The sequence below is a fragment of the Lonchura striata genome, chromosome 22 (genome assembly GCF_046129695.1).
Source record: "Lonchura striata isolate bLonStr1 chromosome 22, bLonStr1.mat, whole genome shotgun sequence".
Lineage (NCBI taxonomy): Eukaryota > Metazoa > Chordata > Aves > Passeriformes > Estrildidae > Lonchura > Lonchura striata.
In genome coordinates, this window is record NC_134624.1 from 4,949,513 (window position 1) to 5,232,701 (window position 283,189).

Consider the following 283,189-nt stretch of genomic DNA (forward strand, 5'->3'; position numbering starts at 1 on the left):
CCTGCCCAACCCAGCTCTTCCTCAGAGATGCTGAGGAAGGGTGAGACTTATATGTTTTTAGTTAATAGATTTTTTTTTTTTGTACTTTCTGCAATCATCTGTCCTAAAAGGCCCCTCGTATTGCAAAATACACAAATTTTGTTCTGCCAAAATACAAAAATATGAGCTCTGTGTCAGAGAACCATAGAATATCCTGAACTGGAATGAACTGACCAAGGTCATTGAGTCAAACTCCTGGCTCTGCACAGGACACCCCAACAATCCCACCCTGTATCCTGTGGCATTGATTTGATTTCTTAATTCAATTTGCTTCTCACTTCTGCAATTTTAAATATCTATTCTTGCAGGATCTTCTAGCAAAAATAGAAAAATTATTTTTTTAAAAATTTGATTTCCTAAAAGCTCCATGTGGATGTACACTTGCATCAGCAGCCAGAACAAGCCTTGAGGTGCTGGGATTTCCTGGAGAAGATTGACCAGACTCCATTTCCAGCCAAAGTGAAGCTGATATCAGAAGGAATATTAATGGCACAGACTCCAATATAACTTTTATTTGGAATCTGCCAGGCAGTGATTTAAAAATGCAACATCTGAGAAGACATTTTCCTTTCAGCATTTAAACAAGGTTTTGGAATTCAGTTCACACATCAACGACGTCACTTGAACACACGACCTGACATTTATTTCACCTGGAGCTGCTGAGCCCCGGTGAAAGCAGGGACTGGAGAGCAGAGCTGGCCACAATTGCATTAAAAATATCCTGCTTTTAAATTTCTGAAACACATGACATGAGATTTGAAGGGTCTGCCTTCAGTGTTAGACACACTCAATATTCAATAAAATCTGATTATGGCTCAAGCATCAACATCGTGTTCTTTCAAACAGATTGCCAGAGAACAGGTTTGTCTGAAGATTTTTGAGGCAGGAACCTGTTCAGGGGTAATTCTTGCTTTTGCCAGAAGAATGAATCCCTAGATTTCAGCAGATTTCGGACAGTGGAAAGTCAGAGCTGAAACAATTCTCTGATTTTTCAGAAGAACCACACCAAAATGCTACAAACCACCTTTGTTGATTTGCCAAAAAAAAAGGAGAAAATACACCCTCACCAATTGTTTTCCTTTAACAATGATCTCAGTGTGCTCTCCCTGAGCAGCATTGGAAGTGCTGATATTCCTATTTATGATTTCTGTGGTATTATCACCTCAGAGGAGGGGATTTGCCCATTTTTCCCAAGATTTTGGTCAATGTGTTCAGGGCTGGGGGATTCTGTTCTCATGTCCCCAAAACCTCCTCCAGGAAGAGCTGAATGCCACAAGTCAGTTCCCTTTGCTTGCAGAAACCCCCAGGAGCATTGCTTTGGTCAACTCTGTCCTGAAGGAAGAATTATGTCCCAGTGGATCAAATCCCACCCCAGGGGACAGACTGGGATTATTTTTGCCATTCCATGGAGGTTCAGACCTGTGGGGGCCAGACTGCTGGTGCCACCAGGCAGGTCTGGCAGCAGCAAAATCAGGTTTTTTGAAGGATATCAGTTTTATATCTGCATTTTATTCCCATGGCTTTGCAGCTGGGGAGGAATTTTAAGCAGGATGGAGACTGGAAGGACCTGGCAATGATAATTAATGTGGGAGCTGGGACTTGTCTGGGAGAGAAAACAATAACAAAATTAAAGCATTTGGGCTCTGTCTGGAGCAATCTGTAGGCTTGGGATAATTCTATTAAAAGGCCTAAAAATCCTGAGCAGGAGATGCTCAGTGTGGTTGTATCCACAGGAGAACCAAGGAGAAGGAAAATATGTCTTGAACAAAACACAAAACCTCCAATAAAAATGAAAAGCTTTTGCTTTTCTGATGGAAAATTGTAATGAGACCAAGAAATGTGGGGAAGTTTAAAAGGATCCTGGGGTGGAGCAAGCAGGATTTCGCTGGGTGTTTTACACCTCTGTGATGCCACAGGTTTGGGCTTTGCTCTGCTTGACCAAACTGGAGATTGTTCCTGTCTTGTTTTACACAGGACCTGACTTTGGTTTCACACTGGAACTCCTGCACCTAATTCCCATCACCTGCAGGGCAAAATCCAATGGGATGGAGAAGGCACTCGATGATTCTGACCCTAAAAGTCCTCAAAATGGAGCAGCAGCTCAGCACTGGAGTGTTGCAGCATTTCTGAGAGACAGAGGGCATGATTTATGTTTGGAATGAGATTTGAGCTACTCCAGCCTGGGCCTCACATCTGGGCCTTGTGAGACCTTCCAGCCTCCAGTGCAGTTAGAAATTCAGAGTTTGTGGCGCAGTTAGAAATTCAGAGTTTGTGGCAGAGTTAGAAATTCAGAGTTTGTGTCGCAGTTAGAAATTCAGAGTTTGTGTCGCAGTTTGAAATTCAGAGTTTGTGACACAGAAATTCAGAGTTTGTGGCGCAGTTAGAAATTCAGAGTTTGTGGCGCAGTTAGAAATTCAGAGTTTGTGGCGCAGTTAGAAATTCAGAGTTTGTGGCACAGTTGGAAATTGAGAGTTTGTGACACAGTTAGAAATTGTATTCAGGTGTGATGGGGAGCACTGGGTTGTCTGGGTGTGAAGCAGTACAGGTTTATAGTGTGAGGTTAGGCCACCTTAAGACAAACAATGTTGGCTTGCCAATGAGAGTGCCTTTGTAAACTGTAAACTATACAGAAGTGTATAAAAACTGCCATCTTCTTGCATTAATCATATTGGTTGGTTGTGCGTTCTGTCCGGCCAGCTTTCCTGTTTTATGAGGACCCTGAGTTCACTGGAGTCATTCAAAGGCCACTTTGCCACTCCTGGGAGAAGCCTGAAGGGGCAAAATCAGCCTTGAACAGAGGCTTGGCTTGGTCTGAGGCATGGCCCAGATCCTCAGGCACCATCGAAGAAGGTGTGATGGCAAAAATGGATTTTCCTCTACTGGGGGAGCCAAATCTTTTCATATTAATGATCACCAGGGTTTTGTGCTCGGTGCAGACGTGCCTGGAACTACAGAAACAGCTCCAGGGAGTTGCAAGGTGTACAAAAAAATTACATTAGAAACTGTCCAAATTGGAATAATTTAAAGAGAGTTAAAAAAGGGCATTCAAGAATAGACTTGTTCTAAATGTCTTCATGCTGATTTCTCTGCTTCCAAATGTAAGGTACAGGTATTTGTGGAGTTAGAAGTAGGTCAGTTATTTTTGTCACTCATTATTACTTGTGAAAAATGTGTGTAGCAAATGTACCAACATTCTGTAGCAGCTGAATTTGGGACGCTGGCATTTCTCTTACACTTATTTGGGGTATAAACGACACCATTTCCTCATTGCAGTGTGAAAGGCAGTGATTTCCAGAGTCCAGCCCTGTGAAACCCCACTCTGCTCCCATGGAAATGCCTCTGAGAATCCCTAGGCCAATTTGCAGTCTCAGGGGAGCTGGGGGCACCTTCCTGGAGCTCTGTGAGGTTTGGGCCTCACCTGGGCCACAGGATTGGGTTTTCTGCAGAATGTGTTTGGCCACAGGAAGCACCCAGGGCTACTCCTGGCAGGGCAGGGACTGTCCTGGCTGGAAACACCTCCTGGTGCTGCAGGGGAGCTCTCCAGGGGATCAGGGAACATCCTGAAGGGATGTCCTTGGAAAGGACCCACCAGGATCACCAGTGCAGCCCCTGTCCCTGCCCAGACTCCCCAAAATCCCACCCTGGGCATCCCTGGCAGCGCTGGCCAAAGGCTCCTGGAGCTCTGGCAGCCTCGGGGCCGTGCCCATTCCCTGGGCAGCCTGGGCAATGCCAGCACCTCTGGGGGAAGAACCTTTCCTGCTCTCCAGCCTGAGCTGCCCTGGCCCAGCTCCAGCCGTGCCCTGGCTCCTGTCCCTGTCCCAGGGCAGAGCTGGAGCTGCCCCAGGGAGGAGCTGCAGACCCCAGTGAGGTCTCCCCTCACGATCCCAGTGCCCTCAGCTGCTCCTCACGGGCCCCTCCAGACCCTGCCCCATCCCTGAGTCCCTCCTTTGCACACTCAGTTTCCCGTCTTTCTTCTTTCGTGGTGCCCCAAGCTGCCCCCATGGCTCGAGGTGAGGCTGCCCCAGCCCAGAGCAGAGCTGGACCATCCCTCCCTGGCCAGCAGTGCTGGGCCTGATGTCCCAGGACAGGGATGGACCCCTCAAAGGGGAATGCAGCTGCTCTGGAGATGGGGAAGAACCTGCTCCAGGCAGGATTTCTGTCTCTGGTCTCGAGCTGGACATGGACATTTTCCATGTTATGGAGAGGCAGATGGACACTCCAGCAGCACCAGCAGGGTGTTCCCACCACGCCTCGGTGCAGACAGGGCTCAGTGCCACCCAGCAGTGTCCAGCAGTAATTCCTGAATGCCCACCCTCTGCAGAGGCTCTGGCTGGAGAATTCCTGGCACATTCCCTTAATGTGAGGCTCAGCAGAGGCTGGGAAGAGCTCTTGGAAGAGGTGCTGCTCCCTGAACTTCTGCAGAGCAGATGGGGACAGAGGTTTGTCCCCAAGGTCACACAAAATTCCAGGTCTTCTTGTGGTGGGATGAGCGGGGAGCCCAGAGAGGGTGGAACTGAAACAGCATCTGGGCAGGGCTCAGGATAAAGGAACTTTTTTGGGACTGGCTCTTTGCTCCTGCTTTCTTCCAAATGCTGGGTCATCTTCCTGCAACCCTGCCTTGGAGGGGAAGCTGATTCTCAATGCTCACAAAAGAAAAGAGAAGTTTTTTCCTCAGGGGGAAAAAATGTTTTTCTAAGGAAAGATAAATTTTTGCTCCCTTTTTTACTTTAAAATACAATTTATTCCAACCCTGCATTAGGAATATCCTGATGGAGAACTCCCTCTTGCTCTCTGGCTGCATTTGCTTCCAGCACGGCAAACTCTGGTGGATACATGGAATATTCCAGCAAGAACAGGGGCACTTTTGGGTGCAGAATATTCACAGAACTCCTGAAAATGCCTATGGGAGGGTCAGTGATGCCCAGAGCATCAGTGGGATTTCCCTGAGGCTTTCTGGGGTGCACAGAGATGGGGGGAAGGGTCTCTTCCTGCATCCAAGTCTCATTTTTCAGTAGCAAAGTGGCTCTTCCATCACTCTTTCTGTGCTGACAATGTGAACTTCACCACTGCTCAAAAGAAAATTTCAGATATTTTTCACATTAAATGAAGAATTTTTCTTCACTTCCTCATTTCAAATAATTTCTTGGGACTTTGCTTCTTCCTTGTCAAAAAAGAGAAAAAGGAAAAAAAAACCCAAAATAAAAGCGTTTTCTGCATCTTGAACTGCAGCCTGTGAAAATCCTGGCCCCGAAGCCAAATTGTGATGTTGAGTCTCTCTGAGTGATCATTTACTGCATTTTCTTTTGGGAGTTTTAAATTTCATGTCATTCAACTTCAGAGAATGTTCTTTTGCTGTTCCAAATATGAAAATAATGAATCAGAAAATTATTTCTTTCCTCCAGACCATTCATTATTTCCCATTCCCTTCCCTGGTCCCACTTTTGCTCTCCTTCAAAACTTAATACCCCCCATCTTTGAAGTCCCTTCACAAGAGCCCCTTCTCTCTCTGTAATACCTGTTTTCAGAGGGAATTCTGCTATTCAGAGGAGCCTAAGGCTGATCCTCAAAGAGGTTTAAACATCTAAATTCCACCGAAATTGAGGCGAATGAGCTTTCTAAATGCTTTTGAAAAGCCGGGGCTTGTACTGCTCCATTAGGTGCATTTGAAAGCCCAGAGCTGAATGCAGCCGTGGGGATGTCACACAGACAATCCGGGCAATGGTTTTAGGATGTCCTTTGGATTTATTTTATTTTTTTTTCCGCCGACTTTTTCCAAAAAAATATCAGTCAAAAGGCATTTAGAGAAAATTGTCGAGTCCATTCGGACGCACTCTCAAAGTGAATCTGTAATTTCCCTCCAAGAGCTGTGTGTGAAAAATTCTTTGAAATATTCCCTCACTTAAAAAGCAGAAAAGTTGTCCAAAACCCAAGAAATTGCACACAAAATGAGAGATTATTCTCACCAGGCAAAGGCAGATTTACTGTTGAGCAAGTGGGAGCTCGGGAGCTCCTGTGAGCACTCAGGGCCTTCAGCAACCCATGGGCTCGACTTTCCCTCTGCAATCTCCCACTCCTGAATATTTGCATCTCTCCAATTTCCCCTTTCCCACTTAGACCATTCCACTCATCTGATTTGATATTAATGCATCTGAGAAGGAGAAGTTGAACTTATTTTTAAGACTTGTCAACATCAGTGGTTGCACAACACCAGCAAGAACTGGTGAAATTTGGCTGGGTATAAAATATATATTTGAAGAAATTTGGCTGGGTATAAAATATATATTTATTTATTTCCAAGCTCAAGGAAAATCCTGAGTGTTCCAGTTAACGGTAACTAAAACCCCAATTAAACCAACAGAGCCAGAAAGAGAGCAAAAAACAAAAGATTTACTGTGCTGCAGTAAGAAAATATTCCTAGAAAGCCAGAGGGGCAGCAGGATTGGGGAGGGAACGTCACCTGCATGAGAAAGGAAACCCGGAGTTCCTTTATCTGAGCAGGAAAGCAGCATTCCTCTTAATTATGTAGGAATTGGAGGAATTCTGCTTCCCTTGTGGCTTAGTCCTAGGAAACTGATACAAAAGGTGCAACCTTCCAAAAGCTTTGGCAAATCCCTGTTTTCACAGGCTTAAAGCTGGAAATTGCAGCTTGGGAAGAAAAAACAGACAAGAAAACAAACAGGGAGGGTGTGGAGGTGCAGGATCATTGAGGAGGTGAAGGGAATAGAGGAAAACTTTCTGGAATAAAACTCTTCTTTTCTCTCATTTTTTTTCCTGTGGTTTTTCCTTTGCTGGCAAGTGACAAAATCTGTCCCCAGCAAGGCCAGGAGTTGTGAGCTTGAGAGATGAGCTGGGGGTGAGAAGGGTCCAGGGGACAAAAATCCATCCCCTTTCCCTGCCTGGCAGGGCTGAGGCTCAGCCCCTGCCCAGGAGAGGAGGAGAGGGACTTGGGACCTTCTGGGTGTCCCACAGGGCCACCACGGCCCCGGGGAAGGGCAGCCCTGGGATCAGGCACTGAAAGGTTATTTGGGGATCTTGGCACCCCAAAAATGAACTCAGCAGCCGTTCCAGACAGGAGCTGGGCACACTCGGGATTTCAGGTGGGTCGTCACCCCAATTCCCAGCCCTGCGTGGGTTGGAACGTGTCATGTCCTTCTGTTGGGCTTGCAGGGAGGCAAAAGCTGGCTGGAATCTGGATTTCTGCTGTGGGTTTTAAAAATAAAACCAGAGCAGGCTAATCCCAGCCATCAGCCCTCGTTTGCAGGCCGGGCTTTCCTCTGCTGCAGCCCCACAAAGCATTTTTAATAACCGAGATGAAACATCAGCCTGTGACCTATCACATCATATTGCATCAGTCAAATTGTGTTACATTCAATAATAAACTCCTGCCACTGATGTTCCCCAACGTGACAAGCCAAATAGAAACCTAGAGCTGGAGAATTCAAAGAAAAGTGCAGTTTTGATAAGCCAAGATCTTAAAAATATCTGAGCTGCTTTTGATGGGGATTCGTAGATTTATTCTGAAGTCTAAAACCCTTGGAGAAATTGGCCTGGCTGTGAGCAGGAATATTTTTCTAGACAGTTTGGAGGATATGTGTCCTATAATTGCTTTTAAAATAAAGTTCAGCTACTGTTTCTATAAAAACAGCAATTCCTGCCATGAAGTGGGTTGTGAAAAAACAAGAAAAGTAGGACCTAAAACTCCCTCCTGAAATGTAGGCTGACATTATCTGAATGAATAATCAACCAATAATTAATCCAAATATCTGGTTTCAGGGTGCTCCAGAGTCAATTCTGCCAAAAGTAGAATGAGTGAAAATGGATGGAAAGATCAGAGCACTTCTGATTTTTCACTGTCATGTGGTTCAGTGACAAAATTACTTGCATGGGAGTTTTTAGTAAAGGAAAGAAAAATCTCAACAATCAAACCAAATCAGCTCATTTTGGGAAGAACCTTTAGGTAGTTTTGCATTTGGAGAACTTCCTTGTGTTAGGACACAGAAAATGCATTTTAGGCAGAGTCAGCTTTCAAGGGAGTGCAATGAAAATATCAAATCCTTCAACCTGGAGCTGAAATAAAAACTCAGGTTATTTGCAAAGTCGTAATTCCTTCACAAGGTCTGGCATAATTTTATTTAGGATCTTGGAATGGTTTGGGTGGAAGAGACCTGAAAACCCATCCCATTCCACCCGTGCCACTGCCCCAGGCTGCTCCCAGCCCTGTCCAGCCTGGCCTTGGGCACTGCCAGGGATCCAGGGGCAGCCACAGCTGCTCTGGGCACCTGTGCCAGGGCCTGCCCACCCTCTCAGGTAAGTTTTTTCCCCACTTATTTACCCTAAATTTCTCCTCTTTCACTTTGAACCCATTACTCTTTTCCCTATTGTTGTTCTCCTCCATCCCCTGTATTTTAAGGGTGTGCACAGGATGAGTTTCAGGGTCAGAGCTGTATGTGCTGAGCAGAGCCATTCCCAAAATGTGAATATCTGGGCTAAATGGTTACAACATATGGTAGAATCCTATGGCTTCAAATAATTCCATATCTTGTAGTTATTGGGCAGAACATTTCCTAAATCCCCACATTTATAAACTAATTTGCACCTGCATTTGTGAGATGCTTGTGCATTCAGGTTGCAGATATTTATTCAGAAATCCCTGCTAAAAGCTCCTGTCTAAGAGAATAAATCTCTTTCTGATCAGGAGGTCCATCCAAATAATGAAATCATCAATACTTTAATCTGGGAAAAATTCCTGTTTTTTGGGGGGTGCTTGGGGTCAAAACCACACAGCAGCAGCTGCTTCCCTGAAATTCATCCGGAGCCCTGTTCCTGCTGCTCTGGGGTCCACATTCCCCTCAGCAGTGTTAAACAGAACTTTTTCCCACAGTTTTAAGACAGGGGGATGAGGCCATAAATCACAAATCCTGAGTCATTCGAAGGAAAAAAAATTATGTTAAATCTCCAAGTATTTTACTGCAAAAATGAAGCAAAAATTTGAAAACACCCAAAGTTTGAAATTTTTATTTACTGGATGCTTTGGCATCTACTCAGAGTATTTCTGTGTTAATGAGGGGAAAAATCACCCATAGTATATCCATTGTTTCATACTACTTTTCCTTTATTTCACATGAAAAAGAGAAAAGAGATTGATTGAGCTGAAATTTGAAGCCAATCTCAGGGGATTAGTTTCATATTTACTTAGTTTCCTGTAAAGCTTCTGCATTTATAGTTATTTTTAAAGAAAAACTAAACTGAAGGTTGAAAGCCATTAGCAATAACTCACTTGGATTTTAACTCATTCTGATGTTTACTTATTTTGATTTTAATGCACTCTGATATTCTTATGCCATTTGCTGGCACATTCCCATGTATTCAAGGAGCTGAATTGTTCTGATTTGCCAGTCTAGAGCAGGAAGGAATTCAGAGCACCAGATCCACTGAGGAACCAAATGCCTAAAGATTTAATTGAATTTATTATCTATTGATAAAGGTTTGCTTTAACCCCTTCAGGAGTATTGCCTTCATCCAACCTGACCAAAATGCCTCAAAATTCATCCCAGAGTTTCTTGATGGCCATAAAATCTGAGGCATAAGGATCAGGGATATTTTTTATTCTGGTGAAAGCCTGGAGGTGCAGAGCAGGTTCCACCCCACCGGTGCTGATGCCCTGGGTGATGGGGGCTGTGTGTGACCATCTCTGCTTCTCCCCCTCCCAGGAGCTGCTTTCTGAAACCTGCACATCCATTTGGAGAGCAAAGTCTCCAGAGGTGCTGTCTCCAGCAGGGATGCTCAGCACAAGGGATAATTAAAATAATAATAATAAAAATAATAAGAGTGTGGATAATTCAGGCTGTGGGGGCTCAGCAGCTCCAGCAGGGGCAGGCAGGGTGGGTTTTGTCCAGCACCACCACTCCAGGGCACACAGAAGCAGAGGGGATTCCTGGAAATGCAAACCCTGAGCACTGGGAAGCCCTGGGAATGAGGGAACAGCCGTGGGCTCTTCCCTCCCCTGCACAAAATGCACCAGGAAGCTCCTGGAGGATGCCACTCCAAAATCCCCTGGTTGTCCTGACAGAGAGGGGTAAAATCAAGCCTTAAAGGCAGCCAGGCTTCCCTGGGCAGATCCTCATTTTCTCCTTGCAGTGTCCTTTAATCTTCATGCCCGTGGAAGTTATTCTTCTCCTTCAACCAAATAAAAACCTCTCATCAAAAGCTGTGAGCGCACCTCTGGCAGGGCAGGGCTTACTCCAGGCTGCCTGTCCTGGGCTTCCTCTCCCAGGAATGGCATTGGCAGCACATTTCCCAGGAGAGGAGCCAGGTTTGACCCTCAGCACCATTTCTCTCATAATTCACAGGGTGGCACTGGGGTGCTCTGGTGCCATCCCCTCTGAGCACGAGGCTGGGCCAGGTCGTGAGCACTTGGTGAGTCACAGATCGTGAGATGTCACAGGAGGAGTGGCAGCACCTGAGAGAAGCCAGGAGAGAGCAGCAAAAGTGATGAGAGGTTGGGAATCATGGCATCTGAAGAGATGTTAAAAGAATGGGGTTCCTGTAATCTAAAAAAGTAGAAAATCAGCTGTTTCTCATGGCTGCTTTGGAATGATTTTTAGGCAAAAACCATTGCGCTGTCTTTAGGATATCAGGATGGTTTGGGGTTGGTCTGGATCATGTGGAGGAGTTGTGAAATCTCTTTCATTGAACTATCAGGGCATGGGGGAGCAGTGCACAGCAAGTCTCAGGGCACAGCAGGGCACCCTTATCAAAACTTGCTGAGAGGAGACCAGAATCCAACTCCCAACATCAGTCAGGAATGAACAGCAGGGCTGTTAAAACACAAATCGTGCCAATCTAACTTGATGGGTTTTATTTTGCTGTGTGGCTGAATTTTTTCAGGTCTGTGGCTTTTTGCTGGGAAAATGAATATTTTCCAAGTATTTTATAGTGAAGGCCAGGACACAAAATGTTCAGGATAAGGCTTCTCTGTTCTGGAATAAATTGATAAACTCAGGAAGAGCAACAAACCCCAGTTTTGGAGGGATTTGCTCCTGCAGGAGAAGTGAAAGCACCAATTGCAGTGGAACACTTTAATGAATGCAGCAGTTCCAGGGAGCAGATTCTGCCCTCAAATGTGACTCCAAGCACAAGCAGTGAAATCATTTGCACAGTCAGAGTTTTGCAGCTCTGCATCATCAGCCTCCCACAGACAGGAGAGAATGGGATTGAGAACTGCTCTCCTAAAATATTGTTTAAATGATCTGCTGTGAAATTCTGCACTCAGGCTTGGCAGCAGAGCTGGACCTGGATGTGGCACTGGTGACAGCACCACTGTCACCAATGGGGACATCCCAGCTGGAAAAGACAGTCAGGGTCTACGGGATGCAAGATTCACAAGAGATACCAGACACTGCAGGCAGGAGATGCTTAAAATCTTTAATTTCTGACTCCTTCCTGCCCCTTGCAGGGTCAGGATGTCACATCCACTGTCACACCTTCTGCTGCTGGTGGTTTTGCAAAATTGTATTCAGGTGCTATGTTGGGTTGTGCTGACTGAAGACAAACCCAAAAACTTCCAAGCAGCCTGCAGATTTCCCAGCCCTGCTCTATTGAATTGAGTCTGTTGCTGTCTAAAAAGGGATTTAAGTTTTCCTCCTCTAGGACAGCAGCAGCTCAGGACACACAGGAACCCTCTGGAGCTATGGAGGTATCTCCCAGGGTTTGGTCTGGGATAATTTCTGCAGTCAGAGGCTCCAGCAGGTGAAACCTGAAAGGTTTGCACTTTTGTGTGGACATCATCCTCAGTTTCCCCTTGCTCTGTCCCTTTGGCACGAGTAACAGATGTTCAAATTACCTTGAGGGAGGCTGAAGCTCATTTGAGGGTCTGTACAAATTCCATCAACCATAAAAAAGGTGCCTTTTGAGGCAGGGTCAAGTCAGGATACAACAAAGCCCACTGGGAGCAGGGGTTAACCTGTGCTGGGGCACAGACAAGGTGCTCCACCTCGGAGATGGGAGCTCCTTTCACCTGGAACAACAGCAGCTGTGCTCTGCTGCAGGGACAGGGCAAACCCTGCCTGGTCCTGTCTCAGAGCCATCCTGCTCCTGTTCTAAACACACAACACCTGACATGGCCACTTCACAGGAGAAACCTGAGTAACCTGGAATAGTTCCAGTTCAGAGCATGAACATCCAACCTCAAACCAACTGGGAGTTCTGGTTAGCTGGTAGGGGAGCTCCTGAGGGCGCTGTTCAGCCTGAGAGCAGCATCACGGTGGTGCCAAGGAAAAGACACAATTAGTGAGAGTAATTCATCTTTTGGGGACGCTGAGGGGGTCCCCTGCTGCTGGGGGGACACCTGCCATCAAATATCCCAGCTGTGGTGCCAGTGTCTGGCTGCAAGGCTGAGCAGGTCAGAAAGGGAAATTCCTGCCCTGCCCCAGGACCAGCCCTGCCCCTCACCCTTTAACTCAAGGCAGTTTTGTCCTTCAGTCCCTGTCCTGCTGTGGGGAGAGCCTGGAACTGGTACTTCCAAATTTAACCAATCCAAAGAGCTGAATCCAACCTTCCCTTTCCTGATTGCCCTGTGATGCAGAGCAATGGGAAGGAGCAGTAAGGAATTTGCTGCTCCTGGGAGCTCCTGGTGTTCCTTTGAGATGCATGGAAAATGTGCACTGGTCAATGATGAGGAACTCGCTCCAATGCAGTGTTTGCACCATGGATTTGTGTCAATTGCTTAAAGAACTGCACCTGTGCCTAGCACCTGCTGAGCTGTGAACTTCAGGTGGGTATTTTGGATGGACCTTGGTCTAATCCAGTCATGCTTGAAGTTATCCATCCTTTCACCTTCCCTGCTGCCATCCCATTTTTCTGCCTGTGATGGGCCCTCAGTCCGTAAGACTCTTCTCAGAGCTGAAGATGAAGAATTATAGCACATATTTTGCTCTTGCTATCCAAAAATTCCCTTTTAGAGATGATGACCTTCATCATAATTGCAGCAGGGCCTCATGCCAAACAAAATGAAATGGAATTGGAAGCTCCTCTGGTGCCTCTGACCTGCAAGAGCTGTGGAAAGCGAGGTCACAGTGGCCCTCAGGTGGAGCAGAGGCACCAGAAGGGCCTTTTGGAGCATCTCTAGCCCACCTGAACAATCCCTGTGTGTGAGCCCAGCAGAGTTCAGGACTCTGCCCTGGCTGAGCCTCCTTTGGGAGGAGTTGAACCACCTAGAGATGGTAAATCCTCTACCCTTGCACCAAAATGTTCAGCAGCAGCCCCCGCAGAGCACTGGGCTGGCACAGGACTCAGGGGTGGCTCAGGTTTCTCCCAGCCTTGCCCCAGCAGGATCCCTGTCACAGGGTCTGGATAATCCAGCAGGAATGTGGGCAGTGCTCAGGCCTGATGCCAGCCCCAGCTGGCACTGCACAGGTGGCACTGCCCACACAGCCCAGGGAATGCTGCTCACCCTGAAACTCTTCTTTTACTGAATTGCAACATTGGGGGAAAACCCCAAATATCCCATTAACCCTCATGAGCAATAACAAAGAATAAACCATCAATATCCTGCAGCTGCATCCCATTACCTTCAGCCCTCCCTCACCCTGCCCCTGGTCCTGAGGCAGCACTGCCAGGGAAGGGTTGATCACTTCATGGGCACTGTGGCTCATCCTTATCAGCATCACAACCCCCCTCTAATCACTGATCCTGTGTGAGCAGAGCCTGCCCTGCTCCCTGCACCTCCCAAAGTGCCCCTTTAGCACACAGCCAAATTTGTTCCCAGCCCAAAGAACCGAAGTGTGCAGAATAAACTGCAAACTGCAGTGCCAGGCAGAGCAGTGCTGGCTGCAAGGGTGGTTGAGTGCTTTGCTTCTCCTGTGAAGTGCTGTCAGTTCAAATCCAGGCTGGAATCTCAAATAAAACAAACTTGTTTCTCCTGCCTGGAAACTTCCCAGGTCTTCCAAGTGGTCTGGTGTCACACTGCCAGCAGAACTGGGCAAAAGATTTATCCCACAAATTTTGTTTCTTCTTTTTTTCCCTCTTGCAACATCTGTGGGTCGTTCAGGATATTGCTTGATTGGATTTCTTCAATGAGATGATGGCAGGGCTTTTTTCCACTTCACAATCACCCCACCAGGAAAATCAGACTTCTCCTCACTGGGAGCTGTGCTGCAGTTTCTGTTGCTGTGCAGTTTCTTGTCACCCTTCCAGGCTGCACGAGGAGCCTCCAGAAGTCACCCCAGGTACACCTGTGCAGTGAAAGATGTGCAGAACTCGGGGTGCTCAAAGCAAAAGGAGCAATTGCTTGGCTGAGCCAGCTCCATCCCATTTTTCCTGCAGGATGCACGGATGGTGTGGCCCCAGGCCAAAGGAGGGGCTGGTGGATGTGTGTAAGCTCCAGGGCTGGAGTGATGCCCCAGAGGAGTGGTGTTTGCCAATCTGGAGGGTCAGTCCCTCTCTCAGGCTGGGAGGGGCTGAATCCACAGCTCAAGGTACCCCAAGAGCCACCCCAGTGTGAAAAACCAGGGCTGAAATCTTCTCATGCTCCAGATTTGTACAGTCCTGCTGAAATATCTCTCAGAACACGGAAAGATTCATGCCTTGAATTGGGAGAGACCTTAAAGATCATCCAACTCCTTCAAATTCATCTATGACACCTCCCAAAAGAAGGTTTGAAGAACTGAGATCAGCTCGATGGCCTTGGAATGGGTATTCCAGAGACCTGGAAGTGACCACAACTCCAGAAGAACTGATGTATGGAATCAAAAGACCCCTGAGGACTTTAAGTGCACATGAACATCAAATTCACCTACAAGGAGGGGGGAAACAGTGATGCAGCTGGAGCTTGAGTCTTGCTCAGAAAGGGTCAGGCTTTAGAACAAACCACAGAGAAAAAATATCAAAGGTGTGGTGGGAAATGGGATTCTGTGCAATAAGGAAGTTGCCTTACAAATAATTCAATCTGCTCTTTAAATGCTCAGTGTATCAGGCAGCAAGATGCAGCAGAATATTTGAGAAATAGATTGCATTGAGGAAAAAATCCTATAGTGCTGATAAGTGGCAGACAGCTCAAGAAAATTCACTAAACAAAGCCAGGCAAGTTGGCCAGCAATAAATGTAATCCAGGTGAGCAGGCTGGAGGTAGAAAGCAACAATAACTGCAGGCAGCCATGCCTGAATGTGCTGACAGTTCCCATTATGAGAGTCAGTTCTCACTTTTTGATAACTTTGCTACTTTAATTCACTTGGGCTCCAGCTCTCCCAGCCAAGGTCTGCTCCAGACTGGGTTTGAAAGATTGCTGCTGTGGGTCAGTGCTGGGGGTAAGGTCTCTGGGAATTTCTTAGACAAGAATGACTCCACATCCTTTTTCTCCACAATGCTTTAAAAATCAGGAAATTCATCTAAACTTCCCAAAAGGGAAGTGAGCTCTGAAGCACCAGAGGATGTGGACGTGGCAGCAGGGAGGTTGTCCTGCTCTTTGCTGCTTTGGTTTACATCCCCAGCCAGGCAGAGCCCTGCTGTGGTGTCACTGCCACGAGTGCAGACTTCAGAATGCCACACACCACCAGATTTCCATTTTAGCCTGGGAGACAGAAGATCTGTACAATTGTGCCTCTCCCATTTCAGCCTCATTTGCAATATTTATTGCTGTTTGTGCAAAGGCTCTGCAGTGGGGACAATCTCCTGTTTCAGGTTTGTTATTGCTGCTTCAGCTGCATCCACAAATGGGTTTTGGTGCCTAAATATATCTTGAGCTGTTTAAATCAAACCCACAGGTTCCCCTGACATTTCTAAATGCTTCATTTTGAGTCATCTTCTCTTGGAGGGACCTAGACCTTCTGTGCTTTATGGGCTGACCTTTCCCAAGTCCTGGCCTTAAGGGCTCTTCCTCTCTCTGCTCCCAGCCCTGACTGGGATCTGCTTCTGCCCTAAACCTGAGTTCAACTCTCTGGCTCTGATCCAGAGGCTCAGACCTTTCCCAAATCTGCCAAGAGATGACCAGGAGAGCCTGGACTCAAGAGAAGAGATAAACAGAGTTTTCTGTGCCTGGAAGGTGCCCTGATGAGGACAGGCCAATGTGGAGTGCACAGGACACTCACTGGGCAGCAAGAAAAGAACCTGAGATGCTTTTGCTCCAGCTCCATGGCTTTGGCCCCTGCCAGACATGAGGGACAGACCAAGCAGGCTCCCTTCCTGCTCTAGCAGGGCTGGGGGATCTGCAGAGCTCCTTTCAGCCTCAGGGACTGAGGCACCTCACAATTCTCTCATACTCTTGTTCTCTGGAGACCCCTTGTTCTCTGCCCCCCACCCAGGAGTGAAGGGTGAGATCCTGTATTTCACACAGGAAATCCTGAATCCTCAAAACGTGACTTGCTATGAAAAGCGTGTGCTGGTGTTAGGTGATAGGATTCTGGGCTGATATGAGCCAGGTTTGATTTTGGGTGAGTCCTTGGAGCAGAATTCTGTGATACTCAGAATGACTTGAACCCCAGGCTGCCCCTGCTGGGATTTTCATCTTCTCCTTTTCACACACAGTCCCACAGTACAGGACCGGGTGGGAGTAATGAGGAACACTTTTATTTCCCTCAGTTTGTCCAATATTTGGGCATTGTTTGTGGCAGGATGTGACCCTTTAGAACCTGCTGAGCTGCTGCCAGTGCTCTCAGCTGCAGAACAGCTCCAGCCCTTCCACGGACATCACCTTTACCTGGTGTGCATTCTCAGCTGGCGTTTCAGTGCACATCCCACTTCTCTCAAACATGTTCAATCTGTTTTTCTAAAAGCTCCTGACCTCCAAAGGCAGCTGAGACACTCCCCAAGCAGTGATGTCCATTTGAAAGGACAAATTTTCCTGCTAGAATGAAGATGCTGATTTCCCTCTGCAAGCAGGCTAAAGCCATGTGCCTACACCTACATGCATCCCTGAATTCCTGGGAATTTGAGGCTCCTTCTGGCTTGGTGGTGCTGAGAGCACCCTTGGAGGTAGAAGCAGCTCTCAGCCACTGCTGGTGTTATTGGGGGGCTGCTCTGGAGCCCACCTCCAACTCCAGGGACCACTTTGTGCTTTCCTAATGGACACCACTGCTTGGGAAGGGCCTCAGCTGCACCACCAAGCCAGAAGGAGCCTCAAATTCCCAGGAATTCAGGGATGCAGGTGGATGTAGGCACATGGCTTTAGCCTGCTTGCAGAGGGAAATCAGCATCTTCATTCTAGCAGGGCAATTATCCTCCCACAGGCTCCACTCCTCACACGAGCACTTGTTTGCAGCAGTTTCTGTTTTATCTCCCATTGCATTTCTGGAAAAGCAGGGACACTAAATAGCTTCCGTGGGCAGGGGTGTGAGTGGGAGCTGTACTGGTAAAATTATACCGGTGGTGTAATTATCCTGATCAATTTTCCATATAAAAGAGACTTCAGAAGAACTCATTTGTTTAACTATGTAAGCCTCAGCCTTTACTCCAGTGGCATCTCTGTTCACCAATCAACATAATGAACATAGGCAATTAAGGTGCACCAGAAACCTGGTTACATTTCCTAAAGGCATTTCCCAATGTCCAAATGCTTGATTTGCAAAATTAATGAGCTGCTGAAGTCCCTTGGTATAAATCAGCACATCTCTACTGACTTCAGATGAGATCCCCTCATCCAGCTGAAGGTTGGGTCCTTTGTTAGCCATGGACTGCTCTGGGAAGCAGAATGATGGTTATTTTCAATATTTGCAGTTTGATCCTGGAAGTTAATTTGGACAGTGTACCCAGTGATTGAATTAAACAGCAGCCTGGGCACAAGCACTCATGCAAAGGGGGAAAAAAGGCTTCTCCTGGGGGCTGAGCTGTGCCCAGTGAGGTGCCCCACTGTGATGGGCAGACTTGCAGCCTCTCCTTTGATCCAGGCAAATTTGTTCCCAGCAAACAGGCACAGAGTGCAGAGTCCCGCAGAGGGGGAGCAGCAGGGCCCCTGGCAGCAGTGGGATTGCACGGGGGCTGTGGCACATTGGCCATTTCTGGGTGAGTCCCATGGGAATGCAGCAAAGATTCTGCCCCTGGATTGTCAGCCCCAGAAAGCCAAGGGATGTCAGGTCCTCTGCTCACAACTGTGTTGGCTGATGCTGCCCTCAGGGGGTGAGACTCCTCCTAGAACCTCTCCAGTGTTCCTGGCTGATTTGAGTGGAAGTGATTTGCTCAAAACCCTCCCTGTATTTAGTGGGTTCTGCAGGAAAGGACCGGCCCTGCTCCTGCAAAGGACCTGATTTCCATTCTCTGCCCAGCGTTTATGGCCAGAAAAGTGTCAGGAGGAGAAGCAGTGCCAGGGACATCCTGCATCCCCGCAGCTCCATCACCCTGCCCTCAGGGACCCATCCTTACCCCGCACTCAGATCTGGGAGCAGCAGGAATTTGTAGGGAAAGGGGAGTTTGGGATCTGAATCTGGTCCACAGCTGCTGGCTGCATCCTCCCCCAGGGCTGTGGCATCCCTCAGACTCATGTCGAGGCCAGGGGAGGTTTATCTGGGATATTAGGATATATTTTTTTATGGAAAGGATGGTCAGGCTGCCCAGGGAAGGGTGGACTCACCATCCCTGGAGGGATTAAAAAGAGGTGGATGTGGCACTTGGGGATATGTGGTGGCCTTGGCAATGCTGGGGGAATGGTTGGACCTTAGAAGCCTTTTCCAGCCTGAATGATTCCACAGTTCCTTGATTCTGTGATTTTTGGGCTGCCTTTCCTGCTCTTTCCTTGCTTGCTTATCCTCATGGACAAGGCTCCAGGTCACCCTGAACTGATCACACATGACAAGCAGGGCCTGAGACGAAACTTCCTGAATTTTTGAGGCAGGAGTTTTGGCCAACTAAAGCAGCTGTACAGAAATCCTAAAGGAGATGTGCAAATTTTAAATGGATGAGGAATTCTGGCCTTGCCATGGCCCTGACTCTGGGTAACTGCTGAGGTGTTGGGCTTGAGCCTTATCAGAAAGGGGATCCCAGCTCTGCATCTGAGCTCCTGCCATGGAATGGAATGGAATGGAATGGAATGGAATGGAATGGAATGGAATGGAATAGAATAGAATAGAATAGAAAGAATAGAATAGAATAGAATAGAATAGAATAGAATAGAATAGAATAGAATAGAATAGAATAGCTGCTGGATGTGAAGCAACAATCCTGAGGTTCTTGCTAGAGCTGGATCCATCCAGACTTTGGCTCTGCACTTCAGGAAAAACATGGGACAGTTGGCAGTGGGTGCTGGAGGTGAGTGCAAGCTGGGAGAGCTGTGGGTTGTTTAAGATCCAGTAGATCTTAAATAAGTTGGTGCTGAGAGCATCTTCAGAGGGGTCTTGTGCAGCCTCTGGAGCAGGCAGGGTGAGAAATGGGGCTGGGTTTGCCTCAGGGATGTTTGGATTGGGTGCTGGGACAGCCTCCCTAAGGATCACCAAGCACAGCAGCTGCTTGTGTGGGAGGCTGATCAGCACCTTTGTCCTACAGAAATAAAAAAATCTGAGTTTCACACTGGCCAGAGGAGAGAGGTGGACAAGGTGGGTCTGTGAGGACACCAGTGACATTCTGGCTGGAACTGGGAAGCTCTTGGTTGTTTGCCACAGCACTTTGACAGGAATTCTGTGCTTCTGTGCAGAATCACTGACACGTTTTCATGTCTTGACATGAGAATAAATGGCCTCGAGTCGTGCCAGGGGAGGTTTAGATTGGATTTTAGGAAAAATTTCTTCATGGAAAGAGTTGCAAAGCATTGGCACGGGCTGCCAGGGCAGGGGAGGAGTCACCATCCCTGCAAGTGGTCAAAGAACGTGGGGATGTGGCTCTTTGGGGACGTGGTTTGTGGTGAACTTGGTGGTGCTGATGGTTGCACTCGATCATCCTCAAAGTCTTTTCCAACCTTAATGATCCTGTGTGGCTCAAGTTCAGCTCTCTGTGGTCTCCACCAGCAGAAAATTCTGGGAGATCAGCTCAGCAGCAGAAAATGAAATGAAAGCCCAGAAAATTGGCAGCACTTTCACAACAGGAACTATGAAGAAGGGCAGGAATAGTGCAAGGAACAAGGGCAGAGCTGTTGGCTCACAGTGAAAATGCATGTGAGTGACTCCAGGAGACACTGAGCCACAGCTTGGCAGAAACACAGAGATTATTGTAAAATTCTACACATTTCCAGAGCAAGTTGCATCTTCTGCAGAGCACAGGCAGGCCAAGCAGAACATCCTTGACAGCACAAGGACATGCGAGTATTTCAGATGCAGAATCTGAAGCATTTTTGATGACCCATTCTTTACTCACATTCATTATTTAGGTCTGACTGTTTCAGAAACCTGATGGTTTCTCCTTATTCTTGAAGACAGATGCTGAGCTGGAAGTTTTTAATGTGCTTTTTACATTGAGCTGACCTCTGTCTCTCCTAAAGGGAGCTCTGAAATGCAAAAAGACAAATGCAGAGGCCTCCTTCTGTTCCAGGCGCTACAGAGGCAAAAGGGCTTCAGCACTGCTGAACTGGTGCAACATGTCTTGTCTTTATCTCAGGCTTATCTTTGTGTCACCAGTGCTCCGAGGAACAGGAACTGCTGGAATGATCCATCTCAGGCACTGCATAACCCAAAAACTGAGCTGGTGCTGCCCTGCTGGGAGGGGTCGCCTCCCATCTCGGGGGGTTCCAGCTGCTGCTGCCCCTGTGTCCCCATCTGTGCAGAGGCTGGAAACAGCTCCGAGGGGCCCCTCCCTCTGCCCCCACCCCACTCCCTCTCTCCAGAGCCAGCCCCATCCTCTCTTCTCGAACAGCATCATCAAATGAAATACCATCATGCCTGACATCGCACATTCCTCACATTCCTGGCTTCTCCTTGCCTGAATTTCACTTTGCAGCTCTGATGCCCATACAAAACACACTGGAAGTAATGCTGGTTCTAATTCACTTTTAAATACTACCAACGCATCCCATCCATCTGTCCCTGAATCCTTGAATCCTGCTTGCACTGTTTGCCCTGGGCTGCAAAAATGCCCTTTTGTAGCTCAAAGGCAGGGGGAAAAGGGGGACATTGGATTTTGGGGCCACTTCCTCACCAGTTCCAGCAAGTCAGAATGAAACAGGGGAGCAGAGCAGCCACTGAAGACAAAAGCCTTTGATCTGATTTTATCAGAAATACTTGTGCCAATGAGGAGAGGAAAGGGGCAGAAACTTCAAGGTGAGAGTCAGTATCAGCAGGGCCTGAATTTCCTTTGAGGCCATTCCATTTGCCACATGAAACCTTCTCCCTCTCCGAGTCTTCCTTCCTGGGCTCCCTGGAACATTTCAGTCTGGCTGCAGGTGATGGTCTCAGAGCAAAGTTTCACTTTCTGGAGAGGCTGCTGTCGAAATCTCCTAAACTCCCTCCTCTGCCCACTCAGTGCCCTTAAATTCAGCTTCAAAAGTCATTTCCCTCCCCAGTGTTTTTCCTTATATATAGAAATGTTTACCCAAAGGTTAAAAACCCATTTACTGTGGCTCGGGAGATATGCCTGGCACTGAGGGCTCTCTGGACAAAGACACTGTAATGAGGACCTAATTAAGTGCAAGCTGCCACAGGAAATCAGGGTGGACAGGAATTTTCTGCTGGATGTCAGACTCCAGTAGCTCTGAGTGAATTGGGCAGGAAAGCAGAGCTGGAGGAAAAGGTGGCACTCCAGAAACAAAGGAATCTGTAATCACCCACAATCAGAAATTCTGAGAAACCTGCAGAGCAGGGGGTGTTGGAGAGGATTCTTCTGGTGTGAGGCAAACACAACCAAGAAGTCCTAAAGCTGGAGCCACAACCACCCTCACCAAAGCTGGCCCAGGGCTGTGGAGCTTTCCCAGGTTTGTCGTTTCTGTGTGCGAGTGCTTGGATGCCACATCTGCTCCTTGCCTGGGAGTGGGCATCTCTGACCTCTGGAGAGCAGGAGATTGTTGGACTTCACCAAAAGAGGTCCCAGCCCCCAGGCCCAGAGAGGCCCAGCCCAGGTTTCTGTGGTGTGCATCAGAGGTGGCTCCACTGCAGCTCTCACACAGCTCAGGGATGTTGTCCTACCCATTCCCACACTTTCCTTTTCCAAAGCCTGAAGGGGCTCCAGGAGAGCTGGAGAGGGACTGGGGACAGGGGATGGAGGGACAGGACACAGGGAATGGCTCCCAGTGCCAGAGGGCAGGGATGGATGGGAGATTGGGAATTGGGAATTGTTCCCTGGGAGGGTGGGCAGGCCCTGGCACAGGGTGCCCAGAGCAGCTGTGGCTGCCCTGGATCCCTGGCAGTGCCCAAGGCCAGGCTGGACAGGGCTGGAGCAGCCTGGGACAGTGGGAGGTGTCCCTGCCATGGCAGGGGTGGCACTGGATGGGCTTTAATGTCCCTTCTAGCCCAAGCCAGTCTGGGATTCTATAACTGAGAAGGAGCAGAGTGCAATGATTTCTTTATTATTTGAAGGGATTTTAGTATGTGAAGTCTGTCTTCTATTTGCCACTTTATTTTTGGTGTATTTCTTCAGGAGAAGTCATTAGAGATATTTTTTTTCCCCTTAGCATTTCACAAGAGAGCCTGGAATGGTTTTGACCAAGACAGATTCAGCCAGGTTTGACTTTGATTTGAAACAGGGCCCTCAGATCCCCAGGGGTCACAGGGCTCAGGCCTGTGGGTTTAGTGGGAGAATGGAAAAGAAGTGATAGCAGTGGCTGTGTCTCATTCTGAACTTGGCTTCTGGAGACGTCAGTCTCTTTTAAAGGCAGAGGTCTCTGGTAGCAGGGAGGTCCTGGGGTCCCTGATGCTGCAGTTTGGAATTTAGGGAGCACACAGAGGAGCCACCTGGCCATGTGTGCCCTCACACCTGCACAGAGCCCTGTGCTCCCAGCCCAAACTGCCTCTCTTTGCCATGAATAGATTAATGTTTCTCCACCTTTTAATCCCGAAGAACCATCTAGGTTGAGAAAAAAGACAATAGATTATCCACTGAGAATTTTCTGCAGCATCTCCATGTGATTTTAATTTTCAACCAAACCAATGTGAAGTGTTTAATGCTCCCTTCCAATTTTTATGTTTTTTTTGTAGGGCTTTTCTCCTTCACTTACACTCTGGGATTCACAGGGATTTCCCTATACCCTTTTCACAAGGACTTTGCAGAATATTGTCCATAAATTCCCAGAGCTGTGAAATTTTCAAAGCCTGAAAGAAATAGCGTTGGGCACTTTGACCTACATAAAAAGAAATATTTAGTGACAGAGAGATGGGCTGGGGGGAAAGAAGAGCTGACTTTTTTCTTTTTACAAAAATAACATTTCCTCTTGTTCCATCTGAAGGTTTAGTGCCCAGCTGAGTTTATTTGTACATGCAGAACAACATTTTCAGAATTGCTTTCTCTTTGTGAGCACTCCTCTTCCATTCCCTGGCTGTCTTACCTATTGAGTTGCTTCCAAATGCCCCAGAGGATATTTGTGGTAACACAGGACTTGACTTTTTAAAATAAAATGGAAAAAGAGGCAGCAGAAGAAAAAAACCAAAGCACCACCAAAAAAAATTTACAAATTTATTTCAGCAGATTGATTTCCCTTGGCACCTTTGAATGGCCAAGGAATTGTTGTGTGAATGCCACCCTACAGGATAAATCCCTATTTTCTCTTGGGGCTTTCAGGAATACAATCACAGGAATACCCCTGGAGCTAGACCATGCCTCAGAAACAGGTGTTTTTGTATTTTTTTGTTTTGTTTTTGTTGTTTTTTTTTTTGAGATATTTTCTCCTGACTGGGTAATAGCAATTCTGAACATTTTGAAGTGAGGCAGAGCCTGTCAGCTTCCCAAAAGGAACATGAGTATTTCTAAAGAGCTTCTGAAGGAGGTTGCAGGATGTTAATTGCCTATGGATACTGTAAAATGAGAACTAAAATACCAAAGGTTGCCAGGTCCCCTTCAGTCATTTTTTTTCCCCAGAATTCAGGCTGCAGCTCAGACTTGTTCTAAAGGTAAAAGGCTTTTTCTTCCATACCTGCAGATGCAGGATGAGACTTGTCCCTGTCTTTTGCTCGCAGACAGGTCAGCAAACAGCATCTCCATCTCCAGAATCTGGGTGGGACTGACATTCTCCTGCACTCATTTCTGATGTCCAACCTTTACAGGCTTCAGCAGGGCAAGAACTAGAATGAACACATTAAAACCTGTAAAATAAGAAGCATGAGCTAAACCAATGGAAATCTCAGCATTCCCCTCTATCTGTCTATTCCAGCCAGCATCTGAGAGACAAATCCTGCCCCACTCCAACCCCCTGAAGCAGAGGTGTAATTCATCCCTGCCTCTCGCTGCAGGAAATCAGGGGGCTGATGATGATTATTTGCTCCCAGCTCTGGGATGCTCACACTAACCTTGGCACAGTGATGTCCAGTTCTGGGCCCTCAGTTCAGGGAGGATGCTGAGATGCTTGAGCACATCCAGAGGAAGGCAATGAGGCTGGTGAGGGGCTTGGAACACAAGCCCTGTGAGGAACGTTTGAGGGAGTTGGGGCTGTTCAGCCTGGGGAAGAGGAGGCTCAGAGGTGACCTCATTGCTCTCCACAGCTCCTGAAGGGAGGTTCAGACAGGTGGGGTCGGTCTCCTCCACCGGGCAGCACTGACAGAACAGGAGGACACAGCCTCAGCTACGTCAGGGAAGGTTTAGGTTGGATATTAGGAAAAAAATTTTCACTGAAAGAATAATAAAATACTGGAATTGTCTTCCTAGGGAGGTGGTGGAATCACCATCTCTGGATATGTTTAAAAAAAGACTGGACTTGGCACTTGGTGCTATGGTCTAATTGTGGTGTTAGGGCATAGGTTGGACTTGATGATCTCAGAGGTCTCTTCCAACCTCATTATTCTGGGATTCTGTGATGTCCCCAGCTGGGCTGCGTCCTTCCATTCATCCCTCACCATGAACCACCTTGGAGAACCCATGGCATCAGCCTTTGCTGGCCCTGAGCTGTGCAGATGCTCCCAGGCGAGCAGGAGCAGAGCTGCTCCCAGCCCTGCTCTGCATTCGGCCCCTCCAGAGCTTTGGTGTGCCCTGAGTTTCTCCAAGAGCTGGGGACTCCTGGGGTGCCCCCTGAGGAGCAGCACAGCGTTATTTAGAGCTGCTCTTGCTGTCTCAGAAGTAGCTGGGTGTGAGATGAGCGCTAAAGATGCCACAGGGCAGGAGAGAGTGGGCTCTGAGGGGTGGGATGACACTGAAGGTCCCCCACCACCCAAACCTGTCTGGAATTCTGTGAACACCACACCAGGGGCTGTCACCCCATGGCCACCTTCCCTCTGCTGCTGGCATGGCTGCAGATGCCCAAAGCAGCCCGGACTTTGTGATTAATTGTTACCCCACAGGAATCGGCTGTGGCTGGCCTTTCCTGCAAACCCCAAATGCTCTTTGCCCTCCTGTTTGCCTCTTCCCCACCTGAGTCTTCAGCAGCTGTGCTGTCTAATTCTTACCACTCTTAGGAAATAGATTAATGCACAAAATAACATCATGAGCAGCAGGGATCTGATAAACTCAATTGGCTCAATGACTGCTGGCAGTGTTTTCTCTAAATCAGAAATCATTCTGGGAGGGACAGGATGAAAGGAAGAGTGCAGCTCAGTGTGTGAGGCCTGTGTGTGTGCAAATCTGTGTGTGTATAAGCACTTGTGAGTGTTTTTTTTAAATCAGCTCAGCATGCAAATATATATTTCTGCTGAAATGATGTTCAAACAGTCAAAGCAGAAACAGATGTATTGAAAATATAAATACAGGGCTTAATAAATATTTTATCATCAAATATTTCAAAAATGTCATCTTTAAAAACATGAAAATTCAGCCTCAGGAGGACCAAAATATTTAATCACGCTCAAGAAATTCTTAAAAGGGAATCTCTTTCCATCAGATTCCATCTGAAGAGAAGAATGAATTTCCAGGTGCTGTGAGCTATATTTATTTTAATCAAAATCACTCACTGAGTTAAAGGAGATAAAATAATCAGTGAGGTCATTATTAAGTGAGATAACGACTTCTGAATGAATGCTCTCATTAATCTAATTATAAAATGGAATGGTATCTTGCTAATCAGACTGTTAACTGCACCCCTGGAAGTGTGAGGCTGTAATCACAGTTGTGTGAGCCAGGACAGGGCTGTGGGGAGTGAGGGGGAATCACAGCCCAGTGCTGCTGGCACAGCTGAGGCAGGGACCTGATGACCTGCAGCTCATCTCCCCGGAGCTGAGGGGCAGGAAAAACTCCCTGAATGGTCCCTCTGCTTCACCTGTGCTGTTTCCCTGGCCTTGGACACCAAGCAAGGCTCCCCGAGCATTCCCAAAGAGCTGCAGTGGGCCCACCCTGCTCTGCAGCAGGGGGTTCAGGGCTGGGGGTGTTGGGGGAAGGCTGCTCAGCTGGGCACAGGGCTCAGGAGGGCTCTGAGGGCTCCTGGGCTGCCTTTTCCAAAACCTGCTGTGGGTTCACAGCCAGGGATCCTGTCAGCCCACCTGAACCTGGACACACCTTTACAGCTGGAAATACCTGGGCTGAGATAATGAATTCAGAGACACATCTGGAGAGAATCCAGAGGAGGCCACGGAGCTGCTCCAGGGCTCCCCTCTGCTCTGGAGCCAGGCTGGGAGCTGGGGGTGCTCACCTGGAGAGGAGAAGCTCCAGGGAGAGCTCAGAGCCCTTCCAGGGCCTGAAGGGGCTCCAGGAGAGCTGGAGAGGGACTGGGGACAGGGGATGGAGGGACAGGACACAGGGAATGGCTCCCACTGCCACAGGGCAGGGATGGATGGGAGATTGGGAATTGGGAATTGTTCCCTGGCAGGGTGGGTGACCCTGGGTGCCCAGAGCAGCTGTGGCTGCCCCTGGATCCCTGGCAGTGCCCAAGGCCAGGCTGGACAGGGCTGGGAGCAGCCTGGGACAGTGGGAGGTGTCCCTGCCACGGCAGGGGTGGCACTGGGTGGGCTTTGAGGTTCCTTCCAACCCAAATGAATCTGGGATTTTCTGAACACCCTGGGCCTGCTCAGATCCTCCATTACCCCAGCACCCCCAATTTCATTTTATGGCATCTTCCCACTCTCTGTGCATGTTCTACATTGATTTCTCTTTGTGGGGGTTTCCATCATTCAAGTGATCTGTCACCTTGACCTGTCCTCACCAGGAGCATCCAGACCCCTCTGTGTGAGCCAGATCCTCCCCTTCTGTCACTGAGCAAACAGCCCGAGGGGCTTGGGCACCTCCTGGCAGCAGCAGCTTCCTCAGCTGCTCTGAGCTGTGTCCTGCAGGTCTCACCCCATTTCCTGCACCATTTTCTTCCCTCAGCTGGTGGTTGCTGGTGATTTACCAGTGTCAGTGCTTCTGCTCCGTGGAACAGCAGGAGAGGATGGGTCCTGAACTGTGGTGCCTCTGAGACTGCTCTGAGGGAGAGGAAAGAATTCTCCCTCTCTAAGTGATGCCAGGTGAACGAGAAATGCTTGCCTGGTTTAAAATGTGTACTAACAAATCCATGCATGGCAGCTTGATGAAAAGCTAAAATGACACATCCCTGAGTGAGCTTTCCAAACAGTGTCACGGGATTTTAAATATTTGAGAAGAAAGATAACGTTGTACAAATTGTATAAAATGTGGCTGTACCACTGCACCAGATCTTCAAGGGGGAGCAAAGCTTTATTTCACACTCATGTGTTTTCATAAACCCCACCCAGACTTCTCTGCAATTTTAGTTCCTTAATTCCTCCAGATTCTGACATAGTAATTTATTTCCTTGGAGGGGGGAAAGAAAGAGAGAAAATACTCTTCTCCTACTTATTAACACCTGGTAAGAATTTTCACAGCTATTAGTAAACCCAGAGTACTTTATTTCACTTGAGCAGATCCAGGAGCCAAGTGATGTCCTACCAGACATGTTTTGAAATTTCCAGTAAACGCACTAAAAATATTTTGCCACAAATAATAAGGAAAGTGCAGTTCATTGCAACACTCAATTTCCTGTTGTCTGTATAAATGTTCTACAGGCAGGAGCATTCAGATTTTGAAATATGGAATAAATTTAAGTTTAAATGAAGTAAGAAAGGTTACTGTTGCAGAAAAAGCCCTCCTTCCACAAAATTTCAAGTCAGCTCCTCTGGATTATGGCAAGAAAGTGCCCAGAAAAGTGAAGTGTGCTTTGGTGTTTATTTTAAGGCAAACTGCTCTAAAGGGTGGTTCAATGAAGGATGGATTTGCTGAGTGACTTGGAGAATTGTCCTGAGCATTTGGAAGTCCCATGGCTGAGTTAACAGAGCAAGCAGGCAGTGTTACCCTCAGTGGCACTGCCCTGGTGCAGACCCCTCTCTGATACTGGAGTCATTGTCCCCCAGCCAGGTTCAGAGGCATCAAAGCTGCAGTTCAGGAACACTGGGTGCATTTGGGAACATGGAAATTCAAGATATCACACCCTGGAATGGGAGCAGTGGCCAAGGTATAAACCTGATTGCCCAGATCAGTGCTGATGTAGAGAGAATGCTAAGTGCAGGTTTGTCTCACCAAAATGTGTCCCAGACCTTGCTGAAAGCTTGAATGGAGGTCCAAAATCCAGACTGATTTCATCTGGCCTTTTGAGGGAACAGGCTTCCAGGTGGTGATGGATTCTTGGTTAGAATATCTGGAGATGGTTTTACTCTCACTGCAGTCACCTGCTCCTGGGGAACTGCGTCCATTGTGCTTAGTGCAGAACACAACATCCAAGGGTGGAATTGTCCTCACCTTCAACCAGCTGGGACATCTCACTCAAAGCAGCCTGACACAAATTATTATCCCCAAGGTGCCACACAAACGTGATGGTGAGGCTGAACAGGTCACATACAAATCCAAGAGGCCCCAGAAGGAGTTACTGAAGCATGGTGGGCTCCTCATCATCCTTCAGCCAGTGTTTGTGTGACTGCAGGAGTGACCCAAGAGCACCTGCAGTGTCACAGCCTCCCTGACACAAACAGGATGGTTTTGGTGTATTTTTCATCACATCCCTTGAGTTCATCTACATTGCAGCACTCGTATTTGAAGAAAACCATGGGTCTGGGATAAAGCAGACTCCTTCAGGAACCAACTCAGCCTCCCCAGATGTTTCATTGAGGTCTAAACTGAGGAAGGCAAAATCTGCAGCTGTTTCAGTGGTGAGGGGGAAGCATCCTGTGGAGGAGCAGCCAGCATGAGGCCACCCTGCTCCGTGAGCAGAGGAGCAGCAGGCATGTGAACCCCTGGGCACCAAGGAACCAGCTCTGCTCACCTGTGACACCATACTGAAGTGCCACTCCTCTGTGCCAGGGGTGACAGTGTCTGGTGCCCATGTGCCAGACCCTGAACTGGATTGTCCAGGGGTAGGGAGTGCCCCCACTGAAACCCCAACCTTCACCCTGGCTTATCCCCCTCCACCACGCCCCTGTCCTGCCCCAAAACACCTCTTCTGATGGATTCCAGCCCCCTCAGTGCTCCTGGACCCCCATGCCCCCCATCTCCAGTGCAGCCCCCTTGCCCCAGGCCCCAGGAGATGTCCCCTGCTCGTCCTGCCCACCCAGAGCACCGGCAGCAGTCCCTGGGGTCCGGATCACCCTCATCCCATGCCGGCTCTGGCCCCTGCTCTTGGAGAGAACTGGGCTGCACTGCGGGGGCTGGGGGACACCGGGGTGGGGCTGGGGGCAGTGATGCTCTGTCTGCAATGGGCAGGCTCTGGAATGCCCTCCAGGGAAGGAATTCTGCCCTGGAAAGGCACCAAGGGCCAATGCTGGGGGTGTGCGCTGTCCTCAGCTCGGCTGCCTCGCTGCAGTGGGGCTGCGTCTGCTGCATGGAGGGGAAGCACTTAAGATAAAGAAGCAAATCCACCATTATTAAACATTCCCTTCCACCCTTTACCAAATCACATAATACTGATACGTCCCTATTTTGCCTCAAGAAAGGCACGGTGGGTTAAAATTAACAGCAATTCTATATTCATTGCAAGTTCCTAATTAACCAGGCTGGACCGTGCTGCTTCAGCCAGACAATTCCCCAATATTTGGCCATTAGTTCTCTCCAATTTGGCCTGCTGCTGCTGCTGCTGCTGGCAAGTTGTGTCTCATAAACAATTCTGCTGAATGCCAGCTGTCCCCACAGAGCGCGGCTCCCGCTGCCGCCGCCGTGTCAGCCCCGCTCTGCCCGAGCTGGGCAGACAGTTTGACATTTGACATCCCAGTGTGGATTAAAGGGAGGGTCAGCCACAATCCCACTGAGGAGTTTTAATTGCAGCAGCCTCGTGGGCTGAGCCCCAGCACAGCTTTTCCCTGATAAGCTGTGGGAATTCAGGGCATCCCTCTGGCTGCCCTGGCAGGTCTGGGACCCTGGCAGGGGTCAGGAACCCCCCTGGACAGAGCCCCCAGAGACACTGGCTGTGATCTCTGTCCATGGAAAAGAGTTTTCAATCTCACAGGATGAATTACCAGCTCTGAGTGTTTGATATCAGTAATAATTAAGTGTGGCACGGGTGCAAAAGTAAAATTTTAGGATTCTAGATTAGGGGTCCAAAGGGACAAGATGGAGGAAATTGGGTGTGCCTTGTCCTTTTTCTCCTTCTTCATGCCCTCCATGTGTCACTGTGGTGTTGGCATTTTTCTGTTGGTTCAGGCTGGGGACACACTGTCCAACGTAGGTGACAGATCTTGGCACGTTATTGTAAATCCAGCCCAGGGAGTTTCTGGTATTTAATGTTTGTCACATCCCACTGAGGGCAGAGCCCCACACGCTGCCCTGCAGGACAGAGCTGGGCAGGGCAGCAGAACATGTGAGAGATAAACAGAATAAACAACCTGGAAACCAGCACAGACCAATTATGGCTTCTGCTTTGGCAGCGGGGCTGAAAGACAGAGACTTTTTACAATCTCAAAATCATCAATACCACAGATTCTGACAACAAGCCACTGTTTGCTGCTCCAAGGAGACCCATCCAGGCCCTGCCAGCCTCTGCTTCAACCAGAGATGGATTTGCACAGGAGGGGCCTTTGGAGGTTTCTGGACAGGGGACAGGGCAGAGGATCAGTATAAAGTTGATATTTTACTCTTTGGAGAAAAAAAGAAAATGAAAATGCTGAAAGCAGAGGCCTGGGCGGCCTTTCCAGCTGTCCTGTGTGCCGGAGTGCTGGAGGAGCTGCTGGGGTTTGTCCTGCAGACCCCAGCAGGACCATCAGAGGACATTTCACGGGCAGGGTTTGCACCCCAGGGTGGGACGTCCCCATCCAGCTCCATGGGCACTGAGGCTGAAGGCAGAGCCTGGAGCCCCTGTGTGGGGCTGCCCAGGAGGCCCCACAGGGATGGAGATCCCTGCCCCATTCCACGGCAGCACCGTGGGCTGTGCTGTGACCCGGGGCTTGTCCCACGGCCAGCTCAGCCCAGAGGGGGACGCAAAGAAGTGCTGGGGTGGGTGGGATCCTCCCTGTGCCCTCCCTCCTCCGGGCTTGGGAATCTCCATCAGCTCAGGATGCTGCGCTCAGGCACACTTCCCTGGCCCTGCCTGGGTGTGCAGTTGCAGGTTATGGCTGAGGTGAGCCAAGGAACTACTTTACTGTTTATTTTAAGGCAAACTTCACTCAAGAGTTGTGTATTACCAGAAGAAACTTTTATAGTTGAAAAGGTTTGATTCACATTAATGTGGAAGAAAGCAGTTGCCAGCTGAAATTCCTTGGAAGCGAGTCTCTTGGGATTCAGAAAAGAAGCAAAGAAATGTGCATGTTAATATAATATTCTTTCAGATTCTCACATAAAGCGTTACATGTTTTTATGCTCAGTGCGGCAGCTTACTTTTATTTTAAAATAAACAAGAGCAGGTTTAATGGAAGGGCACTTGTTGACAGACACATTAATTTCTCATCGGAGAAACAGAGGAAAAGCACAGGTAAACTTGAGGCAGGTGGGTTTCCAGATAAAAAGCTGTGTGAGGAGCTGAGAGGCAGCAGCTGAGGGGGTTCGAGCTGGCCCTAGGGCAAGCAGTGAGGTGGCACCAATGGCTTCCAGCTGTGGGGACGCTGGGGGGGCACACAGGAAAAACCAGCTCTGCCAGGTGGGGTTTGGCTGGGGCACTGTGCTTGCATTTTCAAGCAAGCTGAGAAGCAGAGGAACTTTTCTGCTCTGTTGGCACTGCTGAAATACTCCCCCAATGTCTGCCTCTGTTCCAGATCATCCTCCTAGCAAACACAAGTAAGGAACAGCTGCCCCAATCATCTCACAATTTTGAGTCACTGTCACCAGGAAAAGTTGATTAAATTATTTATTGTACCATCTCCATTGTGAAAAATCCCATTGCTGCAGAAGTTGGAGCTGAGAAGTCACCTGGGATGGAGAATAAAACCCCCCAAAAATTCTATTTCCTGTCAGGTTCCACCTCTCAATATCAGTGTTACAAATATTTTGACATCTAAATATCTCTTTGGATAGCTGGGCTGGCTGCAGGGCAGCTCCACAAGCTTGTCCTTTGATAAAATCTGGGGTTTTGGGGTTTTCAAGCTGGGCAGACTCTCCCAAGGGTTCACTGACCATCACTTGGTGCCACAGCCCTGAGGTCCTTCTGATGGAATTCCTGTGGAACACCCCACCCAAAATGCTGCTCTGGACCATTAATTTCTGCAAAGGAGTGAGTTAATAGAACACCTAGACAACCTTCTGTCCAATACTTCAACATTTCCACCAGGAGCCCTGAGCGCTTGCAAGATTTTGAAAAACAGTCAGAAAAAAACAAATCCCATAATGTTATTTTTTTTTTACCCTGGGATTGTTTTCTCCCAATCTTTCTGTTAGTGCTGTCTCTCTGACACCCCCTACCCAATTCAGGAGCACCTCACAGCTCAGAAACAGTTCCTTCAGGCAGCAGGAGGATCAAGGAGAAGGAACCTGGAGAAAACCCTCTGATTCCAAGGGCTCAGGAGCTCAGGGCAGCTCCTGGCAATGAGGAGCAGCATTGCAGTGAACCAGCCACAGGATCTATCTGTGCTCCTGTTTGTGAATATTATCTCCTTATTAAAAGAGGGAAAAATAATTAATTAACCAATTAATTAAACTTTCCTTGCTTTTTATTCGAGTCCAGCTTGCAATTTAAAACTGGCCTAGCAGTTAAGATAACAGTAATTAGGAAGGCAGCCAGGTATACACTGGGATTTCCAGATGAACTTGGTGACTTGAGAGGGAAAACATTAATCCAGAGACCCTGGGCTGCTTTATCTGGGCATTCTGAGCATTATTCCATTCTCCTCAGGGCTCAAGCAGCTTTAAAGTACCTGGGTCACTGCAGGAGAAGAACAGAGAGGGGCCCACATCTGCTGCCTGCAGGGACTCAGCAGAACAATTCCCAGGTTCCAGGTGTGTCCCTCAATCCCAGGTGAGGGAATCCCTGGGAGATTTGTGCATCACCTTCATCCTCTTAGCCATGACTGAGGTTCCCCCTCATCTCAGCTGCATGACGGTGAATTTGACCCAGAGAACTTCTCTTCTACACCCTGACCTGAGTCTGTAGCTGGAAAAATGAAGGATCCCTCTCCCCTCTCCCTCCCTGCCCACCAACAGTTCCACAGCAGGGGAGAGCTCCAGCCGTGTCTGGTGATAATGATCCTGTGTCTGTCACAGCTCCACTGTGCTCAGAGCCTCCTCACTGATTAATGTCAAAATAACAATTTCTGGGCTTTTTGCATGCTTGGGAACTTTTCAGCATCATGCTACCATCAGGAGTTATATTTTTACCCTTATATTTATGCACAGTATTATGGTGATTTTAAAATTTAAATGAAGATGGAGTTTAGGACATTGGACATTGCATAATATATTCACTCATCTGCATATTAGAGTTCAGAAAGCAACAAATGGTCATTTATTTTTATTACAGGAGGAGTTGACAGAACTGCTTTACGCTTCAGGTTCCTGACAGCTCCGTTTTAAAACATTGCTCTGAATCACTTAAAACCTTGCCAAGCCTTGAGCATTTTGTCAGAAACTTTCTGAGTTTAGTTGCTGCTTCAGATGGATGCTTTTATATCCATTTTTTGGGAAACTAACTCTCAAATAGGCCTATCATTCCTTTGGATGCAGTTAAGGGAGATATATTACTAAGCTAATGTTGAAAAGCTCTTACAGATGTTTTTGCTGAGTAGCTCTGATCCCTTCCAAGCTGGGAGCAGCACTGGAAGGTTGGGAGGGCTGGAAGTGTGTGTGGGATATTGTTCCTGTGGACAACAGTCAGGTTTAAATGTCCTAAGGACCACAGAAAGACCAATTCTGATTTATTTTGGAAGTTCATGGAGATGCAGCTGTCCTGTTTGAAAGCCCAGCTGTGCTGCAGGTGCTGTCACAGGGCTGGCATGGGGCCTTGTCCCTGTCCCCAAGGGCAGGGAATGGTGTGGGGCTGAGGATGGGCATCATTTCCCCACACCCCATCAGAGGGTGGGAGCAGCAGGACCAGGGCAGTGGGGACACAGCTGGGCTGGGACATTTCAGGGAGGATCAGTGTGGGGCTCTGCTGTGCAGGCTCAGTGTTCCCGGCACACCCAGGGCAGGAAAGCCAGAAGTTTCCACTTGTGCTGCTTCCAAACACCCTTTCCCAAGGATGCTGGAATAAGGACACCATTCTCCAGTCCCTGGTATCAGCAGGGCTCTGATCCAGGCAGAAAACAGAGGCTTCATGTCCCTGCTCACTGCAGGGGGGTTGGACCAGATGCCCCTTAAAGGTCCCTGCCAACCCAAATTCTCCCACGATTCTGTGATTTCTGCTGGAAGCTGCTGGTTCTGCTGCTGAAACTCCATCTCATTCCTTACAGCTCTCATCAGGCAGCACCTGAGCCCTCCCTGGTGGGGTTGGAGTTGGGCTGGGCCATCCACTGCTCTTCCTCCAGCTTTGGGAATGAGGGAGGAGAAGCAAACCCAAGCTGGAGGGTGCAGTTGGTGGTTTGTCACCCACTGCTGTTCTGCTGTCACCTTCCAAGATGGGCTGGATGCTCCCAGACCCCTGAGCTCCAAAGGAAAACATTCCCATGCAACGCCAAGGGGATGGAAGCAGCAAAGGGCTCCCTCAGAGTGAGGAGGCTCAAGAGGGGATGGCCTGGCTGGGTTGTGGGGAGTGTGGGAATCACTGGGATCGCTGCTAAAAGGTGTGATTTCCTCCTGCCAGGATCTCAGGGAATCAGGGAGCTGCTGGCAGGGCAGGGATGGGGACAGTGCTGGGATGGTGGCTGGACGCCCAGACTGTGCCTGCATGGCTCTGCTGGGGATGCTCTGCCAGTGTTTCCTGCAGCCACGTACCTTTTTATTTAAAAATGACAAAACCATTAATTAGAATTTTCTCTCTGAATTTGGCTCTGGAAAAAAAAATTAAAAATGTATAAGGCTCTGTGTAGTGCGTATGTATATTTTATTGCTGCATAATTGGGATCTTCATTAGTTCCCTGGGTGGTGGAGTGACAGGCTTTTCATGTGCTGCAGACACTAATGCAGGGTGATACGGCTCTCTTTTCCTTTTTATTCCGAGATGCTCCTTCCCAAGCACACTCCAGGCTCCCTCAGAAGGACTCGTGTACCTTTTTGGGGAGCACTCTCGGCTGCAGCATCACCGAAAGCCGAGGCTCTGATTGCAGCAGGAGCGAGGGCGGGGGGGGGTTTGGAGATGGAGAAAGTATTAATTATGTTAATCCCAAACCCCAGGGTATAGCTGCTGCTGCTCTCAAACAAAATGCCACTTTTATCTAAATGACTAAAGTGGGAAAAGCGCAATTGGGTTTGATTTAGCACTGGGGCAGGCAGCAGGGCCGGGCGGGTCCTGGCTCAGGACCGGGGATTTTCCCCTCCCGGGCAGGTGACCCAGCTCGGGCAGGGGGACGGGGAGGATGGAGGAACACCCACAGCCACAGCCATCAGCCATCCCAGCCCTTCCCCTTTCTGCCAGAGCTCAAGACCCCCGTTCCCCGAGGAACCTGCAGAAGGTTTTCCCTGCAAGCTGCTGGGAGCTCTCAGCCAAGCGGGTCTCACATTGCTCCTGGGCCCTCTTGTCTTGCCGGGCTTGGCCACTGATGATTTCCCTGTTCTGCAAAGAAAAATTCTGTCTTTGTGGGCCAGAAGTGCAGAGGGTGGTGAAAAATTCACATCAGTCCCACAGGCATGTTGAATCATAGACTCACAGAAGGGTTTGGGTGGGAAGGGGCACGAAAGCCCATCTTATCCCACCCCCTGCCATGGGCAGGGACACCTTCCACTGTCCCAGGTTGATCCAAGCCCATCCAACCTGGCCTTGACAACTTCCTAAGGCTGTCCAGCCTGGACTTTGAGCATCAAATCCTTGAGTGCAGCAGCATCTCCCTGCTTAGCTAAGCATCTGCAGCTCTTCCTTCTCCCTTCTCACAGTCTGTCTTGCCTCTGGCTCAGGCTCTGATCAGCTCAAATCTCCACAGACCTCAGTTGTCACCTCCAAGCATAAAAATCATGATGGGTTTTGCAGGTGGGGAGGCCCAGGTGGGACATTCAGTGGGGGCAGGGGATTGTGAGATGGTCTGGGCAGAGCCAGGGCAGGTGCAGGGCACAGCTCTGTGCCACTGGGCCACCCCTACAGCTGAGGAGCTGCACCCAGCCAGGCCAACAGGCAGCTGAGAACCTCACAGACAATTCTGTGGGGCAGGTTTAGCTGCCTCCAAGAGCCACAGATCACTAAATTGCCACACAGGACTCTGATCCTTTATTTTTTCAAGAGGATTTGGGTTTGGTGGGCTCTGTGTCCTAACACATCACATTTTTTTTTTCAATTATTTGTGACAAACTCTTAAGATTAAAGCTACAATTGGCTTATGCAAGACAAAGTGTTACCCTGAGTGGCCCTGACTGCTCCAAACAGCCTGGCAGGAGGAACTTCTGACACAACAAACAGAGTGAGGAATGAGGGGCAAAGCCAAGGGACTGCAGACACTATCAGGGGCTGCTCCTGTCCCCAGAGCATGTGGCAGTGATGCTTGATCAGTGACTCATGATCAGCTTATCAGAACATGGAGTTGCTGGGAAAAGCCTCCTCCACCCCATGGAATATGTTCATGTCACTGCTGAATCAGAGGTGACACCAGCATGCATTTTAAAAAGTGCATTTTTTAATTCTAAAAAATTGTTGACAAATACTTGTCCCAGTTTTTTTAAAGGCTGATCATATTTTTAGTTCTTTGAACAGAATAAAGATGAGCTTTTCCCTTTGCTGTCAGAACTCCTAATCCACCACTGTCCACTACTGCAATTAGTGCTTCTGTGAAACAACCATCTGAGAATCCCTGCACTGGGGCAGTCACCAAGCTCTCATCAGGATGTGATAAGAGTGGAAGAAGGAACCTCCTGAGCCAGATACGTTCCTCTCATCCCCTGTTCCTGCCAGTGGTCACCGTGGGATGTCCAGAAGAAAGATGACCTGGTGTGACTTTTCCCCAGCTTACAACAGAGTCTGGCTCCAGGATTTTTTACTGAACACTCCTCTACAGCACTGTGTTTCACACAAAATCCTCCTCTTCCATAAACTGGTTTCCCTGCTTTTGGAACCTGTTTGTCCCTTTGGGCTCCATGACCTGCTCAGCCCCTGTGTTATGAAGGGTAATTGTGCATTCTCAGGGATCTTTCCTTTGCTGGCTTTAAACTTCTTGCCTTTTTATTTGAGATGTTCATTGCAGTGGTTTGTGTTTGGGAAAACAGGGAATAACTGCTCTCTACTCACTCCTCCTCTGTCACTCATGATTTTGTAGCTCTTTGTCCAACACAATCTTTCTGTTCCCTATGCAACCATCCAAGCTGAGGTGTGAAAGTTATTCCAAAGTTGTTCTAAATCTTTGGTTACCCTTCCTGCCCATCTCTAAAGCTCTTCTGATTTGCAGATTTTTTTTTTTTTTTTTTTTTGTGGCAGTTTCAGTAGGAATATATGTCAAGAATGTGTATAATATCCAAAATGTGATCATTTCATGGAGTTATAGATGCAGTTATAGTTTGCTCCTGTTGTTTCCTTTTTTCTGACCTTCTTTCTGACATTGAGCACTTCCAGAAATTCCCAGGAACTGTTCAGGATGAGGAATTCTTTCTACATCTCCATTTTATTGCTTTGTGCATCTTGAGATTATACTTGGCATTGCAGGACAAAATTCCACGTATCATATGGACTCTTGCCAACCCTCCAGAAAGGGGCTGGGCACACCCACAGTGACCAGCTGGAATCTCCCAGGGCTGCCCTGGGTGCTGGGGAATCCATCCTGTGGTGGGACCTGGCTGGGAAAAGCCAAAGCAGGAAAAGAGCAAGCCAGGATAATGTTGGAATTAGTGAATTCCTGAATTCCACTGCCAAGAGAGGTTCCCTGCCACTGTTCAAACTTCCCTGGCTCCACCATTGCTCTCTTGAAACACAGAGGTTTTACTCCTGGAAATGTCCACGTCATGGAAGTGGCCATTGCACCATACAAGGACCTTTCTTGGTATCTCATGACTGGGAGACCTTTTTTTGAAAGCTTTTTTTGGAAAGCTAAATACTCAAGGCTACTCAAGGCTGTTCTTTCCTCCAGGATGTGAAATTGCTCTGTTGGTAATTTTTTGGTGAGATAACACCTTGTTCTGCCTTAACCCTGATGATTTTGTTCTTTATTATGGTGTCTCCCAGCTTTTCTTCTAAAAATCCAGGGTTCCCATTTCACAGCTTTCTGTGTTTCTCCTTCAACTCCTTTTAACAAATTGGCAAGAAATTCTCAACCTTCTAATTTCTCATGCATAGGTGAAGTGACAGATTTCCCAGTACAGTTAATAGACTGGAATTTCATTTTTTCATTCGTTTGCTGCTCTTTGGAAAATACCATCTGGTCTTGATGAATTTTTATTATTCAATTTTTAATTTCAAGCCTAAAATATAAAACAGTTCCTCATACTTATCCCTGGTAATGAAAATTCCCCATGTGGGAACATGACTAAATTCCTGTGTTTATTTAAATTTCCTGCTGTGCCCTTTCACAGTTCTCCCACTGAATCCTGATATTCCATGAGCTGCACCATGGCACGGAGTTAACTTCTAATGCTTGAAAAAAAATGTTATCATTACTTTTAATGTCTTTTGCATGTTCTTTCTCAAGCACAATTTTGGCCCTTGTTAATATGGGGTAACATTAACTTGCCAGAGTTATCCTTTGAGTTCAAGTTGCTTCTTTTATGCTGCTTTATAGCCATGATCAGAATGACTTTCGCCTATTTAAAGTTTTCTAATAATGTTCCAGAGCTTCTAATACAGTTTATTTCAAAAGTACCCCAACCACTTTCAATCATTTTACCCTTCTAGCCATTCCCTTACAATTCCCTTTTAACTAGTCTCCTCTTTTTTTTTTTTTGTAATTTTTTTTTTTTTTTAGTTTCCCTTTAAACTTTATCAGAGTGGTTTCTGCTTTTTTCCTCCCCTCTCCTGTCGAGTATTGAACTTCAGTCTATTACGATCACTCTTCTGTGGGGATGGGTTTTGAGGGTTCCCCTTGAACCAGGATTCCTGGGCTGTTCCACACCAAATCAAAAATCTCTTCTCCTCCTGCCTGCACTGGAAGCAGCAGCACTTTTGCTGTCTGAAAATGGAGTCTCAGCCCCTCAGCCCTTTGTAGCAGTCACCAATCACCACAGGGGGAATCAGAGTCTACTTTTATTTTTGTGTTTTCAGCCCTGAGGGACCAACTAGCCCTGCCGAGTTTTTGCTGACTCTGTCACCATCGTGGTTGTCCCTACCATGGGCCATGACACAGCCACCAGGCCTTCTCTTCCCACTCCTCCATGAGGTTTCATGCACAGGAACTGATGCTCACTGCCACTGGGACCTTCTCCACCTTGCTGGCCTTTAAGATCTCCTGAGTGGCTCATCTCACCTGCTGGCAGCTACTCTGCTGCTACTCCGGAATTCCACCCTGGTGTAGGGGAGGGAGCCTGGAGACGAGCCCCAGATGAGAGGGGCCCTCAGCCCTCTGTGTCCTGAGTGTCCCAGTGTCCCTGAGTGTCCCTGGGTGTCCCTGAGTGTCCCTGAGTGTCCCTGTGTATCCCTGTGTGTCCCTGTGTGTCCCTGAGTGTCCCTGAGTGTCCCAGTGTCCCTGAGTGTCCCTGGGTGTCCCTGAGTGTCCCTGAGTGTCCCTGGGTGTCCCTTTGTGTCCCTGAGTGTCCCTGTGTGTCCCTGAGTGTTCCTGTCTGTTCCTGTCTGTCCCTGTCTGTCCCTGTGTCCCTGTGTGTCCCTGAGTGTCCCTGGGTGTCCCTGTGTGTCCCTGAGTGTTCCTGTGTATCCCTGAGTGTCCCTGAGTGTCCCTGGGTGTCCCTTTGTGTCCCTGAGTGTCCCTGTGTGTCCCTGAGTGTTCCTGTCTGTTCCTGTCTGTCCCTGTCTGTCCCTGTGTCCCTGAGTGTCCCTGTCTGTCTGTCCCTGTGTGTCCCTGTCTGTCTGTGGGTGCCCCTGTGTCCCTGTGTGTCCCTGTCTGTCTGTCTGTCCCTGTGTGTCCATGGGTGTCCCTGTCTGTCTGTCCCCGTGTCCCCCAGTCTGTCCCAGTCTGTCTGTCCCCGTGTCCCCCAGTCTGTCCCTGTCTGTCTGTCCCCGTGTCCCCCAGTCTGTCCCTGTGTGCAGGACTCAGAGCAGCCCCAGGCTCTGCTCCAGGCCCAGCGATGGCCCCAGAGCCCCGGGCAGGGCTGAGCCCAGCAATTCTCTGCCCAGGAGGCAGAACTGCTGCCCTGGGCAGTGCCAGCCCTGGCAGAGCCCAGGGAGGCTCTGGGGACATTGCTGTGGGCACAGCCTGAGTGCCCTGAGCTCTGGGATGGCCCTGCTGGAGCAGGGAGGTGGCACCAGTGACCCTCTGTGGGCTTCCAACACAAACCCTCCTGTGGCTCCGGGATTCTGGGGCTGATTCTGGGACTGATTCTGGGACTGATTCTGGGACTAATTCTGTGATTCTGGGACTAATTCTGGGACTAATTCTGGGACTGATTCTGGGACTGATTCTGGGACTGATTCTGTGATTCTGGGACTGATTCTGGGACTGATTCTGTGATTCTGGGACTGATTCTGTGATTCTGGGACTGATTCTGTGATTCTATGACTAATTCTGTGATTCTGGGACTGATTCTGTGATTCTGGGACTGATTCTGGGACTAATTCTGTGATTCTGGGACTAATTCTGGGACTGATTCTGGGACTGATTCTGGGACTGATTCTGTGATTCTGGAAATGATTCTGGGACTGATTCTGAGATTCTGGGACTAATTCTGTGATTCTGGGACTGATTCTGGGACTGATTCTGTGACTGATTCTGTGATTCTGTGACTGATTCTGTGACTGATTCTGTGATTCTGTGACTGATTCTGGAACTGATTCTGGGACTGATTCTGTGACTCTGTAATTCTCTGCTTCTGTGACTGTGATTCTGTGACTGGTTCTGTGACTCTGATTCTGCAGCTCTGAAGTCTGTGACTCTGTGACTGTGACTCTGATTCTCCCTTCATGTCCCAGTGATTCCTGTCTCACTATCAGGTACCAACAAGACCTGTTCAGTCAATGCTTTCTGATAGAGTTGAGTCTTAAGTTCAGCTCTCTTAATTTTAAAAATTATAAATTCCAACAGCTACTTGAAGTATTTGGTGTTGATTCAGCTATTTGGGATTTTTATTTTTTGCTATTAATAAACACCAAAGTTCTGTTTTGGCCCTGTGGGAGCCTCTCATGGGCATGTTCCACAATTCCAAACATTTACTCCATTCATGTCCAGATCTTGATCCCACACATTGTTTTCTCTTTTCAGTGCCTTGAGACTGCATCACTTTGGAAGTCGAACTGTTGAGCTCTTACTACATCCTCATTAGCAAATTAAGCTGTGTGGAAAGTTCCTCTCCTGGTCCTCCTCGGGCCCTTGGTGCTCACTCAGACCATCCCCACTGACTTACTCAGCACCAGGAGCCACCTTCTGAGTGTGAGAACAGAGCAGAAATCCAAATCTTACTAGAAAACAAATTACTCTGATTGGGTTGGATTTGTTAAAAACTCTTAGCAAAGAATGTGACAAATCAGAAATAATCCCCAGAAGTAAGTGGTGCAGCTTTCTCAAAAGATTGCTTGAGAATTTGGGTGGCTTGCCAATATTTTTTTCCAGCAAAAGAAAATTTAAAAACTGAGCCAAGCCACTATAAAAAAATTCTGAAGTGAAATATTTCTAACAGTTTTGTGAGGATCAGAACCCTAACCAGCTTCATCAGGGAGAACACTATTCTAGTAAATAGTTCTATTTATATTTTTAACATTAGGAAATGAATTTACCTGTATCAATTTCCCAAGGAATAGAAGGGATTAACCCTGAAGACCAAGTACCAGACATGAGTCTGTTCACAGGTGACCTACTCCTGATGCTGGAATCACAGGAGAATTGGATGCAGTGCAGAGGATGGAGCAACAGTGTTCCCAGGGAAGTGGAGAATCAGGAAATAATGCCCTTGAAGAGGTAAAGCACTAAGATGTAAGTGGAATATTTTTATCAATGAAGATATATACAACAACAACAACAACAATAAAAAGGTTTTAAACTTCCTAAGGGCAGGGTTAGATGGGATACTGGGGAGAAATCCTTCCCTGTGAGAGGGTGGGGAGGCCCTGACAAAAGTTGTCTGGAGAAGCTGTGGGAGGGGATTCATTTGTTCATCTTGTGGAGTTCAGGGAGAGATTCCAGGTGAGAGGATCACCAAACATTGCTGGGTGGGACAGCAGGAACCTCCCTTAATCTCTGTGAGCCCTGTCAGCAACATCTGCCAGTGCAGGGGGAAGGTCTGAGCTGGAGAAGGGATGGAAAATGAGGTACCAAGGGCATGGGAGAGCCCCTGTGCTCAGTGAGGGTGAACTGCATCACCCCAACTGAGCCCTGGCCTGGCAGCACCTCAGCCTCTCTAGAGGCCCAAACGTGGTAATAAAATATATTTCATTGGAAGAGGTCCCTTGACCCTTGGAACATTCAGGTGGGAAGGCAATTCTCCAGGGCAGTTTTCATCCAGGAGGACTCACCAACTTGTTGAGACCTGTTCCTCACTCTGAGAAAGGGCTTTACCCCTGCAAAAAGGCAAATCCTCGATGTTTGGTGTCCTCCAAAAGAGAGCCTGACCCGAACAGAAGCTCTCAGGAGACAAGGGACACTCAATTCCCTCAGGACTTTGTACCAGGGTTTCATCATTTCCATTGTTAAAATCTTGGGGGTCATTTAGTCTGAATTTCTCCAGCTTCTGCTCCCAGCCATTAGTTCTTATTATGTCTTTCTCCATTACACCAAAGAGCCCTTTAGTACCTGGTATTTTCTCCCTGTGCAGGTACTTACAGCCTACTGAAGCCACCTCTCACTCTTCCTTTCCACAATCTAAGCAGATTGTGCTTTTCAAAATCATTCAGTTTAGGCCAATTTTTCTCCTGACCTCAAATTATTTTTGCAGCTCTTTTCTGAACCTTCTCCTGCTCCTGTCCCCTTTTACAAGCACACACATCAGGCATCTCCTAATCCAGGCTCGATGTGAGCATTTCCATGTGGAGAGAAGAATTCTTCCCCTGCCTGTCCCTGTGTTAACAGAGCATTAACTCTTGGTGCACTGGCAGCTCACAATTGTTCACTTGCCCACAGTGGGCTTTAATCCATTTTAGCCCCACTGTCTTCCAGGAGGTCCTTTTTGCCTTTGGATGGATAAGCTTCACTTGGCTTCACGTCCATACCTGTGATCCCAGGCACTCAATTTGCTGCCTGGTCAGGGGCATTGCAAACCTCTGCTGCTTCCCAAAGCCACTGCCAGCTCCAGCACAAGGGGAAATCAGAATTGCTGGACAGCATCTAATTGCTATGAAACCACAGGGGCCAACATTTGTTGATTTTCTTGGTGTTCAGTCTGTGGTGGAACCATTACTTTGCACAGGACTACGCCAGGCTCAGTCAGAAATAACTTATGTCAGCTCAGTACCCCGGCCTGAATATCAACAAGGATTAAAAGTTTATATCAGAGTATAAGAAATCTCCTCAGCCTTGTTTTAGGAGGCTGAAATATGATGTTAAAGTGTTTGGATCTCATAGATGTTGCTTAATATTATCTTGCCATTACAAAGGACAGGAAAAAATATATCTGCATGCCTTGACAAGCATTGGCACTGAGGGGCTCAGTGCTCTCTTGTGCTCTCCAAGTGCCATTTTGCCATTCAAATGCACATTTGGTTTGGGTGTCTGCAAAGGAAAGCAGCCAACTGGAGACTTTCTGTGTGTATTTTATTAATTCCTTATTTATAAACCATGGCTGACACAGCTGAGTGTGTGACAGAGTAAGGGTCATACAGGCAGGTGGTGGGGCTGACTATGAAATGTTTTGCTGGTTTTATTCAATATTATAACAAATAGACCAGATGGACGGGGCTTGGAGCAGCCTGGGACAGTGGAAGGTGTCCCTGCCCATGGCAGGGGTGGGACAAGATGGACTTTAAGGTCCCTTTCCACCCAAAGCAGTCTGGTTCTCCTGATTCTCAGCCCCTGGAGCAGAAGATTTTCATGCAGTGCTGCCAGCTCAGAGTCAGTTCAGGATTTTCTCTCTCTGTCTCTCAAAAAGAAATGTCTGTATGGAAAGCAATTGTAATTATCATAGAGCACAGAGCATTAGCACAGCTACAGCTACAGCTGTGTCACTTTGTAGTGCTAATGGTGCATGGTTGGGGTTGTGTTTGCCTACAGTGACAGCACTAAGGAGCTCTGATACCTGGAAGCCCAGGTGCCAATGTCTAGCAATATTTTACTACAAATCTGGGGGAAATGTAGCAGATTTATGGCATGTAAATGTATACTGGTGGATTGGAGCACAACACAGTCCTTCCTCCTCATGCCAGGAGTTTGGCTCTGGGAGGAAATGGTGATTCCACATAGAATAGATCCAAATCACAGCAGAATTTCACAGCAGAATGAGCGTTTATTGACCATGCACTCAGATTTCAAAATAAGTGTGAATTATGCAGCAACACTGATGTGAAACACCCACAGAAGTGGGTGAAGAGGAGAAGTATTGTCAGGAGGACGATTGGATTGGAGGAGGAGAATAAACCCAGACTGACAAAACCTCAGCCCCAGGTGCCAAGCAATCCCACCAGCGCTCCCCTTGAGTCAGGAGGGTGTGGGACACCCCAATTCCTTTTTCCTTTTACTCTGTCTCCACTTCCTCTCCCTCTTTGTCCTCCCACAGTGCTGTGTTGGGTCATCAGTCAGACCATGGACAGGAGCCCACTGCTCACCTGGACACTTCCCTGAGCTGGACTCTGAAAGGTTCCTCAGGGATCTTCCAAGGCATCCATGGGATGCTGATCTCCCATCCCAGTGCTGGAAAGCTCTTAAACAGAGTGGGATCTTCACAGGATGGTGACAGCACCTCTGCTTCCCTCCTGCTCTCCTGACACAGCCTCTGGGGAAGGAGAGGCTCCAAGGAACTCTAAAACTGCAGTAACTCAACCTTTCCTGGTGACCTGCTGTGCCCAGGGATTTATCCAGCAGCAGTGCTGCGATTCCTCTTACCATGTGCACCAGGCACCCTTGGGACTGGCAGTTATGGTCAGAAGTAGAAAATTCAAACGTTACCCCAAGTGGGAGAGAGGCCACCAGCACACAGGAGCTGCTGGACAGAGCTGGGGTGAATCAGCAGCTCCTGCTTGTCCAGGCTGGGCAAACTCCCCCCTGGGGCAGCTCAGGAAGCAGGAACCCCACGAGAACAGCCTGCAAGGGAACCTTGCTTGCATTTTCTGAGACTTCCTCTGCTTCTTTTAGCAACAAGGTAAAATCCTGGCAGTCCTGAGGGAGCTCCTCACACCCACCCCCATCCAGGCTGTGGCTGCTCTACCCCATCCACCCACTCTGCCAATAACTGAGAAACATCACCCATGTGTTTTACAACAGATTGGAGAGATTTACTGGGACTTCAGCTGGATCTGACACAAATTTTCCACAACTTACAGACCTTCAGCCCAGCATTCAACTTTTTGCCACTTTCAGCCCATTCCTCCCCTCCCAGCTGCGTGATGGGCAGGGAGTCACTATCTTCTCCTGACACCTGATACCACCTGCACTATTTTTGTGATACTCTCTGAGGAAACCCACCTGGAAGCAGAGACAGGGCCCAGGAAATATAATTTCTAAAGACTTCCAGCTATGTGCAGGTACAAGGCCTGGAAACAGGTGTTGAAAAGATCAGGGAGCCTGATTGCACTCAGGGGTGGTCCTACTTTTTCTGTTCTTTATGGACTCCAGTATCAATATTTTGCTGATTTAGGGTGATAAAAAGCCACAATGTGTCTAAAAACAACAGAGAAAGGCGAAGAAAGCATCTACTCTGCTCTGCTTTGTACTCAGTCTTTAGTGTCTCTAAGAAAACTCTCCCAAAAGCCCCACTGGGCCTTCCCTCTGCGAATTTCCCTTCCCTCATCTCCCTGACAACTCCCTGGGCCATTGGCAGAGGCAAAGGAAGGGAGCACAGGACATTTGTCAATGATTTGACATTTGTCAATTATTTGATATGAGGTGGTTCTGCCCTCTCATGCCCTATGAGCTGGGGCCATCTCCCTGCACCTCACCTGCAAGGGCACCCTGAGCTCCTCTGCATTCCTCCTTTACTGGGCTTTCCCTCCTTGAGCACAGGAAGGTGTTGATTGAAGATCCAGGTGAAAAGAGGTGGCCTGGCACCCTCTCCATCCTGCTGGAAAGGTTGTATTTTCAGTAGCAAATTAAGGAGACTGATTGATCTAATTCTTGTGGCATTTTCCAGCTGCTTTGTCACACAAGGTCACTTCTTTGGCACCCTCATGCTACGCTTTTCTCTGCAGACACTGCTGCCAGGAAATTCATTATTTAACGAGGGAGTTTCAAAGCAAGGGCCAGGGTTCCCTGTGCCATGGCCTCTGGAGGGTTTTCCAGCCAGCTGGTGACATTTTCCTCCTGCAGCTCCTGGGAAGAGTGCAAAGGGAAGAACAGCAGGCAGCTCTGCTGGGGTGGGCTGCCTGAGCTGCCACAGCCGGCTCTGGGTCCCCAGATCCAGGGAGCACTGAAGGATGGGAGGTGCCCACGGCAGCCTGGCAGGCACCCACCCTCATGCTGGCACAGACCAGCAGCTCCTTGGAGCTCTCTGCTGGAGCCTGGTGGCCTCTGAATATGTTAAAGACAAACATTAAGCACTGAAGGCTCAAACATATCTTCTGAGGGGTCTAGAGAGGCTTGACCCTGCTCCAGGTGCCAGGGCAGGAGGAGGGGATGTGACACCCACCCCACAATTTCCATTGCTGGGAGTGGGCACCTTGTTAGAACTCAAAATGTCCCTCAGACATGTTTGGAGGTTCCAGGCCCAGGTCAGAAGCATTTGAGACCCTGGCAGGCAGCTGGAAACAGCTGTGATTTTGAGTTTCAGCCATGGAATGAGTTACCAACTTTGAAGGTGGAACAAGAAGTTACAAAAGTTTAGATAGTATAGTAAAAGTAGTTATAAAGTAGAGGGAAGAATTTTTTAGTATTGTACAGGGGGGTTTTAACACCTGTACAGGGGGGTTTTTACTTTGTACATGGGGGTCAGAAGTTTTAAGATGGAGGAATGAGGCTGGTCCTGTTCCTCCTCTTTCTTCTTCCTTACCTCCATGTTCCTGGTGATGCTGGCACTTATGGATTGGTTTAGAGTAGAAAAGCACCATTTAACATAGGTAGTAGGCATTGGGAAAAACTGTAACCATGTCACACGTAATGTACCATATAAAAGATAGAAAAGCACCATTTAATATAGGTAATAGGCATTGGGAAAAACTGTAACCATGTCACACGTAATGTACCATATAAAAGATAGAAAAGCACCATTTAATATAGGTAATAGGCATTGGGAAAAACTGTAACCATGTCACACGTAATGTCCCATATAAAAGACAGCAGCAGCCCTGGGCGGGGAGAGAAGAAGCAGTCGGGGTCAGAGAGGATGTCAGGGTGTGTGTGTGCCTCTGCCTGAGCTGGGAGCAAACCACAGCAGCCCCAGAAGAAAATCTTTTAGATAACTTGCAATAAACTGCCTTGAGACCAAACAACAGAGACTGCTGAGCCTTTCTTTGGAAGCTCGGGGTGGAGGAGAGACTTTTCCACCACACAGAACCCCTGAGCCAGGCCGGGGTTCCGACACCTTGTCACATCTGAGGGGCGTCCCAGGTCCCCCAAAGTCCCCCCTTGCTGATGGATTGTTTCATGGGGCCCCCACTGACTCGTCTGGCCTGTCTGTGGTCACACAAGTGACACCAACACATCCTGTGGGAGCTCCAAAGGTGGCCAAGCTCTCCTGGGACACCTGACCCACAGCCTGGTGGTGTTCCTGCAGGTTTTCCAAGCTTGCTGACCCCCTTGTTCCACGACTCCCACATCTTTTCCAGGGCACAGTGCAGCTGGGGCCAGCACCCCCCTCTCTTTTCTCCCTGACCAGCCACAGCATCACAGTTCGGAGGGGCGGAGAAGGCCTCGTCCCAGCTGAACATCTGGATCCCAACGGCAGCTGTTCAAGGCTTCCCACCAGGTTTCCTGGTAATTCTCCTAAAGAGCTGAGGCTGTTGGAGCTGAGCTGTCCCAGGCAGCTCTCCTTGGCCCTGCCCTGCTGTCTGGGTGTCACTGGACCCACACTGTCCAAGTGTTGTGCCGCTGCGGGGGTGGTTGGGGGGCACAGCCACCCAGTGTCAGCCCCTCACCCCCAAGTTCCGTGTGGAATGTGGGACACAGAACACTGAAATCTGTGGAGTGCATCTTCTCCCACCACAGACCTGGGCTTCAGCAGGAAGAAGCTAAAGCCCATTTGAAACAGATGACTGTGACACACTAAAAATGCCTTTGCCTTGGCCAAATTGATTCAACTGCACCAGTTCAGCTCCTCCTGGTGACACCCACCTGAATCCTCCTAAGTGGGAATTTCTATTCCTACAAATCCCAAAATCCCAGACTGGTTTGTGTTGTGTCAGAATCTGTGGTATTGATTCTGAGATTGTAGAAAGTCTCTGTCTGTCAGTCCCCCTGCCAAAGCAGAAGCCATAATTGGTCTGTGCTGGTTTCCAGGTTGTTTATTCTGTTTATCTCTCACATGTTCTGCTGCCCTGCCCAGCTCTGTCCTGCAGGGCAGCGTGTGGGGCTCTGCCCTCAGTGGGATGTTACAAACATTAAATACCAGAAACTCCCTGGGCTGGATTTACAAGAACGTGCCAATATCTGTCACCCACGTTGGACAGTGTGTCCCCAGCCTGAACCAACAGAAAAATGCCAACACCACAGTGAAACACGGAGGGCATGAAGAAGGAGAAAAAGGACAAGGCACACCCAATTTCCTCCATCTTGATCCCTTTGCACCCCTAATCTAGAATCCTAAAATTTTACTTTTGCACCCATGTCACACTTAATTATTACTGATATCAAACACTCAGAGCTTGTAATTGATCCTGTAAGATTGAAAACTCTTTTCCATGGGCAGAGATCACAGACAGTGTCTCTGGGGGCTCTTTCCAGGGGGGTTCCTGACCCCTGCCAGGGTCCCAGGGCAGCCAGAGGGAAGCCCTGGATTCCCACAGTGTTGGAAGGGACCTGCAAACCCATGTCACCCTAGTGGCTGTCCAGCCTGTCCAGCCTGGCCTTGGACACCTCAGGGATGCCCAGGGCTCCAGAGCAGAGGGAAATGAGGAAGGGCACACGCTCAGTGCCCTTGAGGCAGCTGAGGATCCTGTAAGTGCTCTGCAATTGAAGACACTTCATCCTGAGCTGCAGAATGCTGGTGTCACATGTTGTGCTCTATAATTACAGTGTTTCCATTGCAGACTCAATTTTTAGGGGTTTATAACTTTTCTTAAGAGAGTGAGCAGCAACGACCTGTTTCTGCATTCGAAGCAGGTTTTAAGGTCATTATGTGAGCATTAACTTTCTGCTACATTGTGTTGTAAGGGAATGAGTCTTTCAGAGGAAAAGCATTCCACAGGGTTGGCAAAAATGAGCATATTCATCTTAATTTTTGCATCTACTTAATTTCAGGAACTTTTATAATTAAATGTTTGGTTGCACTGGCAAATAGAAGAAGCAAATCCTTGCCATCATGAAAACAATTCCATTCCATCTGTGTGCTGTGCTATGGAGGAATCAAAATAGCTTTACATGGAACTTGTCCTTAAGAAGCAATTTTTTCCATGCTGGAAGAGCAGATGGGTGTTATTTTCTCCATGTTCTTTCTCTCAGGCTTTGGATCCTGCTCTCCAGCTGGTATTCAGGGATCACCTGTTTGGGAACGTGGCCTTCCCAAGGGAATTGCACATTTTCCTGCACTGCTGGATTGAGTTCTGAGACAGCATCAGGAGTGGGATCTGCCACCCTGGAATTCCAGCAGAGCTGTGGGAGGTGTGGGTGTGGACAGTGGTGGCCCCCCTATTGCTTTTGGGGGACAAAGCAATGCCCTGCTCTCCACTGGACACACAAAATCTTCTGCTTCCCACAGCTGAAGGACATGAGCCACCAAATATGTGACCCTTCTCCAGGCAACAACATTTCCCAGGAGACCACAAACTGCACTGAGAAGAGTCCAGTTTACAGTCATTGCCTTTTTCCTAGAAGGAGACCATAATGTTTTGTAGGATTCCCACTGGGATCATTGCTCAGGTGCTTGGCTGCAGAGTGAATCAGGGCAGTTGAGCTGAGCTTGAGTTTCTCTCAGATGTGTGATTCCACCTTGACTCATAGCCTGAATTCCTTATTTTCCTTTAGGGAACCACCGCTCTGGAGTAGGAAAAGTGGATTGTTCCCAGAGCTGTGCATCTTGCAACCTGCCTGTAACTGGTGACCCCACAACTGGAAATCATCTCCTATTGGGAACGTTTCCTATTCCTCTTGTAAAAATTTGTTAGCATGTTGGACAGGTGGAAGAGAAAGAGAATCATTCAAAGGCTGGGAAACAGCATTATAATCCAAAACAACCACTCAGCCTTTTTTGTCAGTCCAAAAGATGTAGCTCATAGGTTTCAAGTTCTTCCATAGATTTCAAGTTCTTCCATGGGCAGGGGAGCTGGAATGGCAGGTGAGTCTTGGACAGGTTTGTGTGCAGAGTGCACTGAGGTCACCATGAGGATTTGCAGGATGAGGGTGAGAGAGTGGCTGGTGGGAATTAGGATTTTTTTCCATGGAAAGTTAGAGCAAAGCTGTTTCTGAGCCCTTCAACCCACTGCCTCCCAGGCTTCATGCCCTGAGCACCTCTGCTTGTAGCAGTGGGACCTCGGGGTGTTCTGAACCAGGTGAGAAGTGATCTGCTCCCAAAGGTCTCCTCACTCCTTGGGCAAATGGGAAAGGAACAAAGAACTGACTTCAGGGGGCAGGGGCTGTCTCAGGCTGTCCTTTTGTAGAAGCTCTGGGAGCAGGGCAGAGCACAGCCCCTCTTCACACCTTTATCAGAGTTCACAGAGTTGACTGAAATATTCCTGCTCCTACAGCTTTAATTCATTCAGAGTCGTTCAGAAGCTTCTGATAATAAGACCTAATTTATAATTAGGCTTTATCAGTAATCAGTTAATTTATAGAACCATAATTCTCACAAAGATATTTTAGAGGCTTTGCTCATTACGTTGTGGAGTTAATGCCCATAGACAACCAAATCACAGTGATAGGAGGGAAACAAATTTCAAGGTAATCCTGCTTCATAACTACTTGAGTTATTTACTTGGGATTTCATGCAGTGGGTGGAACAGAGAGTAGCATTTCAGCCAGCAGCCAGGGACAAGGGGACTTCCTTCCCTCAGATGTGTCAGGGGTGGGGTATCAGTTACAGGTAATCTCCCTGTGCACTGAGCCAGCTGTAATCTGCCAGGGATTCCCAGAGCTGGAGATGTGCTGGGAAATGAGTCCTGTACAGGGGAAGGGGAGATGCTTCTGAGGAGGGAGAGCCAGGGCTGAATGGTGAGACATCACCTTCACTGGTGAGACATCACCTTCACTGGTGAGACATCACCTTCACGGCTGAACCAACGGCCACAGAGAAACCACAGAATGCTCATCAGCCTCAGGTCTGAGGGTTCCAACACTGCCAGCAAGAGTTCCCAAAAACTCCCCAACAGTGGGATATTTCTAGTGGAACTGAGTCCCTAAATGGATGGTCCTGTGCTGTTGTGCGTCTTTGGGATGCAAGCCCAAATTTTTCCTCCTTTTCTGCAACCATGTCACCCTGCAAACCCATCTCTACCTTCCCATTGCCTCTCTCCCTGCTTTCAGACCATTCCACAGCTCTGACTCCTGGTTTCTCACACAGGCAGAACTTTGCTCACCCATCATTCCCTCAAAAGCACAGAGGAAAAATCCAGCCAATTCCTCTCTCTCTCCTTCTCTTCAAACCCTGTGACTGATAAGTAAGGCTAACTTATAAGAGAAGGCCTTGTAACATGGCTCCAGCCTGTTCCTTAGGCTAAGGAGAGGGAACTGTGGGGGACTGACTCAGCTGGAATAGGGGTAGAGAGATGTGAGAGGCATGAGACACATGAGACATGTGCTGTGTGACTGCTGCATGCCCTCATCATGGTACTTGGTTGACTTGGGCTTGTTGTGCCTAGAACCATGTGAACAGATAACCAGCTAACTGCTGAAAAAGGCCGAGTTTTTGGCAATGAAGTGCTCTCCTTTGCACCTGCCTAGGGTCCCTGCATTGCCCATTATTGCACCAAAATCCCACTGCTGTCCATTGCTCGTGCTCTTCCAAAGGAAGCACAATCCACAAACACCCTTGCCATGCCTGCTTTCAGAGAACTTGGAACTATTTTAAGCCCAAGCCCAGGCTCTGGTGAGCTGGATTGCTGCCTTGCAGTGCAGAGCTCTCCTCGGTGGGCTGTCATTCCTCCAGTCCTTAAGCCCTCGGAGAACTCCCAGTCAACCAGTTTCAATTCAATTTTAATGAACAGATCTGAGCAAAGTGCTCTCTGCCACAGCATCAGCAGGAGGGCTGGATTAAAGGAGACGAGCAGCTCACCCCGAGGCCCTTCACTCTGGGACTGTGAGCCACATGCAAACCTCCAAAAACGGGGCTGTTCTGCTGGTGGCTGGATTGTTGTCTGGCTCGAGGGCAGGGCTGTGGGGACAGAAAGGAGTTCCCATCCCAGCAGGAGTCTCCATCCCTGGCCTGCAGGAGTCCTGGGCCAGCAGTGAGTGATGCTGTCCATAGGACACAGCTGCACCACAGCCTTGTCCTGCCCCAGCCCTGGGGCATGCAGAGCCATGGGCCAAACATTCCAGTCCATCCCTTCAGCACCCAGCTTCCCTTTGGTGGTGGATTGTGAGTGCCTCATTCACCGTTTGTATTTGTTTTACCAAAACCTTGTGAAGGGAGCTTTGTTAAGTCCTGCCAGGTCCCAGCTGAAGCAGCTGTGAGTCACCACCCATTTCACCTCCCTTCCAAAGGCACCACTTGGAACAATGCTCTCCCACCCCATCATCCCAAGGGATGTTTCTGTCCTCTACACGTGCAGCAGCAGCTCAGCTCTGTTCTCCAGCCCCTGCCTTTCCCTTGGAATTCCACCATTCCTCACTCAGATCCCTCCCACTCCCCAGTCCACTTCTAGGACAGGTTTTCTTTGATCCTCAAATGTCTGAGCCACCTTCTCCTGATGCCACATTGGCCAATTCTCCTTCCCTGTGATTGTAGAGGAGCTGCAGCCTGTTGTGCTTTAATTAAAGTGTATTAGCAGTGGTGTGTTATTGATTTATTGTACATTTGCATTACCTGAGTTCTTTATGCTCTTATCTGATGGGCAGAGCAGGGATACAGTGCAGGGGCCTCCCTGCTGAAACTCGAGCAGGAGAAGGAGCAGGCCCACCTGGGTGGATCTGCAGAGCTCTGGCTGTTTGGCAGTGGCTCCTGGAATTGCCAGATGCAAATCCAGATGATAAAGCATGAAACCTGAAAACCAGTTTTATTCAGACTGGCAGAAATTCCCAATCCAAATCTTTCACATTTCGTGTTTCTGTTTGTATTTCCTGGCTTACAGCACAGAAAGTGCTGTGGTCTGTGCCCCTTCTTGTAGGGTGGGGGCCACTCAGCTCAGTAAAACACCCAGAAAATTGTGAGTTCACAATCAGAGCAGGCTCATGGTGTGGGAGGTCAGACCTGATGCTTCTGTGACCAGGGGAACACCCTCGAGGTGTGCAGGGAATCTCTGGGGTTGTCCCCACCAAGCCAAAAAGGCAATTCCTGTGCTCCAGTGGGTCCCTGCAGCAGCTCAGCAAAGCCAATCCTGGTACCACGCCACAAAACAGAGCTCAGCACTCCCTCCTCCCACCCCCAGTTTTTGCAGGAGGGCACTCAGGCAGTGTCTCCTCTTGCCTGGTAAAGGTCTCCTTCTTCTCCATCGTGTGCTGCACTCAGCAGGTTGTGGCTATGGGGCAGGGAGAGGAATGGGACACATCTCAGTGAAACAGCCAGCATAGGTGAGACAGGCTGGGCAAGAGAAAGTGGGGAAATGGCTCATTCTGCTGCAGCTGCAGGTCACAGATGGGCAAGGGCGTAGAATCATAGAGTCACAATCAAAGAATCATGGAATCATGGAATCACAGAGTCACAGGATCATGGAATCTCATGGAATCACAGAGTCACAGAATCATGGAATCATAGAGTCGCAGTTATGGAATTATAGAATCACAGTCATAGAGTCTTATAATCATAGAGTCATAGAATCATAGAGACATAGAGCACAGAATCACAGCGTCATTAAGGTTGTAAAAGCCCTCCCAGATCATGAAGTCTGAGCAAACACTCCCCCATCCCCAATGGGGATCAGGGCACCAGGAGCCTGTGAGGGACCCCAGCTGACCAGATCCCAGAACCTGCACCAAGCTGCACATCACAGCTTTTGCTTGGTGTTGTGCCATCTGTCACATGAAGCCAGGCAGAAAGTCCTGACCCACACAGGATGTGTCTGGAGTGACTGCACAGCCATGGGAGTGTGTGGTGGGAATTTGCCCAGCCCTGGGTGTTGGCATTGGCTGCCCCAATGGAGGAGCCCTGGCTCCTCCACAGTGTCTGTGGCTCTGCTCTCCAGGGGTGGCTGGACTGGACTTTGCTCCATGAGGGTCCATGCTGGGTTTCCAGTCCCACATGCCCTGAGCAGCTGCAGAGGTGAACCACACCGACCCCACTCTGCCTCAGCAGAGAGGTTTTAACACCACAGTATCAGCTCCTGTGGGCAGGTATTGATGCAACACTTGCACACTGAAGTCTGAACTCTCCATCAGATTTGGTCCATCCCCTGGTGTCATTTGGACACCTTGAGGATGGATGTGCCACCCCCCAGGCAGCCCAGGGGCAGAGGCAGACATCGGGTTGCTGGTGCCACTTCACCCCAGCCTTGGACTGGTGTTCCAGCTCAGATTTCAGTGTCATTTCACCATGGCAGAGCTGAACAGAATCAGAGCTGGTGATTCCTGTTGCACTTCTACCAACAATATTTCACTGCTCATCGGGAGGTCAGGGAGAGCATTAGCTCAAAATGCATCCCAGAAGTAGCTGAGCTGTTGTGGTGTGTTTTGCTTTGAATCCATGTTAGCTCCCTATTCTCCCTAATCCCCTTTCTTCCCCAGTTGCTAAATTTCCGAAGCCCTTCCCTAACTTCCTCCCTTCCAAGTTGTCAATCCTCCCTATCCCTACCCCTTTCTCCAGAGTTCTGTGTCTGTCTTGTTGCCCTCGACATCCCATTTGTTCCTTTGTATTATCCCCCCACCATTTTCCCTGGTGGGCTCATGAGCTATTTGCCCCACCTTACACTCCTCTCTTACTATATCCTCACTGGTTCACTTTCCTACACCCCTAATCATGAGCTGCTGTGTAAAAACTTCTGTTCATCCCCTCCCCAGTCCTGTCTGGGAGCCCAGGAATAAATCCATCCTGTTCCACCCCAAGCCCCGTGTCATGGCTGTGTGTCCCTGCTCTGTCCCTGCTGATAACTGGGATTGCAGAGCTCACAGGGAATGGTCTCGGCCCTGACGCAGCTGCCCGGCATGGCGCACACTGCTACAGGTGGGAGCAGAGGATGGTTCCCTCCTTCATCTTTTAAAATAAACGGGCCAATCTGTGGGGGCGCCCGCCTCACTGAAGGAGAAGAAGGGGAAAAGAACATCTATGACAAAGAACACCAGCAAGCTCGGCCTTGGACTCCAAGAGGAGCCGAGCAGAAGATCTGAGGCTCCAGGACTCTCTCTCTCATCCTCGCTGTGCTCTCTACCCCAGGCTACCAGGTGCCCCGAGGGGGTGGATTTATCCCAGGAGGAGGAGAGAGGCTTGTTGAATGGCTCACATTAGGCTGAGCAAGGCCCTGAACAGGAGGCGAGGTAACATCAGGATCCCTGCAGGGCAAGGTGTTGCACCGGGACCAGGGACTGACAGTGGCCGTGCCCAAGGCTCTGGGGACAAGCCCAGAAGCACTGGGAACACCCAGGTCCCTGGAAGTGACCAGCCAAGGAAGATAAAGTCCCCAGTTTATCATGATTCCACTACAGAAGTCGGCGCCTGAACTGCCTATGGAGAACCACTCTGAGGCCAGTGCCTCCTGACAAGAAGCTGATCCGAGGGGATCACCACTGGCACTCCCTTGGATCCCCAGGGTGAATGGCCAGAAACGCCTCCACCCGTGCTCTGGGGGTAAGTGAGCCAAAGCAGGGATTTTCCTGGATGGTGGGTTTAGTCTCCAGAAGCTGGTGGCTAAACTTGCAGAGACCACAGGGAACCCTCCTGATCCAAGGGGATCTTCACCGTCACTCCCTTGGATCCTCACTCCTCCCCAAAAGGTTGGGGCATCCCCTGAGGGTACCCTCCACTTATCAGGAGGGTGCTTTTCTAGTCTCTCTCTTACCCAAAGCTGGGCTCTCCCCCAAAGGCTGGGGCATCCCATGAGGGCTGAGAGAGTAGAAAAGACAAGAATAGGGCAGAAATTTTCCATCAAACGACGGCACGTTTATAGGAATAGGGGAGAATCTAATATTTTGCAAGAAGCCCCTGACATCCATGCACCTTGTTGAAATCCAGCTGCGTTGGGCTCCTCCCCTGTAAGTTCCCCTGTGGCTTCTGTGAAGCTCCCTGTCTATCTTGTTGCCCTTGACACCCCATTTGTCATTTTGCATTATTTCCCCCCCATTTTCCCTGGTGGGCTCATGAGCTATTTGCCCACCTTACACTCCTCTCTTACCATATCCTCACTGATTCACTTTGCTACACCCTTAATCATGAGTTGCTGCATGAAAACTTCTGTTCACCCCCCCAGTCCTGTCTGGGAGCCCAGGAATAAATCCATCCTGTTCCACCCCAAGCCCTGTGTCATGGCTGTGTGTCCCAGCTCTGTCCCTGCTGATAACTGGGATTGCAGAGCTCGCAGGGAATGGTTGCACCCCTGCCACAGCCACCCTGCACACGCTGCAACACTGATCCTCCCAGGGACACAGCCCCCTTCCAGCAAGGCTGAACAAGGCTTTTTGTGTCTCAGGAGGCTTTGCACCTCCCAGCCCAGTGCCAGGGATGGACTCCTGGGGAAGAAGCAGACTCATGGGCTGCAGTTTTGACGTCTCCTGAGGCTCTCCTGGAAGAGGAGCCAAACTCAGCCCATGTCTGCAGGACTCCACAGCCCAGGGGCAGGGCTGAGCCCCGTGTCAGCCAACTGCTGTTCTGTGCTCTGGTCCCAGCTGACTTTGCAAGGGAGGACAATGACCCTCGATTAAGCTCCTGACACATGGCCATGATACACATGTGCCTCAGCACAGGGAACTGGAGCTCACACTCAAGGAGAGTTCCCAAAACCAGCCTGAGAACAGCCTCAGCTTGTCCATATTGAAGGCATGGAGGATTTATGGCAGACAGACCCCAGGCAGACCCCTTGATGCACAGGTACAGGCCAAGATTTGGGCCAGCTTGGGCTGAGCACATCATTCCCCCATGGGAGAACTTGAGCGTCCGACAGCCTGAAATATCCAGGATTTCATATGCACCCTCTGCCTTGGGGGAGCAATTTAGCAGCAGAAGTGAACCCCACCCTGCTGGAAAACCCCAGCACGCACTGGGAAGTCCCGAAAACCAGGTTACCTGCAGCAAACCTGGTGGATCTGCCCCTGCAGTGGCACCGTGGAGAGTCTGCTCTGCTCCCTGAGCCTGCAGCTCCTGCCCACACACAGCCAGGGGCACACAGGAGGGAACCTCCAGCAGCATCCTGAGCTGCTGAGTGCTCCTGGAGACTGGCTGAGGTCCTGGCCAGCTCTGTGTTCCCAGCAGGAAGGAGATGGGATGTGGTGTTCGGCAAATTCTGCTCCACAGGGTGCCCAGAGCAGCTGTGGCTGCCCCTGGATCCCTGGAAGTGTCCCAGGCCAGGTTGGATGGGGCTCTGAGCAACCTGGGATAGTAGAAGGCGTCCCTGTCCATGGTAGGGGTGGAGCTGGAGTGTGGGAATCCAGAGCTTCCCTCTGGCTGCCCTGGCTGCCCTGGGACCCTGGCAGGGGTCAGGAACCCCCTGGACAGAGCCCCAGAGACACTGTCTGTGATCTCTGTCCATGGAAAAGAGTTTTCAATCTCACAGGATCAATTACAAGCTCTGAGTGTTTGATATCAGTAATAATTAAGTGTGACATGGGTGCAAAAGTAAAATTTTAGGATTCTAGATTAGGGGTGCAAAGGGATCAAGATGGAGGAAATTGGGTGTGCCTTGTCCTTTTTCTCCTTCTTCATGCCCTCCGTGTTTCACTGTGGTGTTGGCATTTTTCTGTTGGTTCAGGCTGGGGACACACTGTCCAATGTAGGTGACAGATATTGGCATGTTATTGTAAATCCAGCCCAGGGAGTTTCTGGTATTTAATGTTTGTCACATCCCACTGAGGGCAGAGCCCCACACGCTGCCCTGCAGGACAGAGCTGGGCAGGGCAGCAGAACATGTGAGAGATAAACAGAATAAACAACCTGGAAACCAGCACAGACCAATTATGGCTTCTGCTTTGGCAGCGGGGCTGACAGACAGAGACTTTCTACAATCTCAGAATCATCAATAGCTCAGATTCTGACACTGGATGAGATTGAAGGTCCCTGTAAGGTCCCTTCCAGCCTGCCACACAAACTTTGGGGCTGAACAAGGAGCAATCATCACCTTCCTGCCACCTCCAAAGACGCTCTGCTGCCCCTAGGCAGACCTTTGGAAGCTGTAATATCCTGCATTCCCAGCCAGGGCTTCCTCACAGCTCGGGCATCCCCTGCCTGTGCTCCCCTGATAGGTTTCTCCTCGAGCTTAGGAGCTCTCACAGAACTTATGACACTCGAGCTAGCTCAGCTACCCCGAATGGCATAAAATTAGCAGGAAGGCTTCTGAGGCAGTGTTGGAAACAGAAAAAGGTTTAATAAAAGACAAAATAATAAAGCTCTTTGTAGAGAAATCTCAAGACAGTTGCAAGAGGTTCTTGCTCCTGCTAAAACACTCCAAAAAAGTGATTATTTCCTTTATTCTCTTTTTTCCTAGTGAATTACCTAGGCAGGACCTCTTGGCCTCTTTCCAGTCAGACAGCCCCAGGTCTGAGGTGAAGTCCAAAAGGTCCTATGAGCTGTCTTTGTACGAAACTGAGAGAGAAACTTCTGGGCTTTTTGCTTTTTTAAGCAGACAAAGAATAATTTAGTCACTCCATCAACAGGGGACACATTCCTACAGTCCCCTCTCAGTTTTCCTGCTCTCAGTTTTTGGTCTGTCAATGCAGTGTCCAACCATGTGGTGTTTGCAAAGACACCAAGGGACTACATTCAAATATCCAGACAACTGTAAATAAACAAATCTTCAGGGTAATTCAAAAGAAAACTGAAACAAGACAGAGCTGGCCTACATTAATCTCAATGAGTTCTCAGCAAGAACGAATGTGAAGAGCACATTTCCATATGGGGGCAGTTCCATCAGCTGACAAGAGATGAGCTCAGTAACTCAGTCTGTTCTTCACTATGGATGTGGCAGCTATTTTAAATATTTGGGAGTTCAGAGTTATCTGCTCCTGCACCATTGTTTAAATTGATTTGCAATAGTTCTTCATTGACCTTGCTGCAGAAAATAAAAATGTCAGACTCTCATTAGAAGAACTGGAACAACATCAGCCAACTGTGAGCATCATCCACGCCAGGACCTGGAGCAAAGCTGGCTCTGCAGCTCCCTGAGATTGTCATTTCTCCCATGTTGGTCACTGGGGGTGTGGGGACATCACCACTCCCACACTGGAGCCCAGACTGCACCTCCTGGCCTTGCAGTGGACACAAACCCAGGACAAATAGCCAACGTAGAACCCTGCTGGGACCCTGGCTCTTCCCCTTCAGCCCACACTCATTTTTCTGCTTGCCACTGTGCTGTGAGAGCTCCACCCTGTGTTGCTTTATCCAGGGCTGATCTGCCCGTGAATCCCTGCCTCAGCTGCCATCCTCCTTCCTCTGGGATTCCATCCAGAGATACTCCGTACCCCAGTTTTAAACCCTGCCTTTGTGGCCATGTGACACAAATGTTCCAGCTGAAGTGACTATTTCAGCCTCCACGAGAACACTCTGTCTTCACAAACTTGTACCTTTTCCCAAAATTCTCCTCTTGGAATGAATCTGCTCTATGGAAAGTTGGAGGGAAATCAATCTGGCCACATTTGCATTAGGAGAGAAGAGGAAAATCGTACTATTTTCCTACCTTGGAAAAGCCCCCAAAACCTACATTAGAGATCCTTTCCAACCTCAGTGCCTCTTCATCCAATGCAAAGAACGCCTCAATCCTGACACTCTGCATCCCACCCAACCCACTGCAGAGGAGCAGTAAAGGGACAGGGATGGAGGGGAGGGAGAGCAGACGTGGGCTGAGCCTCGTGACAGAGTTTGGTGGAGACCAAGCTGCTCCATCACGAGAAGAAAAGAAACTGTTGAACAGACAAATAAACCTTTACAGGCCCAGGTGGACAGGTTCCTTCCAGTTGCATATTCCCACATCAGTGAACTCGCCTGCTGATCCTGAAGTGTCCATAGGGTTTGAAGGATTGGAGGTTGTGCCTGGATGCACATTAACCATTCTCCCAGCAAACTAGAAACAAACACAACAACCCCAAAGGTCAGAGGGAAGAAGCAGGGAGGGCTTCAGAGCAGCTTCCAGTGATGGGCTGTGGTGTGTGGAGGTGGAGAGGGATTCAGAGGAACCCCCAAGGGAACAAAGCTCCAGCTGTCCCCCCTCATGGGTGACTTGGGATATAAACTATCACTGCTGTGCCCACAGAGCAGAGCTCATCTCTGAGTCTGTCAAAACAAAGTACAACTTTACCTCAGCTAAAACCATTTCTAGTTGGCTAAAACCAAAGGAAACTTGGTCCCCTGTTTAATGAAAGGAGCTGTTCAGAGGCTTTCATCACTCAGAGGGTTTCTGAGCCACGCAATGGTTTACGTGACTGGGTTTCATCAGCTCAACACAGTACAAAACCTTCTGGGTTGGAAAAAAATGGTTCACAAAATGTGATGCTCCAGCAGAAGTAAACACAGACCTGCCAAATTACTGCAGCTTAATGAGTTCCCTCTCGTCAGCTGAGCTGGTCTTGTGTATACCCTCTTTGAAGTCAAATGTACTCATGTAAGCACCCTAAGAGGCTTTAGGAAGGGATTCCTGTTTGGGCAAAGGTTCACAATGGCTGGTGTTGGCATTGTCAAGAATTAGGTGGTTGCTTTGCTAATATTTTCCTCCTGTCCTTGCCTCCAGTTGAGTCTCTGCTTCGCAGCCTGGCTCCAAACAACATCCCTGAGCTTTTATCTGCAGGTGACAAACAGAGGCATACAAACTGGATTGGCAGGAACACAAAGAAAGCTTTCATCTCATCACTGCACGAGGCACTTACAGGAACTTCTCAAGGAAAAAAGAGATTATGCATCAACATTGTGAGCATAAAGACAATTTAAAAGGGATGTTAAGAAACTTCATGTCAGGAAAATATAGAACATCTGCAAACAGATGAGTATTCAGTAATAAGCTACGTCAATGATCTGGGAGGAAGGAGGCTGTTTTCTTGCAGTGACAAGCCCAGAGAACATCCCAAAAGGGATTTGAACAAGCTGAAGTGTTCCTTGTGGTCAGAAAACTCATCTGGCTGCGTGCTGCACTTGGGATTGTTGGGCTGGACCTGTTTCACCTGCTCCAAGCCCTGTGCTCCTCTCTCTGCCACATCTCACACCTGAGGCAGGTGTGCAGGTCTGACCCAAGGCTGGGACAGGGAACTGTCCTGGAAGATTTCTGGACTTCAGACACATACCCACACCCCCAACACTCAGTTTCATGGCAGTTTATGGTATTTTACCTCCAGCTTTGGCAGGGGGTGACAGAAGCAGCAGTACAGTTGCAGGCTGTCCTATGGTCCTCTCTGGGTGAGTGACTCTGCAGAAACACACAGAGTGACTGTGATTATTATAATAATCCAGAAGGACAGGAAAGACTCACCTACTAAAGAACAAGCTGGTTTAGCTGGTTATTAGTCCACTAATTAGTGGATAACTAATGGCAATGCGTGTTTGTTCCCAGCTGTCAGCAAACACTGCCTGCACTTGGACACTGAAGCCTCGGAGGTGCTGCATCCCCCCGGGAAGCGCTGAGCTGAATCCATGTGCCAGCACAAACACTGCCAGAGCTGCCAGGGTGACAGGGGGTCTGGGTTTCCCTGGCTGGCATCACCTTCCCAGGGCTCTGTGCTCTTGCCTCTGCCAGCAGGATGCAGCCTGGGAGCCAGCTGGATGCAGCACGGTGCCAGCTGGTGGGGCTGCCGCCTTCTCTGGGATGCGGCTCCGACTGAGTTTGCTGCCTTCAGCACCAGCAGTTGGCAAAGAGATGGCTCAGAGGTCACTGTGGTCCTGGGTGTCATCCCCTGGGACATCCTGACATGAGCCATTTGCTGATATCTTCACTGAACAGGACCAAAAAGGCCTCCATGGGGGACTCAGCCAACTAGCTGCTGCTTCTGCTGTATAATTTGTGATACACTCGTTCAAACACCTCCCTGCTCCTGCCCTGTGCCTGGATGCCAGCCTGGACAGGCTGCCCTGACCTTCTCCAGCTGCTGTCTCAGCTCAGGGCAGCATCAGTGTCCTGGGAAATGAGAACCTGGGCAGGCTGGTGGATTTGGACCTGTGCTGTGTGCAGTGCTCTACTTTTCGAGCTCAGTGCCAGCAGGTTGGCACTGGCACTGCTCCTCTGGGTTTAAGATGAAATTATGAAAGATTGAAGCCTCAGCACAATCTGGAGCCTGTCCCACCAAATGTCCCTCTGCACTCCCAAGGAAGGCAATGAAGTCCCAGGAATATACTGCTTTTTGAGAGTCCTGCTGGAAGTGGCAAGCCATGGCTCAGTCAGGTGCTTCTGCCGGGCACAGCCCCAGAGCTCTGCAGGGTGGGCATCCCAAAATCCCCTCTGAAATCCAGGTGCTACATTTCAAGCACTGGCTGTCGCCACGAGAGCCCTTGAGCAGTGCATGCCCTGTTTCTGCAGTGACTCTGAGAGAAGGCCCTGCCACCTGCAGCCCCGTTTGTCCCTCCCCTGTGCCACAGAGGGAAATGTGTTAGCTCGCTTTCCCTGCAGTGCCTGTGGGAGTGATCCCAGTGTCCCTGCAGCCGGCAGGCCTGGCTGGTAAGCAGGATCAGGTAGCTGGGGAAGTGGCCACATCTTTTGCCTCTTTGCCCATTTGAAAGGTGGGTCCCAGAGGAGGGGAGTGCTGCAGGGGCAGCGGGAGGGGGCCCACAAACCAGCTGAGCACAGGCTGCTGCCTGCTCTCCGCTCAGCAGAGTGCAATATTGCCACTGAAATGATTTAAACTTCTGTGGGCACGAAGGGTGTGAATGATCCGACTTGCAGCAGATGCCTGGTGCTGTTTTGAGCACCTGGGTGTTTGGCAGGGGTTCCTCCCCAGCACCCCAACAGCAGCAGGGCTCCTGTGAGCGGCGGCGCTTGGCACAGCCCGTGCAGGGACGCAGACACAGTGTCTGCCACCAGCTGAGAGTCTCCTCAGGCTGGCCCAGCCCTGCTGGTGCTCCACCTGCCCACCACTGCTTGTCAAACCCAGCCATTTCCCCCCAGATCTGATTTTTATCTCAAGGGATGCCTTCCAACAAGCTCAGGTTGCACAAAACCAGTCTGCTCCGGGGCCAGGCTGGTGTGTGCCTTCCCAAGGTTCCCCAGGAAGGCAGGAGCTGTCCCTGTGTCCTGCCAGGGGTGGCTGTGTGGACCAGACACTTGTCCCCATGCAGGTGAGATGGAGCTGGGCTGCAGGGAGAGAGGGAAGGGTGCTTAGCACACAGTGATGGCAAAGCTGCACCTCCCTCCTCACATGGCCTGGGGGTGAGCCCTGGGACACAGCAAGGCTCCTCTGCAGGTAAAGGAGGAGGAGGAGGAGGATATACAGTACACAATACCCAGGAATATTGTGTGTTGGGTCTGTGAAGGGCTTTACTGACTCCTGCTCTCCTGGGGAGCACCTTCTACCTGCAAATATCCCCTTGAAGCAAACTATTTTTCTGCATGGGAGCCCAGACAGCTGGAAAGCCTTTAATGGACCTGCTGGTCACTACCTCTGAACCACAGGCATCCAGTTTGGAAAAGTTATCTCTCTGCTTGGAGAAATTCCACCCAAGACAGTTAAACACACGTACCACTGAGTGCACACAGCTCTTTCCCTGTGTTTATTCTTTGGGGCTCTAGCCTGAGACAGGTAAATCACAGAATCATTTAGGTTGGAAGGGAGCTTTAAGGTCATCAAATCCAGCTGTCAACCCAGCACTGCCACGGTCACCACTAACCTATGTTCCCAAGTGTCACATCCACACATTTTCTGAATACATCCAGGGATGATGACTCCAGCACTGCCCTGAGCAGCCTGTGCCAATATCTGAGCACCCATTAGGGAAGAAATTTTCCCTGATTTCCAATTTAAGCCTCCTCTGGTGCAACCTGAGGCCATTTCCCCTTGTCCTGTCACTGGCTACTTGGGAGAAGAGCCTGACTTCCCCTGGCTGCTCCCTCCTGTCAGAGAGTTGTGGGGAGTGAGAAAGTTCCCCTTTTCTCCAGGCTGAGCCCCCCCAGCTCCCTCAGCTGCTCCTCATCAGTCTTAACTACATGGTCCTTCCTGCCATCAACTGCCTTCGCCAAGTTTTGACTGAATTTCTCCTTAATGACTCCAGCTTTGTCATTTCGGGGATGTTCCGGCAATAAGATATGACAAGGTGTGAATTATAGGACAATAATTCATGCCTGGAGCAGTGTCAGGCACAAGGCTGGGAGCTGAGGGCTGTCCATGTAGCTCAGTGTGAATTATTGCACCATAATTCACACCATGAGGGCACGCTGAGGGACTAAGCAGAGACTATCTACACAAAAAAAATGGGTTAAAACTCTTCATATTATTCAGCTTGCTGGATTAGAGGGGACATTATACTTTCTGCAGCATTCCTTTTGGTCCATCCCCGTGTTTCCTTTGCTGGAGTCAAATGAAAAAGGCCCAGCTGGATGTGAAAGGGGTGAGGGGCACGGGGAGCCACCAGCTGCAGGCAGAGCAGTTGGCACCAACCTGCTCCTCCTCCCCCTTCCCTGCTTTAAATATCCCACACCTGATCCTAAAGCATCCAGGGTCCCTTCCCCTGCAGGGTGTCACACCGGGTGGCACCTGGGCTGTCCCTGGAGCTGTGGGGAGCTTTGTCTGCTGCTGCACCCGAGCACAAGCTCCCCCTCCCACAGCAGGAGCAGCCCAGGGACTGGGCAAAGGGGAAAAGGAGTTTCAGCAGCACAAGGGACAGCCCAAAACCACCCCTGCCTGAGGCTGCTGGGCTGCTTCTGCCTTTCCACTGCCTTTGGTGGCCAGTCAGGTCCAAGGGACAGCTCTGGAAAAGGCTTCACTGAGTATTTTAAAGGCTGGAGTTGCAGTTTTCATGCAGACAGTGCACAGAAAGTCACACTTTTGAAATCTTTAATTTTTTTTTTTAATTCTGAGAAAAACAGCCCTCGGTGATAGTCATCCCTTCCTAGAAAGCTGCTACAGTTCAAAAATAAACCAGATGATTCTCCAGGGCTCTGTGGGAAGTCATCAGCCTCCAGGAGCCCCCAAACAACTCTGTTTTGCAGTAAACATGATCCAGCCTGACCCTGCTTTGGGGCTTCAAAGACAGATGCCCTAAAATCTCTTTTCAGGATTTTTTCTGTTGAACAAGGAGGCAAATCCTCACCCTGCATTAGGTCCTTTTCTCCATGCAGGGGTGTCTCCAGTCCCTTGTGTGCAGTGACAGACCTGGGAGAGCCCTGAGGAAGAGGAAGCTCCCTTCATCCCAGAGCTGGCCACCTCAGGGACAGGGCTGTGGGTGATTCAGGGGTGGCTGCTGACTGCAGTGGACCTAAGGCAAAAGATAATTTAAGGTTATCCAGAGCAAATTCCAAGTCATTATTCGGGCTTCAGTTGCCCAGTCAGTATAGATCTCATTTTGAAATGTCTCCAGGTTAATTGATTGCTGTTTCAGACAGCTATTGATTTTCAAATAATTATTCTAATTATTTGCCATCCAGCTAGCTTTCTCTCCCTCTCCTCAGGCAGTCTGAAAACATTTCCTTGCAGAGCCCCACACAAGAGGCTGATTTTTAGCGTTTCCATTGGAAGAGGGGGAACTGAGGCAGCACAAGGCTGGAGGAGACCCTGCCTCGTCCTCTGGGCCTGGGAGGGACGTGGGACCCTCCCCGGGGCTGCCAGGGCACTCTGTCAGCAATGCCAGGGGTGACAGCTCATGGCAGCTCTGCAGGTCTCCACCAGCCTTGGAAGGAACCTTCTGCAATCTGGAGAGCCCAGAAGAGCTCAGCTGCTCCTCAGGGTTCCTGTGTCCCTGTCCACGCTGGCACAGAAAGCTCCAGGTGAATCCCAGCCTTCAGGACTGCAGGAGGCACCAGCTCTGCTCCAGCCCTGCTGCTGACACCAGAGGACTCCCTGTGGAACTGAGTGTTACAGATGTATTCACCATTTCCCTTGCAATGCCATTTAAATGTGCCAAGCAGGACCAGGAGTTCTTTCCCAGGATCTGCACAGATAGAAGATGCCATCTGAAAAGACTGAATTCAGTCTATTTTCAGCCTAAAACCAACCAAGAGGAAATAAAATAGGACAGAAATATAATGACTATGTTGATTTGAGTCAGTCGAATTCAATAAACTTGACTTTTTAAATCACCAGTTTTCATTACACTCCTCAAAATTCTGAATTACTCCAGTTGATCAAAAATATTTCAAAATATCTTTATAACTTAAAGTATTGCATATAGCCTGGATGTGATTCCCTACATTATTTCAATGGGAACACAGTATCTGCTCACCTGGAATTGCACGGGCAGGGGGATGGATAAGCTGGACAGCCTTAGGAGAGACTGGAGGATCTTCTTTGTAAGAAAACTCAGGAGCTCATGAGCGAGTGAAGCAAGCTAGGGAGGATCCAAAGAGAAGGAATAGCTGGGATGTCTCATCTGGCCATAAAGGACAGGCACTGAGATGGAGGGCAGCCTGAGCAGGCTGGCAGGTGACACCAAGCTGAGGGTGCAGTGACACTCCTGAAGGATGGGACATCACACAGAGGGACCTGGACACGCTCAAGGGGTTGCCATGGGAGTGTCATGAGGTCTGATGAGCCCAAGGGCAGGTGCTGCACCTGGGTCAGGGCAACCCCAGACATGAGCACAGCTGGAACTCCCTGGGAGCAGCTCTGGGAGCAGCACCTGGGGGTTCCTGTTCTTGTGGGGGACACCTGGACCTGCCCTGGCTGAGTGTGCTGGCACCCAGATGGCCAAACACGGCCTGGGCTGATCCCCCAGACTCTGTCCCTGTGCCCTGGGGCTCAGGTGAGACCCCACTGCAGAGCCGGGTCCCAGTGCAGGAAGGACCTGGAGCTGCTGGAGAGAGCCAGAGGAGCTGCCCAGGGCTGGAGCCAGGCTGGGAGCTGGGGGTGCTCACCTGGGGAGGAGAAGCTGCAGGGAGAGCTCCGAGCCCTTCCAGGGGCTTGTGGAAAGGAGAGGGACTTTTTACATGAGCACATAGAGAAAGGGGTGGCAGTTCTAAACTAAAAGAGGAGAAACTTAGATGTTAGGAGGAAACTTGTCCCTGGGAGGGTGGGCAGGCCCTGGCACAGGATGCCCAGAGCAGCTGTGGATGCCCCTGGATGTGTCCAAGGCTGGACTTGGAGCAGCCTGGTCTGGTGGAAGCTGTTCCTGCCCATGGCATGAGGGAAGGGAAGGGAAGGGAAGGGAAGGGAAGGGAAGGGAAGGGAAGGGAAGGGAAGGGAAGGGAAGGGAAGGGAAGGGAAGGGAAGGGAAGGGAAGGGAAGGGAAGGGAAGGGAAGGGAAGGGAAGGGAAGGGAAGGGAAGGGAAGGGAAGGGAAGGGAAGGGAGCTTTCAGGTCCCTTCCATCCCGTGAACAGAGATGAAGTGGCAATTCTCTCTATTTCCTTCATTTGTGCCACCACACCTTGAGCTGGGGGCACTGCCTGTGGGTGCCCAAAGAAACTCCTTTTCTGCAGGACATTGCTGTGGGAGGTGAATGGTGGAGACCTCCTGCAGGCAGTAATAAAACATCAGTGGCATCTCTAAAAATTATCTATGATAATTTTCTAACACAAAAGAGATAGCACCTAACGTGAAGTAATTCTATTTTAGATCTTATTATGATGGATAAAGATGAATTGATCACTGAACTAGAAATCGGTGGTTGCCTGGAGACCGGTGATCATGACCTGATTGCATTAATTATGGGATAATAAAAGACAGTCCCAACCAGTAACATATACCTGGTGCTTCTCCCTGGATCTGTGGCTGAATAAAGAGGTGAGGGAAACTCACTGGGAAGAAAAATAAACATATACATGAATGAGTGAAAAATAAAAAGTTCCCACTAAGAGTTCCCAACCTGGCTAAAAAGTTCTATTTGTGCCATAATTTTGGAAGAATGGTGTTTGATTTTGAGATCTCTCTAGGTGAAAATGAAAGCAGCAATTAGAAAAAGAAGCAGTGCATAAAGAATAGGTGGGGGGGGGGAAGAGAAAAACTAGTAATCAGGATAATTTAACATTTCTGAGTGGTGAGAAATTGATAAGGGAAGCCAAATGCACTAAAGAAAAATCTGGCTGATGAGTTATAGGTACTAAGAGCTGTTATTATCAACAAGAAAAAGAACCCTAATTGTGGTCCCTGCTTCTACATGAAAAAGATGATAAAAATGATAAAATTAGATGGTTAAATTAATAACAGTGTCACCGAGAGGATCCAAAAATGTCAGAGTGTCATTATCTTGGTCAAGCAGCTCATAAACTCCTCGGGGCATTAGAGGAAGCTTAAATTTAGAGAATCTACAAGAGACTGTTTCCTCTGAGGGTTTCGGGATACTGCAGCAAATGGTCCATTGCATACTGCAAGGGCTTGCTGAAATCCAGCAATTCCCCCCTTTGGGCAGGGGCTGACCCAGGCCACAGCCTGCCCTTGTTCTGAGCCTCTCCTCTGTCACTGCACTCGCAGTGTTTAAAAATAATGGCTTTAAAAATGATGGCCAACTGCCCTCCCTTACTCTGTGTAGATCTTATCTGGGGACAGCTGCTGGCTCACGGCCTGCTGCTGCAGAACACTGGGGAAAGCCATCAAAACCATGATTATTTTCAATCAAAACCTGAGATTATTTGTATAACCACCACTATGAGAAGAGCTGGACCCCTGACAGCCTCTGACACATTTATCCTTCAGGCAGCGGTGAAGGAGAGAACAGGATCAGCTCACAGGGGTGGAATGTAGGGTTTGTCTCCAAGTAGGGTGGTCCTGCTCCCAGTGATGCCACAGCTGTGTCACCAGCACCTTTGTGGCCATGTCCAAGTGTCACCTGAGCTTGGGAGGAGGTTTTCCACCCTGTGCTCACCCCCAGGATGCTGCAGCCATGGGCAGCGGCCTCGTCCCTGAGCTCCAAGCCCCAGGAGAGGACAGGTCAGCACCCAGGTGTGACAGTGGCAGGCTCAGAGCCTCTCCAGGTGATGGAAGCTGTTCCTACACAGACCTGGCACAACAGCCCCTGGAGCTTGCAAAGTGCTCGGAATTGTATTGTAAGCCCACAACTGTGTCACTGTCCCACCGTGGTGCTGCAAAATGGGTGAAGGTGGATCCTGCCCCCACAGCCAGTCAGAAAATCCCCCTTGAGTCAAAACTTTACTTGTCTTACTTATTAATTTGCATTTCCACAATATCAGGAGGTCCCCTTGGGGACCTTGGCACAAATTATATCCTCTGAGTCTCAAAGAGCTTCAGGTGTCTCCAGCAAGTGGAAAAGGAGGAAGGGCACCTCTGTGCCAGCCTGGAGCCTTGCACTGGGGTTTTTATGATCCAAGTGCAGAGCCTGGCACTTTGTCTTGCTGACCCTCCTATAAATGGTCCCATCCCATCCCATCCCATCCCATCCCATCCCATCCCATCCCATCCCATCCCATCCCATCCAGCCTGTCCCGATCCCTCACAGCGCTGCAGGGCTGGGAAAGGCCCCATCCCTCAGGTGCCCCAGGCCCAGAGCCAAGGGGTGCCAAGCTCAGCATCCAGAGGGTGCCTGAATGACAGAATCATGGAATGGTTTGGGTGACAAGGGACCTGAAAGACACCTTGTTCTACCCTCCTGCCATGGCAGGGACACCTCCCACTGTCCCAGGCTGCTCCCAGCCCTGTCCAGCCTGGCCTTGGGCACTGCCAGGGATCCAGGGGCAGCCACAGCTGCTCTGGGCACCCTGTGCCAGGGCCTGCCCACCCTCACAGGGAACAATTCCCAATTTCCAACATCCCATCCATCCCTGCCCTCTGGCACTGGGAGCCATTCCCTGTGTCCTGTCCCTCCATCCTGGGGGTAGCGGGGCCGCGGCTCCGCGCTCCACTCCAGAGGCCTGCCTTGCTCTGGAATGCAAAACACAGCTTTCCAGAATGCCAGAAAGGTAATTTAAATGTTGAAACATTTGTGATTGCATAAATTGCACGTATTATTCCAATTGAATTGTAGTGGGATTAATCTGACCTTAATAGAATACTACTAATAATTTATATTATTATCTTTAATAATATTAATTCTACTTAATTTTTTTTCCATTTACTTTGTTCATTTAAGGGCAGCTCCACTGAGCTCTGGAGCATTTAGCTCGTGGTGTGCAGCAGTCACTTATCATTTGCACAAGTGGGGATTCCACCAGGCAATTTTCAGAGAAATAAAGATCATCTTTCAGTGAAAAGAACTTAAAAAAAATTACAGTATTAAATGAGTAGATATTAATGTGTCATATTTAGAATATAAAACAACCCATAATCTGTTCTGAAGTCTCTTCCACCTAAACATATACTTTTTTTTTTTCCTTTTAGAGGGATCTTTTATTCTGCTGTTTAACTTATTAGGCACTACCATTCCAACTGTTAAAATAAAATTGTTAAGATCATAATGTCAAGGAAATAAAAACCTTGGCAGTATGATAGTGCCTTGTGAGCAGAGCATCACAGTTTGTTGGGGATGAATTGGAATTGCGCATTTCATTAGAATTTATATCACAAGCCAAGGGATGAAGCATTATTTCATTAAGTATCTTGAAATTTCACCAACCTAATGAAGCTGTCAAAATTCTATTAATAAAGCACTGGAAATATTTATTTGTTTGTTTGTAAGGATGCATTTGCTATTATTTAATGTTGTATTTGCCATTTGTTAATTTATGAGCGGAGGCTCAGCGGCGCAGCGGGAGGAGAGCGCCGGGGGCTGCGAGAGGGGCTGGCAGTGAGGGGCTGCTCTGGCCTGGCTCAGGGGCTCCGTGTGCTGGAAAAGTCTCTCCTCCACCCTGAGCTCCCAAAGAAAGGCTCAGCAGTCTCTGTTGTTGGGTCTCAAGGCAGTTTATTGCAAGTTATCTAAAAGATTTTCTTCTGGGGCTGCTGTGGTTTGCTCCCAGCTCAGGCAGAGGCACACACACACCCTGACATCCTCTCTGACTCCCGACTGCTTCTTCTCTCCCACCCAGGGCTGCTGCTGTCTTTTATATGGTACATTACGTGTGACATGTTCACAGTTTTTCCCAATGCCTATTACCTATATTAAATGGGGATTTTCTATCTTTTATATGGTACATTACGTGTGACATGGTTACAGTTTTCCCCAATGCCTATTACCTATATTAAATGGTGCTTTTCTATCTTTTATATGGTACATTACGTGTTACATGGTTACAGTTTTTCCCCAAAACCTACTACCTATGTTAAATGGTGCTTTTCTATTTTAAACCAATCCATAAGTGCCAGCATCACCAAGAACATGGAGGTAAGGAAGAAGAAAGAGGAGGAACAGGACCAGCCTACATTCCTCCATCTTAAAACTTCTGACCCCCATGTACAAAGTAAAACCCCCCCTGTACAGGTGTTAAAACCCTCTTGTACAATACTAAAAAATTCTTCCCTCTACTTTGTAACTACTTCTACTATAATATCCAAACTTTTGTGACTTCTTGTTCTTCCTGCAAGGTTGGTAAATCATTCCATGGCTGAAACCCAAAATCACAGCTGTTTCCAGCTGCCTGCCAGGGTCTCAAATGCTTCTGACCAGAGCCTGGAACCTCCAAACATGTCTGAGGGACATTTTGAGTTCCAACAGCCAAGGGGCTGCTCTGTCCTGGGTCAGGATGGGGCTGCCAGATCTGCTCCATGGGGAGGGAATGGGTCACTCTTTACCAAAGCTCAGCACAGCTACGTGCTGCCACCTCCATTTTAAAATACATTTTTAAATGTGCCCTTTCCTGCTTACTCAATTTTACCTTTTTTAATTCTCAGTTCATCTCCGAGGGGGTGCAAAGCTCAGTGAGAGCTGTGCTCTGCTGATGTTGAGTGAGAGCTGTGTTAGCTACTGTTTGTAATTACCACTGCCTGAGAAATCCCCAGTTTTACTGAGTGCCATTCCGTGAGGATGCACTGTTTCCTGCCAGTTGCACAACCGGATTGGGCACAGCTCAAGACTTATCCAAGGTGGGTCAGCAGCTGTGGCAGGATTACAAATGACAGCATGTTACATTTTGGTCAGGCTCTTTGTCTTGCCTGAGCCCAGGGAAGTTTGCGGGGTGGTTTTGGGGTGATGCTGTCGGAGGTGGGGCAGCTCAAAGGGCTTTCCTGGCGTGTGCCTGGCAGGGACACATTACTCACATGCAGGGAAGCTGGGAGTGCATGGTTTGTGAGTGCAACTAAAATTAATCACACCGCTCAGTCATGTATTATTTAGTATATTCTGTTTGTGATGGTGACAGCCAGGAAATCTTTCTCGTCTTCAACCTCCCGCCCCACGGCCCACATGGGATGAACTAAAAGGGTTATAATGAATTTAAAAGACAAGTTTATGTTTGTTAGTCAACCCATGGCTTGTGGACCAACTCTCCCATGTGTGTGGCTGCTTTCTGTTGCTCCAGAACAGCCACAACCCTCCCAAGCTCCCTGCTCTGTGAGGCTTCACCCCAGCAGAGCAATGTGAGAGCCCCAGTGGGACCATGAGGGCTGGAAGGGAGACAAATCCATATGGGCAACGGAAGGAAAACCCTGCAAATGAGCCCTGCTTAATAAACTTTCAGTTATGAAGTGTAATCTCGTAAGAGACCATTGTCAAATAAATTCTGCCAGTGAAATTTATACATAAGATTTCTGTGAGTATTAATTACACAGGAAGGTTGCAGGGTCTGCATTACTCCGCTAATAGGATCTTCAGGAAAAAAAAAAAAAAGACAGGTCTGCCACAGTGTATTAGATTTGTTAAAGAACCAATTTTTAATTAGTTTGAACTGATAAGTTAATTAATGAATTTGCAAATACATATCCAGGACATGTATTCCACACTCCACAGTGGATGCTGGGATTTTGCAGGGAATACTCTTTAACGAAGGGATTGTGTGCCTGCCTGAAGTGCAGGATTCAGGAGAGCCATACTATGGATCCCTAAATAGTGCTTTCCATAATTACACAATTAAAGCAGAAAGACTCAGTTTAAGGCATGCAAATATTCTTAATTCTGCTCTGCCATGCCACTGTAAAGAAGAGACAGATGAATCTGATTATGGGTCCAGAAAGCTACAATTCCTCTCTAATACTGAGCTGACAGTTGCCTGTTAAGGCAGAGCCGAGTCAGGATTTCCTCAGCAAACTGCCTGCACTTCTCCTAAGTGCAACTTTAACTTCCCATTTCTTCCCTTTATACTGCTTAGCATGGGGATAACTGCAAATCACTTTAATCTAATTTACCCCAAAATAGTGATGATACATCTCTCAGCATAAACTACTTCTTAACATAACATCTCTCTAGTAGTATCAAAACCACATATGATTTTTCAATTAAAGCAGAAACTCAGCCTTTTCTGTCTGAAGAATGCTTTGTTATCTTTTTCTAAGCTTACAGCACCTGATGTGTGGATAAAAAATCCGTCTGCTGGGGATTTTCAGCTAAATCTATTATTTAAATCCCATTTATTAAGGTTCTTTGCTTCCGTGTCGGAATTTTCTTGGACACCTTTTTCCTGGCAAACACAACTATGGGCTTGATGCACAGACTGAGCTGTACCCAAGCACAGAGCTCTGCCTCACATGCCAGCCTGGAACATCTCCGTGGGTTCTCAGCCAGGCTGGGACAGCACTCGGGCTTCTTCCTCACAGTATTCTCCCTCAGTCCCACGTGTATTTCTCAGATAATGAAAGCAGAGCTGCACAAGCTCTGCTAGCATCTCCAGCATCCCAATATTGCCTTCAGTGTGACCTCTGAAGGGCAGGGGACCTGCCATAAAGGCAGGTGGCCAAACAATTGCAGCTGCAACCCCACCTGGTGGCCCCACAAGTGGGGATCTGCTGCCTTGCACCTCCAGGTAGAATCCCAGAATGGTTTGACGTGGAAAGGACCTGAAAGTTCATCCAGTGCCACCCCTGCCATGGGCAGGGACAACTTCCACTGTCCCAGTCTGCTCCCAGCTTTGGACACTTCCAAGGGACAGGATCCAGGGGAGCCACAGCTGCTCTGGGCACCCTGTGCCAGGGCCTCTCACCACCTCCCAGGGAACAATTCCTTCCCAATATCCCATCCATCCCTGACCTCTGGCAGTGGGAAGCCATTCCCTGCGTCCTGTTTCTCCATCCCTTGTCCTCAGTCCCTCTCCAGCTCTCCTGGAGCCCCTTCAGGCACTGGAAAATGCTCTAAGGTAAAGGCAGGGTAGATTGCAACACTGGGAGGTGACCATTTCATTATTTGTTGGAGGTAGAAGGAAACTCTTTGTTGTAGCAATAAACCTCTCCCTGTCAGCAGAAACGTGTTGTGTGGTCATTAAAGAGTGGGGAACAGGTGTCCATCCCATGGTTTGGGATTTTATTGCTTTGTAGTTTGCTCTGGAGAGTGTCATATTTATACAATCCTAATGTTTTTAAAACCAAAGGTTTCTTGTGTAGGTAAAATACATGTTCACATGCTTGTAAATGCTCCCACACCCTGGCTTTTGCTTCTGAAATTCAGCTGCATCCTGAGCCCAGCACAGCTCCAGCCTCTTCACCAAGCACCCGGAGCAGGAGGAGCAAAGCCCCACCTGCATCCCACCTCACACCATCAGCTCCACAGTCAGAGGCATGGGGTCTCCCTGGAATTCCCCAGGACATGCCTTTATTGGCAGCACCCAAACAGAGCCCATCCCAACGACTCAGCTGCTGCAATTTCCACCAAGGCTTTGATGCAATTGGAGGACTCGTTAATCCTTGTGCAGGGAAAAGCTTTGTACCCGAATCGGAATGTTTTCGGAGCTCCTGTTGTCCACGGTTGGTTTTCAGTGCATTCAGTCCATTGCAGAGATCCCCAGTCTGTGCTGCAGCTCACACTGGTGCAGATCCTTTTGAGTGCTCAGGGTGCACATGGTCCTGACAAAGGAGGGGACGAAAGCGACCACAGCTGGAAAAGGAAGGAGCAGCTCAGTGCTGACAAGAGCAAATACAATCCAACACTTCCTTTCTGTATAACCGTTGGCAAACACTTCTGATGAGCTTTAATGCCTCAGAGCGAAGCAAACAGACGGCAACGGGGTCAGGAAGAGTGAAGTGGGGATTTATTTTTTTCTGCCGGTCTCACAAATGTCTTTGCAGATAGCAGTGATTATAAATAGTCCTTTGGCCATTTCCTGACTGTGGTTTGCCGACTCTTCCTTATTTATAGCAGTGCTGAGGAGTGTTCAGTGTTCTGTCCCAGCATGGGGCTCAACCTCCACATTTCGGGCACAGATTCCAAACTTCAGAGTGGGCACTGGAACAGAGGGAACCTCTCATCACTCAGGGATAACCTTTGGCCCAGATGACTGAATGCTGTGGTGGGATGAAGGGGATTGCAAGCTCTAGATTTACTTAGGAAGACGGCTACCAATAATTTCCTCCTCCAGTCTACTGAGCACATATCCCACAAAGAGGCTCCTCACTGGAATCAGCACAAGTGCCTCATGCAGAATCCTCATCACCTCGCTGAGCTCTGCCTTCACTGTATTGTCCTCAGGTGAGCTTTCATGGAATCGCAGAATCTCCTGATCTGGAAGGGATCAAGGATCAATCCAACCCCTGTCCCTGCCCAGACCCCCCAAAATCCCACCCTGGGCATCCCTGGCAGCGCTGGCCAAAGGCTCCTGGAGCTCTGGCAGCCTCGGCGCCGTGCCCATTCCCTGGGCAGCCTGGGCAGTGCCAGCACCTCTGGGGGAAGAACCTTTCCCTGATATCCAGCCCAAACCTCCCCATTTTCCCAAAATGGAGTTAGCTGTGAACTGTAATGCCCCTTCCAGGGGGTAAGTGACATCTCCCCCTGACTCCTTGCCCAACAGCCTGGCCCTGCTACCACCATCCCGGACCCCACAGCTCAAGCAGAATTCCAGGCTGCAGCAAGCAAACTCCAGGACACTCCACCGCCTCGGGATGGATGTTGTGCAGGCTTTGACACTCACACAGAGTAGCAACTGTTAGTGCTGCCTGCCTTACAAAGCACCTATGGGGAATACAGGAGAATACAGCACAGTAAAAGATTCTCAAGCCTGCAGAACCAGCCCTTGCATGTAAGTGCGTTGTCACGATCTTTAATCACTTAGGATTACTGCAGCCAGGACACCCTTACCAGCTCATGGGAGGTGGGTGTCCTACCAGGAATTCTCTCCTGGCTCCTACCAGGATGGCATTCCCAGTCTGAGATGACTACAGAGCTTCCCTGGGATGATGAAAGCATTGCTGCTGCTTCATCTTGAGGGCAGGAAAGGAGGGAGAGGTCACTGAGTTACCTCTGGCAAGCCCAGCGCTTGCAGATGCTGATGTCCCAGGAGGAATTCTGCTTTTTCAGGCTGGGAATCCCACAGAGGTGTAAGCACCACTGTCCTCTCTGCCTGCAGCCACCAGAAACTGGACTAAGAAAAGTGATTGACCTTTATTGGAAAGTGTTCTGAATTGTGGTGTGGATGGCTCCTGGCTGCAATGGGCCTGTCAGTAGCTGTTACACAGGAAAGGTCTGAGGGCACTTCAAAATAATGATGTGGGTTTTCAAGCTTTGGTCACTGACCATGAGGAAGTTTTGAGAGACAAAGCCAAAATTTGGTACCAGTCAGGACAGAAGAGCCCATTGATGCTATCAGAGTGGCAAGACTGGCACGGCTAAAATGTCTGTCCCAAATAAGGACAAACATCTGTCCCAAACAGGTCACCTCATCAGAAGGGACTTCAGCCTGAGTGACCTGATGGGTATCTCACTCTGCCAGGAATAAAACATGCTTGGAATTTCCCAGACCTAATCCATAGAAATTTCCTAATCAAGGATGTCTTGGCTTGTAGGATTTCTGCATTAGACCTCACCCCATGGGAGGAGAAGGGGCTGTCCCTCAGGCAGGAGGGTCACCAGTGATTGTGTTCGTTGTGTGTAAAAGGCACGAAAGTGGCAGCAGGAACACAGGCGGATTCTAAGGGCAGGAACACAGGTAGGTTTCACAAAGCCAGGACCAACCAGCAGCCAAATCCCTCAGGAGGGAGGCTTTGAACTCTGGGATCTGACCCAGAACTGGGACCTCTCCCCTGTGGACCCCCAACCCCTCCACCCAGAGCGACATCTCTGTTTGCTGGGTAGACAAAGCAGACTGCAAAGCCATCGCAAAAAGATACGTGACAGGGAAGATCTGGTTGGGGTCTCTGTGAGTTTTACAGTTGCCACTCCTTTTCTGCATCTATTCTGTCTCCATGAACAGAAGAAATTGGAGGTTTGGGCTGAGGAAGCTTGGGGAGCTCAAAACATTGTCCTTCCAGAAGGAAGAGGGTCCCCAAAAGAGGTGAAGGTATGATTTATCCACACGGTTTCGTGGACATGGGAGGCAGGAGGCTTTTCCATGTTACAAATAGATCAAATGGAAGCAAAACAGGGTCAGGCTCAAAGCGAGGTGACAAAAGGATGGCTGAGCCACCATGAGCTGTGATGAGTTCTCCAGTGCTGAAGATGCTTCAAAGCACCCAGGGATGGCTTGAAATGTGCCCTCAGCCATGAGGACACAGCGGGCCAGGCATCCTTTACCTCCAGGCTTTGGCTTTTGGAGGTCAGCGAGCAGGTTTCCAAAGACAAAGGGATGTTGAGGCTATCTCCAAGCTTCTCCTCATCCTGCAAACTCTGTGTCAAAATGGCATTTCCCCCCAAACCCTCCTCAAACATTTGTTAAACACCAAATTTTGCTTTAGTCTGCTCCACAGGGGATTCCTTCTGGCTGCGCTTCATGCCAGCGCTGAGGATGAAACCTCGTGAGTGGTTTCTGCTTCTTGACTTCCCACATCCCTTCTAAGCTCATTCGGAAAACATCTTCCCTTGCCCAACGTCTCCACCAATTCCCCTGCCCCTTTGTTTTTATTTAGCTCTGTAATTACGCTATCTGACCGTACAGTGATTTGGAATGAAATCTGCATAAAAGATATTAAGAAAAATAAATCTGTGTTTTGCAATATCTTTGAAGTTATCTTTAGGCTGGGCAACAAGAGCAAAATCAGCATTTGGCTTTCTACAAATCTTTAGTTTTGTGGAGCTCTTGGGAAAGACGATTTCATGGGCTGGGGCTGGAAAATTCACAAGTTCAGATTATTTTATTAATACTATTAATAACTATTTTTGGCATTGCTTCACAAGGAAGAAAACATCAGGTATGTATGAGATGTAATTATGTTTATAGTTAATGCTGTGTGTTTTCCAGGGGAAAAAAAAGCACTGATTTTTTCCCCTTTCTTTTTGGAGGAAATCAACAAAGTTTGCTGAGCAGTGATGAGTGTTATGAGCATGTGGTGAGGAAAAGCTCTTGGTGGAGGGACAGGGTGTCGCGATGAGTTTTGTGTGATGGTAGAGAAAGGCTTTTCTCTGTTTGGTGTTGTGGCAAAAGAACTCAAACATGGGGGACCAGGAGCTGAGAGCTTCGAGGCTAAAATGGCAGGGGGCGATTTCAGCCCTGGGTGTGCTGGGGGGGAAAGAAAGTGTTGGGGAAGCAGGGGTGATGCTGCCCAAGCCATTTGGACAATCATGGAATCACAGACTTTCCTGAGATGGGAAAAACCAACAAGGATCATTGAGTCCCTAGCCTGCCCCTGCCCAGACCCCCCAACAGCCCCACCCTGGGCATCCCTGGCAGCGCTGGCCAAAGGCTCCTGGAGCTCTGGCAGCCTCGGGGCCGTGCCCATTCCCTGGGCAGCCTGGGCAGTGCCAGCACCTCTGGGGAAGAACCTTTCCAGCCTGAGCTGCCCTGGCCCAGCTCCGGCGGTTCCCTCGTGTCCCTTCTGCCGGGCCATCTGTCCCGTCTCACCCCGTGTCCCCTGGGATGCCGCTTAGTCCGTAGCCCCTTCCCCGGGTGCTCAATGAGGTGTAGAGGCGTTCGAGGCCTGGGGAAGCCGTGCGGGACCCGGGCACTCCCGCAGCTCCCACCCGCCGGGCTCTCGCCCCCGCCCGGGCCGGGGGCACCGCGCCGCCCGGGACTGTCCCCGCGCCGGGCCGGGGTCCGCAGCCCGCAGCCCGGCACACGCACACACACACGGACACCGCGGGACACCTCCCGGGGGGCGCCGCGGCGCGGAGCGGCCCCACGGCGCCGAGCGGCCCCGCGCCCGCCGGGCGGCGGCCGGGCCGGGCCGGGCCGGGCTGCGCGGTGCCCGGCGCGGGGGCGGAGGGCAGCGCGGGGCCGGCCGGGCGGGCGGCGGGGCTCCCGCGCCGGGCCAGACTCAGCCCCTTTCTGCCGGCGCCGCCGGCTGCGAGCAGCGCTGCGGCTGGAGCTGCCCCCAGAGCGGCTCGTGATGGCGGCGGCGCGGGCTCGGCAGCGGGAGGCGCCCGCCCAGCCCTGCGCGCCGCGCCGCTAGCGGCAGCGCCCGTGCCCGCGGCGGCCGCCCCGGCCCATGCCCCGGGGGGAAGGGGGGCTGCAGCAGCCCGGCGAGCCGCCCACCCGCGCAGCGGGGGCATCGCCCCCACTCGCCGCTCCTGGGAGGGCGGAAAGGAGGCAGCGGCGGCGGCGGCGGCTTTGTGCGCGGCGGGCGGATCGCAGGCCTCGGCGGCGCGGGGCTCGCCTGCTCCCGCCCCAGCCCCATGAACCAGCCGGACGGCTCCGCTCCGGCGGCGGCGGCGGCGGCGGCAGCGCAGGTACGCGGCGGCCGGGCGGCGTGTCCCCGGGGGGAGGCGGAGGGAGCGGGGAGGAAGGGAACGGAAGGGAAGGGAAGGAGGGAGGGCGGCAGCCGCAGCCGCCCCGTCGCGGAGCCCCGGCGGCGCTTTGGCGCAGTGCGCGGGGGCAGCGCCGGCGGCGGCTCGGACCCCGCGGTGCCGGAGCCCGCGGCCGCTCGCACCGGGCGGAAAACAAAGCGCAGCTCAGCAGCCATGTCGCGGACGAGCCGCCCCTCGGCCCGGCCCGGCCCCGCTGCCCGGCCCGGCTCGGTCCGGCCCGCCGCGCTCCGTGCCCCGCGCCCCTTCTCCGGCCTTTTTCTTTTTCTTTTCCTTCTTTCTTTCCCACCCCCCTCCCTTTTTTTTTTTTTTTTTTCTTCCCCCTTCTTTTAATTTTTCCTCCGGAACGTTTTTTTTTTTGGTTTTTTTTTTTTGGTTTTTTTTTTTTTTTCCTTCTCCCCCATTTTTTTTCCATTAAAACGACGCCACCTAGAGGAGACTATTTCGTAAAAAAAAAAAAAAAAAAAAAAAAAAAATTAAAATTGAAAAAAGAAAAAAGGGAAATATTTTGCTATTTCTAATTTTTTTTCCCCAGAAAGTTGGGGCCGGATCCCCCATGTTGGGGTTCCTCCGGCAGCTTCCGCAGCGCCCCGCAAATTTCGTGTGTGTGTCCCTTTGGAGCCAAAACCGGCTCATGGAAATGAAAATTAAACAGGAATTTGAATGAATTCAGGTTTTTCTCCCCTCCACCCCCATTTTCTGGAGAAAAACGGAGCCTGGGAGCAGCAGAGTGCTGGGAAAGGAAAGTGAGTCAAGTTTTTGGTGGGCCCCCCCGGGTGAGCTGCAGGGAGGGATTACTTTGGGAAAGTGGGAGAATTGCTGTTCCGGAGCAATTAGGAATTGGGCTTCATTGTAATTTTGAACTTGTGCAGCAAGCTCTGCCAAAACTCGGGTTTATTTTTTTTTCCTTTTTGCTGCAGTGCTTAAAGTTATTTTGTTTGAAATTAGGAGTTTTGCAGGAAAATGAAGAATCCAGAAAATTTGCTGTGGACACACCCAATTTTTTTTTTTTTTTTTTTTTTTTTTTTTTGATTTTGGATTTCATGCAAAACTGCTGTTAAACAATGAGATTCTAAACACAGTCCAAGAAAACACGAGGACAAGCAAAATTAAGAGTCGAATGTCAGTTTTATTTTAGAATTTCTTGGCTTTTTGGATGGTTTCTCTCGGCATAATTAAAACAGTTTCCAGCATTTAATTTCCTACTTCTTTTGTAGAGAAGAAAATTTCCATATTATGGTTTTTAGGTTTTTTTTTCCCCTTCTTTTTTTAAACACACTGTAATAACTCTATGTCCTATGGCTCACATAAATCTAATATTTACACAGGTTTATTATAAGGTCCGCCATGATATTGTGAATATGCATAATTAACAATATTGTGAAAAAATAATTGCAGATTTTGTGATTTTCATTTTTTTTCAGACTGAAGTGCCTTTAAAGGGCTCAGCCATGATATTTTTCACAATTTCAAAATCCTTTTTCTCCTTGACTGTTAAAGCCTTGCTGGAGTTTGAATTGAATTTTTTTTTTCATTATTATTTTTGGTGGGGTTTTTCTTAATTGTTTTGTTTGTTTGTTTGTTTTAAATAGTCCTATCCCTATTATTTTGCTGTTACAGAGTGCCTGTGAGTTCTGGACTGTGCACACACTGGTTTATTATTGTAGGGTTGCCCTTGAATACTGGGGTCTTGGTATTGATCTTTTTAAAAATAAATAACAAAAGAGCACTGAAACATGCATTGTTTCAAGAAAAAGCAGTCTAGGAGAGCTACATGGCCTTTCCACCCAAAAGTGGGGGAGGGAGAGGAAGAGAAAGATTAGGTCAACATTGAGTTTTACCAACCTTGACACAGTATCCTCTCTAAAATGGGGACAAAATAGCAAGATGGCTGGCTCCACAGCTGCAGCAGTTTGGATTTTTTTTTTTTTTTTTTTGGAAAAAAGCATTTTTAAATTTTAAACTCCAAAGTGAGTTTCTGGTGCTGCTGGGCACCTACCAGAAAATGCTGAAATCTAGGTTCTGCACAAAATAAAATTAAATTTCGAGCCAGGATGAATTTTTAATTTTGAATCTCAAACCCCTGAAATTTTTTTTTTTTTTTTTTTTTTGGTTTTGATTTTCTGTTCCATGTAATTTGATACTTGCTGGAAATCAGAAAGGAGGGACTGGTGAATTCAGGGTTTGGGGGCTGTTTTCACTTTTTTCCCCTTTATTTTTTTCATGTTTTGATTTTTTGAAAGTGGGGGGAAATGGAAAAATTTGCAAAGCAGGATAACTCTTGGGTGGAGGAAGAAATACTCTGAAATGTCAACTCCATATTTTTATTTTTGCATTTATTTGTCCCCAGCCCCCCCGAAGGGGACCCACCCTCTTCCTGAATCCCTTTTTTTAGCAAATAATGGAGTGGGAGGCCGGTGCCAGCCCGGCAGTGGTGCAGTTAGAGCCGGGTGGCACATCTGGGTAAAAATTACACACAATGCTCCAAATTGGATTAAACAATCCCGGAGAATATTTTATTCATGGTTTCATCCAGGAATCCGTAGCGTGGTGGCTTTTCCATGTTCTTACCCTCCAAGAACTCCCTTCTTTGAGCTGCACCCCAGAACTTTTACTATGATGTGATTGTACCCCAAGAAACTGTAGCTTTAATTTTTTTTTTTTTTTTTTAACATTTCATACGTTTTTTTTTCTCGTGCGAATCAGACCTTTTGATGCTGCTTTTCCCTTGCCCTGCCACACACCCGGAGATGTAGGGAGCATCCCCGTGGATTTGGGATTTGGCGGGGAATGCACTGATGGGTGCTGCATTTTAATTAGAGCTAATGACCAAGCCTCAGTTCTGGGGTCACAGTGCCAACTGTGGCAGCGATGCCTTTCGAGTTTCTCGTGAAGCAGAGGGGCTGAAGCTGGGGAGGCCCGGCCTGGAGGTGTGTTCAGCTGTGCTGGGGGTGCTGCTGCTGCTGGGGGTGCTCTGCGTGTCCTCCCTGCACGGGTTGCTGTGGGAACTGCAACCTTTCCCATGGTTAACTCCCTGGGGAGCTGCAGCTTTCCAGCACCAGCTCCCGCTGCTGGGGCTCTAATGGGTCTGAATCTCACCTTTCTGCCTGTCCTTCCAGCACAGACCTGCTCCTGCCTGGAAAAGATTTCATAATTTTTCATAGCAGTCTGCCTTCAGGGGGATTTTTTTTTTCCCTTTTTTTTTCTTTTCTTCTGGAAAGTTGATCAATATTTTATCCTTTTCAAAATTGCTGTTGGCAGCATGGAAGGGGAAGGGGAGGGAGGGAGCTAAGCTGAGTGATACCAACAGATTTCTTGTGACATAACTGAAATGTATTTTTTAAAAAAGAAAAATTTCCAGGACCTCATTTTCAGTGACATATTTTCATCCCAGAATGAAAACAGACATAATATTATTAAAGTAGTAGATAATATTTATACAAATGCCATATAAAACCTTGGGAGGTTATTGCATGACTCCAGGATAATTTAAATATATTTCACTGCCATAATGCAACGCCGGGAATAGTTCAGTTCACGGGTGCAGTCACGTGCCCCCGGTGATGCACAGTCAAGTTTGCAATTATGCAAGTGCAGGAGTGAAATTAGAGTGGAATTAGTATTCTAAAAATTAGATTTAATTTTAATTTTATTTTGCAGGGGAGAGGGTTGAAACCTGCTCTAAGGGTCATGCTGATACAGAGTCAGGATTTGCGCCCACTGTGCCAGGGCAGCTCAGGCTGGAGAGCAGGAAAGGTTCTTCCCCCAGAGGTGCTGGCACTGCCCAGGCTGCCCAGGGAATGGGCACGGCCCCGAGGCTGCCAGAGCTCCAGGAGCCTTTGGCCAGCGCTGCCAGGGATGCCCAGGGTGGGGCTGTTGGGGGGTCTGGGCAGGGACAGGGGCTGGGCTGGGTGATCCTGGTGGGTCCCTTCCAGCTCTGTGGATCAATAATCCTTTGGATGCTGTGCCTGTTCAAGGATTTCCACCTTCCCACCATGGCATGGCAGGACTCGGTACGAGGTCCTGGATGTTGCTGCTGGATGTGGTGTCCGTGGCACAGCTCCGTGGCACAGCCCCATGGCACACACAGTCCCCATGGCACAGTCCCCATGGCACAGTCCCCATGGCACAGCCCCATGGCACACACAGCCCCATGCCACAACCCCATGGCACACACAGTCCCCGTGGCACAGTCCCCATGGCACAGTCCCCATGGCACAGCCTCATGCCACAACCCCATGGCACACACAGTCCCCATGGCACAGTCCCCGTGGCACAGCCCCATGGCACACACAGCCCCATGGCACAGCCCCATGGCACACACAGTCCCCATGGCACAGTCCCCGTGGCACAGCCCCATGCCACAGTCCCCGTGGCACAGCCCCATGGCACACACAGCCCCATGGCACAGCCCCATGGCACACACAGTCCCCATGGCACAGTCCCCATGGCACAGCCCCGTGGCACAGCCCCGTGGCACAGCCCCATGGCACACACAGCCCCCGTGGCACAGCACCCACACCACAGATCCTGCGGGGCCACGCTGGCAGTGTCGGGTCCCAGGCAGTGCCCATGGAGCCACTGGTGGCCTCTACTAGAGCATCCCCATCTTGAGTGTGGCTCCGATTTCAGGAGGGGCACAGGGGAGGGTGCCAGCCAGCCCAGGCTGCTGTGGGATAAGGGTGTGCAGGAAGTGTGGCACATCCCAAGGGTTTGCTTCATCCCCCATTCCCTGCAGCTGCTCCCCTGGGCTCTGTGCTTGCTCCAGTCCAGGCTTGGCTCACTGCAGGTGGTTATTTGTGTGCTGGGAGCTGTAAGACATACAAAGGTGGTCCTTCAGTTGTGGGGAGCCACACCAAAATGTGAGTTTTGTCAGAGGTTTGCCAGATCGGGCCCTATTTGTACATCATGTACTTAATGGGGTGAGGGGAAGAGCCTGGGCAGGGGCTGCCAGTGGAGGCTGTGCCTGTTCTTGGTAAGGGACGTGGGGAAATGGCCCCAGGAGATATTTATTTCTTGCAATTTCTACATTTCTGTGCATCCAGCATTGTGCATATTTGGAATTTCACATTTACGGATTCCATTTGGCCATATCGTGTTCTCTGGGGAAGAAGTTTCTAATTTTTAAAGGTCTTTTATGGATTAATTGCTAGTCATCTGCCTCCTTTTTGCTTTTGTTTGGTTCCTTGAATGTCTCTTGATTATTTTGTACTATGTGATGCCAATTTAGTGGTTAACTAGTATGCAAACTACATCTGGACGTGTTGACTTTGCATTAACAATCATTGATTTGTCTGGAGCAAGGGAATAGAAATGAATGCTGCTGTTTACCATGGATAGTATATGAAAAATAACCATTTGCAATGTGCCTTTCATCAGGGGCACAGGGCTCTGGTGCAGCTTGTCACAGTGGCTCTGCCGCATCATGTGAGAGCTGGATTTTTAAACCATGGCACCAGGAAAAGGGACTGGGGAAGGCAGTGGCTTCTGCTGTGTGGGGAAGGTGCCCCTTGTAGGAGCAGCTCCTGGTGACCTTGGTTAGCTCTGGTGACAGTGGGAGTGGGGTAAATTTGTAACAGAGAGGGAGTGGAAAAACATGAGTCTGTAATACATAACATGTAACATATAATATACACCACATGTATAGAGCTTTTGGCTTGGGAACATAACCAAGAGGATTCAACATTTAATAATCAAAAATAATAAGCAGAAGGTTGAGTTGATGGTGGCAGCAGCAACAGCTGTTTGTCCCCAAGCCCCATGGCCGCAGCTGTGTGGAGGGCTCTGGATGGAGCAGGGTTTGGTGCCTGCTGGCCCTGCCTGGCCGTGGGGAAGCTGGGATGTGGCTGTGGCTGTTCAGGTGGCCCGTGGGATGTGGGAGGCATTGCTGCACACTTGTGTCTCCTCTGGAAGAGGGGAAAGGCTGAGCAGATGCTCTCTTTGCAGAGAAGGTCTCTTCCCAAGATCTGCTGAAGACATCAAAGCTGCCTTGCTCACGTTCCTTGGTGTTTCAAGTGACAGTCACAGTGGTCCCTCGGTCGAGCTTTGGTATTCAGACCTTGAGTCCCTTAGATCCACTCATCCCTGGACCTTTTCTGCTGTCTCTTGCTGAGGGCTGTCACTGCTGCTGGTGGGGCATGATGCTCAGTGTCAGTGTTGGTCATCCTTTAGGCTGGGCTCAGCAGTGAGTTTCTTTCTACACTGAAATTGCTTTGCTCATGTGGGAACATGCGTGTCAGAGCCCAAATGATGGACACAGGTCATCTCCTGAAATGTGGGGTTTGTACTCCAGCACTACTGAGAGTGTAAATGCACAGGGACGTGCTGAGCAAGCTGCATGGTGGCTCTCTGAGTTACTTGGGTTTCACTTGTTGGATTCTCCCAAAGTCAGCAGTGGCAGAAAAAAGAGATTAAATAAAGAAAATTCTTCACTGAAAGTGCAGAGAAGCTTTGTAATCTGAGTGGTGCATTTGGGTGAAGATGCAGCATGGAGAGCACGAGCAGCGTGGCAACGACACAGGTAGATTGGAATCCATCCCTTAACTAAACCTCCTCTGTGCCCATGGAGCAGAGTTCTGTGCTGTGTGTTTTCCAGTGTTTTGGCAGTTCAGTGGCAGTTAGCTCTGGTTCACTGACTGGGCTGTGGGGGCTTGTGCCAACACTCAGGAGCTCTTGCTCCAGCTGGGATGCTGCCTGGGGAGCAGGGGCAGGGTGGGGGGCACAGGCCATGTTCTGCCTGCCCTTGATGGGGTCAGACCAGCTGGACCCCGTGCCCGTGCCTCCCTGGGTGTGGCTGTGCCCGGGTGACTTGGCCGAGGCCAGGGCAGAGTCCCACCCTGCCAGGTGATGGGACTTGTGGTTGATGGAGCTGTGCTGCCTCTGGAGAAGCTGGAGGCCATGTGGCTCTTCTGGGGTGAAACTGCAGAGCCCTGGGTCAGCCTGGCATGGGGCTGTCCCCATGGGAAGGCCTGAGGGTGGCCAAGCCTTGTGCTTTTTGGTGGTGGAAGCAGTGTCACTGCACCAGTTCCTCTGCTAGAGCAGCTTTCCTTGGGAGTCCCTCCCTTTATTTCCCTCACCTGTATTTCCTAGGCACTCCAGTGTGTGCTTAGAAATGTTTTGCTGCTGTACTGTACCTGCAAAGATTTAATTATATAGGCAAGGCTTTCCTTGCTTGTGATTCCCAACACTCCTGCTTGTTTCATGTCTATATTTGGCTGGTGTAATGTGGAAAATAAGGCTGGAAGTGGAGAAGTAGAGACTGGAGAATTTGCCTGCACTGATAAGGGGCTGACAAAGGGAAACATGAATGTCAGAGTGTGGAACAGAGAGGAGCTGCTGGAGCCTGCCATAGGTATTTGAAAGATCAATACCTGTGCTGTGTTTGTGCATTTAGATGTGCCTGGGACACTCCTGGATGGAGTGAGGTTCTCGGGTGGGTCTGGGATGCTGGGGGGGCTGTTGGGTCCATACTATGCCTGGGCCAGGAGCACAGGAGCTCTGTGGTGTTTTCTGCCCTGGCTTAGAAATCAGGGATGTTATCACACAAGGTTTGATACCTCAGCAACTGACAGAAGTGAGAGCAGCCAGGTGTGTCAGACCTTCCCACTGGCAGTGAGCTGAGCCAGGCTGGATGGGCCAGATGTGCTCACGTGCCAGTGCTGGTGTCCCAATGGCACCACTGTATCTCCAGGCTCTTCAGGATTTAATATTTGTTGTGATTTTGTTTTACTAGATACACACAGGCAGCAGTAATTTTATGGAAGTTAATTTTCTGCTCTGCGTGGGTGTAGGTATCCTTTCCTGCCTGAAAATAGCAGCAGAAGTCAGTTTTCTGAAGTTGGGTGTGCTTGCATTGAAGGGCCGTCATTTACTGCTTCCAGAATGTTGAGAACAATTTTAGTGCAAGTATTTAATTGCTTTAGGCCTATTTTTAGAAATATTAAACCTCAGTTTTCAGAACTGCAACCAAAGCCAGCAGCTCTGCTGGTGTGGGAAAGCCAGGAGGGGAACCTGGAGGAAAACCTGGAGCGACGTGGGCTGGCCCCACTGGGAGCAGGGCAGGGCATGGGGTGCTGCAGAGCCTTTGGGGTGCACACTTGAAACCGAGTTGTCTGTATTTTGGTGAGATTTTTTTTTTTTTACTACTCTTCTATTTACTTGGTTACATGAGGAGAGAATGAATGAATGAATGAAACCCATTTCCAGCAGATTTGTACAATTTCTTGTGTTAAGTCTGCAGGCTGGTGGATGTAGCTTGGAGGCTGAGCTGGGAGCATCCCAGAGAACAGTGTGCAGGCAGCCCCAGTAGGGCTCTGGCTCGAAACCCAAGAATAGCTCCTGCTTTTCTGGGTGTAAATCTGTCACTTGAGGTCTGATGTGCCTTACTCTGTGGGCTGCAAATCTTGAGCTTTCACTGGTGTTTATAAGATATTTGTGATTTTGAGGGTGGGAAGAGAGTTGTAAGAAGGCAGGGTAATTATTGGCTGGGAATAAAATACCTTTTTGAATTTGTGCATACATTTTGGAAACCTCTGTGGGGAGGGACAGCTGTATTTGGATCAGGCTGGTGGCAGGGGGATATAAAAATCCCCTTGGGAATCATTGGGATTTCTCTTTGCAGTCAGGGGTTGCTGTTGAAGATGCTGAGGGGCAGTGGCAGTGACACCAGGCTGGAACCTGGCCTTTGGTGGCCCTGGCAGGGCTGGAGCTGGACTTCACCAGGGAAGGAATTAATGAATGACCACCAGGAAGGTTGCCCTGGGGTGTGTTTTGACTTGGCTTCAGGACATCTCTCTGTTTATGGTTAATACTACTGGGGTTACTGCATATAACTCCAAGAGAGGCATATTTTTACCTTCTTATGTGCCTTTATTTTAGAGGCCTTTAAATTTGGCTGGTTGGTGATAACAGCAGTTAGAACTGGCATTTCTCCTCCATGGGGTTTGTTAGGACATGCCAGAGACACAGCCTGGCAGGGGACCCGCTGTGCCTGGAGCCGGGGTGGGCGCTGGGCGAGAAATACAAAATGTAAATTTATCCAGAGAGGGTGTTCAGGTGGAGATACAGCAGAGATCCACATCTATCCCCTGGGGTCTGGGAGCCTTGCTGCACTGCAGCTCCTGGGACTGCTGGCAGATGCCAGAGGGATGTGGGAGAGTCCCCTGGAACATTTATTGGAGAACAGCACCCCAGAGGTGCTGGCACTGCCCAGGCTGCCCCGGGAATGGGCACGGCCCCGAGGCTGCCAGAGCTCCAGGAGCCTTTGGCCAGCGCTGCCAGGGATGCCCAGGGTGGGATTTTGGGGGGTCTGGGCAGGGACAGGAGCTGGGCTGGGTGATCCCTGTGGATTTCTTCCAGCTCTGGATATTCTCCATGATCCCCACATGGAGGGAATAACAGGGAATAGCTCTGCATAAATGAGAAAAAACCTCAAAATCGAGGTCCCTTTTCCTGAAATCTTACATGTATTTACATTTTTGGTGGGTTTTTTTTTGTTTGGTCTTCTTGTTTGTTTGTTTGTTTGTTTTCTTTTTTTTTTTTTCCTATGTAATCTAATTTGGTTTAGTTGCCAGAAAGTAGAAAAGTAGATTTGCTGAGAGTGCTGCGTTTGCTTTTGGTTGCTGATAAGGTGGAGGAGATAAGTCCCACGTTGTGGCTGTTTGTTTGTGTGAGTGGGAAATGTTTGTGCTTCCCTCCTTTGACAGGGAGCTCCTTGGCCATCCTCCTGCAGCATAAACACTGCTTGTGATTGGAGTTCATTATGTGAAATTTAAAATGTATAAAATGAAATGTTCCTGTCTGCTTTAAGCAGACATATGTCTACGGTTTGCAAATTAACCTAATTAAATATATATGTAGAAATTTATGATATTCAGCTCCTAGCACAAGGTATGCAATTAGCATCCTTGCCAGCAAGGAATTTTCCATTTCTGTCTTGACTTTTCCTCATAGGAGATGTGGTTTGGGGTTTTTAATTTTTTTTTTTTATTTTTAATCTTCAATCCCTAATTTTTGTTCTGCTTTGGAATTCACTTAGGGACAAGTCCTGTGGGGATTTAGGCTTGTGGTTAAATTACCCTACAAGCAGCTTTGACTGAAGTCAGTGAAACATTCCCTAATTCTTAGGCTCCAGCCTGTCCCTTTGCCTCTGCAGGACAGGAGGAGTTTGTTTTGTTAGGAGAATATCATGAGCAAAATAGAATTCTGGGGAGAAAAATTGCATTTGAATATTTACATTTTTCAAGTCTCTTCCTTCCTCCCACCCAAAAATAGCAAAAAAACCAAAAAACTATGTGTCTCCTTGTGATTTATGGAATTTTCAAGTGTTTGGCCAATGTTGTTTCCAAAACACCCCATTCCCTCTACCTGAGCTGTCTCTATGGCAGGAGGGCCCTCACACAAGAAGCACAAATCCATTATTACAACCTCTCATTTAGCAATATTCTGGCACCAGGAATACTACTTTTAGTTCCTTTTCTGCTAAAGTGTTGGGTTGGGTTTTTTTTTAAATATTTAAAGTTTGATCACGTTAGAATAGTTTCTTATATAAATAATAATTTGGTCTATTTTGCATATCAATAGTTGACTCCATTTTCTTCACAAAAAGCCTTTTTTCCCCATAAACATCCCCACTGTTCCAGCCCAGAAGGTACTCTTTATTAGTCAAACCAACCAAGTCATGACGTTCCCAGCTCAGCTATTTTAATGATCCCACAAACCCAAAAAAGCAGTAGGAAATTTTTCAGAAGCAAACTGCAGAAACTTTTTTTTTTCTTTTTGGGACATCGTAAGTTTTCAACTTTCTGTCCAATTATTTTTGTTACATTTTTCCAAGCTTCAGGCTGTAAACTCAAAGAATTTGGAACTGTTCTTTCTTCCTGGAGATTGTTTAAGGGTGTCAAAGGTGGCCCAGCACTGGGTGGAAGAGCTGAGGGCTCGGCAAATGTACTGCCTTCATTCCTAATATCTGTGCAAGGTCTGTTGATAATTCTGCATGGCCAAGGTGAGATGTTGGATCATAACCATTTTCCCCCCTTGGACATCTCTACAATTCTCTCCTCCTGTGTTTTCCTTTGACTTTTCTGCACTGCTGTGCTTCCCCATCTCTCTGTTTCAAGGCAGAGGGGATTTTACTCTGAGCTCTGTCCCTTTGCAGGAGCTCTCTGCTCTCCCAGGTTGAGCTCCTTGGTGTCTCCTGCCCTCTCTGGGTGTTTCTGTGCCCTCTCCATTACAGGGGATGGTTTTTCAAAGGCCATCAGCAGCTTCATTCCCAGTTCTCCATCACCAGATGTTGTGGGGTGACCAACTCCATGAATTAGAAGAAGAAAACTGTTGCAGGCTGGTTTTGGGGTTTCCTTGTGAGCCTGCAGCCTTGCCAGCTGTCCCATACTCATGTCCTTTGTAGCTCCAGCTATGGGACACGTGATTTACTGTCAGAGCTGTATTTTCCACTGGTTCAGGTGTTTCTTTCTCACCTCAGTGCTGTGCCCACTTTGGAGGCTCCTCAGATCTTGTCCCAGGATGTGCTGCAGCCCCTTGGGATGTGGATTTTCTGTAGCCTGGCATTACCCACCACCAAGGCAATCATTTGGCTAATTGCAGCATCTGCAATTTATTTAGGCAAACAGGGGACTGAAAAATATTTGCTTTCACTTGCTTGTGGGATTTATTTTTAGGGTTTAGCTTTGTGCTTTGGGAAGCAAAGCCGAGCCATCCTGGTATCCCTTTTCCCTGAGGTGCTCTTTGGGACTCTTCTGGCCACCGTGTCCATGGCACAGGAGTTTGCCTGGCTGGCTCACCCTTCTTGCCCTCGTCTGCTCCCTGGTTTTGTTTGCAGTCTCTTTGCAGGTGGATCACCAGGGGCTGTGCGTGAAGCTTTATGCAGGGGCACATTTCTGTCCCCACGCCCATAATGAGTGGCTGGTTCCATCAGAGGCCCTCAGCTGCTGCAGAGGTGCCCCTGAGCCTCCTGCCTTGCCTCGGTGGATGCTGATGGCTGATTTAGGCACCTCGGTGGGGAGCAGGGGCTGCTTTCCCTGCGCTGCTCCCTCCCCAAACCCGCTCGGAGCAGATGGCTGCGGGACCCCGCTGTGATAATGAACTATTCCTGCCCTTTATTTTCCCTCTCTTAATCAGTGGTTAATCAATGAGGTGACTTCTTACTTCATCCTGTGCATGTAAAAGTGCTGTGACTGCACTTGTCACAAGAGCCTTTGCAGAGCAAACTCTTTTGGAAGCCTTTTGGAAGTCTGTGTGCACCATGCCCTGTCCTACCTGCCGCTGCCTCTTGCCAGCAGTGCTGAGAACCCAGTGACTTATGGCTGCAGGCACCAGGGTGACTCCAGGTGTTCCTTTCTAGTCCATGGGAACGCTGAGTTTTAATTGTTCTGTTGTTTTTGATTACTGTTTATAGTCATTTTTCTGCCACAAAAATGAAGTTCTGCAGTTCCTTGGAGCCCTTTTGAAACAGTAGGGTCACATTCAGTGCTTGCTGATTCATAGGTGGACAGCAGTGATTTTGGGGGTGCTGGGTGATTTTGATAGCTTAATGCCTTTCACACTTTTGGGTGGATGCTGTTGGGCCCTGGAGATTTTTAGTTTTTTGCTGTTAATTTTGCTAGGCAGGTCTGCAGCTTTTCCTGGTGACCCCACAGTTTGAGGTGGATGCTGTGCTCATTCCTCATGAGGGAAGAGTCCAGGAAGGGAAGTGCCAGGCCCTGTCACAAATGAGCACTGGTGCAAAGAACTTGAATTTTTGTCCTGTGGTTTTATCGTTCTTCAGTGCTTGATTTATACCAGAACCTGGCAGATTTCTGGTGTTTGTGTGTTTGATTATTAATTTTTTTTTCCTTCAGTGACCTGTTTCTCAAATTTTTTTCTGGATTGACTTCTTTATGGCTTAAAGTGTAGCTTCCTTGAGTTTACATTCTCCTAATTTGGGTTTCTTTCTGAAGGTGTCTTTTTCTTTCTAATGGCCCTTTCCATTTTGCTGTTAAACAATAATTTTTGTTTAACAAACCCCCTTTGGTAGGTGATAATCATCTCCAAGTTTTCCACCTTACCTGAAAGGCGTTTTAGCTGCTACATTAACACTCTTAACAAATTTTCCTGTTTATAGAATTATAGAATGTTTCCTCCTGTGAGGAAAAGCTGAGAGAATTGGGATTGTTCAGGCTGGAAAAGAGAAGGCTTTGGGGTGACCTCACTGCAGCCTTCCAGGGAGCCTGCAAGATACATGAGAGAGATTCTTTACAAGGGCTGGACAGGACCCAGGGAATGGCTCCCAGTGCCAGAGGGCAGGGATGGATGGGAGATTGGGAATTGGGAATTGTTCCCTGGGAGGGTGGGTGACCCTGGGTGCCCAGAGCAGCTGTGGCTGCCCCTGGATCCCTGGCAGTGCCCAAGGCCAGGCTGGACAGGGCTGGAGCAGCCTGGGACAGTGGGAGGTGTCCCTGCCATGGCAGGGGTGGGATGGGATGAGCTTTAAGGTCCCTCCCACCCCAAACTATTCTGGGATTCCCTGATGTGCCGTGTTTGGGGACACAGTGTGGGGACAGAATTCCTGTGTGTGGGACCTTGAGCACCATTTCTGCATCAAACTGTCTTTCACGTTTGCAGGTCTCTATGGGGTTATCTGAATTCTCCTCTGACTGAAATTGTGTTTCCTGCCTTGGCAGAGAGCTACAGCCTCTCTCATGTTCCTTGGCATTTTGAGCATCCCTCTGTGCTCTGCTTTTCTGGGATGGGCTCCCAGTTCATCAGGGTTCTCTGCTACCTCCTGTCATAATAATCTTGTTTCATTTATTGGACTACACTTTGCTTCTCTGTCAACACAGCTCCATCATTCCCATGTAATTTGGATATGGATTGCAATGCCTTGAGTCTTTTGTCTCCTACCTGAAATTTTATGAAGCTCTTCAGGGATACATTTATGACCTCATCAATAGAAAATGCTTCACTTACACTGGTTGTTCCTGTAACTTTGATTTTCTCAGGCTTTAGTTTAAATAGGTTTTATATGATGGCATCTGTTTTCACTTTGGTTCTGACGGTGTCTGGCTTACTCAGAAGGGCTCCCTTTGGCTCAAGCCCTCCTCAGTTCCCACCTTGAAGGGAGGTTACAGGTGGGGCCTCGTGGGATTTCACAAAAAGGTCCTGAGTGTCACTTTTTGAGGCTGTGCTGTCCTTTGTGCCATTTGCAGGCATTTTTAGCAAAGTGTGGTCTCTGCCATGAAGTGAGAGCCATAGTCTGAGCTTAAAGTTGGTCTCCATGTGGGCTGCAGCTGGTGGAGAGCAGGACCCTGAGCCCCCTTCTCCTGCCTTCCATCCTTCCCTTGCAGCCTGAGCTCCTGTAAGCAGGGCAGCACCATGCTAGTGAGAATTAAAACAGAGTAAAAGGGGAAAAAAAGGAATATTAAGAGGAAGAGATGACAGTTATCCTTGAGTTAGAAGTTATCAAGTGCAGAAAATGGATAAAGGAAGTTAAAAACACAAGGGAAAAAAAATCTGCCTGTCAGTGCAAGGAAGAGTAAGAAAGTATTTGTATTAGGAACAAAAGAAATTCTAATAATGGTTTGTGTAGACTTATCACGGCTGAGGAGAGGTAAAATGCATAATAAAGCAGAAAAACTAGACATGTTTAATAAATATTGCTGTTCCCTATTTGTAAGGAGGAGGAATGATCCACTCTCAGCCCCTGTGCACAGGGGATACCAGGGCCAGCTTCTGCCAGGGGCTGAGCAGGGCAGGGGTTTCCAGCTGCTCCCTGAGTGAGTTCCCTGGGCACTCCTGCCAGGTCTGCCCTCGGGCTGCTGCCTGTCTTTCCTCCTGTAGGATTTGGGTAAAGTGAGAATATTGCGGAGGATTTAGTGGTGCTGCTGTTGTGCTGCCTTGGCCTGGCCAGGGTGGGGAGGAGTCGGTGGGAATGTCAGGCTGGATTTGTTCTCCATCAGAAGGGATGGAGGGATTGTGTCCTGAGCTGGTAGAACGGTTGATTTTGTGTCATTCCCCAAAAAGCTGTATGAAGCAGGCTGCAAAGAGGGTCTGGCGTGAGCACAGGCATTGACAGTGGTGGTGGTGAGGAAGGAGGGACTGCAGCTGCCCACAGGGATTTGGGTCATGGAGTCTTCTCCATCGAGTGAACTTTGATTTGGATCTTGGGACTGGGCAGCTGGAGAGATGGGGCTGCATCTGCTTTTGGTGTGGGGAGACCAGAGAGGAGTGGAAGTGCCAAAGCAGGCTTTGGGTGGGAAAGGGACAAACGCTGCAGGGTGAGCAGTGGCACTGAGTCTGGTTGTGCACAGCAAGGGAGCCGTGTGTGAACAGCTCTTCTCTTGCCTGTGCTTTAATAAATTATCCCCATTTCAGTTCCCTCATTTCCTTCAGAGATGTTGAAAAGTTGGAGAAGACACAGAATATGTGAGTGGAGTGAAGCAGTTTGAGGCGTCAAAGAAAATACTCATTAGTGTTTGTTCTTAAACATCTGGGGACGTGTATTGTATTTTGGGAAACTCCCCGCCAAAAAAAAACCTCACTCATTGATTTTTATCTTCATGGAGCCAGTTCTCCATGGGTTTAAAAAGCAGAAAATTAAAAAAACAGGTAGCAGAGCGCTTGGTTTTAGCAAAGTGCATAGCAAGAAACAATACCTGGAAGTGGGATCCAAACACTGAGATGACAAAATGAAGACGCAAAAAACATTTCTAAAAGTAGGAGGTGGAAATTTTGAGCAGCAGGGTAGAGTGGCTGTTAGAACAAACTGCCAAGGGGAGCTGTGGGTGCAGCATGCTGGGTGCTGGTGTTTGTTCTCTCTCTGTGGAATAAGTGCTCAGGGTTGGAGCAGTGAGCCAGGGCAGAGCTGTGCTATGGTGTAAAGAATGGCCATTCTGTGGCCTCACAAAAGATCCCACTTTCTGCCTCTGTTTTGGTGTCCTGCTTCCAAGTGTCTGGAAGCAGATGGTTGGGGAAGGATTGTAAGGAACAGAGGCAATATTGAGTCAGCTTCCCTTTAATTTACTTTCTAGGTTCCAGGAAATGGACCCTAAATTATTCTCACTTCCAAACCCTACAGGATGCTCCAAACCCTCACTCACACCCTGGTGCAAGCTCTTGCATGAAGTCAAAGTACTTCCAGGTGGCTTTCTCACCCCTAGAAGAGATATAACTAAAGAAATTAATATGTAATCTCCTGTAACATTGAGCACAAAAGGATATTTGTTTACTTTTTGAGGCAGGAAATTATAATGAATAAGGTAGTTAGGGAACACATGGGACTCAATCATTAAACAGTCTGCTTTATCTTCCTAATGCAAAAGCAATGGGCTGAGCAGCAGAGAGAAGAGTGCTTAGAGCAATATAGAAGAATATGGATTTTAATGGAAGCACTTGTGGTCTAGAGGAGACTCCATTCCCTCTCCTAAGAGGAAACCTGTTATTGAAAAGGGAACCTATTGTAGAAAACCTCTTGTAGACAAAATGGGAGATATTTACAAACTGCTGCAGACATCAGAGAGGAAATTTCCCCTGGTTGACTCTGAAATTAGGCAAAAAAAGCAGCAACTGAGCTGAGGTGGCTGAGTGAAGATGTAAACAGTATTAGGAGCAATAAGCAGTAGGCTTTTAAAAAGTATAAACAGTCTGGTAAGGAGGAGGATAGGAAGATCTATTAAAATAAGCAGAAGGCAGTTAAAAGGATAATTAGGAAGGCAAAAAGAAGTAGAGAAGATCTAATTGCTAAGAATATTTTGACTTCAAAGAGTTCTTTATATATACTCAGAGCAGACAGAATCTAGCAGAGGAAACTTGTCCACTGAAGACAATGCCAGGGATTGGAGCAGGAGCTCTGGGAAGAGTGTGTTTGTAAATGAGCCCTTGGGTGCCTCTGGCTGGGGCTGTGCCTCCAGGGGTGTGCCCAGGACCCAGCTTGTGTCCTGTGCTGAGAGCCCTGATCAGCCAAGGGAGCTGCAGAGCCCTTGGGCACCTTCACATTGCGGGGATGCTGTTTGTAAGCTAAGGTTTGTGCAGCTCGCTGGCAGCCTTGAAGTCTTCATGTTGCTTGGCAGAAAAGCCTTGTTGCTGCACTCACCTGTGAGTGTGGGGGTGACCCTGTGCCACAGGCAGGCCTGAAGATTTCTCTGAGGACTTTAATGACTGTCAGGTTGGAGAAGACTTCTCAGATGAAGATACCTTTTCCAGAAGAAGACCTTTGACCAGTCATCGCTTTTTCAACCAGAGAAGAGCATTCAATGCCATGTCCAGTCATTTTGTGACCTCCAGGGATGGGGACTCTATCACTTGCCTGGGCTGCCCATTGCTATGCTTGACCATCCTTTCCATGAGGACATTCATCCTGATGTCCATCCTGAGCCTGCCCTGGCCCAGCCTGGGAGCAGAGACTGATCCCCCTGGCTGTCCCCTCCTGTCAGGAGCTGTGCAGAGCCACAAGGTCCCTCCTGAGCCTCCTTTTCTCCAGGCTGAGCCCCTTCCCAGCTCCCTCAGCCTCTCCTGGGGCTCCAGCCCCTTCTCAGCTCTGTTCCCTTCCCTGGATATAGTCCAGCCCCTCAAGGTCCTTCTTGATGTGAGGAACCCAGAACTGGACACAGGACTCGTGGTGTGGCCCCATGAGTGCAGAACACAGAGGGACAAATCCCTCTCTATGTTCAGCAGGCGCTAAATCAGAAGGAAAGATAATGCCACAACTAAAACACATTCTGGCTGGAAGTTCATGAATCTTGTGCATAAAAACCTGGGGACAATTTATGCAGTTTCTCACTAAGCTCACCCGATTTAGATTTTCCTGCTTTGATCAGAGTTGCTTTTCTCAGCAAGCTGCCCTTGTGGAAAGCTGGAGTGTTATGGGCTCTTTTGTATATGTAATTAAAAGCAGTCTTGTATCTTGATATCCCACTGTGGTTAACGTTTCCTTTAGAAAAATGGGTTGACTTTAACAGGCTGTGAAAACTGGGGCTTCTTCTGGTGGCCAATGCAGGGGCAGATGGGCTCCTCTTCAGCTGCTTATACGGGTTTGGAGAGTAGGATCAGCAACGCCAGGACTTCTTGTTTTGTTCTGGTTTTTGTGTTTGTAAGGTTGGATTCTGTGTGTTCCCACGCTAGATCAGTTGTCATAGTCTGGAGCAGGGAGGTTTTCCCAGCAGTGGACACTTCCTCTTGGTTCCACCAACGTGCCTTGTCGCTGTCTGCTCACAGACATTTCTGGAGCTTGAATCCCTACTCTTCACCGAGCCGCCGCCACAGTGTGGATTTCAATGAGTTTGGGAGGAAATTAGCAGTGACCCCCGTGGCTGCAGCGTGCGGCTGTGCAGGGCTGCTCCTGGGGAGCTGTGGTTGCACGGGCAGTGCCTCGCCAGCGGGCCGGGTTTCCGTGTCAGCGAGCGCCGCGTGCCGGGTGTCACATCCTCACTGGAGGCTGGAATTCGCCTGGCCGGGAATGCGACCAGACCATTGTTCCTAGATTAGGACTTGTCCCTTGAAGCATCACACCAGCTGCACAGAGCGTTTCGGACCCACAGCCCTGCCTGCGCGTTCAGCTGGGGGCTGCCAACTGCGTCGGCTTGAATGAGGTGTCCAGCTGTGCCCAGCATTGGTGCCATCTCTGCACAGCCCCACAGTCCGTGTCCTTATCTCAGAGAGGCCCTCCTGGTTGTTCTTGCACAGCCCTTCCTTTCTTTGCAAGCAGTGAAGTAGCAAGACCCTTCCTTGGCATAAATGAGATCATAGGGTGGGAGAGCAGCAGCCCCTGGATTCACACCTTGGGGCTCAGGTGGAACTAGCAGACTTGGTTAGCCTGTTCCATGATGGCAGCAGGATGGTCTTTAAGCTGTTATGTTTCTGATGTAGTGGAGAAATGTCTTAATTATTGAATACTTATGTTTTCAAATGGGTTGAGAGGTTCATACTGAATGTTATTAGTCCAGATAAGGAATTACAGTCTTAGGAGTGAAAAAGCTCCTTGTATAGAGAAAGAGCTTGGGAGTGATATTGGGCAAGTTCCAACAGGTCCAGGTGGATGTTTTCCATGTGCCCATGCTGTTTTAATATTAAACCTCTTTATTTTCACCTGCATTAAGTGCTAATGAGAGCAGTGTGTCTGTGGGGCTGAATGGGAAATAAAGCAAGACGAGCACACCATGTATATTGCTGTGCTCTGCTTTCCTCTTCCCTCAAATCTGATATCCTCCAACTTTATATCACATCCAACCAAATTATGATCAGAGGAAAATGGTAATTTGATTCAAGGGGAGAAAAGTTAAATTAAAAATCAAAACCAGTGTGTGGGATATATTTGTGCAGAAGTTGTGTAGATCTTGAGGAGAAGCTTTTGTCCATCAGCAGATTTAATTGGTAGCAAAAGACGTTTCATCGTGTACTGGAAAAGAAAAAGAGGTCTGTGGAGTTCTGGAGCTACCAGCCCAGACAAGAGGAGATAAAAGCAAGAAATCCTGGTCGGGGGAAGGGTTTGCTGATGAGATGTTACTGCACTGAGCTGTGCTGGTGCTGGAGCTGCTCTCAAATCCCAGCTTCTCTGTCCCCACACACTGTGGTTGGGTGGCATCAGCTCAAATGTCAGTGAAGGGGAAAGGGGTGGTTGAATGGAGTCTCTAAATGAGCCTTTGGGACCATGGCAGGTGGGAATGGGATGCAGGACACTGTTGGGACTCACTGTACTCAGGAGCCCTTGCTCTGGGACAATGTGTCCCTGGAGCTCAGGTCCTGGCAAAAGAGGGTAGTTGCGTAGATCTGCTCAGCCTGTAGTAGAAGTAGTGGTGGATGAGACCAAGATGTTCCCTAAGGTGCCCTCCATAAACAGTTCTGTCACTCCTCTGTTTTGTTGGAGAGAGATTTTCCAACAGACCTGTCCTTCAGATTTACTTTGTGGTCTTGCTGGTTTTGATCTGTCTCAGTTGCAGGATTTGTAGTGAAATGTTATTTCCAAAAATAAATTCTGTCCTTTGAACTTTGAGAAATGAATCCTTTTTCTTCACTTTTTTCTTCACTTCCTTGAAAGGATCGTTTGGAGTCTTTAAAAGCTGAGTAATACAATTTTCAGTAAAATTCTTCTCCAGCGAGCCTTCACCGGCTGCATCAACTCCGACGAAAGCAAGCGCAAGCTCCACACCTGCACTCAGGTGTGCTGCTGGGCGTGACGTGCGCGGGGTGTAAGCTCCACCAGCGCCGTGCTGTGCCTGCCAGGGAGTGCTGAGCGCCACCAGCAGCTGCTGCATCCCCCGAGATGCGCCTGCCATGCTCCTGGCCACGCTCTCGTGTCTTTTGGCACCCAGCGGCAGCGCCGTGGCTTTGGCCGGCACTGCAGCCTCGTTCCCCGCTTGGCCGCGGCCGCCGGAGCGCTGCAGATGTGGTGTCAGACTACCAGATCCAGCCCAGAGACTCCTTGGCTTGGCGTACCTTTGTGGCTGCCTGCTGCCTGCATGTTCAGAGGCATCCAGGATTTCCTTTAAAAATAGCTGTGTGCTTTTTATGAGGAGGATTTTCCAAGCGCAGTCTGGAGGCAGAGCAGCACGTTACAGTCGCGGGTTTGCGGCAGCGTTACTGAATAACTGGAGGTGTGAACTCCCTCAGCCCTCGTTTGTTGGATGTTAACGACACTGCGAGTCATCCTGGGGAAGGGAGGAGTGGGTGGCAAGCAGAGCCTGAAAGATGGGAAAGGGAGCCTGGCCAAGAACATGCTGTTGCCAAAAGACCAAAGTGCTGGTCCTCTGCCTTCTGTCTGTGGTCATCTGCTGCCGATCTCATGGGCTCGTGTTTGCTGGAGCTTTCTAGAGGTTGATTTATGTCCCTAACCTTGGAAAAGCACATTTAAAAAGCCAAAAAAACCCAGGGCTTTGTGCCAGGTTGGTGAATAACGTGGCTTGTGGAGGGGAGCAGGAAACAGAAAGAGGAGCTGGATGGGTATGAGGAGGAAGGCAGCACATGGTACCATCAGACCACAGCAGCCACTCAGGCTCACCTTTCTTGTGGTGTAATGGGATGGGGACTGTAGCATTAAAACCAGAGCACTGAAGTTCAGCAATGCTGTGCATGTGAAGGGAGCAGTTTCCTTCGGCAGCTCTCCCTGCAGTGTGGTCAGCAGCTCACGTGGACGTGGTTGAACCTGCAGGAGGGCAGCTCGTGGGGTTGCTGTGACCTGGGTGGGGATGTTGCTGCAGCATCCGCTCTGTTTGGGCCTCAGCTCTGTTCCCCTCATGCTTTAAGGCACGGTGTGATTTAAGCCAGCAGCAAATTTGGAGCTGTCATCCCTCTGTGCTCACACTGAGGTGTGATTGGGCTTTCTCATACAACTTGATAGCAGTGGCTCATTGGCTTGTGTAGCATCAGCTCCTCAGCACTGCTGACTGAGGTCGGGTCTGGTGCAGCTGGGCACTGTGAGTCACAGTGTCTAGCCTTGTTATAAGTAGTTGAAGAATAAACCATTCCCAGGGTTGCCAGAGCCACGGGCAGGAGCAGGAGCTGGGTTGTGAGCGCTGGAGCAGTGCCACGTCCCCCCTGCCGTGCCCTGCCTCCACTGGGCTGGGACCAGACCCCACACCAGCTCCCATCATGGCTCTGAGCCCTGGAACAAAAACACCCCCGAGCAGTGCACTCACCCTTCCAGCTGCTGCCAGGCCTCCTCAGAATTTTTATCTCAATAACTGTATTTAATGCCCGCAGACTTGGGGAGCTTCTGCCTCGCAGCTGGAGCCATGCAGTGGCCATTGCTTTCCAAGAAGCAGGTGGACCTTCCTCTTAGGATGAAGCCAAATGGAGAATTCTGTTTCAGGACATGCTATATAGAAATATTTGTGTCCCATCTTACTGCTTCCCCCTGCAGTGCATGCAGGGCTCTTGTGCCAGGTCTGAGCTCCAGGCCAGTCGTAGAAGGCTCCTGAGAAGACACATGGAAACCCTCTGGCTCACTCCCTTTGCCCTTTCCAGCCTTCTGCCGTCTCCAGGAGCCCTGCTGCACCCTTTGGATGTTGGCTTTGAGTGATTGTTTGCTCACAGGTGTGGTTCTTGAGCAGCTCCCTCAGTGCCCAGCCAGTCTGGCTCACACAGAGCTGTGGGGTCCAGCAGGGGCTCGTGCTGGGCAGGCTGACCCCACAGGCAGGATCCCAGCACCCCTGTCCTGGAATGACACCAGTAATCCAGAACCTATGGCATGAGGGGGCACTGATGTCCTGTGGTCTGACCTGCCTAACCCAAGGGACTGGAACAAGGGATGCCCTGGGCAGCTCCCCCTCTTAGGCTCCACTTTTCCCAAAATTTGCAGAGGTTTCCCAAGGTGTGGCTCACCAGGGGGCACAAAGGCTTGGTGACAGGAAATGGGGTGAAAGCAGCTCTCTGTTCCCAGTGGGACAGGAGGCAGCTGTGCTGGAATGTGCCCTTGGTCAGCACACCACCTCAGGAAAAAGGGTAAAATTCCAGAATTAGGCAAATGTGCAGCTTCCCTGTGATGCTGCTTTTCTTTATGTGAAACTTCTTTATCAGCAGAGTGACAATGGAGGGCAGCACCTAATTTCATCAGGGATTACAGTCATTTCTGAGCAAACTCTGTTTGCTGTGGTACCGTGGGGATGGCTGTGAATGAACCAGCTGAGTTTTCTGTTGCAATGAGAATTTATGACAATGTGTTCTTAGCCTGGCAGAGTCTGGGTCTGCCTTTCCTTCTCCCTATTCCCTGGGACAGGGACTGCTGGCCCTGAGTACTGCATGTGGAGGTAAAGGACCTTTTGCCTCTTAGAATTTTGAAATGAAGCACATTTGACTTTGGTATCTTGGGATTTTTTTCCCATAAAATGTTGGTGCCCAGAGCTACATATGGCTGCTCCATTACTATTGTGTCTGATGGTTTATTGAGACAATTTGGGCCATTTAAATTTACATGAGTTTACCCTGTTACTGGGATTCTTCGGAGCACAACTGAAAAATAAGTAAATTGATATTAGTGGCTTAAAGTGCTACTATGTAAAAATTTGACTTTTTGAAAGTTAAATAATTTTTAAAAAAATTAAATAATAAAAAGAGTTAAATAAATAGTATGAACGTTTAAGAAAACACATTTTTGGGTTTTCACACAATGGGGTACATACCTCTGTACCCCATTGTAACAGTTATTTAAAGCTTCTGCCTGAAATGCCACTGCCATGTGCTTCTCTGCCTCTGTCCCAGTCCTGGCACAAATCTTGGCACCACATCTGGTGTTGCTGGAATGAAGGAGTAGTGAAATGAAACTTGGTGGATTTCCATTCCTCCCTCACTACTCCCAGAGTAGTTTTGGGACAGGATGGCCAAGCCTGCAGGCTGTGGTAAGGATGGGTTCATGGCACAATTGTGGTTTCTGTTTATTTTGACTTTTTAAACAATTCCTTCCCTTTCTTCTCCTACTGGTAACTTGCACCGAGCTGATGTTTTCACTGCATGTAAAGGCCAATTCAGATCAGGTTCAACACCTTCCTAACACAGAACATGGATGAATTGGATCCTTTTTATAATTCTACTCTGACTTAAGTGGTTTGCTTGCTTTTAGTGGTTTCTGCCTGTTCTCCCCCTTGGTGCTGCACATCTCCCCCTGCAGAGCTGTGAGAAGTTCCATGGGAGGGGTTGCACCCCCCAGCCCCTCCTCAGACTGTGGTCAGCACAGGGGATCCTCACCCATTTAACCTTTGCTTTCCCTGGGAGGATTTGTTCAGTCCCAGCTGCTCTTGGCAGTCTTTTACTGCTCAGTTTATCCAGGTCACCTGAAACTTGGCTGTGTTGCAAAGACCTTTGATGATGTTTTCATGGGCATGTGTGGTTGATGTGTGTGGGTGTGAGGGGGCAGAGGAGGGACGAGCCAAGGGAGCACGAGCTCCAAAGAGCCCCAGACCATCACTTCCCAGGGTGGTTTGGAGTCTGCTTTAGTTCTGCCAAGGACAAGTTTGGCTCCCAGCCCCTGAAGATGGCCAAGTGTGAGTGGGAAGGAAGCGTTTCACACCTTTTAATGCAGTAATTAAAATGCCTTTGGGGGGCTGAGGTGTCCATCCACAGTGTCAGGGCATGGAGCAGCTCGGTACCCACTGGGTGCCCCACGTCACTGCCAGCTGGGAGAGCACCAACTGTGTGCATGTCCAGGGTCGTGCTGGAGGTCCTGCTGCTCCTGCAGCCGTGTCTGGGCTCAGGGAAGGTTAGCTGGGGAGTTGGAGCCCATCCTGTCACTGAGCTCTTGGGCACTTCTGGGCTGGCCATGACCAGGTCAGGCAGCACGTGTGGCTGCCTGCACATGCTGGCAGTCAGCAGCTAAAGCCTTTTCTGGGGGACATTACAGGTCCTCCTGCAGTGACAAGAGTCTGAGAAACCCCCTGCCTGTATTTGCTCCTGCTCAGCCCTGCATACACAACAAGCTCGAGCTGGCTTTCACAGCTGGTCACTTGCTTTAAGATGAGGTTTCTGTATGATCACATCAGGCCTGGGGGGACCTGGTGAGATTTTCTGTGGACAAAAGGACCATCAGCATGTTGAACACAGTGTGGGGCCTGGAGTTCTTATTTGGATTTTTTAATAAGTGTTTCTCTCTGAGCAAGCAGGAGGTGGTGTTGGTGTCCTGCTGCCTGAGCACCCGTTCCATGGGTTCAGCTCCACAGGTGTTCCCTGCCTGGCTATTTCCATCTGGCACCACTTGAGGGATTTTGGGGCCGTGCCTCCCATAGGCTGGGGAATGCAAGCTGCCTTTGGCTGCTGCCTTTGCTGCTGGAGCTGTGGAGAGTGTGCATGAACATGTCTTTGGAAGCAGCACTGCTGGTGGAGGAGCTTCCTTCATTTCATGTGCCGAGTGCCGCGGGTCAGGGTTGGTGTTTGGTTGCTGCTGTCAGGAGCTGGTGTCCCTGGGGCAGTGGTGTGTGCTGCCGTGCCCAGGTCACTGGCAGGCCCCTCTGCTGTGTGTGCCTTGGGGACCTTTGGAGGGCCCTCCTGGAGGGGGACACTGCCTGCTGAGCTGGCAGGGTCGGCGTTGGTGCGGTGGGAGCAGGAGCTGCTGGATCCCCTGTGTGAAAGGGGAGGGAGTGTCAGAGAGGGAGCTGCCCCCAGGCCATCAAACCGCTTCCCCCAGAAGCCCGTGGGTCTCCTCCCTGGCCCTAGTGCTGCAGGGGAGGCAGCCCCGGTGCATCCCTGTGGTGCACCAGCATGGTCCCACTGCAGCCAGGGCTGCTGGCAGCCTCCAGCCCTGCTGGCCGAGGGCTGGATGGGACCCTGCCTGCCCTTTTAGCATTACCAGCCTTGCCCCCAGCTGCGTGGCTGATGGGTGAGGCTGCTCCCATGTTCCTGGAGGAGCCTGTGCCTGCTCCTGCACTGATGTGCTCATGCTGCTGCTCGTGGGCTCCTGTTTGCCAGGGCTGGGGTGCAGCTCGTGCCTTTTGTAGCTAATCCACCTCTGGTTGTGCTCTTCTGCTCTCCCACAGGGGAGAAAGAGGCTCTTCTGATCTCAGACAGCCCCAGCAAAGGGAATGATGCTCTCCTGTAGGCCAGGATGTCTTATTCCAGCTAGGAGCACAGCTCACTCTGTAAGCCAGACAGAACCCTCATTTGAGACCCTGGGGTCTCAGCTCTGGGCCTGCAGAGGCCCAGAGGGAATGGTGGTGGCACTTTCCTGGTGGGAACTGGGCTCTCATCCTCGATTAGTGCATGCACTTTGTGTGCATCCTTTAGCCATGAGCATGCAGAGGAATTTTCCTATCTCCTCCTTGTGCTCAGGAGTGATAAATGAGAAGCTGCACAAAGAAGTTGATTTGGTTGATGGGGTGGACATCAGTCAAAGGACTTGGACTTGATCTTGGAGATCTTTTCCAGCCTAAACGATTCTGTTATGTTGTGCAGGGTGCAGGTGCAGTGTGTGGTGGCTGTCCATAGGAACTGGCCTGGACAGCAGCTGAACAGTGCCCAGTGGGGCAGGGGATGCAGGCAGGGGATGCAATGAAGGCAGGGGATGTGATGCAGGCAGGGGATGTGATGCAGGCAGGGGATGCAATGCAGGCAGGGGATGCAGGCAGGGGATGCAATGAAGGCAGGGGATGTGATGCAGGCAGGGGATGTGATGCAGGCAGGACAGGAGGCATCCAGCTCCGAGCAGCTGCTGTTTATTTGGGAAGGGAAATCCTCCAGCTCGGGTCGTGCTCTTTAGGAGTGTGTCCTGTGTGGCTGGAGGAAGCTGATGGAGAGGTTGGGCTTTTGTGGACTGTGCCGTGAGTGGTTTGAAGCTGCACTTGAAGTTTTATTTGACTGGAAAGCATTTAGGAAGTGATTTTGAATCCATTTGGTTGATTCACTGCTATTCCTGCAGTAGGATGCAGAGCAGTGATTCTGTAATTAATTTAATTACATGCTTATTCAATCTTTCCTAAACTAGTAAAATTTCAGAATGCTTTTGAATTCAATGAAATGTGATTTTGCAGGGCCAGGAGGAAGGGAAGGCGGGGAAATTTCAAGTTCTGTTTTCTCCCTTGGTTGGTGTTCCAGCACTCTCTCCCCACCACTGTAGTGTTGGCATTGGGCACCCCCAGCCTTATTTTGGTTATTTACCAAATTCCTGCTTCTGCTCAGTGCTTCCCTGCTGAAATGGAACCTTTGAAAGAAGCTTCACGAATAAAATAATAAAAAGCCTTTTCTTGTTCTTTCCCCCACCTCCTCCATCTTTGCTGGTACCTAATGTTCATTTCTCTCTGCTTTTATTGCCTTTGAATTTGGCCAAAACAATCTATTATGTAATTGGGCTAATGAGTTCCAACCCACTTTCCATCTTTCCCTCACAGCACAGTGAGCAGCTAATCTCTTCCCAGTTTACCTTTCTCCCCTTTTCAGTTGTTAATTTAAAAGTGTCATTTCCAAATATGCCACTCCTCCTCGCTAAGGCTCATTTTTATTTATTTTTAAACTCTGTAGAAGGCCTTGAATGAGTAACTGAATATCTCCTGGGCTCTGGAATTTAACAGTCTTTGCCCTTTGTTCAGCTGGGTCAATGCATGAATTCACAAGTTACTAAATTAAAAAGGAGAAAAAAAAGGAAAATGTCTGATTGTGGATTGGATTTAGATTTTTATTCCCTGAAGAAATGAAATACAAAGAGGAACTAGTGTTTGCAAATAGTTTAGAAAGTAGTAATTTATTTTAAATCTTGTACCAAGGCAAATTTTTAAAACAGAAGCAAGCACTGAACTGTTTTTTTTTTCCCAAAGTAAAGTGGTCAAATCCAACTTTCTGTGTTTAAGGACCTTGAAAATGTAAATCTCCTTACAGCATGAACATGGGTACAGCAGACAAAGGCTTGATGGGCAGAGGTTATGGCTGGAGCACAAAATTACCACAATGTCAAGATGGTTTCCTTAATTTTTTTTTTTTTTTTTTTTTGTCAGAAGAAGATCCTGTCAGGCTGCTGCACAAGCAGTCAGTGTGAAGCAGCAGAGCCTGAGTGCCCACAGCTCCTGTTCTCCACAGTGGGAGCGCCCACCCGCCTGAACAGACCTCCTTGCAATTTTTCATCAGTGTGTCTTTATAAAAACATTGCTGAAAAGGTTGAAGTTTCTATCAAAAAAAATGCATGGAGGGCAGCAGTGCTGGCTGGTGGGGATGGGGTGGTTGAGAGCAGCTGAGGGTTTATCCTGCCTTGGGAGCCTTTCCCTGGCCAGGACAGCTCCCGGTGAGGGAAGGGCCAGGAAAGCAGGCGTTGGGATTGCTCTGTCTCCTTGCTGCCCCTCAAACCTTGGGATGCTTTCCCATGCCTTGGGATGCAGAGCTGCTGAGCAGAACTTCCCTGGGAGGCAGGGAAGGAGCCTGAGCCCTGCTATTGCACAGGGTGGGCTCTGCCCTGCTGGGGATCTCCCCAGCGACTTATTTCCAAATAACAACCCTCCTGAAGCTCAGCAAGGGGCTCTCAGCATTTGAGATTTTGGGGAGGGGTCTCTTGGCCATGGCTTTTCTCTGGTTCTGCCATGGCAGGGGCTGTCTGAGGGCTGGGGATCCCCAGCAGGGCCTTCCCGCCTGGGTCCTGCTCTGCAGCCTGGCAATATTTTCCAGATTCGTGGGAGACACCTCCCACCCTCCTCGCCATGACCTCTGTGTCAGTTCTGAAATATTGCTTCATCTGCTCCGGCCGCTTCAGGAGATGACTTCCATGCTGCTGCCTCCTCCTCCTCCTCCTCTTCCTCCTCCTCCTCGTCTCTCAGTGTTTTCAAGCTCTGAGAGGAGATTCCAGGATGTCAGCTGGCTGGTGCTGGCAAGGGAACCTGCTGGCCTTAGTGATGGTGTGAGCCCAGATGAGTCCAGTGTGACTTGAGGACAGATGGATTTGCCATGGGAGATGGTTCCACCCCAAATTTTAGCTTATTTCTGTCTTGTGAAGCAATGGCAGTTGGTGTCTGGCAATATGTGGCAAGAAGAGACTTAATATTTGTGTTCTTTTTAATTAATCTTTGCAATGCATTTTAGTGCTTTAAAATTGGCAGCTGTTCCAAAATTGGGTGACTTTGGCCATTGTCTCCCTCAGGTTTGCTTTTGCCTTTGATAACTTTTTTGTATTCTAAATGATAAATGCAACTGGAGACCTGAAATGACCTTAATTTCCCCAAATTGGATGCTTCGTGCCCAGTGTGACAGACTCAGAGTTAAAATTAATATAAATTTTGTAAATCAGTAGACTGACCTTTTGGTGAACTGGAAAGAAATGTCAAATTTCTGTTTCCTTCCCCCCCTCCTGTAATCAGCAGTCTGTAATGAATGAATTATTCCTAATTTCAAGATTGTAGCTCAAAAGGGCACTCAAATGGCTGAAATCCCATAAGAAAGACTGACCTTTTGGTAGTCTGTGATGAAAATTCAAGATTTTTCCTGAATTTAGTAGTCTGTAATGGACTGCATGAGATGTTGCTGCAGCTCGCAGGAGCAGCTCCTCATTTATTTTCTTAATATATTTATATTAACACTGCATGATCCCCCAGAGGTGCCTCGTAGGAGCATTCAAGGTGTAGTTAAGATGCGGTGCCAAGACTTCTCTACAGGTGCAAAGCAACTGTGAAATAAATGATTCCCCTCCTGCTCCAGGAGGAATTGATTATTTGTCATCCCCGGCATTTCCCTGGCTGCTCCGTGGCCCTGCTGCAGTTTGGTGATTCTGGGGCATGTAGGAAGGCCCACAGGACTTGGAGGTGTACAGGTAGCAATAAATCTGTGTTCCCCACAAGATACTGCCAATGGCTGTGGATCTGATTTTGCTCAGGAGCTGCTGGACAGAGTTCTGGGTTTGGAAAAGGTGTTTATCAGACATGGATTAGCACAGGGCCAGCACATGAGGGTTTAAATGTTTCTTGTTATAGGATTTTTTCATAGAATCGTAGAATGATTCTGCCTGCAGCTCTGGGGTCCTCAGCACAAGACCTGGAGCTGCTGGAGCCAGTCCAGAGGAGGCCATGGAGCTGCTCCAGGGCTCCCCTCTGCTCTGGAGCCAGGCTGGAGCTGGGGGTGCTCACCTGGAGAGGAGAAGCTCCAGGGAGAGCTCAGAGCCCTTCCAGGGCCTCCAGGGGGCTTGTAAAAAGGAGGGAGAGGGACTTTTCATATGGGCAGGCAGCAACAGAACACAGGGAAATATTTTTAAACAGACAGAGGTAGGGATGGGATATTGGGCAGGAATTGTTTCCTGGGAGGGTGGGCAGGCCCTGGCACAGGTGCCCAGAGCAGCTGTGGCTGCCCCTGGATCCCTGGCAGTGCCCAAGGCCAGGCTGGACAGGGCTGGGAGCAGCCTGGGACAGTGGGAGGTGTCCCTGCCATGGCAGGGGTGGCACTGGGTGGGGTTTTAAGGTCCCTCCCAATCCAGTCCAGCCTGGGATTCCATGGTGAACAGACAAGGAATCACACATACTTGGCTTCCATAGCTTGTTGCTCTGTCTATGCCCCTAAAGGGGCTTCCCTTTAGATACAGAAACATTTTGTAACAGATAATGAGTGGCCATAAATTCTGGAGAGAAGTTTCATGAAGGTCCCTTGTGAAAGGCTCGGCCCTGCTGGCACTGGGCCCCTCCATTTCAGCACCGGTGGCCACCAAACCCCACAGGGCTGAGCCTGGGCAGTGCTGGGTGCCCTGGGCTGCCAGGCCATGGGCCCTTCCCGGGCACCCGGAGCCCTTCCCAGGCACCCCGAGCCCTTCCTGGGCACCCTGAGCCCTTCCCAGGCACCCCGAGCCTTTCCTGGGCACCCCGAGCCCTTCCCAGGCACCCCGAGCCCTTCCCGGGCACCCCGAGCGCTTCCCAGGCACCCCGAGCCCTTCCCGGGCACCCCGAGCCCTTCCCGGGCACCCCAAGCTGTTCCTGGGCACCCTGAGCCCTTCCTGGGCACCCCAAGCTGTTCCTGGGCACCCTGAGCCCTTCCTGGGCACCCGGAGCCCTCCCCGGGCACCCCAAGCTGTTCCTGGGCACCCTGAGCCCTTCCCAGGCACCCTGAGCCCTTCCCAGGCACCCCGAGCCCTTCCCGGGCACCCTGAGCCCTTCCCAGGCACCCCGAGCCCTTCCCGGGCACCCTGAGCCCTTCCCGGGCACCCGGAGCCCTTCCTGGGCACCCCGAGCCCTTCCCGGGCACCTCGAGCTGTTCCTGGGCACCCTGAGCCCTTCCCAGGCACCCTGAGCCCTTCCCAGACACCCTGAGCCCTTCCTGGGCACCCTGAGCCCTCCCCGGGCACCCCAAGCTGTTCCTGGGCACCCTGAGCCCTTCCCAGGCACCCTGAGCCCTTCCCGGGCACCCCAAGCTGTTCCTGGGCACCCTGAGCCCTTCCTGGGCACCCCAAGCCCTTCCTGTCACCCCGATTCCTCCAGGCTGCAGGGAGCAGCTGGAATGTGGGGCAAGGACAGTCATGGTTGGCCATCACCGACCCTTTTGGAGATGCAGATTTATTTGGGGAAAAGCTAACACTCAAATGTTCTGGGCTCCTTCCTTACCTTGCTGGCAGAGACTGAGGTTCCTAAAACCAAATAATGCAACACATCCATCCTATAAATGTCTCACTTGTGGCTCTTTCACAAATGAAAGCAGGGTGAGATCACTTCTCCTTTTCATTGTCTGGTTCTCCTCCACACTGCAGCACAGTAAAATTTTGGAGGCTGGAATGGGAAAGTAACACTTAAACTTATACCCAGTTATCCTTTTAATTTTATTAAATAGTAAAAATATTTCTAGGAGAAATAGATTTTGAAATAGATTTTGCATATTGCACTGCCAGCTCCTTTAAAAAAATAAATGTCCAGTGTTAAATTCTTTGGCACTGTTTCTGAAGTGTCCAAATGCTGGACAGTGTGTTAAACCCTGATCTCCTGTTGGTCTGTTCAGCTCTTCTCTCAGACAATCAGGCCATGAGATGTTCAGCGAATGTTTTGCTCAGTGCAGTGCTATCACATTGGGCCTTAAAAAATAACAGTAAATAAATAAAGGACAGAAAGTTTCGTGTCATTAAGTTTGTACTGTTAATTTAAAACTAAAAAAAAAAAAAAAAAAAAAAAGAAAATTAAAATTCCTAATTTTTGGCTTTTGGAGCCTACTCTAAGTCGTGGTACTTAACGGCACACTCCAGGGCTGAGGCTGCTCCACGCCTTGGCTTGTGCTGGTGGCTCCCATCCAGCTGGGAACAGTCTCTGGAAGCTGAACGTTTGGTTCAGAAACATTGCTCAGCACACTTCCCACACGTCCCCAGGATTTGGGAACAGTCAAGGGCGCCACATAGTTTTGGGCTTGTTTTAGGAATTGCCCAGCTGTGCAGGGAGGTGGCAGAGCTGTGGCTGGGAGCAGTGGAGGAGGCAGGGGGAAGATGTGGGATGTGCCTTCAGCCCAGTTCTGGGCAGCTGGGCACACTGGTAGCCAAAGGGTCAGGGGATGAGCCAGGGTCTGTTGCTGGAGTCCAGCAGCAGCTGTCCCCTCTCCTTCCCTGCTGGGAACACCAGGAAGAGCTGTTCCTTTGTGCCTGCTTCCCACAGCCCAGTCCAGTCTGGTCCCCTGCAGGCTATGGTGACAGGTCAGACACAGACCAGGGATGCGGTTCCCTTTTCCCCAACCAGCACACCCATCCAGCCCCCTCCAGTGTGCCCAGCCTTCCATTTAGGGGTGTTTTCATCCCCAAAACCCCCTCCCATGATTCCACAGGTTCTGCTATTTGCATCCCAGTCCTAGAATGGCAGTGTGGGTGGGGAGTGTAGGTGATTCCTAGGAGCAATTAGCTAATTAACATTTCAATGTCAGTACTTAGCTCAAGCCAGCAGTGTCCCCTGGGACCCAGGAAGGCACTTTTATTCATAACAAATGAGGGTGAGCTTGGTAGGCAGGGAGGGGCTGAACCCATGCCTGCAGCAGCACTGCCCACCAGAGCTGTCACCCCACTGCCACTCGTGGTCCTCCTGCTGGAGAATTGTTGGGGTCACTGGGTAAGACCCCAACAGTGTGAAAGTTCTTTTTTTTTAGCCCAGCCGCTAAAGAAGAGGTCTGGAATGTGTGAAGTTGAGTTTTTAAGGTTGTTTATTTTTCTTTATTTATAATAGGTCTGGGAATGCAGGGGGCAAAGGCTGCTGTGCTGTTCCCAGGTCAGATTTGATCCAGGTAGGAATGCTTGGCTCCTCCCCTGGGCAGAGCCTCTCCCCATGGGATGCTGGAATTTTCTCAGCCATGCAGGGACACTCAGTGGCCATGAACAGAAGATAATTAATAATTAATGGCCCATGAACAGCAGAGATCTCCTAGAGGAAGGATTGGCTGTGGGAGAGATAAAGAAAACTGCCCCGTGAACAGAGGAGAACTGCCCCAGCTCTGACAGATGGGAATTGAATACACACCCAGCTACATCTTGCAACCTGAGACATGGTGTTTGGTTGAAGATTAGACTTAATGATCTTGGAGTTCTTTCCCAGCTTTAATGATTTTGTGAGTCTATGAATCTGGTTCTGTGCTCTCTCCAAGTTGCCTTCCAGTAGCTGCTCTGTTTATTTTTGTGTGTGATGTGAGACACTTCAGCATTTGGCATGGATTTGGTAGGAATGCTTCGAGTGTCATCCATCCTGGCTGGTGTGAGAGCTTGGTCTTATCTTTTCTGTTTATAGAATAGTAAAAAAGCAAGAACTGGATAAATTAATGAAAGAAATTCCTGCCAACAGCAACCAAGCACAAAGACAACTCCCCTCTCCTGTGAAGCTCCTTGTTGGCTCAGTGGAGGATGGCTGATGACTCTGGAGGTGTTGCACTTGGGATGATGATGTTGCACTTAGGCTTTTCCTGGTTTTATACACTTTTCTAACTCTACATGGAACCATGGTCTGAGCCTGCTCAGCTTTCCTCATGTAGGCACTCTCATTCAGGAGTGGACCAGCTGCTTTCCATTTTTGCAAGGGCTTGATCCTGCATGAAGCTGGGTGATAAACACAGGATGCAGGAGCCAGAGCATTTCACACTCAGTGTGTGAGCACTGATGGGTCTGGAGCCAGGCCAGGACTGCTGCCAGACAGCCTGAACCAGGCTTCTACCTGTGCCATGGAACAGTGATGGTGCTCTCTCTTCTGAGAAGGGCTCTTTTCTTCCAAGAACTGCTGGAACAGCCAGGGAGGTGTTTTCCATTCCACTGTGCTGGGCTGTGCAGCTCCTCATGCCTTCCCTTGCCCTGCTCACCGCCCCTGGAGAGCATTGCTGGGGTCAGGTGAAGAGCCCAAGCCTCCTTCTGTATTCAGGAGGGTGTAACAGGGGCTGATGTTGTGTCCACAGCTGGACCCAGCAGCTTTCATCCTGTACAGGATGTCTCCACTCACTTCAGTCATGAGAAAAAGGTTGGTTATGGATTCAGTCATAGAATCCTGGATGGGTTTGAGTTGGACGAGACCTTAAAGTTCATCTCATTCCATTCCTCTGCTACGGGCAGGGATACGTTTCATTATCCCAAGTGATCTTACAGGTCCAACCTTGCTGACTGTGTTCTATATTCTAACTTAAATACATAAAACTGCAGCATGCAGTAAATGCCTGACTCTGAAAATAAGTTTGTGGGTAAGATGTTGAAGGGTGAAGGTCTTGGGACATTTTTAGTTGCCCTTCAACTCATTCTGTTTGGTATGTTCTACATTTTGTTGAAAAACAAGTTAATGCTCATTCAGATTGACCTTGACAAGTGACTCCCAGAGTTGTAGCCCCTCAAAATTGTATTTAGCCATAGAGAATGGGAGCTGTTAGAGTCTTCAGCAGTGTCCATTTAGCTCAAAGCTGTGCAAGATGGTTGGAGAAAGGTAAATCTTATATCCACAAGCACAGTAGGGTTGAGACTTAAGCTGTGCCCAGGTTTTATGGTTCCCCCACACTGCTGGAGGAGGGCAGTAGTTGCACTGGTTTTGTAAGGACATAGATTAGAGCATTCAGACCAGAAGCAGATCTGGCAGTTTGGACCGTGTGTGGTGGCCAGCACTGGTGCCTGGCACGTGCTGGCTGCCCAGCCACCTCTGCAAGTGCCACTGCCTGCTGGTGCTGCCAGGGGACTGGCACTGCTGGCCACAAGGGCTCGGAGCTGCCTGGTGTGGCTGGGCTGGAGCTGGGGAATCCCTCGAGTTTGCACAGCAAACCCACCTGATGGATTGCTGCAGTGGGGCGGGAGGTGTCCCTGCTGTCCCCAGAGGCTGCTGGGCCAGGGCTGGCAGTGATGTGGAGCCTGGTCTGGGGCTGTTTGCAGACCACACCTGGGAGGGGAGCACAGGGGGTGGGCTGGGGGACAGAGTCAGGTCTGGGCCCTGCATCGTTGGCAGAGAGGGGCCAGAAGAGGCTGCTGGGTCTTGGGTCTTTGTGTATTTTTGCCAAATCCCTTTTGGCCAGGAGCAGGCAGGCAGCTGTGGCAGCTTTCTGATGGAGGGTTTGTTGTTGAATTTGTGTTTCTGCTCACAGCGGATCTGTGTCCCAGCATGTTCCCTGCCCATGGGAACACTGCTGGGAACTGCAGCGTCTTCTGGGACAACACTCTCAGCAGACCCCATAGAGCAGTCCCTGGTTATTTCTGCAGTCACACGTGTGTCAGTCTGTATAAATACTCCCTGAATAGTGGGAGCTCAATGCCTGGATCCCTCCATCCTGGAATAACCTTCTTAGCTTTGAAAAGCAATCAAATGACCCTGTTTTCCTTTAATCATAAGTGCACTGGTAATAAGTGGTTTGGAGAGCCCTTAACGTTGTTCCTTTCACTGGCCAGGTTGCCTCTATCTGCTCTTTAATGTTTTGACTATCCAGAAGAGTCTGGGGATGACCCTTGGCACTTAGATATCCTCTCCAAAACAAAGGAATGATTTTTTGAATAAAAAGCAAGACTGAAATTCAAGACATAAGTGTCTTGTTCTCAAAAAAATCTTCTTTTGTGGCTCTGGGCGTGTTATATGATCGGTCTGAGATTTTCCAGCTCAAGAAATGAAAAGAAATTGCTTATCAGCTCACATGAAAATTGTCAATACTAACTGGTGTTTGGGAGACAGCATGATGTTTTAGACATTTTGGTTGGTGTTTCTCATAGCTTTGAGTGCTTACAGTAACTGAGGGAGGTTTACTTGAGCCTCTGGAGCCATCTTGCTATAGAAGCTCTCATCCTTTGCCTTGTTCTTCTCTTTAGAGACTGAAAAACATCATCGTGTCAGCTTCAGGATGGCTTTGTCCTGGTAGACCTGAGGGGGGTTTTGTGTGCTGGGGATAAGCCATGGAGCATCAGACAGTGCCCTTAGCAGAGTGCCTGGGGTTTTGGTGTGGCCAGAGATCAATTGCTGTGTCATTATAAAGGTGGCTGTTTCCAGGTCAGAGCTCAGGTACCCTACAATAAACTCTCAACACCTTGAGTATTTTATCCTCAGTCTGTGGGTGAACTCCTGTAGTGCTCCCAGGCTGCCATCTTTCACAGATAGTGAATTCTCTTCCAAACTAGCAATAAATAATACTAACAGTAATAATAAGAAGTTGCTTCTATTTTATGTTTTGAGCACTGACAATAGCCTTTGGAAAAGTCCAGTGTTCCTTGCCGAGGGGGTCGCCATGGCTACTGTCCATGCTGGGTTTAACAGCCCTGCTGGCTAATTCAGCACAAACAGATTTGGCTTTTCCTTCTGGCTGTAATGAATAGCAAACTGCTGTGTATTCATTAAGGGAAGCAACTCGCAGAGGTTAAGTGTTTGATTTCTGGAGCTGCCGTCGAGGGCAGTCATCAAAAATAAATTGGGCAGCCAAGGAGGAAAAGGGGTTTATAAGACGTAAAGTGGGAAGAAAATAATTGCTACCTCATTCCTTGTTTCTTTCCTTGGGTTTTGCAGCTGTAAGTCAGGGTCTCTGGGTCCAAGCTATGCAGATTTTTGTTAGATGTGATCAGATTTTTTGGAGAGGGAACTTTGTGTTTGATAGGAACCCATCTGACTAATTCAGCAAAAATAAACAGGCTCTTGGACTGCGGGCTGGAGGAAAACGGGGCTGACTTCAGAGCCTGAGCAGCACCAGGGAGTCCTGACAATGCTCTGTCCACTGTGCAGCCTGGAAAGGCTCCTCATCATCCAGCCCTGTCACAGCCTGGGAGGAGGGATGGGCCCATCACATTCCTGCTGTAGGATGCAGGAGCCTCTTCCTTTCGCATCCTGGGTGAATTTGTTGCACATAAAGTGGAAACAGCACAAAAGGATGGGGATGTCAGCACACTGAACAGTCTCATCATCCTCAGGGAGCATCCCTGGCCTCCTCTGTGGCCTCGCAGGGGCAGCAGGAGTGCCCCTCCTAAGTGTCATAAGTGTCTTCCACCTTTTTTCCAGGATAATGTCCTTCTGCTGCTTGTTAGTTTGGGGTTTGGTTATTTCCTACTTGCACAGTTAGGCCACTTAAAAATGCATCTTGTTTAAATGAATGCAGCACACCCATCGATCCAGATGGCATTGTATTAGTGACCTGTCCTCTTTAATTATGTGCAACTAATTTTTAATTTTATGTTCTCTACAAACATGACTGCGAATGATTTTCTAGCTGCTTGTAAATCGGTGATAGATATTGAGTCCTTTCAGGGACTGCTTTCTCTTGGAAGAAATGAGGATTCTCTCATTACAGTTGGTTTTCAAAATTTATCAGATAGCTGCTTTTTAATCCACTTAGTATGTGTTTACATTGATTTCTGTTTTAGGGCTGCTTTTTTTTTAATTTATTTTTTTGACTCAACATCTTGTGCAATAGTAGGCTGTGCAAAAATCTAAATCTCTTATGCTAAAGCAGTTATCTTTCTCAACCAAACCCATAAATCTTATCAGGAAGTAACTCAAAGTCTGTTTGACAAGGCTGGCTTTCTTTCTTCTTTCCCATATAAAGACATCCAGGCTGAATTTCTTGCTGCACCATTTTCATCCTGATTTGTATAGGTGTTCACACCTGCAGAAAAATTAATTTGAAACCTTTCTCCATGTTTCTCTGTGTGAGGTGGGTGGTTGTATCTGCCATGAGCATGGGAGTTCCTCTCTTTTGTCTGGCAGTGTCACAGTCAGTGCCATTTCTTCATGGTTGTATTTTTTGTTAGGGAGGGGAGTGCCACGTGGTGCTGGCAGAGAGACTGAGCTGGGAGGTGTTGGGAAGCTCTGTTAAAAATCCATCTCACTGTTCCCTTGTGACCTGACCTGCTGACATCTGGTGGGGCAGGACACAGCAGGGATCTCTACCCGAAGCCCAGTCCTTGTTTGGGGGTCTCACAGGGACTTGGGGAGAAGGACCTGGACTGAGGAATAGTTCAGGGGCAGTGGAGGGATGGGGTCCCCCAGCTGCTCAGGGTTGTGCTGTTTCCACAGATGGATCAGCCCCTGCTGGTCCATGCCCATGAAATGCTCGTGTGATGGTGTCACTGTGGTGTCACTGTGGTGTCACTGTGGTGTCTTGGGATGGAGTTTGGGTGCCCAGGAATGAGGCACCACCTCCAGCCATGCTGGCAGCACCCATCAGTGGGATGACTGAAAGTCATGGATCATCCCTTCACGATGGATTTCCCCATCTTGCTCTGGCATTCAGGAGCCAGTTGCCTCTCTTGGCAGCCCTTGCAGGGTTTCCCTGGGGAGAAGGACGTGTCAGTGCTGCTGGGTGATGTCTGACCCAAGCAGGAACAGTCCCACATCCCCCGGGTATCGCTGCTCCCAGGGCATCCTGTGGTCACACCAGCAGATGCTACAAAAGGTTGTGTTAGCCCAGAGCATCCTTAAGGGGCTCAGCAAAGACCACTGAAATCAAATGGAAAACTTGAGAAGCTGAAAAGCCTCAAGATGTTATTTAAAGGGGAATAGGAGACTCTGAGTGTGTCTGATGGGTTTGGGGGTCAGGGAGTGCTGGAGGTAGAGACTCCTGTGTGTGCCCTGAGCTCTGGGGCAGGAGAAGCGGGTGGGCAGGGGAGACCCCATGGTTGTGGGTGGGAGGAAGATGAAAAGCTGGAGAGTAGAGGGACCATATCAGGCTTCTCATTTAGCCTGTTTGGTGTTGCCCTGAAGGCATTTTGGGTGTGTCCTGTCTATGTTTGCTGCCCGTGGCAAATATGAGCTGTGGAGGGGCTGGAGGGCTGGGTCTGCTGGGTGCTGCAGGGTGAGATGTGACAGTTCTGTGCTGGGGTCCAGTCCTGCAGGGGGGTGTGTGTGTTCTTGTAGGTCCACAGTGAGCAGCTGCCCCTAAGCCAGGCTGTGAATGTGCCAGGAGTCAGTCCAGGCCTGATTTCTAGATTTAAGTCAGACCTTAAAGCACCAAAGAGCTTGGCAGTGGGGGGTCAGGCTGAAGTACAAGCCCGTGTGTGAGGGTCTGTGAATAAGCATTTGTTTCCATGCATTGGACTGAAATCTTTTGTTGCCTTTATGGGTAAAATGGAACTTGGTGAATCAGCCCCTTTAAAATCACATACAGTGCTGTAGATCTGGAGCCTGCTGCTAGAGATCAGTGATGGTAAGAGCATCAGAAATTTAAAACATCTTTATTTGGATGCTGAAAGACTCAGTGGTTAATAGAGCTTGGGTAGAAGGTTTTTATTAGAGAGAAACCCCTGTAGTTTAGGGGAAAAGCCAGGCCCCAGCTGATCAAATTAAGCAGAAGCATCCTCACGCAGGGGATGGGCTGTAATTGTTCACTTCAGAATTTCTCTGCCTCTGTCTGCCTTTCAGCTGAGGACAGCACTGCCACAGTCAGGGCATCATCTCTGCTGCTGCCAGGTGTCCCTGTGTCCCTCTGTGCCCAGGGGACAAAGTCTCACAAGTGGATTCTGGTGATGCCTTAAATGAGGAGATTGTTGGCTTGTGGGCTGGAGAGACAGAACCAAAGGGGGACGTCTGGGGCTGCAGAGGAACAGCAGAGAAGAATGTGCCTTTTAGAAGAGGCACTTCAGGCACCCAGAGTGAGCAAACACAAAATTCTCCCTGGGCAGAACTTGGGTGTGGCTCTCCAGGAGCAGCAGGTCGGAGCTCAGATCTGTGTCCAGCAGTCTGTGTGGGAGTTACTGTCAAACTCTTGGGACATTGCCAGGAAGATGGGATAGGTGATGAGGAGCTTGGAGAAGGCTTTAAACCAGGCTTTGAGCATATTTTTTGATGAATCAGAGGGAGAAATGCAAAAGAATTCAGGAAAAGGAGAGTTGCAACATCAGTGTGGTGTGGTGTGATGCAGGAGAGCGGCAGGGGCCTCTCGTGGGAGCTGCTCAGGAAGGTGCTGGTGCTCTGGGATTCCCAAACTCTGGAAGGAGCCCAACAGTGGAGGAGCCCAGGAGGGATCTGAGCTGGCCATCCCCTCCAGTCCTGATGGAGAGCAACACAGATGCTGGGACTGGTGTTCTTACCTGGGTTGTGAACAATACTTTGCCCTATTCAATTTTTGCTTTACTAAAATGAATCTCATGGACTTCTTAATAGTCACAGGAGCATAAAAATCTCAGTGTATCACAATTCATCATCCTTTAAAAATTGAATTTCTGTTGAATTATGCCTTGCTGCTGTAGTGCTGGGGAAAAGCTCTTATTATTCATAACTATAAATACAGCGATGTTGAGATTTAACTGGTGCCTGAAGGCTTTATGCTGCACTTTCATACTGACAAAGCAAACACTCTTATGGATCACTTTGAGTTTATGGGGCTGGGGGCAGCTGAGCCCTTCCCCACTGCTGGGAGCAGAATTCAGCAATGCCCCTCTCCAGTCCCCATCTCTCAGCAGGCAGGAGGACTTGGAGTCACTTTTGCCCTTTGGGATGGAGATAAAAGACCCCTAAAAAAAGGAAATGAAAGAAAGACATTGATACTCAGTTATGTGGGTGAGGAAAACCCACCTGGTTTGGTCAGGGTGCTGAAGGACACGTTTCAGGAGCAGCACCAGCTTGGAGGGAATGCTTGGGTTTGGAGAGGAGCTTCCATGGAGGAAGCACACAGTGCAAGAGGTGGGGAACGAGATGAATCCTGCAGAAAGTGCCTGAATGGTCTGGGCCTGCAATTGGAACTAAATTCAAGAGACTATTTCCTTTTTGTAGTGAGGTTCTCACATCCTCTTCTTTGTGGGCATCAATGAACACTTGAATGTTCCTTCTTGTCCCAGCTGAACATTTAAATAGACTTTGGCTCCATTGTGCAATGGCTGATGGGGACAGCCCTGGCTGGGTAGGAGTTTGCTCAAGTTTATGTCTTTTTGAGCATCTGTTTTGGACATGAAACATGGAAAAGTCCCATAATTTGGTGCTCAGCTGAGGCTGAACTTGAGGCCTTCATATAGCTTTAACACAAAAGAGAAAGGAGTTAACCTTTTACAGGAAATAATTAACATATGGAAACAATTCTTAAAAACAGGATTGGGTAAATCTGGTCTCTAGGGACAAGGTGGAAAGATTCTGACTGGATTTGGAAGGAATTTTTTTTGTGTGTGGTTATAATTAGAAATTTACACATAGCAAAAGAAGTCTTGCTGTTGGATGTTGGTTATCATGGCTCATAGGTTGTTTGGAGTTTTGTTTGGTTTATGAACTCTTTTCTTTAAATAGCACTTGAGCCTTGCAGAAGTTTGGCAGTGGCATGTTTAACTTTTGACTTAGTTTGGATGTTCAATATTTTCATTACAAAATAACTCTGATACATTTTTATTTTTAATAACAAAAATTAATAATCTCTTGGGAACTGAAATTCTGTATTTGAGAAATTGCAAAGCCTCCATTCTGGGCTTTGTTCCACTGAAAGCAAGACAACAAAATTGGTGATTTCATGGTAGTTGTATTTTCCACTGCATTTCAAAACTGGTTTCTGTGCAGGCATACTGCACAGAGTGATGATGAAAATTCCTAAAAATGAGATACTTGAGTGTAGGGCTGGAGCCAGGCTGGAGCTGGGGGTGCTCACCTGGAGAGGAGAAGCTCCAGGGAGAGCTCAGAGCCCTTCCAGGGCCTGAAGGGGCTCCAGGAGAGCTGGAGAGGAACTGGGGACAGGGGATGGAGGGACAGGACACAGGGAATGGCTCCCAGTGCCAGAGGGCAGGGATGGATGGGATGTTGGGAATTGGGAATTGTTCCCTGGGAGGGTGGGCAGCCCTGGCACAGGGTGCCCAGAGCAGCTGTGGCTGCCCCTGGATCCCTGGCAGTGCCCAAGGCCAGGCTGGACAGGGCTGGAGCAGCCTGGGACAGTGGGAGGTGTCCCTGCCACGGCAGGGGTGGCACTGGATGATGTTTAATGTCCCTTCCAAAGCAAAGCAATCTGGGATTCCATGATTTTTTCTTTAGTAAAAGACAAGGGATTTCTGACCTTCCAGTCTTGGAGGACTCTGGAGCCGTGGGGTGCAAATAGCAGTGCAGAGGAAGGATGGGTTGAGGAGTGAATCCCTAATGAAAGGGGAGATGCAGCTTGGTGCCCAGGAATCCATGGATAGGGAATGCTCTAGTCCCTGTGGGTGGGCCATGGCACAGGGACAGTCAGCAGGGCTGGGGTGGCACAGGGTCAGTCAGCAGAGCCAGGGTGGACAGGGACAGTCAGCAAGATCAGGTGGCACAGGGACAGTCACCAGGGCAGTGGTGGCACAGGGACAGTCAGCAGGGCTGGGGTGGCACAGGGACAGTCACCAGGGCAGCGATGGCACAGGGACAGTCAGCAGGGCCAGGTGGCACAGGGACAGTCAGCAGAGCCAGGGTGGACAGGGACAGTCAGCAAGACCAGGTGGCACAGGGACAGTCACCAGGGCAGTGGTGGCACAGGGGCAGTCAGCAGGGCAGCGATGGCACAGGGACAGTCAGCAGGGCCAGGTGGCACAGGGACAGTCAGCAGGGCAGCAGTCTCAGCTGTGGCAGCCTCACCTCTTGCCTCCAACACATCTTTTCAATTCAGGAGCAGGCAATGGTTGTGCTTGGGTTTTTCCATGGGAATGGGCCCTTTATCAATAAATCAGAGCCCCTCCGGGCCGGTGAGCGGTGCAGGTTCCTGAAGGGTGTTCTTTCACCTGATCTTGGCAAGGCGGGTGGGTGCTGGTTAATGATTGCCTGGCACTGCTCCTGACTGGGCTCAGTGAATGCCTGAGTGAGCACAGAGCTGAGCCTGGGCAGGGGACCCTGTCCTGGAGCCATCCCCCGTCCCAGCACAGGGAACGGCGCTGGGGCAGCCCCGGTGCCTTGGCTCTGACCCACCTCGCTCCCACACCAGCAGGGTGGGCCCTGGTCCTCTGTGCAGATTCACAGAGTCTGAATGGACAGGAAGTGGAGGAACTGGGGAGCTGAGCCCAGCTGGTGGCACCTGGGGTGGCACAGCAGCAGGTGGATGGAGGGGAAGGCTTGGATGCCTTAACTTGTAGGATTTCATTTAAAGCCAGGCTTTGCTCCTTGCACATCTGCTTCTCGAAGGGAGAGAAATCCCAGTTCAGAGGCCCAGGCCTCCAGGCAGATGTTTTTTATTTGTTAAATAAATTGGTCATTGCTAAAGATGCTTATAATTATTTATTTCTTATATATCTACATCCTCTTGATGCTCTTGGAGGGTGCAGGAACCTGAGGTGGGGACCCAGGGCAGCTCAGCCACCTTCCCACGCAGGACTCCAACCTCTGAGGCACCCTTCAGCTGACACCCAAAAAGGCCTTTTATTTTTATCAATTTGCCAACAAGGCAGTTATTCCAGCAATGCCTGGCTGCTGCTCCTGGCCCTTCCTGCCTGCCCAGCCAGCTCCGTGTTGCGTGGTTTAATGATTGCAGGCTGTAGTGCTGGTTAAATAGTGCTCAACAAGGAAACGGGGAAAAACCACACTGGGATAATCTAAGAAAAACACGGATTATAAAAATGGCTCGGAGGTAATGGCTGCTGGAAGCAAAACCTATTTTGTGGGTTTGTTGCTGCACCTTTGCTTGGGAAAAAAAAAAAAATTGGAGCAGTTGTTGCACTCGTTTTCTCAGCAGATGGGCTGCTCCATCAGTGGCAGTTCACCCGTCTGGAAAGCAATTATGTTGCTTGGCCCAGTCCTGATTTGCACGGGCTTAAATACTGCTGCCTTCAGAGGGAGGCTCCATGGATTAGTTCCTCTTGAAAACAAAAAAAAACCAAAACAAAATCAAGCCCGTGATGCACCACTAAAATGTTTTGTGGAAAAAAAAATTAAGAAATAAAAAAATTTATGCCATTTTAGTGCCATTTTGATTCAAAAACTGCTTGAAGGTCACCTTAATATTCAGAGTATTGGTAGCAATGCAAAGGAAATTTAAAATAATATAATGATGAGTGGTGCTGGCTCCACAGCCTTTTTTACAGCATTGTCTGCCATGGGGAGTTCTCCTTGTGTAGGTCAAGAAATTCACTGTTAAAATTTTATGTTTAATTCTGTCATTATAAAGAAGGACATGATTCATGACATTGGCATTCCCGTGGTGCTGGCAAGAGCTGCTGGAAAACAATCCACTCCTGGCATGCCCAGGGGTCCCCAAAGCTGGCCTGGACCAGGATGGGCACAAGGGCAGGATTTCTCTCCCATCAGGCAGGGCAGGATTTCTCCCTCTAGCAGCCCTGCACTCCTGTCTCAGGTGGCAGTCAGGGAAGTCATATGTGGATGGATCCATACATGGAAATTCCACAGAGTTGAAGCTCCCAGTCACTTATTTTAGTGCATTTGGTAAAACATTAATAGGAGCTACCCAAAAAAGCCCTAAAAGAGCTCCTAAGTGTTTTCTTTAACTTTTTTTTTAGTGCAAGTCTTTATGAGCATGAGGAGTTAAAGGCTTTCCCAAAATTCAGCTGTGCTGGCCTTGGGATGGGGTTTGGGCACCTGTGTGGTGGCTGTCTGGGAGTGCAGCTTGCTGGGGCATGGGTTTGACTGGGGCTGGTTGTTAAAACTTTTCCAAATTTCCTCATTGTCCCAAAGCCTTTGCTGTCTGTCCTGCTGACAGCAGTGTTGAGAAGGACATGGCTTAGTGCTGCTTTATATTTATTACCTAGTTCTGTGTGAGAAGAAATGAGTGAGAGCTGCTGTGACTCCACAAGGCCACCAGACACGTGATATGGCCAGGATTCATTGATGTTATTTCTCCTTCATTTAACCAAAAAAGGATAAAACTTTCTATGAGCAGCAGGATAAAGGCCTGTTTGGAGTTGGCTTGTGCCATCCATGCTAGCAGCACCAGCTGTGGCATCCTCAGCACCTCAGCTGGGATTAACCCCTGACCTGTGCAGCCCCAGGCTGGCTTTGGCTGAAGGCATGGCAGGAGGCAGGAGAAGGGGGCACGGTCTGACCCAGGGCTGGGTGGGCTGGGGTGCTGGGAGCCCCCTCTGCACTGGGTTCCTGCTCCAGGGCTCAGGGATGTGCCAGCCCTGGGTTCCTGTGCCAGCCCTGGGTTCCTGCTCCAGCCCTGGGTTCCTGTTCCAGCCCTGGGTTCCTGCTCCAGCCCTGGGTTCCTGTGCCAGCCCTGGGTTCCTGTGCCAGCCCTGGGTTCCTGCTCCAGCCCTGGGTTCCTGTTCCAGCCCTGGGTTCCTGCTCCAGCCCTGGGTTCCTGTGCCAGCCCTGGGTTCCTATTCCAGCCCTGGGTTCCTGTGCCAGCCCTGGGTTCCTTTTCCAGCCCTGGGTTCCTGTGCCAGCCCTGGGTTCCTATTCCAGCCCTGGGTTCCTGTGCCAGCCCTGGGTTCCTGTGCCAGCCCTGGGTTCCTGCTCCAGCCCTGGGTTCCTGTTCCAGCCCTGGGTTCCTGCTCCAGCCCTGGGTTCCTGTGCCAGCCCTGGGTTCCTATTCCAGCCCTGGGTTCCTGTGCCAGCCCTGGGTTCCTGTTCCAGCTCTGGGTTCCTTTTCCAGCCCTGGGTTCCTTTTCCAGCCCTGGGTTCCTATTCCAGCTCTGGGTTCCTGTGCCAGCCCTAGTTTCCTGCTCCAGCCCTGGGTTCCTGTTCCAGCCCTGGGTTCCTGTTCCAGCCCTGGGTGCCCTCTCCAGCCCTGGGTTCCTGTGCCAGCCCTGGGTTCCTGCTCCAGCCCTGGGTTCCTGTTCCAGCCCTGGGTTCCTGCTCCAGCCCTGGGTTCCTGTGCCAGCCCTGGGTTCCTGTTCCAGCCCTGGGTTCCTGCTCCAGCCCTGGGTTCCTGTTCCAGCCCTGGGTTCCTGTTCCAGCCCTGGGTGCCCTCTCCAGCCCTGGGTTCCTGTTCCAGCCCTGGGTTCCTGCTCCAGCCCTGGGTTCCTGTTCCAGCCCTGGGTTCCTGCTCCAGCCCTGGGTTCCTGTGCCAGCCCTGGGTTCCTGCTCCAGCCCTGGGTTCCTGCTCCAGCCCTGGGTTCCTGCTCCAGCCCTGGGTTCCTGTGCCAGCCCTGGGTTCCTGCTCCAGCCCTGGGTTCCTGCTCCAGCCCTAGTTTCCTGCTCTAGCCCTGGGTGCCCTCTCCAGCCCTGGGTTCCTGTGCCAGCCTGGGGTGCTGCTGGGTGAGGCTGCAGGGAGCCCTGGGCTGGCTGAGGTGGGAGGCCCTGCTCTATTTTTGGGGATAATAAAGCTCCTGGTGTGTTCCACCTCAGAGCAGGAGCTGACAGCCATTTTGCTCATCATTAATACCATAACTTAATCTCCCAACAAGACTTCCTGTGATATTGCTGTAAAATGAAACAAAACAAAACAACCTTCTTTCCTTAGTATCTCCATTGCACCACCCCCTCCCAAACTAACACAAAAAAATCCCAATTCCTCCTCTGATGAACAATGACTCATTCAGATGGGTTTTTTTCCTATTTTTTTACTGGTTTTTAAATTGATTTTCATTTTGGCCTGTGCCTCAGTGGAGGATTGCCCAGAACCAGCCCTTGCCTCTGACTCCTTCTAACTCTGCCAAAACTTTTAGAAGTGTTTGGACTGAAATTTTCCAAGCCAGGTTTTTGCCTAGGGAAATTTGTTTGGAGAAGCCACAGCAAAACTCTTACTGACCTGACTGCTGAACGTGCTCAGAGGAAGGAGGGCTTGCCCACAGTGAGCTCAAAATTTGATGGGGATGGGGAGGAACCTAGATTTTCTGAGCCCTTAGAGGGGATCCTACATTTTCCTGATCTCTAGGAATTGTTGTGGGTTTGTGGGTTTGAGTCCTTCCCTCCTAAATGTCATTAAATGTCCCAGGGGTTTGGGGCTGGCACCATCACCGAGCCCTTTGCTTTAGGGAAGGAGGAAAATCTTGGTTGGGTGTCAGGTGGGAAACTGGGAGAACTTTTTATATTTCAGGGATGTGGCACTGAGGAAAAACACGCTGATCCCGTTGAGTTATTCACCTGGGGAAGTACTGAGGTGTGAATGCTCAGGTGAGCCCCAAGAGGTGTTGGCTGAGGTGTTGAGCATCCCTGCCCAAACCCAGGGAGCAAGGAAAGTGCAAATATGGGAGGGGGGAAAACCCCAAGCAGAACAAAAGAGAAAATAATAATAATTTCTAGAAATTTTTCTAAAAATTTTAAGAAAAAAAAAAAAAAAAAAAAAAAAAAAAAAAAAAAAAAAAGGGGGGGAGGGCTGACAGAGCCCAGCCAAGTCAGTCTGGCTGCTAGAAATGTTTTTGTTTTTTTTTTTTTTTCTCCCTTATTTTAATGTTTATCTAAATCAGATAGAATGCTGGACACATTTAGGGTCCCATGGAAGGAGTGATGTGTATTCACCACCTCAGGCTCAGAGCACGGGGCAGTCTGGTGGCACCTCAGGGCTGGTGGCACTTCAGGGCTGGTGGCATGCCACACATGGTATATTCCACCCAATTTTTTTGGCAGTTTCTGATTTTCTGATCTCTCAACAGTGTTATTTTTTCAGTGTTGGTTTTAATGTAAACCTTGTATAAGATTCTGTTTCCAGGATGGGCTTTTAATCCTGGAATTATCTGATGGTGCTGACCATGGTCTGTCAGACTCTCTGGGATTTATGAGCTGTCGGTTGATGCCTTCCCTTGTTTACTTTCTCTCACTTTATCTACTAATTTCCAGATTCTTTCACGTTTTTCCTTTCAACCTAATGCCTTAATTCTGGTGCTTTATTAATCTATCTAATTATGTTGAGTTCAAGTTGTTTGAAATCCACTTATGTTGGTATAGGAAGTACTTACTGTATTAATCAAATGATCCAAGGTGGCTTCTCCTCTGAAGTCCTTAATTTGTGCTATACATATTCCTGCTAATAACATCCAACTTTGTAACAATGCATGTTTCCTCTATGTTTCCAAGGAGACCCTGAAATACATTAATTCTCTGTTTTTTTTCAAATACACCAATAATTTATCTGGGATTGTGAGATGTTCCCTTGTGTGGACACATCAAACACCAGCAGCCTCTGAAATCCCAGCAATGGTCTTTGTGCAGGGGTGGCAAAAGGACTGGAGGCAAACAGCTGCTTATCACAGGAACTAGTTCTCTTAAAGATTTCAAATACATATATTTGATAGAAATGTTCTTATTATATGTGTTATATATTATATAATAAAATGTATAATATTTTTTTACATAGCACACTGGATATTTAATATTTGTATAGTAAAATAAATACAGAAAAGAAATCTTAGATATTTAAAATTTTATTTAAATCAGATTTAGTGGGCAGGTAGGGGAGAGGACCCTGGGAGGGCTCTTGTTTTGGGTGGGAAGCATCTCTTTTGTGATCAGCATTTTATTTCTCCTCCTGGAGAAACGAGACTTGCTGGTGTTGGATTTTGCTACATGAGTATTTTGTAGCAAGCGCTGTGGGTGAAGCTTTGCTCCATCTCTTCAGGAGCAGAATGGTGTTTCCCACCTGTAGTTACTGGATTTTCATGACTGTTTTCACTTGCTGGGTCATACAGGCAGTGAAACCTTGGAAAGGGGTGATAGTGGGGGTTTCCCCCAACTTTTGTGTCCACTGTACACCCCAGCTCTGTGGTGAACACTTAGCAGGGGGAAGGTCATCAAAACCCTGGAGAAACCAAGTTTGTGAGTCAAACTGGAGGTTCCAGGTGTGGGATGTAGCTCTGGTTGGATCTGTGCACGATACAGAGCAACAGAACCACGGACAGGAAGGTGGCACTGATGGGTTAACCCAGAAATAAGCTCTGGGTTAACCCAGCAATAACCTCTGACAAGCCCTGTTGCTGCTGAGGTTCAATCTCTAGGGTTTAGTTAGAGGAGACCAAAGGTGCACAAGGAGCAACATCTCACTTGCTGGGACATCAGAGACAGCACCAGCCACGGTGACTGTGGGAGTACAGGAGAAGCTGTAGAAATTGCAGGCATTAGGGCCACCAAAGAGATTTTGGCTGGATGCCTCCTGTCTCTCCACATCCAGAGCCATGAGGTGCCATTGGGAACAGCAGGGAAGTGGTGGCACCACTGACAACATGGGGCTGGTGCTCCAGCCTCTGAAAGTGCCCTGCCCTGCCCTGCCCTGCCCTGCCCTGCCCTGCCCTGCCCTGCTCTGCTCTGTCCTGCTCTGCAGGCTTTGCCTGTGCTTGTTTCTGGCATAAAAGCCATGGTTTCTGCACAGATCCAAGAGCAGGGCTGTGCAGGAGCCATGGCACGGGGTTGGCTCTCAGGGACGATGAACATCCCTGTGGCCACAATGGCTTCTCCAGGCAGCAGTTACCACAGTAAGGCTTGGGCACTAGTTGTTTTCTCCCATCCTGTGCTCCTCTGCCTATGGACGTGGTTGTTTGTCTGCTGGTGATTTGGGAGCAAGAGCTCTCCCAGCTGGACTGGTCCTTCAGTGTTGGGCACGTTCCAGATGCCAGCTCCTGTCCTGGCCTTAAGTGTGTCACTCCAAGAATAGCATTAAGGTTTCAAAGTGAAGGAGGGATACTTTTTTTGTGGGTGGTGGTTAATGATTAATTAGGTCAAATTCTCCAAAATTAGACTGCTGGAGAAGGAATGGGCCAGCACTTTGCATTTTGACAAAACCTCATGGCAGAAACTGATGGGGCCTGATTCCACCTCCTTCCTCCTTCATGCTCTGTCCCATGCCCCAAACTCACTTTTCCCCAGAAGAGATTCCTTTTAAAAACTGTATCCATTAATATCCCAATTTCCTTCCCCCCCTTTTTCAAATCTTGCATTAAACCCCTGTAGATTCTGCTTTAAGTAGGCAATTAAGCTAACAACATAATTATATCCCTTAATGCTCATTTTAACCGGTTTAGAGAAGAAACAAAAGGGGAAAGCAGCTTCAAATATATGGAAATAAAAGCTCTGTTGTAAAGATATTTTTGATACTTGGGATAATTTGTGCAGAGTGCAGAGTTGGTCCATTAGAGGCTGTGGGGAAGCCTGGAGGTCACATTTAAGAGCCTCAAGGGCACTGTGGGGTTTTACCTTCTGAACGTCCGTTTTTCTGAACGTAACAAATTTTGGGGCATCCCAGGAGACTCCAGAGTGCATCCACTCCATACTGTAGCACAGTTGCATGTATTGCAGGCCACATAGCTGTGGCCTGATAGGGTTTTCTCTTTTTCATTACCTCTGCAATTACTCACCGGAGGCCGACCGTGGGACTGCGCCGCCGCTCAGCGCGCGTGTGAGCGGGAGAGCGAGCGCTGGGGAGGAGCACTGGTGGGAATCGCTGCACTGGGGCTGTGCCAGGGCTGGAGGCTCCTCCAGGAGCCCAAGGGTGACTACGCCTTCGTGGCAGCGAGCAGGAGAGCTGCTGTAGAGCAGGAAAACTGCCATGGAGCTGGAAAAGCGCTGTGAGACTGGGTAACTGCTGTGGGGCTGGAAAACTACTGTGGAGCTGGATAACTGCTGTGGTTTTGTGCAGAGTACGCAACATCCACAAAAATTTGTCTGCAAGGCACAAAGTTTTGTGAAGCCCCTCAGAGCTTGGAGCCAAGGAGCTACTTTGGCATCTTGCTGGAGCAGCGTGAAAGGCTGAGGGTGCAGCACAGGCCCAAAGAACTGTGGACTCTGCTGTCCTTTGCAGAAATTAGAATAGAATAGAATAGAATAGAATAGAATAGAATAGAATAGAATAGAATAGAATAGGTTTTGGAAGCCCATCTTGTTCCAGCCCTCCTGCGGTGAGCAAGCACACCCTCCGCTATCCCAGGGTGCTTCAAGCCCTGTCCAGCCTGGCCTGGGACACTTCCAGGGATCCAGGGTCAGCCATAGCTTCTCTGGGCAGTCTCTGCCAGTGTTTTACCACCCACATTGTAAAAAACATCTTCCTTCTATCTAAACTAAATCTCCACTCTTTTAGTTTAAAACCATCTCCTCTTGTCCTATCACTACTGCACTGCTAAAACCTCCGTCCCCATTTTTCCTTATAAACCCCCAGTACGTACTGAAAAGCCATAAAAAGATACCCCGAGCCTTCTCTTCTCCAGGTGAGCACCCCCAGCTCCTCCAGCGTGGCTCCAGAGCAGAGGGGTTCCAGCCCTTGGAGCAGCTCCTCCGGGTCTCTCCAGCAGCTCCAGCTCCTCCCTGTGCTGGGCCTAGGGCTGGAGCAGCTCTGCAGGTGGGGTCTGACTTGAGCACAGGGCACAGGGGAAAAATCCCCCTGCCCTGCTGCCCACAGTGCTGGGGGATCAGTCCAGGATGTGTTTGGCTTCTGGGCTGTGTGTTCACCTTCCCTGACCTTTGTTCCCTCGCAGTGGAGGAACCAACAAGCAGCCTGGCCTGTGTTTGGGGCTCCTGGGACAAGGGGCTCAGAGCTGGGCGTTCCTGGCTCCTGTGACAGAGCTCATCAGACTCTGGTAGGAGCACCAGAGCTTGATCATCGTCCCTCTCAGGAGTGGGCTTTGAGGGTTTCACTTGGCAGAAGAATCCTGAGTGAGAAGGTTACTGGGCTTCTGTCTGCAGAATAACTGCTAGATAAGGAAGTGAAGGAATTGGATGGATGGATGATGGATGGATGGATGGATGGATGGATGGATGGATGGATGGATGATGGATGGATGGATGGATGGATGGATGGATGGATGGATGGATGGATGGATGGATGATGGATGGATGGGGTGGATGATGGATGGATGGGATGGATGATGGATGGATGGATGGATGGATGGATGGATGGATGGATGATGGATGATGGATGGAGGATGATGGGATGGATGGATGGATGGATGGATGATGGATGGATGGATGGATGGATGGATGATGGATGGATGGGGTGGATGATGGATGGAGGGATGGATGGATGGATGGATGGATGGATGGATGATGGATGGATGGATGGGGTGGATGATGGATGGATGATGGATGGATGGATGGGATGGATGATGGATGGATGGATGGATGGATGGATGATGGATGATGGATGGAGGATGATGGGATGGATGGATGGATGGATGGATGGATGGATGGATGGATGGATGGATGATGGATGGATGGGGTGGATGATGGATGGATGATGGATGGATGGATGGATGATGGATAGAAGGATGGATGATTATTGGATGGATGATGGATGGATGGATGGATGGATGATGGATGGATGGGATGGATGATGGATGGATGGATGGATGGATGGATGGGTGATGGATAGATGGATGGATGGATGGAGGGATGGATGGATGGATGGAGGGATGGATGGATGGATGGATGAGGGATGGATGGATGGATGTTGTTCTTGTCTGAGCAGCATCTATTGCATGTCTGCTAATCACCACAGAATCATGGAATCGTTTTGGTTGGAAAAGTCCCCTAAGATCTTCAAGCCCAGCTATGAAGCCAGCACTGCCCAGCCAACACTGCCCCACGATGGGAGAGCAGGGACTGTTTCCAGTGTCCTACCCTGAGTTATCTCCAGTCACAGCTCAGTCACAGTCCTGGCAGGTGTTCAGTGTGTCCTGGCAGGGTAAAGCTTGTCCATGGGACACTGCTGGGCTCTTGAGCCTGTGCCCAAACAGGCTGGAGCAATCTGACCCGTGCAACCCTCTGAGGCTGGTTATGGGTTTCCTGGTTCTTCCCTCTCCACCAAAGCCCAGTACTGTGGTGCTTTGCCAGGACCTCAGAGCAGCTCTAAACGCTCTCCTGGCTCCAGCCTGGCTCCAGCTCACCTCACAGAGGTGTGTCACAGTGGGTGAGGTGATGTATGGCATTTGTGAGGAGCTAGAGATCCCCCAGTTCAGTTTTCATTTCAGCAAAAGCAGATGCTTTGGAGTGTTTGCAGTGGTGCAGCTCTCCCAGGCTCCCCATCCTCCCTGGGCCTGGGGCTTTGCTCCAGGCTCCCTCCAGAGACCTTCCCCTAAGCTCAAGAGCATTCTGTGCCCTCCTTTGTGTTTAGGACCATGTGGAGGCAAAGTGCATCAAAGCAGAGGTCCCTTACCCAGGATGGAATCTGAGGATTGGAGAACAGTCCCCAGTATTCCTCTGTTTTATACAGATGCTTTGAAGTGTCTCAGCTTCCCATACACTGAACCCACACTTGGAGTGTTATGTGCAGAAAACGATTCTAAGGTGAATTTCTCAGATGTTTGAGTAATTCCGTGGAGATGCTCTCAGCCAGTCCCAGAATCAGTGACACACCATGGTCCCTGGGTACAAACTTTCATCTAGTGCTGAGGCTATCCATGAGCTGGGTGGCAAATAAAGCACCCAAGGTGTCTGTAGTGAAGTGTAGTGAGCATCAGTTTTCTTTCCTGAGAAGAGCCAGTGGAATGTGGCACACATTTCTCTTTTGCCAGCCCAGCATCTGCTGCAGTTGGTGCTCCCAGGGCACTGGAGCAGGCTGGTGTCCAGAGGCTCTCTGGGGGCATCTGGAGGAGGAAAGAGCCAAAGGGTCACAGATCCACAGATGTTTGCTCCTTTCTCAGCCTGGAAACCCAACCAGCCCTGTCCAGCTCTTGACAGCACCAGCCTGTGCTGCCTAACCCCAGATTCCATTTGAGAATTGGGCATTAATGGTGGGCTTGGGGATTTCTCTCTCATCCTTTGACATGACCCTGGGCTGCACCAGAATTCTGGGGAGCCAATTGCACTTTCTGGCTTTTCTTCCTTGGAGTGTGCAGCAGCTGCTGGCTTGCAGATGGGCAGAGGGCTCATGGTACTGCCTGCAAAATTCAACCCCAAAAGGGATGCTTTTTGCACCTTTCTTTGCATCACAGTGGAGGGTTTTTTTTTGCATCACATTGCAGGTTTTCCAAGACAAATCTGTCCACTCTGCAGGGCTGTGCAAATAATTGATATTCTTCGTTTTTTTGAAGCTGTGAAAAATTGCAAAATTCTTTTTCAGACTGAGCTGGAAGAAAAATAGATTGATTTGAATTTTTTTGTTGTCCAGGAAATAAGGAATATCTGTTTGGGTTTCATAGGCTTGAGTTAAAGAGAATCTGGGGCTTGTAAGTGCTTCGTTTAGATTTTGAGCACATCTTGCAGTTCTTGCTTTAAAAATACATACGGGATGTATTTTGTCTGTATGAATCAGAAAATTTTAAATGTCAGGGACTGTGTCACTTCCAGTTTTTGAAAATCAGTGTCTTACTCTGCTGTGTGAATGGTGCAGCAGGAAAGATACCAACCCATGCCATGATCTCACTGCAGCTCCACTTTGGGCTGGAAATTACTTCCCAGCAGCTCTGTGTCCTCATTTGTTTCAGCTCCAGGAACGATGGAGAGTGGAAGGTCACCCTGGTTGGTCCCACTGAAGTTTGTCCCCCACAAAGTGCTTGAAAAACCCTTTCCTTAGCCCAGATGTTGCTCAGAGGTGGAGATTTGGCAGTGAGAAAGTGCAGTTCAATGGTCCCTGGTGACCTCCTGCTCTTCCCAGTGCCGTGCCTGGGTGGGGGGTCCTGAGGGTCCCATCCCTCTGCCCTGGGGCAGTGGTTGGGGTGCCTGGGCAGGGGGAGATGATGCTGCAGCTTTCACAGCTGAAATGGAGCAGGAAACGTTGTTTTCCCTCTTTACTGTCCAAACCACCATCGTTCCTGGGAAGCCAGCAAAGCCACCTTCCCTTGGGGACACCAGCTTGGCCTTACTGGGGTTTTGGTAGTTTTTATTTAGATTTCTTTTTTTTTTTTTTTCCCAAAAGTTTTTTTAAATCTTGGAGGTTTGTTTGTTTATTTATTGATTTAGATGTGCTCGGGAAGTCGATCTTATATTTATAGGATTTGTGGTTGGCTGATGGGAGTTATTTTGCAAGCAGAATTTCTAAGAATTCTACTTTCATCTTGCTTTTTCTCCAACTTCATTTCCTCCTCTTCCTTCTCTTTTTTTCCTTTTTACTATTTTTTCCTTGTTTTTTTTTTCTTTAATTTTTGTTTTTGAGGGAGCCAAGTAGAATAAACTCTTTCTGAATTTGCTCCCTGTAATTACTGCTCTTTTTTAAGTTTGAAGAAATTACCCAGCTTTGTGTGCCTTCCCCCTTTCTTACTTTTAGACCGATGTGGTTTGACTTTTTTTTTTTCTTTTCCAAAGTAAAATTACCACCATTTCATGCTATTTAAACAAACCAATCATGCAAAACTGGGAGAGAAGGTGAAGTCCCACAATTACCCATCCAATGGAGAATGTTTTACTTTTAACCTTACAGCCTGTCTGTAAATGCTACGTAGGATTTTTTTTTTATTAGGATAAAATTTATACTTTACAAGGATAAAATTTATGTTTTGCAAATGCAAAGCCTTTCCATTGGAAAGCATTTAAGCATTAGAAGGAGGTCTTGTGTGCTGGCCTTGGAGGGGATTTATGGCCGAGGCTGGACCTCCTCGTGGTGCTGTTCCTGACACCTTCTCACTGCAATATTTATCAAATTATGCATTTTTCTTTTCTATTCTAGATCAAATTTTCTGCCTTGAATTGAAATTTTCAAGTGTTTAAATTTTCCTTGCTTATCTCAGATTGAAGCTGAACATTTGTAGCACATTGCATCTCTGCAGTGCTGTTTGCTACAGGAGGGACCTAAAGTGTTCTTCAAAATTTACTAAAGCAAGAGATAAAACCGACCTCAAAAGGTACAGTTCTGCCCAGGGGTCCCATGACTCCCACTGACACCCAAATGGCTGAGCTGGGAGCTGGAGCAGCTCCCTGGGGGACACTCCTCAGCCTCTGCAGGTTTGAAGGGCAGTCTCAGCTTATCAAAGCTTCTTCCAAGAGGTGCTTCCCCAAGTTCCTCGTGGCTCTGAGATCCAGCATGGCATGTGCCACCAGAGCCTGCCCTCTGAGCATGAGCTTGGCACCAGCTGGGGCTGGGTTGCAGTTTTCCTCGTGTGTTGAGTCTCTTATTCCCAGAGATCCATCCGTGTGTCTGTGCTGCTGGGAGCACCAACAGCGCTCTGAGGTTCCATGGGCAGAGGGGAGGTGCCTTGGATTTTCTTCTACACACAGGCTTGGCTGGGTTTTTCTCAGGATCCTGTGTGAGGTTCAGGGAGAGGGATTGGAGCCTCTACAGGAGCCCAAGGTCCCGCTGGACCTGCTCAGAACTTGTCAGAGTTCTCCTGTCAGAACGTGTCCTGCTCGTGGCTCTGTCAGCTGCTGAGGGCATGGCTGCTCCGGGCTGTGTCCTCCTTGCCCATGCTGGGTTTGGCCACCCCTGTGTGACAGCTCCAGGGCTCTCCTGGCTGGGCTGTGCCCCAGGCAAACCCCCCGAGCTCCAGGGCTGCCACCTCCCCACCAGCCCTGCCCGCGTGGGGCTGCACAGACTCGGGCTGGGCACGTGGAACTGGTCATGCAGGAGAAGGGGGTTCCTTGGCCTGCCTCGCCTCAGCTGAGCTGTGGTGAGAGGATAACTGAATCCCAGAGTGCTTTGGATTGGGAGGGATCTCAGGGATCATCTCCTTCCAACCTCCTGCAGGGACACCTTCCACTATCCCACCTGGGATACAGCTGCTCTGGGCACCTGTGCCAGGGCCTGCCCACCCTCCCAGGGAACAATTCCCAATTCCCAATCTCCCATCCATCCCTGCCCTCTGGCAGTGGGAGCCATTCCCTGTGTCCTGTCCCTCCATCCCCTGTCCCCAGTCCCTCTCCAGCTCTCCTGGAGCCCCTTCAGGCCCTGGAAGGGCTCTGAGCTCTCCCTGGAGCTTCTCCTCTCCAGGTGAGCACCCCCAGCTCCCAGCCTGGCTCCAGAGCAGAGGGGAGCCCTGGAGCTGCTCCGTGGCCTCCTGGACTCTCTCCAGCAGATGAGGACTTGCCTGTGGCAGGGCAGGTGGGCACAGTGCTCCAGGGGTCTCGGAGGTGGGAGCACAGAGGAGAATCCCTGCCTTGGCTGCTTTGCTGGGATGACCAGGACAGCAGAGCCTGTGCTGTGCTCCCAGCCTGGGATGTGGCTCCCCCAAAACCCAACTTCCAGGCCTTCCCCACCCATCCTTCAGCTGGGGCTGGGAAAGGCTGGAGCTGCCAGTCCCTGTGTGCCATGGAGCCCTCACAGCCCTGTCAGAGGCTGGAGGTGCCGAACTCCCAAACAAAATGTGTTGAACAAGACAGGGATTCCCTGGATAAGTAAGTCCTGTTTTAATTTCCACCCCCCCCTCGTGTGCATTCATAGCTTGCTAGATATGTTTGTTTTATCGACTTGGAGAAGTGCCCAGGATTTTTTTAAAAATTGATTTCCTGAAAGTTTCCTGTGAAATTGGAAGCCTGGAAAAAAATGTGTGGATTTCTGAAATGATATCTCATGGCTCCTTTTGCCCCTTTTTTCTCCCCCAAGTAAAAAAGAACAATACCTTCCTCTCCTCCAAGGTTTCATTCCATATACATTTATTCTTTAAAAATATTTCCAGCTGTTTCTTTTGCAAGGAAACTCATACCATCTGTAAACAACTGCTCAATGCACATAATTCTGTTGTTTTGCCCGGTCACTCTTATTTTCCAGCTTTTATAATATGAGAGTTCAGAGTAATCAGTAATGCCTTTTTTCCTCTTCACCCTCAATTTGATTATTTTTCTCATAAAGAACAGACTAAGGAGAGCACTGAGCAACAGGAGATGGAAAAAATATTTTGATTACTTTTCAGTTGCTTATAATCAAGGAGTAACTCTTTAAATCCAGACCAATTTGCTGCATTGATTTATTCATAATTTTAATTTCATGACTGTTTCAGGGAAAAACAAAAGTACACGAGGTTGATGCTTTTTAATACTGGTTTAAACATTTGTAGTTTTCGGTTAAAATTTATTTAATGTTCCCTTTCTTCGGTTACTTCTGCTGGCATGTTGCTTCACTCTCCCTGAGCTGCCAGGGGAGAAAAACTGAAATTCAAAGCACAAATTCTGCCAGTACTTTCAACAAGCTCATAAAATTACTCATATGAGTATTCCCTTGACTCAGAGGCAGCTGCTTAAACCTTTCTGGGCCTACCTGGAGTGTGGGGATGGGTGACAGGGACACCTGGGGCCTTTGGGGCAGGCTTGTGCCATTTTCTGGGGCTCAGCACCCACCCCGGCCGGGCCAAAGTGGTGGGATTCTTCCCTGCCTTGCTGATTTTGGTGTTTCCCCCCAAGTGTGCCTTTTCCAGCAGAAATTCAACTTTTTCTGTTTAAAACTCTCCAGAAGAACTTTTAATTCCAGGTTACAGAGGCAGCTCAGAAATGAGGTGGATCCAGGCAGCACACCCCGGGTAGGAAATGAAGGTTTTAAAATGGGAAGATAATAAACTGTAGACAAGAAATAAATCTAGTGAAACAGAACAAGAAAAACTTCTAGACTTTGTGATTTTTTTTTATTAGCATTGTTTGCTTACCTATAGTTTTAACCTCCACAATGCAACTTGTTCTGTCCCACACCACAATCTGGGGAGAAGCCTGAGGGAACCCTGTTTGCAGGACCAAACCAAAAAAACCCAACCAAAACCAACCAACCAACCAACCAAAAAAAAAAAAAAAAAACCCACAAAAAAAAACACACCCAAAAAAAGAAAAAAACCCAAAACAAAACCAGAAAACCAAACCAAAACAAAAAGAAAAATTTTAAAGAAAAACAGTTCTCTTGCCAATACAAAGAGAATTGAAATCAGCAGAGCAAGGGCCCCTGGCTGAGTCTGAAGTGTCACGGCCAGAGCAGAGGGGATCATTCCCATGGTGGCTTCTCCAGTGGGACCCTGTGCTCACAGCTGACCTTTGTGTTGGGCTGATCCACCCCCTCACTGGGTTTGTCATTAGTGTTTCTTATTAATTAGTAATCGGGGGCACCTTGTGGCTTCAGGAACGTTGGCAGCCGTTAATGATCCCCAGGGGTAATGAACACGGGGGTGGCACTGGAGCAGGTGGGGCTGGGCCAGCCCTGCCTGCCCTGGGGTGGCTGGGCAGGGGCTGGAGCCCGGGGCTGTGGGGAAGGGGCTGATCCCCAGTGCCAGAGCTCGGTGCTGTTCCCTGGCTGTGGTCACCCTGGCCACGTGTCCTCCTCGCCGTGGTGGCCACCCGCAGGAAGAGGATGTGGCCAGGGCCCTGGCCAAGCTGGGCTGATGCTGTGTTCCCATCCAGAAACGGATTTGTTTTAGGCTCAGCCACCATCTCCAGTGGCTGTTTATTTGCATGTGGTGGAGGTGCTCATAGGGGTGAGGTAGATGCTCAATCCAAACCTGGATTTTGGTCAGCTCAGGCACTTCTCAGACATGAAATGTCAGAGGCACCACGTGGGAAGTGCTGGGCTCCCTGTGTGCCCAGGCTCCAGCACTGGGATGCTCTGTCACCACCGGGGTGCTGGGGACAGATCGTGTCCCTGGAGGTCACAGGCACCTTGGTGCTTTCCCATGGATGGACTTGCCTGGAAGTGTCAGCATTAAAGCCTCTTCCTGAGGCTTGGCCTGAGTGATGGGTATGGCCAGAAGTAATGAGCACCTTCCTCTGGCACTGGAGACCTTCCTGGAGCTGTGCTGGGGCCCAGGTGTGGGCAGCAGTCACACAGGGATGGTCCCTGGATGTTTGGGACCATCTTGTCCCAGATGTCCCCTGGCTCTGGCAGCAGAGCCTCTGTGCCTGCCATGGGAGTCTCTGCCATTGCCTTCTTCTGCCCTCCAGCAGCAAACCCTCCATGGGCTCATCTCAGAGGAGTCAAAACTCCCAGATGTTGCTGTTGGCTGCTGAGCTCTCCCTGCTGGAACAGGGAAGCAGCACTGGCTTTTCCCAGGACAAGGCTGCAGCTGAGCACAAGGACGAGATTCCCCCGGCTGCTCCCAAGGAATTCTGACACTGAAGCTGCCACCAGCATCCCCACCCTGGGTGTTGCCCCGTGGCCAGGAATGGTGGGGTGGGTTGCAGACCCCACAGTGGATTTTGGGGGTTGGGGAACCCTCACTCCGGGGCTTGGCTTAGCTGTGGGACTGGGCAGATGCCTCAGGGAGAGCTCCCATTCCCTCCTTGCAGATACATTTTTGGTTTTATTATTGTTATTTTGGTTGTTTCTTGAGGGGAAGCTGCAGCTGAGGAAATAGGCAGCACATTCCTCCAACCCCAGGAACTGTTTTGTTCCTGAGTGGAAAATTCATCCCTTTTGGAGGCTGCCCTGATGAATTGGCAAAGGATGAGGAGGGGATGAGCCACAGCAGCCTAAGGCAGTGCAGATCTTTGTCCTTCATGCAGGGGATGCCCTGGCTCTGGGGACCAGAAGAAACAACCTAAAATTGCACCAAGGAAGGTGTAGGTTTGATATTAGGAAGAATTTTCTCTTCAAATGGGTGGTCAGGCATGGGAACAGCTGCTCGGGAACAGTGGTGGAATCACCATCCCTGGAAATGTTCCAGTGGGGATGTGGCACGTGGGGACAGGGGAATGTTCCAGTGGGGACAGGGGAATGTTCCAGTGGGGATGTGGCATGTGGGGACAGGGAAATGTTCCAGTGGGGACAGGGGAATGTTCCAGTGGGGATGGGGAAATGCTCCAGTGGGAATGTGGCATGTGGGGACAGGGGAATGTTCCAGTGGGGATGTGGCACGTGGGGACAGGGGAATGTTCCAGTGGGGATGGGGAAATGCTCCAGTGGGGATGTGGCATGTGGGGACAGGGGAATGTTCCAGTGGGGATGTGGCACGTGGGGACAGGGGAATGTTCCAGTGGGGATGGGGAAATGCTCCAGTGGGGATGTGGCACGTGGGGACAGTGCTGGCCTTGGCAGTGCTGGGGAATAGTTGGGCTCTGATCTCAGAGGGCTTTTCCATCCTCAAGGATTCCATGGTTCTGTGGAGCACAGCTCTGCTGGGATCACCCCTGGGCTCAGTGCTGTTTCCTTCTTTTGAAATCCGGGCCTTGGGGTTCCTCAGCATCCACTGTGCTGGCAGGAGGAAGCAAAAATCCAGATTCAAAAGGGGCACGGGCACATTTATGGGTCCTTGTGCTCTGCAGATGTTTTGGTGTGATGTGGAGCTGCTCTGCTGTTTCCCGCCCCCCCCCATTTAATAAAAATTAAATAGGAAACTGCCGGTGTCTTGCCCTTTGTTTAAAGAAGAGAAAAAAACAAAAAGAAAAAAAGCACTTCCTGAATTTTCTGTGCCTCTGAAGTTAATAACCTCAGACAGCACAGGTAGCAGGCCTGCAGTTATTTTTATGGCACATTCCTGTGTCAGACCTGTTTTCAGTTGCATCTCCCTTTGCCAAATATTAATTATTTGGGGTGAAATTTTCCATGCTGGGTGCTGCTGGCTCCTTCCAAAACTGAACGTGTGGTTTGTGTTTGGACAATAATTACTCAGCTGTCTCTGGGAAGGCGTTTGGGGGAAGCCGGGTGGGGGTTTTGGGGGGTTTTCCCTTTTTTTATCTCTTTAGGTAAACAAACAGCTCTGCCCTTTTCCCTCTGCAGAGGGAAGGTGCTGTGGGAGGGGAGCTGGAGTGAGCAAGGTCTGCCCCTCCTGCGACCCCCAGGCAGAATTAGGGACCTCTCCCTTTGGGATGGGGTTCAGAGGCAAATCATAGGGGGTGGCTGTGTCTGAATAAATAATAAATACATGGATTTAACCCCTTCCCTGCTGGGAAGGCTGTGGCAGTGCTGTAGAGATATCCCAGTGCCCCCATCCCATCCATGGGAGCTGATCCAAGCACGGATGCAAATCCAAGTCATTTGAATAATTGTTTCTAATCATAATTTAAGTGATCAGGCAGAAGGCCTGTGCTTAAATCTTCTGAAATCTCATTACACATTTTTAATTGCTTTTAGTTATTTTTTTGTTTTGCTGTAACTGTTAAAATGTTGGGGATTTTTCCCAATATAGTGCAGCCCTCTCGATAAACATGGATTTCTCAGGTCAGTTTTACATCTGCTTGGACTCCTATTTTTTGACACGTTATCCTGTTAGGAGATGTTGACTGATACATTTCTTAATTATCACATGATTTACTTTTTGCTTGCAACTTGAGTTGGGGAGCATATGGCTTGAAACCACATTCTGCTTGTGTGCATTTTCATTTAAAGGATATTTATTAGCATTAGTTAAACAAAACTACCCTAAACACATCCAATATGTAGAAAAGCAACTTTAGGGAATAAGATTTTGAATTGTAAATTATTTTATGGGGCAGATTATGTGACATTTTCCTGCCTGTCCCAGCACCCCACATCCAGCCTCCCTGCTCATCAGCAGATGGAAATTCTACTCCTCTCCTTTTTCAATTAGAAATTAGGAAATCACCAAAATCAATTATTTGGGTAAATGGGAGTGCAGGAGATTCTAAATGAGCACAGGAGATTTCTGTTCCCCTCCACAAACGTGTTACTTTGTTGGGGGCTGCTCTGACCCGTTTTGGCACATTCTGGTTAAACAGTGATTTCCAGCCTTTCTCCCTTCCACTTCCTCATGGTATTTTAGTCCTCAAATGCCACTTTTTAGAATTTAGATGGAATGTTTGAGTTTAAATGGATTTTATTTTTGAAGTAACAGGCTAGGAGAGCTGGGGGTGCTCACCTGGAGAGGAGAAGCTCCAGGGAGAGCTCAGAGCCCTTCCAGGGCCTAAAGGGGCTCCAGGAGAGCTAGAGAGGGACTGGGGACAGGGGATGGAGGGACAGGACACAGGGAATGGCTCCCACTGCCAGAGGACAGGGATGGATGGGATGTTGGGAATTGGGAATTGTTCCCTGGCAGGGTGGGCAGCCCTGGCACAGGTGCCCAGAGCAGCTGTGGCTGCCCCTGGATCCCTGGCAGTGCCCAAGGCCAGGCTGGACAGGGCTGGAGCAGCCTGGGACAGTGGGAGGTGTCCCTGCCATGGCAGGGGTGGCACTGGGTGGGCTTTGAGGTCCCTCCCCCCCAGACCAGGCTGGGATTCTGTGGAATTGTTTATTTCAGCATCCAGAAATGTTTAAAGCAGCTTGATCTGATCTCTTAGCTTCATCTGATCTCAGGCTTAGCTTGGTGTTTTTGTCTGATGGATCATCTCCAGGAGCGCCCTGGCTGTGTGAAACCATCGAGCCTTTACCTGTTGTGGTTTCCTTTTTTCCTCATTTTTTATTTCAAAATAAGTAAAGTTCCCAGCACTGGGGATTGTTGGTGTGTTTGTGCAGGGCCAGGGGCTGGGTTCCATCATCCTCATGGGTCAGAATATCCTTCCAGCTCTGGATATTCCATGGTTCCATGATTCAGCAGGTGGTTTTCCCCTGGAATTCTCGTGGCAGGAGCCTCACAAGGTCCCTGAAGATGTGGCTCTTGGGTTGTGTGAGCTTGGGTTGTGCACAAAACCCTTTGTACAGGAATTGGGAGGTGCCAAGCACCTCAACAAGGTTTCTGCCCTGGCTCTATATTAAGTCTCCTTTTCCCTCTTTTCTTCGTGCACACAGATCTAATCTTCTAGAAAATGCCCCAAAGGTTTGAGCAATCTACCAGTTGCAGGAACCCATAAAGCTTTTTTTTTTCCTTTTTTCCCATTGTGTAAGCATGACAAATCATTAATTTTTGATTGATTGCTTTGAATTATGGGTGCTCTGACATCCTTTCTGTAGCTGAACAGCTGTATAACAAATGAACATATCAGTGCTCACAAAAGATTGGAGATCTAACAGAAGCAATTACATTGTCAGCTCCTCCCTTCTGGCTTTTCCGACGCAATGGAGAGAAGAAATTTTTTAACAGAAATTCCTCAAGTGGCTCACAATAATAATAATAATAATAATAATAATAATAATCACCATCATCATCATCATAACAAAATATCTTTTTGTAATTGAATTAGATTTTTATCTCTTCATTTCCAGTGGATTTCATATCCCTTCAGAAGCCAGGTTGTGTTTCTGCTTTGTGTAATTTGGACAATCCCTTTGAAGAAAATTTTACATGAAGAATTAAAAAAAATAAAATCAAATCGCAATTTTTTTTGGCTGCTATTCCTTTAAGATTTTAGAATTGCACCAGTGCACTAAATGTGACCTCCATAACTTTTAAATTAAGAATTTATGCTGGCTTGAAATTTATGAAATATTTCAGCATGAAAGAAAGCCTTTTTCCCTCAGGAAAATTGAGCAATAAATCACAGCACTCTCGATTTACTGCCCTACAGCCAGCCAAAGATAGGATTTTTTTCCTTCCCCCCTTCGTTCTGAAAAAAAAAAAAAAAAAAAAAAAATGTAATCATATAAGACAGCTTAGCTGCTATCCTCCCACTCTCTAGAATTTTTAATTTCAGCTGTTTCTGCTTGGATTTATTTCCAATATTCCTGCTCGGCTTTTCAATTTCCTCAGTTATTAAATTTTAATTCAGTGCATTAGCATTTAAATTAAAAAAGGGTTTATTTTATCGAAATCGTTGGCTGGCCCCCATCCTGCTGCACATGAATTGCCTGTTTCTGCCATTTGCACAAAATGTGAAATGCAGCTAATATCTTTTAACTTGTATTTGCACAAATTCAGAAATAAAATTTCTGGGATTGGAATAATATTGTCTTTCCAAGGAAGGCTCTCATCAGCGAGCCGGGGAAGGAGGCGAGAGGAGGCCCTGGGCCCTCCCTGCCCAGCCCTGCCGGGGGGCTAATTAGGGCACGGGGCTAACGAGGAGGACGTTTGGCCACTTTGGCCATTGCTGTTTTCCGTGTGGCTCTGCTCCCAGGGATCGCTGCCCGGCGCTCGGGGGTGACCGGAGGGGACGGGCTGGGGGCTCACGCCCTGCCCTGCCCCAGCCCGGGCTCGCAGCTGGGCACGTGTGCAGCTCTGGAGGAGCTGGGTTTGGGCTGGAGAGCAGCCTCATCCTTCTGAACCTAACCAGCTCTTCTGTTTTCATCCCCTAGGCCGAGGAGAGCAACAGCAGCGGGCGGAGGAGCTCTTCCAGCAGGTAGGGCTGGGGTGTGCTGGGTGGGTCAGCTCTGCTCAGCTGTGCTCTCCATCCTGCAGATGGGGTGGCCAAAGATGGGATGGGTGGCAGAGCTCAGTGTCCATGCAGCCCCCTTTGGGTAGAGCTGGAAAGATGGATGTGGGAGGCTGGCGTCATCCTGGCATTGGGGACCGAAAGCAGAGGTGGTCTGTGTGTGGTGTGGGAAGTTCCAGCTGAGTGCCCCCAGGACGAGGCTCTTGGATGGACACCTTGCAGACCCTTCTGTCCTTCAGAAGGAGAGGCCAGAGGTGTCCCACCACCCCATTCCCCTGTGATCCCACTGAGAGGTGTCTCTGCTGCTCCCCCTCTGGAGAGGGATGTGCTGAGGTGGGTCTGCTCTGGGCTGTGGCCTCCCGTCCTCTCCAGGGTGTTGAAAGTTTTATTCCTTAGATAAAACCCATCCTGCTGTGTAAAAGCACATCAGAGCTCTGGGAGCTGCTGTGGTGCTGCTGCCCTCCCTGCCTCCCACCGCTGACCCCGCAGCCCCTGCTGCTCCCACGCTCCCACCAGTCCCTGGTCCCTGCCCAGGCTGGTCCCTGCTGGCTGGGGCCTCCCCGGGCCCCAGCTCTGCCAATGGCATTTCAGGACAAAATCCCCTCAATCCTGGCAGCTTTTTGTCCGCTTGGCACTGCTTGGCATTGAACACGTCTGGAGTGCCCCTGAGCTGGGCAGAGGGGAACACTGGGGGTCTGTCACAGGAGAAGACCTCTGTCACTCTTTGGGTGTGGCTCACCTGTGGCCCAGCAGTGGTGATTCCCTGGGAACTAGCCTGAAGGAAGTCTTGGAAAGAAAGCACAGGCTGAGGAGCAGGGCGAGAGGAGCCAGGCATCACTTCCTTCCCCTGCATTCTTTATTCCAACCTTTAATTCAGTTTTGCAGCTCTCACTGGAGAGTTTCCCACAGCAAGTGGGCGAGTGCATCCTCCATATGGGAGCTGGCCTTTGGAGTGTCCCATCTCACTTTTGGAGTGTCCATCTCACCTTTGGGGTGTCCATCTCACCTTTGGGGTGTCCCATCTCAACTTTGGAGTGTCCGTTTCACCTTTGGGGTGTCCATCTGACCTTTGGAGTGTCCATGTCACCTTTGGGGTGTCCATTTCAGCTTTGGGGTGTCCATCTCACCTTTGGAGTGTCCATCTGACCTTTGGAGTGTCCATGTGACCTTTGGAGTGTCCATGTCACCTTTGGGGTGTCCATCTGACCTTTGGGGTGTCCATCTCACCTTTGGGGTGTCCATCTCACCTTTGGAGTGTCCATCTGACCTTTGGAGTGTCCTTTTCACCTTTGGGGTGTCCATCTGACCTTTGGGGTGTCCATCTCACCTTTGGAGTGTCCATCTGACCTTTGGGGTGTCCATCTGACCTTTGGGGTGTCCATCTCACCTTTGGGGTGTCCATCTCACCTTTGGGGTGTCCATCTGACCTGCCTGAGCTGCCCTTGGGGCAGAACATCCTCCCAGGAGTGAGCCATGGCCCTTTCCAGGGCAGGGCTGGAGCTCCTGGCGAGGTGGGAGAACTTCCCTCTGTTTTCCCTGCTCCTTTGTGTGTCCAGAAGACTGTGAGGCTGGTCATTGCTTTTTTCCTTGTAGAAAAGTGGAAGCAAAACCCACTTTATCATCTACCTGACTGAACAAAACATGGTCAAAGAAATGAGAATGACCAAGTCCATTTAAAAATAATAAAACAGAATCAAAATGTAATACTTCAAGAAAACTCTGTCAGTGACTGAATGTAGAAATGTGGCTCTGACTGAATCTGTGATGCCATCAGTGGATGAAGACAAGATGGATGTTTCTCAAAGTCATTGCTGCTTGAAACCCTCACTGATTGCAAACTATCAAGGAAGCTTTTAACAATTAATTTATATCAGTAAAAATATAAGCAAAAAGAATATAGTATAATAGAATATAGTACAATGTAATTAATATAATATAATAGAATATAGTACAATGTAATTAATATAATATAATATAATATAATATAATATAATATAATATAATATATAATCAAAGTTGCCTGGATTTTATCCTCCTGCAGTATTTTTTTTCACAGTAGCAAGCTTGGTCAAGGTGCTGACTGTGGTATTGGGTCAATCCTGTTTTCCTTTTTTTAGTGCAGTGAATTGATTTTATTCTGTTCCAAGCAAACCCTGAAAGCTCTGAAGGCCCCGGGGTTTGTGCTCCCACCACCCCCAGCCCCAGGCCTGCTGCTGCCGTTGGGGTGTCAGGGGTCAGGCTGTGCAGCTGGCAGCTTGTGGTGTTAGGGCACTCGCTGTTCTCCTCCCCCATTGACTCCTGTGTGCTTGCTGCACCTCAGTGAGAGCTCAGCAATGGGAGATTTTAAAAGGTGAGGAGAATTCTTAGGATCACTAAAAGCCCTCCTCCTTGAAGGCAGCCAGAAGAGAGATGGCTGCTTGCCTTGGGGAAGATGACAACTCAGAGACAACCTGACAAAGCTGTGCGTGTTTTTGAACACTCCAGAAAAGGTAGATCAGAGGCTTCTTTCTTCCTTTTGCAAGGCAAAAAGAGACAGTCAACAAAATTAAAAAGCAGCAAATTAAAAGCCAATAAAAGGCAGGATGTTTTCCTACATGATGGGCAGCGATGTGATGGGTGTGCGATGCCAGGAGCTGCGTGCTCAGAGGGGCTGGGAGGGGACTCAGCAGGAACATGGTGACAGGGGTGACATGGGCTGGATTCACAGAATCCCACACTGCCTTGGGTTAGGAGAGACCTTAAAGCCCATCCAGTGCCACCCCTGCCATGGCAGGGACACCTCCCACTGTCCCAGGCTGCTCCAGCCCTGTCCAGCCTGGCCTTGGGCACTGCCAGGGATCCAGGGGCAGACACAGCTGCTCTGGGCACCTGTGCCAGGGAACAATTCCCAATCTCCCATCCATCCCTGCCCTCTGGCACTGGGAGCCATTCCCTGTGTCCTGTCCCTCCATCCCCTGTCCCCAGTCCCTCTCCAGCTCTCCTGGAGCCCCTTCAGGCCCTGGAAGGGCTCTGAGCTCTGCCTGGAGCTTCTCCTCTCCAGGTGAGCACCCCCAGCTCCAGCCTGGCTCCAGAGCAGAGGGGAGCCCTGGAGCAGCTCCATGGCCTCCTCTGGACTGGCTCCAGCAGCTCCAGGTCATATGTTGGAGGCCCAAGTGCTGGACATGGTCTGGCCCCATCCAGTGCATGAGCACATGGCAGGTGATCAGTTCCTTGCTGATGTCCACTGGAGACTTGCTTTAAGCTTCTTCTGAAGCCCCTTCTGCACATGGTGGCCCAGGCTGGGTGTCCCTGTCTGGTGTGTGACAGTCCCAGTATGGGACAGCAGGGCAGTGTGGGGCAGCACTGGGAGCCTCAGGGTGAGCACTGGGAGTCTCCATAAGACTATTGGAGCACCAACAACTTCCCAATAATTAATGTCAGCGTTCAGATGGTGGGCTCTGGATCCTGACAAGAAATAATTGAAAAACCAAATGTGCAATTATGTCTGACAAGCAGCGTGTGCTTTTCTTGGTCACCAGAGCCTTGTGTAGTCATGTGTTAGACACGGTTTTATATAATTATTATTGTTTATATGGCGGGTGTCAGAGGAAGGAGGAATTTCAGTTTGGAGTCCTCTGTTGGCTATTTATTTTAAAGTCATTAGATTTGTTTTCAGACTTAACTACACTTAATGTGTGAGACTCCTGCTGAATAAATCAGCCCCTGCTAGAGGAGCTGCATCTGTTTGTGGAGGGAAGGGAGCCAGCTGGAAGCGCAGCGCACAGCCGGGGCCGCCCGCAGCACAGATGTAGCTGTGGAGGAGCTCTGCTCCTGGAGCAGGGGGAATCCTCGGGCCTGGGAGCTGCTGCCCAGGGCAGGGGGGCCTCTCCTTCAGTGCAGCAGCAACAGAAAGGCTCCAGTCCTCCAGTCCAGGTCCAGCAGGAGGGCTCTGGGTGCTGGCCCAGGTAGGAGCAGAGCAGGAGTTCCCGGGGTGCTTTGGGCTGGGCCTGGAGGTTTCCCAGCTCTGACATGGTGCAGTTTTCCCAGGTACTCCAAGCCAAGCCATGGTGCCTCAGGGGACTGAGTGTTTCAGTCTGTGCCATAGAAGGTGTGAATTCCATGGAATCATGGATCCTGAGCTAGAAGGAGCCACCAGTATCACTGAGTCCAGCTCCTGTCCCTGCACAGACACCCCAACATCCCACCCTGGGCATCCCTGGCAGTGGTGTCCATATGCTTCTGGAGCTCGTGGGGCTGGGACCATTCCCTGGGTAGCCCTGGGAGGAGATGTTGGCAAAGGGTTGCACCCACTTTGCTCCTTCTCGGTTCACCTTTCTCCAGCCTCCCTGGTGGCACCTTCCCCTCTCTTCCCTGCATTCCTTGCTCTGTCTTTGTGAACACATCCTCCCCAGCAGCTCCTGTCACCCAAGGGAGTGCCCTGGGATGGCACCAACTCTCCTTCAGGCTCCTCTTCCAGCTCACCAGGTCCCCAGCCCTGGGGAAGGACAATTTCTCAGGCTGTGGTCCTCTGAAGCTCGGGAGAGGGCTCTACACTTTGTGGAGGGACAGGCCTGGGGCTTAGTACTTCCAGGATTTTTTTTCCAAAGAAAATTATTTTAATTGTCTCCCCTTTCTTTAAGAGGCAATCTGTGGGATTTTCAGTCCCACAGCACCAAGAAGCTTCCAAGTCATCCTGCATCAGAAAGAGAAAACTCTTGCTAATTAGGCAAGGAATTTAATAAGCCTTGGTGCCCACTGAAGGGCTCTCACCAGCCATCTTCAAAAAGAAACAACAACCAACCAGCACAAAACCCCTCAAAAATGCCCTCTGGCCAGTTTTAGTTCAGTTCTATACAACCAGGACAGAAGCTGGGGGGAACCTGGGCAGGTTTCCTTGAAACCCAAAAGAAGGTCAGATGTGTCAAATGTCCATGTACAAGGAGATGACAGCGCTCAGACACATCCCAGCTCCAAGGGACAGCAGTATTTTCTGTGTAAAGCACACCAGTTTGCCCAGTGCCAAAGTCCTGGAGAGCTTTGGATGGTGTGAGGTGGAGAAATGTCACTTTTTGGAGCCACAAAGTACCAGGACGTGGCAGTTCTAAAGCCATCAGGAAAGCTGAGGCACCAGGAAATCCTTGGGTCACCCCCTCCCTCCTCATGGCGTGTTGGAGACCTGTGGCCATTTCAATTCTCACCCCCTCAGTCATTTCTTAGTCAAGAAACACAGAGCTCTTTCACTGATATAAATAAATCCTTAATCTATTCTCTTTGTTTTCCCCTGAATTTCTTTGTCTCTGTTGACATTTCCATGCTTGAAAATTTAAAGACGCTGGCAGCTATTCCATTATCATCTTAAATTCAGTTTTTAACCTGCATCATTTGTGTGTCGCATTTTTTATCTGACTGAATTCTTTTGCTTTTGGCAAAGAGTGCGTGGTTGTTTTTTGTTGGATAAGCCAAATTTTTTTTATATTTGGTTAGACTTTCCTCTTCAAACCATCCTCAAGATATTCCTAATAAGGACTGAAGGGAATTTGTTTTGCTAATACCTTTGGAATTCTTTGTGGCTCTTGACTATTGTTCTGGTTTGTATTTTAATGTTTAATTTCCAGAGGAGAGGCAGGCTGATTGGTCCTGGAGTTTACCTTCTCTGAAGGATTCAGAGCTGCTGAGTGTCCCTTGAGGAATGAACGCACGATTAAATTCCTCTTGGACTTCCTGAAGCAGAGTTTGCTGTCAGGAAACGTTGTGTGTTCTATAGACCCAGATAGCTGGAAAAATTAAGTATTTGGCTTTGTTTGTTTGTTTTTCCTAGATTTTAGCAGTGACACCACACACACCACCAAGTGCTGCATTATGTGTTTTGGGGTTTTTGAAAGCTGTTACCTCTGTTTTCAAGAGCTGGCTGCCCTCAGAGGCAGGGGCTGAACTTCCCTGAGGCATCTCTCTTCTACAAAACCTTCATGTCTTTTAAATTTACGAACTCCTTAATAATATTGGTATTTATTGAGCAAATTTCTCCCAGGAAAGCCTAAATGGCAGCTACTGTCACACTTCTGCCTGCAGAAGGATGTGGTCTCATGTTCTGATTTCAGTTTATTTTGGAGAGAGAAAGCAGAGGATGTAAATATGTCCCAGATAGGAGCAGGGTTTGTGCTGCTTCTCCTGCCTCAGGGATTTTCTGTGTGTGCCCAGTTAGTTTGATGTCTCCAGGTCCAGCTGACTTGGAACGAGGGCCTCAGAGCCTCCAGGAGCTGCAGCTTCATCCTTGGTCAGGGTAGGAGGAGCAGCACGTTCAGGGTCGTGGATTCCAGGAGGGGACCCAGCAGCCCTGTGAGGAAGCCCAGCCAAGCACAAGGATGCAGCTCCTGGCCATGGACAGAGCCAGCACAGAGGCCACAGGAGCACGTGTGACCTCCCAGGGACCTTGAAGTCTTTGACTCCTGAGGGTCACCAGAGCATGTTGCACGTGGAAAATGCCCAGAAGCTCTGACCGGCTTTTGCTTTTTTTCTGTTCTTCAGCAAGTCTTCTCTCCTGTACTGCTGGTGGAGGAGGAAGTTCCCCTTAAAATAATATGGGGACAGGAGAAAGCAGGCTTTCTTGTAACCTTTCAGAAGTTAAATGCACACTTTGGGAGTTCACAGTGGCATTGGGGAAGATTGTGAAGAGAATTGAAACCTCCTAGTGGAACACGGATGACCACGAATCCCTCTGTAACCAAGTGAAAATTTGGACCAGCACATGCTGCTTTCATGTGTGTCACCCAGAGTGTTGGTGGCACACTTGGATGTCCTTGGGTATCCATGCTCTGGAATGTGGACAGGCTCCCAAATGGAAAGAGTCAAGGATCAGAAGGGATATTTTAGTGTGCACACAGTGTACATTAAGGAAGTGTTTGCTTCATTTGAGAGACAGCAGAGGTTTTCTCCTGTGGAGGGGAGATTCCCAGTAAGAGAATCTCCTTTCCAGCAAATGCCCAATGACCAGAGGCAGCAATCCACACTGGAAGTACAGTGCCTCTTCCAGGAAATAATCCCTTGCAGGAGGAACCCTGGATGGGGTGGTTGTTGCAGCACCAGGACATCCTCTCTTAGGGATGCAGGCTCAGGCTGCAGAGGGGCTTTGGCAGAGGCTCTGGGAGCTGTGGCAGGGAGGGGGGGTTGAGTCCCTTGGAGAGGAGCAGTTCTGGACATTGTGACACAGGAGCTTGGGGTAGTGCCTTTGCCTTTCAGGGTGTGAGGGAACATCTGAAGCTGGGGCTGGAGCTTGGAGCCAGGAGCTCAATTGTAACACTGGGACAACAGCTCCTGCTTTTCTCTCTTTTAACCCTGCACTTGAAAATCTTCTTGTGTGCTGATGTCTGCAGCAGATCCCCAGTGAAGCACACCAGGCAGTTCCTCTGCTTCCAGATCTCCACTTCCTCCTGGTGTAAGGCACAGGGCCCACCCACCCCCCTGGACTGCCCCAGGAAGCAGATGAGAGCCATGGGGAGGGGTGGGAAGGCCACCACAGCTAATTTATCAGTCAAGCAGATTTTCAACTTACATCCTTCTTTTTCTTGTCTCTGCTTTCATCATCTCCATGTAAAATGAGAATTCATTTACATGTGTTCTGTCGATTCCACTTCCCATAGCTCCAGTCATGACAGGAACCTTCTGGTTCTTGTAAAACCATGACAGACATCTGTAAATTGAGCCCAATTTCAGCCTCCCCCATTTTGTGCTTCTTTTGGTTTCTGACAGCTGAGATCTTTTGATTTAGCCTTGGATGAGCCAACTGCACATTGGTTTCCAGAAGACAAGTTGGGACATCCCACTGGTGCTGGTGTCCTGCTGGCCTCTGCAAAGGTGTCCATTGCTTGGTCCCCATGAGTATTTTTGAGTCCTCTTTGGTGCTGCAGACCAGAAGAACCTTCCGAGGAGTGCCCAAAATGCGTTTCAGTTTTACTCTTAACTGGGCACACCCTGTCCTCTGCCAAGGGGTGTCACCACGGAATCACAGAATGGGTTGGGTTGGGGGACCTTGACGACCCCTCCTGTTCCACCCCCTGCCATGAGCAGGGACAGCTTCCACCAGAGCAACGTGTGCAGAGCCCTGTGCAACTTGGCCATCACTGATACCATCAAGGCACTAATGATCTCTGGGTTTTCCAGCTTGAGTCTTGTTTAGAAAAAACCAAAAGGTGCTCTACATTCGCTGCTGGGGCAGGAGAGCTGTTCATAGGTGTTGGTTCAGAGTGGTACATCCTCCTCCACATGTTTCCTTTTCCTCTCCTTTTGAGGAGCTGATGTTGAAGCCTGTTACTTTACTGATGTCACTCTGCCCCTCCCCAAAAACTCAGCAGGATGTGTGCTGTAAAAATAGCCTCATTAGAAGCCATCTGAGTACATGTGCAATCACAGATGACTCAAAGGGAGCACGGAGCATGCATGTTTCTGTTGCTGTCTTCAGAGAATTACATGACAAATTATTCCTAGCTGAAAGAAATGTCCTTTTATAATTGGGGTTTTTTTCTCATTCTTTCAGAAGGGAGGAGTGTGTGTTTTTTAAGTAGCTTTTAGTCACTTTCATTATTTATGAGGATGCTACTCCAGATCAGAAACAGCAAACTGCAAGCACGAGTTTCTTGTGGCTGCAGCAGCTGACAGACCCCGTTTGTTTTCACTCATTGCTGTTCTGCTCATCACAGCCAGGGAGACCCTGCAGGGACCAGAACAGCTCCACGCCTTCACCCCCTTCTCCCCACTCCTGCCACAGGGGATCAGCTGGAAGGAGCTGCTGGATCTGTGGGTGGTGTCACCGTGCAGAGGGGACCAGTGTCAGCACCCAGCCTTTCCTTTGTGTCCTTCCCTGGAAAGAGCTCCTGGCATGGCCCTCGTGTTGCTCCCTGCATTGATGCTGGTGAGGCTTCACACCCAGAGCTGTTCTGGCCCAAATTGTCATGCTGCATCATCGAGCTCTGCTGAAACTGGAGGCCTTCACGAGGTGTAGGTCCAAGGAAGTTGTACCCAAATGGGTCTAGGAACCCACTTTTACCCCTGCCTTTCCAGTGTCTCATGCTAAGGCTTCATTAAGGCCTTCTGAAATCTCTTCTGCCTTCACACACTTGTGTCTGACATGAAAGTGGCCGTAACGTCATCAGAAGATGAAAGTCTGATGATCAAAGCAGGCAGCAATGTTGAAATGAGCATTGTGAGATGGCAGAGCTGGTATTACAGTAATTGGCTGTGTGGCCTACTTAGTGAGAGCAGTGATACATGCAAGTGCAATGTCTGTTTTGCCTCTTTCATGTTGGAAATCACAGAGTCTGTTCTGGGAAGTGAAACAGGACCTCACCTGTAGGAGCAACCAGGCACGGAGTGAGCACTGTGTGATCCAAGGCTTCTGCCTCCTCAGCATGGAAGAGTCTCTCGGATTGCAGGGCCCACAGCTCAGTAAAAACAAGACATGGAACAGTGAAGGAGGTTGGTATTTCCCGGGAGGGGCCAAAGCCATGGAGAAGTTAGATCCCCCTGTGGAAGGAGGTAGGGTATGAGCCAGCGGTGCCTGTGCACTCTGCTCCTCTGTGGCCTGATGGCTCTGAGCGGTTTTTGTCCTGTGCAAGCAGTGTCATGTTTGGAGAACAGGAATATCCTCTTCCCAGGGAAGGGCAGCCCATGGATGTTTGAGTGCAGGTTGGACCTGCAGAGGGAGGTGCAGCTGACCCCTGGAAGGCCACACTGAACACTGAACCTGCATTGTTTCATGCACAAGGGTGGTGGCATGAGGCTGGGGACCGAGCTCAGAGCCACAGGAGAGGGTGGCTGGGGGACCTGGTGGTGGGAGGTGACTCTGGCAGGTCCTCCCTTGGCTCCTGTGCGCTGCTGTCTCCACCAAGTGGAGGCTCTGGCCATCACTGTCCCAGTGTGTCCCCAGCAGTGCCCCAGCAGTGCCCCAGCAGGGATCTGGCAGCTGGGGCAGGTCTGTGTGGGCACTGCCAGGGTCACACTGGGGAGTCCTTCTGCCCCCAGCACTGGTGCTGAACTTACCTGACACCCCGAAAGCTTTGAGTCCTTTTCTCTCTGTGCCCTCTCCCAAACCTCTGACACCTGCTTGGAGCCTTGGGGGCTGCAGAACTGAAAATTCACTCCTGTTGTTGCTCATCCTCTTTCTGAGCCTTTCCAGCAGCTGTGCCTCAGCTCTGGAAGATCTGCCATGGCACAGGGGTGGCAGAACCAGGCCTGGCCATGGCAGTACTGAAGCCTGATGCCTTCCCTCCCCCAGGTAGGATGTTCCCTGTCCCTCCCTGTGTCTCTCGGGGAATTTCTGGAGAACAACAATGTTCCAGATCTCTTGCTGCTTTATCCTCATCTCCAAGTGGAGGTTCTTTGTGCTGCTCAGTAGCAGGGGAGGTAAAATCAGCACAACACTGAGCAAGTGCAGCATCATGGGCTTGCAAGGGTTGATCCAAGGACTGAAGGACTGGGAATGAAATGTGGCTTACCTGGGTCATCTCCCCTGGCTCGGTGCACGTGTGGGTTGATTCTGTGCATGGTGGAGGCTGTGATGACTCCTGTCTTCCAAGGAAAACTGGTTCTGCTGGGGCTGTGTACGTCCCCCTTTCCATCCTGCCTGAAGCTTTCCAGTGTCAGTAGCTTCCTTTTCCTTCCTGTTTTGCTCTGGGATGTTGGTGCTCTTTCCCCAGCATAACCAGGAGGCTTCAAACTCTGCTGTCCCATGACCTGCTGTGCCATGAGGATCATTCCCTGAGCCCAGCTCTCCCCTGGACCCTTAGGAACGTTTATATCCCATTCAGCAAGTGAGCTCCAGAAAAGCCTGGACTGATCCTAGTTCTGCTCTAGCCACAGAAGCATGACCTGGATTTCACAGGGGACCACAAGAGAGCTGGATTGCACCACTGCTGCCTCTTCCTCCTCTTCCTCTCCAAAGTTATGCAGCTCCAGCTAAGGCACCAAGTGGCTTTTGGAGAGCTCAGCCTTGCTCCCAGGAGTGTCACTGCTGCTGTTTTTATGGTTTCACTTGTTTTTGAGGGGAACAGCAGGCTCTTTTCAGGGCTTGTGAGCCATGAAATCACGTAGAAGAAAGTTGCTGAAGTATTTGGGGCTGTGTCCTTCTGCACATCTGGTACCTGCTCAGAGTTAGAACATATGGGGCAATGAATTGCTGTCAGTTAATGTTTGCAGGGTTAGGTCTCACCCAGGAACAGACATTCCAGCTGGGAAATTCCTTTCTTGGCAGAGCGGGATCCACAAAGTCAGCGTTCATGAAGGGAAAAAGGTTCTGAGAGTCCATTGGTCTGGTCTAACAATTTAAATATCCCTCAGCTCCAGGCCACCAAGCGTGGCCAGTGCATGTCTGTACTGAGCCCAGGGACCTGGGGCCAGCCAGACACACAACTCTGGGTTTGAAAACTCGGGGGGATCTGATCTCCCTGAGCACATCCTTTGGAAAACAGCTGTTCCAGTGGACCACCATCTGTGCTAATGTTTTGTGCCTCATTTCAGCTGGTTCCAGCTTCCAGCAATGAGCTTGCACCCTTGCCAAGTTAAGGCAAGACAGTATTTTCTCCCTATGAAGATGATGATATGCTGCAATCAAATAATCTCCTAGTCTTCCTTTTGGCATGAGAAACAGACTGGAGCAATTTGGTCTCACAGAGTCAAAGTCTTTTCCCAATCTTGAACCATTTCAGTGCTGCATTTTGGAATCGTCTTCAGCTTTTCTGATCACCTCTGAAATCTGAAGCTGCTCACTGTGTCTGCAACACGTGGGGAGTGGCTTCACCACAGCTTCAGACAGGGAGAAAATTATCTCCTCCTTCCATCTCAGGCACCTGAACTGAGAATTTGGTCAGTCCTTCAGCTCAGAGCGTGGCTTTCTGTAGCTGCATGCATCCACAGTCCTGGGCTTGTCTGACTGTGCTGCAGCCACTGGTCTTGGGCACAGGCAGCTATGGAGAGAGGGATCCACTGGTGGAGTGTCCTGTTCACAGTCTTTGCTATCCACCCCTCCATGGCTCCACCCATAAGTTTTAGCAACGGTGGTGTTTAATTTAATTTCAGAGCATGAATAAATCTGTCCCACATCAGCCATTCCAGGAGTCCTGTGGGAATGCCTCTCTATTCAGGAGCAGTGCACATGGAGAACAGCTTTGCCTCGCAGCACGGGGCTTGTTGCTGATTTGGTTTGTGTTTGAATGTGACCAATGCAAAGCTGGCATCATCAAAAAGTCATTGTATTCTTGCCCCTTTTATATTCTCCTCAGAAGGCTCTAGCCTCATTGCACTGCCACTGGTATCAGCTTCTAATCCCAGATCACTTAGCTCATGCCTGGATTTTCCTGTTGCTTTGCCCAGGACTGGCAGGTCCAGGTTGCTGTGCCATCCATAACTGAGCTCTCACTGCCTCTCCCACCTTCCAGGCTTCCCGTGGGAACTGCCCTGGCTGGCTTTGATCTTCCTCCACAGTCCTGCCTGAGGAAGGAAAGATCTTCCTATCTACCCTATTGTTGCCTTTATCCGTGTTTTGCATTTCACACCTTCTGGGTTTGATGATCTGCAGTCAGTCCCACTCTTTTCTGATCCCTGAGTATTCTGTACTCACTGCCTTCCCTTGGAAGGGTGCTGGTGCTGAGATGGATGGGCCTGTGGCATACCAATAATATTGCCATAAGGACTGTCCAGATCTCAGCCACATCTGTGTCTCAATCCATCTTTCTCACTTGTAAGAGCCCTGTATGATTTTGGGAGCACGGCATAGGGGAGTATGTGTGAGAAGGCAGGAAATGAGTGGGAAGGCAGGTCAAGGCTAATTCTCTCTGTTTAGGGGCTATTAATTGTACATTTCATTCCATAATGAGAATTGAGGGATGAATAATAAAACCTCTGGCAATAGAATGTGCCTGACCCAGTTTGAATAGTGACTCCATGTCCGTGTGGGACGTTGGGCAGTAATTACTGGAGGATTGTTCTCTCTGTTCCTCAGCTTATCCCTGTCCTCCCAGGCGCTCCTGACCTCCAGTTGCACCGTCCTGGTTCCTCTGTGAGCTCCTTAACCTGTGTCAGAACCCACTGCAGGTGTTGGCTCTTTAACACTATAATTCATACTTTGTCCTGACAAACGTTATGATGTTGCAAGCAATTTGGGATTTTTTTTTTTCTCTGTCACTGTTGCATGATCTAATAATCATCCATAAATTCAGTCTATTTTTCATTTAGTTTTGTTACTTCTGCCTGAAATGTTTTCAAATACCTTTGGCTGCTCCCAGTGTTTACATGACTCTAAATATGTCACAGTGGTTTCTGTTTCTGGGTAGTCTGAGCCATTATATATTTAGTTCTGATTTCTGCACAAACTGAACCAGCAATTATTTTATCTTTGTATTGCATGGTGGAGTGTATTCATACCCAGTATGAAAAGCTGGGGGTCCATAATGAGTGATGCTAAAGGAGCTCCATTGGCTTATTCCCACATTATTGTCTGGTGGTCTCACACCCCCTTTGCCTTTTGCTACCACAGCACCTGTTGATGTTGTTTTACAGTTTTGAGCTGTCCAGTTTCCTTTTCTTAAAGGGTTTAAAATATTTGCTTAGGTTGTTTTCTCCCATAAATTCTCAGCTCTTCCCGGATGAAAACACAGGCTATTTCCTAACCTATTTCTGAGCACAGTGGACCTCCTCTGCCTTTCCCCCTCCATTAGGCTTTCCCTGTCATCCCAAATTGTTCTATCTGTCCATAACGTGGTAGTCTCCCAAAATATCCTCATCCTCCAGATGATCCCCTTTGATCAGCACTGAGTATGTTCAATAAAGCCTCTGAATACCAGGGGATGTCAGGTTGCTTGAAGGGATAAAAGAGAGGATGTGATACAGGGTGGAGATAGCTCCAAATCAAAAGTGTAATGGAATCATGGAATCGTTTAGGTTGGAAAAGACCTTGAAGATCATCAAGTCAAACTGAATTCAGCAGTGCCAGGTCCACCAGTGACCCATGTCCCCAAGTGCCACAGGAGAATATGGCTTTGTGTGTATGGACTAGTGTTGGCAAAATACCTGCAGTCAGAACTGCTGGAGCTGTGCCCGTGGCCTGCTGGCAACCAGGGCAAGTTCTGTGCTCTTCTTTAGGGGTGCAGTGTGTTTATGAGCACTACGGTTGTTTGTGATGATTAAGGTTATTTTCATTACTAGCAAATAATTTTATTGCTTTTGCCAGTTAAATTTTAATTACTTATCATGTATGGCAGACACACATTAATATGCTTCTTTTAAATAACCTGCATAAACCATGCCTAGAATTAGGTCCTGGTGATGACAAAAGGAGCACTTGGCATTGAGGATTCACATTCTCTCCTCTCTTTTCCCCTTCAGGGAGTGTTTGAAGAGGAGAGAAAGCCCGCAGAGCCCAAAAGCTGAGGGCTCCGACTCGGTGACATCTCAGTCCTCCCCCAGTGAAGAGGCTGGAATGATGACTGAGGTGAAAGTGAAGACAGAGGTACCAGATGACTACATCGAGGAGGTGATCTGGCAGGACGACACCAAAGATTCCAAGAAGAGCATCAAGGATGGGCCAGGGGATGTGCCCGCGGAGATCTGCGTGGTCATCGGCGGCGTGCGCAACCAGCAGACGCTCGGTGAGGCACGGGCACCATTCCCTCAGGGGCTGTGGGGACAGGGTGAGCCTCTGGAGAGCTGTGCCTGGACACTGAGCTCTGCTGGAGGGCCAGGGTGAACGTCAGTCTTGGGGTCCTGGCTAAGGATTATTGACCACCTGTATTTGTTTGCATCTTACCTTCTTTTGGCATGTTCAGGGACTTGCCCATAAGTCGCCTGCAGCACCTGATGAGCCCAGGGCTGGGGGTGTGTTTGACACAGATGAGGAACTTGGAAAGGAAAGCCTGAGAAACAGCTGAGATGTTTTGAGGAAAGTTGCTCTGAGGAATGTGGATGCTTTCTGTAAATGAGTCTGAGCTCAAGAGCAGGTTTTACGGGTTGTTGTTTGTTTTCCTGATCACTCTGCAGTTGTGGAATACTTTTGACTGGGCTGGCTGTGGTGTGCCCTGTTCAAAACAGTGCTTCCTGTCCCCACCCCACCTCCTGCTGTGATGAGAAGAAGCTTTTTCTTTCTTCTGTGAACATCAAACTGTCCTCTCCTCCTGCTCCAGGGAAGGGACTTCCTCTGGGAATCTGGCAAGGCACCACTCTTGCAGTGTCTCTGATGTCCTCAGCCTGGAGCAGGTCCCTGCAGTGTCTCTGAGATCCAAATTCATTTGCTAATAAAAAGAAGGAGGAGCAGTTGGACCAGGCTTCCTTTAAGGGACTCAGGAGAAGGCTGATTTGAGCTGCCCAGCATTGCACTTGGGGTTGGTTTGTCCTGCAGGAGGAGAGAAAAGAGGAATTGATGTTGGATTTTCTCCTGGGTTTTGTTGATCATTATCCATACTGCTGGAAAGAAATCCAGGAGATGTCCTTAGCTGGTGATTGTCTCAGATGCATCAGTGTTCTTCCTGTCCTCCTTTCCACCACAGGACAGCTACTAAGAACATCAGGGCAGGAGGTCAGTGCTCTCTGTGCAGGTCTAGGGAAAGCTTAAGAAGTCTAAAACTATTTCTGACATTAAGATTTTACAGTTTGGAAGAAATACTCTGTGTGTTTTCAGAGTTTTTGTGCCTCTGCAGCTCTTGATCATTACATGGGCAAAGCTGAAAAGCATCCCTGGTGCCCTGGGAGGGAGAGGTGGAGCTGTGACTGATGAGTAGCAATGGAAGCTTCTCCTCCAGCCATGGCCACCAGCCCTTGGTGAAAGCATCTGAGCTTGGCTGTTTGTCCCACAGGAGCCTCTTGTCCCCACAGCTCCTGGCTGGGCAGCAGCAGCTGCTCTGCAGTCGGTGTCCTCTGGCAGTGCTGGTTTCCAGCTGAGCTTGGCTGCATTGCTGTGCAGTGGGGAGGGGCTTTTGCTCTTGGCTGACTTGGGTGGGCTGGAGGGGCCCGTGAGGAGCAGCTGAGGGCACTGGGATGGTTCAGCTGGGGCAGGCTGAGGGCAGAGCTCCCCGGGGCTGCAGCTCCTCCCTGGGGCAGCTCCAGCTCTGCCCTGGGACAGGGACAGGAGCCAGGGCACGGCTGGAGCTGGGCCAGGGCAGCTCAGGCTGGAGAGCAGGAAAGGTTCTTCCCCCAGAGGTGCTGGCACTGCCCAGGCTGCCCAGGGAATGGGCACGGCCCCGAGGCTGCCAGAGCTCCAGGAGCCTTTGGCCAGCGCTGCCAGGGATGGTCAGGGTGGGATTTTGGGGGATCTGGGCAGGGCCAGGGGCTGGATGATCCTGGAGGGTCCCTCCAGTTCGGGCTGTTCCATGGTTCTGTGATTCTGTGTTGTCCCTGTGGAGAGCATTGGGGACAGACTGGTGTGAGGGGGACACTCACAATTTATGCACACTGTGGAGAGAGGGACAGATTCATTGACCAGTTGCAAGTGGTGGTTGAAAGCCATGTAAACTGGAGAGCTTCTGTCTGGAAGGGCCTTTTTCAGTGGCCTTCTATTGGTCATTGTAAAGCCTGGGCTTCTTTAAAGGCAGTTTGGTCAGGAGGTGATAGGGGTTGATGCCAATTCCTTTGTGAACAGAGCCCTGGAAGTGCCCCTGTCTGGCATTCACATGACCTTTGTTTTTGGGGAGGTGGCTCTGAATAACTCCTGTTTGGCCATCAGGACCTGTGCTCTGTGCTCACAGCCCGTGTGCCCAGCTCCTTGTGTTTGCTGAGCTCTGGCACCTGCTCCCCTCCATCCCCCCATGCAAGTCACACACTATGCCCATCTCTGCACTCACCGGGGTACCTCACACCAGGAATGTGCCCCATGTGCCACTGCTCCACTGGCCATTCCAGCTCCTCACTGGCCATTCCAGGTGCTGCACTGGAGCAGCCCAAAAGTGTGACCTGCTGATGCTGCTGGTGCCTCCTGCCTCCGGAGCAAAGGCTTTGTTACTCTGCTGCTGCTCCCAGCACTTCCAGGAGCTTTCCTTGCCTTGGGATCTGGGCACCCTGTATCTGAATCCCTTCCTCTATGCAGACAGGCAAGGCTTTGGTAGGATTTTATTCACCTTCACTGGGGCAGCTGAGACTGGAGGTGTTAAAAATGGTTATTTTAATAGCAAATCCTGATGAAGTGGTAACTCAGGAGTGAATGAACCCTCTCCTCTGCGTGGAATTGCCACCCTCCAGCCTGTCTCCTTTCAGGGGGTGCTGGGGACAGCTGATTAAATGGGGGATGTGTCTGAGCTGGGCCCATGGTGCTGAAGGGCACACGGGGCTCCAAGTGACAGCTTCCCTGCAGGGCTCAGCCTTGGGATGAGGCTGAAATGCACATTACAAGATTTATGTCTCTTTTCTGAGTCACACATCTGCTCTATTTATATTTTAGTTGTTACTTCGAGCAATTTATAAAAGGGATTCCCAGCTCAGTTGCTGCTATTCCCTTGCAGTGTTTACATCAAACCAGGCCTTGTGTTTTTTGCCTCCCGTTTGCACCAGTTCCTGTCTCTCCCAGCACTTCGAGCCACTCCAGACTGCCTCCATCTGTGTGGAGCATCCCAAACCCTGTGGGGGCTGGAAGGGGCTGTACTGGATGAGATGGTTGGGAACAGTGGCCACGATCCCCCAGCCAAAGAGCTGTTTGTGGGTTTGGACCATTCTCCTCTCAGCTGCTTTTCCACAGAAGTTTCAGTCCTGTGAGATCCCCTTCTGGCATCTCAAGCAGAGGAAACCAGTGGAGACGTTGGCTCTCACCTGGCTCCTGTCAGCTGCAGCTGCTGTGGATCCCCCACTCCCCCCTGCACCCCCCTGGACCCCCACGGTACCCTGGGTGTCCCAGCCCTGGGGTGGGGGTTCCTGCCCTGCACAGCTCAGAGGTGCCACGTTTCCTGTTCTTCTCTTCTTTCTTCTGGCAAGATTCACGTACTGACCTCAGGCCAGGGTGCCTTGAAGAGCAGCAGCGCATGGATTCTTCTGAGGGCAGGGAAGTCAGGGCAGACAGGCACAGAAGTCCCATGGAGCTGTCTGGAGAGGAGAGGAAAAGCAAAGGGCACTTGTGTTGTAACTGGGGAGGAAGAGGGGGAGACTGTTTATTAGATGTGGATAATTTCCTCCTGTTGGGAATAGCATCAGATCAGTATTTGTGTGCTGGAAGACTGAACTATCTCTGAACTGATCAGGAGAAGTTTGATACAAGACTCCTTAAGCTCTCAATCTGCTCTCCCAGTCTGGTGCTTTACAAGAAACATTTTGGAGAGGACTTTTCCAGTAATGCATTAAATCAGAAATGTTTCTGGGACAGAGTGAAGAGAGAATCCTTCTCCTGTGAGCCTCTCTGTCCACCTCCCAGGCACACATTGGGTTCATGCCATGGTGCTGATATTTCACTCGCTGAGCTGCTCAGCATATGAAATTCAAGAGCACTTTGGATTCTCCCTGGTGAGGTAAAATAGTACTGCAGAAGCCTCAAGAAACTCTGTGAGACCTCTGACATCTTGTCAGAAAGCCACAGGGACAGATGGGTCTTGGAAATTTTTAATAGGCTTCAGCCATCATTATTCCTTGGAAATGCATCCACTTTAAGGGCTTTTTTCTGATTTCTTTTTGCACAATTTAGATGGAAAAGCAGTGGAACGTGACTCTTCCGTTGGATATACACGAAATCGATATTCAGGGACCTGGATTTTTGACCATGCATTGAGATACACGTCCGGTATGTGATGGAAGGGTGTGAAAGTCTAACCAGGGCTCAGGGAGCAAAGGAAGCTCTGGAAGCAATGGGTGCATTGCCCAGATTCCAGCTGCAAGGCTCAGGAAAAGCCTGGCCCAACTGAGTGCACCAACTAACCCCAAACCTTCCCCACCTCCCCTCCTGCTACCACCAGCTGTGACCTGCATGACACACCCTGAGTGGAGAAGGACCTCACTGCTGCTGTCCAAGGCCACGTGGGCATGTTCTCTGCAAGGCCTTAACACAGTGATGTCCTTCTTCCTCCACTTCACCTTTCCTCTCCTCTAACAGCACATTTTTTGTGGCAAGTCACCCCTCCCTTGTCTAATGGGAGGGTGTGTGGTGAGCTGAGCACAGAGCTGTGGCTGCTGAGCTGTGGCCATGCCTCAGGTCTGTAACACACCTCCCTCACACCCTCCCCAGCTCCCTGTGCTCCTGGGGCACTGCTCTACCACCTGAGGGCAGAGGGTGAGTGCAGGTGTCCCCCTCAAAGTTGACTCCAGCCTTCCCTGGGTTCTACTTGAGACCTGGGAGCTTCAGGACACCTGCACAAAAGCCCTGGCCTGGGACACGTGGTTCCTCAGCTCCTGCCCCTGGTGTCCAGCACAGCTCCTGCACGAGGGCTGCAGCCTCTGCTCAGGTCCACAGTGCAGAGGAAGGCACTGCACAGCTACCTGCTCAGCTCACCTTCGTGGAGAACTTCTGCACAGCCAGTGCATCTAAGTGCCATAGACTGTCTCCAGAGGAAGTAGGAAATACAATAAACCCGGGGAAAAAAGTTCAGCCTATAGCGCCTCATTGTGTTTGACCTGTTTGCACCAACTCATAGAATCACAGAATGCTTTGGGCTGGAAGGGACCTGCCATGGCAGGGACACCTTCCTCTGTCCCAGGCTGCTCCCAGCCCTGTCCAGCCTGGCCTTGGGCACTGCCAGGGATCCAGGGGCAGCCACAGCTGCTCTGGGCACCTGTGCCAGGGCCTGCCCACCCTGCCAGGGAACAATTCCTTCCCAATATCCCATCCATCCCTGCCCTCTGTGGGGAGCCATTCCCTGTGTCCTGTCCCTCCATCCCTTGTCCCAAGTCCATGTCCAGCTCTCCTGGAAGGAACTCTGAGGGCCCCAGCCCTGTGATTAACTCAATGGCCTCCTCTGGAGCCATCCCAACTCTTCCCAGTGCTCCATGTGCAGCCAGCACTGTTGGGATGTGGGTGAGCATCAGTCACATCCTGCTGTTGGTTCAGCTGAACCTCAGCTGTGCTCAGGGCTCCTGTTTGCAGGGCCCAGGGCATGCTGAGTGCTCTCTCTCATCTGCTGCTTTGGGGCTCCATCTCCAAGAGCTTTCAAAATAGAATTTTGGAGATTGGTGGTGAAAATAATCAGTCCTTGAGCATGGGAATGAGGGCTGCCAAACACTGCTGACCTGCTGATAGCTCCACTCAGGCAGCCTGTGTGGAGTGACCAAAGTGGTGACTGTCCCACAGATGTGTATCTATATAAAATACAGTGAGCTGTGATAATAAAAATGCTCTGGAGCAGATCAGATACAGCCAAGTGCCTGTGCTATCAGAATATGTGAGTATTTTTTCAGCTGAGTACTCTGGTGTATCAGCTCTTTCAGCATCAGTGACAAAGGAGCCTCCCCAGCTCAGGACAGAGCCCCAGGTGGTGCCATCAGTGATGGGCAGGGAATTCAGGGCTCTCACACTCTAAGGGGGTGTTTTCTTCCCAAGCTGTAAGAATGGGACATGGGAAGGAGAAAAAGGACCGTGGGCATAGTGTGTTCAGACAGCACCCTGGGTTTGTTCCTGGCAAGAGCTCACTTTGTGTAGCTCCAGGTGAGTGTTGCTGTGAAATGCTGCTTGGTAATGTTTATCTGGATGTATGTCAATGTTTTTGTTCTCATTTATGGCTCCTCCCTGAGTTTTGCTGTTTGGCATGGTGAGGAAAAGATTGTTTCAAGGTTGTGTGAGGAAAGGTGCATGGAAATGGAATTTTGCATTCTTACCAAATTAATTCAGCCCTTTTTTCTCCCACCTCCTCTTCAGTCAAGTGATGCTCTCACCCTCTCCAAAGAGCATCAAGGGGATCCCAGTTCCACAGCTCTAGTGGACAGTTAACAAATGCAGTGCATTCTGCAAACAAGAGCCGGGAAAGTGAATTGTAGACTGTGCAACAAAGTGAAGTAGGAAAAAAAGAGATTGAATAAACTCAAGTAACAAATATAAGGAAATTTCTATCTGTCTGTTCAATAACAGAAGAGTCTAAATTCACTGCATAACTTCATCATTACAAATGGTTCTTCCAGCTCTTTTCCTCTGGTTTCATTTCAAATGACTGTTTGCAGATGTGTGTTTTCTGGAATTAGAGACACAAATTGAGAAGAGGGACTACTGTGGTCATGTGCTTTTCCTTAAAAAGGGCAAAAGTTCTATTTGTATATGTTTGGTTTCCTCTGGGTGGATATTTACCAAATCTCTGTGGGTTTCTTGGGAAATTTGTACATTGTGCATTTCTTGAGAAATTTTGAAAACTACAGGCCTCAAGATAACATATTGCCTTTTTTTTTCAGTTGAAAAGGATTTTTTCCCAGCTACTAGGAACTTACTGAAAAGTAATTCAAGGTTATTTCTGTCCATAGGAAACATTAGTCATTATTATAAAATTATAAGTCAGGCTATTTTGAGAGTGGCCCTTTCACGTTAGCAAAGTTAAAAAGATACACTGAAAATGTAAGTTCAGGGTAATATGCCAAGGAATCTTAAATAAGTCTGGGATAGTGATCTTCTGTATTTATCTCCATGAACCTTCCAAAAATTACTTTGCTGTCGAGTGCAGCCTTTTGCTCGCAGTTTATGGACCAGTGTGCAGGGAGGCTGTTTTCCTGATCTCTCACGGTGATGTGTGCTTCTCTCTCTTGTTTTTCAGGGTCTTACGAGTGTGGAATATGTGGGAAGAAATACAAGTATTACAACTGTTTCCAGACCCACGTGCGAGCACACAGAGGTATCTCAGTTGTCCTGGAATCTCGGGAATCCTGGGATAACACAGATTAGGGCAGGGCAGGCTGGAGAGCAGGAAAGGTTCTTCCCCCAGAGGTGCTGGCACTGCCCAGGCTGCCCAGGGAATGGGCACGGCCCCGAGGCTGCCAGAGCTCCAGGAGCCTTTGGCCAGCGCTGCCAGGGATGGACAGGGTGGGTTGGTGGGGTGTCCTGGGCAGGGACAGGAGTTGGACACCTGGATGATCCTGGAGGGTCCCTTTCCGGTTATTCTGTGATTTTAGGTCTATTTTCAGGAAGGTCTTGCAGGTTGCTCTGCTGCTTCCCTGGTAAGCAGTAATTCTTCTCTGCGGTGTCCCACTGAGAGGGGCCCAGTGATAAACTCTGGGGCTGTCTCAGCTTTATGACTCTTTACTCCAGCAATGTTTCTCCCCAGGTCAGGAGCAGCTTCCATGTTCAGGGTGGTATTTACTGCCCAGGGCATGGAGGGCATCCCTGTGTGCAGGGGGAGCTCAGATCAGTTTCACTGGCAGGTCCCAGTGCCAGCTGTGTGGTGGCATCTCCCTGAGGTGCTCTGCACTCCTGCCCGGCTGGGAGTTCCATCCATCCCTGAGAAGTCAGCCTGGGAGGATATAAATCAGACATGGGCATTGTGACCGCTGTATTTTTATGTTCAAATCAAAATGCTCCTTGAGCTGCCCCTGTGCCCCTGCTGACAGCTGAGGTCACTTCCCAAATGCTCTGTGTGCATGAAAAGTCTCGTGCTTGGTCAGGAGTGGCTTGATCTGGGTTTTCTGTAAGACTGAACAATCCAATGTTGCTTACTTGCAGAAATGTGAAAGTTTGAGGTGGTTTATTCAATGAAAGTATAGTTTGCAGGATTTGGAGCTCTGGAATACAGAATAGTAGGGACTGCAATCCAGCTCCTCCTGAGCCTTTCCCTGGGCTTGTCTCCTGTCCCCTGAGGTGAGCACTGGAGTCACTGTACCAGGCTGGCAGAGGCATCTGCTTTAGATCCTCAGGTGTAACCAGGGGTTGAAAATCCATCAATAATGAAGGCTAATACTAAGTTTTAAATGCTCAAACTCTCAAAAGTCAGCACATGCACAGCTGAGAAATGAACATGAATCCTTAACTGCTCAGAGTTTGTCACAGTCTCATAATACATCCTTAATTGCATGGCTGCATATTCCTTGTGTGCTGTTTAATATCACAGAGCTGCTTCTGTACCTCTGCATACACAGAATTGTTTTTCCATGCTGGTATTTCTTTTCTAAATACCAGCAAAATTCCTTAAAGTCCTTTAAATGTAGCTTCACTCTGCAGCTTAAGGAAAAAAATTCCTAAAATAACAGGAATATGCTTTACCATTACATCACAGCATTGCAACAATTTTGCAATAATAATTGTAGTATTTAAATGTGAGACAAGGATTGCTTTTATTTTGCTTCTCTTCCCCAAGCACCATGGGATCTTTAATTCAGCTGGAATTTTAGCAGCTCTGTTAGTATGATGTCACCTCCTAGTCTATGATCTGATTAATTTGTATTCATTAATATATTGATAATGAAATGAAGAAATACATTAAATTATGTGGGTGCATGAACATAGACCTGTACATTTGATATCCATAGTTTTGACATGAACTCAGTGGAGACATGACTTTACCTTTTGCTTCCAAGGTCTTTATCATGTGTAGTTGCAGAAGATGAAAATTTTCAAAATTCTGAATGTGGAAATTTATCACTAATTCTCATATCACTGATGGAGAAGCAGAATTTATATCTGTGATATTTAGAAAGTGTTGGTTTATGTTACTGTAAATGGATTCATGTAGTATTAACATTTAAAGTGCATTCAAACTGCCTTAAGACAATAAAAATACAAATGAGTTATTTATTCATCTACAGTCTTCAGCAAGAAATGAAACTGCAAACATGATGCAGCTGTGGCAGTGGGCTTCTTCCAGGAAGCTGAGGCACTGGGCAGAGTGTGCCTGGCTGCAGAGGAATAACCTGCAAAGGTGAAAGGTTAAGGACAGGAAGGAAAAAAGAACAAAGGATTCTTTGGAGGAAAGTTCTGTGTGATATTATCCAGTGTGAGGTGTGCATGGACTGGACCAGGAATGTTGCTGGGATGGCAGAAGACTGCAGGTGTGAAGGGGATTTTTGTGAAAGATGCTTTTATTGCCCCAAGGCTTCATAGAGGAGAAGGGGCCAGTGCTGCCCCAGGGTGAGAAACGTGGGATAACGTGGTGGGATTGCTGCACTGAGGGTAAAAGCCTGCATGTTCCTGTTCCCCCTGTGATCTCCAGTCTGTGTCTCAGATCCAGTGCCAGGGCACTGGCAGCCAGCTCTCCCAGGGCTGCTTTCCTCGAAGCACTGCAATGTGAGCTCCCTTGGCCCAGTCCGTGCAGTTCTCAGCTGCCAGAAACTCCAGTCCTGAATCTTTCAGCCATTTCTTTCTGGCTGGGCAAGCGAGGAGCCTGACTGCCATGGCAGAACCTGGATTCCCTCTTTACAGGATGGTTTGCCCAAGGTCTGGCCACCAATCAGTCATATAGCATCTGCCTTTCCCAAAGTTAAACTGATCCTGGGAGACTCATCAGCTCAGCATCAGAGGAGCTAGAACAAACTGAGTCCCCTGCCTTCTCTTTAGGTTTTTTGGCCATTCCAGCAGCAATAGCTGCTGTTTGTGATTTGCTGAAGGATACAATCACAAACCCATCCCAGGCGTCTCCTCTCTGCTTGTCCATGTGGTTCCTGTGTCACTAACAGGCCTTGGCCAGCCCTGGGTGGTGACAGAGCAGGAGACAAAAAAGGCTCAGGCCAGGAGAGAGCAGAGAAACTGGTGTTGATCTGCTTTGGACCTTTGTGGCAAACAAAACATTGTGTCATCAGCCTGTCTGTCACCATTCAGTGACACAAAATGCAAGGTTTGGGGCCTCTAGTTGTCCTTGCTTTGACCTGGGTTATTTCTGAGCTGGTTTTTGTGTCCCGGGCCCACCTGAGCCTTACAGCAGGATGAAGGTCTGTCACCGTCTCTGCTCGTGCAGTCAATCCATCCTTATCCACTGCTTGTTTTGCCCTGTGCAGAACTTAATATCTTCTCATCCTTTGAGCTGTTCAGCTCCACATGAAGAGTTTTGCCCAGGCAACATCACATTTTTCTTGTGATGAACATTTTTTTGAGAAATTTTCTAGATATTTTTTATAGATGCATCTGCCTCCACTCCAGCTCTCCATGGCAGACAAGCTGCATTGGAGGTGACCCATGTTCTTGAGGCTGATTTCTTTTCTTGTCTGCCTTCAGGAGCAGGGGAGTTTGTATTATAAAACAGGGCATTTTCTTCGTTTATTGAACCTTCCCTGTGGTGCTGAGCATTGGCTGGAGAATTTCAGGCTGTGACTGCTCTGGCAGTTTGCAGAAGGGCTGAGGCAGCTCTGCTTCAGGACGTGCAGCCTCACAAGGACAAGTTCCCATTCTGCTTTCCCCTGAAAGCTGAGATCCAGGCACGGAAATCCCCATGTAAGTGTTCTGCATAAAACCAGAAATGTAGGTAAGAAATTTCCCCACTGTGTTGCATTGAGGAAGAAAGGAAAATGTTGTGCTCCTTCCCCTTCGCCTCCCCAAAACTCACAAATAAAATAAAAAAGAAACCCAACAAAAAAGTTATGTTGTGTAGCTGAAAGGCTCCTTTGTGAGCTGTTCTGCAGCCCTGCAGGATCTCAGCTCCTTCCTCCTGCTGGAGTTCAGCTGGAGCACAGGGGCTGCGCGTTCCGGTGCCGATGGAAGGCTCTGCCCCAAATGTTCCTGCTTCGCCTACACGCAACCCAGGGCTTAAAAATGTTTTGCTTACGGTGCTTTTATTTTAGCTGTGTAGGGTTTTTCAGGTCATTAAAAGGTTTGGATTGCCTTCAGGAGTTAGTTAGCTAGAAAGTTCTGCTTTGTACGATTGGGTCGTGTTTAAGCAACATGAGCAGCAAAGCATTTGCATGTTTTGAGTCAGGAAAATTATTTCATTTTTAGATAACTCAAAAAAAAAAAAAAAAAGAAAACAAAAAAAAAACCAAAGGCTGAAATTGCTTTATTAGACTTTCAAACAGCAAATTTATAAACCTCTGGGCTGAGGCCAAGCAAGGGAGATTTGTACCCAAAGGAGAATTCTTCCAAAAGCAAAGAAAGAAAATAGCAAGGCTCAAGTTTAACCCTCGCAGGATATTTCGCCTCTAGCCCAAGAATTGGTGGAAGTTCTCTGTTTCCAGATAAGCTTTTCTGGGCCGACTGATGATTTTGCTCAAGTTGTTTTTCATTATTATTTATTTTCATTATATGTTGTTGCATTGCCTTCCTCCAAGCCCCTCAGCTCTCCATGTCCTCCCCACAGGGCTGTGCCAGCCAAGGGCTGAGCTGCCCTTACCAGAACAGATCCTGGATGCTCTGAGTGGGACTGGATTCTTCAGGCCAAGTTTTGAGTTTCACCAGTTGTTAAAAAACTTCTCAAAGTTTCAGATTAATGTTTTCCAAGAATGGGTTCTGCTCAATTCAAAAAATATGAAAAGGAAGATGACTCATTCAAATGGTGAATATGGAAAAATGCATTTTTCCAAAGTGTACATTTTTTAGAGTCTGAGTTAAAGTGGTTCTGTCACTGAAAGGATTTTGAGGTGAGGAGTAAAAAATTAGTAGAGGAATAACCATCCCTGAGGACAAATGGTGTTCCTGAGCTGTAGAAAGCTGGGGTTCATTTGTTTATTTGCTACTGAAAATTTCAGATGATTTTGGGGAGGTCCTTTGCCCTCTGCTCTGCATCCCAATATCCATTTTTCCCTGTGCACATTTCCCAGTCTGCAGCAGATACTCATATGAGATGCAGAAAGTTTCTTGGGACAGAGGAGTTAACTGGCCCATTTTCCAGCTTCCCTGCCCACCTCCCTATTCTTACTGACTTTTTCAACTTTCTCAGAAATTTGTCTTTTGTTTCACAACTGAAATTACTTGGTCTGACGTCAAAGGTGATATAGAGTGGGCTGTAAGGGGATTTTTTAGTTGGCAATTTTTAAATTCATGAATACTTTATGACTAAGAGTGACAACATTTCTTGACACAGTTCAGAAATGGCTGTTCCTTAGATTTTGTCTATCTGATTCTTGTTAAATTTGACTAAAGTACTTTTTAAAGCTATTTAAATAGTGCATATCATTTATGATTTCTTTATGCCATTGCTTGTGAACACCAGGACAGCATTTTGCATAAATCTGTTTTGCCATAGCTGCTTTTCCTTGAATGATGGGTGGGAATTCAAACAAGTCGCAACTGTGGAAAAATCCTGGGCTTTGCTGTCAAGGTTCTGCATCTGATACTGAGGGTTTCTGATATGACCCCTGAGTTTATGAAGTTGTGCCAAATTAATACCGTTGCCTAGAGGAATGATCTAATCAGGCAGGTTAATCAAGTAGAAATGTACAAATTCACAAACCCACAATCATTTGTTTTTATTATTTTTAAGAAAAAAGGAAATTAAATGCAAACAGTGCTCATTACTTAAGGTTGAAAATTTTAAATTCAAAAATGCTGTGCCATTCTGCAGCTGTGGTTTCCAGCGCAGTCCAAACATCATTCCAACAGACATATGGAATATTTTGCAAAACAGTTACGTTATTAGATAATGTGACATACAGTATATGTAATTTAGGATGAATATGAAAATCTTCCAAGCTGGCTTGGAAATCCTAATCGTGTATGATACTTGACTTGTAACTTTGGAGTTTGTTTTCCAGCTTGCAGCTTTGCCTGTTGCATTCATTTAGGGCTTGAACATGATCTCTGCTGTGTGCTTCTTGCAGTCCCCCACACGACAGTGGAGGGAGCTTTTCAGTAAGAGCCGGATAGAATCACCCTGGGGGAATTCTTGTGGCCCATCTCTGGTGGAGGTTTTGCCATCACCGCCTTTGGAGGGCAGGAATGGTGGTGGAGCCGGCTGTGCCAAATCCCACGGGAGCTGAGCCGGGTGCGCTGTTCACTGCTGGCTTTCCTGGGTTCACAGCACTTGCCTGTTAAAACGTGTCCAGAGGAGGCCACGGAGCTGCTCCAGGGCTGGAGCCCTCTGCTCTGGAGCCAGGCTGGGAGCTGGGGGTGCTCACCTGGAGAGGAGAAGCTCCAGGGAGAGCTCAGAGCCCTTCCAGGGCCTGAAGGGGCTCCAGGAGAGCTGGAGAGGGACTGGGGACAGGGGATGGAGGGACAGGACACAGGGAATGGCTCCCACTGCCAGAGGGCAGGGATGGATGGGATACTGGGAATTGGGAATTGTTCCCTGGCACAGGGTGCCCAGAGCAGCTGTGGCTGCCCCTGGATCCCTGGCAGTGCCCAAGGCCAGGCTGGACAGGGCTGGGAGCAGCCTGGGACAGTGGGAGGTGTCCCTGCCCATGGCAGGGGGTGGAACGAGATGGGCTTTACTGTCCCTTCCAGCCCAGACTATTACATGACCATGGGCAGCTGCGCTTTAACCACGAGCCCTCGTGGGCCATGTCCGCCCTCGCAGTCCCAGTAAAGCCCTCGGGGCCCGCTCCGTCCCGCGGGGGGCCGGGCAGAGCGGCGGAGAGGAGAGCGAGGGAGCGAGCGGGGCGGCGGGGGCAGCGCGGCCGGCGGATCTAAGCGCGGCTCTTTTCTCTTTGCAGACACCGAAGCTGCCTCAGGGGAAGGAGCCTCACAAGGCAGTAAGTACAGCGGGGCGCGAGGGGCCGGCCGTGCCGTGCCGGGCCGTGCCGGGCCGGGCGAGGCTCCCCCTCCCTGAGGGTCCCGCGGGCCGGGGCTGCGGCGGGGCCGTACCGCGGGCGGCCGGCAGGGGGCGGCCCCGCCGCGGAGATGGCGGCGGCGTGAGGCGGCGGGGTACCGCGGGCGGGCACGGCGGGGCCGCCCCTCACGGCCGGGGGTCTCGGGGCACGGCGGGGCCGCCCCTCACGGCTCGGGGTCTCGGGGCACGGCGGGGCCGCCCCTCACGGCCGGGGGTCTCGGGGCACGGCGGGGCCGCCCCTCACGGCCCAGCAGCTCGGACGCTGTCGCTGTCCCCCCGCGAGGGGGGCGCGGTGCCCCGCGGCTGCCCGCTGAGCGCTGTGAGGGACCGTGAGCGGAGCCGCCCTGCCTCCTGTGCCGGGAGGGGCAGGGCACTGCCAGCCTCTAGCGGCTGTGAGACACCAGCCCTGGATGATTTCTAAAGCCTACACCTGCAGTCTGGGGTGTGTGCCCCAGCCCCGGGAGGGAGAGCCGGAGCCGGCCCAGGGCCGGGGCAGCGGAGGGAGCTGGGGACAGACTCATGGCCCTGTGAGGGTGGGAGGGTGGGGCCAGGCAGTCCCCGGTGGCAGAACTGAGAGATAATGGGCATGAAGTGGAGAGAAGAGAGGTGGAGGCTGTGTTGAAGGAAAAGCGCTCCCTCGTGCTGTGGAGCAGGCTGTCCAGAGAGCTGTGTCCTGCATCCTTGGGGATTTACCAGACCAGCCTGGGTAAAGTCCCAGGTAACCAGGACTGAGCTTGGATCCGACTCAGCTTTGAGCAGGAGGTTAGACCAGAGATCTCCTGAGGCCTTTGCCCACCTGGGTTTTGCTATGTGTTAGGTGATAGCCATGATTCCCCACTGGAAAGGTAAGTTCCAAACATTGGTGGTTGCAGACACCAGCTTGGAAGCACCAAACTTACCCTGGGTGGGTATAGGAATGTTAGACAAATAGTAAAGAAAAATAAAAAGTAAAACTAGACCACCTTTTCTGAGTTATTTCTTCACCATATTCTGTGATAGGTGAACAATTGGCATTAGCATAGGAGGGGTCTTGGCTTTCTATCTCCAAAAGGAAGCAGGACTGACTTCACTGCAGGTGGAGAATGGAGATCCTCAGCCCTGAGCTGAAACATCTGAGTAGCAAGCAGCCATCCCACATTAGTGTGTACACACAGTGTATTGCTCACAGGGGAAGCTGGGCTCTGCAGCTGAGCCTTTCCCTTGACAGAGTCCAGCTCTTTGCAGGGCATGGAAACTCTTTCCCAGGCTCCTGTCACCTCCTTTGGTGTCTCTCCTTCAGTCATTGCTCAGCTACCTGTTGGTGTTTTACATACTTTAAGGCTTTCCAGGCTCATCTCCTGGCTCCCTTGCTCTACATTTTGCTGGCAGGCACTGCTATGTTCTGGGCTAGGCTGTGTGCACCCTGGGTTTGCTGTTTAGATATTGGGTACTTTTGCCAGAGCTTGGGAACCACTTTGTGCAAAGAGATTTTTTTTCCCTTGTAAGTCAGCTTCTCCCCTTCCCACCTGTTGTGGGAACTTTTCTGGCTGGAAAAGATAGGGCAGAGTGAGGTGTGAAGACAGAAAAAGACATGAGGGCTCACACTGTTGCTGTGTGGGCAGACTCAATGTTGTTGGAGCTATAGAAAGATTTCTGTGGATGTAAATGCCTCTTCTGTGATGTCTGGGTCGTGGGGACAGGGGGAGAAGGGAAGATCATGGGCAGAGGTCTGGGAGAGAACAGCCAGAAGCAGCTGCTCCCTACACCTGGCTCCTGAGGAGTTGCTGTGGTGGCACTGGAGATGGAGCAGTAGGAGGGACAGGAAATACTTCCATCTTCATGCAGGGTCCAGCCCCATCCTCTGTGCAGGAATTACTTTTTACCTGCCACGCTCATATTCCAAAACAGTCTCATCTAGCTGAAAGAGATGGAGGCAAAACCAAGCCACCAGAATTGGGAGATGGTGAATGGTGGGGTAGGGAAAGGATCCACCATGGCCGTGCCCTGCTGGAGGGACAGCCTGGACATGTCCCCTGTCCTGCAGAGGGATGTGAGACTGCTGAGCCAGTGCTGCTCTGCCTAAGTGCACATGGTTGTAATTTCCTGACACAGTTATCTTCCTTGTGCTGTAGTGAAACAACTCAGCTCTCTTCTTTCTTCCCTGTGCCTTCCCCTCTGAGGCTGGATCAAATCCCTGGCCTACCCCAGTTGCTTCTGCATCTCTTTTCTCATTTTTCCATTCAATGGCTCTCTTGTTTCCTTGTCAGTCTGCTTGCTCTTCATTATATTTTAGGAATTTTTTATTTATCTTTCCTTGCTTGCTATTTTTGCTTTGCCTGCTGCTGCCCTGCTGTTTCTCTGTGACCCAATCTGGCTGTTTACACCCTCTCTCTTACAGATGTCTACATTGTTCCAGTCTTCCTCTGCTATTTCTATCTCATTGGGAGCCTCTACATTCATGATCTCTGCAGGCGTGGTTTGCTGACCTCTCCCAAAATTTCTCAGTATTTAAGGGATACAGGAAGATGTTATTTTTTCTCCTGTGCTTCTCTGTGGGGCATGGATTGCATCCATCCTAAACCTGTGAGTGAGGAGTCACTTGACCAGCAGTGGGGCCCTGGATTAGTTCACATAGTAATTACATTATACAACATTAGTTCACATCACAAACTGCAGGGTTTGAAAAGCTGATCAGATTTTCTCCATGGTCACTTGCTGGAGCCAGCTGTTACTCACAGCTACCAGTGGTCACCCAAGAAGTGTTGATGAAGGCAACCCCATGTGCCAGGTGACATCTCAGCTGCTGCCAGTGCAGAGCACGTGGGCTGGTTCAGTTCCTGTGCTGTGCTCCCTGGAGCAGCCAGCTCTGTTGTGGGAAGCACAGCCTGGGTGTGTGAGCGAGCCTGGGCTGTGGGAGGACGAGGCACTGACTGGGAGTGAGGCTGTGCTGGAATGTGCCCTTGCCCTCAGGTCTGAGGGGCTGTGATCAGAGGGGCTGTTGGGGAAGGCCCATCCTGGCCCTTTTTCTTCCTGGGGGGAAGGGAGCTGTGGGGCAGCAGGGACTCAGCTGAGAGCTGTTGTTTGTTCACTGCCTGCCTAAAGGGGGGACAGTGGTGTTTAGGCTTTCCAGCTGTGAAAGCACTTTGAAGACTCACTTGAGGAAAAACTGTTGCATTTAGTAGATTATTTTCAGTATTTAGGATTTCCAGTCAATTGATGGTGTCTCTGGGGCTCCCTTTATTTTTTTAGACCCATTCTTGAAGAGCCACAGCTCTGTGGTGGTGAGGAGGGGATGTGCTCACAGGGACACGGCTGCATGGCTTTGGGAGCTCCTTTTCTAGCCTTGGCTCAGGGTCCAAGACCACAATTGCCACATGAGAGAGAAGAAGACAATGCAACCCACAGTGCTAAAGTGTTAAAGAGACGTGTCTGACTGCTGCCAACTTTAACTGGCAGGGACATGGAAGAGAAGAGGGTGATTTTGGAAAAAACTGTCTATTTAATATCTTTTCCTAGACAGGTGTGGCTAGTTTGATATCTGGGTTACTGACTGTTCCCATAGAAGACTCTGGAGGTCTTTTCTGAAATGCTCATATGCCTGTGTAGTTTGCTCTGGACTCTGGGAAGTCCTCAGGGAAGGTGTTTGGGCTGGGTTTGTGCTCTCATTCTCCATGAGAATTCCAGTCATGTTTAGGGGAGTTACAAACTCAGACAAACAGTCTCCCTCCTTCTGCTCACATTCCATAGGACATTTTTGGCACCTGGACAGGTTGCTGAATAAACCCAGGGGCAAGAGGGGTTCCAGGGCCCCGTGGGGGCAGGGACACGACTGAAGTGGCAGCTCCTCTCACCTGATCTGGTGTTTGCACTGTGCCAGGGTGTGGGGTGAGGTGTGTTCAGTGGATGGTGTCCAGTGGGGTGTGTTCATTGTACATGTCCCAGGTTGGGGGCACAGCTACAGAATCACAGGGAGCAGGGTTGGATGGGATATTGGGAAGGAATTGTTTCCTGGGAGGGTGGGGAGGCCCTGGAACAGGGTGCCTAGAGAAGCTGAGGCTGCCTCTGGATCCCTGCAATTGTCCAAGGCCAGGTTGGACATGGCTGGGAGCAACCTGGGATAGTGGAAGGTGTCCCTGCCCATGGCAGGCGGTGGAACAAGGTGATCTTTAGAGGTCCCTTCCAACCCCAGCCCTTCTGGGATTCTAGTTCTGTGGCTGGAACATGCAGCCTGTTGGAGTGTGGTACCATCCTTCTCTGTGAAGGAAAGAGAAGCTTAGGTACCAGGAGCATCTTCAGAGTAACAATAACTGGCTTGCAGAGCTTGAAGGGGAACTGAGTTTTAGGGTTGTCCATGAAATTCACCTGAGAGTGTGTAGGCACTGGAGCCTTGCTGTGCCTGCTCACTGCTGTTCTTTCTTACAGTGCTCTCTGCCTCTTCAGACCAGCCCAGGGCAGAACTCAGGTTGCTCTGGCAAATGTTAATAGGACACTGACACTTGCCTCATTTCACCTCAGCAATGGCCTTTCAATATCAAAATACCAAATGTTAACAGATACAGCAGGTAGTGCTCTCAGTCCATAGTAGTTCTAAGCCCTGAGTCTGGAATCACTTCCCAGAGAAGTTTGGAATTTTGTAGGCAGGCAGGAAGCAGCAGGACAGAAAGAGACTTGCCAGAGGCAACAATGGGTGTCAGTGGAATAAAGTGCAGGTCCCTGGGCTTGCAGCCTACTTAGTGCTGGGCACAACCCTTGGATTGCAGTTCTGTGCCCTGGGAAAGAAACCAGAAAATGCACAATGAAGTGAGCAGGGAAGGATTGCCTAAAAGCTGAAGGTATCTCAAAGTACAGCTGATGTATTAACTTCAGGTATGTCTGGTTAGTGATCTGGGACTTCATGAATGTTCTTTCAGGGGAGAGTTCTGGAGTCTGGGGGAGTAGTGCTGATTGATAGTCTAGGGAAGAGTTCTGCCATTCCTGGGTTCTTTAAATAAAGCACTGTTAAAAGTGGGAAGAATCAGGGTGTGGTGCTTTCGGGAGCCTGACCTCCAGTGTGTCAGTCAGGCTGGCTGAATCAGGACAGCTTGCTGACAGTGGGGGTTTGGTGTGATTTTTTCCCTGGTGACACCTTTTTGAGGACCATCACAAGCAAGCTGCAATTTAAAGCAGGCTGTGCTCCCTGGCTGTACTGTGACAGCGCCTGGGGGATGGGCAGGAAAACAATGCTGAAAAAGAGCTCCACCACAAGCCAGTTCTACTGCTTTGCTTGCTTCCATTCCTGGGCACTTGCAATTGTTCCTGTGGCAATTCACACACATTTCCTGGAGGCTGGAAGGCCACTCATGGTGTTTGCTGGTAGATCCCGGCTCTTCTGTCTCCGTTTCCTGCTTCTATGTACCTGCAGTTATGTTCAAGAAGCACAGCCGGATTTTGTGCTGTTCCTCAAAAGCAGATCCCAGTGCTGAGCCTGCCAACAGGTTAATCCTGCACAGCTCTCCAGTGACCTCCCCATTTTGGGAGATGCTCCAGAGCCCAGCATACAGAGCCTGTCTGTAAGCCCAGAGCATCCCTGACAGCCTCCTCCTCCCGTGCCTGAAATCCTGGCATAAACAGGAGCAGCTGTCAGAGAACGTTAATGCTCACTGTGACCAGCCCCACAGACTGATAACTCCTGGGCCACATCCCACAAAATCCCTGCTGATCCCAAATAACACAGCCTGATTTTTCTTTGTGTCTCTTGCCTTTTCTGTTGTGTTGAGCCCCTTTTCCTTGCTTGGAAGAAATTTTTGAAAATCATAAATACCGTCTCACAGGTGAGGATATATCCAGGTGTTTCAGACCACCCTCAGGCTGTAGCAGAAGCAAAATGTGGTCATTGGAATTTGTCAGACAATGTCACCACGCAGTCTGATTTGATGGGCAGCTCAGGAGCAAATCCCAAGGAAGGCAGGGATGCCACAGGGTTAAAAAGAACTGTTTTTAAGGATAAATAGGATGGCAAGAGGTGCCACAATGATCTTCAGAAGCCATACTTTTAAAAATTTAATAAAATATATATTTAATATAAATACACCCTTAATTTACTTTCTTCTTCCCCATTTGTAGCTGCTCATACTTACTTACTTGGTGTATCTGGGTGCTGGGCTAAGACAGGACAGTTGGTGGGAGGGGGTCACTGATGTTCACTGGGTCTAAGGATGTTGTAGGCAGCAAAGAGAACATTTTCCTTTCCAGTTTCTCAGCCAGATGCCCTCACACTCACCACCTGGGCACAGGTGTACATCCATGTGTGTCTCCACTGCAGTTATAGTGAGGAAAAAAAAGGAAGTGGCACAATTTCTTTTTCCAAGATGGAATATTCAGTAAATATTTCTGAACCCCATAAATAAAAAAGATTGATCTGATATTTTAAAAACATATTCCCCTTTGGGCTCTGACTAAGTGTGAGAAAGTTCAGCCTGAGAAGGAATTTTTTTGGAAGAGGATTGAAAGGTTAGAAGCAGGGATGTAGGCTGGAATATGCCTTGCAAATGTTAACTGTGGAGGCACAGTGCTAACGCCTTGCATGTGCAAAAACATTTGGAGGGCTGTGAATTTAAATCATGAAATTAATATAGTCAAAATTAAGGTTTTCTTGCCCACACCTTACTCATACAGGATATGATGTTTGTAAAGTTTGACAGGGATAGGAAGATGCGGAGGTGGTTTGCTGGTGTTAATTTATGGTTGAGGAAGGACCTTTAGCATCTCTGTTTCTTGATTAATTTGCAACATAAATGTTTCCTTAAAGTAAATGTAACTTTTGATTTCTTTTTCTTTTCTGGAGGGTAGCAGAGCAAAGCCCAGGGTGTTGCTTTGTTGTGCTCGCTGACGCTTCCCCAGTGAAAAGTGTGATACAGTGGATGCTGTATGTGTGCACACCCACGTGCAGCCACCATGATGACCCATGAATCATTTACAACTGACTGATTCATTTTCCCAGTCCTCTTATTTAATAATTCTCCTGCTCCTCAGGGAGAACTGTAAAAATGGATTTTGTTTTCCTAATGTGTTTGCATTTTAAGTAGGCAAAGTCTCTTTAGATTCCCATTTGCTAAACAAGATCTGCACATGTAAGTGACCAATGGGCTGAGACCAAGGGTGATAAATTTCAGTGCAGGAGGGGGAATTAAGAAAATAATAAGAAACTTAGTTCAGAGATTTTCAGTGTGAAGAAATTTTGAGTTTAAACCTCAGGATATTGGAGATATTTACCCCAGGATATGGGGATGGTCAGGCTGGAGCTCAGGGAAAGGTTCTTCCCCCAGAGGTGCTGGCATTGCCCAGGCTGCCCAGGGAATGGGCACGGCCCCGAGGCTGCCAGAGCTCCAGGAGCCTTTGGCCAGCGCTGCCAGGGATGCCCAGGGTGGGATTTTGGGGGGTCTGGGCAGGGACAGGGGTGGGCTGGGTGATCCCTGTGGGTCCCTTGTAACCCAGAATATTTTGTAATTCTGTGACCTGTCCTCTGTCTGAGGTGGGTGAGATAGGGAACAGTTCCTGGATATCCAGTGTGTTTCCATCCAAGCTGTAAAGATGTACTCAGGAACAGGACACATGCTGGAGGGTGTAATGTTCTGCAAGTCCTGCAGTTCCATAGCTCTGGAGAGGAGCAGTGTTTCTCTGGTTAGTTTTAATCACAGATTTTAGAAGAGGAGGCTTTCAAGTTGTCTAAAATTCTGCGATCTTCAGATGATTTTATATAGAAAATTGCTAATATGCAATTCTTTCTCAGATGTTGCCCTAATAGACCATGTTTGCAGAAATCTGGATGTTAATATTTGGAAACAAATCTCTTAACAGACTTCCTAGGCAGGAAAATTATAAATATATTTATTTCAATAAAAGGAGGGTAAGAATTTTAGTAATCCCAGACTGTTCTGGTCCTCCCTCAGTTTGTCCTCAAGATACCAGGAGAGTTTTAGTGAAGGCAGAAACACATCTCTGATATATCCAGTGAGGGATGCACTTTCCATCTTCCAATGTGTTTTGGAATTTAGCAATAGAAAAGGTGCACAACAGTCATGCCAGGGATTATTCTAAATTCTTTTTTCAGCCTGACCTTTTTCTGTTCAGCTGCTGGTTGACATCTCAGCAATATTGAACCTGAATAGCAAAAAAACCCATACACGTCAGTATTTTCAGTATTTTAATTTTCAGTAGCTTCTCTCCTAAGGATCTTCATAAACTAGAAAGGCAGAGGAATACAGGGATCACCTTCCCTCCACCTTCTCCTTTCAGCCTAAGCCGGGTTGTGTTCTTAATTTCCCCAGGTGATTGTGGGGGGGAGGGTCCTGCATCCCCCTGGCCTAATTTAATTTCATTTTGTTCATTAAGAGGTTTTATGGAGTCAGGATCTCTTCTTCAAAGCTGCTCAGTCATTTAACTAGCACCACTTCTTTCCACTTTGGAAACCATGTGAGTTCCCATCTGGAAATCACAGTAAGAACATAATTTCTAGTCCTGGACATATGAGTAGGAAAAAGTCAGGAGAGATTTGCTTTTCTTCTATGAAACTCTCAGTGCTACATCATTTAATCCAAGCAGTTGTGAGACAGATGAATGGTGTGTTCCCAGCCAAACCATTTTTACTCCAGAAGGGGCTTTAAAATAAAATTGTCTTTATTGTGTGTTATGCAGAACTCCACAGTGTGGGCTGAATGGACTTTTTCACTTGAAATAGAACTTCAGATCCTTGTTGATAGAAAGATTAATCTTTCCTCATTTACAGGTTATGTAGGTTCAAGTGCACCTATTCTTTTAAATGTGCAAATTGAGGTAGTTCATTGTCAGATTGCTGGGAGAAATACCTTAAGAAACTGATTCGACCATTCTTTATCTTATATTTATTTACACTTCGAACTTACAAAAAAAGAACCTGCCCCGAAGTGACACCAGAGCGAGGCAGGATGAAACAGGATCTGCCTGTGTTGTTACATTGTCTCATGTGTCTGAATTCTATCATGGATCCTCAATATCCTGCTCCACAATGCTGATTTGTTAATTGTAAAATATTAATACTTTTGCTTTAAATGGCTGAAATTTGCTGTTTGGGTTCAACCTGAGCATATGTCTAACTGAGGGAGAAGAAAATTCTTTGATGTGTAACATCCTGATAATGTCTCTCAGTATCCAGTGAGTAGTGTCCAAAACACCATTTCCCCAAAACATTTTTTTTTTAAAATAATAGAGATTGTGACCATCAGACTATTCTGAACAAGGGTTCATTCATTCAGAAATTAAACCAAACTATTCCCTTCTGCAGGTAAATTCCTGGTAGTCTGGCATCAATTTTCCAAACCTGGTACATCCAGGCCTGGATGGTGTGCATTGAAATCTCCATTGTGATACACTCAGCTGACACATGGTTTCAACAAAGTACCACAGAATATATAGATTCCTCTGATCACTGACTTGAAAGCTTAAAAATTGCTGTGAGGTGAATTCAGTCCTGTAGCCCCTGACTGCACCTCTAGCAGCTCTTCTCAGGAGCTGGAATAGCCCTGGAATCCTTCATGGAGAAGGCAAGCACGAGCCTGTGGCTCCATGCCCTCTCACCTGTCATTTGGCCCCTTGCCAGCTGGAAGGTGAGCCAGCACCTGGCACCAATTTCTGGGTAATTTCAGGGGATTTGGCCCCTCCCTGTGAGAGTTTGGGATTATTCCTGGCTTGGCATCTGGCCCCTGTGTGAAGCATGGGAAGCACAGTGTTAATCCAGTGTATTCCTCGATGTCTCCTGTGTTCCTGACAGAGGCCAAATGTTTGTGGGAAGGAAGTAAATTATTGTGAACTGAGTGGTCTTGGAATAGTTTGCCCACAGGGAAAATTTTTTTCCTTACTCCCATTTAGGATCTGGCTTGTGCCTTTGTGTGAGAGGGTTTCTGTCCTTTCCAGAATTCTGGATTTTATTATTATTTAATCCTTACTAATGTAACTCTAGGTACTTTAATCCTCTTAAGGGTTTGCTGCTGACTTTGGGTTCAGTCCTGCTCCCTTTTCAAGGAATTTTGCCATTAGACACCTTTAAGTGGAGTTCTGATGTAAATTGAAGCTGATTTTACTGGCAGCTCTGTCCCTGGCCGTAAAATGCCTCTGTAAATGTGTAACCTGTGTGCAAGGCACATTTCCAGTGGGGAGGAGAGGGGGGGTCTGTGCTTCTGTCTGCAGCCCTGACTCTGCCTCTCCTCACTGCCAGTCTGGAAGGAATCCTCAAAATGCCAAAGGCTCAGGTCAAAGGAATTGTCTGTGAGCCTGCGCGGGGAATGTTCTGCCAGCTTAGGACGCCATAAATGTGTTCCTTTCCATCTAGGTGCCCCTCTGGCTGCGGAAAGGGAGAAGAAGCCTCTCTCCAGAGCTGTCTTTGTGCTGCCCTGGGTGGAATCCACAGAAACAAGTGAGGGTCCCAGATGTTTTGTTTTTTCCCTGATGTGTTGTAAGGAAGCATTAGCTGCACTCTGCAGGGTGTGAGACACCTACACTCCCTTCCAGGGAGGCTGCTCAGGTAGAGTGTGGCTTGGACACAGCTTGGAATGGTGTTTCCCAGTGGGAAGCATGCAGCATGCTCCTCAGAAAATGCCATCCTTTCCTGTTTCTTTGTGTCAGGTGGATTAGTCCTGGGGACTGGCTCTTCCTGAAGAGTGCTGGTGTTGCTCATGGTTCCTTCCAGTGAGGCAGAAAGGTGATGCATTTTCCAGGTACTGCCACAGAGCCATTCCCCAGCTCCAGCCCTCTGGGTTTCTCACCAGCAGGACTTGAGCATCTGCCAGCAGATTTTCAGGAAACAAGGAATGTGAAACCAAGGATCAGAGCATGTCACTGACTGTCCTGTGATTCATTGGCCAAAGCTGGAGAGATGATGCTGATCCTTTGTGGTCACTTAAACCCCATTCTGACCCATTGGGGGTCAGAAACATCACAGCCTCAGATAGAGAGGTGATGTAGCTGTATTGCAGCTGTAAGAAATCCAGCCCTTCCTTCCACTTTAAGAAGTACTCCTGGGCTTTATGTTTGGGAAGTTTTGTTTGCCAAGGTGAATGAGGAATGTGGAATTGTCATAGAATGTATGATATAGAAAGAATTCCTTGTATTAGGGGCTTCCTTTGCCATTCCCAAACCTGCTGGTGCAAAGGAGCCACCAGACTGCTGGCAGGCTGTCCAGACTGCCCTTTTCTGATCTTCCTGATTTTATCCTGACTGCGACCTGCAGCACTTCTGGATTTTAGGAAGAATTTAGCAGGCTGTTGTGATCCATTTACATTCAGCAGTTTTGCCCTTCCACATGTGGAGACTGTCCCTGCTAGACAGCTGTTCCTGTAGTGCTCTGCAGGAATAGGATCAATAGGATTCCAGGGTGTCTGCAGAGTGCCAGTTGCTGAGAGAGCTCCTCTATCAAGTACAATTTGTGGCTTCTGCCATTTGAAAGCTCAGTGTGAATTCTGGGCCAGGTGGAAAATGTTCTTCACCTTGGACAAGTCCTTGAGGAGCTCCTGCAGCTGCTGTGGGGAGAGCCCATCGTTTGGGACCCTTTGTGGGCTGTGCTGGCAGCACTGCAGTGATGTCAGCTGGATGGGACTGTTTCCAGTCTGGGTTTCTGGGATGCTGTGGAGAACTCTTGGAGCCCAGTGGGAATCAGTTTGTTCCCAGCTTTTGTGGTACTCCTGCACTTAGGAGGGTGAGTTAGGTGATCTGTATTTCTAGTGTATTTTTAGTGATACAGAGCTCCTGACCTTTCAACACATTTCTGATTGCTCTTCCTGGATTTCTAATGCAAAATCCACTGAGGCCAAGTGTCCTAAGGAAAGAAGTGTCTTTTTTTGGCTGCCACTGGTGAGCATGTGTTCTCTGCCTTCTCTTTCCTGCCAAAATGAAATATGTACTTCCTTCTCTGGGGAATATGTGAATTAAACCAACAAAAATTCTCCAAATCTTTAATACAGGATCTGGGAAGAGAACTGAGCTCAGCCCTGGAGCAGGGGGTTCAGCCAGTCCCAGGGAGTGCTGGACACACCACCAGAGGCACAGCTGGCAGCAGCTCCTGGAGATGGGACAGAAGAGCAGCTCATTCTCTCTCCATTATTGGGGTCCACTTACAAGCAGAGTAGTCAAAACTTCTTTCAGGCCCCGTGGAGTTATTTCTTGGGGTACATGAAAAACCTGCCCATCTGCCATCTGAGTGTGCCAGTGCTTCATAGCTGAGGAGCTGCCTTGTAATGAGGCTGTGCCTTGCCTTTTCCACTACTAGCAAGATAGGGTGCTCTATTAAAGTTTATTAAGGTGCCTGTGTATTAAAGATGAATTGTGAGCTGACTAAATAAGTACAGCTGGTACTCACTAGACCTCTCTCAGGAATCCCTGCTCCTGTTGGAAAGACTTCTGAGCATGAAGGAGAATGATACTTGAGTCTGGGGCTTGAGCAGATGTCTTTGGAGCATTTTGAAGGTCTGTGTTTGCAGCAGGGTCGTTGCTCAGCTGGCAACAAAGATGTGAACGCAAGTAAGGGCCAGCACTGACCCCATGTGCTGGGGAGCTGAGGAGTGTTTTTCCCTGCCCTAATAGTGCCAGCTGGTGTGGTTGTGCTTTGGGTAGAGCCTTAAAGTGCAGCCCCTGATGACAGCAGGCTTTGAATCCGAGCAAACTGGCCTAGGTAGCGTTAGCTGTCTGGATCCACCTCTGCAGAGGTTTAGGGGTGGGTTTCAGTGTGGGTTTGCAGCCACATCTGAGCACCTGGAGTCCCTTGCAGCTCTTCCCATGGCAAGCTGTGTTACAGGTACTGGATACTGTGCCACAGCTGGATACCTTGGGGTAGGAGTTGTAACCTACAGCAGGAAAACTGCTCTGGAATGGGTTCCCTGGGGGCACAGTCTGACAAAGCTCAAGAAGCATTTGGACAATGCTCTGAGATTGTTGGGATGTCTGATCCTTGTGGGTCCCTTCCACCCCAGGACACTCTGTGATTCTAGGTGGTACTGCAGGCCTAGTTCTGCCCAGGGTGTTTCTTGCTCAGAAAGCAGTGTCTGCTGGGGCCAGCACTGGGTGTGTTGGAAGGCTGTCAGAAGAGATGGCTGTACCGGGTAAGGAGGAGGGGGTCTGGCTCTTGGAAGCAGCCTCAACAGGGACTGCTCTTCAGAGAGGTAAAGCTTGGCTGCACATGGGCATCTCTTTGTGAATTCTCTGTAAAGCTCCTGTCTCTGAGGCTGGGCACTCTTTGCTGAGTGTTCTCTCACACAGAGCCCAGGAGATCAGTGGCAAGTTGGACCAGCTGGAACAAATTCCTACTGCTCTATAATCCCTGGAGATCCTTCTGCCTGTGGGAACAGTCCCCTGAGGACACTAGTAAACCCTATTCCCTGGAGCTATGCTGCTCTACTTGTTACATGTTCCATGCTCCCTGCACTGCCAAGGGAAGCAGTGCCCACACCCAGAATGGGCTCTGCTGGAGTCAGTAAGATCCCCCTGTGTGACAGGGACCACAGGTAGCCCTGCCTGGCCCTGTGAAATGGTGTGTTAGCTAGTTTTCTTCTGTTCTAACAAGTCTTCTAATTTACTGAGCTCTTTTCTTCCAAACTAAGGCCATAATAGTTTTTGTTCTCTGAATGTGAAAGTTCCTGGTCTTTGGGACTCCTTTGAAGAGTTATTCTTCAGTTGGTCCTGTAGAGCTCATTGCACTTCAAAAAGGAGGTTGGTGCCTTGGTTTGGGAACACCCATTGAGGTGAGACTGATGCCAAGTTAGGAGTTTCTCTGCTACTTGACTTGCTAATTGACTGTGCTAATTGTCTGCGGGGTTTTGCAACAGCTACACAGATACCCAGCAGTAATCATTGATCTGTTCATTGTGGGAGAGGGTCCAGGGTAGAGGGAGGCCCTCAGCACCGTTTTGTGACCACACAAGGAGCAGGCACAAGATCACATAATGGAACAAACACAGTTAAATGTGACTTGCACTGTGTTCTTACAGGTGTGTTTTGCTGCTCCTCCTCTCCCTCAAGCCATGCATTGTCTGTGCAACAGTCCCTTTCTCCTTGCTTGTCCAACCTAGACTTCTAAAAACCCCTTAACTCTACTTTAGTCCTGCTGTGCTCTGATTAAGATACAAATATTTTTTAGTCACAGAGGTAAACTTCCAGTGCCCAGATGTTTAACACCATTTAGATTTGGCAGTTTTCTCTGCTAGATCATCATAGCTTCTACAGTCACTCTGAATAAATGGTGACAGTGATCCTTTATTTAGTGCTGAACCCCATGTGCTGCTGAACTGAGCAGTGAACCAAAGTGAGGGATTACACTGTACCAATATATCATAGCTTAAAATATGGAGTAATTTTAAAAGTAAAGTGATGGAGAAGTAAAATGAAAAGCTTACTTAATGTGCACAGTCTGTTGTGTTTGAACACAGCATGGAAGAGGTGAAAACAAAGCTTTAACGTTGCGGATAGTAGGGACACATGGATACAGCTACGCTGCTGCAGGGGAACTCACTGAATGGCAGGTCCTCTGTGGAGCCCTGGGAGCTGCTGCCTGCACTCCTTGCTCCTGCTGGTTCCAAGATCCTTTATGGCTGTATAAACTGATGTGTTTGCTGTGGATTTTCTTATGTTTGCCACTTTGCTGTGGGCTCATAGCACCAAGCCATTGGCCTGGGGTCGTCTGACAGGTGGGGTGACTGCTCAGGAAAGGCACCCCAGGGTGTGTCAGGCAGCAGAGTCACCAAGCTGACCAGGAAATCCTTCTCCATCACATCCTCCTCCTGATGTGATAGCTGAACTAGAGATACTAATCCCCATTCAGAACAAACCAGATTCATAAACACATGGAGCTGTTTTACATCTGTCTGCCTCCCCGCAGCTGTGGTGAAGGGTTGGTTGATGCTGAGATGAAGTGATGGGGTGTAGGGAACAAATGGATATGAAACCAGGCTTCATAAGCCCTCCCTTCACTGAGCACCTTCCTGTCCTGCGTGCCTTGGATTGTTGGGTCTCCTGGGTTTGTTGCTTCTGACAGGATCCTGGGTGCAGTTGAGAGTCAGTAAAGAGCAGCAGTGAGAAGCAGGAGTGTGCTCACATCCAGTCCACGTTAGAGTTGATGTTTTAAGGATTTGGTTTCTATCAGCTCATACATTGGCTCTGTGCTTAGTTCTGCCCTTTTGTCCCCATCCTGACCAACAGCTGCTTGTCCCTGAACTTGCTGAGCCCTTAACTTCTAAAGGAGATGCCAGCAGGGTCTGCTGCCCTGCATCCTCATCGCTGTGAGGTCTGTGGGTTCTGCTCTGGAGAGCAGAGCTGTCTGAAGAGAAAATAAATCACAATATGCCCCAAGCCATGTAGTGTGGGGCAGGGGGAACAATGTGAGGCAGTGGTTGTCTGTGTGGCTTAGAGGCCTGACAGAACATGTGGGATGTGTCAGTGCATGGGGGTGTCTCATTGAGCAGTCTGGTTGCAGTGCTTGCCTTTCACCTCAGAGTTTCTAAACTGGTCTGTTTTCTTCTTCCTACAGACAATTTTAGGTACACGTGTGACATCTGTGGGAAAAAATATAAATACTATAGCTGCTTCCAAGAGCACAGAGACCTACATGCCGTGGATGGTGAGTAATGTTTTGACACTCAGACACCTGAACTAGGCTGACAAGTCTTAGGGGAAGCAAAATATGGCTCTGCAGGAGCGTGTGGCCCGTGGTGTACAGGATGTGGCACTGCACGAGTTGCCTGTCTTTGCCATGGAGGCACAGTATACAGGCACTGCAGGAAGGAGTTTGCTGTGCCTGATTCTCTCTGTGTGCATAAAAACAGCACCTGTGCTGGGACCAGGGGACCTTGCAGTGTGTCTGCAGTGAGGTTCATGGTTAGCATGGAGATCCTGGGACTGAGTACCTCAAGGAAAATAGTCAGCCTGATTATTTGCAGGGAAGAAGTTGGTTGCTTTTTGGTGTCAGAATTTACAGGTTTGTTCCCAACATACTTCTCTGTGAAGTATTTCAGATTTCAGAGTCGGGAACTTTCATTCTTGTTAATGACTGTGGTAGTGAAACGTTGAAGTTGTCAGTGGCCCTTAAAGGGTGACTATAGATGCATCTTAGGCTGGTGACACCTAGACAGAAGCAGATACCCACTGCCAGAAGCAGTGTTTCTTTATTCTGTGTTGGGGAAAATGAAGTATCAACATGCTGGTTTGCCCCCTGCTTACTGAATAGCTGAAGCTCCTCACCTCGGAGCCCACAGATACTCTAGACCATCTCTGTGTGTGCAAGCCTGGCAGTACTGCTCCTCACTTGGTCAAGGAGAGCTCTAGAAAGAGGCTGCTTGGTGAGCAGCAGGTTTTGAATGGCTGGGCTGTCTCAGAAAAGCAAGTGTTTTTTCACAATACATGGTTGTCAAAAAAAATGGTTGTGTTTACCTGGAAAGTGTGGACGTCTGAATGTGCTCTAAGGACAGCCAGTGCTCTCCTGCAGGGCACCACTGCCAGCTCCCTTCCTCCTGTGGGGAGCAGAAGAAAATTAGTGGCACTGACAGGCACTGTGAGGGGAATGTGGCTGCTTCAGTCAGAAATGTCTCAGGGAGCTCTGCTGAGGAGAGAGCTTGGAAAGGGCTCTATGTGTGTGCAAGGACTGTCCCAGCTCCTCCCTGGGGCTGCTGTGTTCCAGCACCTGCAGGGGTGAGGCAGCTGCGCACCTGAACTCTACCTGGGGCTGTGTCAGGGTCAGAACAAAGGCCTCGAGCATCTGTGTGTATTAGGGCTGGGCATGCTCAACCAGGTCCTGTGAGGATGCTGCTGGGAAGAGGAGGGACTGGGGCACAAAGCCTGGTTTGTTCAGTGGGGCTGAAATGTGCTGCAGCAGTATGTGAAATGCAGGAGGAAAACAAGACCATTTAAGAGGATTTAATTTCTGTTTTGTTTCTTCCCCTCCTTCTTCTATTCTGTGTTAGTTTTTAGTGTGGAAGGGGCCCCAGAAAACCGGGCAGGTAAGCTGAGCTCCTTTGTGTGCTTTATTTCACAAACCTTTTCAAGCATTCAGTAGTTCAGACACAGCAGGTCGATTCTGAACTTGTAAGAGTCAAAGGAGTTTTGTCAGGGATTGCAGTGGGATAGGGAGCATCCTCTCTCCCTACAGCCAGTAGGTTGATGCCCAGCCCTAGCAGATACCAGGCTTTTGTTGCACATACACTTGGTCAGGCTTCCGACAATTGAAGAAGCAGGTGTTTCATGTCTGTAGTGATCTTGTAAATTGTTAAAGGCATACACCAAATTCTCCTCTAAAGTGGGTTGGGTTGTGATTTGTTGCTAGCTGTGCTGTTAGCTGCTAGAAGTCCCAGGTTGGTATTTGATAGGTGATGTGCCTGCAGAATGCATTGCTGTGCCCACTGTCAGCCAGTTCAGCAGCATTAGAGGGAAGATTCCCTGGAAGAAAATCAGGAAATATGGATCGGACTTTGCAATGTGTTCATTCAGTTTTTCTCTGCATTTTTTTAAACATTAATTCCCACATGACCTGTTAGTGGGCTGGGAGCAGGGGTAATCCTGGGGCACCTGAGGAAGAGGAGGAGGGACAAGTCAGACAGAGGGGTCACTGGTTTATCATTCCTGTCTTCCAATCCTGTTACAGATGGAAATGTGATTACAGGTGCAGGAGCATTCAGTGCCCATGCAGCTGTAGAAGGCAAAGCTGAGGTGTTGTCAGCTGTCTTCTGGTTCTGTTCTCTTGCAGACCCCTATGACCAGGCCGTCATCGCTGCCGATGAGGTGAAGGAGGAGGAGCCCGAACCCTTCCAGAAGATTGGGCCAAGTAAGAGTTATTATTGTTTCAAATAAAAAGGAAAGCTCAGTGGTTCACTGCCTTTGGCTGCAGTACCTCTAGAGAAAGCAGGAAGTACTGTGTTACACAGCAGGGCTGGGATTTGGGTGCTCACAGGTATGCTCAGGCTCAAAGGAGCATCAAACACCAACATCCCTGGCCCTAAGAACTGCAGCTTTGTGAAGTGTTCTGCTCAAGAGCTCTGCAAAGAGAAGGGGAGGGGAGTTCAGGGGAAAAGCAATCTGGCAGGGATGAGAGAAAGCTTGAAGGTGCACTGAGAGCTGGCAGGTGATTCATTCACATAGCCTTTGTGTGGCTCCTCAAACAGAGCAGAGGGAAACAGAGAGAATACCAGGTTTTGCCAAAGCATTTCCCTGAATTTTCCATTTTGGAAACATTTGTTTATCAATGGATTTTCCTTCGTCTTGCTGCCAGTTCTGTATTCCCAGCACTGGCAAGAGGAGGAGGTTACACTTCTCAGTGTGTGGTTACACTCCATTATTTCCAGTGTCCCCAAAGCAGGAATGAGCACAGTTACTCCAGAAAAGCCCCTTCTCCTGTAAGAGAACTCCACAATCCCAAATAAAAGCTCTCTAATACTTGAACTTGACTGTTTGTTTCCTGGTTTGACTGTTACTGTTGTCCACACATCCCAGACCTGTAACCAGAGGACAGAACTGTGTCACCTGCAATACAGACTTTAGAATGGATTCTCTCCCTTGTTTTTGCACACTTGTAATTTTGGGGTAATCTTCTGAAGCTTGTTCAGATCTACTGGACTTCTTATGCATGGTCCATTCCCTCTGTTTTGTACTGTTTTCTTTCTTGGAAAAAGGACGTGTAGATTACAGGGCAGGCAAGTTCCACTGCATGAGGAATGTTTGTGTGACCTGACCAGGTTCTCTGTAAAAAGAAACTGGGGGTTGTGTAAGAGAGCTGGTCTCCTTCCTGACCTTTGTCCTTATTCATTTCACAGAAACTGGCAATTACACCTGTGAGTTCTGTGGCAAGCAGTACAAGTACTACACTCCCTACCAAGAGCACGTGGCTCTGCACGCCCCCATCAGTGAGTATTGCTGCAGGGCTGGCCTGCTGCAGCCTGGCACCTCCCGGGCTCTGCGGAGCACCAGGCTGCCAGGACAGACTTCACTCTTGGGATCCTTCCCCTGAGCTGTGGGATTGCAGCGGGCAGGACACAGATCATGTGCTGAGCACTGCAAAGCTGAGCTGGGATCCCCTCTCCCAGGGGCACTGTTAGGTCTGGAATGTCTCTGAGCTCCTACCCCAGCCCAGGGAATTCTACACATGTTCCTTGTGGGGTTGATGGTTTAGGCTCTTGTTTAACCAAAGAGATGCACAACATTTTTATACACCCCTAAATAGTAACTGAATATACATGTTAGAGAAGAAGTATCTTGCTATGAGCTTCTGCAGAAATATTTCAAGCAGTGAGTTAAAACTGGTTTCAAAATCACTTAAATGACCTCAACAGCTTGCTACTGGATCACACTCAATAAATTATTTATTTCTGGGAGCTCAGGACAAGGTAGTTGTCAACAAACTGGACAGCACTGTGGTCTGAACTCACCACACAGAGGGGAGGAGGCTTTAACAAGCAGTTCAGTGTAATTCGGTGCAAAATGTGACTAAACATGTTGAGAGAAATTTTTGCTACCTGTTGGATTTGAATACTTTCAAAGTCTGCAGAGAAGTTCTTTACCGCTGAACTTCTGCTCCCTTCCCAGCACTGCCCTGAGCTTTGCTGAGTGCCCGGGGTGTGCTGCTCCAGGGTTTGGGATGATGGAGAGGAGGATGAGGGATGGGATGAGGGATGAGCTGAGCTCATCGGCCCGCAGCTGCAGCCGGCAGGGGGCGCTTCCACCCCAAAATCCCCGGGAATCAGGTTTTTAAGGAATTACAATGAGGCACCCTTGGGTTTATGGGAACATGGTTCGCCAGACTGTCACTTTTAAGGTTTGGTGGCTCTTGACAGGTACCATGCAGGTTCTCTAAATCTTGGATACAGACCATGGTAGAAGGTGCAGGGTGTAAAATACACGCCCAACATCATCATCACAAAGCTAATCTTGTTATCTGTCATCTGCTGAAGCACCTGTCCCAGTGCTTATGATTGCACACATTGCAGTTATTGCTGTGGTTGCCTGCCCCTGGAAGCTCCAGCTCTTCACTGAGGTGTTTTCAGCCCTCAGCAAAGCCATTGGTGACCAGCAGTGGGTCCATCTCCTGCCATAGAGGGGCCCTTGGACAGCAGGGCTGTGAGGTCTGTGCCCAGAGGCAGTGTGCAGTGAGCACTGGGGCTTGCTCAGCCCTAGCTAATTCTTACCTTCCCAGTGCTTCCCATTTCAAGGCCATTTATTGCCACTGATGTCTCCCACCTTCCCAACCAGCTGTAGTAATAGCTGAGCTGCTGGTTCCAGTCCAGGCTCTCCAGCAGAAAAGAAACCCCAGCTGTGTTTCTCTGGGAGGAGTGTGCCTGCATTGGGCCCTACAGTTCCAGTGGCCCCCCCAGGCCCTGCCCCACTTCTGGAGGAGGAGGAGGCATGTTCTGAGTGCTGGGCTTGAAGCTGTTCTGCACTGTCGTTTCTGCAGCAAAAGAAAAGAAGCTGCCCCTGCTGCAGACTAGATCAGCAGGCCCTGAGCTGTGCAGATGGGTTTCCAGTGCTTTCAAGTATCTTTTACTATGTGGACACTCAAGATCAGATGAAGATAGTATTTTCATAAAGTTTAACCCCCCCCTAAACTTTTCTTTGTCCTTTTTTTTTAAAAACCCTCTTTTTTCCTCTCCTAGTTCCCATGACCAGTAAGATTTATGATTTATGATGACAAGCCACTAACCCAGATGAAGATATGGGAGAGGGCATGATGAGCTCCCAAGGCAGGCTGGCCACTACATCCTTACACCTTTCTGCTGCTCAGACTCTGTTCTTCCCAAAATCCAAGGTCCTGTGAGGCAGCTGTTAACACCTGACTTTTGAAAAGCACAGCTAGCTTTTCTTTGTTCCTTGCAGTCAGAAAAAGTAAAGCTGGGACTGTGTCTTTACCCTGGTCTCATTCTTGTGAGAATGAGGCAAATGCTGAAAATTAAGTCATAGTGGAAATGGGTGAGGAAAGGCCTTCAGCATCACCAGTTTAGCTTTCTGGGTCTCTGCTGGAGTGCAAACTTCCCTTCCAGAGCCTGTGTTTCTGGTTTTCTGTCATAATGAATGAAAAGTCATTGAAAATGGGTAAAACAAGGAATGATATCCCGCAGCTTCAATACCATCTTGCAGGATAATTTCTGGTCAGAGCAGCTAGATAGCTGCTGTCTGCAAAAGAGCTCTGCTGTGGTCTTCCCTAGAATTGTTAATGCCAAATGTCTCCTTCCAAAGTTCCCTTTTCTGAGTGAGGAGTAGGAGCTTTTTCATAAGATTAGAACTGGGCTATGAATCTAAAAATAATATTCTTATGCTCCTTCTGTCAACATATTCACTCTTTCGAAGAAGGCTGTCAGAGGCTGTTTCCAAAAAATAAAAGTAGATTGTAGGCACATTCATTGTCCCAGTTTTAGAAACATTTCTGAATGGAGATTCATGGGGGAGGATTCAGTGATGTTCCTGTCCTCCTTCAGGCTCTGGGTGCTCTGAAAGATGGAACTGAGAACCACGTTTGCTGGGGCTGGGCTGCTGGAATTGTTTAGAAGGATGAAGAGAGACTGTTCCAGAGCATGAAGTGACAGAACAGGGGAAATGGCTTCACACTGTTAGAGGATGGGATTAGATGGGATTTTGGGAAGAAATTCCCAGTATCTAGTTAGGAATTGGGTGGGCAGGCCCTGGCACAGAGTGCCCAGAGAAGCTGTGGCTGCCCCTGGAAGTGTCCAGGCCAGGCTGGATGGGGCTTGGAGCACTCTGGGATAGTGGAGATTGACAAGATGATATTTCAGATCCCTTCCAACCCAAAGCAATTGGTCATTCTGTGACTCTGTGATGAGTTTGCAGTGCTGAGAGAACCTGAGGCACTTGGGATGTGAACTGGCTATAAATGCACCAGGAGTGGGATTGAGCTTGGTGAGTCAGGCTCAGGAGTGTGCATTCACCTCTGCCTGGTACCTGCAGATATGGCCTCAGACTCCTAGGTCATGGAAATGTGGGGAGAGAGCAGTGAAACCAGCACAGATCTCCATGGCTCTGCTTCCAGGATGGAAATCTAAAGTCATGTCAGGGCCCTGAGAGTACTCAGAGCTCTGAAAGGCCCTGAGCAGCCCCACATGGGACTGTGCCCACAGCCACACTCCTGCTGCAGCCCTGCTTTGATCCACACACCCTGCCTTAGCTGCTCTGTAGGATATTGGTCTCAGTTCAGTTGTGGACATGCCCATGCCTGGCTCTGGGTCCCATGGGTTTGTATCCCAAGCCACAGCTGCATTCTCACCTTGATGTCAACCCTGTCTGGGCACCCTGCACCTTGCTGAGGATCACTGGTCCTGGTTGACCTCACCAGAGCGGATCCTGCTGCTGACCTGTGGATTGACTTGCCAGCCTGGCCACACTCCTGTCTCATTGCCATGAACTTCCTGATGACCTTCGTGATGTGGCTGGCTGTCACCTCTGGGCCTTGCTCACTTCTCTTAGGGTCTGTGGGATGGGCTCTGGCTCTGTGGGATGGGTCTTTCCATCCCTGGGATCATTCTTGGCTCTTCAGGGGACAGACAGACCTACATCCACCCTGACACCTGAGATGCTCAAGGAAGTTCATCAAGGCTTGCTGCTCAATTCCCTTCTGTATTGGATGCACACTGGATCAAATTTATTAAGCCAAAATACTTCAATGCAGTGTTTCATTAGGGCAGCTGCCATTTTGGTAGTACAGTTGGTTTCCACACAGAACCTGCCTAACAAGGAAAAAGCCAACTCCAGATTCCAGTTGGATGGTGTATCTTTGTTTCCACTTCAGTGAGAGAAATCTTTGAGTTCAGGTGCTTTTCCCAGTCTGATCCCACAGTGTTTTAGCAACAGGCTCCACCTGTTCGTGTGTATAAAGACACATATTAAAAAATTGATAGGTTTGAGCAGAGGGGTTTTCCTTTGGAAAGACCTGTTTGCCACAGCCAAGGTATCTGCTCGGAGTATGGAATTTCAGGCCATTGTTAAGGAATCACTTTCCAGCACATTCAGTTTTTTATCCATAGATGATGGTATAGTTCCATCTGAACCTTCAAAATGGTTCCCTATGCATCCTGACTAGACCTTTCTAAAGAAATACCATACACAAATTTTTGACCAGAATTTTTACCCGGAAGGAATAATGTTGCTGAGACAATCTGGTCCCTGTTGTGGTGGTGCATCATGGTAGTTTGTGGATTTGTGGTCCAGATTTTCTTCTTGCTGCCACAGCTTGCCAATCACAGTACTTTAAGGTTTTCCCAAAACCAGGAAAGCCAGGAAGGACCACTGTGATCTCTGGACTACCTGGAGAAACACATTCTGTAGGATTGCCATGATTGAATTCACACAGATATGCTTTAGAGAGACATCTGATCTTGCTTTTGAGTGACAGAAAATGCAGCAATTGCATAAAGTAATTATTTTGATGAATTATTGCCTCCACTAAATTCAGACTAAAATTAGCCAGCTGCAGCTTTGAGCACTGGGTCCTATTTATAATCTTGTCTGCTCAGTGAAGGAGGATTAAGTTACTGAGTGTCTGTCCTTTCTAGACCTGGCCTAGCCTGCTCTCCAGGCCCTGGTTAAATCACAGCAGTGACTTGTGTTTCCATTGTAAGCTCTGCTGTTCTTGGCCCTTTGTTATCCTCTTGTCTCCTCCTCTGAGTGTTCTCCAGTCTGCTCTCCACCCTTGGGCAGGGCAGGCACCAGCAGTGGGTCAAGAAGTGCCTTCCTAATCCCCTTGGAAATTCTTGACTGCTCCCCAAGGAGCACCTCAGCCTATTCAGTGTCTCCCTGGGAGCTCCTTTGCAGCCGAGCTGACCCAGCCCAGCAGTGACCGAGCTCTCCTGCTGCCAGGCTGCAGCCCCCACTGTTCTCAGCATCTCCTGCATCGTGTGTCCTTCAGCACAGCCTGGGCCATGCTGGAGGGCAGCAGCACAAAGTCCTGAGCTGACTGACTGCAGACCATGCAGTGAGAGTCACCCTCCACATCACTGCACTTCCACTGGGACAGGTCTCCGCTGCCTTCTCAGAGGGTTTGAGAAGCTCCACAGCAGCAGTTATGAGGTCAGCTGCCCACAGTGCTGTCTCCAGTCTTGCTGCAGATTTTGAAGCAGGAGGTTTCTTGTGGCCATTCAGCAACTCAGGATTTTAATTTTAAGAAACAGCTTGGTCTTTTCAACAGCCTGAGGCTGTGAGTTCCACAGTGAAGGTGACTTTTCCAGAGTAGAGCAGAAGAGCCATGTGATGCTCTCTACCTGTGTTGCTCAGCCTTCCGAGGGAGTTTGGCATCTGATGAACTACAGACTGAATTTTCTTTTCCCAATGAACTGTTAGCTTCCTCCAGACTGCTAGAACTGATATTCCTTTGTCTGTCTTGCATTGCTGCTCAAAACTCTCTCTGCCTAGTGTCAGCTGGAGCAGCCTTCTCTGTGGGGTCTCAGTTTGAAGACATACTGTTTGTTTGATTTAGGAGGAAGAAGAAATTTTTGGAGGTCATCATAGCTTTGAGACTTTTGTTGTCAGGTCCCAGAGCAGTATCTGGGCTGCAGAGGATGTGCAGTGATGCTCTTTGTATCTGGCACTGAAGAGTTGCTGATGGCTGTTTCTCATGGCATTGATGGGGAATAAAGCAGACATTGCTGGGAATGATCCTCATGGAAAGCAGATGATCCACAAGCTGGAAATTTTCATAACTGACTACATTTTTGCTGGCAGTTTGGCAGCAGCTGGAGGAGGATTATCCATGGAGATTGAAAGGAAATATAGAGAGCAAAACAAGCCTTCTGCCTATTTATCTGGCTGGAGACCAAGCAGAGAACTATCCTGACTAAACTGTGAGAAAACCAGTGCATAATTTCCTGCAGAGCTAAACTGACATGTAGGAAATGTCAGCTTGGGGCTGTGTGTCAGAACAAGTGAATCAAAACCCCTGGAATTGCAACCCCCTGTGAATGTACACGCTCCCAGTCCCCAGTGCTGCTGATGAAGGTGAGAGCCAGTCACAGTCAAGGTCTGTAAAGTCTCCTGGGATTTTGAAAATGAGTGTCCTGTCCTAGCCTGGGGGACTTCTCCCCTCTTTCAGAGTTAGCCGTGCTGCCATGGCATTCCCCTGAGAGCTGCTCAGAGTGGACGAGTGTTTCTCGCTCACACTGTGTAGGATGTGCAGGTGCTGCTGTTGTCCCTCCACCTTTAGGTGTCCCACAGTATCACTGTAGAAATCACTGGCAGGGAGCTGGGACTGTGGGAACCTTCTTTGTTAGTGATTTTTCATGACAGGTGGTTGGAGTAGGACTGGGGCTTCAGGACTTATATCCAGTTTTCTATAGAAGAGGCTCCTTAGGAGTAAAGGAGGTTCTTAGACAGTTTCTCCATTTTTATAATGGTTTATTTAATCCATGTGGCCCAGACGAAGGGCTGTCCTGAAGGTGTTTCAGATGACTTTTGGCATTGACAATTCCTGGTGATCCTCACTGTGTGCTGCAGAGACCAAAATATAGATGCATTCAAAGAGCATATCCCAGTAATATTCAGAATTTCTCCACATGTCACCAGTCTGGAGATGGGACTAAAGCCATTATTCACCCTGCCTCCTAATTCCATTCCATTCCCAACAGTTCACTTTCCTTTGTATTTGGTCAAAGAGACAAGGAATATATCTGGAGACCACTAAGATTTATTCAAGGCTCAGGAAACAAAGATCCTAACTTCTCTCTACTCAGAGATCTGAGTAGTTTAGAAACCTGTTCCCAAATGGAGGCCAGAGCTGCAGGTGCCTCCAGGCCGTGGCAATCACACAGTGCTTCTGGATGGATGGGGTGATTCCTGCAGGAGCAGGAATGGGTTGGTCGTGCACAGTTAGAGGTGTGGAAGGGAACTAATGGCAGTTAGAGGTGTGGAAAGGAACTAAGGAGCTTTCCCAGTGTCCCCTGGGGCGAGGGGGGAGCCCAGCTCTGTCCCAGGGGCTGGGTGGATCAGCAGCTCCAGCAGGCCCTGCTCTGGGAGCTCCCTGGCTGTGCAGGCACTAGTTCTGAGTGTTCATATCCAGAGTTCTCTCGATCTCCACTCTTCGTGGCAGTGAAGACACAGACGAACCAGTCCAGCAAAAAGTCCCCGGCGTCCATAAACCGCTGCTCCAGCCTCCTGCACCGCGCGCCCTCCGGCGTCCCGCCCGCCTCCCAGTCCCAGATGTTCCGCGCTCCCAATTCCGCATCCCCAGGAAGCAAGGCCATCACAGGTACCGACTGCCTTTCAGCTTTCTGAGCTGCCCACTGTCCAGTCCTGCCCTGGATAGGCTTCTGACCCTTCCTGGCCTCAGTCTGCTCCATCCATGACTGTCCCAGAGAAGCTGCTCCTAGAAGCAGTTGAGGGGATTAGATCCTTTATGATCCCTTCCCGGTGACAAGTTGTTTTTGTTAAACATCGTGGTAACCACAAGGTGCAAAAAACCCTGTTTCAAATCCTGGTGTCACAAACTGAGAAGAGCTTCCTGACAAGGATTGGTGTAATGGCTTGTCAAGAATGGGGATTTTTGCTTGGTTTTCAGCAGTTTGGCATTTAGTGTTTGTTTCCCTCAAGGTGATGTTCTCCGGGCTGTGCCTTTGGAATATGGAGTACAGGTGTTTTCATGGTGCTCCATTCCCCACAGGAACCTCCGAGAGATAAACAGAAAAATCAGTATTACAGAACCATTATTGATGAGATAGAAAATGCAATTAGGATTGATCCTTCCATTGTCTCAGTTTCCTCCTTCTGAACAAGATCAAGCCTAAAAAAATTTTAAAAATAAAGCAAAGACTTCTGAAAAACAGCAGTTAATAAATAGGGTGTGAAACATAGTGTGCCATGTGCAGTACACTGGGAAGCACCCTCTAAAGTCTGTGGGATTGATGGATAGAGATTCCATCTGGGTACAGAAGAAGGGCTGGTCCATCAGTTGGTGTTTTAACACCCCTAGAATGTCTGGCATGGACAGATGCTGAGTATGAGAGGAGGCTGTGGTGGGAGAGGCCATGGATGCTGAACAATGATGGATTTTGTGGATAACACATACCCACAGCTGCCAAGGACTTGGTTCATACAGAGAATTCTACTTCACATTCAAAAGGTTCCAATACAAGGAGAGAGAACAGAGTGAGCTGCCCTCTCAGTGTGAGAAGGCACCAAGCAGGGGCATTAAACTAGATTTTTCTTACTGCCACACTTGGGGGAGGTTTTGCAGGGGAAGCTAAGGGATGAAGGCAAAACCACCATGCAAATTCTCTACAAAGGTCTTTGGAGACCTCCATCTCACTTCCACTTGTGACATAAGCCAGGACTTGAACCTGGGTCTCTTGGGAAGGGTAGGTTGACCCAAGCAATTTTGTCTCCATCTGATTTTCCTGTTATTTAAGGCCACTTGTTTCTATTATAATTTATCTGTCAAGTGGCAGATAAGTATTCCCAGTTCCTTTTCATCTCTGTTTGATGTGTTTCTGTTTCAGTTGATTTGGTTACCAAGTTTGCTTGTTCTCCTGAATTTTAGGAGTCAGTAGTTGATTGAGAGTTTGAGAAGCCTGCTCAGGACTTGGAAGGGTCTGGCTGGGCCAAAATCCACAGGCTGGGCTCTTCCTGCAGTTCAGGTCTCTGGTAGCCCCAAAGCCCACGTGTGTGAGCCATGCTGCAGCTCTGGGAGCCTGCAGGGACCTGGGCCCTCTGCTAAGTCCTGACAGCAGTTCTGACCACTCCAGTGGTCTGCAGGAATGAAATCATGGTCTGGCACCATTTTTCAGGAGTCCTCATCACTCCTGAATGAAGGACTTGTGTCCCCAGCCCTGCCCAGTGTGCAGGCTGGGCCCAGCAGAGCCAAGCCAGGCCACATCCACGTGAGCCCCTCGGGGACAGTGGGCTCCAGAATGAGAGTGCAGGGCAAGGGTCTGTGCAGCACAGGCCACACACCTTGCTTTGGCCAGTTCCTTTCTTTTTAATCTCTAGTTTATCCTTTGAGCCACCACAGGAAGTCCATCTGCCTGGATATTGCAGACCTGGTGAAGTGAGACAGGAGCCCCTTGCGCTGTTGAGCTGGTGCTGAGGGACACAGCTTGAGCAGGGTGGGAGGCCCCAAGCTGTGCTGGGCAGGGATGCTTCAGGAATCTGTGGCCACTGCCAGGGGCAGGGAGCACCTGAGTGCCCTGGAGGAGCCTCCAGTGCAGTCACTGGGAGCTGCCCTGTGCTGTGCTGCAGTGGGCAGAGCAGGGCCCTGCCAGGAGCGGGGCCTGGGGGGCTCTGGGAACAAGGGCACTCTTGGGAAGCACAGAGCCAGAGGATCTTCCACAGCTTTTCCAGACATGCTGGGCAGGCCCTAAGACAGCCCTTCAGGCCTCTGCTTCAGCATTTCCAGGAGGGTGTTTAGGAAGGGAGTGCAGGTGACTGGGAGGCACAAGGGAAGCTGGCACAGTGCTTCTGTTGGTGACACTTTGGTGTGGTGCTGAGGCCCTGAGCTCAGTCTCACACTGGTCACCTGTGCTCACAGGCATTAAGGGCTGCTTGTTGCCTTAAGGAAGAGTAAGGTAAGGGTTGGGTTTTTTTCCAGGGGAGGAAGACATGACCTTTCTGGTTCAGTCAGGACTGGTGTTCATGGGCTCCCTAAGAGCCAAGCTAGGACACCTCAGCCAGAAGGCATTCAAGAAAAATACCCACCTGTTATCCCTTCACTGAATCTGGCCCATTTGCCTCCAAAATGAGGTATTTGACCTTTCTGCTGTATTCAGGGTCTGTGATTATCTGGCACGAGAGCATGTCTTGCCTCCTGTCTGCCTGGTTCTGCATCCAGTGTTGACCAGTCACCATTCCTGCTTTGTTCTCCATCCAGCAGAAAGTGCTTTCAGCAGAAGAGTGGAAGGCAAAGTGCAAAACAACTTTGAAGAAACAAACAGCAATTCCCAGAACTCCAGTGGTAAGTGTGGTTACCCATTCCTGCTGCTTCCATGCTCTTCTTCAAGCAGGATCCAGCTGTGCTCAATGAATGTTGACATATTATGGGGTACCTTGTTTAAGCTCACAGGCAGCCAGCCCCCCTGAGGTAGTGCCTTATTATCCCTCCTCCCCAGGCTCCTGGCACCCCAGCCCTGTCAGACAGGTGATGTGGGATTCCTGCTGCCAAGGACCAGGTATTTGAGCATAGATTTTTCAGAGGGGAGCCAAGATGTGGAGAAAGGATGGATGGAGATAAAGCAGTACTTCTGCTGTTTCTGTGTATCAGTGCAGTCCTGGTGGAGCAAAGACATTTGCAAGCAGAAGTTTGAGGACTGGATAGAAGAGCAGTTTGCAGGCTACAGTGATGCTGAATGTGACAGTTTATTTAAATGTCACAGTGACCAGTGTCCAGCTGTTTGTGCAGTCACTGTGTGGAGGTCACAGTGAATCAGATGTGTGTATGTGAGACCAAAATACATGTGCTAGAAGGAATGAATATCCCCTCCACTTGTGCAGTTTCCTTGCAGTGTTAAGTCCATGTGGTAGTGACTGAACATAACCAGAGGCCTAAACAATTTTGTTCAGGTCCACCAGCTATAGTTTTCTTTGCAAGGTTTTTATCCTGCCTGTGTATTGCCTGGCTTTCCAGTGGGCCACTACCATTCTCCGTGCTCCCTAATTGGAGCAAAAGTGACAGAGCAGATGAAATGTAATTTTAGCATCTTGCTGCAGAGATAAATAGCATGCCAGCATAAAAGCCTGGCCTCCCTCCATTCCCCATCCAAGAGAAGCAAAATATGTGGTGTTGGCAGTGCCTCTGGCTGGAATGGACAGGTAAGGGGTGGGATATCTCCCTGGAGCAGCTTAAACAGTGTCTGTTGGGGTTTTATCTGCCTCAGAAGCAAGTAAGGGGCTTTTTGGAACCATGTTGAAAAGCAGGGATGTGGTGTTGGAAAACCATGTGTGGTAGCAGAGTGGGTGATGGGGAATGGGAAAAAAGTTGTTTGTTGCTAAAATACTGTGTATTGTGTTTTGAAGAAAAATCCTGTACTAATCCATCATTCACCACAATTGCAGCTGGTCATTCGGGGACAGAAAAACCTAAAGAAAAGAGGTGTAAGCAGAACCTATCAGGTGAGCTTGTCTCTGTTTCAGGTCCTTAGTCCAGTTCCTTCTGGACAGTCAGGAGTCCTTGGGGCTGTCCAGGCCCTGGGCTGTCAACCCAGCGTGGCTATCAGCCATGACTCAAGGCAGTGTAGTCACTGAACTCCACAGTTCCCAGCCTGGCTGCAGCCCTGGACATGGCGCTGGCCCCTCAGCAGCTCGTATCTTGTCTTATGTGGGTACTGTCAGTGTTTTCAAGGGTTTCAAAGCCTTAAAGTGCACATCTGTAAATGCTAATACACTACTTGGGGCCCTGACTCCTCTGGAGCCCATGGAAAGTAGCAGCCTGAGATTGTACCTAAGTTATTCCTGTCAAACCCTGTACAGCCAACAAAGGAAGGGCAGAAATAGCTTCCTTCCCATCAGACAGCTCATTCCTGAAGCCAAGAAAGCTGCATTGGAAACCTGCTGGCTGTTCTTGTCAAGTTCTGCAGGAGGGGAGATGAGCCTGTCCAGGAAACACTGACAAGAAACACAAACAGTGGCTGTACTGAACAGTCCAAGACTTCAGTTCTTTCTGAACTATTAAATACTGACCCACTGTTGCTGTGACACATCTCCCAGACTCTTCCATCTCCTTTTACCAGCTCACATCACACTCATCCTCCTCAATCTGTTTCTTTCTGGGCTGCAACATTTAAAGCACATGAGTGAAAGTTCACAGCAAAAACCAAAGCAAAGCCAGAAATTCTTACAAGCTAAGTAGCAAGTTTCATGTGATTTGCTCCTCTTGTTTCCTTGTAAAGAATGTTTCTGTCTGCACCAGGTGTAGTGTCAGTTTACTTTAGTGGCTCAGTCTAGGGCCTGGCAGGCTGCAGAGGAGTTGCAAGGTACTCACCTAGACTTCTGATTGAGCCAGGAAACCTGAGGAACTCTAGTGAGCTGCCCAGAACTGATCTGAGGGAAGTTGGGCTCTGGTTGGAGGTAATTGCTTTCTGCATTTGGCAGCTAACATGCTCTTCCAAGGCAGGCTGGTACATGGGGATGTATAAACTTCTTCCCTTTTTCCTTCCTTTCTGTCCTGCATCTTCTTTTCTTCCCCAGTCTTGTTTTCCCCCTTTGGTTCATTTTTTGTGCTGCTTCCCACATGTCCCATTCAGTGCTCTTTTCCAGCCCTTGCACCAAGCCATTTCTCCTCTTATTCCTTCCAATTCTCAGGAGTCCCAGTGGCCTCACTAACAGCAGCCTGGGTGAGCATCACCAGTCACCGTGCATGTCACTGGTGGTCAGAGAGGCCTGGAGAGCTCTGTGTGCTCAGCTGTCCAGGCAGAGCTCTCTGCAGCTGCCTTTTGGAAGAGCTGACATGTCCTTGCCTCCTCCTTTTCCTTCTTTCCATGGCTGTGTCTCAGTGGGTGGGACATGCCCCGTGTGGCTCAGTGTCATATGTGGGATGGGAACTCTGGGGTGATTCTGGCACCATTGGCTTGTCCTCTCTTGTGCTCCAGCCAGCAGATTTCTCCCAGGCAGGGAAGCAGGTGGTGGCAATGACAGAAGGATGGACACTTCTGTCCTCCCACTCCCATCTGCTGTTTGCTTGTCACCAAACTGCTGCTGTAAGGAATAGTCACCAGGTTTGGGAGGTAAATGTAGGTCCCAGATGAGCAGCCAGGAGCTTTGTGGCTTGGCCTGGTTAAATGCCTGATGGCTCTTGCTGTCTGTGGGTGTGAGTTTTGTGTCACAGGCTTGGATACAGAGATACCAGAGAGCAGGAGAAGATTTTTAGGCCACCCAGCTGGGGACATTCTGCTTTTTCCCTGTGTCACCATCCTGATTGTTGCAGCACAGACCCCTTGGTGTCTGCAGTGAGGGGCAGAACAGGGAGGTCAGTAACTAAAATCACCTCAAATACAGGGGCTGCAGTGCTGTAGGGAGTCCTGAGTGGGAATAAGAATGGAACTAGAATGGAAAATGTTGGATTTCAGATGTCTCTTCCCTATGCACACAGCCCCAGTTCTTGTCACAGTGAGTGCAGGTACCTGGCATCTGGCTGCCCAAAAAACAGCACTGTGCAGCATGGCAAACACTGCTTTGGGCCTGATGTGAGTCCCAGCTTTGTCTCCCAGCAGGGTGGGATGGAGACAGGGAGTGGGTGTGATGCTGTTGAGGCAGGGCAGGAATGAACAGACTGTTCAGAAGGCTGAGAGTATAACTGGTTTATTTTAAAATACATTGCTCTTTTATACAGAGCTTCGTGCAGACCAACTCTATTGGTCCTGAAGTGAAAACATCTCAAACTGTTGGTGTGCAGTGAATGATGTACAGTAGCAAAACCTAACTATAAACAATGTGAACAACAAGAGAGATAAAGAACCTTATTTACATTCTTCTCAACAGTTTCTCAGGCTTCTGCCTGGTTAGAAACTTTAAGTTTCTCTCTGAGAATACCCATGTGGGTGAAGGGCTCGAGCTGTCATCCACATTATGATTGGAGAGTGTTCTTTGTACTCATGGAAAGGGTCTCCACAGCCACGTGAACTTGCATTTTGATGAAATGTGGAAGTTCCACAGTGCTTTAAAAATAGCATCCTGCTAAAATGTTCCAATTGCTCCCTTCAGCTCGGGAGCACAGGCAGCAGAGGTCCCAAGTCACACGGAGCTTCTGTTCATCCACTGCTGAGCTAAGGGAGGTCCAGAAAGCAGTGCCATGACCTGATCCTGAAGCATGGAATTGGCTCACTGGGATGAACAGAACCTGTTATTCCTTAGGGTGCCATAAAGCTGCTTTCAAGGGAACCCTCCCTGGCGGGGGCTGTTCTCCCAGCTTTTGACACATGCTGGGGTTTTAAATTCTCAAGAGGCCTTGAGACAATATTTCAAGGCTAGCTTCTGCAATGTAGAAGGCAGTGATGATCAGCCTGAGCATGGGTAGGGAAATATCCAGAAAGGGGCTGAGCTGAGTGTTGTGTGCCACAGTGAAGCTTACTGCCTTCTCATCCATGTGTGGTAGGAGAGGAGCCTTTGGCTGGGGCTGGGTCCTGCTCTGGTGCCCTTTGTCACCACAGGGCTCCCAGGCTTTGGGATCTCCCCGGGGTCTCCATTCCTCTGACTCCAGACACAGACAGTGACCATCCTGAGGGACAAGAACCATCTCTAACTCAAGTGTTTACAGCCTAATGCAGCTTGAGCCCTTGTTCTGGGCACTCCTCTGTGAAATGAAGGCCAAGAGAGATTAAGGGAATTGTAAGAACCAAGACATAAAAGAAAAACAAAAAAGGAGGAAAAAAGCTCTTTAGTTTCAATACCTTCAAATACAGCCATCAAAGGGGAAATCTAATTGAAATTGTCAGTGTTTGTTGAAGTCTGAATTTGCTCAATGTTGCGGTGTGAAAGACAACAGTTAAAATTATGTAGGGAATTGGGAAATATTTTGAACTTTCGAGGTTGATTTAAGCTGTATAAATATGTCTCAATTTCATCTGCTGCTTTAGGGAACTACTACTGTAAGAACTTCCAGTGCAACAGATTTTAGCATTTAGAGTTTTAAAAATGTCAGCACTTTTCACTCCTATTTACACAGGGAAGCTTTGCTTTCCAGCACTGTTTATTCCAGACTGGGGAGAGGGTCAATGGAAATGTCTTCTTTTCTTGAATCAGTTTGTGCCAAGCTGAGATGAGATTGAGACAAAAAAAATTTGATTTCCTACATTTAATATAGAGTAAAAATTATTGGAAAAGCCTGAGAATCCCCTGTTGTCGAGATTTAAAGGACACAGGTTTAGATTTTAAATGTAGATTTGCAGAAATCACAAGCTTTCTTCCCTGGTGTGGCCATACATCCCCTTTTGTTCACCCCCTGTAGTCCAGCCATCACACAGCCCATCTGTGGGGGGGTTTCTGCTGGAAAAAGCACTTTTAGGATGGCATTTTTGGTGGGTGAGTGCGGCTTTAGTATTTGGGACATAATAATTCTTGATTACTGATTGCAGTGAGACATTAGCACAGCCAGCCCCTGTGCCTCTGCCTCCTGAGGTGCACCCAGCTGCCTCTCAGGCTCTGTCAGCACAAAGACAACTTCCATTAACATTCATCTGGTAATTCTCTTTCTCATCTGGGGTTGGTTTGTGACTGCTACGTGTCTCCATGGAGTTGAGAGAACCAATAGCCAAATTTGAGGAGTGAGGAAAAGGGGAAGAGGAAGTTGTTCTGTGAGCTCCCACTCTGTGCACAGCACAGGGAGTGCTGGTGATGGGGCAGCACAATTGCACAAACACACAGAGCTGCATTTTCAAAGCAGCCTGAAGTGCTGTGCCCAGAAGGAGGGTCAGCAGCTGAGTGCAGTTCCTACCAGGAGAATGAGAGTCACACAGGGAGAGGTTCAGCTGAGAAATTGTCACTTTGCTTGGTTGTATAAATAAGTCACTGTGTCCACTGGGCATTTGTGTGGAATTGAGGTTTCTAGGAATGAACTGTTTATTTCTGGTGCCACATTCATTTAAACTGTTCCAGACTTCTCTTGTTCAGCAGGCAACTTGCAGACAGGAAGAAATACATCTGGGTTAAAATAACCACTCAGCAGCCAGTCTCTGTGGGTGATATCTTGCCAATTGCTCCAGAGCTTTGGGACAGCAGGGAAGAAGTGAGGCAATCCATATGAAAGCACTGAGGCAAGGAGCACTCAGCAGAACTGGGACACACAGCCAGGGATAGGGCTGAGGATTGCAGTCTGCAAGCACAGATACTGGGCTTGGGCTGGGGCTGGGGAGGGCAGGGCCAGGAAAGTCCCTGAGAGAACAAAGTGTGGGCAGAAAAACCTGAACTCTCATTTTGCCTGGAGAATCTGTGGAGGGAAAGATTACAAAGCCCCAGTGCAAGGTGATTTATTCATTAATCAGTCAAACTCTGGCATTTCTATGACTGTTACCTGGATAGGTAGCTTTAGTGGAAGTGACTGTGCTGTAACAGGAACCTGGCAATGCATGGATTAAAAAAATGTTCCAATTAAAAATATGAAGACCAGAAAAATCTTAAGAGTCTTCCTTCACATAAACCAGTGTTGTATTGAGTACCTGAACTGCTGTTTCATACTGACAGTGAACTCCATGTGAGTAGGAAGCCAAGCAGCATGAGGACACTGTATTAGCACTTCTGGCTGGAAAGCAGCCAGAGGTGGTTCTGAGAATTCCTTGGGTTATTTTAAGTGCCACTGCTGGGCTCTGTGCCTGCTCCAGGTCAGATTCTCTTCTCAGGGGACAGTGAAGTTGGGGTTTGCCCCTCAGAAGCTGACGTGCAATGCTTGGAGCCCTGGGCAGTACCATGGGCACGTGTGTTCCCTGAGGGAGCAGGCATTTCAGAGCAGGGACCCAGCACACAGAGAGAAAGGTGCCTGGAGGAGCCTGCCCTGCTCAGCTGCTCAGCAGGACCAGGTTAGGGACCTGTTTCAGTGAAGATCTTGCCCCAGGTACAGAGCTCAGCAGCTGCAGGAGCAGCTGGAGCACAGCTGGCTGATCACAATGTGTGAAGTGATCAGCAGCATTCCATTTGAGCTGGTGTCTCCCATGCATCCCCTTTCCACAGCACTGTCCAGTCCTGTCTTTGCCCAGCATCATCCACGCCTTCATCTCCATTCCTTACGAGCTGGCACTGCCACCTGGAGCCCTTTTCAGCAGCTCAGGTTCTCAGCACGTGTGGCTGTTTAGCAGGAAGACTCACCGTGCTTGACACATGCAGTTCCTGAGGGTGGTTTTCCTTCCAAGAAAACCAGGCCAAGTCTGTCAGAGAGCCCTGGGTGCCTCAGTCAGGAATGTGCCAGCTCACAGCCTTGGACTGGGACCCTTCTGGAAATGCTCTGAGTCCATGACTGAATATTTAACATTAATAATTAATGATTTCTGCCCCTCTGCAGGGGTCTGACCCTAAAGGACCTCACCTGGGGACTGTAGGAAACCACACATGGTCTGAGGGGCTGGGATCACTGCTTTGCTCCAGGGCACTGGGGCTGGATGCAGACAAATCCTGCTTGTCCAAGGGGCAGCCAGCACCCAGTTTTCAGTGACACCTTACAGAAAGGCAACCTGCAAGGTGTGCTGTGTAGGAAATGTGCATTCTCAGCCTGAAGTAACTGCACTGCTTAGGAACTCTCTCCTTTGGCATCCAGGGAAAGTGGAACATGCCGGTTTTCCCTCCCAGCTTTAGTTTAAAGGAGCTGCATTGTGAAACTGGGAATTTGCAGCTGGAGCACCAAAGAAAGCCTTTTTAAGGGGTTTCTTGCCCCATGACTTTTCTTTGCTGGCCTCCCCCCTTGTTTCCATTGCTGCAGCATTGGGTGTGTGTTAAAATCTCTGGACATTTTAAACTGGACAGGAAAGATGCAGAGCCCTGGCCATGAGAAATTGAGCAAGGGAGAGAAAATGGACATGTTGGACATGTTGGATTTTGTGTTAAATGGAGCTCCCATCCTGCCCCGCCCTGGATAACTCTGGAAGTGTGGAGTAGGGATAAGGACCAGGGAGCAAATAGGCAGAGCTGTGTAGAATGCAGCGAGGTCTCTGCCAGTCTCAATATTTAAATCTCTTTCTTTTTTGCAGAAACCGCAAGTCCCCTGATTTCAAATCCTTTCCCGCTTTTAAAAAGTAAGTGTGATGGATGTCTGTGGTGCAGAAGGCAGGGACTGCCCTCCTGCAGCCCTGCTGCCCTGCCCTCTGAGCAATTTTCATCAATAAATGCTTTTTTGTTATGAGTCCAGGTGTCAAAGAATAAAATGCATCATTTCTGTGGCTCTGGTGTCAGATTTAAATGCAACAGAAATCCTCCAGGGGATTCCGTGCAGTCCGGGGCTGCCAAATCACTTCATATTCTTCAGTCTTCAGGGAGTTTTTTATGAGCGTGTTTTGAGACCAAGATTTGAAAATGAACCCATATTTAAGTTTCATTTACACACAGAAAAACTTGTCATCAGGGCTCAGCTCAGTAAACACGTGCACAGAGCCAGTTCCTGTGGCCAGAGATTGGAAACAGGGAGTGAGCAGGGCTGGGAAGGGTGGACAGGTGGTCTCTGCTGGAGATCCTGCCCTGTGGCCTTCAGTTTTGGCAGGTGGAGCTTCTTCCTTTGCCTTGCAGTGTGTTTGGTTCCTGGCATTGGGGTCTGGGGTCTGTGCCAGCCTGGTGTGTGAGCCAGCCCCGAGTGCCACACCCTGAGCGTGGCTGTGCTGGGGAGGAGGACAAGTGTTCTTCCTCCTCTTGCAAACCTGAGGGGGAAGCAAGGGCTTTATTCAGAGCACTAGCTCATGCAGGAAGAGAAATCCAATTAATGCCAAGATGTTTGACAAGGGTGGTGAATTTGGGACTCCCTTTTTCCAAACATACTCCAGAGCACCTTGTTACCTCTTACTGTTTGATCTGGCTGGAAATGACAGAAGTTCTGTTTTCAAGAAACTTCCACTGATTTGGTGGGTGTGCTGGTGTTTTTGTAGGAGCCTGCTGCTGGTTCGCCTGCCTTGTCTCATGGGTTTGTGTCAAAGGGAAGGTGCAATTACACTGCTAGTAAAGCTAAAGCCAATGGAAACATTGGGTGGAAATGCTGAGAAGTTTTCCTCACAGTTGTTCTCCATTTGGTTTTCACCAAGATGTGGACAGAAGTGTTGAAATGTGGGTTTTTCTGCTGAGGAAAGAGCAGCCTGGGGGGCTATCCCTGCTGAGCCATGGTGACACCATGCTGGGTGTCTGTCACTGCACAGGCACCTCAGGGCACTTGCTGAAACTTTCTGTTAAAGCTCTCAACTCCTGTTCACTCCTGGCTTCAGACCAAGCTCTGCTATTTTCCCTGGCTTAGATGTGGCAATGAGAGTTAACATGGGAATTAGAGTGATTTATTTAACCTAAGCACAGGCACTGGTTTTCCTCTGCCTTGCCTCACACAGCTGCTGCCTTGCTCTGGAGCCTTGCTCACTGGGTAAAGCACTACTAAAAGTGTCTAATTATAGCCTTGGGGAAAGATGTTTTAAATTGTGCAACCAGATGTGAGCATTAGTTCTGTGTGGCCCAGGACACTGAAGAGGTTTCAACAGCTGCTGGTTGAAACCTGCTCTCAGAAAACACCTCCACAAGCACAGGGGGCTCAGGTGGGCAGACAAGCGTCCCTTGTGCCACAGCAGCAGGGAGCAGACAGACAGAGAGCAAAAGAGGAGACCTGGGGCCCTTTGCTGAGCTCAGCCCACCTGAAGGAGAAAAGATCCCTAAGGCTGAGTAAGGAAGAGCTGAAATTCCTAGGGGGAAGGACAAGCAGAGGTCCAGCAGTGGTAGGAGAGAAGGAGAATGGGGCACAGGTGTGGCTCAGATGGACATGCAGAGCAGTTTGGGCAACTTTTCCTGTTCATGGTCAAGAGAAATCAAAGGGAAGAGGAATTACTGGATTACCAGCCCAGGTTAACTGACTTTTCCCTGGTTTAGGATACAGATTGCCTCTTTTTTCTCACCACCTTCCAGATCCCTCTTCCTCCTCTAGCCCTGGCACATCCCACCCTTCCTCCAGCCAGCCTGACTGTTCCCAGCTCTGCACTTTGGAGCATGAGGGGCTCGGGAGCTGAAAGCTCAGAAGGATGAGGGTTGAGAGAGCTCTGGGAAGTGAAGTCAGTTCATTCATTCCCATGGGGATTCTGCACATCCTCCCAAGCATCCCTTCCCCTGGTCCCGGTAATGCTTTGGAATTGTTGGATGTATTTAAATTTTTTGCTTATTTTTAATGTGGCTCTTTTTTCTTTTTTTTTTTTTTTTTTTCTTTTTTCTTTTTTTGATAAACTTACTTGTGTCTGTCTTTGTCTCAGAATTATTTAGATAATGCTTTGGAATTTTCAGAACATGAAATTAGCTTTTGAAATAGGTGGTGATTTTGTTTCCAAATTTGGACATTTCTGTAGTAGAACAGAAGGGGTATCTTTTGCAACTGAGAAGAAAATCAACACTTCTCTGAGAAGAATCACAAATGAGAGATTTTACCAATTCACTGAGTGCACTGAGCATCCAGAGATTTGTGGTACCAAAGGGAGGAGCTTGAGATGAAGAGCTGTGGAGACCCTGCTGGTCACAGCCTGCTGGATGCAGATGGAAGGACCCAGAAGAGACTGGGCAGGGCGAGGGAGAGCCAGGCAAGGAGATAGCTAAAAAAATAGCACAGGTTTGTGCTGATAAAATAGCTGAGAGTACAGGAGGAGGGAGGTGAAGCAGCTCAGGGAGACAAAGTGAGCTGAGAAGGAAGTACGAGTGAAACAGAGCAAAAGGAGTGTGGGAAATGTGCAGCTTGGAGAGTGCTGGCTGATGTGGGGCTCTGCCTGCTGCTGAGGCTGGACCTGAGCTGGGGAAGAGCTGAGCTGAGCTGAGCTGAGCTGAGCTGAGCTGAGCTGAGCTGAGCTGAGCTGAGCTGAGCTGTGCTGAGCTGAGCTGAGCTGAGCTGAGCTGAGCTGAGCTGAGCTGTGCTGAGCTGAGCTGAGCTGAGCTGAGCTGAGCTGTGCTGAGCTGAGCTGTGCTGAGCTGTGCTGAGCTGTGCTGAGCTGAGCTGTGCTGAGCTGAGCTGAGCTGTGCTGAGCTGTGCTGTGCTGAGCTGTGCTGAGCTGTGCTGAGCTGAGCTGTGCTGAGCTGTGCTGAGCTGTGCTGAGCTGTGCTGTGCTGAGCTGTGCTGTGCTGTGCTGAGCTGTGCTGAGCTGAGCTGTGCTGTGCTGAACTGAGCTGTGCTGAGCTGAGCTGAGCTGAGCTGTGCTGTGCTGAGCTGAGCTGTGCTGTGCTGAGCTGAGCTGAGCTGAGCTGAGCTGAGCTGAGCTGTGCTGTGCTGAGCTGAGCTGAGCTGAGCTGTGCTGTGCTGAGCTGTGCTGTGCTGAGCTGTGCTGAGCTGAGCTGAGCTGAGCTGAGCTGAACTGAGCTGAGCTGTGCTGAGCTGAGCTGAGCTGAGCTGAGCTGAGCTGAGCTGTGCTGAGCTGTGCTGTGCTGTGCTGAGCTGTGCTGTGCTGTGCTGAGCTGAGCTGTGCTGTGCTGAGCTGTGCTGTGCTGAGCTGAGCTGAGCTGTGCTGTGCTGAGCTGAACTGAGCTGTGCTGTGCTGTGCTGTGCTGAGCTGTGCTGAGCTGTGCTGAGCTGAGCTGTGCTGTGCTGAGCTGTGCTGAGCTGAGCTGTGCTGTGCTGAGCTGTGCTGAGCTGTGCTGTGCTGAGCTGAGCTGTGCTGTGCTGAGCTGTGCTGAGCTGTGCTGTGCTGAGCTGTGCTGAGCTGTGCTGAGCTGTGCTGTGCTGAGCTGAGCTGTGCTGAGCTGAGCTGAGCTGAGCTGAGCTGTGCTGTGCTGAGCTGAGCTGTGCTGAGCTGTGCTGAGCTGTGCTGTGCTGAGCTGTGCTGTGCTGTGCTGAGCTGTGCTGTGCTGAGCTGAGCTGAGCTGTGCTGAGCTGAGCTGAGCTGAGCTGTGCTGAGCTGTGCTGAGCTGTGCTGTGCTGTGCAGCTGCTCCCAGGGCAGCTGGGGGCTTGTGTGGGGGCAGAGAAGGGCCCTGGGACCGCAGTGGTGAGCGGGGCTTGCCCCACTGCCTGCTCCTCTGCACTGCAGGCAGGGCTGGCAGAAGGGAGTGCAGCTGGCTGCTGAGGTGAGAGTGGCACACAGGACTGGCAGAAGGGAGTGCAGCTGGCTGCTGAGGTGAGAGTGGCACACAGGGCTGGCAGAAGGGAGTGCAGCTGGCTGCTGAGGTGAGAGTGGCACACAGGGCTGGCAGTGCCCAGGGGACTGCAGGGTGACACCTGCAGCTGGCAGCTTGCTGCAGCACTGAGGTACAGCAGCATCTGTTCTCCAGCAGAGCAGAGGGGCAGAGACAGGGTCACAGCTCTTCCGAGCTGTCAGCAGCAGTCAGCAGGCTCTCAGAAGTGTGCCTGCTTTCATTGGATTATTCTCATGTTAATTTTGACCCTTGAAGGAGCAGTCAGACCCCCTCAGTTTGAGGTTTCCGTCTGAGCAGGCTGGGCTCCAGCAGAGGCACAGGTGTGTCTGTGTAACACAGGGCTTTGGCATTGAAATACAAGCCCAAGAGGGATGGTCTGGACCCACAGGGAGCCTTCTCTCTGACAATTAAAAATAAGTCTGAACAATTAGATTGCATTGTACCACCACACTACTGATGATTTCAGAAGACACAGCCAGTCCCTGTTAATTCCCAAGGACTAAAATCCCTGTGTGCCACTCAGCTGTGCGAGTCTTCTCTTTTTTCCACAAGCACTGTTACTTAAGTACCGAATTTCCAAACTTCCATACTTCCAGGAGTAGCATCACAAGCAGACACAGTGAGTGAAAGCATTGAGCACAACTCCAGGCAGAGTTGGCTCCATCATTCCAGAGGCTGTACGTTCTGTGGGAAAGGTTTAACCTCACAGTGTAAAAGTACAGCTTACACAGACTTGCTCGTGCTCTCTTTTATGTTTTTCCTCACTGATTTCTGTAGCCTTGAGGTGGATTCTGGGGTTTGCTCCCTGAGATAGACTTCTCACAAGGTATAGGCAGCCTTGTGCTCCCCTGGGTTTTGGTTCCTTTTCCTGGGTGCTGTTGCTTCTGCTTATTCCTTGATACAAAATACGTTTTTCTCTTCCAACTCAGAGCTAGACTTCTGAAATATTGTAGCAATAGACCCTGCTCCGTGTCTGTGCCAGGCATTTGTATCCAAAATTGTTGGTATGGCATGTGTTTGTTCCGCTCTGCTGCTCCAGGACAAAATGCCCCAGTGAGAGGTGGCAGTGCTGGTGTGGCTGCAGGGACAGAAGCAAATTCCAGTGTACCCAAATTTCAGCACTGTAGTTTGAGATCACATCTGTCAACCAATGCACTCTACTGATACTGTTTAGACAGGCAACTGGAAACATTTGCTTTTAGGTTGATTCAGTGGAAGAAATGCACTTTCAACTTAAAACAGGGCTAAATGTGTATTTCAGCTCACGAGGGAGCTCTGCACCCAGCCCTTTCCTCACTCCAGCTCGTCCATATTGCTCTGGCACGTGGCTCCCCTGCTCTGCTCTCAGCCTTCAGGCACAGGCCTGGTTCCTGTGCTTCCTGTCCTTCACCTCTGCTTCCCTGGCATCCTGCTGCCACCCAGCCCTGTGGCACCCACCAGTCCCTGGTCCCACTGCACTTGGTGACAGCCACAAAGCCCCGGCTGAGTTCCCCGTGGCACTGCTCCAGCCTCTGACTACAGCACTTGTCACAAGCCAGTGCTCCTTGTCTCACTCAGGAAAGGCAGCAGACACTGGAATCAGACAGAACTGGATGGAAGATGAGTCCACCAGGCTTTAATCACAGGCACAAAACCAGCAGGAATACACTCAAGGCAGGCTGCAGCAGCCTGGGCCAGCAGAGCCTGGCCAGTGGGCAACTCCTGGAGAAAGCCTTGTGCAGGTCCCTGAGATGCCCACACACACAGCAGGTGCTTGCTGTAGTGCTCTCCTGTGCCCTGGCAGTGAAGGGCAGCAACAGGAGGTGCCCAGCCCAGCCCAGCCCAGGGGCAGAGCCGTGCCCGGGCCCTGCCCCGCTCCCTGCGGAGCCGCTGTGCCCACAGCTTACACACTGAGGTATGCACCTGTGCTGCTTCCCTGCAGACTCTGTGTAATTCTTCTGAACTGATTTCTCCCAAACAGAGCCTTACACCTGTGGAGCTTGTGGAATCCAGTTCCAGTTTTATAACAATCTCCTGGAGCACATGCAGTCCCACGCAGGTAAGCTGGGCACTTCGACTGCAAGCAGAGAATTAAATTCTGTGCTGCTGCCTGGTGCTGACCCCAATGTGTGTCTGTAGGGTTCCCAGTGCTCCCCATTCCCACAGCCCCAGTCATTTCACCTGCAACAAGCACAGTCATCCCTCAAAGGCTGGAGCACATAGGCTCAGGGTATATTGTAAATATTGCTCCTTTCTGCAGGGAGAGAGGGGATGTGCCATGCTAGCTCAGAGTCCATCACACTGTTCATTGCCTTTATCCAGAGCTAGCCAGAGACTCTTCATTGCATAAGCTCCTACAGCAGGTTAAATCCCCCCTCGTGCCAAAGGGGTGGCTCTCATGGAGCAAGGCAGCAGAGCCTTTGCCCACACAAGTCCTGTCCTGTGCCTGTGTCTCCTGGAGTTCTGCAAAGGACTGAAATATGTTCTGAAAAGAAGAATTTGCCATTTCAGCAGCTGTGTTCAGCTCCCTCTCAGCTAACTACAAATGAGAATTCTTAAGAGTCATTCCAGTGCTTTGTTTCTAAGTCACTGTTTTTGTTTCCTGTCTTGATACATAAGAGATGATCTTAAAATTTCAAAGCCAAATCTGCTTCAAAGACAGCACTCAACATATTCAAAAATGTAGAAACAGCATTCATTTTATATTGGCAGGTTTTTTTTTCTTTTTTTTTTCCTCTTGAATAAAAATTCAAGTGAACTAACACAGTTTTAAGAACAATTAAATCCCCTTTGACAGACCTGTGTTCTCCAACAGATAGCTGCTCTGTTGAGATGCAGATGAAAATGCAGTGCAGGCTCTGAGTAAAGTGGGATGGGAGGACAAGAGGCTTGAGGAAAAGCATATTTTCCTTTCTGTAATAATGTTAATCAAAATTCTTATCTTGCTCTCTATTTTAGTTTTAGTCCTAATTTTAATAGTGTCACTTGAGTTCTTCATCCATGAGGTTCCTTTATTCCATTTCAGCTCCTGCTGGCAAATCTTAGTGCAGGTTTTGTGTGTTCAGCGGTGCTTTATTTATCATTTGTGTGATGTCACACAGAGACTTTGAGAGCGCTTTGTGGCAGAAGGTGTGAGTTGGTGTTTCTGGTAGAGCACGGGGGTTCTGTGCAGTAGTGGGACTCTGTGTTACCCTGAGGAGCAGAGGACTCTGCTCAGGCCAGGGCTGCCCTCACTCCCTGGCCGTGGGTCTGTCCCTGCTGGTTGTCCATGGCAGTTCTGCTGCCTCCACGCTGTGTCCTGACCGTGCTGTTCTTGCTCTGGGCTCTGGTACTGAAATGCAGCGTTTTGAGTTACAGCTCTGGTGACACCAAGCACAGGAGCTGAGGGGACAGGGGCAGCTCACTGAGGATTGAGCTGTTGCATGTTTTAAACTAGTGCTACCTGCAGCTTCCTCCTTGTTTCTTCTTTACAAATGACCCATGGGTGTAGTGCTGAGGGCTCTGGGTGAGGGTGGGCAGGCCCTGGCACAGGGTGCCCAGGGAAGCTGTGGCTGCCCCTGGATCCCTGGAAGTGTCCCAGGCCAGGTTGGACATTGGGGCTTGGAGCAGCCTGGGACAGTGGAAGGTGTCCCTGCCATGGCAAGGGTGGGACTGGCTGGGCTTTAAGGTCCCTTCCCACCCAAACCAGTCTGTGATCCTGTGGTTGTTCACCTGGGTTACTTTGGCCAGAGAACAGGGTGGAGGGAGCAGTATCTGTGACTGGGGTCCTGTCACATCAGTGGATGGGTAAATCCCCTCTGCCCAGCTCAGGAGTCTCTTGGTAAACTCTGTTTTCTCATTGTTCCCTGCTGTGTTTGCAAGTCCCATCCTCTGCCTGGCTGCCTCCTCCTGAAGTCTCACTGGTGCAGTGACAGCGAGGGTGTCCGTGTCTTCTTCAGCTGCTTTCTGCAGTGCCACCGAGGCTGTGCCCTGTGTGAGCCACTGTCCCCTCCTGTGCCCTCTCGGGGCACGGCAGCCCTGTGCTCACTCTTCCCCTCCCTCCCTCCCCGTGTGCAGCTGGGGTGGCGCTGACGTTTGCTGCTGTGTGATGAGGGCAAAGCCAAAACAGAGGCAGGAGCACCGTGGCCAGCGTTGGTGGGTGTCCAGCTCTGGGGTTCTGTGTCAGCAGACAGCACTGAGGGCACTCAGGGCCTGCAGGTGCCCTGGCAGCACTTTGTTGCCTTCAGGCTGGCAGGAGGTTGTGGTGAGGCGACAATCCGTGACTTTTCACAGGGAACAACTGACAAGGGCAAGAGGAGATGGCCTCAGGTTGTTCCAGGGGAGGTTTACATTAGAAAGGTTCTCAAGCACCCTGAGCTTGGGGTGGAGTCACCATCCCTGGGAGTGCTCAGAGAACACGTGGATGTGGCATTTGGGGACATGGCTTAGTGGGGAATGTGGTGTTGGGCTGGGCTGATGGCTGGACTGGATGATCTTGGAGGTCTTTTCCAGCCTAAACAAGTCTGGGATTCTGGGATTTCCATATCCAAGAAACAGCATTGCTCCAACATCTCTGAAGTCTGGGAGTGCAGGGACCTTGCAGTGGTCAGCAGAACTGGTGGCACAGGATACAGGGACTGGGGATTCAGGCATGGCAGTGGTTTGTCCCTGGTCAGGAATATTTCATAACGAGGGTGCAGAGAGCCAAGAAGTCAGTATGGATCAAATGCTCCCTCAGTTCATGTGTTCAGCAGCCCAGTTTGGTTTGTCCTGTCTAATGCAAAAGGCTGATCTCTTCCAGTGGTTGTGCTGCCTCCCCTGGACCCTTCTCATGAGGGACAGAAGCCAGGGAACGTGCTGCTGGCCTCCAGAAGCAAAATCAGGGACATACTGGCTCTTGAGTCATTCAGAGGGCTGAGCCCAGAGGCTGGAAGGTAATAAGGAGAGATTATAGCTTCATAAAGCAGTTACACAGTGAGGAGAAGCAATTAGAATGTAAATTGGGTGCTGAAAGGCAGAAATAGAACAGCAGAACACCAGGCAGAGGAATTTGTTCTGTAATTACACTGAACAATATACAGCTTTGACTCCCTTTAGAGTACTTTGTTCAGGTCGAGTGCTGCCATATAATGCCCTTCCTACAATCTAGGCCTAAAAAAAACAAAAAGAGGACTAGGCTGAACCTGGATTAAAGGATTGGAGGCATGAAGAAAAATTAAGAACCATGATCTGTATGGTTCACAGACTGCCTGATAAGGAAGATGAGGCTGAAATGTACAGATCTCATTAATGCCACACTGAATGCCAGCAGATATTTGTATATAATAAATCCCCTATTATTAGGAAATAGATAAAAGAGTTATGATGAGGAAGTGCAGGGGGTTTCTCCCCCTATCCATCCCTCAGCAAGATAAGGAGGACCTGAACCATGAGCAAAGTTAGTAGGCAACATCCAGCATTTTCCTTTACCCACCACAGATGTGTGGAGTCGAGGACACTGGTGACATTGGCTCAAGAGCAATTATTCTGGCAGATGCTGGGGGAAAGGTGATGTGTCACACCTGGTCACTGGTGCCCTCTGAGGCACCTCGTGCTCTTCACATCTCTGCACACCTGCAGAGCCAACCTGTGGCTGCAGCCTGGGCATGGCAGCACTCCCTGGGTACCCAGCATGGCCAGGGAGCTCCCCGGGCACACACAGGCCCCAGGCAGTGCCAGAGGCTGTCCTGGGTCGTGTCCTGGATTGCTCTGAGGGATTGGCCCAGCCTGTGCCAGTGGAGTGCCCACAGGTGGCTGAGCAGCCTGTACCTGTTGATGGGCAGGTCTGGAGTGCCTGGCAGTGGAGGGCAGAGCTGCTCACACTGGAGAGGACTGGTAAGGAGGAGAGCACTGGAGCTCCATCACAGCCCTGCTGCTCTCCCTGCTCTCCCAGGTTGCTGGCTCACATGGAGGAGAGCAGCTCTGCCCTGTCCTGTGTGTCCTGCTGGCGTCCCAGAGCAGCCTGGCAGAGCTGTGGGTGCCTCAAGGCACTGCTCCAACTCGGGGTTTTCTGCCCAGAGCTGGGCAGTTTGCACTCCCTGTAAAATCACTGCAGAGTCAGTGACTTCAGGTGAGTTCAGGTGGTTCTCACCATGGTGGTTCTCACTCTAGGAGAGGATCCAATTCTGCCTGGGTGAACGAGTGGCACCCCTGAGTGTAAAAGGAGCCCTAATGGACCACCTCAAAGAGAGGTGTGTCTGACAGGTGTCCAGAATTAGGTGTGATGAGTCCAGCTGTGATGAGCAAATGTTCTGTTCTGCTTTCCTTGGTTTTGTTTCCATCCTGCTCAGCCTGGTCATCAGTCTCTCCATCTTTCTGCTTCTTCTTCCAGCCCATTTCATTGTGCACTGTTCCTTCACTGCCTGTTCCACAGCACCATTTCGTACTGAAGCACACTAAGAACTAGAAAATTTCCTCTGGAGGGTGGGGAGAAATTCTTGGGGCACAGGAGAGGAAAACATGGATACAATACAGACTTTACTGATCTTGCTTGCATTTTCTTGTAAGATCCCATCAGACTGGCAGCCAAAATGTTTCACCCAGTTACATACACAGAAATGGGGGCACAAACACAAAGACTTTGGGGGCACATGGTGTCTGCAGCCTCAGGGTGGGAAGGTCTTTGGTCCACACTCCAGAGACTTTGGCTTTGTGTTTACAGCCTGAGGCAGCAGTGAGAGCCCCAGAGGAGATGGAGCCTTGCTCTTCAAGGGGAAGAAACCAGATGTGAAGTTTGCAGTGAGACCCTTAGATCCAGAGGAGCTGAGCACAGCTTGAAAACCAAAGTGCTCCCCAGAGAGAACAGGGCAGCCACCTGCAGTGCAGGAAGAGGCAGGGAGGGAACAGAAGGATCAGTGTCTGTTCCACCTCATTTTGGAAAGCAAATGTATGGCCCAAGTCAGGCTGAGCTTCCATTCCTCGTGGTGTGCAGCTTCAGCTCCTGAGGAGACATTCCTCAGGGTGTGCTGATGGCATCAATGTCCCTGGTGCACAGAAAGACACGTGGCACATTTCAGCCACATTTTGGGAAGTGATAGGTTGTGAGTCCAAAGACAGTTTCAAGGTCCCTGAGGGTGCTGTGTGAGCTCACTGAAAGCTGCCTAAAAGCCACAGAGAGTGTGGTGGGTTGTTGTCCCCTTAGTTAAAGGACCTCTACGTAAATGCTGAGCAGTTGAGTAGTTTCTGCTTCTTTGTGCTTTAAGCATTATTTTGTGCTTTTTAATCCCTCCCTGTCTCTTGCCTCACAGCTGACAATGAGAACAACATTGCTTCCAGCCAGCAGCCCAGGTCACCTCTCCCCATGGTTGAAGAAAAGTGGAAACCACAGCTCCAAAGAAATAATGCCAACAACAGTATGTAACAGCTTCTCACTTTGTCCCTGTCCAACAAGTGCCTCAGGGGTGCAGCAGTGATGGGCACTGCACAAGGCCGTTGTCCTCACCAAACTGTATTTGACGTCCCCTTAATTCATGTCCTACCTGGCAGAGCAGAGCATCCCTTCCCACTACAGGAGTGCAACAAAGAGCCCTGAGGTGGTTGGAAATGTTGGTGAGGAAGATGCATTTGGTAACTCCTGGAAGAATGTAACTTCTGATCCAAGGTCAGACTTTCTGGCCTGGAGTTAAAAAACAAATCCAGTCATCATGGTGTGACATAGGCACAGGTGCCCAGAGCAGCTGTGCAGCCTCTGGATTCCTGGAAGTGTCCAGGGCCAGGTTGGACAAGGCTTGGAGCATCTTGGGATAGTGGAAGTTGTCCCTGCCCGTGACAGGGGGTGGCACTGGGTGGGTTTTAATGTCCCTTCCAACACAAAGCAGTCTGGGAATCTGTGATTTGATGTCCATCTTTCCATCTGGGCCGAGTAGTGACTATCCCCACACCAGGGACAGGATGCAGATCCGCTCCCTGCTGTTCAGAGCAGGAGCAAGGCCTGTCTCTGGAGGTTCCTCAGTCCAGAAACCTTGGGGGAGCAAATCCAAGGTTGGATTTCTCTTCCATCATCTGGGCACGCTGCACCTCTCTGGGGCTCTCTTAGAACGGTTTTGTGCCTCGTGCCCTCTCCTGCTGCGGCGGTGCTGACGTGGCCCTTTCTGTGCCCGCTCGTGTTTCCCTGCAGCGGCGGCGAGCGGCTCCCTGGGGAACAGCGCGATCCCGGAGAAGGAGCGGCAGAACATCGCCGAGAGGCTGCTGCGCGTGATGTGCACCGACCTGGGCGCGCTCAGCGTGCTCAGCGGCAAGGAGTTCATCAAGCTGGCGCAGACGCTGGTGGACAGCGGGGCTCGCTACGGTGCCTTCTCTGTCACCGAGATCCTGGGCAACTTCAACACCCTGGCTCTGAAGCACCTGCCTCGGATGTACAACCAGGTGAAGGTGAAAGTCACCTGTGCCCTGGGCAGCAACGCCTGCCTCGGCATCGGGGTCACCTGCCACTCGCAGAGCGTCGGCCCCGACTCCTGCTACATCCTCACCGCCTACCAGGTGGAAGGCAACCACATCAAGAGCTACGTCCTGGGCATTAAGGGCGTAGACATTCGAGACAATGGTGATTTTATCCACCACTGGGTGCAGAACGTGCTGTCGGAGTTTGTGATGTCGGAGATCAGGACGGTGTACGTGACGGACTGCAAGGTCAACTCCTCGGCGTTCTCCAAGGCGGGCATGTGCCTGCGCTGCTCGGCCTGTGCCTTGAACTCGGTGGTGCAGAGCGTGCTCAACAAGAGAACGCTACAGGCTCGCAACATGCACGAGGTGATCGAGCTCCTGAATGTCTGTGAAGACCTGGCGGGGTCCACGGGCCTCTCAAAGGAGACCTTTGGCTCCCTGGAAGAGACCTCCCCCCCACCCTGCTGGAACTCGGTCACCGACTCCCTGCTGCTCGTCCACGAGCGCTACGAGCAGATCTGCGAGTTCTACAGCAGGGCCAAGAAGATGAACCTCATCCAAAACCTGAACAAACACCTGCTCAGCAACCTGGCAGCCATCCTGGCGCCGGTGAAACAGGCCGTGATCGAGCTGAGCAACGAGAGCCGGCCCACGCTGCAGCTGGTGCTGCCCACCTACGTCAAACTGGAGAAACTGTTCACTTCCAAAGCCAATGATGCTGGTGTGGTCAGCAAACTCTGTCACCTCTTCTTGGAGGCGCTGAAGGAGAACTTCAAAGTTCACTCGGCACACAAGGTAGCCATGATCTTGGACCCTCAGCAGAAGCTGCGGCCCGTCCCGCCCTACCAGCATGAAGAGATCATTGGCAAGGTCTGTGAGCTGATCAACGAGGTCAAAGAGTCCTGGGCAGAAGAAGCAGAATTTGAACCTTCAACCAAGAAGCCTCGTGCAGCAGGGGAGGCCACAGCAGCTCAGGAAGAAGATTGGTTTGGGAAAAGTGAAGTCTATGATTATTTGCAAGAACCTCTCTTCCAGGCCACCCCTGACCTGTTTCAGTACTGGTCGTGTGTTACCCAAAAGCATACGAAACTAGCCAAGCTGGCCTTTTGGCTCTTAGCAGTGCCTGCTGTGGGTGCCAGGAGCGAATGTGTAAATATGTGTGAGCAGGCGCTCTTGATCAAAAGGAGGCGGCTACTCAGTCCAGAAGACATGAACAAACTCATGTTTTTGAAGTCCAACATGCTTTAAGACTTTCTTTTAATTAAAACAAAACTTTAAAACACTGTTCCAAACAAAGAAAAAGAAATTTAAGTTCTAAACACTGTGGACCTCATTATGAATGCCCCTGGAAACCAAGTGCTTTTTTATATATATATAAAAATATAAATATATATAAAATTAAGTTTGAAAGGAAAGCTGAGCACAGGAGAGAGACAGCCCTCTGCCAGGAATGTGCTCCTTTCCATAGATAGTGTGTGGACTTGACAGACTTTTTAATGTTTTCAAGTGGGCAGACGAATGGGAGGCTGATGTTCTAAAGTCTTCAGGCAGCTGAGATCTAAAGTGACTTGAAGTTTCTTTTGTTTCTCCTCCACCCCACCTTTCCTCTTGTCCCCTGGGCCATCTTGCCATGGATAATCAGACTCCATTGACCAGACCAGTTCTGCACTGGACTTTGCTCCTTTGAATAACTGTACACCTTGAGGGCACTTGGCTGCAGCCTTCTTGGCATGGTGTGTGAATCAGGGCAGCTGTGTTCCATCAACACCGGCATCTTTAGAAATCAGGAAGGGAGGCTTTAAGGTTTTTGATTCTTAATTTTATTTTTAACCTTTCCATATCCTTTTTTTTTTTTCAAAAGAAAAGTTACTCCTCTGTCTCTATTCCCAGTCTTGAGTTTAACATGGCAGCAAGTGATTTATAAGTTTGATTTCAAACTAAGAGAAATGGCTCATGGCAGAAACTGTCAGTAGTTGTTACGTTTCTTGGCTTTATATTTTTTTACAGCAGAACTTCTTCTGAACTCCCGGTGTTTATTATCTTTTCTGTGAATTTTGTACATCAGGTGTTCTCAAACTTGTTCTAGAGTAGCCCATTTGCAATTAAATAATATTCTTATGGGAACCACAGCAGTTGTTTATGTGGCAAAGCCTAGAAACCAGGAAAAGCAAATGGTGACAGCACAAGTGGCTGTGGGCCACCACTGAGCTTGCCAGGTCTGCCAGAGAACCCTTGTACCTAAATATTTTTGTTAAAAAGTGTCTCAATGACACACAAACCACCCTTCCCAAGGCCAAGGACAAACCAAGGTGTATGATTTTTCAGGGGAACAAAGCTCACCAGTTTTGTCAAACTGGGGTTTGAAGGAAGCTTAGAGAAGTGCATGGGCTCAAAGATCCTTCTGAATGTAAGTGCTCCTGATTGAGTGCAAAGAATATCTTCCCCTTTTTGTTTGGAATGGTTTCCTCTAGTGGCACGAATGTCTTTTTGATACCTACAGTGCATTACACTACTTGTTCTGTTGCTGACCTATTCTGGCCAGGAAGGCCACAAGCCCCGAAATGTTCACATGTAGCTGGCTCACCCCAAATGCAATTAGAGATCCCCATAACCCCAAAGCATCTCGGTCACTCTGCTGTCCCCAAGGCCAGAGCTCCTGCAGGCACAGCTCCTGGGCTGCTGGACAGGCTCTGTCAGGTTTGGTGCCTCTTGGACAATTCCCAACCTCTGCTGCCAAACTCTGCATTTTTCACCGCTGGGACTTGTCTCCTGGAGGAAAAGAGAAGCAAATTCTTTCTTCAGCAGTCTCTCCTGCTTCCAGGAGCTCTGGAGCTGTGGTCCCAGTGGTGTGGGAGGGTTGGGAGGAGGGACTGGCCCTGCTGAGAGCCAGCTGGAGCCCTTCAGCAGCACGGGGAGTTTGCTGCTGGCTGGCAATGCAGGGGGAAACTGGAGACCCTCTCTGCAGTGCTGCTGTTGACCAGATGTTAAACCAGGATCCCACCTGCCCAGCTCTGGCTGTAAGAGAAGTCGCAAGTTCCAAGACATGAGAAATAGCAAACCCAATCTCTCAGGCTTTGTGTGCAGATGCCTTGAACCTCACAGGCACTCCCTGACACCTGCACTGCCACAGGACTCAGGGGCACAGTTTGCACGCTGGACCCTTCCCCATGCTAGACTCACGAGGACAAACCTTGGCACCAGCTGTCTTGCCCTTTCCAGCCCTTTCAGCCTTTCATTGCCTTGAGGCTGGTGTTTGGGTTGACCTCTCAGCACTGTTACTGCCATCAGACCAAAACCATTGTCTCCTAACCTGTCACACTTTTGCCTAAGGCACACAACCTGCCACGTGAACAGGAGCTGCCAAGGCAGAGCTCTTGGACTCCTGATTTCCCTGTCAGTGGCTGATGGAGGGGTTGCTTGTAGGGCCAGCTTTCCTTCTTGCTGGTTTTGTTTTGTCCTGTACAAATCCTGCTTGCCCAGCCACCAGTGGTAGCACAGAGTTTTCAGGGCAGGAGAAACCTGTGGCAGACAAAAATGAGCCCTGAGGGACTGAGATGTGTGCTTGGCCCACTCTGGTACCTGACAGCAGGAAAACTTGGCTGGTGCATGTCTCCAAACAGGATTAGCTGTGGGCACAGAGGGTACCACACAGCTCAGCTGATGGCACAGGGATCAGGATTGGCAGCTCCTCCAAATGACACATTACACCTTTTTGTGTGGCTCACCTGAGACCCTGAGAGCTCTTTGATGCTCAGGGAAGCATGCAAAGCCCTTGCTTTGGAAAGACAGCTCCAGCCCCCAGCCCTCCTTTGCTAAGGGACATGTAGATGATTTCTGTGGAATTTGTGAACTCGGGCTCCTGCTGTCTCTGCGAGGCATCTAGGACAGGAAATGGGCAGGACAGAGTTAGCACAGCTGTAAATCCCTGGAACTGAGAATTGGGCAAACTGCAGGGATTTGTGCCCAGCAGTGGTGCAGGCTGAGGGCACGCATGCAGGAAGGCACAGCCACCCCTACCTCCCATCCCACCTCCCCTTTCCCTTCTCACACTGTGGGTTTGGCACCAGAGCTGGGGTTTTCTTGTGGTGCTGACCAAAGAGAGGGATGGACTGGCCCTCTCCCCCATCCCAAAAACTGCCCCTCTGAGGCAATTTCGGTTGTGGTTGCACTAATGATGGGTGTTAAGCAGTGATGTCGGGCAAATGAGGTTCTCCCAAAGACTTAAAAACTCAACAGCTGGAAAAGCAAGAGAAAACCTAAAGGCCTAAACCAGAGCATTCTCAGAGGTGGTGAGGAGAGGGGCTGCTTGGGCAGCCCCTTCTCCAGAGACTCAGTGGAGGAAGGTGCAGCTTTTCCTGACTCTTGCACGTGGTTGCAGGGTGGGCAGCTCAGAGGAGCTGTTTGTGCTGGGCTTGCTCCAGGTTCTCTCTGGGTCACTTAGGCCTCAGTAAAAGCAGAGAAGCACATCTGTAGCACATGCATTTACCTTAAATGCCAAGCTTTTCCTCCTCTTCCTTCTTCCAGGCTTGAATTCACATTCTAGGGAACAAAAATACTTTACCAAGGTCTGAAATTTGGAAGCTCTTATTTGCCAGGTTGCTCCAACCCGGGCTGCTCTGTGGTCCCCAGAGGGCTGAGAGGCCGGGGTGTTGTAGGGAGCTCTGCTGGTCCTGGGGTGGGAGACTGCTCAGGAGAGGCTCCGAGTTTGGCCAGGCCTGCTGTGAGGTTCTGCTCCCTTTGAGTTGGGAGGAGAAGTCTGCAGAACTGGGATCATCCTCTGGTGGGTCATGTTGGGAATTGCCTTCTGCTTGTTGGTTTCCTTTAATGTCCGTGTGAAATGTGTCAGGGTGCAGGAATGGTGTGTGGCCTGCAGGCATCCCCCTGTTCCTGCTGCTGACCTTGCAGGCTCTCCTGGCTTCACAGTTTGCTCTGGGAGCATTCTGACCTTCAGGTGGGGAACAAGTACCACCAGGTGAACTCCAAGAGGGAAGGGCCTGTCTGAGCATCCTTGCTACTGAAGAGAGTGGGATAGAGGCAGAGCTCTTCAGGAGGTTGTTTCTGTGTGGATGCAGCAGCCAGGAGGTCAGGAAGTTGTCTCCTGTGTCTCTCAGTGGGCAGTTGTTGTGTTTGGCTTGCAGGATGGACTTGGTGTCTTGCACCTGGGTCAAATTGAGATGGAGCTGAACTTCTCTTTCTGTCCAAGCTCTCTGTCTGTGCTAAGGAAACTGCTGTGGGTGGGTTTGAAGTGTGCAATCTGCAAAACTTTCTGTGAAAGCTGACTATGGGCTCAGGTTTTGTCTAACTCAGTTGTTCCTTCATTGCTGGTTAAGCCAGTTTAACTTCGAGCTGAACTGGTTTAAGCATCCACACAAACCACCTGCACTGGTTTATCTGTGCTTGCTGGGCAGAAATTACGTCCAGCAGCAGCTCAGGGAGTCATGACCCTTATGTGACTTTTGCAAATGAATTTGCAGCAGATGCTCACAGAACTTGGAAATTACTGAAAATTGAGGGGAGACACTTCTGGCAATGACTTGAGCTCTAAATGGTGGCATTGGAGTGTTCACTGGTGTGGCTCAGGTGGGTTGGGTGGCTTTTCTCCAACTGTCTGCAATAACCCAGAAGGTTTAGCATGGGAAGGAATTACCAAAAATGTTTGTGCTGGTGGCTGAGTCTGCTCAGAGGTGCCAGTTCCACTCTGGCCGTGGCAAGCACAGGACAGGGGACTGGAACCTCCTGCTGCTCCCACAGTGCCCTGGGCATTTCTAGGCAGCACCGTGTTACTGATGAATCAAAAGACATTAAAAGAGCAGCCAGGAAGGTGCTCCAAGGCTGGGAGTGCTGCTTTGTGCTGAGGAGAGGCTTGGATCTCTGCACCTCTTGGCTGAGAGAGAGGCAGGAGCTCCTGTGAGCATTCACACAGGAAAGGACAAGCTGTTCCCTGTGGAGTAATTAGGAGTAATGGGAGAAAAATAAAAAATACATTAAAGGCAGATTCTGGGAAATCTCTTCAGGGAGGAGAGCTCTGTTCCTCTGGGAGGAGTCTGTGAGGGGAATGTGTTTTGAGCCCTGCTGTTGAAGACAAGGCTGCAGAATGGAGCTCACTCCATGAGACACATGGCTGGACCTTGCCAGGAAAAAAGGAACTGGGTGTAGGGGTGGGAAGTGCCGGGTTCCTGCCCAGAGCCCTCCAGGAGGGTTCACAGAACCTTCTCCTCCCCATCCTCCCACTCATCACCAGCACCAAGCCCTTGCCAGCTCTCAGTGCATCCATCAGCCAGGTTCCATCAGGGAGGGAGGCAGCGGAGGGGCAGCTGCCAGTCGAGGAGCAAATGTCCTGTCAGATCAGTGTGGGGGAGGGTGTTCAATGTCTGGCTGCTTCTGCGGAGTTTTTCTGTGCTACACCATGGTCTGGGATCCGTGGGATCCCCTGGGAATGCCAGAACCACCGGCTGGGCCCCGTGTCCCGTGTCAGACCTGGCCCTGGCCCTGTAGCAATAAGAGCTCCCTGTGCGTGGGACCTGTCCCCTCACAGCTCTGTCACCTCCCTGGGGCTTCTGGAAGTGTCCCCGAGCAAAACCTGAGCCCAGCTGAGCTCCGGGGACAGGCCTGGGACAGTCTGCTTATGCTAGGCCAGAAATGGTGAACCAATGAGAGTGGGTTGCCCTGAAATTTAGTTTTATCTATTGAATGTTTGTGGGATTTCTGTTAAATTTCAGGTTTATTTTAGCTGCTTAGATGAGGTTTTTTTCCTGTTAGGAGTCCTTTGTTTGTAACTCGACAGGAGAGTTTTGCTGACATAGACAACGGTGTACCCATAGACCCTGAGGGGTTCCTCATGCATAGGCAGCTGAGTTGGAAGTTTTGGCTCCTGAAACAAGGAATGATGCCTGGCAGGATTTTCTGTAGTATCCCTGACAGTGGGACCCAGATGAGCAGCTCAGGCTTAAAGATGGGAATATCATAGGCTGGAGTTGATGAGCACAGACACATCCAACCCTTTCTTTTTACAACCAAAGTTCCCAAAAAAGGCACTTCCAGCCTCACTGGCCTCGAATCCTTGTTCTCACTCCCGGGGGTTCTCATGGCAGTCTCTGCAGTGTCTGTGGATAGGCTGGGATTGGTTTTTCAAGTGGGTTCGGGGGTGGGAGAAGGAGTAACTTTTCCCTTTGCTGTGTAGAAGGACCTTCCCCCTCAAGGAAGGAGACGTGCTCTGGAAGGAGCAACAGCTTTAGGAGCTGTTTTCCATGGTCCCTTGAAGCTCACTGGTACTTTAACACTCCTTTTTTTGAATTCTTCCAAGGAAAGCTGGTAGCAGATGACCTGCACAGTGGTGGCAGGTGGCAGCCCAGGCTGTCAGGGGGGAACACTCTGCCCAGGCCGTGAGGATTGTGGTCCACGCCGTAGCCAGACAGTGTCATGGTGACAACCAAACATCAGGAGATCCTTGTTTGCAGCCACTCTGAAAAGAGAAGCTGTTCCTCGCTCGTACGTTCCATTTCCCAAACCTCCTCCTGGGAGCTGAATTCTTGTTTCATCAAGCAAAGGATTTAATGTTCTCCTGCCCCTCCTGGCCCTCCCTGCCCTCAGTAACTCGTGTGCATTTCCTTCCTTTCTGTAGATGCAGATGTTCTAGGCAATACCACAGAGCACCCGCGCTGCGAGTGCGACCATGTCATCTTAAAAAATACAAAAAAAATATACAAAAAATATACAAAAAATATCTTTTTTAGGCCAGAGTTTTCTACAGGTATTAATGAATATTTTTCTTAATCCTTATAAGTTTTATGTGTTTAATATTTCTTAATACCGGTAGCATTAATTTATACTTTTGTAGCAACACAATATTTTTATAAACCGCCACCGCTGGCTTTGTCTTCATAACGGGAAGCGTGCGGGCAGCTGGCCCCGCGCTGTACCATGTACTGTATTTAAAAGGTTATCTAATGTCACACTTGCTGTGTTAATAAACAAAACAAAACCTGTTTGAAGTCTCATGTATTGTTGGTGTGGATCAAATGACTCACTAGAGAGCAATATTGCACGGGGTTGAGTTGCTGATTTTCATTGTGATATGCGAATGCTTGAGGCCAACTCAAGTTCTGAGGGTTTTTTTTTCTTTTTAGGATTTTGTTTTGTTTTTGTTTTGTTTTGGGTTTTTTTTCAGCTAAATAAATTCAGTGCTGTTTGAAACTTAGACTGACGTCAAATGAAAAGGATTATTAAAGAAAAAAAAATATCAAGGTGTTTAAATGTTGCTGTTTTTACAAGTCTGTTGCTGTCTGAATGGAAATATTCCACAAGAGAGGAGGAATAGTTCCACTTAGCTTCCAAAGGGGCCGAGCACTCCAGGCCAGAGCTCGGTTATTTGGAAATACCTTAGAGACATGTTTCTGCAACATTCTTTTCAGAATTGATGCCAAGGCAGAAGACAAACTGTAACTGTAAGAAAGCATCCGTTGCTTGAGGATTTTCATGTCAGTGTTGTATTTATGGTTTTACAATAAAACAACCTTTAGGGGAAAAAAAAAGTGTCTGGAGTTTTCTGTGTTTCAAGCTTGTGACTGGGACATCCCCAGTGCTGATTTGCTGTTGTGAGGAGGGAAAACATCCATGGAAGTGACCTGGATCCCAGCAGGGTGTCTGATGGATCCCACAGAACCATGGAATGGTTTGGGTTGGAAGGGACACTGAGTCCCTTCCATGGCTGTGGGCAGGGACACCTCCCACTGTCCCAGGCTGCTCCCAGCCCTGTCCAGCCTGGCCTTGGGCACTGCCAGGGATCCAGGGGCAGCCACAGCTGCTCTGGCACCCTGTGCCAGGGCTGCCCACCCTCCCAGGGAACAATTCCCAACTCCCAATATCCATCCCTGCCCTCTGGCAGTTCACAGCCACAGGAGCAGCAGGACAGCTCCACATCCCATATCCCTGGGGCACTCGGAGCCCCCAGGAGCATTTCCCAGAGCATCCCGTGTCCCACACTCAGCTGCCAGGGCTGTGAACTGCTCCTGTCTCTCTGGAGAGATGTTTTTGTGCAGCAGAAAGGCCCTGAGCCCCTCGGTGTGGGGTGGGCTTGGGGTTCCCCCCACCGGGAGGTTCAGCCCAGCTCAGGGTGTTTGTGCTGGGCAGCCTCAATGCCAGTGCCAGGATCTGCTCGGGGATTCCCCCTGTGGCAGCAGATCCAGCTGGGATTGCTTTCTCCCAGGGGAAGAGGGGCTTTGTGGGCTGGGTGGGCACTGGGCTCCTCCCAGGACAAGCCCTTGGCAGCTGCCCGAAGCTGAGAGCCCAGAGGGGCTCCGAGAGCTCGGGGGCCTGGCTGTGCCAGGGACTGGGGTCACAGGGATGTGCTGGGGAGGGGGCACTGACAGCTGGGACTGGGACTTGCTGATGCTCTCTGGAGCTCCAGGACCTACCTCCAAACGAACCAGAGACCACCAGGAATGGTCCCCAGGGAAACAAGTACAGAGACCAGTGTGCTAAGGGTGAGGCCAGGCCTCACACTGGAAAATCACATTGTCCATCACCTTCCATGTACCCTTTCCTTGACCTGCTTTGATGTCCTTTGGGGTTTTCTAATCTTGCACTCACCCCTAACTCACAAAAAAAACCAAAAAACCAAGCAAAACCAGCTTTGCTAGGGAATTAGCAAATTTGTAGTGAATTTGTGACTAGGGAAAAAGCAAAAGCTAAAGACATGGAATGACAATGGTTCTGGCCATTGGATAAACTCTTGGCTAGTTGTAAAGTGTGAAGATAAACCAACATAATAAACACAGCTATCAGTATCTAGTGGTGAGAACGCCTGAGACTTTGCTAGAGATTTGCTGTAGACCACAGTTTCAGTAAACAGATCAGATGCCCTCAGGTGCTACTAGACAAGAGATGGGATTTGTTTGAAGATCTAAATGTGTAAAGTGGATAATTGAAAGCCAACAGGCCCAGAAGATGGGATCCTGGCATGGCAGCACTCAAGTGTTCCTTTTGCTGGAGCCATTTAAAAGGATAAATAAGATTGCTAATGGGAGTGGAAGAGGCTTAAGCTAATCCTTCTGTGTTTCCTGATCCTCTGATTTCTGCCCTAAGAGGACAAAATTCCTGTAGCTTGAGCAATAAAGGAACTGATAGCTTTGAATTCAGGCTCTGCTTGAGGTACCCAGAATTTTCTCTCATCTGGGGGGGACGGATGTTTGTTCTGCTGAGATCCTGCGTGGGACCAGAGTGGGAGCAGCAGCCCAGGTGCGTGGCTATTGGAAATGCAGGCGAACCCAATGGGAAGAAACGACCACGTCTGACTCAATTCAGAAAGCTGAATGATTTCTTTATTATAACTATGCTAAAATACATTAATATACTATATAAAAGGAGGACACTAAAGCTACATACTACTTTCTCTGACTCTCACACAACTCATGACCCTCTCTGAGAGCCCAGCCCCAGGTGGGTTGGATTGGCCACCAGCTCAAACAATCCTCACCAGAATCCAACCAAGCAATCACCCCAGCTAAACAGTTCTCCAAACACATTCCACATAGGAAAAACAAGGAGCAGAAACAGAAATTGTTTTCTCTTTCATTTCTCTCTGTGCTCCTCTATGAAAAATCCTGAGAGGGAGAGGAATGTTCTGGCCACACGTGGCAAGGCCCCTGCGTGTTTGTGGCTCTGGAACTGACCCTGTGCCCCTTGAATTTGGGGGAGCAGTGCCCTGTGGCCACCCACAGCTGGGAGCAGCTCTGCCCTGGAGCTGCTCTTGCTGTTCCTCCATCACCCAGCTCTGCTGGGATGCACTGGGAGCTGAGATGCTCCCGGGATGGGCAGGGCAGGCCCCGGGGCCAGGCTCGGCCAGGAGGGATCGCTGGGCAAGCTGATGGAGATGGAGCAGGGCTGAGGCCCTGAGGGAACCAATCTGCAGCCCAGGGCCCCGATTTGGAGGGGGATCCACGGTCAGACACAGCCCAGCAGCTGCTCCATGGGGATGGAGCAGGGGAGCTCCAGCTGGGCAGTCAGGGCGGCCGGGGCAGCAGCATCACTCAGGACAGGCTGAGGGCCAGAGCTGAGCAGAAATGGGGCTGCAGGAGTGGGGGGTGGCCCAGGTGGGGCTGGTCAGGGTCATTAACACCTGACAGAGCTCTCAGGCTCAGCTGTTGAGTTGGGCAATGCTCCTTCTCCCCTGTCACGTTCCTCTCTGGAGGTTCCCCATGGCTTCTGAGGAAGGAGAGCATGGGCCATTCCCAGGATCCCTTCTCCTGGCAAGAATACCCCACAAAACAGTGAAGAACAATTAGGGAATGAGATTAGTTTTAAAATACATTTAATAGTGAAATATTGACAGAACAGACCAGTGTGAAGTGGTTTGCACTGAAAAACAGACAAGAAATAAAATTTACTAAACCATCCCACCAATCCCCCAGATTCTCACAGCTCCTCTGCATGCTCCCAGAACTGCATCTCCTGTGTTTTTGTGTCTTCTAATAATTCTATTCCTCCCTTTCCTCCATTGGGATGCAGACAGGCGGGTGGTGCCTTTGGATTTGGATTAAGGGTCTTTTTTGCCCAGAAATTTTGCACCCAGAAGATCTGCCTGTGCTCAGCACCAAGCACAGACAGATCTCCCAAAGACCTCCAGGATCACCCACTTCCAAACCTGCTGGTGCCTCCCATCGCTCTCCTGGGGGAGCCCCTGCCCGTGGCTGCCCAAGCTCTGTCTGTCTGTCTGTCTGTCTCATGGCACAAAACAGGTCCTAGATTCGTCTCCAGAGAGGTGATGGAGGCAGCAGCTGTTCACTCTCCGTGGGACATTTGTCAGCCTGTGATGGTGGATATGAAGATTAACATCAAAATAACTGCACATTTCCCCTCGGGTGATCGATGAGCTGAGAGCTCCTGAGGCTGAGTGCTGCAGCTCTCAGGGAAGCTGCTTTTAGATTGCACCGGTTGTAAATCACAGCAAATTAACAGATTCTTTTTAAGCACCCGGAACATCTGTTCTCTGAGGATGGGGGAACAAGTGCCTTGTGCTCCTGGGTCAGAGCTGGGGGGGATGGCATTGAATGAGTTAACTGGGGGTGGCACTGAGTGAGTTAACTGGGTTGCACTGAGTGAGTTAACTGGGGGTGGCGCTGAGTTAACTGGGGAATGGCACTGAATGAGTTAACTGGGATGGCACTGAGTGAGTTAACTGGGGGGTAATGGCACTCAGTGAGTTACTGGGGTGGCACTGAGTTACCGGGTGGCACTGAATGAGTTAACTGGGGGTGGCACTGAATGAGTTACCGGGTGGCACTCAGTGAGTTACCAGGGTGGCACTGAGTTAACTGGGGTGGCACTGGGTGAGTTACTGGGGTGGCACTGAATGAGTTAACTGGGGGTGGCACTCAGTGAGTTACCAGGGTGGCACTGAGTTAACTGGGGTGGCACTGAGTGAGTTACCAGGGTGGCACTGAGTTAACTGGGGTGGCACTGAATGAGTTAACTGGGGTGGCACTGAGTGAGTTACCAGGGTGGCACTGAGTTAACTGGGGTGGCACTGAGTGAGTTAACGGGGGTGGCACTGAGTTACCAGGGTGGCACTGAGTTAACTGGGGTGGCACTGAGTGAGTTACCAGGGTGGCACTGAGTTAACTGGGGTGGCACTGGGTGAGTTACCGGGTGCCTGAGCCGGGCTGCAGGAGAGCCGGGCTGGCTGTGCACACCTCGCTCCCAGCTCCGTCTGCCCACGGGACACCCACTCCTGGTGCTCTGGCACTGCTGGGTACTGCCCACGTGGGGAGCGTGAAAAACACCAATCACTTGGTTTTCAAAATTTTAAAAATAATAAAATGGTTATAAAAATAATAATACAATTAGAGGAATGAATTTTAGAGTTAGGACAATTGCAAGACAATAAAAAGCAAAGAATTACAGACATCCGGATGCTCTCGGACACTAAGTCAGGAAAAGCATACCTTGTGAACAAAGGAATAATCTTAAAAGCAATAGCCTGTTGCATATTCATACATCTCATACATGATGCATTAATTCCTTGCAAATTAAGAACTTTTCTGGTTTTTGTCAACTTCTTCTCCTTAATCCTGTTGGTTCCACAAAGATGGAGAGAAGGTGAAAGAATGTTTGTGTTTTCTGCTAAGGAGGCAGTAGCTCTTTATGGGCCCCCTTCGCTGACATCTCTGTGTGAAGAGTTTCTTGCTTGAGCTTGTAACAAATCCTATATCACAGAATTTCTATTTTAACATTATGTTGTAACCTAAAACTACATTTAACACACTACGTAAGAGAATTAATACAGCGTAACTTTCTAACATTACACATATAATATTCATTGTAATATTTGTGAAAGGCCAATCACAAAAGATGCATTTTTCACAGGGAGGGACCCCCGTGCAGTGGCACCAGAGCAGAAGATCCCGTTCACCCCCGGGTGGCCAAGGGCAGGGGGGAGCCGGTTAAAAGAGGCGGCTCCAAGGGTGACACTGGCACCAAGGGTCACCTCATCCTGAACTTTGTGGCAGAGATTCCTGTGGCAGAGACACATGGTGGCACTTCTGCAGCTTTCAGAGTGCTGAAGAAGGACAGCAGCTACAAAGGGCACAGCAGAGAGTTTGTTCCGATCAGATTGATTTCAGTCAGGTATTTTGCGTGAGTTGTGGGGCTTGGCTGCCTCTTTAACCTTCAAAACGCTGAATGGCTGCTGCATCAGTGGATCCTCCTCCATGTTCAACGAGCTAAAAGGAGCTGTTTTTAGTCCTAGATGAGAGCCAAAAGGAGCTGCTTTTAGTCCTAGATGAGAGAGCAAGATCCATCACTGCCTCTCAAGCTCAAGTCATTCTCTGTTGTAACTTTGTAGGATCCTGTGCTGCTCATTCTTTCCAGAGAAATTTATTTTGGCATTTATATTTACCCAGTGTCAGAAAATGCAGCTCCTCCAGGATTGGAAGGCTGTTGCCTTCATTACTTTTTCTTTCCTAATGTGGAAACGAGCAGCAAGGAGAGCGTTTTGTTCCTGCCCAGCCTCGCTGCTGTGTGGGAGGTGGGAGATGGGAGAAGCGAAGTTTGAACATCAGAGGGGGCAGCAGGAGCCCATCCCCAGTGACAGAACCTTTGCCTTGGGGTGGGATGGATCTCACTGAATCCTAAAGAGGTCTCGCTGTGCCCCCACGCAGACAGGGAATGGCCAAATCCCTCACTAGGAGCAGACTTTAAAGCCATCGAGTCCGACCAGCGCCGCCAGGGCATCACTGCCCCTGTCCCGGGTGCTGCATCCACCTGGCTTTTAAATTCCTCCTGGGATAGGGACCCCCTGCTCTGGGCAGATGTGCCAGGCCATCGCCCTCCCAGTGAAGAAATTGTCCCCAGTGTCCACCCTGAGCCTGCCCTGGCCCAGCCTGAGCTGTTCCCTTTGCTCCTGTCCCTGTTCCTGGAGCAGAGCCCGATCCCCCGACTGTCCCCTCCTGTCAGGAGCTGTGCAGAGCCACAAGGGCCCCCCTGAGCCTCCTTTTCTCCAGGCTGAGCCCCTTCCCAGCTCCCTCAGCCCCTCCTGGGGCTCCAGTTCCTCCTCAGCTCCCTCCAGTCCCACTCTGGGTCCCAGCAAAGCCCGTGCTGGAGGTGCTGCTCATCCCAGCTGCCCAAAGATCCCTCTCCAGCAAAGAGCACAGAGGGCTTTTGAATCACCCTGACTCCTTTGGGTGGATGGGAGTAGGACAGATGGCTGCAGTTTTGTTCTTTTAATACCTCTGGATAGCAAGGACCCGAAATTCAGCCATTTCAGATGAAATTGCACATCTTGGCAAGTGCTTGCATATGTCCAGAATATTCTCTCTCATCTTCTGGTCAAAGACATCATTGCTCAGTACTTGGAACCAAATTTTCATTTGAATGCAGCTCCTGACTATGGGCAAAAAATACAGTAATAATATTTTTTCTGAAAATAGCACAGAGATAGAAAAAGAAATAGCAGTTTGGTGAGATCTATAAATTGCTTTTCTTACCCATAAAGATGGAATGTTTCTTTCACTTTGGGAGAAACAGATTGTTTAGTACAAACACTGACCTGTGCTGCCAATCAATGAATATTTCATTGCTGTCCCATCGATCCAAATCCACTGGAGCTGAACTTCCCAGCACAATAACTAAGAAACACAAGCCAAAGCAAAACTCAAGGTGAATGGTTGGTGATTTAAGCTCGTTTGTGCAGCCAGATCAAGTAATTGCTCCATGTGAACTTCAGGTGTTCTCCTACACGGTTAGTGCAAACCCTCTAAACAGCGGGGAGGTGTGAGGAGCTTTCCTGAATTCCAACCAAAAGTTCCCTTCCAGCCTTAAAAGGACAGTAAAATTCCCATTGAGGAACTGCTCTGTCCATGAGGCACATTCCAGCACTGATGTGCTCTCAGCTGCTGTCACTGCAGGCCCCCAGCTGGGGAATAATTAGCACTGGCTCCATGATTGCAGAAGGCTGATCATTGCTTCATTATATCATCCTGTGCTATATTATATTGAACTCATTAAGGAACTCGGTAACCCTCACAGCCAGTCCCATCCAGCTTTGCACCTAATTGCTCAATCCATCCCAACACCATCCAGTGTCCAATTAAGAAACCATCCTTTTAAAACAAATCTCCATGGCACATTTCGCACATGCACAACAGCCGGTGCAGCAAGTGGAGATAAGAATTGTTTCTCATTCTTTTCTCTGATCTTCTCCCAGCCTGGGAGAGCTGTGCCTGCTCCCTGTGCCAGGAGCTGCTGCCACGAGCTGTCTCTGCAGAGCACAGAATTGTTTCTGGAGCTCCTTGGGATCCACCCCGAGGGATGCAGGGGATGGCTCAGAGTTAAAAATCTTCTTTTGTAACCCTGTCTGCAGAGTGCAGGGGGTGTGGGACTCAGAACAGAGAGGGGGCATTAACACAACAGAGCAGGGTCTCAGTTTTCTCCTTTTAAGGCTTGAAGGGAACTTTTGGTTGGGATTCAGGGAAGCTCCTTACATACACTCACTATTTAGATATCTGCAGTCCCAGTTAACATCTGACACAGAAAAGGGCACTGGAGCCCTGTGGAACACTGGGACCTGGAAACCCAGGACAAAAATCCGGGTTCTGCATGAAACACAGAGGGGGTAGAGGGGAGATTATTACAGCACAACTTTCCCTGAATGAAGTAATTTTTAATGGGGACACACAGGACCCTCCCTTTTCTGTGGATGCTCCCCGAGGACTTGGAGGATGTTCACTTTCCCAGTATATGAAACGCTGCCGCACTTTCCATCCTCTCCCCGGAGCTGCCCCGGTGAGGGCAGGAAGGTCCAGCCTGGCCATGCCGGGAGCAAAGCAGGACGAGATGTTCTCCAGGGGAGGTGGGAGAGCAGCACCGGGGCCGGGAGGGGCTCTCAGCTCTCATCCCTCATCCCTCAGTTCTCATCCCTCAGCCCTCAGCTCTCATCCCTCAGCTCTCATCCCTCATCCCTCATCCCTCATCCCTCATCCCTCATCCCTCGTCCCTCGTCCCTCATCCCTCAGCCCCCATCCCTCATCCCTCATCCCTCATCCCTCAGTTCTCATCCCTCATCCCTCATCCCTCAGCCCCCTCCGAGCGGGCAGCGCCGAAATTCCCCCGCCACGGCCCGGCAGGGACGCGGGAAATGCGCCGAAAATCTCCCGGGGAGCTTCGCTCCTCCCTGGGGGACAGCGGGCAGGACTGGAACAGGGATGCTCCGGAGGAGGGAATTAACCACGAGATGGCACCAGGCAGCTGCCAGAGCCGGCGGGACAGCGGGCACGGGACAGCGGGGACAGGGGACAGAGGGGACAGAGGGGACAGAGGGGACAGCGGGGACAGAGGGGACAGAGGGGACAGAGGGGACAGGGGACAGAGGGGACAGGGGACAGAGGGGACAGAGGGGACAGGGGACAGAGGGGACAGAGGGGACAGGGGACAGAGGGGACAGGAGGGACAGAGGGGACAGAGGAGACAGGGGACAGAGGGGACAGGGGACAGAGGGGACAGGAGGGACAGCAGGGACAGCGGGGACAGAGGGGACAGGGGACAGAGGGGACAGGGGACAGAGGGGACAGCTGGGACAGAGGGGACAGAGGGGACAGGGGACAGAGGGGACAGCTGGGACAGAGGGGACAGAGGGGACAGAGGGGACAGGGGACAGAGGGGACAGCGGGGACAGTGGGGACAGAGGGGACAGGGGACAGAGGGGACAGGGGACAGAGGGGACAGAGGGGACAGAGGGGACAGGGGACAGAGGGGACAGCTGGGACAGAGGGGACAGAGGGGACAGGGGACAGAGGGGACAGCTGGGACAGAGGGGACAGAGGGGACAGGGGACAGGGGACAGAGGGGACAGCTGGGACAGAGGGGACAGAGGGGACAGAGGGGACAGGGGACAGAGGGGACAGCGGGGACAGTGGGGACAGAGGGGACAGGAGGGACAGCGGGGACAGGAGGGACAGCAGGGACAGAGGGGACAGGGGACAGCAGGGACAGCGGGGACAGCAGGCAGCAGCTCCCTGCAGGCTGTGGGCAGGACGTGTTCCCTGACTGCAGAAAGGACCACACACATCTGAGCTGGCACTGCTGAAGAAGATGCCCGGGCTGTGCTGGCCACCAAATCAGCTTTAGAAGCCATGCCAGAGCAGACCTGGCCTGTCACACCCCGTGTGTCACCCTGGGGTGCTCAGAAGTGTCCCACAGAGGCTGCTGGAGCACAAAAACATCCAAGATGAGAGGCATCACCTCGGTCCAGGCAGGGGGAGAGTAATTTCTCACCATCATCTCCAAACCATTATGGTTTTCAGCCCCAGGTTTTGAGCTCCTGGATCCTGTTTTGGCTGCAGAATAAAAGGCACTTTCACAAAAATGTTTCAAGGTTTAGGATGCTTCCCCTGCTTAGGGAGAGGGACTCCTTAAAGTCTCTCTTAGAGAGAAGAGTATTTAGAGAAATCTCCATTCCTTCCCCAAGCCCGGAGGGGCAGAGGAGAGCCGCGGGCTCCTATAGCCCAGGAATCTTTGGGGAGGGGAGCCAGAAGGGGAAACCCTTTTATCCCTTTGCTCTTGGGCCCCAAGAGCCACTCAGGCTGTAACTCAGCAGCAAAGCCCTGCCCCGTGCAGGGCCAGCCACGGGCTGGGAGCCAGAGCACTGATGCTCCTGGGCCAAAAGGAATTTTCTGGGAGGTGAAGGGAAGCCCCAGCTCCAGACCGGATTGCTTTTCCCCTGTCTGGGCCTGATTCCTGGTGCTCCCAGGAGGAGTGTGAGGTTTGCCCCACTGGGATCTGTCCCTGCTGGGTTCTGGGACCTGCCTGCTCTACCCCTGCAGCTTAGCTGAGCATGGATCTGATCCAACAGGGACAGGCAGCACTGGGCCACAGCCACGGGACTGCCCAGCTCTGCTGCAGCCAGATCTGCTCCTTCCATATCACCGGCCAGGGGCTGTGTACAAATCACAAACGGGATGGGGCTGCTGAGGAATGTGTCTCAAGCTGTTTATTTTCTAGTATTAGTCTCATTACGTGGTTATGACAATGGGAGGATTCCAGCAGCTCACATCCCAGGCAGCAGACAAAGAACTTAATGTTACAACTTACTTTAAAAGCTTTTTGAGCAGTCACACAAAGCAAAAGCATATTGACAGTAGTTCTGTCTAACCACTATAAGCACAAGTACCTTTGGTTAAAACAATTCTCGCTTATTTTGAATACAATACCTGCTTTTGAGCCTTAAGATACAATGTACAGAGCTCTATCATTAAGCTTAGAACTTCCTAATATCTCTCTAAATATACTTTTCTATAACTTAGGGAGTTATTCTACCCAAGTGTTAGTATACTGACCATTGTTCTATTTGTCCTTACTTTCTACTTGTTGTAGAATTTTTTTGCTGACAAATCTTATGGCTACTGCTTAGCTCTGATCACAGTTCTGCTGTCTCTGAGGCCTGCCTTTTGCAACATGCCCAAAACCTTCTGATTTTAAGGAATCCTGCAATTCCACATCTGGATGGCTGCCACAGCCTTCCCTCAACCAGCGCTGCTCCTGAGGCACGGTGCCCAGTGCAGAGGAGCTCCTGGGGGCTGCTCACAGCTGTGGGCCCTGAGGCAAAGGCCAGGTCCTCCTTCCACACCTCAGGCAATGCACACTGGCATTCAGAGCTCATTCCTTGTGAGCTCTGGTTGTTGCAGGGGCTGCTCAGACAGTGAGGAATGGGGGACACCAAACGCTGGGAGCTGAGCTCAGCACACATTTCCAGGCAGCCACCCTGGTGACAAGTGACACCATGTGAGCTCTCCCTCCCAAAACCACTTCCCTTGATTGGAGTGGTCTGGGCCAGGAGCAAGAGCCCCTGGAAACCTTCCCAGCCTTCAGGCCCAGGAAGGATTATTTCAGAAATGAGCTGTTGTAGCCCAGTGCCTGGAGATCCCTCCTTTCCCAGACTCTGGCACGGGTGTCCCTCAGCCTTTCTAGAAGGCTCTCCCACATCTGCAGGCAGCAGTGGAGGCACCAGGGTCACCTTCCCCTGCCCCGGGTGACAGGGGCTCACTCTGAAGCATCAGCATTGTCTTCTGTCTCTGACCCACCTCTGCACCTGAGCTGAGCTTCAGGAAAAAAGGGGCAAGGCAGGGAAAGTGCTTGTGCATGTGGGAGATGTGGGTGCAGCAGGAGCAGTGGGAACCCAGAGGAGCAGCCCTGGAGAGGTCAGAACAGAGCCCTGGGAGCCCTGGGGGTCTCAGCCATGTGTCCCACGGCCAGCCCTGCCAGTGTCAGATGATTTTACTCCCACCTCTAGAGCTTCTCTTCTTAAATGAGCCTGGAGCTCTTCTTCCTTGAAGATAGGAAGCTGTGCCTGTGGCCAAACCCTTCCTGGGCTGCCCAATAAAAACTCACCCAGGACTCCTGAGTGCTGCTTTTTCCTCCTGCCTTTGCACCCTGGAGCCACCAGAGCCAGAGGAGAGGCTGGTCTTTCCTCTGGCTTGTGCACCATATGTGATGTCTCTCCACTTGGGAGGACAATATTCTGCCCCAGGATATACTGAGAAATGTTGCAGGTGTGTATCAGAGCACTAACAGCCACGGATTTTTTCAATTTAATTTTTATTTATAATTTCCCCATTTAATTAGTTTGTTTCTTTTGTGGAAAACAAGTAGGAATGGTAGTGAGTAAAGCACAGGGGACTTAAAGAGCCCCAGGGCCACAAAGGGCACTTGTGGAAGCACAGAGTCTGTGAACCCCTGCAGAAGGAGCCTGCAGAGCTCTGAGTGTCTGTCAGCCCGACTGTCACCCACAGCAGGGTCTGCACGTGGCCCAGGCCCACAGGAGCTGCTGCTTGGAATGAGATCTGAGCCTTCCTCCACTCTGTGGCTGCATCTGCTCACTGTTCCACCAGACAAATGCACGTTAGCAATAATTAGCATTCATGCTTTTGTCGGCATGATCTGAGGGGATAAAAAAGCAAGGCCCATGGAGAACAATAATAATTTCTATTACATGAGCTGTTCCAGCTGGAAAAAAGCAGATGAGCTTTCAGGTCTAATAGCCCTCCTTCAGAATAATTAGGAATGTAATTGGGAACAGCAGAAAACCACAGAATCCTAAAATAGTTGGGGTTGGGAAGGAGTTTTAAAGCCCATCTAGTCCAACCCTCCTGCCATGAGCAGGAGCATCTCCAGCTGAATCAGGCTACTCAGAGCCACGTCCCATCTGAGCTTCACAGCTGCTCCCTGCAAGGTGTGGTGACAGTGACCTGTCACCTGCAGGGAGCAGGGAGGGGACACAAAGGGTGGCATCAGAATCCAGGAGGGGCACAAGCAGAGCAGACCTCAAGTGCTGACATCCAGGAGGTGGCTTCACCCATCCACTGCTGGTCACTGAACCACTACCTGGCCAGGCTGTGTCTCAGTCTAACACTTTCCTTTTACGCTCATATCTGACCCCTTTTCCAGGTTTAGTGGAATTTGTGAGTGGGCAGAGCTCAGGCAGGCAGGAGGGAAGACACAAGGACTAACGGGAGGCAAGGGGAGCCTGAGGTGTTGCTGCATAAACCCAGCAGCAGCAGCAGCTTCCACGGCATGGAGTCCAGGAACCGGTTACCAGAGTCTTTATGAGCACTCACCCTTTTTGTTCTGCCCTTTTCCTGAGATATCTTCAACATCTTTCTCCTGGGATGTTCAACATATCTTGCACATCTCTTGTACATTTACAGGGGCAAGCAGGAGGGCCAGGGCACCCTCAGCCTCCCTGGTGGGACCCACGGGCTGCATCCCCTGGTGAGGCACACCCCAGGGGCAGGGAGGCATCAGAGGTTGTTCAGGGCATGACCGATGGGGTCTGTGGACACCTCTGCCTCCCCAGAGCCGGGCTGGGGCAGGGAGCAGGGCTCAGAGAGCCCTTGCTGTGTGCAGCTGCCCAGCAGCGCCGGGGCTGGCACAGAGGCAGACACAGGTGGGTGCCATGGCAGGGTGCTGAGGGGACCCGAGGCTGGGGTGACAGGAGCACCAGGACCTTGCTGAAGAAGGCAGGACCTCCCCAGACACGCAGGGATGTGCTCTGCCCTGGGTGCCCCTGCTCTGTGGGGTGGCCCCAGGATGGGCAGTGCTGGGGTGAAGCTCATCCCAGGCAAGTAGGAAAAATGAAGTGCAATGCAGAGATTTTCTTCTCATTCCCAACATTCCAGGGGTACTGGGAATGGCCTGCAGGGAACTGTCCCAGGGCAGCTGGGAAACAGGAAAGGAGGAAGCTGGGACATAAATGTTCTGTAAATTCTGTAAGCTGAGCACAACAAGGTGTTGGTGAGGTAACTGTGGCTCCTGCAGGTTCTCTCTGTGTCTATTTCTGAGACTCTGAGAGCCTTTAGAGCAGCACAAGGCAACCTCAGCAGCACAAAAGCATCTCTCTGGAGCTGGAATGGTGCCTTTGGTGCCCATCACCTTGCAGCAGGCACAAACCCCCAGCTGCAGAACTGAGCCCCTGAGGCTGGAATGCTCCAGGTCAAAGACACACAGGAGCTGTGGTTGTGGCAGAGAGGAGTCACCTTCATTTCACCTTCATTCACAAGTAAAGGAGAAATGTGTTTCACTGGTATTAGAAATCCTTAAAATGTCTGGGATTTTCCAGCACATCTCTGCATTAGATCAAGGCAGGGACTTGACCTGGGGACTGAAACGGGAAGTGAAGAGAAATTCCCAGGATAGCATGAGGAGGATGAAGCCTTGAAGGGCTGGGTTGTTAGACACAAAGACCACAATGTGAAAAGGACATTAAGCTAGAGAGAGCATCCAAAGGAGGGCCTTGAGGTGAGGAGGGGGCAGGAAGAGAAGCCTGATGAGGGAGGAGTGGCTGAGGTCACTTGATTTGTTCAGCCAAGGAGAAGGGGAGACTGAGATCAGACCTCACTGGGATCTGCAGCTCCAGCTCTGCTCTGGGACAGGGACAGGAGCCAGGGCACGGCTGGAGCTGGGCCAGGGCAGCTCAGGCTGGAGAGCAGGAAAGGTTCTTCCCCCAGAGGTGCTGGCACTGCCCAGGCTGCCCAGGGAATGGGCACGGCCCCGAGGCTGCCAGAGCTCCAGGAGCCTTTGGCCAGCGCTGCCAGGGATGCCCAGGTGGGATTTTGGGGGGTCTGGGCAGGGACAGGGCTGGACTCTCTGGTCCTTGTGGGTCCCTCCCAGCTCAGGGGATTCTGATGCCCTGGTCCCATGGCACTTTACACCAGGCAGCCCCACGTGTGAGTTTGCCTTTCTAGGAAGCCCCTGTGAGACTGAGCTTTCCACAAGTGCTGACTTGTAAGCACATTGCAGGAACCTTCAGGGAAGGAGATGGAATTAAAGCAGTGCTTTCTCCAAAACCAGTGCTGCCTCATCATGGTTTTTTTTAGGCTGGTTTCATAATAGACCTTGTGTAATCAATCTTTCTTTCTGTCCTCAGCAATGAGATTTTGATCAGCTATCAAACATCAATCACACAGGACAGGAGGGCACGGCTCTCTAGGGGCAGGTTTGTCACCATATTCCCGTGTTTTGGGTGGTTTTGAGCCATCACCCACCACTGATCTGTGCTGGTGGTGCTGGAGCCCAGCCAGGCTCCCCCCTCCTGGGGTGAGAGCATCCAGTGCAGCACCGAGTCTGGCGCTCAGCTTCTGCCCCTAAAGGCCACTTTGTCACCACTGGGCCAGCCTGGGCTTGGACTCTCTTGCTCAGCTCCTCCCAAGGCCGTGCACATCTCATTTATCATGTTTGGTGTCTTTGAAAGCCTCATCTGGCAGACTGGAAAGCCATTCTCAGTTTCCTGTCCTCCTAAGGCCAGGAACATTCCCAGGGAGCTGCACAGACTGGAGAGCCCCTGGAGCTCCTGAAGCTTTGCAAAGACAGGAGCAGCTCGCAGCAGCAGGATGAGGTGCTGAGCACTGAGATGCCCCAGGCATCACCCCCTGCAAGGGGACAGAGCCACGTGTGGCTGGGCAGGGCGGGGCAGGACACCAGGGGTGCTCAGGGCACCGTGGTGGCTCCTGCGAGGGCACAGGAGCCAAAGCAGATCTCTGCTGCCTCCTCCCAGGGCTGGGTGTCAGACATGGGAACTCTGCGTGTTTCTGCACCCATCACTGTGAAAGCTGTGTCCTGGTTTTGGCTCTGGAAGGGCTGCAAGTTCCAGAGCACCTCATTTGTCATTGAACCCTTTTCCCTTCCCTGTTTCAGCCTCACTGCAGCTCCAGGATGTTGGAAATGCCCAGAGATCTCACTCTCCTCTTGACAGGGCACAGCCGTGGCACCTCTGCCCAACAGTGGTACCTGTCACCACCTGGGCTCTGCTGGGGCCAGACAGACAGCTGGAGAACCTCCTGTGACCCCTTCCCGAGGAGTTTGGCCCCTCCAGCCCCTCCAAATGATGGGATGGTTTTTGCTTGAGCAGGTGCTGCACAGGCAGCAGCCACCCCTCCTTGCAGTGGACAGGATGGAGATGTCGCTGTGTGCCAGGGTTCCAGAGTCCCTGGGGAGGGAGGTGCCACTCCTGGTGCCAGCCCTGCTGTGGGAAGGCAGGCAGCCCCATCCCTCTGGGAGCTCTCCCGGGGACACCCAGGCTGAGCGTGGTGGGGGCACCAAGGGCTGCAGGGGGCTGATGGTCCCCACCATGGTGATGGTGCTCCCTCTCCATCACCACATCAGCTGGCCCAGGCTCCGGCCTCCGGTGAGGTGAAGGAGGGCAGGAAATCCCCAAGCAGTGACCAGACTCTGAGGTGCTTTCCAGCCCCTGCTGTGAGACAGTTCCAGGGGACTGGAAGTCCCTGAGGACAAACTGTGCAATCTCCTGGGACACGATGTGCAGGAAGCTGAAGCCCAGCTTCTGGCTGGTTTTCCAGCAGAAAATTGGAATGTTATCAAAATGAAATTTTCCCTACAGTGCATTTCAAACATGCAAATCCTGGTTTTCCCTCAGAAAATGTTCGCAGTTGAACTTCCCACCCCTCCTACTGCACATCTGACTGTTTCTGCACATTCAGTTCCCTCTGCTTGCACAGGAGGTGGTCTGGGGTTTCTCACCATCTCTGCCTCCAGCCACTGACGTTCCATGTCCCATCCTCTTACCTCTGCCCCAGTATCCCCCTGCCTGCCCAGGAGCACCTCGGTGCTCCCGACTGGCTGCTTGCCTCTCGTTGGAGCCCCCCATCCCTGTGTGTGCCCAGCTCCTGGGGCAGGCAGAGCTCTGCTGGGTGCTGGGAATGTCTCTGCACACGGGTGGTGCAGGGGGAGAGACCCCTCCATTCTCACTCCTGCCAGAGGGGATGCTGCAGCTCCTTTCTGTGACAGCAGGGATTCAGATGTGCCAAACACTCTGCTCAGGAGGCTGGCAAAGGCTCTGGGGGCCTGGAGCTCGTTCCTGTGGGGAGAGCTGGGGAAAGGCTACATGGATGCCCATGGATACCTGGAGCAGGGAGCTGTGCTGCCTGGGTTCTCCAGCAGCCATTCTGAACTGCAGAGTAGGCTGGCTCAGTCCCTCTCAGCTGGGAAAGCATTCAGGACGAGCACAGGGACTTAGGGACTGCATTCCTTCCTGGATGTTGCTTGGAAAATAATGGGAGACAGGGCTTGAACACACAAAAGCAACTAAGGGGCTGCTCAGACACTCCCACCTTGGTTTCCACCCCATTGCTCCTTGCAGCTCTCCCACCACAGGAAGCACAGGAACCCCTGGGCACCTTCCCCTGCAGCCTCCAGCCCCTGCCTGCCTGTCTGGGCAGCTGATCCCGTGACAAGGACGTCCTGCTGTGTCCCAGCTGTCACACAAAGCACAGTGCCAGAGCAGTGGCAGTGAGGACACACTGTGCCAGCCTCCAGGAGGGCTGTGAGGAGCTGCTGGGGCCCTGCACCTGCCCTTGTCCCCTGTCCTTGCCTAGAGCTCAGGCTGGGGTTTGGTGCTGTTCTCTGTCCCTGCCCTGGAAGGCAGCATGCTCCAACTGCATCCACTCTCCCCTCTGCTGGAGCAGCTCATGGGGATTTTTTCCTCCAAGTATTCTGAAGGATAGTTTCTCTGTTTTTCAGCCTCTTTGTAAAGAATTGAGCCCCAGATCTGCAGGCAGCCTTCCTGTGCAGGGTTCCCCAGTGCTTCCTGCAGAGGTTCAAGTCATTGCCAGCTGCTGTTCTGACTCCTCAAGGTGAATCCAAGGACAACAATGCCACCTTTTTGTTTGGAAATTCATGATTTCTGACCCGCAGGTCAGTATTAGAGACCACACATACCGTCAGTGCCTCCACTGGATCTGCAGTCATGTCCAAAGAGCAGGACCAGCAATACTTGCCTCTGTTTTCATGGCTCTACACTGGCTGTCCTAAAATACATTCCAGTTCTGTGCTTATCAAAGAGCCCAAGTGATCTGGCATCATTATTTGCTGTCTCACAGATTTTATCACCACTGATTGCTTCCAGAGCAAAGGCAGGAATACTGAAGTGGCAACTCCATTGCAAATCCTTTCATCCCTGTAGGAACACCCACGTCCCACGGCATCTCCTCAGTACCAGGCCTTGGAGCCTGGCCATGGGCACTCTGCATGTGCTTTGCTCCATTTTACACCTCAGATTAACCTTGCAGCTGCACACAGGAAGCATTTCCACAGCCTGTGTTGCAGTTACTGCTCTCAATTCCATTTCAGCTTTCTCAAAAGAAGAATTTTTTGGTAGCTCCACAAGGAGTGGCACAAACTGCATATTCCTAATATTTAATTTTGTCTTCTATGAAATTCCCTATTGCCTTTTCTACCACCAGGACTGCTGCCTTACCCCGAGGCAGGGGAAGCTTCCAGCTGGGTTCAGCGCTGCTCCTCTGAGGTCTCCAGGTTGTACCCTGGGTGACTCTGGCCTTGGGAGGAGTTACAGCCATCACTGGTGAGGGGACACCTCACCCACAGCTCTCCCATGTCGTGTCCAAGCCCTGCATCCAGGAGGTGCCGCATGAAGAGCAGGATCACACTGCACTAATTGCTACCTGCCAAGCCAGGTCAGTTCTCGCCCTCAGTCATGGCCAAGGAGGTGGCCACGACGTGCCAGGAGGCAGCGACGGGGAAAGCAGAGAGCATCCCTGGCTGCCAGGACCAGCTGGGGGATGTGGCTGTGCTCCCCACACACAGCTCCTGCTGGGAAAGCCCTGCACGCTCCTCTGCCTTCAGAGGATCAAAGAGCCTGAGGACACAGCGAGAGGGAGACTCGTGTGGTGACAACATCTGTGCTGGCTGTGGGGCATTGTCATCCGGGCTGCTTCTGCTGCCAGCACTGCACCGAGGGGAGCACGACCTGAGAGGGAAGCAGGCATTTCTCTGAGCTCCACAACTGTGCCAAAAACAAGAGCCTCTGGAGATAAAAAATAGAGGCACAGAGGGAAAAGCCTGCCAGCACGGTAGGCTCCATCCTAAGCATGATCATCCCACAGTCCTGGGTAGCACAGGAGGGACTCAATAGCTGCACTCCTTCACCCTGCAGGGAGCTCCAGGCCATTAGTGGGAAAGAGCTCCTGCACTCCAAATAACGTTCCAAAGCCTGCCTTTTTCCTTTGTCTTCCCTGCCAAGCCACCTGCTGTGGCCAGGTCTTCACTTAGTTAATCTACAGCCATCGCACCCACCAGGATCCAGGTCTGTGCAGCCCACTCCAGAGCATTCTTCCCACAGAACCCACTGCAGGTGCACCTGGTAGGCAGAGGAGGGAATGGAGTCAGCTCTGTGCAGACTGAGGGCAGGGATGCAGCCCTCTTTGGCTTTCACCCTTTGTCCCTTCAAGACAAACCCACCTCGTGTGAATCCAGCAAGGCCTTCAGCTCCATGCGTGGGGGCATAGGAATGACATGGTGACACTGAAAAGGGTTAAGCTTTCCTGGAAGTCTTTTCCAAGAGCACAGCAGGGTTGGTGTGGAGCTCCACGCCAAGCACTGCAAGAGTTAAGGCGAGGTGAGGCCATTTTCCTTCTCTCACGGAGCACATCACAACCTCCATGGGTTTCATTGCCTCCCCAAGCAGTGGTCTGCAGCTTCCTGAGAGGGTCTCAGTGCTGGAGGAGGCTGCAGAGCCCCCGAGCCCGGCACGCTGAGCCCTGCAGCGTTACACAACGGCCATTTTGCTCCTGCATGTGGGCAATGTGGGACACAGGCAAAATGGTTTCCATGGCAACTCGCACTTCAGAGATGCCAGTGAGAAAATTTGCGTTGGGGGAAAATATTCTGCTTCAACTCACGTTGCAAAGGAAGGACAGAGGTGGGCTGCAGCAGCACCCCAGAAATGGCGGTGTGAAAATAGCCCTGGTGGTTTTGGTTCTGCACTGCTCGGTCTATTCCCTGCCTGGGCTGGCTGTGGTGTTTGTCCCATGCAGTGACAAAGCAACATCTTCTCACTACCTGAAACCCTGTTGTTTTTCTCCAAAAAGGCTGAAGTGGCAGGTCTGGGGAGCAATGTGCTGCTCTGGCCACCTCACCCCTCTGGCCCTGTAATGGGACAGACACAGTCCAAGAGAGAAACTCAGTCTCTTTCTGACATGGAGCTGGACTACCCTCCAGATGTGGGCCACTGGCTGCTGTGCCTCCATTTCCTTAAGGGAGGCTAATGGTAGCCCAGCAACAGGTAGATGATGAGAACCCCAAGAAATCTCCTCAGCAGAGAAATCTTAAGGTCATATCCCAGAGTAATTTGGTGAATTTAATGGAGGAAAATGGCTGGTTGCCCTGTGAGCTAATGTCTGGAGGAGTGGTGGCTCTGTCTGGAGGGACAGAGTGAAGCCAAGGAACCAGGCTTAGTGTCTACTGAACATCTCTGCCCAGGGGCTGGGCTGGTCAAGAGAGGGTTCCCCAGCACTGGAGTGCACACAGACCATGACAGAGTCCATGTCACACACAGCCGTCCCCAGGCAGAGCTGCGGTAGTGCGCAGAGGTGCTGCATAACTGGGAATATTGATGTGGAGAACAAACCCATGCACCGTGTTTTATCCCCAGTCCCTGGTTTAGTGAATGCCTGGCGTGTCCGTGCCTTCAGGGCACCGGGAATGCCCAGATCCCGAAAGGGCACTGCGGGTGAAAAGGGCGGAGCGGGACGCCCAGAGCTCAGCCCCGCACCAGCTGTGCACCTCCCGCTCGAGCGGCTCTCGCAGGAGGTGCGGGACGCGGGGCAGCGGGGCCCGCACCCTGTGAGCGGTGCCACCGAGCCCGCAGCACCCCGCAGCACCCCGCGGGAGGGAGGGAGGGGGGCTCTGCCGCAGCGCCGGGGCGGGCGGGGGTCCCGGGGGCGGGCCGGGGCGGGCGCTGCGGCAGCGCGGGGCGGGCGGGGCGGGGCGGAGCGGCGGCAGCGGCGAGGGCGCTTCAGCACCGGGGAGAGCGCCCGGCAGCGCCCGGCAGCGCCCGCAGCGCCCGCAGCGCCCGCAGCGCCCGCGCCGAGCGCCGGGCACGGCCCGGGCCAGCCCGATGCGGCCGCGCTGAGCCGGGCGGGCGGCCCGCGGGGCGGGCGGGCGGGGGGCGCGGGGGGCCCGGCGGGCTCCGGGCCGCCCGTGGATGAGCACCATGCGGCTGCTGCTGCTCGCCCTCCTCTTCTCCTCGTCCTTCGCCCGCGCCGGCTGCGACCCTAAGATCGTCAATATCGGCGCGGTGCTGAGCACCAAGAAGCACGAGCAGATCTTCCGCGAGGCGGTGAACCAGGCCAACAAGCGGCACGGCACCTGGAAGCTTCAGCTCAACGCCACCTCCGTCACCCACAAGCCCAATGCCATCCAGATGGCCCTGTCCGTCTGCGAGGACCTCATCTCCAGCCAGGTACCCCGGGACGGCGACCCCCTCCCCGCCCCGGCCCCGGCGGGACCCGAGCCGCCGCCCCGCGGCCACCCCGCCCCGGCCCCGCGCAGCCCCCCGGCCGAGCCGCGGCGTGCGGGGTCCTGCCCGGGCCCGGGGCCGCTGCCCGCATTGCAGCCTTTATGTAAGCGCGGCTGGCTGCGCGCTCCGTGCACCCCCGGGCACAGCCGGGCTCCCGCACACAGCCCGGGCACACACGGGCACCCACAGACACCCTGGGGAACAGCCGGGCTCCCGCACACAGCCCGGGCACACACGGGCACCCACAGACACCCTGGGGAACAGCCGGGCGCCTGCACAGAGCCTGGGCACCCACAGACATCCTGGGGAAAAGCCAGGTGCCTGCACCCAGCCCGGACACTCACAGACACCCTGGGGAACAGCCGGGCTCCCGCACACAGCCCGGACACACACGGGCACCCACAGACACCCTGGGGAACAGCCGGGCGCCTGCACAGAGCCTGGGCACCCACAGACATCCTGGGGAAAAGCCAGGTGCCTGCACCCAGCCCGGACACTCACAGACACCCTGGGGAACAGCCAGGCACCTGCACACAGCCCAGGCACATGTGGGCACCCACAGACACCCTGGGGAAAAGCCGGGCACCCACACCCAGCCCAGGCACTCACAGACACCCTGGGGAACAGCCGGGCACCCACACAGAGCCTGGGCACATACGGGCTCGCACACATTGCCCGGGGCACGCATGGCCACCTGCAACACCCACCCGGGTCCCACATGGGCTCACACACACGCCCCAGGGTGCACATGGGCATCACACGCCCCCGGGTATACACGGGCTCACACCAGCACCCCGGGGCACAGAGAGGCACCCCCACAGCCCTGGGGCACATGCGGGCACACACACCCACCCCTCAGGGCACACAGGGATCACACGCACTCTGGGGTGCACGCAAGCTCCCACATGCATAGCAGGACACACATGAGCTCACACACAAAGCCTGAGCACAGACACAGGCACAGCCCCTGGACACACACAGGCTCACACACAGCCCCTGGGCACACACAGACACACACACACAGCCCCTGGGCACACACAGACTCACACACACAGCCCCTGGGCACACACAGGCCCCCATGCCCTGAGTTGTGCACATAGATGTGCACCCAATGCTGGGCATGCACAGAAATATGCATGTACACCTACACCACACACAGGCACAGCGGGCACACACAGAGCTAGGTGTGAGCACACAGGGGCATCCCCAAACTGGGGGGACACGTGGACACGGGGAACAACGTGTGTGCACACAGACTGTGCACTCACACACATGTGGGAATGCCCACAGGCTGCACTTCATGTGCAAACACACACTCCATGTGCACACACACTCCATGTGCACATAGAGTCCATGTGCACACACACTCCATGTGCACACACACACTCCATGTGCACATACACTCCATGTGCACACACACTCCATGTGCACACACACATTCCATACACACACACGTGATGTGCACACACACATTCCATACACACACATTCCATGTGCACACACACATTCCATGTGCACACACACACTCCATGCACACACACATTCCATACACACACACTCCATGTGCGCACACACACTCCATGCACACACACACTCCATACACACACACTCTATGCACACACACATTCCATACACACACACTCCATGTGCACACTCACACTCCATGTGCACACACATACTCCATGTGCACATACACTCCATGTGCACACACACTCCATGTGCACACACACATTCCATACACACACATTCCATGTGCACACACACATTCCATGTGCACACACACATTCCATACACACACACATTCCATGTGCACACACACACTCCATGCACACACACATTCCATACACACACACTCCATGTGCGCACACACACTCCATGCACACACACACTCCATACACACACACTCTATGCACACACACATTCCATACACACACACTCCATGTGCACACTCACACTCCATGTGCACACACACACTCCATGTGCACACGCGCATTGCTGTGCAAACATGGGCTCACACACAACATGTCTGCACTCATTCCAGCGTGCACAGCTGCTGTGACACATGGACACACACACACCTGCGTGGAGGGACCTGACACACCCACTGCCACACGCACACCCGAGACACGGGCACGCACGGCTGGGGGTGCAGACACGCAGGCACACCCGCACAGACCCACGGACACAGGGACACACGGACACAGAGACACACGGACACAGACTGTGTGTGCTGTGTATGACTGGGCGCAGAGTGATGTCCCTCCTGTGGCCACGGGTCACTCTCAGCGCACCTGGGGGTGCAGCCCGAACCCTCAGTGCTGGTGGGCGCAGCCGGGGGTGCCCCGGGCAGCCTCTCCACCTGCCCCGCGTGTGCCCGGGGTGCAGAGCTCGGTAACACCCCCAGGCCGTCAGTCGGGGCTGTCGGGGCACGGGCGGGCCAGCACAGACCCAGCCCGTCCTCAGCACACCCGCACACGCGGAAGGTCCGCGCGGGCCCGTGCGCGGTGCGAACGCGCGCCCGAATTGCGTGACGGGCCCCAGCAGGGAGCATCACCGCCCCAGCCAGGGAAATCGGGCACACACAGCGGGGCAGGGGGCTGCAGGGACGGAGCTGACGCCTTCCCAGCTCAGCTTCCCGCGGCAGAGGTGCGGGACAGCTGGGGACATCCCTGGGCTGGGGCCCGGCCGGGCAGGCGGGCTGTCCCGAGCCGCGCTGGCCCCGGCAGCAGGGGAGGCTCGGCGGTCCCGCACGGAGCCGGCCTCCCTCCAGCGCTGCCGGCCATGGATGCCGCGGCCGTGCCGCCTCACGCCCTGTCCCCGGCAGAGCCGCGGAGCGCCGCACGGAGCGGGCACGGCCCTGCGGGAGCAGCGCAGGGGCCGGGGCTGGGCTCGGGGTGCCGGGCTCGGGGTGCCCGCTCTGTGCCGGGGCTGTCCCGGCCGCTGTGCCCGCTCGGTCCCCGCTCGGTCCCCGCTCGCTGGCGCCGTGCCCGAGCGGGGGCTGCGAGGCACAGCAGGGGCTGGCAGCCCGCAGAATGGCTCCTGCCGTGCGCCACGGCACAGCCCGAGCCCCGCACGGCCCCGCCGCTGCCCCCGAGCCTGCTCCTGCCCCAGGGCCTCACCCCCTGTGCCGGCACCAGGCACCTCTGCCCCGGGCAGCCCCTCCTCTGCATCCCCAGGGCATTCCCAACCTCTTCTCCAGCAATTTCTCCCTACTCCCACGTAGGCTCTCCAGCCCCTGCCTCAGCTCCCTCTGCACCCTCAATTTACTCCCTCCCAAAGCCAAGCAGGATCGCCCCTCTTCCCCCCAGACCCCAGGGCCCTTTCCCAGTCAGGATCCATCCTCCTCTCCACCCTGGCAATCTGTCCCTCCGGCCCTGGTGCTGGGCAGATGCTTGGAGAAGGAAGAGTTATTTCCTCCAGACATCAAAGTCCTTGCACTGATTCGCCCTAGCTGGAGACCTGTCACCAGCTGGGGACACTCCTTGTGCTGCAAAAGGGCATTGGTGTAATAAAGGATCCCCAGGGAGTACCCAGCTCCTTCTTCTCCCTTTGACACAAAGTAGGATCCTGCTGGAGACCAAAATCCCAGCTCTGCCGTAACAGCAGAATTTTGCCGGGATCCTCCTTCCCCATTTTGGCGTAGCCCAGATCTTGGCCGAGGGCAGATCCCGGCTGCTGCCCCCGCCCTCCGCGCTCTGCCACTGCCATGTGCCCAAGGCCAGATGGCTGATTCCGCTCCCTGGCTCCGCGCTCCCGCTCCCGCCACACTCCCGGCTGACCACTTTGTTCCTAATAGTCCTCAGAGGGGAATTACAACCGAATATTAAATGTGTGGTTAAAGAAATCGCATTACACAGTGCGACTGGAAGGGAGATGCTTCCCTTTAATCTGTAATCCACGGAAGTTATTAGTTTAGCGAGCGGAGCGGCTGGGCACGGCATTCCATTAGGACACAACCCTGAGCAGAGCCATCACATCCAGCCGTGGCACAGCAGCCCTGGCTCCCAGCACAGCCCTCGCTTCCCCATTCCGAGCAATTGCGATGCCATTATCATGTTAACATGGGGCTCTTTAGCATTGCAGAAAAGAAAAGGGGGAAAATATCACGCTGGATGGCCGTTGCGCTCCCGCGAAATAATGTTTGTGTCGTGTATCCTGTCCTACAGGTCTATGCAATATTAGTTAGTCACCCTCCTGCTCCCAACGATCACCTAACACCAACACCTGTATCATACACAGCTGGCTTCTACAGGATCCCTGTCATTGGTCTGACAACACGCATGTCTATATATTCTGATAAGGTAACTGCTGCATGTTTCTGCTCTGGTACCTCATACATGTGCTGTAAATCAAGAGTGCCCGTCAGGAGGGTTCATGATGTCTGCACTCTCTCTGTGTCTGTCTCTCTGGCTGTCTCTCCAGCCCAGCCTACATCTCCCTCTCTCTCTCTCTCTCTCCCCTGCATTCCAGGGTGCATCATTTTTTTGCAGCTGCCAGTGCTGACCTACATTGTGCCAGATGATTTCTGCAGCGCTGCCCTGCCAGGCTGCCGGGCTCGCTGCTCTCCAGCCCCGGCAAAGGCACGAGCTGGCTCCTGCCCTGCTCACTGCCCTGCTCACTGCCCTGCTCACTGCCCTGCTCACTGCTGACAGCCAGGGGGTCCTGGGGGCTCTGGGGGCCTGGGAGGGGCAGAGGATCCTGTTGGAGCCTGTACATTGGGCAGGATCTCTCTGGGGCTGGGAGGCTGTTTGGTTGCATTCACTTCTCTGGGTTTGTGGGATATTGCTAGGGGAGATAACAGAATATCCTGAGGCTTCACATGACATTCAGTCTGGCCAGCACTCAAGACAGAGGTTCAGATTTCAGTGTCTCAGCTGTCCCTGTGGGAACTCAGAGATTTCCAGGCTGGATGAGGTCCTGCCATGTGCAGGCGGTGCTTGGGCAATGAGGTGCTGCCCTGGCCCTCAGCTCACAGCCCTTTTGGCAAACCTAAAGCTTTAGGAAAGGCAAAAGGAGGAGCTGAGCAGAGCCAGGCCTTCCAAATGCCACTGCAGGATTTCATCCAGGCACACGAGCTCAGTGGGTGAGATCGAGCCTGCTTCGAAGCACGAATCAGCCTTTGCTTGGAAAATGTGAATATTCACAAATGTAAATGTTCAGTGCAAAAATAGTCACTCCACCTACATGGTAAATAAAGTCAAATTTCAGGAGGAGGAGCAGAAGCTCCCAGAGAGGCAGCAGCAGCACTGCTTGGCTGGAGCAGCAGCAGATTTTGGCATCTCCCACCAGGGAAGCCATGGCAGGGTGATCAGCAAGCCAGGCCCACGGCAGTGATGGTGATGGTGGCTGGCAGGGCTGGGGACTGCACACCCTGGCAGGGTCCCACCAGGCATGGTTAGATGGAAAGGGATGGCAGCAGAGCTGGCAGAGCAGGCAGGAATTGTTCAGGGCAGATTTGCTTCTTGCTGCTCTGGGGAGGAGATGGCTCTGACAGGAATGTCACTGGGAGGATCCTTGTCACAGGGCCCAGCATGGCAGGAGAGGGGACCCTGCACCTGCTCTCTGCCCCACCTCTGCAGGGCTGTGCCAGTAAAGCTGCCCTGCCCACCTGTGCTGCCCATCCTGCTGGCCTGGAGTGCTCACCCCCAGGGGCTGACCCTGTCCTCTCCTTCTGCCAGTCCTTTCCTTTTTAAAACGTGATTTCTGCAGAGCAGCCTCATAACCACCCCTGGCTCACTCCAGGGCTGGAGGAGAGACCCATGGCCGCAGAGGTGACTCAGTGTGCCAGCAGGGAGATGCTCTCCATGGAATATTTGGGGTGTTGAGCAGCTTTGGGGCTGTGGGGTACACTTGCCTGGCAGAGGCTGGGCAGGGAGCCCAGGCTGCCCACCCCAACACCCCAGCACCCCAGCACCCCTCCTGCCTGGCTGGCATCGTGCTCAGCCTCCTGCCCACCAAGGCTTGGAGCTCTCTGAAGAACATGGAGCTGCAGGCAGGAGATGGGGCAAAGGCAGGAACTGAGTAGAGGAACAAAGGATGCTTAGACAGTGGAGGGGACAGCAAAGGTGAGTGTGGAGTGGGGGTCAGAGGGGTGTGGAGCTGTGGTATAGGACAGTGGAAGGTTCTGCACACCTTATGCAGGACAGGCTGGCTCGTGACAGGGATTTTCTGCTCTTCCCTTTTTGGCTTCCAGAGATCAGCTTGCTTTCTTTTTTGTTTTAATTCAGGAAATTATATCTTTCAGCTTAGTTTCTATGGAAACAAGCTTGTAGGATCACTTTTTATGTACGCCCCTATTTGGTTTTGGAGGCATCAGACAATTTTAGCTGAATTTCACATGGAGCTGAAGCTGGGTTGATTTTGGTCCTCTCAAGGCTACCAGGAGAGGAAAGGTGTGGGTCCCAGCAGGAACAGGTTTTGATGCTCTCAGAGCATGTCCAGTCAGGCACAGTGGTCTGTGAGCTGCACCAGTCTTTCAGCAAAGATACCCGAGGGAAGTGAGTTTTACTGTTCCAGTATCCAACTATTTGTTCTAGAAATAATGTTGCAGTTATCAGGCAGAGCACTCTGGCTTGGCCTCCTTGTACATCCCATGGGCTGTTCCTTCCCTGAGACCCTCACAGCACCCAGCACAGCACTGCCTGCCAGGAGGGGTCTCTGGGATCCCATCACCTCTGAGGGAGGTCAGCAGGGACTGGAGGAGAGAAGGAGTCTCAAGGTAAAGGCAGCAGAGTGGTTCCCATCACCGTGGTGTCCACGGCTATGGAGAGCTCTCTGGGGAGATCTCACGGGCTGAGCATTGCAAAAATCCCCCTCTGACTTTCCCTCAGTGCTCCTGTTCCCCACAGGCCGCTGGGGGTGTTTATATCTGCTCTGCATCTCAGCTGCAACAAACGAGATGGCAGTGACATGCTGGCACCATGAAAAATGTGAGCTGCCCCTGAGTGTGGGAGCAGAGCCCGGGGATGCACGGCCCAGGAAGGTCTGAGCTCCTCACCCATGGGACCTACCCGAGGGCCGGAGGGACACCCTGGGTGCTGAGCCCCTCACCGCCCCACAGCAGATCATTGCAGCAGAGGAACAGGGAGATAAATTGATAAATTAAGAGACCAGCTCTGCTGCTGGAAGAGCTGGAAAATGGAGTTTAGACATGCTGCAATTGGAGAGCTTTCTCAGTCCCAGCACCCTGCCCAGGTCGTTAAGTGAGGTCTGTCTGTCTCTCCAGCCAGGGCATGGATTTCCCTCTGGTTTCTGCTCGCAGAGGAACCATTCCAGGCCCTCACAGGCCTTGTTCACTGAAAAGGGTTTGCTGCTGTGTTCCTGGCCTCACTGGCAGTCGATGCTCAGCAGGAGCCCTGTCAGCCAGGGTGGGAAGGTGCAGGTGGGGACAAAAGTGGCTCTTGTTGACCAAGGTCAGGGTCAGCGCTCCTTCACTGGCACCCACAAGTGATGACTGGACAGACTGCTTGGTGCAGCACAGAGATGTTTGTCCTGGCAGTGGGGGCACAGCCCTCAGCAGAGCAGGAACCACTCAGGAGGGCAGGAGACCTCTCAGGAGGGCAGGAGAACCCTCAGCAGGGCAGGACAGCCCTCAGCAGGGCAGAAAACTACTCAGGAGGGTAGGAAATCACTCAGGAGGGCAGGAGAACCCTCAGGAGGGCAGCCTGGAGTGTGCAAGAGCAGGCCAGGGTAGTGGGAGATGGCCTGATGGAGCCTGCAGCTGGCAGCAGATCCCCACAGGCTCTCAGGTCCCAGCTGGGAGCAGCACAGAGCAGCCCCACTGCCCCACCATGGCCCAGCCCGTCCCTTCTCCGTGCACTGCAGGGAAAGGCAGAGAGTGCCCTTTGGTCTGAGCTCCCCACCCCTCTGCCCCCAGAACCCCTCCCTGCACTGTCTGAGCTGTGCCAGAGCTATCCCAGCTCCCTCCCACCTCCACAGCTGCCATGTGGGGCAGGCCCCTTCCATGGAAACACTGGCCAACACTTCTTTCTCATGCCCAGCTGGTGAATTTTACCAAATTTTCAGGAGCTTTACAGACTGGGATCTCTGACAATCTGTGAAATTGCCCAGGCAGCTCAGCTGGGGAGTGCATTGCTAGAAGAGGGGCTGCCATAGGTACTGATGCAAAGGCACATTGCTCCCTTCAGCCTGTAGGAAAAATCCCTCCCCCAGCCCTGGGCTCTGAGCTGGGTGAGCCCCTGGGCAGACAGAAGAGCAGAATTGGACAAACCCTCCCCTCACAGCGCTGAGCAAGGCCCTGCTGGGACACAGGCACTGCCATGCCCTTTCCTCTGCGGATAAAACCCCCGTGCCAGGGCAGCTCAGGGCTGCTGCACAGGACTGCAGCTCCAGGCAGGTTCCCTGCAGGGGTGGATGCACTGCCGTGCTCTGCAGGTTCAGGCTCACAGCTGTGCATGCACAGCCTGTGCTTTTAAACACACACACACACACACACACACACACAGGATCATCTCCTCAAACAGCTCCTCTCTGTATGGGTTTGCATCAGATATTTGCAGTTGTCAAGTCCTGACCCCACACAGAATCATCACAGAATCCCAGACTGGTCTGGGTTGGCAGTGACCTTAAATCCCATCCAGTGCCACCCCTGCCATGGCAGGGACACCTCCCACTGTCCCAGGCTGCTCCCAGCCCTGTCCAGCCTGGCCTTGGGCACTGCCAGGGATCCAGGGGCAGCCCCAGCTGCTCTGGGCACCTGTGCCAGGGCTGCCCACCTTGCAGGAAATGTCCCCAGCCTCCCAACCCTGCTCACTCTGGTGCTTTTTGCCTCCAGCCCCCTGGGTTCCTGCTGAGCTTGGGCACTGATTTCACCCCAGCCTGCATTTGCTGCCCTTTTGCAGAGGTAGAATGAAGTGGGGGAGCACAGGGCTGAGCTCTGGGAGGTCTGGGGGTGGTGTGAGCCATTGCCATGGTCCCACTCCAGCTCTGGTGGGCACCAGGCACACTCAGAGCACAGCAAGGGGTGAGGAACCTACAAAGCCCCTTCCAAGGCCAGTGTGGATTTGCAGTGAGGAGCAGTTTTTGCTGTGTGCTGATCCGAGGGGAGGGAGTGATGACAGCCCCGAGTTCAGGTGCCTGGAGCACACCCCAGGTGCAGCTGAGTGAGCCCACGCTCTGTGCTGGCTGTCCCACAGAGGCTGTGCCAAAAACCACGGATCTTTTTTAACAGTTATTTGCCAAAAAATTGGCTGATGAGGGTGCACAAATCCCTGCACCCTCATGCCCTGCAGTGCAGCCCACGTGCCTGTGCCCAGCAGAGCTCCGTGCTGAGTTTCAGAGGCTGTGGCAGGGACCTGTGGGATGTCACTGCGTGTGCTGGGATGGGGGAATCAGATCACACCAAGCTGGATTCTCACCTGCCTCTGCACAGCACAGGCTGGCTCTCTGAACCTCTGGGGGACTCTGCGTTCATTTTTCTGCCAATCTTTGGTCCTTGCGAAGATGCTCAGGAGTCGCAGGTGCTTCAAAAGCTGTGCTCATCCTGAGATCTCAGCTCAGCACTTGACATGAATTTTTCTTCCTTATCCCATTTGAAAACCACAGTTCAGGGATCCAGGAGCTGAGATACCACCAGAGTCTGTCTCTGACCCTTTTGACACCACCTCAGAAAGCAAATTTCCCTGGACCGTTAAACCAAGTTGCCCCCCCAACAATTTTGCAGTAATTTTTTCCTCTGAACCCAGTGATATGTATTTACAATACTTAAGAAAGCCATGATTGATTAAACACCATTTTTGCAACTTGGTTGGGAAGCTAGAAAGCAATTTGATGCAATATATGGAAATTTCAAAGATTTTTCCATTTCAAAAAGGGATTGAAATAATTTTTATAGATGTTTTAACCTGTGTTTTTCTGATTTCCTTTTTTAATATTGTTTTTTCTGTAATTTTTTCAGCTCTTTTCTCTCTTCTGATTTTTTCCGATTTCCAGTTACACTTTCCCTGGATTTCCTTAAAGCAATTAAAAATGCTCAGGGGTTGAAAATAAAAAATGCTTAGACCCAGATGGTGTGCCCCTGGCCCAGGCTGTGCAGCTGGACCTGGAAATTCCTGGGCATCTCTGCTGACCTCAAAGAGATCTTGAACACTTGTGTTGGTGTGGACACCATGGTTGTCTTTCCATTGTTTGTCCCTATGGGGCTTTTTCCCAGTCCCGTGGGTTAGTGCTGGTTTTGTGGGGTGAGCTGCTCTTCCTGTAACTGCAATGTCTGTATCAGACATACTCTGAAAGTCTTGCTGGGGCTCTCCTGGTTTGTTTCCTGCCCTGGTTAAACATCCACCCTTCTCCTCAGTGCCTCACGTTCAGGAAATGTCCCCAGGGCTGTGGTGGCTTTGCTGCTCCCCTGTTCCCGGGTGTTGGGCTGGGGCAGAGCAGGGACCTGCTGACCCTGTGCAGGGAGCCTTGAGCACAGCAGGGAGTTTGCAGCCTTTTTTACACATTTCATGGTCTGGTTTGACATTATCACCGAGTGGAGTGTGAGAAAGAGGATTTATCTGGTGTGTCTGTTCCTCCTGTGTGTGTGTCCATGGGGAACATGATTCCTTTTCCTTCCCAGTGTGTGTTGCTTTGTCCCATTCAGGACATTTCTGACCCATTCTGGGACTGGTCTCTGGATGAGAAGTCTGGACAAGCATCTCTGTTTGGTCCAGACAACCATCTCAGCCTTAGAGATAGAAATATTATGGTGCTGTATTTTTGTCCTCTGTAGTTCTGGCTCCTGCCTCCCTCCAGCACGTAGCTGAGCTGTCAAGTAGGGTCCATGCTGAGCATGAACACTTTCACTTCCTAATATTTGACTCTAGGGCTTTTTGGACAAGCTGCATTTGTTTGAAAGCTCTCTGTCAGCTCCAGCTTTTGTCCTGATTGCTCCCCTAAGAGCACTGTACTTAATTAGGCTGGAATTGCTATTGCACAATCACCCAACCATAACGATGTCTTTAACCGAACCAGAGAGGTTTGCTGGGGCACGAGTCCAGAGCTGCCTCCCCTGCCTGCTGCTGCAGAACAGGCTGACCTAGAAACAGCCAGGGACCATGTTACAAAACTGCCTTTCTGAACTTCTGCCATGGCAAATGATGAACACACAGCTGCCTGTACCTGCCTCTTGCCTTCTGAAGGGAATTCTTTTGCTTTTTGATGTCCATTGTCTGGTAATTATTTAAAAGGTCAAGAGGCAAGGCTATATTTGCACTGAGCACTGCTGGTCATTCCTAGCTAGAGAGGCTTTTCTTCTCTGTGCCTTTATGGGCCACAAAGCAGAAACCCCTCTTTGCCATGCTCTGGTTTAGCCACAGAGAGGTGCAAAGTCACATCCAGGGTTTGCTTCCCAGCCAGAAGGAAGGATGCAGGTCCCAGAGGTCAGCTCAAGGCGTGCATCCCAAAATGGCTTTGTGATCCCAACCCTGTCCCTGCAAATGTGGCCGACAGGCCCACAGTCTGTGTTGAGCTCTTGTTCTTCCTTGCAGAGCATCCACCTGTCCTTTTTGCGCACGGTCCCACCCTACTCTCACCAGGCCAACGTCTGGTTTGAGATGATGAGAGTCTTCAACTGGAACCACGTCATTCTGATAGTCAGCGACGACCACGAGGGTCGTGCTGCACAAAAGAAGCTGGAGACCCTCCTGGAGGAGAAAGAGTCCAAGGTCAGTTCCTGAACATTGTCTTGTAGCTTTGTTTAAGCAACAACAACGAAACTAGAAGTCTTGGGCTGTTGTATGTATGTAGATTTCTGTATGTAAAACACCTTTTCTTTCCATTGTAACATGGCTAACATGCTTAAAGCATCAACAGTGTCTGACTAGTACCTGACAGAACTTTGTACTTTATTCATTTCACTTGCTTTGCCATGGTCAAAATCTCCTACATGTAAATCGACTACAAAATGAAGGGAAGGATAACCTGGAGCTCTGCAAATGCCTTGCCCGAGTTTCCCACCCAAGGAGAGGACCAGTCGCTCAGTTTAGGGAAGCACCTGCCCCCCTGCAGCCACCCCGGGGCCAGGCAGAGCCAGCAGTGCCAACCCCCCCAAAAAGCATCTTCTGAGTTGGCCACGGGGCTCACTCAGTGCTCAGGAGGGAGCGGGGCTGTGGTGAGCTCTCGGTAGCGCTGTGGCCCGTTCCCATCTCCATGAAGCACATGCCAAACGCTGCTTTCCTGACACCCCATGCATGGCAGGGCTGGGAGCAGGGAGGGAGGCAGGGCAGTGCCCGAGGAGGGGGCACAAAGCACAGAGCTGCGGCGTGGAGGGAAAGGTCTGCACAAGTGTTCCAGAAAAGCAGAGAAGGAGAGCACAGGGAGCTGCGTGGCTGCCATCTGGAAGGCAAGGAAACACCTCCTGTCCCACGGGGTGGAGTCCCAGCGTGTCCTCTCTCCTGCGGTAGGGTGAGGTGCCCTTGGGATGGGCTGAGCCTGAGCTCATCCAAGTCTCCTGCAGCATCAGGGCAGGCACCCACTCGGGGATGTTCCCTCCTGGGTCACAGGCAGGGACCCCAACCTGCTCTTTCCAGCCCCACCTGCAGCTGCTAGACCTTTGGCAGTCTCTCAGCTGTCGAGATGTGGCCATGGACGCTTCTTGTGGTTGGAGTTGGTGGCTCAGCTGAGAGATGGGACCCTGTGACTGCTCTTCATGCCCTCCCTGAGGAACAACTGCTGCAGGGGTGCAGGCTGGCACAAGCCACACTGACCAACAGACTCCTGATTTTGGCGGTGATTTTCAAGAAGTTTCATCCTTGCTGCAACCCAGGCTACCTCAAGGCACTGATGTTCCACCAGCCACAGAGGGATCCTCCTGCCTCCAAGGGCAGCTTCCCACTGGGTGACAGCAGGACAGTGCTTTTCTCCAAAGCTTCTTCTCAGCACAATGCCCTTCGTACAGGGATAACCATTGTCAGTCTCTTTTCCCTCCTCTTGCATCCTTTGAATTCCACTTTCTGTTTTCCTGTGCGTCCATTTTGCTGTTCCCTCTCATGCCTCCACTCCCATTTGCCCCATGTGGTGCTCCCAGGCACAGGTGCTTTTCTTCTTCAGCCTGTCCACCGTGCAGGAAAGCCTTTGAGATCTTGAAAGATGGGGAGGAAAGGTCTGTCCTTAGATCTTCCTCATTTTGCACTGCATCTACCACGTGTCTTGGTGTCCCCTGGCAGCCCCTGGGCTGCTGAGATGCTCGGGCCACTCTCCAGCCTGGGGCACCTGCTCTGTCCCAGTAAGTCACCTTATCTTCTCTTTGGGGTGTGCCACTGCATCTTGTTTCTTTTTCCTTTGAGAAAAGGTCAGGCAGACTGGTCTGACTGGTCTTGCAGGTGGCAGACACCCCTTTGGGGCCTTCCTGTCTTCCTCTGCCTCTTCTCTCCAGTCTCTCTTCTAATCACTGATGTGCTGACTTTTTCATGCCATGGAGTTGTACCATGGGCCCCTCCCCAAGGGCAGCCTGGGCCCTGGGGAGGGAGCAGGCAGGAGACCTGATCTTGACCTCTTCAAGGCTTAGATCACAGCCCCTGAAGACATGAAGGACCCGCTCAGGGTCAGAGACTCACCTGCCCATCTGGGCTCTTGGTTTGGGGCATGGCTTTGCCAACAGGATCTGTGCCAGCCCCATGTGCCATCCGGGCACCAGTGTGGGTCTGCAGCTCCAGCAGCACCCTGAGCCCAGCACCCAGGCCAGCCCTGGAGTGCCCCACGTGCTGGCCTTGTCCTGGAGCTGTCTGCAGCAACCCTCAGCCTGGAGCTGCTGCTCCACCCAGCACAGCTCTGCTCCTTCACGGGGCTGCTGGGGCTCCAAGGGAGCGCTGGACACTGAGAGCAGAGCTGGGGGTCAGAGGTGGCAGGTCCCTGCTGTGCTGCCTGCCTTTCTCTGGGACACTGGCATTCATGGAAGTGACAATTTTTCCAGTGATTGCAGGATCACATGGTGGGAAGGGAACTTCTGATTCAGCAGTCCCTGTGTGAAACATGAAGAGAGGGTCTGCAGGACCACATGAAGAAATAGGAAAAGGAGGAAAAGTGTAGCTCTGGAAACAGGGTTAGTGACAGGGAGAGGTGACCAGGGGCCAGTCTTGTACTGAAGGCTCTGCTGACCAGCCTGGGCTGAGGTGCCAGCACATCCCAGGAATTTCTAGCTGGTGGCTGCAGCATGGATGACCAAGTTTTTGGCTACATTGACAGTGCCTGGGGAGAAGTGACCAGCGTTGCCTGATTGGAGAACATTCCTGCTGTCCTGCTGCATCTCTGGTCTTGTAGCAGTTACTACTCCAGGGCTCACTGCAGGCCAGCAGAAGCCACTAAGAAGCCATTGCAGAAATCCTCACTGTGGGAGTCAACAGAAATGAAGGCAGACCTGGGCTCCAAACAAATTTTGCCTCTTCACATACTTTTCCTTGCCAGGACCTAATTTCTTTAAGCAATGAAGAACCTGTCAGGCTGCATCCAAGGGGAAGAAAGGAAAGGCCACACAGCTGCATGGAAAGGAGACCTGGCAAGATGTCCTGCCAAAGACTGGCCTGAATGCTCAGGAAAAGGCAAGCTAATTAGTTTGGAAAACAAGATGAAGAGCAATGTGTCTGTCTGAGGAACAGCCTGGGAGCACAGACCGCTGTGCACTGGGGTGCAAAGGGACCCTGGCAGGGATCCATTGCCATCAGGTGCTGGAAAAACGGAGACGAGAGTAGATCTGTGTCCCACACCCCATGTACACAGATCAGGGATGCTCAGCTGGGGCAGAGTCAAGGAGAAGATGTCACCCTGTGTCCCAGCAAAACCTGCCAAGCCCTCTCCTGAAGGCACCGGCAGGGTGCTGTTACTGGCCTGGCTGCTCCCGGAAGGTCCCGGGGCTCTGTGCAGGCTGCTGCGGGGTCAGGGCTCTGCGCAGAGGCTGTGGGATGCTGCCTGCTCGAGAGGAACCTCCAGCACTGGGTGCCCTGCCCCGGGCTCCTCTGGGGCCAGGCAGCACCAGCAGCTGGGGCAGCAGAGCCAGGGAGGAGCAGGAATCTGTCCCACCCGATCTCTCCGGGGTCAGTCCCAAGCTGACATGCTCCAGTCAGCAGCACGGAGACCACCAAGCAGTGAGCCCCACTAGCCACGCTTAGGGCCAGCTTAGGGCACCCTGGTCTCAGGTAGCTGCACCTCCCAGGGCCACGCATGTGCAGAGCCATGAGGTGCCCTGGGCCCTCCCAGGGACCAGGTAAAAGCTGCAATGCCATCCCATGTTCACCATTGCTTCATATCGCCACGCTTTGAGCCAACACGGGACCTAGAGAACTTTATCTTTCTCTTTTGGATGTCAACAGAGCTCAGAAAGCTGCTCCCTCCTTTCAGGGGGTGAGGTTCAGCTGAGACACCTCACTTGGTGTGGACTCTCCGAGGGTGGACAGGACTGTAATGCTGATAGTGACGCTAGGAATGCTAATACTCTTCACTGTAACAGTTTGCCTTTATCCAGCACTTTCCATACACAACATTTTGTCCTTTACTTCCACAGTAATTCCATGGAACCCCCACCACTTAGGCCCTTAGATTGTTTCTGAGCTTAAGACAGAAATTCCTTGCTGAAGAATCCCCCAGTCCCTCAGGGGAAAAGGCACGTGCATCGCACCAGCTGTGGCACTCAGGCTTTGCTCTCAGATTGCTCCGTGACGCTCCCGTGAGAGCTGAGGCACAATCTCTCCTGATAGTGGTTTTTGCGAGCTCCAGCGTTATAGAGACCCTTTAGCAAACAGTGGAGGAGGAGGTGGATGTTGGATTGCTTTACTACACGTCATTTTCAACTGTTTATAATATTCTTCTGTGTCTACATATTTTCTCTGTGCACATTATTCATCAGAGTAAAAAAAGGAACTATGAAAACCTCGACCAACTTTCCTATGACAACAAGCGAGGACCCAAGGTATATATGCATGGAAATGCACGCCGCCCACCAACCTAACTAGCAAATGAGAAATAGCCACAGCCAACAGAAAAATAAAAAAAAAAAAAAGAAAAAAAGAGAAAGAGAAAAAAAGAAAAGAAAAGAAAGAAAAAAATTCCATGACTGTTTCTTGGTAGCACGTTTTTATGTTGAGATAGTTTGGTTTGGACTTGAGAATGGAAACTTAGCCAGCTGACCCTGGAAGGATTTCTTTTTCAAACATGCATGTGAACCAGTAATTAACTTGCAAGTTCTTTTTTTTTTTTTTTTTGAAAAGTTGAACCAACCCCCTTTCCTCCCCAAAGGAAACAGTTCCTTGGTGTAAGTTGCTCACTTTGATTCCCAAAGGTTAACCCTGTGCAATATGTTTTTTTTCATTTCCCATGTTTTTGAAAAACAACACTCGTTTGAGTTTTCAATTGCATTTCAAAGCCTTTTTCTCTTTCCTGTACAATGCACGCCTCTTTTTGGGTCTTGATTGACTTCAGTTTGCATGCACAGTGCAAAAAAAAAAAAAAATTAAAACAACCAAAAAGCCAAAACCTTAAAAGAGAAAGGAAGGAAGGAAGGAAGGAAAGAAAGAAAGAAAAGAAAGAAAGGAAAGAAAAAGAAAAAAAATAACTTTAACAAATCTTATTTAGCAGACTTTTGTGCAGTTTAATGAATTCTCTTGACCCTTTTCTAGATAGCATGGCTCTCACCACCAGTCCTGGGGCTCACTCACTAACCAGCTTTGCTCACACTCATCACAGGCTGAGAAAGTGCTTCAGTTTGACCCTGGGACCAAAAATGTGACAGCGCTGCTGCTGGAGGCCAAGGAGCTGGAGGCCAGGGTCATCATCCTCTCTGCCAGGTGAGGCCGTGCCACCCCTTCCCCTCCCTGCTCTGATTTCCTCTCTCCCAATGCTGCCCAGCGCTGGAGCCGGTGTGGATTTGGGGTTTGACAGCCCGAGGGAACCCGCACAGACAGCCCCAGTCCCAGGCAGCCCCCGGGGGCTGAGGGTGCTGCTGGCCGGGCAGTGCCAGTCCTGGCGTGGCTGCCCTGGTCACTGATGCTGTGTCCTGGTCCCGCTGGGCAGGAGGGCAGCCCGTGGTCACTGATGCTGTGTCCTGGTCCGGATGGGCAGGAGGGCAGCCCGTGGTCACTGATGCTGTGTCCTGGTCTGGCTGGGCAGGAGGGCAGCCCGTGGTCACTGATGCTGTGTCCTGATCCAGATGGGCAGGAGGGCAGCCCGTGGTCACTGATGCTGTGTCCTGGTCCCGCTGGGCAGGAGGGCAGCCCGTGGTCACTGATGATGTGTCCTGGTCTGGCTGGGCAGGAGGGCAGCCCGTGGTCACTGATGCTGTGTCCTGGTCTGGCTGGGCAGGAGGGCAGCCCGTGGTCACTGATGCTGTGTCCTGGTCCGGATGGGCAGGAGGGCAGCCCTGGTCACTGATGATGTGTCCTGGTCTGGCTGGGCAGGAGGGCAGCCCGTGGTCACTGATGCTGTGTCCTGGTCCGGATGGGCAGGAGGGCAGCCCGTGGTCACTGATGCTGTGTCCTGGTCCGGATGGGCAGGAGGGCAGCCTGATGGCCTCAAGCCTTGGGCAGGTGTGCAGGCGCTCAGCAGCGCCGGGAGCTGCGGGATCGGGCGAAGCTGAGAGCCAGGGTCCCATCGCACCCAGGATTTCGCCATTGCCCGGTAGTCAGAGTCACTGGCCCCCTCGGGGTCTGACAGCGGGGCAGCGGAGCCCCATGGCCGTTCCCTTCCTGTCTTGCAGCGAGGATGACGCGGCCACGGTGTACAGATCAGCAGCCATGCTCAACATGACGGGCTCGGGCTACGTGTGGCTGGTGGGGGAGCGGGAGATCTCGGGCAATGCCCTGCGCTACGCCCCGGACGGTAGGCACCCCCCGAGCGCCGTGCCAGGCTCGGAGGAGCCCGGGGAGCCGGGAGGAGCGGCCCCTGCCCTCCCCCGACCCCTGGGGCTGGGGGAAGGCGGTGCGCGGGGGTCCCGAACCGAGGGTCCCGAACCGAGGGGGGACCCAGCCTTGGCCACCTCGGGGCTGCCGCGCCCCAGATCCTGTCACTGCGGCTTTGCGAGCTGCCTGTCACCCAGGCAGGGCCCTGGGGATGGAGCTGGGCGTGTCCGGTGCCAGCCCGGCCCCGCTGCCCCTGCCTGCTCCCGCCGGGAGCTCAGGCACCTTCCCGCCGCGTCCGGGGGATGCTCAGCCCGCAGCCGTGTGCTCGCTGGCCGCGGAGGGAGGCTGGAGCAGGCAGCGATGCCAGGAGCGCTGACCCGCGTCCCCTCTGCCGCGGCAGGAGTGATCGGCTTGCAGCTCATCAACGGCAAGAACGAGTCAGCCCACATCAGTGACGCTGTCGCCGTGGTGGCCCAGGCCGTGCACGACTTGTTTGAGAAGGAGAATATCACGGACCCACCGCGGGGCTGCGTGGGCAACACCAACATCTGGAAGACGGGACCCCTTTTTAAGAGGTATTGGGGAAAGGGTCCTGCTGGAGGGAGCAGAGGACCTGGTGGGGGAGAGCTGGAAAAGGTGGGAGCACGCGGAAAAGGTGCAGGAGGACACGGTGGCTTTGTTCAGGGCCACTCTAAAGCTTTGGGGCATGTGGCACAGGACTGCCCGCACTCTCCTGCATGATTTGGATGTGAGGGCTGTATCTCTCCTAGAAAACTCTCCCAGACACAGACTCAGGCAATGGCACCCAGTTTTTCCAGGCTCTTTAGGCATCATCCTGGTGCCTGGCACCAATTCAGTCCATGTCAACCCATGCTACCATGGGCAATGCTTAGACAGCTGGGATGTGTGGGCAGGGAATGAAGGAGAAGACCATGGTCTCCTCCAGTGTGGAGCTTAGTTCCATGGGTGGAAGTGGGAGAGATGGGGATCCTGCCCAGTCAAGGTAGGGGGATATTTCTGTCCCATTTTATCTCAGTGCTGCTGACCCATTTCCTGCTGAACATTCCAAGGCTGTGGCATGGGTCCAGTGCTGCACGCAGGGCTTGGTGGCAAGAGCTGTCCATGCATGGGACAGGCTGCCCTTGGCTGTAGCAAACCCTGGTGCTATGGATTTGGAGGCTGGAGTGTCACAGAGGGGAGCATGTGCCTGTGGGGTGCTGCTGCCAGGGCAGGGGGGTCAGCAGGTCCTGCATGCGCTTCCAGACCCCAATCTGCAGGTGCTGGGGCCACAGGGGCTGGGCCTTGGTGCAGCAGCCACTCCCTGCAGACCTGGGCTCTGTTGAGCATGAGACCTGCAAAGCCTGGAGATCGTTTCAGAGGCGTTTCTGGCATCCCCTGCAGTGGCAGTCTTTGGCATGAGCGAGTGAAAGCTGTTCTTCACAAGTGGCTCAAGCAATCCTTGTGTGTCTCTGCTATCACCTTTCCAGGGTTTGAGGACTGGTTCTCTCCTTGGTGGTGTTTGTGTGTGCCTGGGCCACTAGCCAGGCTGGGATGGGCAGATGCCAGGCACAGCATCAAAGCTGTAGCAATGGGCACACCTCCCAAGGAACCCCCAGAGAAAAGAGTCCTTGGATGCTGTGGGATGGATCATTCCACAGGGGAGTGGGACTGATCTGGTGGAGAACAATGACAGCAGATATGATAGAGAACATTTGGGAAACTGATTCCATCCACCTGGAGGGGATGACCACAGGTCTGTGAACGGAGCATAGGTAGCTTTGGCTGGACTTGTACAGGGTAGTGAGCTTATGGCAGGTAACTGAGAGGAAGCATTTGCCTTTCTCATGCCTCGTGAGGTATCTCATATGCCCAGAGCACAGCAGGTGCTCTAGGTTGTGCCAGCTGTGTTTCTCTCCACAGGGTGTTGATGTCCTCCAAGTATTCCGAAGGTGTCACCGGCCGGGTGGAGTTCAACGAGGACGGGGACAGGAAGTTTGCCAACTACAGCATCATGAACCTGCAGAATCGGAAACTGGTCCAGGTTGGGATTTACAACGGCAGCAATGTACGTGCGGGCCTGGACTGGGCAGGGAGGGCTTGGGCACTGGAGTGTCCACCTTGAGCTCACGTCCATCTGCTTCCCCCGCGATCCATCTCAGGTCCTGACCAACGACAGGAAGATCATCTGGCCAGGCGGGGAAACGGAGAAACCTCAAGGCTATCAGATGTCAACCAAGTTGAAGGTAAAAGCAAATGGCATTAGGGGCAGAGCTTCTCAGCTTTCTGTGTGCTGGGCAGTGACTTCATCTGCCTCCCACCTCCATGGCTGCTCTGCAGCTGGCAGCAGCATTGGCAAGGCTAGGAGAGGATATGGGAGAGAAATAGAGAAGGTACTAGAGTGTGTTCAGAGCACAGCTTTCAGCTGGAGTCAATCTAGATAGGGTGGCAGGGATCCTTGGGTTTGGAAAGAGACAGGTGGGAAGTGGATATGAGAGAAAACAGCACAGAAAGGGTGGAGGGACAAGGTGCTCACCATGTCTCATGGGAGCCAGAGGACATCTGTCACAGATTTGTGAGAAATACAAGGATGGGCTCCTTTGGCTGAGGCACGGTTCAGCTCTGTTAGACAGTGCAGAGACCAGGTGGAAACAAATTCAAAAGGAGATTAAACCACTTAGTGAGGGTGGGTGGATTGGTGGCTGCAAGGCTGAACTCAGGAAATCCCTGAGCAGCTGAAGGCCAGAAGCTGGAGGTAACACTGGCAGAAGGTCCCTTCAGGCTTTCTTTGCTTCTCGTGTTCTTCCTCTAAGTGTCACTTAGCAGCTCCTTTAGTGACTGGACCCTGGCCAGGCTGATCTTTCCAGTATGACCATTCACGTGTTGCACTGTTCATTTGTCCAGCAAGGGAAATCCCATTCCCACTGGCAGTGTTGTCCCACAGAGGTGCTATGGGTATGTTCGTTGTGATTGCTGCTTTACTGAAAGGCCCAGGGCAGGACTGAAACACCTGCATTAACTTGGGGCAGTGTCTAGAGCCCTTTCCAGGCACTAGTCCTGACTGTGTGGTGTCTCCCATCAGTCTTCTGTTAGAGAAACAGATTTTGAGGCTCAGCTGAAAGTGCCACATGAAGGAGGACACTCCTCACTTTGGGTGCAGGGAAAGCAAATCTTCTTGGTGCTCATCTTGGCAATGCTGTGTTCACAGTTGGATTTCATGATCTTAAAGGTCTTTTCCAGCCTAGAGGATTCTCTGATTCCACATGCCAAAGCCAGGTCCTGCTGCTGGGCCGAGATGGCAGCTGGGGAGGGCACCACGGCTCACGTGGGGAGGGCAGCCCAGCTCCCAGCACGGGAATGTAGCTCTGGAGGGAAGCAGACCAGAGGGTGTTTGTGTTTGACCTCACAGATTGTGACCATCCACCAAGAGCCCTTTGTGTATGTGAAGCCCACTCAGGCAGATGGGACGTGCAGGGAGGAATTCACCATCAATGGAGATCCTGTCAAAAAGGTCTTCTGCACTGGACCCAACGAGACCATCCCAGGTAACTCAGTCTGGTGGGGGCTGCCAGTCCAAGAAGTGGCCCCAGGGAGGTGCTCAGTCACACAGGAGGCACAGAGTGGTGACAGCACAGCTGGCCCCCAGACACCCCCCCATCACTCAGCCTCACAGCAGTGCTGTGCAGGAGTTGGGCCCTGGGATCCAGGGGTTTGAGCCCAACAGACTTTTTCCCACTGTCTCTCTTCTGGATGGATGCCAGGGCTGCTTTGAGGGATTGCATCCCGAATTTCTGTCTCCTGACATGTTCCAGTTCTCTCTGCCTTGATCTCCAGTAGCAGCAAGGACCCTGAGGCACATTAGCACATGCTGCACTGACACAGCATCAGTTTCAAATTGTCACAGAAACTGTGTCAGGATCAGGAGCACCTGGTGTGGTCTGGGAGCTACTCAGCAATGCCAGGCTTGCCCAAATACACCTGAAGGGCATCCCCTTGGCTCATCACACCTTCCTGTGCACAACATCCCCCCAGAGTTGTGTCTTGAGCTGTGTTCAGCCTGCTGGGCTCATGTCAGGACTCCCCCAGCACATGCACTGAGCCCTCTCCTTGCTCTGCAGTGGGTGGGTAGCACCCCCACTCAGCCCACCTCACTGGGACATGGCAAAGGAATGGGACCCCTTTGTCCCCAGCCTGCCCACACCCACAGTGCTGGAGGCAGGTGAGAGGGTGGCCAGGCAGATGGCCCTGGAGGATAACGTGGTTACATCCCACATGGAGCCAGAGCCATGGGGTGGCTGCTCTCACTGGGGACAGGCACAGATCCTGTGTGGGGTCCCTGGCTGGGGCTGCCCCCTCACCCAGTTCTGTCTCTCCCCCAGGCCGTCCCACCGTGGCACTGTGCTGCTATGGCTTCTGCATCGACCTGCTCATCCGCCTGGCAGGCGTGATGAACTTCACCTATGAGGTTCACCTGGTGGCTGATGGTAAATTTGGTACCCAAGAGCGGGTGAGTTTGGGCAGCCTGTGATCTTTCTTTGCCTGTATTGTGTGTTGAAACACCCCCAGGCCCTTCTCCTGAGCAGGGTGGGGTGGAAGGGCAATGCAGGATTCCTAAAAAGTGCAGGGTCCTGCCTGGTGGGGGATGTGTGTCAGGGCAGGCTCTGACCCGGCCTTGGCTTCCCGGCAGGTGAACAACAGCAACAAGAAGGAGTGGAACGGGATGATGGGGGAGCTGCTGAGTGGCCAAGCTGACATGATTGTGGCTCCCCTCACCATCAACAACGAGCGGGCTCAGTACATTGAGTTCTCCAAGCCCTTCAAGTACCAGGGCCTCACCATCCTCGTGAAGAAGGTATGGTCTGGCTGGGAGGCTTTGCAGAACACGGGAGGTGCCCGTTCCCCAGACTGCAGTGCCCAGTGCAGCCCCTGCAGATTCCAGGCTCCAGGCTGCTGGTTTTAATGCAGGCTCTTGTCTGCACCAACCTGCCCCTCCCTGGGCAGCAGGAGCTTGGGGCAGGGCAGGGCCCCTGTGGGTCCCTCCAGGCAGGCAGGGTGCAGGTGTGGGGGGTGCCAGCACTGTTCCCCTCTCTCCTGTGTGCAGGAAATCCCCCGCAGCACCCTGGACTCGTTCATGCAGCCCTTCCAGAGCACGCTCTGGCTGCTGGTGGGGCTGTCTGTGCACGTGGTGGCAGTGATGTTGTACCTCCTAGACCGATTCAGGTGAGTGCACTTTGGGCCACTTGAGATCTGGAGGGGACAGGGAACTGCCTGGGAACTGTCCCCTGGGCCCCTTGCTTGGGCGTGTTTTGCAGCCCTCTGGGGGCTCTCACGGGGACTTAACCCACCTGCTCTGCCCCACCAGCCCTGGGCTGAGCCTCCTGGCCCCTCTGGCTGCCTAAGCTAAGGGATGTGGATATGTGGGGCACCCAGCACGTGGGGATGTGGGAACACACCTATCAGACCAGGTGATATACAGACACCTGACCAATGGGACTGTCAGATTCTGGGCTCTCAGAGAATTTCCTCTCAGCCTTCCTTGGCCCTGTGGCAGCTCCTCTGAGGGCACCTGTCCCTGCCTCAGCCCTGTGCCCAGAGGCTTTGGTGGCTAATCTGCAGGGAATCCTCTGTGCTGCAGTGGGAGAGGCTTGGGCTGGCCAGGTCAGATGATCTTTCTGGTCTGGAGAGATGTGACAGGACCAGCACCAGTGTGAGCCAGACAGGGCTGCAGGTCAGCACAGGGGATGTGCCAGGCAGTGGGACACAACAGGGAAGAGCTGCCTGGGAGCAGGCACAGTCTGTAGGAATGAGAGACACAGGGCTGCACCAGGACACAGAGGGCACAGAGGGGAGCCCTGGGAATCAGGGTGAGGGGAATGAGAAGGGTTCTTCATCTTGTTTTCCAGCCCATTTGGCCGGTTCAAAGTAAACAGTGAGGAGGAGGAAGAAGATGCCCTGACTCTCTCCTCAGCCATGTGGTTCTCCTGGGGAGTCCTGCTGAACTCTGGCATTGGAGAAGGTGAGTCACAGCTCACAGCAGGACTGCTGTGCCCTGCAGCCCAGGTCTGAGCTGGGCAGGCTGGAGGGAAGCCCCTGCCCTCTTTCACAGCCTCCCCCACATGGTCCCTGTGGGACCTCATTCCCTGAGCCCTCCCTGGAGCAGGCTGATGGGGGATTTGGTGATGCTCATGTTGCACGTTTGTGGCAGCTGTCAGGGCTTCCTGCTAGTCCCAGCACTGGATGGGAAACAGGGCAGGGAAACTTGGGCTGGGTTACCCATCCTCTCAGGGTGGCACACAGTGTGCCCTGGAAGGAGCTGGAGGGTTTTTTTGTTCAGGCAGTGCAGAGGCTCCTTGCACAGCTGCTGGCAGAACAGATGGATGGTGCACATCGGCACCTGCCATTGGGCTCGTGTGGATTGACACAGCTTTGGCAACCAAGCCAAGCCCTCGTGGTGCCACGGATCTCTCCTCTCTCCCTGCAGGTGCTCCCCGGAGTTTCTCTGCCCGTATCCTTGGCATGGTGTGGGCTGGCTTTGCTATGATCATTGTGGCTTCATACACTGCCAACCTGGCAGCTTTCCTGGTGTTAGACCGACCTGAGGAGAGGATCACTGGCATTAACGACCCCCGGGTAACGACCCCTTGCTTTCCCCTTCCCTGGGGCGTATTACATGGCTTGTGGTTCCCAGAACCCTGACTCACCATGGCTGTGAGCTGTGCTGGGGGGTCCAGACCCAGGGAGCTCTGCCTGGGCTGGTGCTGATGAGTCTGAGCCCTTGCCTGGGGTGGGAATGGACAGACATGGGCAGGGATCAGCAGGAAAACAGCCTGTCCAGAAATAGCCTGTCTGCACTTTCAAACTGCCTGACAGTTCCTGGAGAGCCTCCTCTACCCAACGAGGAAACGATTCATTATGGATGAGTTATAACTAATGAAATCGTCCCTGCGGTGCAGTCAATGCTCTCCACATGCCTCAAATCCATTTCCTGCTCTGGCAAGGGCACGGCTGCAGCTCATCAGCCCAGGCACGCAGGAATGTGCCCTGCAGCAGCACGGGCCCACAGCACCCCCCGCCCTGCTGTGCCCTGCCCACGGCACTGCCAGACCCACGGTATGCACAGACCTCCTGCACCCAGTGCCACCTCTCCCTGTCCCATAGCATCCCCTGCCCATGGTCCCAGAGCATTCACTGCCCATCCTCTGAGGAGATCAAGGTCTTCTCTAGGGAACACGTCCCTGAAGGAGCTGGGAGGTTAGGGAACAGCTTTGGGGTGAGGAAGTTTTGCTGGTGAAGGACAGAAAACATTGGAGCCCCGCCCTTGCCTTTCAGCTGCGCAACCCCTCGGATAAGTTCATCTACGCCACGGTGAAGCAGAGCTCCGTGGACATCTACTTCCGACGGCAGGTGGAGCTGAGCACCATGTACAGGCACATGGAGAAGCACAACTACGAGAGCGCTGCCGAAGCCATCCAGGCAGTGAGGGACAAGTGAGTAGGGCCAGACCTTGCCCGGCCACGCTGGGACGGGCCTCGGGAAGCTGCAGCTGGGTGGAGCAAGCAGGGCAAAGCTGGAGGGAGCTGTGGCCAAAGCACGACCCAATGGGACCTCCCAGCTGGGGCTGGTGGGATCTGCCCAGTCCTGGTGCACCCCAGGTTCTGCGTGGGGGTGGCATGGTGAGAGCCCTGGCCATGGCCTCCCTTTCTGGCCTCTTTTGCTCTTTCAAGGCTGGGTGCATCAGTGCTTAAATTAGGGCTGGGAGCACCCACGGAGGCTGCAGACAAGTTGGGCTGCCCAGCCTGACCCGTCCACCCTCCCTCTGTGTCCAGCAAGCTCCACGCCTTCATCTGGGACTCGGCGGTGCTGGAGTTCGAGGCCTCCCAGAAGTGTGACCTGGTGACGACGGGGGAGCTCTTCTTCCGCTCCGGCTTCGGGATCGGGATGCGCAAGGACAGCCCCTGGAAGCAGAACGTCTCCCTGGCCATCCTCAAGTCTGTACACGGCTCTTGGTGTGGGGCTTGCCTCAAATGCTGCTCGTGCCAGGCACTGCCAGCCACCCTGCAGCCCTCTGCAGGGACAGGGCGCTGGGGGCTGCCCGTCCATCCTGACAGAGGGACGCTGAGTGGCTGGGCTGGCACCCACAGCCTCAGCTCCGGCTGGCAGGGCTGGGGAAGCAGCAGGGAGCTGGAGGGAGGGCAGGGAGCAGTCATGGCCAGCCAGGGGTGTAGCAAAGCTGGCAGAGAGCAGCAGGGCCACCCAGCACAGGTCTGTGTCAGCAGGGTGTGGGTGCTGCCGTCGCCCCGCTCCTCCCTCAGGGCTCAGCCTGTCCAGCAGCATTGCCCTGCCCTGGCTTGGTCATGCAGGGCTTTTTTCTTTCAACTCTGGCTACTCCTGTTGCACAGGGATATGTCAGGGCCCACTCTGAGTCCAAGGCTTTTACATCAGCACTAGCCTGCAGTGTGGGGTGTCACAAGTCAGCCTGATATTATGGGTGAAAAGGGATTTCCTTGTATTACTTTGGAAATGCCACACTCATTGCAGGAAAATGTCATGATGGAGAAACGGGCAGCTGGGAAGCAGCTAGTGAAGGGAGGGAGCCCTGGGAGGTTCATTTTAGGACAGGGTCAGGAGCCACCAGGGTCCTGCCCAAGATGCAGAGGTGAAAGGCCTGAGAGAATGGTCAGGATGTGGAAGATGGGCAAGATCCAGGGTGATGTAGGGAGCCATGAACCCTGTCTGTGGGATGGTCTTAACATGGTGATGGGTGGCAGCAGGACAGATGGGATCTGGGACCACCACATGAGAAGCCTGAAGAGGCCACAGGAGTCCTTGGTGTCCTCCTGGGAGAGGATGGGAAAGCCCAGGGCTACAGATGGCCCAGGAAGGTGTGGGGCTGTACCAGGAACAAGAGGGGGGAAAGTGCAGGGAGCCTGTGGTGGGATGTGTGCTCTGTGCCCACTGCATCCCCATGAGCTGTTCAGACAGGTACTGTGAGGACACAGCTTGTGTCCTCCCGAGCTGTGACACCGAGCTGTGACACCGAGCTGTGACACTGAGCCAGCCCTCACTGTGCACTGCAGGGAGCTGCCAGGCAGCACTGCCCTGGCCTAGAGGGTGCTGGGGGTCACCAGAAAGGACTGGGGTCTGCCATTGCCTGGGCTCCAAGTGTTCCTGGCAGGGAGAGGAACTGTGCAGGAGGGACCTGTAGGTGTGGTTCATGTTCACTCCCTGCAGCTTTCTCCACGAGCTCTTGGAGCGCTGCCAGCTCCATCCTTCGGTGGGAACACACCTTCCCCATGGCTGACCCGTGGCTTTTGGCAGCAGGCACTGCCCCAGAGCTGCTGCAGGGGCAGTGGCAGTGGTGGGTGCCTGCTCACAGCACTGCCCTGTGCTGTGTGTGCCCACGCAGTGCTGGCAGCCCCTGCAGAGCCCACACCCGCTCTGTGCAAAGGCACAGGTGTGCACACACAGCCAGCACGTCCCTGCTTCCTGTGCTGGGAGGCTGCAGGCAAGTGCAGAGCCCTAGGATGGAGGGCACGAAGGCACAAAGAGCTCCCTGTGGCTGGTCCCCAGTGACTACCCTGTCCTGTCTCCTTGTGCTTCCAGGTCCCACGAGAATGGCTTCATGGAGGATTTGGACAAGACTTGGGTGAGGTATCAAGAGTGTGATTCCCGTAGCAATGCCCCAGCAACACTCACCTTTGAAAATATGGCAGGTTTGTTCTGCAAACCTCTTTCTCCCCCTTTGCTGGGTAGCCTGCTTTTGCTCAAGACATTTTCCTCCCCGGGGCTGTCATCTCAGGCCAAATCTCTGCTGCTTCTGGGTTTGTGCTTTCCTAGTGCTGGGAGGCTGCTGAGGTGGGCTCCATTCCCACCGTGCTCAGAACAGTTCCACAAAGCTTCTCCCTCCTTCCCTGGGTGCCCTTCTTGCCGGTGGGGCTGCTGTGGTGTGAGCATGGCTCCCCTCCCTCTGCCCTGGCCAAACTGTGGCTGTCACAGTGCAGTCAGAGCTGGCACCAATGCAGAGAGGAGAACAGCACCTCAGGAGAGGAGAATGAGAACCCTGCTGCAGGAGGGGGCTGGAGACGAGGGGCAGCCCCCCAGTCCTGAGGAGCCCTGGGCAGGGCCAGAACAAGGATAATTGAGAGAGAGGGGTTTCATCTTGCAAAGATTGTGAGAACCCTGAGACAGGCTCTCCCTTTGCACTGAGGTGGTGCAGCTGGTCCTGCAGCCAGACAATGCAGTGATGAGGGATGAGGGGTGTGGGATGGGACCCTGTCCTCACCAGCACTGCTGGCCAGTTACAGGCAATGGAGAAAGGGGCTGTTTTGCTCCATCTCCTGAGACACCACTCCAGAAATGTCATCCCCGAGGGCTGCAGGCAGCAAGGACAGCACAGAGCTGTGTGTGTGGCTGTGCTTCCTGATGAGCCAAACAGGAGCACCAGGGCTGCGTTCTGGCACAAATGGCCCCACGGTCCTGGGGATGGGGTCTGCTCTGGGGCTTGCTGTGCCTGTCCCCTGCATCGCTGCAGCTCAGTGCCCTGTGCCCCCCCAGAGCTGGCACTGACACCCTTCAGGCGCCCAGGCTGTGTTCCAGGACTGCAGGGAGATGGTGGGGGGATCCTGGGTTGGCAGCTGCATCGTGCCTTGCTGAGCACGATGCAGAAGAAATGAGGGGTCATGTTGCAATTCCACTGCCCCCTGTAACTTTCCTGCTTATTTCAGGTGTGTTTATGCTGGTGGCTGGAGGTATTGTTGCCGGGATATTTTTAATATTCATAGAGATAGCTTACAAAAGGCATAAGGACGCGCGGAGGAAGCAGATGCAGCTGGCGTTTGCGGCCGTTAATGTGTGGAGGAAAAACCTGCAGGTAGGACAAACCGTTTTTAGAGCAAATCTCCACCAGGTGCGTTCTCCATTCCTTCACCAAATCAGTGAATGCAGAGCTGTGGATTGCCATGGGGCCCTCTGTCCCCCACCCACCCCCTGTAGCCCCAGCTGGGTTAACACGGTGCCTGTTAAGCTGTAGGGTAGCGTCCCTGCCTTCTCCCCGGGAGCTGCCCCTGCCTGATGCTGTCTCTCCCAGCAAAGCTCCAACAAGGCAGAGGCCTGGCCCAAACATCCCCAGTGGAGCTTGGGATGGGGACTTTGCTCTGCTGGGGACTACGTGCCAGAGCCACACCTTGGCCCGGCTGAGCAGGCAGTGCCATGGCTCCTTGCAGGTTCTGCCCTGCTGCCCGGCTCCAGCCGTGCTCACCAGCAGATGGGAGGGTCAGGCTGCTGCCACTGACCATCCCTGCCCACTGCTCAGGTGGAGGAATGCTCCAGGGATAGTTTCCATCACCTCCCCTTCCCTGCCTGCTCTGCAGCACCGTGGTAGCCCTTGCCATACCCAGGACCAACTCCAAAAGAGGTGGTGCGTGCTCTTGTCCTTTGGAGACGAGGACATCTCCCCACACAGGAGCCAGCAGTGCCGGTCCCTGTCAGTGCCAAGCCTCCCTTGGTCTCCTTTTATGGGGCTGTTGCTCTCCCAGGCTTCTCCTGCTCCTGGAACTTCTCTGTGCCACTCAGGCAGGGAAGCCCAGGAGGGTCAGAGGTGCCTGACAGTGACACTGAGCCATGGGCACATCTGTGGGCCACCAGCCTCACGCTTCCCTTCCCCTGCTGCTTTTGGGGCTGAGTCCCACAGTGCCCCTGACCCCAGTGTAGGGCAGCTGGAGGCTCTGTCTGAGTGGGCCGGGCTGGTTTTTCCCCTGGGGAAGCGCAGCGGCGTTCAAAGAGCAAGAGCTCCTTTAGGTGGCTAAAGGACACTGCTGCTCGGAGCAGAGCCAGCAAGGCAAAGAGAGAGGAGGAGGCTCGGGGACCCCGCGAGGAGCCCGGCCGGGGCCCTGGGGAGCAGCGCTGGCTGGGGCTGCGGGGGGGCTGCCCCAGAGCAGCGAGGGGAGCACGAGGCCAGGCTGCTGCATCCTGAGAGCTCGCTGGGTTCAGTTCACCGGAAAGAGTCTCGGAAAAGCCATTTCTCAATTTTTTTTCTCCTTTTTTTCCTTTTTTTTCCTTTGCTTCCAAAAAGCAGCAGCACCGAGGGGGTTAAGGCTGCTGGGACAGAGCACACTAGTCGCACTGCCATTTTTCACTTGCCAACCTTCTAGAAAATACTGCACTGGGTCCTTGGGCAGAGTCTGTGGGACTGTGAGCAAAGCATGCTGCCCTGTGGGGGTAAACAGCCTCATGGTAAAGAGCCGTTTGACATTGTAAGACTTTTCCACAGGAGGAAACGTCAGAGCACTAGTATCTGGTACATTGCTAGAAGGTAGGCAAGTGGAAAGATTTATTTGTTAAAACAAACAAACAAAAATAATGGTTTTTGGGATCACAGTTTTGCCATGGCTATTTCCTGAGATGCCATGGAAGAAAAAGACATTTCATTCCATTCATCTTGCTTTCCTTTCCGTTTGTGCATGTCCGCAAAAGAGAGAACTGAGAAGGAGGAGCAAATGTATCCCCGAGCATGCTCTACGCACCAGCGGGATACATTTTGGTTACCCCCGTGCGGTAGCAGAGCCAGACCTGGTCACTCCGTCCCCCGTCGGAAAGGTCACACTCATTGGCACGAAAGCAATTGGGGAGGACTCGTTGCCAGCGCCCAGCGCCGAGCGCGGCCGGGCCCCCCGGCCCGCGGCCCCCGCACCATGGCGGCTGGTGCTCCCAGCCTGCGCCAACCAGGTCCGACTCGCTAACTCCAACGCCTACATTTTTCAGTTCTGTTTCTCTTTGAGTTCATCCCGACCCGACGACATCATGGCACTAACGCTTTGCTTCCTCCCTTTCTTTTCCTTTGTATTTTTTTTTTTTTAATTTTCTTTTTCTTCCAGTTTCCTTTTTGTTTTTTAGCCTGTTTTACTTTGGAAAACAAACCAAACCACCACCAACAACCACGTTCGGCTTTGCACAACTGCATCATTTGAATTTTTGAACACATTTTTTTTACAGAATATTCATACAATGACTTCTCTTTCAATGCAGTCCTCTCTCTCTCTTGTGGCACTAGGATTCAGCCTCAGAAAAGGCCCTGAGCACTTTTTTTTTTTAGTGGTA

The 283,189-nt window shown here is 50.6% G+C and overlaps 2 protein-coding genes across 22 annotated transcripts in view; both read left to right on the forward strand.

Moving 5' to 3' along the window:
• Positions 1-80,469: 80,469 nt before the first annotated feature.
• ZNF618 (zinc finger protein 618) lies at positions 80,470-230,943 on the forward strand. Of its 3 annotated transcripts, none has more exons than XM_077787855.1 (17): positions 80,470-80,711; positions 145,287-145,330; positions 159,713-159,975; positions 163,980-164,075; positions 167,020-167,097; positions 173,768-173,806; positions 189,386-189,475; positions 190,815-190,850; positions 191,594-191,671; positions 192,657-192,746; positions 199,892-200,080; positions 202,694-202,777; positions 203,875-203,931; positions 210,486-210,530; positions 216,540-216,617; positions 221,824-221,928; positions 222,693-230,943. In XM_077787855.1, exons 1-17 carry the CDS (start codon positions 80,658-80,660, stop codon positions 224,204-224,206), a joined length of 2,940 nt encoding a protein of 979 aa, XP_077643981.1. In that variant the 5' UTR covers positions 80,470-80,657; the 3' UTR covers positions 224,207-230,943. The 3 variants fall into 3 exon arrangements, with proteins under 3 accessions (XP_077643981.1, XP_077643980.1, XP_077643982.1); XM_077787854.1 differs by lacking the exon at positions 190,815-190,850 and adding an exon at positions 184,205-184,288 and having other exon boundaries at positions 80,538-80,711; XM_077787856.1 differs by lacking the exon at positions 190,815-190,850 and adding an exon at positions 184,205-184,288 and having other exon boundaries at positions 80,538-80,711; positions 202,697-202,777.
• A 20,972-nt stretch (positions 230,944-251,915) lies between these two features.
• Positions 251,916-283,189, forward strand: part of GRIN1 (glutamate ionotropic receptor NMDA type subunit 1) — a 39,543-nt gene continuing 8,269 nt past the window's right edge. For 8 of the 19 annotated variants that reach the window (XM_077787857.1, XM_077787858.1, XM_021533693.3 and 5 more), the window contains exons 1-19: positions 251,916-252,218; positions 256,442-256,576; positions 263,762-263,938; positions 268,111-268,173; positions 268,947-269,047; positions 269,956-270,077; positions 270,498-270,672; positions 272,018-272,162; positions 272,257-272,340; positions 273,504-273,639; positions 274,474-274,601; positions 274,782-274,946; positions 275,196-275,314; positions 275,998-276,110; positions 276,576-276,724; positions 277,424-277,581; positions 277,921-278,082; positions 279,698-279,807; positions 280,819-280,964. In XM_077787857.1, coding sequence (XP_077643983.1) covers positions 251,961-252,218; positions 256,442-256,576; positions 263,762-263,938; positions 268,111-268,173; positions 268,947-269,047; positions 269,956-270,077; positions 270,498-270,672; positions 272,018-272,162; positions 272,257-272,340; positions 273,504-273,639; positions 274,474-274,601; positions 274,782-274,946; positions 275,196-275,314; positions 275,998-276,110; positions 276,576-276,724; positions 277,424-277,581; positions 277,921-278,082; positions 279,698-279,807; positions 280,819-280,964 — 2,646 coding nt within the window. In that variant the 5' untranslated portion in view covers positions 251,916-251,960. Of the gene's footprint in view, positions 252,219-256,441; positions 256,577-263,761; positions 263,939-268,110; positions 268,174-268,946; positions 269,048-269,955; positions 270,078-270,497; positions 270,673-272,017; positions 272,163-272,256; positions 272,341-273,503; positions 273,640-274,473; positions 274,602-274,781; positions 274,947-275,195; positions 275,315-275,997; positions 276,111-276,575; positions 276,725-277,423; positions 277,582-277,920; positions 278,083-279,697; positions 279,808-280,818; positions 280,965-282,362; positions 282,405-282,565; positions 282,818-282,966 lie in introns of all 19 variants that reach the window. The other 11 variants (XM_021533698.2, XM_021533701.3, XM_021533700.2 and 8 more) reach the window with 5 other exon arrangements.

Excerpts from the sequence above, each read along its gene's own strand:
- ZNF618 (XM_077787854.1), top strand. The coding sequence starts at position 80,658 with ATGAACCAGCCGGACGGCTCCGCTCCGGCGGCGGCGGCGGCGGCGGCA. Across the intron at positions 203,932-210,485 it reads GTGTAAGCAGAACCTATCAG|AAACCGCAAGTCCCCTGATT; the intron begins GTGAGCTTGTCT and ends TCTTTTTTGCAG. Across the intron at positions 210,531-216,539 it reads TCCTTTCCCGCTTTTAAAAA|AGCCTTACACCTGTGGAGCT; the intron begins GTAAGTGTGATG and ends TCTCCCAAACAG.